We start from the raw sequence: 243793 nt of genomic DNA on the forward strand, positions 1-243793 counted from the left end.
CTACAGGCTAGAAGTGCTCAAAAGTGGGACAAACGCAGGGAAGGAACCCACTTGGTATCTAGAATCGAGCCTTGGGAGTTACAGTGTCCTCAGTATCTGGAACATGGTCTCAAAAGAGGGATTGGGCTTCAGATGGGTTTGTCCCCTTAACCTCTCAGGCTCTTTTCCCCTTGCAGCCCCAAGGAAAGTCAGGCCGGGACCCCTCGAGGACAGGGCCCAGGGCAGGGGCACCTCCTCCTTTGGTCTTAGGGCAAGACAGAATAGACCACAGCCTTTTCCCCAGAATCATCCCAGATCTTTGTCCCAGGGGACTGTGAGATCCCTCTGCATCCCTTCACACTCAGACAGATGGCCCATAGAAGTTCTCTGTGCTGTAACTACTTTTAGGTGACAACTGTCCTCCCACAACCTTAGCCATAAATCACTAACAAATGTCAGACAACTAACTTCTTTCTAATGTCTCATTCCTGACATTATTCTACAATCTGAAACCAAAGCCCAACTTTCTCATTTTCTCCAAAGTCAGAGAGCTTATCTTTTTTTGTTTGACATTTTATCCTGCCCCTGGGTGCTTACTCTTTCATTTTCCCTCCAATAAAAAAAAAAAGATGATGATAATGATAGATTGAGAGAGAGAGAGAGAGAGAGAGAGAGAGAGAGAGCGCGAGAGATAGACAGATACCGTATGCACACAATGACCATACTAAACTCATTACTCCTCCTTCTTCCCATAAAAAATCAGTTACTAACTCCCAGTTTCCCTTCTTGATTAATAAATACTCATACCCAACTTTGCATCTTTATTCCTAGTTATTTCCAGATTTTATAAATATTCCCTTTTCTTTGATACTATCCCTGCCACTAGCTCTAAGACTAAAGTCAACTCAACCAAAACCACCAATGTGACCATTATCAGCCATTGCCTCTCCCTCATCCACTCCTCACCTGCTTTCTCTCTTTCACTTAGAATTACATTATACGTGTCTCTCCTTTGTCTATTTCTCTCATACTTCTCTGTGCTTTCTGATACAACTCTCCTCTGTTCTAAGCAGTACCATCTTCTCAACCAGAATTTGTTAAGAGCCTTCTTCCATATAGGCAGTGTAAATTGTCCCAGGCCAAGGCACAGGGACTTGCCTCAGGCCCCAGCATTATTTCTCTCTTGCAATCATCCTTTCATTATCTCCTACCCCAAGGCAAGGTTAGTTCTAGAAAGAGCGGGGTGAGCAACAGGGCGAGCTTCCTGGGCATGCAGCCTGTGCTTCATGCACCATGAGCTTAGTGTACTGTTCTGATGTCACTGTCCTAAAGTTCTTAATAATTCTGTCTTTGAGCCTTTGTTTTTTAAGCAAAAACCAATGGGATAATGTGGCATGTAAATGAGCAAAGGAGAGACCCACAGTACGCGTGTCCCTCATTTATTACCATTCCATTCACATAGAGCATTCGCAATCCCCCATAAGCCCAGAAATCTAATGGATCTACAGTGTTTGGGAGATCAAGACAGAAAGTGAATACAAGGCAAGCATATTACATTTATGACTGAGTGAGTGGGGGTGCTGACTACACTCTACATTCTAACCAGAACTTGCTTCTAATGTAGGAAGAAAGCGATGGCATCTTAAGGGGCCCAAACAACCAAGGAAACTTATCATATCCTTTGTTACTCCTAGTACTTTGCAGTTATTAGCCAACCACTTTTCCTGAAAATTATGACACAGAAAAAAAGGAAAGATGGGACAACCAATAGTTCCTTTCCTTTCAGTTCTTCCTTACTCATCAGTAAGCACAAGGTAATGTTGGTAGAATGTTGCATAGTAAGAAATGAAAACAATTGAATCAATTTTGTGTAGCATTTCTTCCACTCTGGTAACAATTACATACGCATGTATGAACTACAAAACACGGAATGTATAATCTAATCAATTCTGCATACAAGTACAAGGTTCCTATAGTTGCATTTAAAACGGGCATTGCACAATATAAAGATGAATGGTAAAATTCATGCTAATAATTTTAAATGTGAATGCTTCTTTACTTAGAATTATATCAAATAGCACATTTAAAACACCATTACAAGTCGAGAGCCAGCTGCAGAAGGATGGGAAAAGCCTTATATTTTAGGACCTCCAACTGTACCCTTTTTTTCCCTGCAATTTGAACAAGAGGCCCCACATTTTCTTTTTGCACTGGGCCATGTGAGGTATGTAGCCATTCCTGGTGAACAATGAAAAGAGATTGAGTGGGATCGAGGCTGGGATAGAAGGGGTCAGAGCTGGGCCACAACCCAGCAGGGTGCAGACATTTGTCTAAATGCCCTTTCAGACACCAACACCCCACACTGAAACCCCTCAAGTGGTATTCTGTCTCACTCAGAATTAACACCAAAATTCTCACTGTGACTCTATCCCACCAACACTCCCCTGCCAACCTCTCTGATCTCCTCTCCCACCTCTCACCTCTTTCCTCAGCTCCAGCCAGGCTATCTTAACTGCATTTCTTCTAACATGACAAGTATTCTCCCACCCCAGGGCCTTTGCACATGCCAGTGCCCATCCCTAGAACTGCTTTGCCCACAAATATCTGGAGCACTTCCTTCCTCAATTCCTCAGGTATCTCATCAAATGATGCTGTTACGAAGAGGTGTTTCTTGATCACCTTATATAAACTAGCAATACTTTACTCATCTTTCTTTATTTCTGCCTCAACACTTTTCACCACCAAACCTATCATGTATTATTTGCTTCTATCTTTATTTTGGTCACTTCCACTGGAACGTAAGCTTCAACAGGGTGGGGGCTTTCTCTGTTTTATTCACTGCTATATACTCAAACTATGACAGTGTAAATATTTGTTGAATGAATGAAGCTATACACTTCCTAAAGTATGAAGTCATTTAGATTGAGATAAGAAAAGCTTATATAAAATGGAGGCATAAAGCTGGAGGAGCTTTCCTATTACAAAATAATCTCTAACTTGGATCCACAAATGTTGCCTGATGTCCCAAGTCAGGAAGCATTCTGTTTAAGGAAATGCATCCAAACAGGGCGCCAAAAAACCTGGGGCTGGGAGGGAGGAAGTGGCCCCTGCTTTTAATGAGCTGTGCAATCATAAGCAATAACTAGAACTGACTAAAAGCTCAGGTTCCCCAGCTATAAAATGAACATTATTTAATAATACCTGTCCTCCTTATCTCACAAGTTTCTATGTGTGATAAATGAGATAGTAAACATAAACATTTTGCAAGGCTGAAATGATAAAGAAATGCTAGGGAATCCTATTTGCCCTGCTAATTAAGGAACCGGTGGGTGGCAGGGAGGGGGAGGCCTGGTGGAGGGGAAAACAGGGCTGTTGGACCATTTAGCTGAGAATGATATTTCCAGAGAATGGAATGAAAGAAGCAATGCAGAACAGCAGATGCGGGTTCCTGTTGATCTTTCGCAGGATGACCCCCATACATCTCCCATTTGACACGAATGTCACCGAGCCCAATTAGAATTAGCCTTTCACATAACATTCAAATTCCTGGACTTCCGAGGACAGCCATATAAGGGAGGAACAGCCACAGCAGATAAGAGGAGAGGAATGGAGAGGCAAAAGGTTACAGAAAAAAAAAAACGGAGATTTTGACATTCCCCCACACAAAGGACAAGATGTCTCAACAAATCCTAGAATTTTGGAGAAGATTTAACTAAATAATATTTATCCAAGTGGTAGACCCTTCTTCTTCCCAGCATTTCTCTGTGTGGAGGGTATTTATTGTTATTATTATTTGTTTTTATTTCCAGAGTATATTTTTATGTGTTTGGTTTTTATTTGTTTTGTCTTCTATTCATTGAATTTTTCATTTCCTTTTGCTGCACTGCCTATGCAAGCTGATATATACCCAGCACCAGAGCTACTCTGTGCCCCCCAACTTGTCAGCCTAGACACAGAGCAGAACTCTTCATGTCAGGGTGTTCAGTTCCACTAGAATATATTTTTAAAATTCATTTTCATGCTAATGATGCCCTGCAAAGATGGTGAAGTGTAGAAAATCAAGTTGCACGTGATTTTAAATCATGAAACCAAAGCATTTTTAAGGTTCCCTAGGATGCTTTAAATGAGCCTTTTTGGTAATTTCAGGGCTCCAGATCATTTAAGCAGAACATTTTTTAAATAAAAATAAAAATGCTTTGACGTGTACGGAAGAAGGGAGGTAGAAGAGACTGTGAAAAGTGGGCAGCCTGACAGCTCTCCTGACAAGGGAACCCCTGCACTCTATTTTTAAACCGACCTGTGTAATTTAGGAGAGAAGTCACCATGTCTCCTGATAAAGGTTTTGGGGGCGGCTGGTGGATAAGTTAGCAGTGCTGGAAATGGCAGTGCCACCCACACTGAGAAGGCAGAGCTGCAAGATTCTGCCTTTTAGTAGAACTGGAAACACCACACACACACACACATACACACATACACACACACACCAAAAAGTGTGCATTTCCTGAGTAAAATGGAAGCAGCCTCTAATAGAGAAAATGCAGAGGCCCCCCAGATCTTCTGAAATTGGTGTGAATGCCACCTTATTGGTGTCAGTAACAAAGAAGAGAGGTTAGTGATGCAAAGCTTAATGGAGTGGCATGGAGACATATAAGTTGTGAGCATAAATAAATACGGTTGTTTAATGTCATTCCATTGAGAGAGATGGCACAAACCTGATAGTCTCAACAATGCCTCCAGTACTCCAATAACTGGTCCTTAGAGGGATGGTGAAGATGGAGATACATCTCCACAAAGAGGACACAAAATAATTTGACACGGGGTTGTATAGTCTGAGTTATTTAACCTCTCTGAGCTATAGTTTTCCTCGTGTTTAAAATGGCCTGTAGCATTGTGCCTTGCAGGGTTACTGTTAGAGTTAAATAACAGCACAGAGTAAGCAACACTTAACGAAAACACAGGGAAAAAACTCACGCCCTGAGCATCTGCCAGACCTTGAATTAGTTGGAAGGGCTCTCAGTATGAGGAATCAGAAGGGGTTTTCTTGGGGGCACCACATTATTCTTCTTTGGCAATCAAATAAATGACCCAGCTGCCTCCTCCAGCTTCTGGTTAGACCAATGCCTGGTGCTGAATTAAGATCTGACAAAGACCAGTCAGTACCTCCCCCTCAACACCCACCGTACTCCCTCTCTCTCTCTCTGTCTCTCTCTCTCCCAGGCCACAGCCAAAAGCACACTCTGTGCCAGTGCCCAGCCTTGGGCAACCGACCCCGACATGGGCCCCGAAAGGCAATTGTTTGACTGAATGGAGCCTCTTATTAAAAATTAATTTCTGTCAAACCCAATTGCATATGAACACAGCCTCATTGTGATCACTACCGTGATTTCTGGAAACAAACATAAGCCCTACTGTTGCCAAAAGCAAGGGGCAGTTTAGGACAGTTCTGAGTCTTGATCTATGAATGCAGCCAGCAGATTCCCTGAGGCTTACAAAGGCACTTGTCCCCTGGAGGACAGAGACCAGCTCCATTCTCCTCTACTGCCCCTCCATGCCCCACACCCACTCCCTGGGGCATAGTCATAGAGACCAGAGAGCATGCTCCTTAGTGCAGACAGGCACACACAAAATACAGGTTCTGCCACTTCTAAGGGAGTGTGCTGCCCTTTAAGAGCTTAGGGTTTCTCCTCTGTAAGGATAAAATAATGATTAACACCACTACCTAACCCTCAGGGTCGATGTGGGAGAAATGAGATAATATAAGTAAAAGCATCTGGAATACAGAGAGCAGGTGCTCAATACACAGCAATCCTATTCCCACAACATCCTGCCCTGGGTATCCCTGTGTGGGACATTGTCTTCTACAATGTTTCTTCTACATTTAGAGCACTCAGTGGGGATGGGAGTCATTTTCTTGATAGCAATGGGTTGAAGTAAACAGAGACCTGAAGTTAAAATATTCTAGATCCAATTTATATATCTCTAATAAACTTTGATTTTTCTCTTCTACATGAATTGTCTCTTCTATTTCCATGTCATGAGATCAAGGAGAATCAAGAGTTAGAGTTGGAAAGCTCATCGTGTCCTCCTCTTCTCCCTACTTTGCATATTTTCAACATTTTTGCCATTAAAAACTTGGACCTGACATTGCATGATCTTCTAATGTGGTACAGAGATTGCTAACTTTTAAAACGAGTGCTGCCCTACTGACTAAGAAAGAATAAAAATAGTAGCCATGTCCAGTAACATGCGAGTAGCAAGTTTGAAAGAGGGCAATCAAGCAATAGGGATTGGTGTAAAATGTGGGAGGCTGTTGACGAGTCATTCCACTTTCAGGAATTATTGAAAGGAAATAGTTAATGGAGCATAAACCAATAATTTGCATGATACTATTGCTGATCATAGTAAACGATTGCAAAGAAGCTAAATATTCTAAAATAGGAAGTTGAGTATATAAATTATTAGACATTCATACAATAGAAAACGATGTAATAAAGTTGTTTTTAAAGATGAGGTAAATGAGTTAAATGGAAAGATATTCCATAAATTGTTAAAGTTTGTGGGGAAAAAAAACTTGTTGCAGAAAAACATATGAATACAAACTTGCTTATGTAAAAATATAAAAATATATGTTCCTATATATTTATGTAAGCATTTTTTAAATCCACAATATGCCTTGTCAAACTTTTGAGTGGTTATTTCTAGAAGGAGGATTATAAGGGAGCTTTTTTTTTTTTTAGACGGAGTCTTGCTCTGTCGTCAGGCAGTGCAGTGGCGCAACCTCAGCTCACTGCAATCTCCGCCTCCTAGGTTCAAGTGATTCTCCTGCTCCAGCCTCCCAAGTAGCTGGAATTACAGCCGCGCGCCACCACACCCGGCTAATGTTTGTACTTTTAGTAGAGACAAGGTTTCACCATGTCGGCCAGGATGGTCTCAATCTCCTGACCTTGTAATCCACGCGCCTTGGGCTCCCAAAGTGCTGGGATAACAGGCGTGATATAAGAGTACTTGTAAAAAACATTTTATAAATGTAGGCATGGTATGAATTGTGTAACTTGAGCCTCTACACATTTATAATGACCCAAACAAATTTTTTTAAAGCATGTTACAAAGTTTAATCTTTCTCATGTATAAAATTTTTAAAAATTGAGAGTATATAATAATACAGTTTCAAAATATACAAAACAAAGCTTGCTGAAATTAAAGGGAAAGATAGACAATTCAACAATGGAAGTTATAGATTTTTTTTTTTTTTTTTTTTTTTGAGACGGAGTCTCCCTCTGTTGCCCAGGCTGGAGTGCAGTGGCGAGATCTCCGCTCACTGCAATCTCTGCCTCCTGGGTTCACACCATTCTCCTGTCTCAGCTTCCCGAGTAGCTGGAACTACAGGCTCCCGCCACCATGCCCGGCTAATTTTTTGTATTTTTAGTAGAGAGGGGGTTTCACCGTGTTAGCCAGGATGGTCTCCATCTCCTGACCTCGTGATCCGCCCGCCTCGGCCTCCCTAAGTGCTGGGATTACAGGCTTGAGCCACCGCGCCCTGCCAAAAGTTACAGATTTAAACATCCCCTATTTGCAACTAATAGACTAACTATACAAAATGTCAGTAAAAATATGGAAGATCTAAACACTATCAACTAATTGCAACTAGTTGACATTTATAGAACAATATACCCAACAACTGCAGAATGCATATTCTTTTCAAGTGCCCATGATATGCTCACTAAGATAAACCATATGATAGGCCATAAAACAAGTCTCAGTTATTTAGAATTATTGAAATTATATAGAGTTTGCTTGTAGCTACCATGAAGGAAAATTGGAAATCAATAATTAAATGTCTAGAAAAATCCTAAATGTTTAGAAATCAAATAATACAATTCTTAATAATCCATAGGACCAAGAAGAAGTTACAAGGAAAATTAGAAAATACTTTTAGCTGAATAATAATGAAAATATAACTTTAAATTTTGTGGATGCAGCTAAAGCAGTGATTAAAGGGGAATTTAGAGCTTCGAATGTTTATCTAAAAAAAAGAAAAAGAAAAGAAAGATCTAAAATTAAGTATGTGAGCTTCCCACATTATAAGCTAGAAAAAGAGTAAAGGAAATCCAAAGTAGAAGGGAGGAAATATTCAAATAAGAGCAGAAACCAAAAAATGGTAAGCAAACAAACAAATGAAAGTTAAAATTAGCAGAAGAAAAGGGTTCAGAAGAGCTTTAAGATCTCTTTCTCCAAAAAGTTCTGTAATTCTAAGTGCATTTAGCATATCAGATTCCTAAAGACTTTCTTCCTATCTCTGGGTGAGAAACAAATATTTATTTAGCAAGCATTTGTTTATTTGCTTGTTTCTTTTAGGCAAAACCCTATATAAGACATATACCATTCATACCCCCAGAAAATAAGCAAGTACAGTAGGCCATCCATATTCTGAAATTTCTCATCCATAGATTCAACCAATCTTGAATCAAATATATTCAGTAAAAAAAGATTTAAAATAGCCAGGAGCAGTAGTTCACGCCTGTAATCCCAGCACTTTGGGAGGCCAAGGTAGATGGATCGATGAGCCCAGGGGTTCCAGACCAGCCTGGGCAGCATGGCAAAATCTTGTCGCTACAAAAAATACAAAAATTAGCCTGGTGTGGTTGCATGTGTCTGTAGCCCCAGTTACTCAGGAGAGTGAGCTGGGAGGATGACCTGAGCCTGGGGAGGTAGAGGCTGTCAAGAAGGAAGGAAGGAAGGAAGGAAGGAAGGAAGGAAGGAAGGAAGGAAGGAAGGAAGGAAGGAAGGAAGGAAGGAAGGAAAGAAAGAAAGAAAGAAAGAAAGAAAGAAAGAAAGAAAGAAAGAAAGAAAGAAAGAAAGAAAGAAAGAAAGAAAGGAAGGAAAGAAGGAAAGAAAGAAAGAAAGAAGAAAGAGAGAGAGAGAAAGAAGGAAAGAAAGAAAGAAAGAAAAGAAAAGAAAAGAAAAGAAAGAAAGATTAAAAATACACCATAACAACTATTTATATAGCATTTACATTGTATTAGGTATAATTAGTAATCTAGAGATAATTTAAAGTATATGGGAGGATGTGGATAGGTTATATGCAAATACTACTCCATCTTATATAAGGGACTTGAGCATCTCCAGCTTTTGAGGGACGTATCTGAGGGGGATCCTGCGACCAATCCCCCAAGTATACTGAGGGATGATTATATACATTACCTATCTAATGACATGCAATGACTGATTAAGAGTGAAGAAGCTGGGCGTGGTGGCTCACGCCTGTAATCCCAGCACTTTGGAGACCGAGGCGAGAGTATTGCTTGAGCCCTGGAGCTTGAGACCAGCTTGGACAACATGGTGAGACACTGCCTCTACAAAAACTACAAAAATTAGCCAGTCATGGTGGCACATATCTGTGGTCCCAGCTACTCAGGTGGCTGAGGTGGGAGGATCACTGGAACCTGGGAGGTCAAGGCTGCAGTGAGCTGAGATCATGCCACTGCACTCCAACCTGGGCAACAGAGTGAGACCCTGCCCTCCTCCCCCAAGGAAAAAAAAAGAAAGCAAAAGAGTCTACCAAGTACAGGGCACTGAGCTTTCCATACGCATTTCATTAATATGCACAGTGCTTCTATTTGTTCACGCATTCTACAGATAATTATTGACTATTTGATATGTGCCAGGGACCATCTTAGGTGATGGGTCAATGTTAGTATTTATAAGCAAGGTATTACTGCTCCTATTTTATAGTTGAGAAAACTGAGTTTCAGAGAAGAAAAGTAACTAGCTCAGCATCACAGGGTATTGTTAAGCAAAAATGTCCAACCCATCTGAGAGCCTAGTTTTTAACAACTATGCTACATGAAAAGACACTAAGCCACAAAGATGAAAGGACAGAGTTGAGCCAACATCTATAATAGAATACGAGAAACTATACAATGGCAACAAAGACAAATTGCCATGGGACCATGTTAAATCAACTCCCAACCTTTTCAAATAATTCAGAAAGCTTCTGAGAAGAGGTGACTTTTGAGCTGAGATGTGAAGAAGAAAAATTTGCCAAGGATAGTGGCAAACACATCATCACATTTAAAGTATACAGTAACCCTGAAAATATTAGCATTATGGTTCTATCACATAAGAGAAAACTGAGGTCAAGAGAGAGGAGGGGCCTTGCTCAGAATCAGACAGTTACTACAGTATATGCCAATATCTGTGCCAAGCATTTCACAGCCATTGGTCTCCTGATAATCCTGAGGTTTAGGCAGCACCACCACTAACATTGTTGCCTCTTGGTCTTGCCTAGGTCTTGGCAATAGCTTGTGCATTAGTGGTGAAGCTGGAATATATACCTAAATCAGCCTTACTCCCAGACCCAAAAAGTAGGTTCTGTGAAAGTTTTCTTGCATATGAATCCAAGTCCTGGGTTCTAAAGGGAAGAGTGACCTTAGGAAAGAAAGAGAGAAAATTAATTTATTTAGGCACATGTCAAGAAATCCGGTCTGACCAGGCACAGTGGCTCATGCCTGTAATCCCAACACTTGTAAGGCCAAGGCAGATGAATCACTGGAGCTCAGGAGCTCAAGACCAGCCTGGGCAACACGGCGAAACCCCATTTCAACAAAAAATACAGCCAGGTATGGTGGCATGCACCTGTTGTCCTAACTACTTAGGGGGCTGAGGAAGGAGGATCAGTTGAGCCTGGGAAGTCAAGGCTGCAGTGAGCCGTGTTCACGCCACTGCCCTCCAGGCTAGGTGACAAATGGAAACCTTGAAAGGAAGGAAGGAATTCCTTCTTCCCACCAAAACAAATCTCCAGTGCACCTAAAATAAAATAATAAAACCCTAAAAATGCAGATTATCACTTCAAATTAAGGAACAGGCTTTGAAACATTTTTTTTTTTAACCTCACTTCTCCCCACCCATCCCTAAAGGTTAATTTACGCACATTTCTTAAGCCAAGTCAAAGAACTAGCTTAACTCTAGTTTCCCTTAGAAAGCGTGACTCCAGGCTGCCTCAGCTTCCTCTGTCCTTTTGTGACCTCCTGATGACCTGGGAGTTCCACCCACTTGTTAGGGCCTTTCCGAGCCTTGAATCTACACATCAATGGGATTTAGTTTCCCTTTTGCTTTAATGACTCCTCAGAACCTTACTCATGTAGCAATCCCACCCACTTCCTTTCTTGTTTCTCTGGTCCTTACAGGCTATAGCCCACCTCTCCTTCCCATGCAGGCAGGTTCTCAGGGACAATGGTGATTTATTTATTTACAGTTCTCCTTATATTTTGTTTGGTTAGCTTTTATTTATTTATTTTTCTCAGGTAGGGAAAAAAGCTAGGTTATGTCTTTGGGCGTCAGCTAGTAATCCTTCTACTTTTCTTCCCATGTAACCACCACCACCCCACTTTGTGTGTGTGTGTGTGTGTGTGTGTGTGTGTGTGTGTGTAATTACAGGTCTCACCTCACCAGTTAGATTTTAAATTGGTCTATCTTTAGGCTGAATAAATCATCTTGAAAATTCAGAATCAATACAAGAATCATGCTACTAGATTAGTATCACTAAGACTCAACATCTAAAAATGAAATATTTAAATATATATATATATATATATATATATATATATATATGTTTTAAAAAGAAAGAAGAGGAACAGAAGAATTAGAAAATGTTTGACTCAACTAGCTCATGCATGCAGCTTTCCTATCTGTCCTCCAAAGAGTGAGGGAAAGACTTTGGTAAGAATAACTAGCATCAGCAAAACCCCACAATTCTGAAGCACAACCACACAAAATGCAAAGGGATATTTGGCATAAAGGAAGTAAACTTCACAGAAATTGCACATGGCCATGCAAAGAATTCTGCAAATTTAACATACCACAAAGAATGTATTGAACAAATTTTGTTATGAGTTTTCAAAAGCCTCTCACATCTCTCAATGGTCTCCAAAGTAAACACATCTCCCACACTGTAGCATCTATTACTATAGTTTTGAGTTTCTACTCTGAAATGATGCAGTCTTCTACTCAGCACGGCTCCTAAATATCTTTCCCAAATGATGGAGAAACAGAATTCAACTTCACTTCTTCCATTCCTCAAAGAACATGTCATGCAGGGCTGCACGTTAGTGGCCATCAACCAGGAAATATTTAGTAAACAGAATTTGTACTCCATTTATTGTGAGTTTACTTTTAGAAGCCACTTATCTCTTTTAGAAGAACTTCCCTTGCCAATCACCTTTTGGAAAAGGCCTGGAAGAGACACTCCCTGAGGACGTGCAGAATCCTAGGTCAACAGCATATGCAATGGAAATAAATAACTAAAGTATCTACATCTTAGGATGGTCCCTTTCCTTCCTAAGGCAATCAGTCTTTTCAAAGCAATCGAAACACATATGCAGGTGTACACACATAGACGTGGGTGTACACACACAGACACACACACACACACTGTAATGTCTCCTCTAGTACATTCTTTGATATGTGACCATTATTTCTTCTCTAATAATTGTGATTAAAACACCCAAAATAAGGAATGTCTTTGGAAATGGAAAGGCCATTAAAATTCATATTGTTCAATGCTCTCATTTTGCAAATGATGACGCTGAGATCCAGTATGTTAAATTTATCCCAAAGAATTTATATGCCCCTAGAAGTTTCAGATAAGATTAGAATTTCTCCTTTTGAGATCTCTTAGCGGAAAGATCAAAGGCTCTGAGGTCAGCCGAGCCCGGTTTCAAATCTCAGCGCTACTGTTTACCACTTGGCGATCCTAGATAATTAATCACTCTAAGGCTTCATTTTCCCATCTATAAAATGGAGATAATAAGAGCTGAAAGAATCCAGAATATAACACTGTGAAGAGTTTTCTTCTAAACACCCGTTATCTGCTTAAAAGCAGAACCTCCCAAAAGAATTCAACTGTTAAAAATCCCCTCCCAGGAATTTTGTAACCAGGCAAGATTGAAATCACCTAAACAGGCATTGTCACAAAATGATCCTATCTCCCATCTATTCTCCTACAGGCCTATTTATCTTTCCTACAAGTCATTTGTTTTCCTATAAGTAATCTTCTCCCTTTCTCCTTCACCTATTCCTTCACCTCTCTCCTTCACCCATTCTAAGCACCTCCTTGAGTCATACTTTTCAGTAAATTCCCAAGTACTTCTGTGAATAAAAATATATCTTTTCTCTGGCTAATCTATCTTTTGTGAGTTTAGTTTTCAAGCCTCCAAAAGCTAAAGGTAAGAGGGTAGACGAAAAAGTTTCCCTCCCCGCCAGAGTTAACATGTATTAATTACTTACAACGATCAAGGCGCTGTTCTAATCATACTGAGTGTATTAATTCAGTTACTTCTGACCATGTCTTTTTTGTTATTTTTCTTTTAGAGATAAGGAAACTAAGGCATAGAGAGGTTAACCAACTTGCTTAGCGTCAGACGGCTAGTAAGGGATGGAGCCAGAATTTGCACCTAGCAGTCAAGCTCCAGAGCCCTTGTGCTTAACCACTGTGTGAGAGTAACCTTACCTCACAAGAGGGTACTGAAGATGAGATGAGATCATGTGCACACAGCATCCAGCCTGGCACAAAGGAAGGGCTCCATAAATGTAGATGCCATTTTGACTATTAGAACACCATCTGTCAATCTACTGTTGATAAAACCAAGGTGTTTCCCATCTCTCATCAAGGGATTAGGGTAGCACAAAGACTCTAACCTGTAAGCAATGTAACTAATTTGTTTTATTTAGCCACAGCTTAATGGCCAGTGTGGAGGGTATTGGAGTTCCAGAAAACAGACAAGGACACGAGAGCCAAAGGATAAAAATCTGTCAGAGGTATCCAGCATCATTCAATGGAACTTAACCTTCTAGTAACTTAAAAGGTATGGTTTTGTCTGTTTTGTTTGTTTTACTGCAGAGCAGAAATATTTCTCTTGACCTTAATACAACTTAGATGAAGTATGGCACAAACCCCCTTGATTTTGATTCCAGCCTCATCAGCCATGTGATTGCAAATTCAACTCTATTCTCACCCTGGGAAGAGAGTAGTCTGTACCATGAGCAATATACCATGAGAAGGGTATAAAGCAGATGTTAAGAAGTTGGGGTTTTGGCTGGGCACAGTGGCTCACGCCTGTAATCCCAGCACTTTGGGGGGCCGAGGTGGGTGGATCACCTGAGGTCAGGAGTTTGAGACCAGCCTGGCCAACATGGCGAAACTCCATCTCTACTAAAAAATATATAAAAACTAGCCAGGCGTGGTGGTGGGTGGCTGTAATCCCAGCTACTCGGGAGGCTGAGGCAGGAGATTTGCTTGAACCCAGGAGGCAGAGGTTACAGTGAGCCGAGATTACACCACTGCACTCCAGCCTGGGCAACAGAGCCAGACTCCGTCTAAAAAAAAAAAAAAAAAAACTGCTGGGCTTTCAAGTCAAGTCAAACATCCCTGTGAGCAAATACCAGCTTCACCAAGTACCTGGGGAACCTTCAGCAAGTTACTTAATTTAAACTCTGAGTTTCTGTTTAGGCATCTAAAAGATGGAAATGTAATATCCCTACAAAACCTGCCTCGTAGGATAATTGAGCCGGCCTGATGGCAAACAGCACAATGTATTATTTTTTAAATTCATAAATTGCACCAGACGTGGTGGCTCACATCTGTAATCCCAGCACTTTGGTAGGCCAAGGTGGGCAGATCACTTGAAGCCAGGAGTTCGAGACCAGCCTGGCCAACATGGCAGAACCCAGTCTCTACTAAAAATAGAAAAATTAGCCATGCATGGTGGTGCATGCCTGTGATTCCAGCTGAGGCGTGATAATCGATTAAACCCAAGAGGCAGTGGCTGCTGTGAGCTGAGATTGTACCACTGCACTCCAGCCTGGGTGACAGAGTGAGACTCTGTCTCAAAAAAACAAACAAACAAAAATAATTAATTGGCTTTATGATTTATCAGTCTCTTGCAAGACGCCTTCCATGACCTTTCCCTTCCACAAATGGATATAACAAAAGAAAAAAAAATTCCCCTGCTTCCCTGAATTTTTGCAGTACTTTTATGAAAGCAGTTTATGTTATACATTACGTGACAGTCGAAGTGCTGAGCATTTTACATGCATTTTCTCATTTAATCCTGATAACAACAGTGTGAGGTAAACACCATTATTATTTCCACTTTTTGACAGATGGGAAGAGAAAAAAAATTATTAAGATTAAGCGCCTGCCCTAAGGTTACACAGGTAGCTAGTGATGAAGCTTGCTTATAGCTGAACCTGCAAGAGTCTAAATTGAGAGACTATGTTCTTTATGGTTACTTGTTACTCTATACCTTATAATGATTTATGTTCAAAACTGTTTTCAAGGCTAAAAGGTCAAGATTTGTGTCTAATGTATCTCTTCATGGCCCTCAGAACATTCCCTGAATATAATAGGTTGTCCATGTCTTGTTGAATTAATAAATGAATAGTGGCATCCATAATTCCATTCCCCAGAGCCTCATCAATTATAATTTATTTGCATTTTTCTAGGTGCTTTACATCAATTTTCTCATTCAATCCTCCCAGCTCCATCAGCTAAGTGTTATTATTATTCCCATTGCACAGGTGAAGAAACCGAGGCTCAGAGAGACTTGTCTGAAATTGAGGATCTACCCAGACTAGCCAAGGTCACATGGCTAACAAGTGACAGATCTGGGTTCACATCTGGGAAAACTGAACCCACTGAATGAGCTTGTAACCATCACTTCTCAGATAAAAATAGGATCAGAACAGAGATGGCCTCATCAAACCATGGGCATAATTTATGGTTCACTGAGCCAGCATCTCTCATTTTAAAAGTTTTAAACGTGAATTGCTTTTGTCAAAGTGTTAGAAGGGACTCAAAAATGTGAAACCTTGGATGGAGATCAGTGTCAATTCCAAAATTTCCTTATATGAAGGGTTTGGGAATAGCAATCTCATTGAAATTGGAGAAGGGGGATAAGGATTTTTGAAATTATCATAAAGCTATATTTTCATGTGAAGCTCACTGTTTTGTCAACAAGATTCTATTATTGTAGGCTTCTGATGGATATTATAAGGGCAGATTAAAGAAGTAATCACTATTCTGCTGGAGGATATATTAAAAATGTGTATTTCATCAATCTGTATGTAACCCAATTATGTCTATCATTTTTCAAAAGTGATTTAAACATCAATAAAGTGAAAATTCAAATCTATAGATGACACCAAGATTTTTTGACAATTCAAACATCATCGTGACAATAATAAACATCTGGAAGGTCTCACAGAGATGTGTGAGTAGCCAGTAAATAGTCGTGCTCAGTGCAGTTGGTTGCACAGGAATAGCTGCAGGAAAAGAGAACCCACCTTGTGCTCAGAAGACCAAGGGCTCCGAGTGCAGACGTGATCCAGGAAAAGGATGATGGCATCATTGCCGACCATTCCCTAAAGGGGTTGGTCCAATGTATTGTGGCAGTCACAAAAGCAAGCATCATCAGGAAGGATGTCAAAAACAAAATAGAAAGCACAATCTTATAAGCGTTTGCACACACGCACACACATATACACAGAGAGACACCAGAATTCGTTGGCTCCAGAAATACTGAGTATAGTTCCAACCATCAAACCTCAAAAACGGCATAATGAAACTGGAACTTACTTAAAGGAGGTCCTTCAAATGATTAGGGTTTGAAAAGAAACCAAAGAGACTTTAAAACACTTCAGCCTAGAAAGACAAAGCATAAGAGTTGGTGGATCAGGTCGATAAAATCACAAAAGGTACTGATTAAGTGAACACAGATTCTGGCACCAAATCCCAGCAAAGCAGACCTAGAAGCCCCGGTAAAAAATTAAAACAAAGTGCTTTTAGGACTATTTATATTTTCAAGTGCTACTTTATAGAACAAGTAATAAACTAGAAAAAAAAAATCATAACTCTAAGAGAGTCTATAGTTGTGAGCCCGTGATAGTTATGGTGCAGTTATACCTACACTGTATGCTCAACCTTTTGATGTCCACCTTTGGAAAGACATCTAGCAAGCTCCCTTTCATGCTGTTATTCTTTGAAGGCCCTAAGAGAGGAGATGCTAGATTAAATATTGGTTTACTACACATGGCAGATCTGGTAATTCCTATACAGGACAATCAGAAGAATCACCTGAAAACCGTTTATTAAAAAACGGATTCCCAGGCTTCATTTCCAATGATTCTGACTCAGTAAGTCTGGGGCTTAGCAACCCTAAGAGAAAATCCTTTCCATAGGTGAATCCAAGATATAATTTGATTGGCTGAAATGGAATCATGTCCCGCCCCTGAAGCAATCACTGAAACCAGAAAATGAGGCCTTTTTTTGGCCTGGGCTGGGTTATGTACCCTTCCCTATGATGGGAATGGAGTTTTCCCCAGAAAAGAAGGTAGATGACTAACATTCAGTGCCCCCTGCTTCCTGAGAAACAGAACCTCAGTTATACTGGTACAAAAGTAATAGCAGTTTTTGTAATGATTTTAATGGCAAAAAAACACAATTATTTTTGCACCAACCTAATATTAGGGGAAGCTTGTGCCCAGCTAAAAGTCTGTATCCCCAGCCTGTCTAACTATGGCCATGTGGCTAATTCCAGCCATTAAGAACATGGAGTACAAGTCTACCGTAGGGTTTCCAGCAGGTATCTTTAAGAGAATTGACTCTGCAAGGAATCAACCTTTTTTCTTTTTCTCTTTCCTTCTTTTGGTGACAGAATGTGAATATGACTGGACAGGGACTCTCTATCTTGTGACCTTTAAGATCAAAGATAGAAGAAGCCTGAATCTCAAATGATCTAATACAATTGCCCTACCAGGCTGGAATTTCCCACTCCTCACTTTTACAGATGAGAATAAACCCTCATGAATTTTGATAATTTTCAGTTTTCATTCTTTGCTATAGACTTTTGAACCTAGTCCTCCCTGATACTGTAGAATTCCACAACTACAAGTAACTCAGAAGGGAGGATAGGGAGACAAAAAAAAATACAGTTATTTCTGCACTTTGCAACTTCTCTTTAAATTTTATCTCTCATATCCCTAAGCATCCTGATTTTTTATCTCTGTTTCACATCTTGAAAAATATTGTTGCCATGTCTTGCAAGGAAGTTTGTCTTTTACTACTTTCAAAGCTGGGTGTAATTCATTACTCACATCTGTCGCCTCTTTTCCACATCTATGTGAAAAACTAGCCCCTCTTCAAAACTGAGTTCAAGATTTAATATAACCAAAAACACTTCTAGGCCAGCCCCATTTCAATCTAGATCATCAAAGTATCTATTCTTTCAACTCAATCTCTCCAATTCTGTTTCCACATTTGTAAAATAGATTCAATGAGTGGATTTCAAATATTTTTAGGCACCAGTCCCACATGAGTCTCCTAGAACTCCATGTAGGGTTACACAGGTTGGGCATGGCCATTTGTATCATTTTCTTTCTAACTGATACCCTGTAGAGTTGTGCAGTATACATCCTGCCTCCAAATGCAGCCTGGTCCTTCCCTGAGGAACAAAGTTTGAAAAGCATTGTACTGATATTTTTAATGCATATACTCAATAGAGGACTAGTATTTAGAGTATCCAAGCACCTCTGATATCAACACAAAAAATAGAACGAACACAACTGAAACCTGACAACAGATTTGAACAGGCTCTTCACAAAATAAAATATCTTATGGCCAATGAACAGAAGAAAAGGATCCAACCTCATTAGGAATCAGAATAATGGAAATTAGAATCACAATAAACTACCATTTCACATCTACTAGATTGGTAAAAACTAAAAAGTTTAAACAAAACAAGTGTTTATAAAAAATTTGGAAGAGTATGAAAAGTTAAATACCATTGGTGGGAATATAAATTGGAATACTCACTTCAAAAACAATGTTAATTGTCTGAAATTGAAGTTCTACACAAACTATGCTTATTCCACTCCTCTGTAAACCACTGGGAAATGTGTACACATGTGCATTAGAGTACATGCACCAAAGTGTTCTTAGCAGTATTGTTCATAATAGTCAAAATTAGAGGGAAAAACAGAATTCTACCAATGTAAGATTACTTACTCTAATGTAATACAATGGAACACTATATTTTGCATGAAAATAATGTACCATAGCTACACTCAATAACTCGGGTGACTCAATCTCAAATATAATGTTTTCTCTGACAAAATAAAAAAATTAATATTCTTTTATAAAAACTGTTTTATTTTATGGGTCAATCTAAAAATTTTGTTTGTTTGCTTGTTTGTTTGAGATGGAGTCTCGCTCTGTCACTAGGCTGGAGTGCAGTGGTGAGATCTCGGCTCACTGCAACCTCTGCCTCCCAGGTTCAAGTGATTCTCCTGCCTCAGCCTGCCGAGCAGCTGGGACTACAGGTGCCCGGCACCACACCTGGCTAATTTTTGTATTTTTAGTAGAGACGGGTTTTCACCATGTGGGCCAGAATGGTCTTGATCTCTTGACCTTGTGATCCGCCCCCGTCAGCCTCCCAAAGTGCTGGGATTACGGCCGTGAGCCGCCGCACCCAGCCTCTAATGTTAACAATAGAGTAATTTTGATGGCATTCATTACTGTATTGTTAACATTAGAACCAGATGACAAAAATAGGATTAAAAGAACAATTACAGTAGTTGATGAAAACGTTAATGTTTTCAAGATTGGACCAAGAAACTAATATGGCTAAGCACTTTTATATCTATCTCAGTGGGTACTCACTATTACTCTCATGGTCCCACATTGAAACAACTTTCATGCAACCAAGAGGTGGCACATTGTACTTTCCAAGAACGACTGCAACTATATTTTCCATCTCTTGTGCTTTTTCAGAATTTTTCCTCTCCTCCATTAAAAGGTGGATTTTTACATCCTGTTGCCTAAAACTTTGCATGCAGCTGAAGTGACCTCTGAACAGGTCATAAAAATCAATATAGTTTCCACCAGGCTCTCTCTCTCTCTCTCTCTGGGTATTTCATCCATGGAACCCAGCCACTATACTATGTGGAAATTTAGGCCACATGAAGAACCAAAGTCCCTAGCCCTGGCCCCTGGCAGAAGTCCCAGTGGGCAGCCAAAGCCAAAACCAACTCGCCAGCAAAGTGAATGAACTATCTTAGAAATGAATCCTCTGGCTAGTAGTTGAACTGTCCCTGAGAAAACTGCACTGATGAGAGGCCAGCCTCCCCTGCTGAGCCCTGACCAAATGCAGACTTAGGAACAAAATAAATGACTGTTGTTTGAAGCCACTAAGTTTTGGGGCGCTTTGTAATGTAGCAATAAATAAATGGAACATAAGATAAAAGGACATTCCTGCTACAATTTTTCAGAGAGCTAGGTACACCCTAAGAACCCCTGCCACTCCTTCCGCTCTTTCTTTCCTCCTTCTGTTCATATTTGCAATAGGAATTAAACTGGACCCAGTGAAAACTACTTAATGTGATAAATACTTAGATTTTCCCCAAAAATAGGAAACAGAATTCTTTAGAATTAGCAACCTTTTCCAGACTTGCTTCGTGCTTTCTCGGATGTCACTATCAAAAAGTGAATGATATTTCCTCACTTTTCCTTTGAGTGTCTGAGAGTTCATGTTTGAAGGTATGGTGGTTTAACATGTTTTCATTACATCAGTGATAGATAATAGATATGCACACTTTCTCTAGTGGCGTTTTCCATGACGAAGTAAGAAAGTGAGTGGGTCAAATTGCATACATGTGAGCTGTTAATCCTTTCCTATGTAAAAAACTAAAATGTGGGGTCTAAAATGTTAGGGGAAGCAGATAGGGAAATACAAGAGCTTGCCCGATAGTTTCTTCAGAGCTCCTCTTTGATTTGGGCACTTTAGCGGTTCCATCTAGAAACAGGTCATTGCCTTCAGCCTCTGCGGGATCCTGTGAGGTCTTTCGTTGCCTTTTATTTTTAACTTGTTTCATCGAACGAGTGCAATGCACACCAAGGCCTGGATAAATATTTGTGAGTTGTTTGAACTTTGTTCTGTGCCCTGCAATATTCTCAGGAAATCGATTTTGGACTTTAAAGAAGTTTGAAAATTCTTTCACCATAACTGGACTGATTCAGGGCCAATTGCTAAGTGAGCAATGAGAACACGGGAGGAACAAGGGTATTTGAAAGTCTTGCAGGATCTTTCCAAAAACGATTATGGCTGTGTGAGGAACTGCATATAAATTTACACCCAAAGTAATCCTTTTGAAGCAGCTGAAAGTCTGAAGACTGATTTTTTTAAGAGGACATTTCAAGGATATTTTCTTACAGCCAGCTACCACATGATCTGCCCTGGCTGTGTCCTAAAAACCCCCATCTCCATTATTTGCTAATTTGCTGGTCAGTTTACCTCTCTTCTTCTGCAGACCTGCACCATATATATGCCTTCTGCCTCTCCTCCTTGCTTCTTCACACCCTTCCCCTTTCCCCTGACCCACCTCCCTCTCCCAGTTTGCCTCTAGGTGGGATCAGAGTGAGGAAGTGAACTTCTTTGGGTCCAGTTTACTTCTGTCATCGTGAAAGGGGAGTATGGGCAAGGGTCAGGGTCAGGTCCTATGCTAGCTGGTAGCCATTTTAGAGATTCTTAGGAAAAGTCGTTTTATAATTTAAGTGCCAATAGGACCAAGGAAGAGCAAATTCTCTGCGGAGAAGGAGGATGGAAGTTTACCCCTGGTGGACACCTCTCTGACAGCACACCAGCTGGGGCCTCCCACGTGGCTGTGGAATTCACATGGAATTTGGCTAGTCATTTAACCTCTGCTTCCTCCACTTCCTCAGCTGGATAATGGGGACAGCATTTCCTAGCCGACATCATGAGACTTTATAAAGGGGAGCAAATACTGATGACAAGCAATTTCCAACAGGAAGAGCCAAAGGCTCAAGGTTCAGTTCCGCAGTAACAAGCACTGGATATGCAAACCTTCTCTAATGTTACGTGTCAGGTGTCCCATAGGTGGCTTTAGGCTTTGTTGGCCTTTCTCTGCCACAGTTTCCTCTTTGCAAAATAAAGATGATAATAGGACCTATCTCACAGAACTGTTTTGAAGATTAAATGAGATACAAAGTGTAGTATCTGGTATTCATGATAAATGTTAGTTACTTGTTTCACCTGCTCTGCCCCTCATTTTATCATGTAATAAGTGTCACCAATCCATGAACAGAAGCTAGAATTATGAGAGAATCCTAGAATGGGAGGCAAAAACTCCCTCATTTTTATAGACAAGAAAAAAGAAATGCAGTAAGACTGGGTGCGCTGCCCAGGGCTACCTGATTCATTAGCAAGAAAGCAGGAGCTACAGTTCAGGTCTCCTAATTGTCAGGTCAGTGCAAGTCTCAGTTTTCATTCCTTTGAAGACTGTGTTGGTATTTTTATCCCCAGATAACCCTTTTTCACTCCTATTTTAACCCTAAGACCAGTTCATACGATTAACCACTGCTTTCTCTAAGTCTCCTGCAGCTCCCAGGAAACCTGCAGATAACCTCCCCTTCCCAAAAGCCATACCCCACCCCAACGCCCCTGCAAAAGGCCAGGAAAGGTAACGCTTTCTCAGAGACCTGAGGAAGCTACTAATGGGGACAGCAGGTGAGGAAGGAGGCGGTGGAACTGCAGCTGCTGGCAAAGGTTGCCCTAGTAACCGTGCGGGCTCCATTCAGGAAGCCAGCCCAACTCCAAGATGCAAAATGATCGCCTTCACGCGGCTACTGCAAGCACAAAGGAACCAGAGGAGCCCTGATATAGCTGGAAGAAAGGGAGGCACAGAGCGAGGTGGGGGCCCATGCTGTCAGTTACAACCTTCCACCTTCCACAGAAGAAAAAGAAGGAAAGAGAATAGCTCTTTGAATCTTCTGGCCTATGTGAACCGTAAAAACCACCCATTTAACGTGAGTCCTTTGGTGAGAATAGAGGGAAACAGGCACCCCTCTGTTCACCAGCCTTCTGAAACAATATGTCAGGAGAAGGGGGAGAAACCTCAAACGTTGCAACTTTATGGAGGCTCTAAGCTCTTCATACTCTCTCTCCTTTATTCAGACTGGTGACAAAGACCATTTGCTCCCAATTTATTGGAAACTTTTTTTGTTTTTTTCACAGCTTGAGCTGCTTAGATGCAGCAAGCTCCCTCTCCCCAAATTGCCGTCAGACACTTGCTGAATGGGCCAGGCTCAATTATGCTCCCTCCACAGGTTCAGCTCACACTGTGACCCTGCATGGCTTCCTGCTATTCATATGTGTTACTTCCCCTTTGTGGTAATGGCTTGTGGCACTTAGCCAGAAAACATTATTAATTTCAGAAGTGGACTGACAAACAACAAACCCACAGTGAAACGAGAGGAAGTGCTGGGGAGGCCAGCTGTCGGCTTGAGCCAAGCAGTAGGAACTCAATGTATACAGGTTCTAGGAGGAAAGAGATAATAATCCACAAAGAGGAAATGCACTAAAATTATCCACAGCCCATAGTTTAAAAAAAAAAAAAAACGAAAGAAAGAAAAAGAAAAAGAAAAGAAATCAGAGAAAAGAAAGGGGGGAAAAGCACTCAGCTACTTGAGCTGCAGCTGGACAGGAAATTGCTAACGCTGCTTGCAAATCCCTACTTTGAACAGGCAGTTTAGGGAATGCCAGGAGCGGAAACCGTTCAGAACTGGATTAACACAAGCCAAGTTGAACTGCAATCCACTTCTCCTTTCTGTGCTCTTGCTGACTTGGGACACCCAAATAGGACAGACTGACTTGGTATATATATTTTTTGCACTATTTCGGTTTGCTTTTTATACTTAGTTGCTTAAAAATCACCGTGGACAGTTTTATATGATTGCCATCGAACGAAGGCCGCTTGCCTCCTGAAGTGTAGACGACCAAGCAGTTAACACGTGCCATGTGGGTAAAAAGCTCATCCTTCTCCCCACTTCACATGAAGGGACTGAGCTCATGCAAAAAGATGTAGGTATGTTCTAGTTCTCTTGATTCCATACACCTGCCTTTTATTTTGGTTTGTATATTTTTATACCTGAGGTGAGAGGGTAGGTCCCAAGAAAAATGACAAGATATAAAGCCTTTAGCTTGGAAAGAAACTATTCAAGATAATCCCCACAAGTTTCAATAGGGGTTTCTGACCCACATCCCAAACCAGTTAAACAAAAAAGCACGTTAGAACAGGGATGACTAAGTTGCCTCCTAAGTGCCAATGTAAAATTCTAAAGCCATATCCTGACACAGTGAGGAAGCTTAGATATGCCTTGCCACACGCATGCTAGGGGAAAAAAATGGAGACATCATTCTGGATTCATCCTTCTCACACTAGGATATCTGCAGGTAGAATTGCCAGTAACAGACTGGAAAAGGAATTATCCCTACTTCCTCCTTGGCATTATCTCAGCATTATGGAGCAGAGGATCCTGACATTGAAGGATAGACAGGAGGTTAACATGTGGCTGTCATCTTGTTATTCTGCTACACCTCTCTGTGGTTAATATCCAAATTTTCTTCCTCAGCAAGCTATGCTCTATAGATTCATTTTTCTTCAGGGGCTTTAAAATTTTAAGCCTGAACTATACTCATAAAAGGTATTGTTCATATACATGATAGTCTATTCTAGGATGTTATCTTTGTGACAAATGATGAATTTCATAAACTGCTGCTGAAAAACATTCTAGGAAAAGCTTAAAAAGAACTTTGCCCTGCTATGCCTACAAGTCAAAATCAATCCCTGAATGAAAAAGCTCTAAAATGTGTCACTTCATACACAGGCGTAACTGAGATTTTTTAAAAAATACACACTCAATAGCCAAAATAGTTATTTATTAATAATTTAAGGTTTTACATTCTTATAATAAATTCCAGCTCAAAACTTTACACCACGAACATAATGGAGCAATTTAACTCTCCCTTCTTCACAATCAAATGCATTTCTCCTATCAAATGGGTACCCATGCTCACACACACACTTCCAGTTTTATACAATTTTTTTTAAAGGAAAGAAACCAACCCAAAGTATTGCATTTGAGGTGACACTCCCTGAAGAATTTTATACAGAGGTAATATACTGTTTAGCACAGCTGAAGGGTTTTTTTTTTTTTTTTTAAGTGAGCCCATGATTTGGTGTCTTTCCAAGATTATCCCCTTTGAGACAACACAAGCCAAAATATTTACAAAGGTAAGGCATAGTCAAACTACATAAAGAGAAAAAAATCATGAGGAAGATACATGAAAAAGACTAAAGACTTCGCCATAACAAGGTCTTAGTGATAATAGTGTCCATAAAGGTGTCATCAGAATTGGTAAAGTCAAGCATGCTGCAAATATACCCTTTGGATTAGAAAAGAGCACAATTTTTTTGTTTTGTTTTGTTTTAAGAGGTGGCATACTGCTCTTTCTCCCTTTGGATCATTTCTTTTAAGCCCATCAAAGGAAAAAACAAACACAATTCAAACAAACACTGTCAAGTGATTTAAGATCAAATATTTACAATAATCAAATGGAGTATCAGATTTTTTTCCAAACTGATACCACAAATACAGAGCTGAAATCTCTCTTTGGCTCCTCTATATGCAAAATTGAATTAGTCTTCATTGAAGACAATTATATAGTCAGTTCCAGATGCAAAAGGAAACAGCCTTACAAGGCCCTAAAGAACACATGCTCCTACCCTACCATTTGGTCCTACCCTATGCGCCTGGAAGTCCTCGAATCCTGCATGGGTAGGCTGTACACATGGATACAGAGCAAACCTACTGCCTGTATCTATACAGCATGTCCTGTTATTCCAAAGAGAATGGAGCAAATCTCTCTGTTAGTATTAACCAATTCCGCACTTGGTAACCTTGTCTAGTACAGACAGCCGGTGTCATTTTGACACCTGGGGCCACACACAAAGAAAGCAGCCCAGCTGATGCTGCCAAGAGAAACTGCTGAAGGACCAGACACATTCCAGCAAGGAGGGGTGTGGGGTCTTTCACGTAGATTGCAGGGAGTCCACCTGGTAGACATTCTGGTTGGAGGGGGTGGTAAAATACAGCTGCTGTGCTGGAACCCGGTTGTCACAGGGGCTGCTGAGTCCCAGTGTCCTCTCGAAGTCCAGCAGCTGACCCATGAAGTTGAAGTTAGGGGATATGTTGGATTTCTTCATCTTGACAATGTCATAGGCATCGTTCATCGACAGATTGAGCTTCTGCATAAGGTAAGCCACAGTCACAGTGACTGACCGGCTAATGCCAGCCAAGCAATGTACCAAGACACCACAGTTCTTGCCCCGGGCTTCATCTGTGAACACAAAAAGAAAAGCAAGATCTCAGTAGACTGAAAACCACCCTTTGTGAATGATCAGTCTAAGAAGTGAACTTAAAAATATAATAGTAATAATAGTTGTGTGTGGCAGTTGAGCCCTACAAGCAGTAGAAAATGTATCATTGAAATTAAACATGTACACTGGACACAATTACATATTTCAGATATTTTCTGAAAAGAGAGCTTTTGTATTAAGTTTCTGCCAACAAAAAACTCCTTAATGGGTGCATTCTTTGCCTCAGCATGTGAATACCAGAAACCCTGCAATATGTTCGTGAATGCCTTTTATACAGACAACCAGACTGCAAGGGTCTATTAAATTATTCTCCAAATGTTGTGCAGCTAACAATGGAGGTATTCAGGCATTTTAAAAGAGAGAGGGAAGTCACAGGGGACGGCCCATTAGGAGGAACAGGATGTCGACATGGCCTGAAAATGAGTTCCTTTGTAATAGGAAATGCATTACAATGCCTGGAGATTCACTTCTCCCAGGCTTCCAGCCCACAGTTCTTCCTTCTGGGCTCAGGTTACCCACTGTCTCACTGTTACCAGTATCACAGTATCATTCAACTGGATAACATTTAGCATTCATACTGCTTTCCAACAACTAACTTGACGTCCTAAAATAACTCGTAGGTTTTTTAAAATTATAAAGCAATGCTGGAATTTCTGTCTATAGTGAATACTTCTATCTGACCCTTCCCCTGAGTCCAAGACTGTGGGAAAAATCTGTTGTCCGATTATGAACGACTGTCAAATGACTGAATTCAAAGATTCACAGAAACAGCGTTTCAAATACACCTGTAATCTGCAGCCATATCAAAAGGCAGGTTTTCTTCCCTTAGCGAGAAGATAAACCAGAATTAAGGACGCTTTAGGAAAATTAGAGACCTGCAGTACGACAAATTAGCAAGCAGCAAGAACGATTAACAGCTTAAACTCTATGAATGGCTGGGAATTTTGCATTTAAATGTCAGAACGACTACTATTAATTAGTCTCACCTATGAAAGAAATGGCCTCAGGGAAAAACTGGGACAGGTTTTGGCTCCAGTGATCCGAGATGGGGATTTGCTTGTATTTAAACTCTCCTGCGTTCTCAAAGAGATTCGGCAAATTGGGGGTGACGTTCAAGATGTACTTGATGCCGAATTCCTCCAACACGTCCAAGTTGGTGGAGTCTTTGGCACAACCCAAGTAAAGGAAGGGCAAGATCTCCACCGGGAAGGAAGGCTGGCTGTTGGACAGCGGACTGCCATCCGAGTCTGTTGCACTATTGGGGTCTCGGTCAAGGTCAGACTCAATGTCCGAGGAAGAGTCAGAGCTGATCCGCAGGCCCCCGAGCCCCAGCACTGGCAACGGCGGCGAGCTGCTGCTACACGAGCCGTCTAGATTGGTCTCGCAATGCAGGGCGAACTCGGCTTGGAACTTACTGAAGCCACCTGCCAGAACGAGAAAAGCAATCGTGTAACCCGAGAAGCCGTAGTAGTTTTCACAGCTTGTAAGAACCGCAACCCGGCGCAAGAAACACCACAAGCACCCTACGAACCCCCTACATACAGAACCATAAATAATAGAAATACACTTTAAATGTGCACCCTCGGGAATGGAACGAACGGGCCCGCCTCGCCAGAGAACCCTTATTCGTTTGAATCCGGAAATACACAAAATGGCAACTTTTTGGAATATTTTGAAAGCTAGGATGTGCCAATTTGCATCCCCAACAATCTCTCCCGTCCGCCAAATCTTAATTCAAAATCGAACGATAGAAAATAGGGTGATGGAGGAGAATGTTCTGGGTAAGAAGGCGCAGAACCCGTTAGAAAGAAACCGCCGGTACCCGCAGCCGGAAGCGGGTGGATTCTGAGCCGGCCCGGTTCTCTGGTGCGGAACGCGCGGTTCGCGGCCGATACCTTGCCGGCTGCCGGCCCCTAGGCTAGCAGCGCGGCTCCGAAGCGCCAGCTGAGCGCAGCAGAGGCATTTTCAGTCCACGCGCCCCGCCCGCAGCCCTGCGCCCCTCGCCCTGCCCCGCGCGCGGAGTTCCCCCGGCGCGTACCTTCCAGGTAGAACGCCCGGCAACCCTCGTCCTTGAGCTTCTTGAGCAGCAGCCCTAGCACTGACTCGCCGCCCGTATTCTCGTTCCAGTCGCTGCTGCTCTCGTCGTAGAGCACCACTGTGTCGGTGCCGCAGCGCCGGGTGAAGCGGTCCCGGTCCTCGCCGCGCGTGAAGAGTGCGCGCACCGGCAGGTTGCCCTTCTGCAGGCGCCGCAGCATGATGCCCGGGATGGCCACGTTGATGGCCGACTCGATGTGCGACGACTCGTACAGCTCCTGCGGCCGGCAGTCCATCAGCAGCAGCCGCTCGTTGCCCAGCTCCAGCTGCTCGTTGAGCCACGCCACCGTCTTGCTGATCGCCATTTCCGACGCGAAGGGCACGGGTCTGAGCGTATCTATCATGGGGGTCGAGCTGCGGGAGAGGGCGGGGTGCCTACCAGACGCCCCTCGGGGCAGGCATAGGCCGAGCGCGCTGCGCGTGAAGCTGCCGCTCTCGGAGCGGGGTTTAATTCCGCCTCGCCTAACCCAAGCCGAGGCTAGCGGTTGGGGAAGACGAGACAGAAGTAAAGCCGGAGGTTCTTTCTGCACCCAGCTGCAGCCGCTGGCTGTTAGTGTCAATGAATCTCTCAATGAAGCTGCCCAGACAGTTTTTTGTTCCTCCCCAGTGAATGAAATCCAATTAATTCGGACTCAGTTCTACTGAGAGGGGAGGAAAAAAAGTCTAGCGGTTCCTAATCCCTCCCGCCAAGTCTGCACCTCAAATCTACCCGGGCGTCTTTCTCCCCGGATTATTTAAGACTCGATTTGCTCACTATCCCTTGGACTCAGCCTCGCACACCCCCTGCGCGAGGCAGCTCCTCAATGGATACAAACAGCGAGCGTCTCAATGGATACATTCTCCGGGCCAGCCAATGAGCGTGCTGCGGAAGGGGCTGTTGCCGTGGGGACGGGCCGGCTGGAACAGGTTGTGTTGATGAATTGTTAATGAGTTTGTCATTCACAAAAACGGAAAGGAATTTCCGCTCCGGATAAGCCCCAGTGCAAACAAGCTGCAACAGCGGGCTCGGCGGGAGGAAGGAGAAAGAAGGGGAGGCGGCAGCGGAGGAGGAGCAGGGCACATAAACCAGGGCACTTCAGTTGTCTCATGTTTCCTTCTGTTGAGAGTTCACACTTCGCGTCGGAACTTTTGCGCACCAATGGCGCAATTAGCATGCACAAAAGCCCTTGTTCGCGACGCTAGGCTAGCGTTCGCGAGCTAGCTTTAGGAAAACTTGTGCTGACTTTTTGTTCTTTGTATTCTCTTCAAACTCATTTGGACCCAAGTTCGCCTTAACCCTCCCCTCCCCCAACCCCCCTTCTTTAGGCGGTGTGTGGCATTTGTTTGCCAGTTTTAAAGGCCTAGCTCTGTTTGCTCTGATGTTCTTTTAGCCGAGGCTGTGTTGGGGCTGGTGAACTGACTGGGCTTTAGTGACCGATGAGGTGTTAAATGCTAATCCAACATATTTCGAAACAAACCAGGATTTTGTTGAAACATTTTAAAGCAAACAAACAAACGTCTGGTTGTCCAGAAAATCAGAAGGAAACCTTTTTTCTTAAAGTAACATTTTATTTTCTTTAAAACAATGTAGAGTGCCGAAACAAACTCTTAGGTCAGTCCAGTGCTTTTACTGTATTCCGCTCCAGCGGCGTGGGGAGTTACAAGCCATTGTTCCGGGGATCTAAATCTCTCCCCCCACCCCATCACCACCGTCGCCTGCTGGGGGGTCGCGCTCGTTAATGATTTCTGGGCAAGGAGCTCGGCTTCTGACGGAGGAGCCGGTCTGGCGGGGCTGCCTGGGCGAGGTGTGCTGGGACGCGCCGGGACAGGCCGGCAGTCCCCGCCATGGGCGAGGAGTGGGGAAGGCCTGCAGGCTGCGGGGCCTCAGCAGGGGGGCTTGACGATTGGTTAGTTGGCAGGGAGGCATGTCAGAGGGGGCCTCCCCAGCCCTCTCCTGCCGCCGCCTCCTCCCTTTGTCCAGCGCCGGGCACTCCGGGGAGCACTAGTCGCGCCTGCGCGCTGCGCTCCCTGCCACCGCCCCGCTGTCCCCGTCTCCCCGCTTGGCGGGCAGGGGGTTGTGCGCGATGCAGTGGACGGGTACTGGGCTGAGCGCGGGACTCCCGGTTCCATAAAGATGTGGGGCGGGTGGGGGGAGCAAGGACGAGTGCCTGCCTGGACCCCCCTGGCTCCTGGCTCCCAAGGAGTCGAGGGGAACGTCTCTACCGCCCTGCAGAGCCAGCAGGTAACTTTGGGGAGGTGCCGGCCAGGCCAGTGAGCAGCCCTCGGCCCAGGCGCCGCGGGGCGGACGGACTGGAAACCGGATGGAGGCGTGGCCGGGTGGGGGCCGCGGCGGCGGGGAGGCGCGTTCCCGGCTCGCAGAGCTCTATTGTTATATAAAAGTGCCGAGGCCTGCCCCTCCCGAGCGGAAAACCACCTGTGTGCGGCCAGCTCGGCGCGGGAGGGCCACGGCCGGAAGGCGCGGGCCCTAATCCGGCCTCCCCTCCCTAAACCCCGGCGGAAAAGAGGCCGCGCTTTGTCCCGCCGATGCCTGAGAGGCGGAAGCGGGGGCAGCCGCCCGGCGGGGTGCGGCTTTGGGGAGCGTCTCTCGCTGCGCTTTGCGCCCACCGTGAACACCGCGAGGGCGCCTAAGGTCGCGGGGTCTCCCTTCGCCCGACGCCCCGCACCCACGGGCATGCCTGCTGACACCCCCGCTGCAATTTGCATTTTTAGTTACCCGCTTCTTCCCTGGTTTGGGAAATGTAGGCTAAAAAAAGGCGGCTGCGAGGCCCAGGTTGCCAATTTTGGAGCTCTGCTGCAGGCAGGCCGCCCCTGGAGGAGCGTGTTCGACGAAGGTGGGGATTGCCGAGCTCTTCTCCGCACCATTTTTGGGCAGCCTTTGGAACAAAACTCCTATATTTCACTGGGTATCTTTTAGTTTCAGCCGTGGGAGGCCTGCGCTGGAGTTGACTCCCCCTATCCTCCCCGATCTGTCACAGAAGTTCCCACCCCGAGACGTTTCAGTCATTGGGACCTGGGGACAGGGAGGGAAGAGGCAGGATGCCCTGCAGAGGAACTGAGAAGAGCAAACCTGTTGGAGATTCAGCGCAGCACCTCCAACAGAAGAGAAAGGGAGGGAAGTTGGGTTTCCACTTTGCCTGTTTTAATACGCAGCTACCTGACTATGACTATAGATTCGAGAGGATACATCGAAACTGTAGTTTTTACCCATGCTTCTGAACTCTATTGCCAAGGGAATGCCGATCTTTCCTGGCGCATTGGCTAAGTGGCGTTCTGACCGCTCAGTCCTAGAAATGCTGAGAAAAGGGCTTCTGGAGTGGGACGGCCCTCGTTTGCATTATGTCCCCCGCTTCTTCCTAGGTATGCGCCCTTAGTTAAATCATTTAGTTGTTCTAAGTTGCAGTCTTCTTTATAATGAAGATAAAACTATCTGCTTCATAGGGTCCCTGTGACAACAAAATGGGTACGGTGAAATGTCCTAAAGTGATGGTGGGGTGCTATTAGCTGTTGGAATTAATTTTTTATGCTTCTGAATTGAGGATCTGTGAAAAGGCCTCGGTTTGGGGGCACGGTTTGGGCATCCCACAGATGCCCCTTGAGGCTTGCTTGACAGCCCGCCTGCACTCGCTCATCTCCAGGAAAGCCCTCTGAGGTACTACCCTAACCGATTTAATCCGTTCCAATTCAGCTGTCAAGTAAAGGAGGTGTTATCGTAGACCAGGATCAAAATCCTTTAGCACGATTATCAGAATGGACCCAGCTACATTTCTGACTTCTCCCTACTGGTTACCTTTGAAACACTGTGTTCTCCAGTCACAGCAAACTGATATAACAATGCCTATTAGGCACTTACTACACGATGGGTGGTATCGTCTTGTTTCTGTGTTTACGTGCATAATTTCGGACAGTCTTCAGAAAAGACGTAAATTATCCCCATTTACAAAGATTAAGGAATTTGCCCAAGGTCACACAGTAGCAACAGAGAGTGTCAAGACGTGAGGCCAAACCCTTTACAGACTCTTAAGGATGCCCACATGCACGGATTATATATAGTGTTGTGGACACTATACTCACCTCCACGTGGTATTCCCTGCCCACATATGAAGAATCTCAAGGGAAGCATTTTGAATTTTGACCTCCAGGCTTTCTCCAGCCTCACGTTTTTTGTTGCATCCTCCCTACAGAGGTCAAAGATCAAAAGTTAGGCTACTTTCCCTGCTCCTTTTACACACCAGTGGTTTTCTTTGCACGCAACTCTTCATCAGTCAACCATTCACTAAATGTTGCGTCTTCTCTCTCCCTTAGAATATGCCATAGATCCTAATCTTCACAAGTGCCATCAAGTGCCATTGCTTATCTAGTGCATCAGCACAGCACATAAGCCTGGGTTCAAACCTCTGTCACTCACTGGTCGTCTGGGCCTCACTTCATTCATTCATTGACGCATTTATTCTAGATTCCAGGAAAGCAGCAGAGAATAAACAGACAAGAATAGCCTGCCTCACTGAAGTTTACATTCTAATGAGGACAGTCCAATAAAACAAATAATTATATGTTAGAAAGTGAAAGCGCTATAGAGAAAAAGCAAGAAAAGGAATTCGGAAGTGTGTAACATTGGGAATATATATTCCTCCCTCAGAGGACTGTGAGGTAGAGACAACTGAGATGACACACGAGAAGTGTAGGGCACAAAGTCCGTATTCAGAAGATGATTTTTAAAATATCACCACTTGGGGGAGGGGAGGGATAGCATTACAAGATATACCTAATGTAAATGACGAGTTAATGGGTGCAGCATACCAACATGGCACATGTATACACATGTAACAAACCTGCACATTGTGCACATGTACCCTAGAACTTTAATAAAAATTTAAAAAATATATATCGCCACTTCATTCCTGCATAAGGCATGCTGTTGGTGGTGATCTTGCCATTCCTGTGAGGCACTGAGGAAAAGGTCTCTTAGGAGATAAGGGCTTTAGTAGTTTGGAAGAATTATAGGCTTCCTTAATTCCGGAGGCCTCGGTGCCCTTCAGAGGATATCATTCATATGAAGAGGGCTGTGTTTAAAGACTGGAGATAGCAGATTATCTGTGATCCATTCTCATGAGTGCAGAGAAGCACTTTCATAGATCCTCATTTCTCTGTGTGTGTGTATGTGTGCACTGAGCGCCTGTGCTTGTGCTTGAATTCCTCCTGGTGTTTCCCTCTGGATAGTTCCTTAAAAATTGTTAGTTAAAAGACAATTTGTTAAAAAGCTGTGTCCTTTGGTTATAAAATTTTCTCAAAGCAATTCGAGAAACATTCCAATTTTGCAGGAATTTACCTGAGTTCAAGGACACTTGCGATTTATAAGATCCAAATGGGCTAGCATGACCTTTAATCTTCTTGGAATAATCTCTGTGAATACAATGACATTTATTAACACATCATGTGAAAACAGTTAAACAGATTTTCAGCAAACAAGAAGAGTTTGGGAAGTTCTGACTTAAAATGTAAATGCATTTAGGGGTCCCAGGTAGGCCCTCAAAGTGACAGTGGCTTTCAGTGCAGCCGAAACTTCGAAACTGAATTTAACCGTATTTGGGGTGCACGAAACTCACCCTAAAGTCTTCTGACGAGTGCTTTTAAAATATACCAAAAGGCCGGCGCGGTGGCTCACGCCTGTAATCCCAGCACTTTGGGAGGCCGAGGCGGGCGGATCACGAGGTCAGGAGATCCAGACCATCCTGGCTAACACAGTGAAACCCCGTCTCTACTAAAAATACAAAAAATTAGCCGGGCGTGGTGGCGGGCGCCTGTAGTCCCAGGTACTGGGGAAGCTGAGGCAGGAGAATGGCGTGAACCAGGGAGGCGGAGCTTGCAGTGAGCCGAGATCGCGCCACTGCACTCTAGCCTGGGCGACAGAGCGAGACTCCGTCTCAAAAAAAAAAAAAAAAAAAAGAAAGAAAAGAAAAGATACCAAGAAGCTGTACCACAACAGTCAACTGAGGAACACAAGAGGCCTAAGGAACTGACAATAGGTAACATGACTCATAGGCAGTGATAGGCTGTGAGAAAGCCAAAGGGAATTTCAAATAGCCCCCAATTAAAATTCCATGAGGGCAGCCCCTGGGAATTGCAGATCCAGGTTTGCTATCAAACTGCTTCTCACGTGAAAGCTCCGTGCAGCTTGTCCCATGGTGAGGAGCTGGAAGGTCTTACTGAGCACGGGTTAATGATTTCCCCAAAAATGTGGGGGAAGGGGAAAGGCAGGCTAGGTTAGACCTCAAGGCAGAGGCAGCTGGACAGCAACACCAGAATCACTCACCCACAGGCATATCTAGTGGGAGAGTGGAGCTTCCCTGTGAACGAGATGGCACATTCGTGCATTGCCAGGATGATCCCACCTGAAGAAAAATATAAACTATTGTGAAATTCAGACTTTAGCCAATTTGGCTAAGCTTTTAAAAATTATGGTCTTCGTCAGCTTTCTTGCATTTCTGTTTCCAATCATCTGACGAAAGACAAATTAATTTACATTCAGGCTCCCGTAGAGACTTTATCTAGAATTTTTTTAAAGCTAGACAGTCTCTAGCAAAGAAATTCATTTAAAGATAGCAATGTTAATTTTTTATTTCAGATGTTTTAATTCCATCCCTTCCACTGGGAAAATATTCATTGATTCTTCTTCCTTATCCTTTATTTTTACAAAGCAGGAAATGTAAAAAGTATATATAAATGTATATATAAGAAACTGTCACGATGTTGGCATTTCTGCAGTACATTTCTGAGTAAGCACATTTACCTTCTTTTGGAAAGGAGATGAGGGTACCTTGTTTCCCATTGTTCTGTTTCGAAAGCCCCAGCGATGATCCTTAGTGGGAAAGTATAGCTTACATTGCCAGCCAGGGAGGTGAGAGGCTATATGTATTCAGCTCTCCAGAACCTTCTCAAGTCCTGTCATGAAGCACCACACGTGGTGTCAGGGGCATTATCCATGTTGCATCTACATGTGGAATATTTGCCTTGAGCCTCCCTGTGTGGGCTATGTTTCCTCTGGTGACTTTTCTCTCCATCTTGTGTTCCATTATTTACGCAGGTGTGAGTAGTACATATAGCTGTTGTGTAAGAGAACTCATTATTTTTCTAAGTGGGTACTATTTCCTGCCACCCTATTTTTGCTTCAGAAATCAGTGGAAGTAACTGTGTGTGTCCACAGTACAAGAATGCTCTAGCTCACTTTTTCAAACTTAAGAACTTGCAGATCCCCCAAGAATATATTAATAGAATCCTAGGGAGCCCCAAACTCCAGTCTAAACAACACTGCTTAAGGCTGTTGGTGGGTTAATTATAAAAGTTATATCTGGACATATCATGAAATAACAATATAGTGGCTACAACTTACTCTACACCAACCATTGTACAGGTTAAATTTAACCATTGTGATTACCTTGCAAAGCAAGTATACCATTATCACAACTTTATGGTGGGGAAGCCTGGGCTCAAATGTCAGGTAATTTATGCTGAATCCAAACTTGCATCTCAGTCCCTTCAAAACTCCTTAGTACACACTGCTCCCAACCTGATGAGTGGCCCTAAATGAATTCAACCTGGTCTACCATGATAGCTTCTACATAATTTGTTAAATTTTATCTTGCTGGTCCAGACTAGGACTTGTGGAATCAGGCCAACCCGGATTCTAATCCTAGCTTACCTACTTTCTGGCCCTATGACTCTCAGGGAAACCATTTCATCTCCCCATGTCTCAGTTTCCTTATCTGTAAAATAGGAATACTCTATCACAGAGTTGTTGCAATCAGTGATTTATATTTGTAAAGGGGGTAGAAACAGTCCTAGAACGATAACTCATTGACTGCTACCTGTTTTTATTGTTACACACACACAATTTTTTTTTTTTTTTCTTTTTGAGACAGTCTCACTATGTCACCAGGCTGGAGTGCAGTGGCACGATCTCGGCTCACTACAACCTCCGCCTACCAGGTTCAAGCAATTCTTGTGCCTCAGCCTCTCAAGTAGCTGAGATTACAGGCGTGCACCACCATGCCCAGCTAATTTTTGTATTTTTAGTAGAAATGAGGTTTCGCCGTGTTCCCTAGGATGGTCTTGAACTCCTGGCCTCAAGTGATCCACCAGCCTCCCAAAATGCTGGGATTACAGATGTGAGCTACCGCACCTGACCACAACTCTTAATAAATGTTTGTTGACCTTGCTGAAAAGGGATCATATAACAGAAAAAAACACTACAGTGTTAATTTAGCTCTTAGGAAGAGAAAAACAATCCATACACATTTTTGAAAAAAAGTTGCAACGAACAGAATCAACTGCTTTACGGCCCCTGTTAGTTGCTGAGGTAAGCAACCCAGAAATTGAGGTTTCTCAATGGGCTGAGATACCTGGATAGTTTTGGGACAGTGAAAACACACTGCATACCAGGGGTTCCCCATCATTCTAGGACTCACCTGCTGAAGTAGCAGGCACTTTCCCTGTTCCATCAATGCTGGCTCATAGCTGATCCTATGGACTGCATGTTGTGCAAGAGGGGAATTGGAAATCCACTAGCTTGAGCCACATAGCCGTCGTCTCTCGATCTGGGTTCAAGGCACCTAATGGAAACACACATTTATATTATGAGTCCTGCATGTAAGAAGTCCCATTCTCTGGGAACTTCCTTTCTCCCTCCGACTTCATGCCCAGCAGGAGCTTTTCAGAATACAGGGGAGGGGAAGAGAGGAGGGTCAGAGCTGGGCATGAGAGCCACTCTCCCATGACTGGAAGGAAACTTCCATTAATAGACAGATGAGAAAGGCTGTGCTAGAAGCCACATTGTAGAAGCATACCCAGCCTTGAGTAAACAGACACCTGCTTAGCACAGTTTCTATACTAATTTTTGCACATACAGAATTCCAAGATTAGTTTTATTAAACATTCGATAGGTATATCCTTTGGTATAAATCCATCACGTTCTTCTGGACATACCAGAAGTTTTAGGTTCCTTACCCAAACCTCAGAAGTAAACCCAGCCAAGTGTGGTGGCTGATGCCTGTAATCCCAGCACTTTGGGAGGCCAAGGCAGGCAGATCACCAGGTTAGGAGATCGAGACCATCCTGGCTAACAAGGTGAAACCCCGTCTCTACTACTTAAAAAAAAAAAAAAAAAAAAGGCCAGGCATTGTGGTGGGCCCCTGTGGTCTCAGCTACTCAGGAGGCGGAGCTTGCAGTGAGCCGAGATCGCGCTGCTGCACTCTCAGCCTGGACTACAGATCGAGACTCCCTCTCAAAAAAAAAAAAAAAAAAAAAAAAAAAAGTGTAAACTTTTGCTAGGTCATGCCCCTGCCTAACCAGTTTCCCAGGGAAAAAGCCTTACTGATGGGATTTGTCTGTTCTTTTGTTATATTTTCTGTTTGGTAATTTACTGTTGTTTTTGGCTTAACACAAATTTATTATTTTTCAGTTCTGTAGGTCATAAGTCCCCAGTGGGTCTCCCTGGACTAAACCCAAGGTGTCAGCAGGGCTGCTTTTCATTTTGGAGGCTCTAGGGGAAAACTTGTTTCCCTGATTATTCAGGTCGTTGGCTGAATTTAGTCCTTAGGGGGGTAGGACTCTGGTCCCTGTTTGCTTGCTGCGTTCCCAACTTCTAGAGGCCACCTGCATTCCTTTGCCTGTGCCCCCTCTTCCTGTGTCTTCAAGGCTAACAATAGCAGGTCACATGGTTTTCATGGCTCAAATCTCTGCTGCCTCTTCTACCGCTGTATCTCTCTGACTTGCTCTTTGTCTTCCTCTTCTACGTTTAAGGACTCATGAGGTTACATTGGGCCCACCTAGGTAATCCAGGATAGTCTCCCCATCTCAACGTCTTTAAAGTATCTTTTGCCATGTAAGGTAACATATTCACAGGTTCCAGACATTAGGGCGTGGATATCTGGGAGGTCATGCTGCCTACATGTGGTCGTCTTGAAGAGACAGGTAATTTGTTGGAAAGGGGTATGGGGGACCTTTTTGGAGTGAGGGAAATGTTCTATATCTTGATTAGGGTGGTGGAGGGTATTCAACTGTTCAATCTTTCAAATTTTAGTTTAACATCTACATTATTGCATTTTCCAAGTTTTATATTTTGCTTGTAATGATTTATTTAGAAGCAACTTTGTGTGAGGCATTGTATTAAGCACTTACTGTCATCATCTCATGCATTGTTCCCTCCTAGTACTCTGGTGTTATTACATAATAAGTTTGCGTTAACCGATTAAGTTTGATGATGCAGTATAGTGACTAGAGTCTTTCAGGTACATATTGTTCCACTTTATGGCTATTTTCCATTTCAATTTAAAGGCCAAAGGGATTTTCCCATTTACCAGTTTATTATAAAAGCTACTATAAAGGATACAGATGAAGAGATGTGTAGGGCAAGGCATGTGGGAAGGGGCTTCTGTTTCCATGCCCTTTCCAGGTGCACCACACTCCAGGAACCTCCATGAACTCAGCTATCCCAATGCTCCAATAATTTAAGTAATTCAGTGTAACCAGCTGTAGGATTCCAATGCTTTAGGCAGAAATAATTAGCTGGCATTCTTTAATGTGAATCCACTTGATGACCTGAGGGTTTTAAAAATTTTGTATAAAGGATATTAAAAGCAAATTTTTTTTTCTTTCTTTTTTTCTTTTTTTTTCTTTTCTGGGGACAGAGTCTCACTCTTGTTGCCCAGGCTGAAGTGCAATGGCGCGATCTCAGCTCACCAAAACCTCCGCCTCCTGGGTTCAAGCCATTCTCCTGCCTCAACCTCCTGAGTAGCTGGGATTACAGGCACCTGCCACCGTGCCTGGCTAATTTTGTATTTTTAGTAGAGACGGGGTTTCTCCATGTTGGTCAGGCTGGTCTCGGACTCCTGACCTCAGGTTATCCGCCCACCTTGGCCTCCCAAAGTGCTGAGATTACAGGCGTGAGCCACCGCGCCTGGCCTAAAAACAAATTATTTCTGTTCTTGAAATTGGTGCACTTACAATATGTGGTAGAGGAGGTGTGGCAGGACCCATGGACCTTGCATGACCAAGGTACAAGAGAGCAGACAGCTCAACTGTCTGTGTCATGGTGTGGCTTCCAGCACTGAGCCTAGGATCCTGCCCTCATGAGATGACGACCTGCAGGTTCACCTTTAGAACATTACTGCCTTCAGTGTGGCCCTTTCATGCAATGTGCTGTTAATTAGAGGACTTACGGCAGAGAGAAGGACTTTTTTCCATTTTGTATGACTGTACCTACTGCTAAAGCATATTTTTTAATCTAGTTAAATTTGCTGTGAAATTTACATTTATAGTGAGAGTGAGATGGAGTGTGGTGTGGAATGTAACCTAAATCTGGAGCCTCTAACGACTAACCCCTGATTTTGATCAAAAGAATCTGACAACTACTCTACAGCCAAACTGACTTAAAAGAAAAGCTTTTTAAAGAAATATAGGTGCCCAAGTCCCATAACCAGTAATTCTGATTTAATTGAGGTAAGGTGGATCTTGGCATTGGTATTTTCCAAAAGCTGCCCAGAGAATTCTGATATGTGGCCTGGACTAACAACTGGCTTAGAAGCATTCACGACAATCATCCCCCAACAGTCTCTTGACTAGGCAGAGGTTTCCAGTGAGCCCAAGAGCTTCCCACCCAGACCAGTAGGTCTAGAAATGAAATGTTTAGAAACACCTGGATACTTCAGAAAAGGAAGTTTCTACTTCCTTTCTCAGTCCATATCCTGGCCTCCACGACAGGAACTCTGATTCAGAAGACCTAGGGATGGGCTCAGGCAACTATATTGTAGTCCAGCAGCCAGAAGTGTCTTATACAGGTGGACCAAGCTTTGAGAAGCTTCAGGTGACATCCCAGATAGTCAGATTCCTCACCCATCCACTCTGTTCAGCAATTGTAGAAATGTTCTTGAAGTAACTGGAAAGATGAGGCAAATAGTATTCTTTAGGCACAAGCATCAGAACTTCTTAACAGGAAAATGCTGTGTCAGGCATACCTAATCTGCTTGCCCTTATAAATGCAACTCTTGAACGAGTATGCACTCTGAGTTATTTACTGGTGAAACCTGTCACAAAGCAGTTGGGAGATTACAAAGAACAGAAGAAGGTATCTTGGTAGCAGCATCATGTGTTTATTGAGCACCCATTGTGTGTCTAAAACTGAAATGACTGCTGGGGCTTATGAAAATGAGTGAGATTCAGGCCCTGCTGTCACACATACACACAAATAAGTCTAATTGGGGAGGTTAGACGTGCCCAGGTAGCTAGAATGTGATGTAATAAATGTGGTCATTGCAGTAGAAAGGAAGTGCTATGGGAACAAGAAGAGGAAACGGTTCATCTACCTTAGGGTGGGAGGTGGAAGGTAGAGGTGGGGTGCTGGGAAGCATCCCAGCGGAGGCAGCATCTGAGTTAGATTCCCCAGGGAGCAGATTTCTCACTGTCCCCCTTCCAGTGGGATAGGAGAAGACTGGCACTCTGGGCAAGACAGAAAGATGACCCGAGCTGAGGTTTGGAGGAATGGGCATGTGTGACCAGTGCAGTGCAGGTGAATGGTATGGAAGGCAAAGATTGGCAGAGAACCTGGGAAAGGTAGTGTAGTGCCAGATGGAAATGGGCTTTGGATGTCATGATAAGAAGTTTTGAATTTTTCTTTAGGTGAAGTCATCATAGATATTTATACAGGGGTGTGACATGATTTCAGGATATAATTCTGTAACAAAGGGGGCGAGTAGACTGGAAGGGAGAGAGAAACTGGGGGCAGGAAAACCAATTAGGAAGCGATTGCAATTGTCCAGAAAAAGGATGCAGTGCCACCACAATCGTCCTCTTCCTAAAATAATGTATTCATCAACCTGCTTAGTTTTATTCCTCCTATTTCTGCAGCTAGAAAAATCACTTAGCCCTCCTGTGACTCAGAATTTCTCCCTATTAATAGAAGATGACAGAATACTTATCTTACCTCACACAGGGAGATACTGAGAGATGCTTGCAATCGTAGCCGCGAAAGAGGGGAAAATGTTATTCCAAATGCCAGTGGCAGTAATTACTCTGGGGTAGTGAGGAGAGGGACATTGCCTTTCCCCCCTAACAGTTCATTATAAAAATTTCAAACCTACAGAAAAGTTGAAAGTTGAGTAAGAGCATCAGAAATACTCTTTGGAGGGAAGCTTCTGCAGAAATTCCAAGTACTCACCACCCAGGAAGTGGCATTTCCAATACAAGGGCCCATAGCCTTCAGGATGAGAATGCCATTGCAGCCTATTTGGTTACAAACAGTGTTCTATAATATGAGATTTTGTAAAGAAAGGCCTATTTTCCCATTGTTTTCCATTACAAACAAAAGTGTAAGAAATGATGCTCTTATTATTCCTATTGCTGAAATGGGGCTGGGGAGGGCCATATTTGACAGAGTTATATAGTCATCTACATGATTTCAGGTTGTGTTTTGCCCTTTGGGGTTTGGAGTCTACCCTTATAGCAAGAGGCACATTGTCATACCTTTTCCATCTGCTGCTGGGCCCCTTCCCATACTAGGTCTCCATTTCAGCACCCTGGACCACATCAGAATTCTTTGTTTTTGGAAAAGCATCATTGACATCTATCGCAGGGTGTGTGACAGACGTAAACTGCTTTAAGTTTTGCCAAAATGACTGTGTCTTCTACTTTTAAAAAGAAATCTGTGCTCTCTATATTTGCTGAGTTGGTATAAGATATTCTGAGGGATAAAAATATGAATCATGTAGAGACACTGCCCTCAAGAAGCTAACAGATAGGACTGTGATCTAATGAAGTTGTGAGGGTAGCATTCAGTGCTTTTTTAGAACAGTATCAACTTTCAAGATTCAAAAGGTTGGTCGTGTTCAATGACTGATGGAGTCCTTCCAACTGGAATGGGGTGATTCGAACTTACAATGAGGAAACCTAAAGTACTTCATTTTATATATGAAAATCAAATGGTTATTGAGTGATATAATAAGGAGACATATCAGGAATACATAAGGAGAAGATAATATATGCTCCTTTCTAAAGTACATTTACGTAAGTAATGAATGATTAGCTCTTTCAAATGGAAATGTTTTCTCTAGTACAGTAAATTATTCTGATTCATTTGTTCACTCTTAGCATGCATTTCTTGGAAAACTTACTGGCAAAATTTGTCACAAAGCAATTAGGAGATTACAAAGTACAGAAGAATAGCCTTTAAGTCCTTACACTAATTAGTTCTTATTTTAAGGACAGTTTAAATCTCACAACATCACAGCCTGTTTCGCATGCACTCTTTCATTTACTTGTTAGATTCCTTTACTGCAAAGAGCCCAAGGAAAACAACTAGAAACAAACTATGGCTATGTGGACAAGAAAGAGTCAGTTATAAAGGGAAATGAGTGAAGATTTATTCATTTATTAATAGAGTAATGTGGGCAGCCATTTGATAATTCTAATTTCTGATTTAGTCTTTAAAGGTGATTTATTTGCATATATTTTTAAAAGTCTGTGCTGTTGCCAAGTGACTTGGAACTACACAGCATAGTTTACTCACAAATTAGATGAAAGCCTGTTTTAAAAAGTCTGCACATATTATACTGGTTTTTTTTTCTCTTAAAAAACAAACCATTGTTGATTTTTGGACAGGTGACATTTGTGCATGGAACAAAATATAAAAGGAAAGATATGGCATGGAGTAAGTCAGCCTCTCCTGGCCACCCACTTCCTCTCCCTGGCACCAACCACTTTTGACTAGCATTTTGTGTATCTTCTCAGCGGGAGTCTATGCATGTACAAGGATTTGCATTTATTATTGGTCTCACTGGTATGCAATTGTAGCAGACTCATTTTTGATGACTACATAGTATTCCATTGTGTGGACATAGCATAATTTATTTAGTGAGCCATCATATCGATAGATATTGAGGTTGTTCATATTCTTTTTGCTACTGCAAGCAAAGACTGCAATGATCATGTTTTATACATTCATCCACCTTGTGTGTGAATATATCTGGAATTGTTTGGTCAGAGTATATGAGTTTATAATTTTGATCATTATTGCCCAAATGCCCCCTTCAGAGATTTTACTAATCTGTATTCCCACCAGTAATGTATTTCCCCATACTTGAGCTGACACAATGTGTTCTCAAACCTTTGCCACTCTAAGAGATGAATATTGGTATTTCATGGTAACTTCAATCTGCGTTTCTCTTAACAGTCAATTTGAGCATGTTTTTGTATGTTTAAAGGCTGTTTGAATTTCTTTTTCTGTGAACTGTCTATTCATATCCTTTACTCATTTTTTGAGTGGATTGTTGATCCTATTTTATTTTTATACCTTATTTTGCAACCATAATGTTAAGCTCATTTTAGTCACTGAACTCAGATGCCATTTGTCAATCATTAGTCCAAATAAAAAAAGTGGAGCCACTTAATAATCCTAATGCACAGTTTGAAACATAATTCATTGATGCCTGACTTTTCTTTCTCAACTCAGTTTTAATTTGAAATTTTAATGGGAACTGTCCTCACTCCTTAGACCCAGTCAGGGTCAAAGAGTCCTGGGTTTTACTTGTTTTATTTTAACCCCAGGAGAGATGCTTGTCTTAAGCTCTGTTTTAGCAAAAGATTATCTATACATAGTCTCTGATAAATAGCAGTGTTAATATACTCATCTAGCACCACATTCCCTGCCTTCTGCATGAGCAGAAGAGAGAGAGTGATACTATTAAATATTCAAAAGCCTTTATCCTTATGCCAACCCCTCCATAGGAAGATGCTATCTTGCCTGGGCTGGGTATAGTGGCTCACACCTGTAATCCCAGTGCTTTGGGAGGCCAAGGTGGGAGGATCACTTGACACCCGGAGTTCAAGACCAGCCTGGGCAACATAGTGAGACCCCATCTCTACAAAAATAAAACTAAAAAAATTAGCAAGGTATTGCAGGCACCTGTATTCCTAGCTACTCAAGAGGCTGAAGTGGAAGGATCACTTGAGCCCAGGAGTTTGAGGTTACAGTGAGCTATTATCAGGTCACTGCACTCTAGCCTGGGAGACGAGCGAAACCCTGTCTTTTTTTTTTTTTTTTTTTTTTCCTTTTTGAGACAGGGTCTCACTCTGTCACCCAAGTTGGAGGGCAGTGGCGAGATCTTGGATCACTGCAGCCTCTGCCTCCTGGGTTCAAGCAATTCTCCTACCTCAACCTCCTGAGTAGCTGGGGCTACAGGCATGCACCAAGCATGCCTGGCTAATTTTTGTATTTTTTATTTGTTATTTTTATAGAGACAGGGTTTCACCATGTTGGCCAGGCTGGTCTCAAAATCCTGACCTCAAGTGATCCACCTGCCTCAGCCTACCAAAGTGCTGGGATTACAGACATGAGCCACCATACCCAGCCAACCCTGTCTCTTAAAAAAGAAGGAGGAGGAGGAGGAGAAGGAAGAAGAAGAGAAGGAAGAGGCATAGGGGGAGGGGGAGGAGGGGGAGGAAGAGGAATTATCTTATTATCTTGCCCATTAAATAAAGAAGTGGAAAAGTTCCTTGCTTCTTTCTTTCTCAGAATGGGGATAGTTTAAAGTGTCTGTTTGCAATCCCCAAATATCATATTGCTTTTGGCAGCTGATATTCTTTAGCGGCTGATTAAATGATACATATTTTACACAAAACAGAATATCCTGAATCAAAGGGATTTTGAATATTTATTTGAACTGGCTTTATCTCAGGTATATATCTGGAATTCACTGAAAATAAAATGGGTGATAAGGACTCAAAGATGACAGAGGATAGCAACAACAATAACAAGATAGAGATCCGGAAGTAGGTTTGCAAATACCTGTAGGTTTGATGTATATAGGAAAAGCTACCATTTCAAACTGGGCAGAAGCAACCAATCCAGAAAAATAACTTCTAGCATCCAGTCGTATTGTGGTGAGCTTAAACTCACAAGAAAGGTGAGGTTTAGAGAACATATTCTCAACCCATACATGCTTCATTGGAGCAACTCTTGTTAATCTTAAGGGGAATTATGGAACTCCATTCTTCCTTCTTATTTAGAAGAAAATAGACTCTAGGCCAAATTTATAGGCCAAATTGAAGATATAACGAGGTTTTTTTTTTTAATTCATTGTCTTTGCCAAATTCTCTAGAACATAAACCTGAGGCAAAGATTACTTGCTAAGTCTATGTTGGGTGGTGCAATTTCAGGGCTATAAAAGGGAGGGAGAAAAAAGGTGAGGCAGGAAAGGAAGGAATGCAAATACTAGATGGTGTGTTAAGGAACTCGACATAACTTAAAGTACAAAGCCGGTTGCTGGGTCCTGCACATCACCTTGAAACAATCCATCAGGTGGGGAGGGTGGTGGGAGGAGCAATGGGGGGAGAAAGAGGAATTTATCTTCTTGACCTCTAGTCCCTTGATTCAAAATTTAACTCAGTGACTTAAGGGAGCTGTTGGGTAAGCCAGATTCCACATCTCACTAACCTGCCTGGAAGAGATGGGAGGAGAGCAGCCATAAGGTATGAGGTACAGAGTCCCATCAGGTGAGACCCATGTCTGTAGCCACTGAGGTTCCTGTTGCAACAGGTGAGATGTGAGCTTCCCAAAGCCCTAGCTTCTTCCGCAGGAGGCTGAGAGAGCAGGCCCCTGGATGTCCATTCAGGAAGAGGCTAAGGCTTGGGGGTCAGGTGAGGAATCTTGAGAGACATAAAAATTGTTCTAGTATAGTCATGACTTAAAATTATAAAGAATAATTTTCAAGTCTTAGGAAATCCATGAATTAGTGTTTTGTGGAGATTAATATGAATGACTTTCAGTAAAAGAGTCACTGAATCATAATAGGTATGGAGGTGGAAATTCTATTATTAACAAGATTTATGATTGCTGAAATATTTTCATGATTACTCAGATCAATTTCTGAACTGATCTTACTCATGCTTCATCAGATGATGTTTATTATTAAAGCTGATTTTTAATGAGTGTTCATTAATAAAAAATGCTCTTAACCACAAGACTTTGTTTCCAAGTGATGTATATAATAATATGTGCTAAAACACAAATCTCAACTTCTAGTTGCATATTTTACCAAAACACCTATTGCACTAAGGAAAATATGACAAATTCTAATCTTTCTGCACATTAATGTGCTGTGGTATAGTCTAAGGGAGGGGGCACAGATGGTGATGGGAGTGGGAACAAAAAATCAATGAAAGAGACTCTTGATAAAACAAGCGTCATACATCTAAAAATAAAATAATAACAAATGGTTATCCTAGCATATACATCCAGATGACATTTGGAAATTTGCATAGAAGTAACAGAAGGGCTAAATGAAGCTTTCTGAAAAAGTCATAGTCTTTCAAACTTTATATACTCTTGGATTCTAGAAACTTCAGTTATTTAAGTGAAATGACCAGAATTAGTGTCATCTCCAGACATTGAGCAGGAAGTTAACTTTGAGGAACTACACATGAGCACTTGTCCCTGAGGTTGTAGTATCTTTATGTCCTTTCCACACCCTCGCCACAAAAAGCCCCAGCAAGAACAATCAGTGTTTTCTTGCTTAACCTGTATTTTTATCTGAATGTACATTCTCTCTCCCCTCTCTTCCCTCTAGGCATTTGCTAGGCCCTTAGGAGGTCAGGCAACTTGCACTGTGGCACATGAAGAATATTCACATACTTCATATCCTGCAGGAGAAAGGAGACAGCACAAGAAATTCTGTTGTCACTAATTGAAATAGTTAATCACTTTATCTTTAGAAGGTCTAATGCCAAAACTTCAAGGAGAGAATAAATAGTCCAGTCTGGGTTTGAGCCTGGAGTTTGGATGTCTAAGATGACTCTGAGCGGATGTGGATTTACATGTTAGCACCTGAAAGTGGGCACAGCCCCCACCTTGGAATGAATGTACACTTCCAGAGGACTCGTTTCCACAGGGTGGTGGAAGGAACAACAGAGACAGCTATGTGCCCACACGCTCAGCCATCTGCCATTCCAACCACACGTCTCTCCCCCCGTTTCCTGCAAATGATTCATCTATTCTTTTTCTCTTTCTTCAAAGATAACTTTGTAGGCATTTTTTTATATATATATTTTAAGTTCTAGGGTACATGTGCACAACGTGCAGGTTTGTTACATATGTATACATGTGCCATGTTGGTGTGCTGCACCCATTAACTCATCATTTACATTAGGTATATCTCCTAATGCTATCCCTCCCCCCTCCCCCCGCCCCAAGACAGGCCCCGGTGTGTGATGTGCCCCTTCCTATGTCCAAGTGTTCTCATTGATCAATTCCCACCTATGAGTGAGAACATGCGGTGTTTGGTTTTCTGTTCTTGCAATAGTTTGCTGAGAATAATGGTTTCCAGCTTCATCCATGTCCCTACAAAGGACACGAACTCATCCTTTTTTATGGCTGCATAGTGTTCCATGGTGTATATGTGCCACATTTTCTTAATCCAGTCTCTCATTGATGGACATTTGAGTTGGTTCCAAGTCTTTGCTATCATGAATAGTGCCACAATAAACATATGTGTGCATGTGTCTTTATAGCAGCATGATTTTGTAATCCTTTGGGTATATACCCAGCAATGCATTTAAGGAGGGGAAAGTCATTAAGAAAAGTGGAATCTGGAGTTATTAGGATGAGACAGAGCAGAGTAAACAGTCTGGAATTTCACAAAGCAAACAACACAGGGTGCGGCCTCTGGGCCCGTCTTTCTCCTGCTGGTGCATCATTTCACAGTTATCATCCTTCGTGAACAGGTCAACAGAAATGGCTACAGGTAAACATGAGCATATGAGTTGCTAAAGAGAAAGAAAGAGAGAGAACAGCAGAAATCAGGAGGATTCTGGATTTTCCAACTGGAGCCTCTCTGCATCTTACCCACATCATAGATAGTGTCTGTTGCTAAGTGATGCCAAAGGTTTTACACCAATGAATGGGATCTTTGTGACTTTTTCCAATAAACAGGCCAAAAAGCTGCCACTAAAACCATGCTTTTAAAGGGGATCCTGAACAATAGCCAGTGAAGGTGATTATGGCCACGTCCCCGTGTCCATGAGGAGGTGCTTGGTGGGTATTTGAATTGCATCAAACTGGAGTCGGATGGAACTCAGTTCAAATCCTGACTCTGCTTCCAGCTTCTGGGACATAGGCAAGTTGCTAAACCTCTGGGGTTAGGGGATAAAGACACTACCTCACAGGATGGAGTGAGGACTAGAGGATAATATACGTAAAGTGCTTCATGTGGTCTTTGGAAAGAGGAAGAAAGATAGGCAAATATCAGGTGATTACAAAAATACTCCCTATAATTTCACTTCAGTTTGTACCGCATCTCACACCCCGAAGCTAGCAGGGTAAAGAGCTCTAAGGAGAATGAAGAGGCCTCTGGCCCATTCTAGTATGGTCTCTCCCATCAGGAGGGGAAAAGGCAAATATTGCATGGGACCTGGCAATAGTATTGAATGGGACATAAGCAGAGTCTGATAGCATCCTTACCCCTACCCCTTAACAGCCCACTATATCCCTTGTGGCAAGTGAAGGGCCCCAGAAGCGAGGGATCTTATTGCTAAGTAGATCAGACAGAGTTCTTAAAGATTCTAATATGTTGCCTGTATTGTCTCATCTGTAAAATGGGTTTAAAATAGCACTCATATCTTGGGTTGTGAAGATGAAAGAAGATAATCTATGTAAAGGACTGAGCACAGGGCCTGGGACAGTTAGTGATACATACGTGTTAGCTACTGTTTCTATTTTGTATTCCATATTCAATCTATGGTATTGATTAACCTGTTTATTGAGTGATGGATTTTTATTTAGTAGATTAATTTTCAATAAATGATTTTCACTCAAGCATTTGTTCATGCAGTCACTTCATTCATTTATTTATCATCAAACATTTATCAAGGTCCTATTCTATACTGGCACTATGCTGGGCTCAAGAGATGCTGAGGCTTGTTGGGTAAGGTTGAAGACTAGGCAGGGAGAGAGACCTGAGCTAAAGCAGGACAAGACAAAGTATAGTATACACATCATGGAGACATGTATAAAGCATTCCTGGAACCCAGAGGAACCAGGAAGTGCTGCCCAGAAAAGACGCTTTTTGTTTTTTTTTTTTGTTTTTTTTTGTTTTTTGTTTTTTTTTTGAGACGGAGTCTCGCTGTGTCTCCCAGGCTGGAGTGCAGTGGCGTGATCTCGGCTCACTGCAAGCTCCGCCTCCCGGGTTCACGCCATTCTCCCGCCTCAGCCTCCCAAGTAGCTGAGACTACAGGCGCCCGCCACCACGCCCGGCTAGTTTTTTGTATTTTTAGTAGAGACGGGGTTTCACCATGTTAGCCAGGATAGTCTCGATCTCCTGACCTCGTGATCCACCCGCCTCGGCCTCCCAAAGTGCTGGGATTACAGGCTTGAGCCACCGCGCCCGGCCGAAAAGACGCTTTTTGAACTAGAGCTTGAAGAATGAGCAGCCCGAGGAGTTTGAGCTTGCGAATTCTGGATAACAAGAACAGCTTGCCAAAAGGGATAAAGTTGTGAAACAAACAAACAAACAAACAAAAAACAGGGTTTGGAGCCAGGAGGACTTTGGTGTGAGTGGGGTTTGGCCATTCTGCCTGGTGCCTTCTCTTGAATTTAGGTTTGACCCCCAGTGGGGGCCACAGAGAGTCACCTGCAGCTCAGCCCTACCCCAGGTGCTGGGCCCAAGTCTGCTCTTAGAGGAAATGTAAGTAGCTCATGTCACTCAGTGTCGGGTCAGCCAGGCTCTGGGTTCTGTTCTGAGCTCCTGCTCTATTTCTAGCTGTGAAGTTTCCACTTGATTCCTGTCACAGGCTCTACCTTGTATTCCAGTTCAAATAACTGGGCTTTTGCCTTTGCTCTTTCTTCTGCATTCTGCCTCTAAGTTCCTCTAAGACTGGAATTTTGCCTTTTCTTATCAGTCCTTCCTAGAACTTCAGTCCCTCCCAGAACTTCAGTCCCCTCCTTGGCCTGGGGCCTCACTTCAGGCTGCTTGGTCCACTTATGGTTGTTGCTTGCTGGGTTCACCTTCTCCTTTCTGCAGGTGGAGCACAGACCGATGACAACCACGTGCTGAGAACCCCTGTTACTGCCTAGACACAAATTGCTATCTAGGTCCTGTTTCATTGCCTGGCAGAACTGCCTTGCCACTTCTGGTTTGGCTCGCCATTGACTGAATTCCTAAACTCCTTTCTGAATATTGCTAGTGAAAAATGCATGGCTGGCACAGTGGCTCACGCCTGTAACCCCAGCCCTTTGGGAAGCTGAGGCGGGTGGATCACCTGAAGTCAGGAGTTCGAGACCAGCCTGGCCAACATGGTGAAACCTCATCTCTACTAAAAATACAAAAATTAGCCAAGCATGGTAGCAGGCACCTGCAATTCCAGCTACTCAGGAGGCTGAGGCATTAGAATCACTTGAACCTGGAAGTTGTAGTAAGCCAAGATCATACCACTGCACTCTAGCATGGGCTGTAGAGTGAGCCTCAGTCTCAAAAAAGAAAAGAAAAGAAAAGAAAAATGCACTACTTTGGTATTGAAAGTAGCACCCAACATCAGCCTTTGGGAATACAGGTTATGCCATATACTTTGGTAAATCTCCCCCAAGCATTCGGACTTAATGAAGATATGCAGTAAAAGCTGTTGGAGTATATGCTACAAATGAGCCTTGGTGGTGTGGTCCCAGGCCTTCCTGTGCTGATTAGCATTTTATGGCATGTATAATTTTCCTTAACATTGCTCAGGGGATTAGGACACTAGTCATATGCTGCCAACCACAAGTTTTTAAAAAACAATTTAGGAATAAAATCACAACAGGAAATGAAGACCATTTGGAAATTTGAGAACCCACACGTCCTCTATGTTATTTATTATTTTTAGGAAGAATTTCAAAGTTTCAGCCTGTTTTAATGCCTGCCCATCTGGTCGTTTTATTAATGAAAACAGCAGCATCTTCTAATGCTCTTATGTGAGGCAACAGTATTTTCCCAAAAAAATCACAGAAAAAACTTTGGGATTTGATGTACCATATTTTGTCTTTTACTTTTTTTCTTTGAAAAAATAAATCCCAACTGGAGATCATTTTAGAGAGAGTATGTGCTTAGAAATATTCAGTGAGTCATGCCTGGTGTTGTAGGTCTATTCCGGTGCGTGGGGTTTCCAGAACAATTACATAAGTGTTAGTATAGCCAGGAACTTTTGACATTTGTGGCAGCTTAATGGAGTTCTTTTCATCATTGAAAGTATTCTAATTGTTGTTTCTTTAAATCTAAAATGCATAAAACTAGTGAAGCAGGATAAATTGATTCTGAGGCATTTCTATCCAGTATGCTTTGTTGGCAAAGAAACTGAAGAAAATTTACTTGAAATAAAATACAGGTGATCAAGCTGTTAACAAATACAGTGATCTAATCATCTGGCAGAAAGTGAGAGGATAAATTGTAAGTGAGACCTTTTTGTTTCTTCTCTTTCTATTATCTATCAAGATTTCCAGCCCAGGCATGGTGGCTCACACCTGTAATCCTAAGCACTTTGGGTGGCTGAGGCGGGTGGATTGCCTGAGCTCAGGAGTTCGAGACCAGTCTGGGGAACACGGTTTGAAACCCCGCCTCTATTAAAAATACAAAAAAATTAGCCGGGCGTGGTGGCGTATGCCTCTAATCCCAGCTACTCAGGAGGCTGAGATCGGAGAATCACTTGAACCCGGGAGGTGGAGGTTGCAGTGAGCTGAGATCATGCCATTGCATTCCAGCCTGGGCGACAGCAAGACTCTGTCTCAAAAAAAAAAAAAAAAAAGATTTCCTTTTCCTTTGCAGCCTGACTGTCCATAGCATATTGTTTACTTGCACAATCCTATACAATGGGACTGTTCAATCACATGATTTTTAAAATGCAGGGATTCCAAAAGCTATGAAAACATATCAATACCTTTCTTTAATCTTTCAAAAGATCACCAGGAAATTACGTGATATTCTAGTACTACTAATTTGTTTGTTAAAATATATTTTTAAGTACCATGTTCCAAAGTATCTCCTGGTATGAGAAACTAGAGAAAGACCCAACCAAAGCCATTATCAATTAATTTTTTCTATCTCAAAGGTGAGCTCCCCAAATCCAGAGTCTAGGGGCTTTCTAGGGAGGGTGAAGTCCTTAGTTCTTATAGATACTTTTTCAGTGTCTTGCACAATTTTGCTACTGCCTTATTTTCCTGCAGATAAGACATTGTAGTGTCTTATCTATGGGTGTTACTGTATTTATTGGTTCAAAAGACATGGTGCAAAGGACAAGTAGGCCGAGCGGGCTCTGACTCATAGAGGTTGCTGCCTGCTTGTGCCCTGTGTGTGCCTTTTGAGTAAAGAGCACAGTCCACCAAGTCCACCTCTGTATGCTCTAGTGCTATTGAATTCTTTCCACATGACCACAAGTACTTAAGCATCTTTCCTCTGTAGCAGAGCTGATAGCACAGAGCACATGAGAATCCCTATAGGGAAGGTGTGGTGAGGCTGTGTGAGCTGCGTGGGCTGTGGTCACGTAGTTGATCATGTAAATGCGATCACAAACTTAGTAAGCATCCTGTGACACACCGTCATCATTAGAGTGTGCTTGTTGATATTGGAGTACTATGTGCTATTCAGGACTATTTCCAAGAATCTACTTGAACGTATACCCTGGGCTGTAGGATACCGGATGAAAAGAGGATTTGGTGTCCCTGCCAAGTTTCCTAGATAATGGAGATAATTTTTTTTTAGCAGGAAGTGATGCGTACATCTCAGGGCTGGGAAGGTGCAGGTATAGGAAATTAGCCTTAGCAAGAAAGAAAATGCCAAAATCAAGGCCAAGTGAGAACATAACTTCTAGACCAACAGAAAGGAAGTAAGGGAAGCTGAGCTGACCTGTTTTGTTTCTGAAAAACCACTCATCTTGCTCTTCTATATTCCTGACTTTCTCCATCCAGTGGTCACCAAGTCCAGCTAGCTCTGTCTCTTCTGATTCTGGAATCTGTCTTCTCTTCACCATCTCTCCAGCCATGGAGTTCAGTCTCTCACCATACTCATCCGGATTACTGCAATAGCCACTAACTGGTCTCCCTGCTTTCAGTCTTTAACACCCCATATCTCACCAAAGGGATCTTTGTTGTCTGTCCATTGTTAAATGGTGGGAATTTATTGGGAGGATTTCTGTCTGCTCTCAGGATGGACCAGAAGTTTCAGAAATTGATAGAATTGGGTCAGATAGGGATGGGTAGGGTTAGAACATTCAACAGTGTTGTCAGTGCCCTGCCCCAGAATGAATGCTCTTCCATCATTTCTCCATCTTTTCACCCTCTTTCCTCACTGCAGGGAGTGAACATTGTTCCAGCTTGGGTCAGGTTTGGCTGTTTGTTGGTGAGTAAGGGGTTCAGGGACCAGATTTAACAACCCAACAGGCAATCCTTCAAAGGGAAATCAAGGTGGAGTGGATACTGAGTTGTCAAAAGTCAACATGTTCCCATGATATGTTGACTATAGAAAGGTCATCTAAGTGCAGTGGCAAATATAGTTTATAGTATTTGCTCGAATGGCTTGTTAATTTATCGCCCTTCCTCAATACACATTGAAGTCCCTCGAGAAAGAACCATGTCTTATTCATCTTTGTATGCCTGACCTCTCGTAGACACATACAATAAGTACTCATTGTATCAAAGAATGAATAAATGTTCCTGTAAGTGAAAGCTGTGTTTGGTCTAGTCTATAGGCTTCCAGAACTACTTTATGGTCCCCCAGCCCCAGCCTTCAGTGACCCTGCTTCCTGAGCTAGAACTGATCAACACTGACCTCAGCAGCAGCGCAGCTTCTGAGTCCACCCACCCTCCGGGTGCTCCTGAAGGGGCAGAGAGAGCCAAGAGGCTATATGTCAGATACAAGACCTCACTGTCTGCTTCCTTTCGTTCATCTCTTTTTCTTTTTCTTTTTTTTTTTTTTTTTTTGAGACGGAGTCTTGCTCTGTCACCCAGGCTGGAGTACAGTGGCGCGATCTTGGCTCACTGCAGGCTTCACCTCCCGGGTTCACGCCATTCTCCTGCCTCAGCCTCCCGAGTAGCTGGGACTACAGGTGCCCGCCACCACGCCCTGCTAATTTTTTGTATTTTTTGTAGAGACGGGTTTTCACCATGTTAGCCAGGATGGTCTCGATCTCCTGACCTCATGATCCGCCTGCCTTGGCCTCCCAAAGTGCTGGGATTACAGGCGTGAGCCATCACACTCAGCCCTTTCGTCTCTCTCTTTAGCACAATTTTAGCCTTCAGGGACTCCTAACATGCATTTGTTCCTGGAATGCTTAGTAGCTGTGGATGAACTGATATCTATCTTATTTGGCAATATAATAAAAGGAATGTGCTTTGACATCAGACAGAGTTCCAGTATGAACCTTTCAAGTACTAGCTGTGTGACTCTGGATACTTTTTTTTTAAACCTCTCTGGGTCTTTAGTTACACACAAGTCCAATGAAGATACTACAAGTGTAAATGAAATAATATATGGAAAGACACTTGTTATAACGTTTGGCATTTGACAGGTGTCCTGCAAATGTCAGCTCCCTTCTGCCTTTGTGGCTTGTAGCAATAGGAGCCTGAGGAAAATTTGCAGTGCTAGCATAGGTAATTCGAACTGAAAGGAAAAAGAGAAAAAAGTAGAATGAACATACCCATTTGCTCTAACATGAATCAAAGTCAATGATTAACTTTTTACTGACTATATAAAATGCAACAAAGTTTAAATAAATATAACAACTGGGCTTAAGGGAGAAACAAACCCATATATTTTCTAAAACAATAGAATTAGATATTTGCCAAACTAGAACCTGCACGGGCATAACAAATTTCTTCTCTAATGAGTATTGTTTGTTTTACTCTAGGATGCATTTGGATAAAATATTGGGATAACATTTAGAGAAGTCTGTTTAGAAAAGGGAATTAAACATCATTGGCTAGTATTGTGTCTTTGTTTTCTCATTTAAAAAAATTACAGAGGCCGGGCGCAGTGGCTCACGCCTGGAATCCCAGCACTTTGGGAGGTCGAGGCGGGCAGATCACGAGGTCAGGAGATCGAGACCATCCTGGCTAACACGGTGAAACCCCGTCTCTACTAAAAATACAAAAAATTAGCTGGATGTGGTGGCGGGCACCTGTAGTCCCAGCTACTTGGGAAACTGAGGCAGGAGAATGGTGTGAACCCAGGAGGTGGAGCTTGCAGTAAGCCAAGATTACACCACTGCACTCCAGCCTGGGCAACAGAGTGAGACTCTGTCTCAAAAAGAAAAAAAAAAATTACAAACAAAAAATTTAAGTACTGCGGTGGAAATATGATGGAGTTTCTATGAAATTATATCAAAAGTGTGTTGTTCTGGGGAGGACTTAAACCAATTCAACAGCTCAAAAGGAGGGCATGAAACCCACTCTCCCACCTCCAGTAGCACTCCTTTTACTCATTTTTTCCCCTTCTCCAAAATTCTAAACTGCTCACGCATTCCAGATTGTTCCTGAGGAGAATGAGCATATGCTATCCTGGTGTGGAAATGCCTGGTATGCTAATTTGTAATTTGGAGGAGAGAGAAGATATGAGGTCGAACTGGAAGATAGTGAACTAAAAATAATATAACCCACCTCCACGCCTCTCTCTTTAGCTCAGTGCCACATCTTCCCCTGCCAAAGTGAAGACACGGCGCCACAACATCCTGAGGAGAGAGAGCCTTGATTTTTCTGTTGGGGACCCACTTTTCCCCTATAGGAGAAACGACCATCAATCACAATACCTTCCCCTATCCTGGCTGAAGGGAGGTTGGATCCCTGACTGAAGGTAGGCCTATCAGATACTCTTGACCTGGAATTTCAGTGTGGAGAGAAGTGACACAAAAACTGAGAATGGTTGGAAATCATTTACCCTGGAGGCAGTGAAACTAAGGAAACTGCATTATTCACAAAACCTGAATTCCTAGAGCTTCTCTTGTCCTTGATAAAGCAGATCCTTCAGCCTCTCCTTCTGTGAGCTATTCGATATCCTTCTGATAAATTCATCTGTTTGCTTAAGCTATCCAGAGTCAGCTTCTGTTAACCTCATCACAGAATTCTGACAAAAATAGCTTCTCAGATGCTTCAGGCTCCAATATGCAATGCTAAAGGTCAAAATTTAGGGGTGGGGGAGGAGTCACTTGGGTCAAACATTTACTAAGGCACCAAGCTCAATTTTTCTGAAGACATTCTTCTCCCAGAGGTTGGCTTTATGGCATCCCTTACAGAGCGAGGGCCGCACAGGCCCGGAAAGGAAAAGGAGCCCCTGAGTCCATTTTTTCTTGCAACTAATTTGGTTGAAATCACCAGATCCCCTAATTCTAATGCAATTCCAGTGAGTCCCACAGATTCTAGAAAAGTATCAGCGGTGCTGGTCTAGGTGGGTAAGTTTCAATCTGTCTTGTAAGAGGCAGTGACAAAGTTACACAGTAATTATGTAACATTATGGTGGAGAAGCAGCCACTGCCTTTAAAAAAAAAAATCACTGCGTGGGAACCTTTTCAAATCACAACCCTCCATTAGGAGCCTATATTTCCCAGAAGATCCTCATTCCTTCATTTAGGCAGCAGTTTTAAAGTCAGCTGGAACCACTGTTTCCTCATTACAGCAATGGAAAGGGCCAAACTGTATCTTATTTTACTAAATAAGCAGCGTGTCCTAGTCTTGGCACTTTGTATCCCTAGGATGTCACCTTGTTTTGAAGTTATTTCAGCTTTGGTTTGAAAAGTATCGTGTCAGCAAAACCGCCCTTCCCCCCCATGGAGTTTAGGAGCCAGGAGGGAGTAGGGTAAGGGATGCATAGGAGATGATGTTCCTGAATCATTTGCTAGAGCCCTCCACCTGTTGAAATTATGTCCTCTTCCTCTCCTCCTTCTCCTCCTCCTCATCCCCCTTCTCTCCTTCCCATACCCTCCTCCCCTGCTTCCTTTTCTCCCTTCTGCTACTCCTCGCGTCTTTTATTTGTTTGGTTTTGCTGCAGTTGCAACTCCAGTATCCTGATGGGGGGAAGCAACTTCAGTGGGGTTTTTTTTTGTTGTTTTTTGTTTCTGTTTTTGTTTTTGTTTTTAATACAGAGTCTTACTCTTGTCTCTCAGGCTGGAGTGCAGTGGTGCGATCTCGGCTCACTACAGCCTCCGCCTCCTGGGTTCAAGTGATTCTCCTGCATCAGCCTCCTGAGTAGCTGAGGTTATGGGGCCTGCCACCACACCCAGCTAATTTTTGTATTTTTAATAAAGACGGGATTTCACCATTTTGGCCAGGCTGGTCTCGAACTCCTGACCTCAGGTGATCCACCCGCCTCGGACTCCTAAAGTGCTGGGATTACAGGTGTGAGCCACCATGCCTGGCCCAGTGTATTCGTTTATTCAACAACATTTGTTAAGTATCCTGGACCAGGTACTGGTAAACTAGATAGGCAATGTCCTTGCCTTCGAGGAGCTTCTATTCCAATGGAGGGAGACAGAAGCAAATGATGATTTCAGATCTGCTTGGCCCACAGGGAGCCCCTGGTCTAACATATGGGCAGGGGATTCCAAAGTCCTTACTTTCCAGGTGGAAATGGTTGCTTGTATGAAGTAGCAATTAGTTAGATGAACACTTCAGACAAGGACAATCAAAATAGGAAGTTGTTGATTTCAAATACCTTCAAAGAAGGAAAATGTTTCAGGGAAGCTTTTACTTCCATGGACTTATTTCATCAGTTCTTTGGTCTTAGGTGAAACCTTTTAATGAATCCCTTGCATTTATGAAATGCTGTATGACTGCGCACAGTCCCTTTGTGCACGTGACTTCACTTGGTCCTGTGTGAAGGACTGAGCAGGTATTATGTGATTTTTACAAATGAGAAAACTGAAGCTCAAACAACTTGCCCCAATGCACCCAGCTAGCTTAGGTGTATGACTAGAAACCAGGCTTTCCTCTTTTTTGATCAACACCACGAAGCTCACTTCTCCTCTCTCACCTCCCTCATGGTCATGTTTTTCATCCATCACCAAGGGCCCTGCTGCTGTGGCTTTGATTGGGATGAGCCATGATATTTTAGGAATATGATATTCTAGGAAAGAGGACATACCCCCCAACAGACACACACTCCTAAAAAGTACATAGCCCTGTAATTTGCTACTATCATTTGTCAAAAATTATTAGCTTCAAGCCTTTCTGGGGGGCCTAACTCAGAGACCATTCGGGAAAAGAACCAAATTTCCAGTGGCATCTATCTGTTCTAATGCCAGCACTGCGGTTATAGGAAGCCATCCACAGAGGATACAACATACCTACTTATTATTTGGCATCAAAAATACCAGTAGCTGGAATATTGATGACATATTAACAGTGACTTCTGAATTTATAACCATATTTGCCTGATTCATCCATTCCTATAAAAATTGATCAAGCTGGGCGAAGTGGCTCATGCCTGTAATCCCAGCACTGTGGGAGGCTGAGGCTGGAGGATCAGCATAAGCCCAGGAGTTTAAGACCAGCCCAGACAGCACAGTGAGACCTCATATTTGCAAAACTTAAAAAAAAAAATTAGCTTGATATGGTGGCATGTGTCCGTAATCCCAGCTACTTGAGAGGCTGAGGCGGGAGGATTGCTTGAGCCCAAGAGGTTGAGGGTGCAGCAAGCTATAATCATGCCACTGCACTCCAGCCTTGGCAACAGAGCAAGACGCTGTCTCTCTGTGTCTCTCTCTCTTTTTTTTCAAATGATCAGTTTAGTGATAATAGAGTGGAAACCACATATAAGTAAACTTTATTACAGTAATGTGTCCTCTACTAATGGAAGTTAAGATTTATCTAACATCTCTTATGAACCAGCCCCTATGCTAAGTGTTTCATATCATTATCTCACATAATCTTTACCACAGCTTTTAAGTTAGGTGCTGTTATTATAACCGTTTTACTGATGAGGAAATTGAGGCTCCAAAAGGTAAACTGTTTTGCCCAACAATATCTAGCTACATGGTGATAGAACTAGTGTTTGAAAGTTGGGCCATCTGACTGCAGAATCGCTTTCTTAATCACTGTTCTAATTGGTGCACAGATTATTAGAGTTAGACCTTAGTTGAACTTCCTATTTTAGACAGAAGGAAGCAGAGGCCCTAGAGGATTAAGGATCTGCTTAAAGTCTTCACCAACAGAATGAGACTTGCTTCTACATTGCCTCTCTCAACTGGAGAAGAGCTGGAATGAGTCTTTTGATTTTCACCTATAGGTTTACAGAAGAATATCTTTTGAGAATTTGAGTAGAGAATATCCATGCCATGTAAAGTGGAATCTTGACAAACTTGTACTCATGAACCCAATTATAAGGTTATCTATTCAATCATAAGAAACATTTCTAAGTGACTAAAAACTAGCCATATTCTAGTAGGAGTCCCCTCTTCTACCTAGGTCTGTTCTGATCAGATAAACCTGGAGCAATATCTGTTTCATAACAATAAATTTATCTCAAGCTTCCAGGGGAGTCATCTTTGAAAAACTCATAAGCAAGAAGTTAACTGTTGTAATAAGCTGACAGTAAGAGTGCAGGTTTTATTACTTTTGTTTTGGTTGGTTTTCTTCTTCTTCTTCTTTTTTTTTTTTTTTTTTTTTGAGTTCAATAAACCACACTGAATGTTAATAATCCATTAGTTCTAAAGGAAACATTTTTACCTCCAAGAAAATTACTTTTTCCTCCCAAATCTGAACCTGTAAACACAAAAGCTCTTTGTCTTATAAAAAGGCTTAGCATTAGTTGTTTCAACAAGATTAGCCCTGTTGATCTGAAGCACCTGTGCTTCCAGAAAATGTAGGACATTATCAATTTTTAACATTTGTCCAGGAAGCTGTGCTTGGACTAAAGTTATTTATCCAGCTGGGTATACTGACTAGGACAGAGCAGATCAAAGTAGTTGGGGATTGTGTAACATCTAAGATTGGCCCTGATAATCAATCCAGCCTGGAGCACATGGACATGATTACAAAATACCATCTTCCCCTTTTTTCAGGATACTGATAAAACAGAAGGCAGTGCTATCTGCCATAACCCACTTCAAGAATTCCAGGGACCTGTTTTTAGGTCATTTAGTTGTTCTGCTTAGTTTTCTGGATGGTGAGCACACAGAAGGCACAAGATGAAAACTCTAACACACAATTTGCATCAATGACACCCTTGGGGTTGCTAAAAGAACAAATAAAAAGGGGTGTGGGAGGAGGTCTGTGGAACTGTGTGTGCCACCTCCATATGGGCTTACTTTGGCCCTCTCCAGGGAGGAATGCTGTGCAACTGCATCCCCATTCCTGTCCCCTCCGCCTGCACACACTGGAGTAGCAAGAAGGCAGCAGAGAGCACACAAAAAGACACTCAGCAGGGGAAACAGTCCCAGTGTTTAACCTTGGGTGTTCAATGAACACAGTAGGGCTGGGGGCGGGAGGGCCAAAACAGGAAGAGGAAAAATACAAGACGGTTCGGTAAGAAAGCAAAAATAGAAAGAATCCCAAATTTTTAAAAATAAAAATCAAATCAAAACCAAAAGCCACAGGCTGCATTTATCTGAGAAGCGAGAAAGTGAAGGAAGCAATTTAAACTAGAAAGATGCAAAAGTGGCAGGGGCGCAGGGAGCTCCCACTGCTTTCCCCAGCAGGACTGCAAGGGTGGGAGGATCCATTCAAACCAAGCACCTCCAAGCTTGGCAAAGGATTGCTCTCTGAATGATGCCAGGCCTCACCCAGCTGCTTGGAAAGGAGCTTGCATGAAGGTAGGAGGGAAAGGATTGCAGAGAACCTGCTGGCGTGCTTCTTCCCTATCTGAGTTTGAGTGCTTCTCAGAGAACTTTAAAGGCTGACGGCTAAATTTAATCAGGGTTAAATCATTGAAATGAAGATGTTCTCATGCAATACAAATGAAAAGTGATTCTGCCAGCACTTTCCCTATAAGGCAATGAATGGTACAGGCTCCTAAGGAGCAGCCCAGCGTTTGGAAATGTTACGAATTCAGGGGAGGCAGGAAATGTGAAAGTCTGGTTCATTGCTAATATTGTCTTCCGGGGATTTTTGGCCTGGAGGTGAAACAGGCAGGGTTTTACAGCTGGTATTGTGCAATGACTGAGCATTTGCTTGCTCTCAGTTTAGTAAAATTATTCATATATGGCATCCTAACTACATTCTATATTTCAGGCAGCTGTTTTCTCTAAGGAACTCCAAATATTTTCTGCAAAGGCGCTTACACAAACCTTACAACCGTGGACTTAAACTGAATGAAACATTAGTTTGTTGTTTCAAGACAGTTTGGCAATCTGATTTCGTGCCAGTTTAATCATTTTAGAAAGTGTACAGGTCCAATTCCGGTTCAGACTGGCTTATCTTCACATGATTTATTTTCCATAAAAGTAAATGTTAAATCACAGTGATAAGTCATGTGTGCTCGATACAGTGTGATGAGAAGGGCACTTTACCTCTGTAGTTGTGCTTCCAAAAACCCATAACTCCTGTCTAACCACAAGAAGAACATTAGATAAACCCAAATTGAAAAACATTCTACAGATTACTTCACTAGTTCTCTTCAAGGTCATCCCAAACCAGGAAAGTCTGGAAACTGTCACAGTCCAGAGAAGCCTAAAGAGACATAACAACTAAATGGAACGCAGTATCCTATTGATACATTACTATTGACCTTTCCTGTTCCAGGAACAGGATGCTGGGGAGAGACCAAGGCAATCTGAATAAAGTATGGTCTGCAGTCAATAGTAATGTATCAATTTTGATTCCTTAATTGTGACAAGTATACATAATATAGGATGTTGACAATAAGCAAACTAGATGTGCAATACATCGAAACCTTCTATATTCACAACTTTCCTACAGATCTAAACTATTCTAAAATTAAATGCTTATTAAAAAATAAATGTCACACCTGTAATCCCATTCCTTTGGGAGGCCAAGGCAGGAGGATCGCTTGAGCTCAGGAATTTGAGACCAGCCTGTGCCACATGGTGAAACCCTGTCTCTACAAAAAATACAAAAATTAGCTAGGTATGGTGGTGCACGACTGTAGTCTCAGCTACTCTGGAGGCTGAGGTGGGAGGATGGTTTGAGCCTGGGAGGCAGAGCTTGCAGTGAGCCCAGATTGTGCCACTACACTCCAGCCTGGGTGACAGAGTGAGACCCTGTCTCGGGGAAAAAAAGAAAAAAAAAAAAAGTCAAAAGTTAGTCTCATGATTCTGCAAAATCAGTCATTTGAATCCATTTCAGGTTTCAAATCATGGTTGGTTTAGATCCCTGTACCCAGTGTCCTATTTTTATTGGCATTTTACCAAGAGGAAAATTGAAACATAAAGACAGGGCTGAACACGAGGTGAGGGCTGATGTGACAAAGGAGAATTTCTCTTCTGGAACTCATCTACCTGGCTCTCCACTCAAGCACCTGGCCTCTGGACACTGCCTAATTACCTTCCGCCAAGATAGTGGATAACAAAGGAGTTTCAGGTGTTACCTTTTAGTTTATGTATTTTAATGGGATATTATGCAGAGAACAAATGGGTGCTGAGGAATGATTTCAGCCCCTACCCAAACAACATAGGGTAGTCAGTTAGCTTTAGGGCAGTGGCCATCAATTCTGAGACTTACAGGTATGACTCCCTGGAGACAATCCAGGATAATGTGACTTCTCATCTCAGGCATATGAGATACAGTCAGTGTGGGAATGAGTCCTGGGGCCATGACAGCAAGAAGCCAGCCTCTAAGAGATGATCTGTACCTTGCTTTTCAGCCTTTAATAACTTGAGACATTGCTGCCAGCTACTTAACTAAGCTCTGCAACTGCTGTAATGAGAAAGTGATGACCTTTGGGCTTACAAAGTCCTGCATTCAAGTCCCCCGCGTCCAAATTTGCCACTTCCTGGATGTGTGGCCCAGGTCAGCCTACTTAATCTTGCTGATCTTCCGGTTTTTCATCAGGAACAAGGCTGATCATAATACTGCCTTGAAGGATTGCTGTGAGGACTAGCTAGAGGGAGTGTGTGAGAGTCCCTTGCTCAATGTCTGGAATACAGTAGATATTAAACAAATGCTCTTTCCTTTCGCCCTTTCCCTCCTTTCTCACACAACAGGACAGTGGAGACAGGCACAGCCTGGCAGCTCAGCTCCTCTCACAAATCGTTCTCTCTGTTCTCTCGAGATTAGCATTTCTAATAGGATCAGGAATTCTTTCTAATTCATTGATTATTAATCCTGAGGTTTGCAAATAATCTCTCCTGATTCGTGCAGAACCAAGAACTTAATGCTCTTTCAGGGTTTAAATTTATTTATTTTTATTTTGTTGTTATTCCCTGGAAAGGTCCAATTTTATCCCACCAGAAATTGTCTGAGTGGCTCTCCTGCTGGATAATTAAAGCTAATGGAGCCCAGGAGCTATGCAAAGTAGACACTAAAAGAGGATTGTTTAAAACAAGATGGGAACCGTCTGCTAATAGTGCCTTGTAGCCAGAGATGTCAGGACATCTCAGTAGAATTGTGGGAACAAATAAGGAAGAAGCAAGATACCTAAGAGAGCTAAGAGTGGTGGGGAGAAGAAGAAGAAAAACAGAGCAAGCAGGCAGACAGGGTAAATAGGGAGAGACCCCTCAATACAGAGATGGTCTAGAGGTGAAAAAACTGGGGAAAGCTGTTTCTGAAACCTTCATAGGGGACTTCGAAGGGAAAAATTTCCCAACATCCAGGCCTTTTATAATTCTGAGTGACAGCCGCCTTCCCAGTAAATGTGTTTCTGTCATGATACGTGTGACAAGTGCATCTCTTATTCCAGGTCTGTCCTCACAGTGCGGCCTGCCGAACTGTGCCGTTTACATCTAACCGACATAGAAAACTTCTACCTTTCGGCAAATCAAACCAGCATTCAGGTTAAATGGCCACACTTTCATGATTGTTATTGTTATTCCCAGTCTGCATTACTACCGTAACAGTGGCACTGTCAAGCAATCCACCATTTGGGCCAAACGTGAGTTTGAGGAATTCCACAGAGATCTTTTCATATTTGACCCAATAGGGTCTTCCGAGGAGTCTTCTGCACCATTGGGGTCAGGAAAGAGACATGAATTTTAAGGGTTTTACTACCAAATGTCATTGGCTTTATTATTATAATTATTATTATTATTACTTTTTTTTTTTTTTTTTTTTTTGAAACGGAGTCTCGCTCTGTCGCCCAGGCTGGAGTGCAGTGGCGCTATCTCGGCTCACTGCAAGCTCCGCCTCCCGGGTTTACGCCATTCTCCTGCCTCAGCCTCCCGAGTAGCTGGGACTACAGGCGCCCGCCACCTCGCCCGGCTAATTTTTTTGTATTTTTAGTAGAGACGGGGTTTCATTGTGTTAGCCAGGATGGTCTCGATCTCCTGACCTCGTGATCCGCCCGTCTCGGCCTCCCAAAGTGCTGGGATTACAGGCTTGAGCCACCGCGCCCGGCCTATTATTACTATTTTTAAACAAGGTCTTGCTCTATCTCCCAGGCTGGAGTACAGTGGCTGGAACACAGCCCACTGCAGCCTTGACCTCCCAGAGGTGATCCTCCCACCTCTTGACCTCCCGAGTAGCTGGGACTACAGGCACACACCGCCACACCCAGCTAATTTGTTTGTTTGTTTGTTTGTTTGTTTGTTTTGTTTTGTTTTTAGAGATGAGGTTTTGCCATGCTGCCCAGGCTGGTCTCAAACTCCTGAGCTCAAGCAGTCCTCCCACCTTGGCCTCCCAGAGTGCTGGGGTTACGGGTGTGAGCCACCGCACCTGTCCCTTTGCTATGTTTAGAAATTTTTAAAATAAAAAGCAGTTATACATGTTTATGGTAGAAATTTTTGAAAGTAAGAACCATCTAAATAAATATCACCCATTATCTCATTAACCAAGGATAATGCTATAAACATTACTGTTTTCTCTTTATTTATTTATTTATTTATTTATTTATTTATTATTATTATTATTTTGAGCCAGAGTGTCACTCTGTCGCCAGGCTGGAGTGCCGTGGTGCAATCTCAGCTCACTGCAACCTCCGCCTCCCTAGTTCAAGCAATTCTGCTGCCTCAGCCTCCCGAGTAGCTGGGACTACAAGCACCCACCACCATGCCCAGCTAAATTTTCTTGTATTTTTTGTAGAGATAGGGTTTCACCATGTTGGCCAGGATGGTCTAATCTCCTGACCTCGTGATCTGCCCACTGCAGCCTCCCAAAGTGCTGGTATTACAGGCATGAGCCACCGCCCCCGGCCTCTTCTTTTTCTTTCAAAATTATGTTTACATTTTCCATATAAAAATGGCATAGAAAATGCAGAAAACATTTCTATTTCTATGGAAAAAGAAGAAAAAAAGTCCTTAATTATTCCACCTAACTACTATCAAAATATTGGTACATTTCTTCCTTAGGTTCTTTTTTGTCTCTGTGAATAACATTCCTCCTTTAACATGGCAGCAACCAAACCGTATATATAATTTAGTATTATGACACTTTTGCCTGACATCATCACAAGCTTTTTCAGGGTTACAAGTTTTCTTTTCAAAAATTTTCATTTCTACCAGCATTCTAATACTACACAGAGTAGTTATATTGTTGCTTACATTAAACTATTTCCCTAGAGTTAAGATTTAGTTTGTTTCCAGAATTTGTTATTAGAAATACCATTGTGTCAACAGTACTACCCTAATAATTTTTTTTTTTTTTTTTTTTTTGAGATGGAGTTTCACTCTTGTTGCCCGCCTGGAGTGCAATGGCACAATCTTGGCTCACCGGAACCTCTGCCTCCCAGGTTCAAGTGATTCTCCTACCTCAGCCTCCCGAGTAGCTGGGATTACAGACATGTGCCACCATGCCTGGCTAATTTTGTATTTTTAGTACAGACGGGGTTTCTCCATGTTGATCAGGCTGGTCTCGAACTCCGGACATCAGGTGATCTACTTGCCTTGGCCTACCAAAGTGCTAGGATTACAGGCGTGAGCCACTGCACCCGGCCAGCCACCACATTTCTAATAGAATCATTTAAATGCTGGTTTCCATGATCCACATTTATAGAAAAACAAAATCAAGAGAGCAACAAAAAGTTATTCACGAATTATAAAAATCATTGCTAACCCACTATATGTCTAGGCTATGGCAGCAAATAGCAAAGTTTATTAAGTTCCTTCTAATTGCTAAGACAAAGTTCCTCATAGAACACAAACTACTTCCATAGTGATATTCTAATAGCGTGAAGTCAAACCAACTTAAATGCTGTCAGACAGCATGACTGTCCTCTTCTGAACATGACATGGGTCAGATAGAGTTATTTTTAGATAAGAGATAAGTCAGCTTAACTACACTTCTATGTCTTTAAAAATAAAAGCCCATATAACTTCGGAGACCAAGACAGATTAAGGGAATGCTAAAATTTTCCATAGGTAAGTTTTTTTGTTTTTTTTTTTTTTTGTTTTTGTTTTTTGCATGTAATTCCTGATTCCCACCATTGCTTTCAGCAGCCCGGTCCACAGACCTGAACAATGGTTAATGTTTAAAAAGGTACAGCGTGTTCTGCTTAACAACTCTGCTCATTTCCTCTTCCTGATGGTGCTGCTGTGATTGCAGGACTCAAGTAAGGGTTTTTTACTACATGAGAATACACGAGAAATGATGCTCGAGTCATAATAAATGTGAGATTAAGGTCACTTAAAGATAAGAAAGTTGCAGTCTTAAGGAAAAACTTGAGTTGGCTTGGACCTCTGCGGGGGCAGGTTTACTACAGTTTGTGGAAATAACCCACAGCTACCACTGAAATATGTGTAAGGATTTCAGACAGGAAATGAAGGAAATGCTGCATTAAACTAAAAGCACTTTGGGATTTAAATAAGCCGAATATAGATTCTCTGGTGAGAATGTGATCAGGGCACTGCTGGCACTGGCCCACCCTCTCATCTTCAGTAGTGGAAAGAATTACAGTCTGCCTATCAAGTCCAGAATACAAAGTGCTTTCAGTCCTCTGACTATCCTCTTTCCTCTTTTATTAATTCCATTTCTCATTAAAATCCCCTGTACAATGTTCCATGAGAATCAGCTCAAGGCAGCTACTGACATTTCCCATAAATGATACTCCCAATCTTCTTCCTACCAATGCAATTAGTTCTACTTCCTTCAAACTTCATTCAAAACTCAACTCATCTGAGCTACGCCTGATGACCTTACGGTCATTCCTTGTCACTGTAAACCCTCAGCAGTTATTGTTGACTGATTTGCTCACTATGACCGCGTGTTTACTTGTGCCTGGCATTAGGCTTGGTGCTGGGGCTACACTGATGAGTAAACCCCAGTCACTGCCCTCATGGAGGTCACAGTTCACATGAAAAAAAACATCCTAATAAACTGTGATAAGGGCAATGGTCAAGATAGGCATGCAGAAGTATGAGGACAAGATATTCTTCCTCTGGGGTGTCAGAAGGCTTCCTGAAAAAACTGATGCCTGAGCTGGGTTTTCAAGTAGAGGAAGGTGAGGGAGATAGAGATGGTAGATAGTGTAATCCATGAAGAGTTGAGATGGCCCTGCGTGCCATGGTATGCTTGGGTGTATTCGTGACTTTCACTTCATGAGAAGTTCCCTGTATTTGGGTTCTTTTGCTACAATTGAATTATAAGCTCTTCCAGGAACCATATTTTCTACTTATTTTGCCTTCTTCCCCTTGGATCTGTTACAGTCCCCAGAGCGTTTTAAAGAGTTGTGTTTCACCATCCTGGGAAACACACTGCTGACTCACTGACCACCTCCAGGCCTCTCTGCCCACTGTGTGTTAACAAGACTGTGTGGCCATGGAAAGATATGTAAGGCTCTCAGCTGCAGGCCTTTTATCAGCTATCAGGATAGACCCAGGAAGACACGCAGGTCTGACTCAAAGCACACATGTACTGCCTAAGGGGAGAAACCATCCAAACCACTTACCCAGAAGTTCCACAAGCCTGTCACATGCCATCCTTTCACTATTTCATATTCTTAGCCTTTGGTATGGTGGTTTAAGTTTTACATTCAAAGAGCTCTGCACCAATATTTCTATTAAGATTTCATTGGATAATTTTTAAAAGTTCACTAAGCAAGTATGGAATGGATTTTCAACTCATCCCGCAGAAACATAAAGTAATCATTTTTAAAAATTAAGATCTTAAAATTGATGTGGTGGATACTTTTATTGATGTGGTCCCTGCCTCAAAAGTTGCCACTGCTGGGCAACTCACTGTCCTCTCTTGAGTCATGTGACTTTCTTTAGCGGTGGAAATACTTAGTGGACCTCATGAGCCTTAAAAGTTTTGTTTTGTTGAGTTCCTTTGCTTCACAATGAGAAGATCGGATCCAAGTTGAGGTTGAGGGTGGGTGTGTGTGCTTTGTTTCTGGACTCATACTTGACTTTTAGGTAAATAGACCTCCACATTTCAAGGCTGCCCGATCTTTCATGGATGGTTAAATCCCAATCCCTCCCGCACTGCCTGGGGTCAGGGATGGAGGAGGGAGGAGAGGTAGAACAACAGGGTAAATTGAAAACAAACAAACAAACAAACAAAAAGAGATAGAAAAAAATCACCAAGCCAGTTTCACAGGCTCTGTTGCTCCAAAGCCATCATTTCAAGGTTATGGCTTTAAAATTAGGGAAGCAGCTTTCACCTGAGCCCTCCTTAATGGAAACAGCTGGAATCTAGCCTGCCTTTGGAAAGAAGAGAGGACAATCCTGGAGCATGAAGCCAGCTGCGAAAAATTGGTCACTGAACACAAAGCTTTTAGAACTACCAAATAAAATACATGGGAACTTTGTTTCCAATGGCCCAACAGCAGGGCCTAAATCATATTTGAGTGTGAAAATGAAATTAATGGCCTGTTTAAATTCCCCAACTAGAGTTTCCAAATTCTGGTCACCGGTGTCCTGACAAGCAAACCCCACATGGAGGAGATGGTTAAGTAACAGCCACTTCCAAACCCAAGGCTATACCACTGAGGAGGAAGGAAGACAAGCAATACTTCCTAATTTAGTTAAACTAAATAGTACCCATATCCAGTTACCATTTCAAACATATTAGAATAACTTTATGCAAATACTTTGGGAAAGCAAATAATATTCATGAATGACCTTAACTACAAGCCCCTGTGTCCTTATTAGTCTATCAGAGATATTAATATTAGTACTTAACTCAAAAGACAGTGAGGATATGTTTTCACATAAAAAAGACATGTAGGCTGGGTGAGGTGGCTTATGCCTGTAATCCCAGCACTTTGGGAGGTTGAGGTGGGCGGATCACGAGGTCAAGAGATTGAGACCATCCTGGCCAACCCCATCTCTACTAAAAATACAAAAATTAGCTGGGCGTGGTGGCGCATGCCTGTAATCCCAGCTACTCAAGAGGCTGAGGTAGGAGAATCACTTGAACTTGAGAGGCGGAGGTTGCAGTGACCCAAGATCACGCCATTGCACTCCAGCCTGGGCGACAAGAGCGAAACTTCATTTCAAAAAAAAAAAAAAAAGACATGTAATGTTTTAAAGTCCTTACATGGTAGGTACCTAAAGGTAATTTGCTTTCTCCTTTTATTCCACGATTCTGACTTCACGTTCTTATGATCTTGGCAGTTGGCTATAAAACCAACGTCTGGCTTTTCTTTGTTCATGTTTGTATTCCCAGCAGGGTCTTGAAAACTCATCAAGAACAGAAACCTTGTGTGATATGCTGTTGTTCCCACAGAGGGCTGGACATAGTAGGTGGACAGTAGGTGCTCGATGCATTTCTTTTTATGCCTGCAATGAACTGCTTCACTCTTTTCAGACATTTCTTCCCTCATAATTACACACAAAGGATGATAAGAAAACATAAAATGTTTTTCAATACTTCATGGCCTTTCCCCACATTTTAAGACAACCAGGCCAACAGGAAAGGAAAGAGAAGGGGGAAGGTATTTCTTAACATATTTGACCTAATTAAAGGACGATGCCTGAATTTCCCAACCAGGATAGCATTACCAGAGAGAGAACCCTCAAAATGTCTTTTTAAGTACAGTCCCAGCAAAATGGAAGTTTAAAGCAATTATCCATCCAAGAGTGTGTTTTACAGATAACCTCTTAGCTTTACTGAACACAGCTCTCTAATCTGTTGCAAAATACCAGCACTCTTGTGGCTGCCTCATTGATACCATCAATCATCAGGCAGAGAAAGTTTGAGGTGACTTGAACTTCCATAGATTGATTTCTATAGACAGATGTTGAAGTACATTCAAGATTACTCAGTTTTTCATTTCACAGATGAGCAAGCTGAAGCCAGAGAAGTAACATATGTTGGAGATGCAAAGATGAGTATGACATGGTCCTTGCACTCAGGGAGCATGCATTCTAAGAGGGAATGAGAGACAAGAAATATTCAGCTGTACAACAACACAGAGTGATGAATGTAAAGGATAGTGTGAGAGCCAAAATTCAGTTAAGGAGAGGGAGTCACTCACTTTGAGCCCTAAATTTAAAGGAACGCCAACTCAGTAATCAAAGAATATTATAAAGATAAAGACAGTATCATTAGCATTACTAATTTTTTCTTTTGGCTCAGGCTCCAGTATGGCTCAGTAAGACACTATTGCCAACCCTGTCATTAATATTTTAATCATTCATTCACATGAAGTTTTGTATTTAAAATATTGCAGGCTGGGCACAGTGGCTCATGCCTGTAATCCCAGAACTTTGGGAGGCTGAGGCGAGTGGATCATCAGGTCAGGAGTTCGAGACCAGCCTGGCCAACATGGTGAAACCCCGTCTTCACTAAAATACAAAAATTAGCTTGGTGTGGTGGCGCATGCCTGTAATCCCAGCTGCTCAGGAGGCTGAGGCAGGAGAATCACTTAAACCTGGGAGGCAGAGGTTGCAGTGAGCTGAGATCGTGCCACTGTACTCCAGCCTGGGCGACAGAGCAAGACTCCATCTTGAAAAAATGTAAATAAATAAATAAATAAATAAATAAAATACTGCATTAAAATAGCCTTTATCTTAGCTACTGAGTTTTTTGGTGCCACCTCCCCCTGCCTCCCTCTAAAATTTTGTACCCTAGGCAAGGGCCTCACTCTCCTCTCTGGGAGAATCTACCAGAGGCCAGGGTGGGGCTGGGAGGAAAAGGACAGGCTTTTAAGTGTATTCCATAAGAAGTGCAAGGTTTTTAATTCCAATTTCAAAAGGCTTACAGAGCAGCTCTGCCTTGATCTGTTTTAACATTTTGTATGACAGTTTGCTGTATTCCTTGTTTGGAAGAAAGAGATTTTCAGGTTTAAAAAATGTTTGAAAAGTTCTAACAATAATGAGAAACAATTAGATTTCAATACATAAGGCCCATCACATACATGGAGGTGTGAGCAGGTGATTTGGGGGAGAGAGTAAACAGGCAGGGCAGAAGGGTCTGCAGAGGCATTGCAGATGCTGCCTGTCCCACCAGAGGTGCCATGGGTTTCTTTGTTTTTTTGAGACGGAGTCTCACTCTGTTGCCCAGGCTGGAGTGCAGTGGCGTGATCTCGGTTCACTGCAACCTCCACTTCCTGGGTTCACGCCATTCTCCTGCCTCAGCCTCCCGAGTAGCTAAGACCACAGGTGCCCGCCACCACGACCGGTAAATATTTTTCTTTTTTTTTTTGTATTTTTAGTAGAGACGGGGTTTCATCGCATTAGCCAGGATGGTCTCAATCTCCTGAACTCGTGACCCACCTGCCTCGGCCTCCCAAAGTGCTGGGACTACAGGCATGAGCCACTGCGCCCGGCCCAGAGGTGCCACGGGTTTCAAAGGTCAGCTGTTTGCTTTCCTTTCAAGCTTCCTCTGTAGAGTCCTGTCAGCAAACTCATTCGACGGCATGTTTGGTCATTTTCCTAGACCAAATGGCTTGCATCCCCACTTTGTCTGTGGGAGAGGGGGACTAAAAGGATAATTTTTACAAACTGACTATCACAATAGAGTCTTCTTTTCTTAGACAAATGCTTAATATATGGGGAGAGTAGGCCGGGCGCTATGGCTCATGCCTGTAATCCCAGCACTTTGGGAGGCCAAGGCGGGCAGATCATGAGGTCAGGAGTTCGAGACCAGCCTGACCAATATGACGAAATCCGGTCTGTACTAAAAATACAAAAATTAGCCGGGCGTGGTGGCGGGGCCTGTAGTCCCAGCTGCTCAGGAGGCTGAGGCAGGAGAATCGCTTGAACGGAGGAGGCGGAGGTTGCAGTGAGCTGAGATCGTGCCACTGCACTCCCGCCTGGGTGACAGAGCAAGACTCCGTCTCCCTCTCTCTCTCTATATATATATACACACATACACACACACACACACACACACAGAGAGAAAGAGAGAGAGAGAGAAAGAGAGAGAGAGAGAGAGAGAGAGAGAGAACAGAACCAGAAAAGAAAATATCCTAGAAATGATTCATAAAATTGAATTAATCCAGCCAGACATTTTTGGGGGTTGTCACGCTGCCCAGCTCCAGAGAGACTTCTCATTGTGGTCTGCGTGTAAATGGTGTTCCACCTGGAGTCATGCGGTGCACAACCAGCTGACTGTATGGGGCAGCAACAGTTCATAACAGTCCTCTAAATATCCACCAGGGAATGGCGGCTTCTGTTTACATTTGGCCAATTCACAAACCCTAATTCAAACAATTAAGATTGCTTGGTTTTAATGAGATGGCTTCTCAGATTCCAGAAATTTTCTCTAGCCAGATCATTCAATAATTTTCTGAAGAGAAGAGATTTTCATTCTCTTGAATCCCTGCAATTATTAAAGAAAAAGGAGATGTGTGTGTTTGTGTGTGTGCGTACTGACAAATGATCAAGATGACAGGGAAATTTGCAAAGATGCTGAAAATAAAGGCTACTAAGAAAGATTTCAAGATCAGGCTGGGCGTGGTGGCTCATGCCTGTAATCCCAGCACTTTGGGAAGCCAAGGCGGGCGGATCACCTGAGGTCAGGAGTTTGAGACCAATCTGGCCAACATGGTGAAACACTCTATCTACTAAAAATAAAAAAAAATTAGCCGGGCATGATGGTAGGTGCCTGTAATCCCAGCTACTCAGGAGGCTGAGGCAGGAGAATCGCATGAACCCAGCAAGTGGAGGTTGCCATAAGCCGAAATCGTGCCAGTGTACTCCAGCCTGGGTGACAGAGTAAGACTCCATCTCCAAAAAAAAAAAAAAAAAAAAGAGAAAAAGAAACATTTCAAGGCCGGGCGCGGTGGCTCAAGCCTGTAATCCCAGCACTTTGGGAGGCCGAGACGGGCGGATCACGAGGTCAGGAGATCGAAACCATCCTGGCTAACACGGTGAAACCCCGTCTCTATTAAGAAATACAAAAAACTAGCCGGGCGAGGTGGCGGGCGCCTGTAGTCCCAGCTACTCGGGAGGCTGAGGCCGGAGAATGGCGTGAACCCGGGAGGCGGAGCTTGCAGTGAGCTGAGATCCGGCCACTGCACTCCAGCCTGGGCGACAGAGCGAGACTCCGTCTCAAAAAAAAAAAAAAAAAAAAAAAAAAGAAACATTTCAAGATCAGATTCAAACTTTTCAAACTTAATATGCTTTGTTTGGATTATATACCAAAAAACAAAAAAACAAAAAACTGGTATGGCCATGTACTGGGGAGTCAAAATTTGACTCTTATACACTGCCAGCAAGAGGTAATACGGTATTTCTGAAAGGTTATTTAGGATGTGTGCATTTAAAGTCTAAACTGCATGTATATAAAAAAATTAAAAGTAGGCTGAACAACTATGTGTAAACTGACTCCAGGCCGGGTGTGGTGGCTCACGCCTGTGATTCCATCACGTGGGGAGGCCGAGGTAGGCGGTTCACTTGAGGTCAGCAGTTCGAGACCAGCCTGGCCAACATGGTGAAACCCCGTCTCTACTAAACATACAAAAATTAGCTGGGTGTGGTGGCAATGCCTGTGGTCTCAGCTACACAGCGGGCTGAGGTAGGAGGATCACCAGAGCCCTGAAGGCAGAGGTTGCAGTGAGCTGAGATTGTGCCACTGCACTCCAGCCTGGGCGACAGACACTGTCTCAAATAAAAGAAAATAAAAAATAAAATAAAATAAAATGACTCCAACAAAAAATACATATTAATACAGGAAAAAGAAGGGAGAGAAGGAGGTCGGGGCTGTAGAGTTGCATTATGGAGTTTGTTAACATATCTATGGTATTAAAACCAAGAGACTGGAGGAGATAACTGAAAGACTGAGTGTAAACAGTGAAGTGTTCAAACCTGGCCGCCTGGAGCACTCTAGAGTTAAGACCATGCAGATGAGGAGGAGCCAGCAAGTGATGCTGAGAAAGAAGGTGAAGGAAAAGGACAATCCCCAGCTTGTAGTGTTCTGCAGCTCGGTGAAACAAATCTTCCAAGGAAGAGGGTTGATGATCTGTGTCACCTGCTGTTGATTGGTTATGTAAGACAAGACTGAAAGTTGTCCATTAGCTACAGCAGTGGGGAGAACATTGGTGACCTTGACAAAAAAGGTTCTGGTGGAGTGTGCAGGTGAAAGTCTGATTGGAAGTAGGCCGGGCACGGTGGCCCACGCCTGTAATCCCAGCACTTTGGGAGGCTGAGGCAGGCGGATCATATGGTCAGGAGATCGAGACCATCCTGGCTAACCCGGTGAAACCCTGTCTCTACTAAAAATACAAAAAATTAGCGAGGCGTGGTGGCGGGCACCTGTAATCCCAGCTACTCAGGAGGCTGAGGCAGGAAAATTCAGTGAACCCAGGAGGCGACTTGCAGTGAGCCGAGATTGCGCCATTGCACTCCAGCCCGGGCGAGAGTGCCAGACTCCATCTCAGAAAAAAAAAAAAAGAAAAAAGAAAAGAAAAGAAAATCTGATTGGAGTGAGTTTAATAAAGAATGTGTGGAACTGGAAGCAATGAATGAAAACAGCACTTTCTAGGGGTTTTTCTGCAAAGAAAAGTGAATCTGTAGTTGAAAATGGAAATGGGGCCTAGAGAAGGGTTTTGTCTGTTCGGGTTTTGTTTTGGTGTCTTGCTGAGTTGCCCAGGCTAGTCTCAAATCCCTGTACTCATGTGATCTTTCTGCCTCAGCCTCCCAAGCAGCTGGGACTATAGGTGACAGCCATTAAGCCAAGCTTGTCTATTTGTAGATGGGAAAAATGAAAGCTGTATGCTGATGACAATGAATCGCAGAAGAAAAAGAAGAAAAAAAATTGATGGTGCAAGAAAGAGAAATTTGCCAAAATAAAATAAAATTAAAAAGAGACTTGCTGGAGCTATGCCCTTAGGTAGGCAAAGGGGGCTGGGATCCAGTGCTCAAAGTGAAGCCAGTTCTTCCATGTCAAGAGAAGGGGAGGCAAGGCTTAGGGCCACAGATACTGGAAGGTGGGTAGAAAGATTGGTGGGGATTTCGGAAACTTCCAGTGGCATCTATTTTCTCACCAAAATAGGAAGCAATGCCATCAGCAGAGAGTGGCAGTCTGAAAGTGTAAAAGAATGAGCCCACTAGGGAAATGGTATATGATTATTAGGACATATGAAATAGATGAACAGGTATAATTTTTTTTTTTTTTTTGAGATGGAATCTGGCTCTGTTGCCCAGGCTGGAGTGCCCAGCAGCGTGATCTCAGCTCACTGCAACCTCCGCCTCCTGGGTTCAAGCAATTCTTCTGCCTCAGCCTCCTGAGTAGCCAGGATTACAGGTGCACACCACCACACTTGGCTAATTTTTGTATTTTTAGTAAAGGCAGAGTTTTGCCACGTGGGCCAGGCTGGTCTCAAACTCCTGACCTCAAGTGATCAGCCTACTCAGCTTCCCAAAGTGAGCCACCACGCCTGGCCAGAACAGGTATAATTTAAGGGCAAGGAAATTAGGAAAGAAAGAAAACTTAAATATGCATAAACTTTCACTTGGCAACACCACTTCTGGGAATTTTTCTTAAGGAAATGATTAAGGAACTGTGCCTGAATGTTCACTGGCTGGACCATGTGTAAGAGCAGGCAGTTAGAAACAAATCTAAGAGACTCACAATAGCAGATTGGTTATATTTAACCAATTTCCTAATCGGTGCAGCCTTTCCAATGTATTTGGCATGTATGTTGATATTGGAAGCTATTAATCATACATTTAGAAGGAAAAAAAGTCCCCATGTTTTGTAAAAACTTTTACCTATATGTTTATCTCTATCGATTAATATGCATCTATGTGTTTAAAACTGGTAATCCTGGCTGGGCGCGGTGGCTCACGCCTGTAATCCCAGCACTTTGGGAGATCGAGGCGGGCGGATCACGAGGTCAGGAGATCAAGACCACCCTGGCGAACATGGTGAAACCCCGTCTCTACTAAAAATTGAAAAAAAAAAAAAAATTAGCCGGGCGTTGTGGCGAGTGCCTGTAGTCCCAGCTACTCGGGAGGCAGAGGCAGGAGAATGGCGTGAACTCGGGAGGCGGAGCTTGCTGTGAGCCGAGATGGCGCCACTGCACTCCAGCCTGGGCGACAGTGTGAGACTCTGTCTCAAATAAATAAATAAATAAATAAATAAATAAATAAATAAAATTGGTAATCCTTGGGATAGATTATGGACTACCCATTCTTTTTGTTGAGTGTATTTTATAATTTTTCTATAATAAGCAGAAGGAGAAATTTGCAATGAAAAAACACCGCTAAAAACCTGTCCACAATTTTATGCTGTGTGTACTGCCTCAGCCTGTTCTGAGCTTCCTAAAAGCTAAAGCAAACCCTGGTAATGCCATGGGAAAGCTCCCATCACCATCAGCCCCACCATTACCACTAAAACCACTCCAACTAAAAATAATGTGATATTTGATATGGGTGATAATTTATTTTAAACTACTTTAATGTAAGTAGTTTGTGTGTGTAGGCATTAGCTCTAATCAACAACTCAAGGAATAATTAGCACATGAAGCAACCGAATTTAAATCAACTTTTTACAGTTGGTTACTTAGCATATGGAGTATGCACCACACTTACATAAAGCAACACTTGAGGGTAGTTGGTTAGCATAAAGAAATGTCAGAAATGGGACGGGCGCGGTGGTTCACGCCTGTAATCCCAGCATTTTGGGAGGCCGAGGCAGACGGATCACCTGCGATCAGGAGTTCGAGACCAGCCTGGCCAACATGGCAGAACCCCGTCTCTACGAAAAGTACAAAAATTAGCCGGGCATGCTGGCGGGCGCCTGTTGTCCCAGCTACTCAGGAGCCTGAGGCAGGAGAAATTTGAACCTGAGAGGTGGAGGTTGCAGTGAGCCGAGATCACACCATTGCATTCCATCCTGGATGACAAGAGTGAGACTCTGTCTCAAGAAAGAAAGAGAGAAAGAGAGAAAGAGAGAAAGAGAGAGAGAGAGAGAGAGAGAGAGACAGGGAGGAAGGGAGGAAGGGAGGAAGGAACGAAAGAAAGATGAGAAACAATTTTTTGATGGGTGAAGTTGTGGGCTAGCAGTGATGAGACAGAACCCACTGCGCTTGCATGGGAAGGTTACGAGTTGGGCGAGTCCAGCAACACACACCCATTCAGGTCTAGACTCTCTTAGCCCTGGGTCCCTCCACTCCAAAGAGGATCCTCTTGCTTGATCCAACTCCAGTGTCACCGACACAATCCCGCTGGATGTCCACAGGTCCGCTTGTGACTGTGCCTTTGCTGTAAGATACTGTTTGGCATACACAGCAGCACAGAGAGAGAGGTCCAGAGAAATAATGAGCGCTGGTACCTGCCTTCCCGCTGACATGTGTTCATAGGTTTGCCCTATTTGTGCTGAGACTTGCTTGGATTGTAACACACCAACTGGTTTGGATCAAATAACACCTACTGGCCTGATAGAGGAAACTACTGAAATTTACCAGAAAGAACCTTACAACTGTCTTTTGGCCAGATTGGTTTAGGCCATTTGCTATAAATAAACCCAATACTGGCCAGGCGCGGTGGCTCATGCCTGTAATCTCAGCACTTTGGGAGGCCGAGGTGGGCAGATCACTTGAGGTCAGGAGATCGAGACCAGCCCGGCCAACATGGTGAAACCCTGTCTCTACTGAAAATACAAAACAATTAGCTGGGTGTTGTGGCACGTGCCTGTAGTCCCTGCTACTCGGGAGGCTGAGGCAGGAGAATCTTGAACCTGGGAGGCAGAGGTTGCAGTAAGCCTAGATCGTACCACTGCACTCCAGCTTGGGCAACAGAGCGAGACTGTATCTCGAAAAAAAAAAAATATATATATATATATATATAATAGTAATACTATTCTTCGATACATATGATGGACATTGTCTCAGTACTATATGAAGTGGTTGTGAAATCTTATTTTGAGAATGTTGCTACTTCGATCGATTTGTTGTATATAACTGAAGTTTAAAAAGTGTCCTGCCTCTGACATAGCTTTAAGACCACCCTGAGCCATCCCTCTTTTAATCAGATCCCTGCCTGAGCAGCTGCTGCATAGAGATTCTGAATATTCTGGATAAGGCCATCTGCCTGGTTTCCACAATGTGCCACTTCCTTTGAAATGGCTTCTCCAGAATTTGAATTTCTAGCCCCGAGTTGGCATTTCTCTGATCCATTTGCAATTTATGTACTCTTAATGTTTGGATTACAGTGGATAACTTCGGAGGTTAAAAAAAATTCATGCAAATGGATACCTGAGTAAGCATTAGAAACATGACCTAGAGGCCAGGCGCTGTGGCTCACGCCTGTAATCCTAGCACTTTGGGAGGCCGAGGCGGGCAGATCACGAGGTCAAGAGATCGAGACCATCCTGGCCAACATGGTGAAACCCCATCTCTACTAAAAATACAAAAATTAGCTGGGCATGGTGGGGTGCATCTGTAGTCCCAGCTACTCGGGAGGCTGAGGCAGGAGAATCACTTGAACCCGGGAGGTGGAGGTTGCAGTGAGCTGAGATCATGCCACTACACGCCAGCCTGGCAACAGAGTGAGACTCTGTCTCAAAAAAAAAAAAAAGAAGAAAAAGAAAAAAGAAACATGACCTAGAGTAATCTTATGGTTTGATACTGCATAAACATGTTTCATAATCTGTTTAATAGCAAATTTGATACTTCCTGAATGTGTCTGTCATTAGCACACCCTTTTCTGTTAGAAGAGAGAAAAAACTTTTTTCTTCCCGTTCATAATTGAGGAAATTATTAAACTGAGAAAACTGTTGCCCTCAGTTATATACTGTTTTTCACTTTTCTTTTCACCTGTCTTCTTTTTTTCATCTTCTCATGCAGAGATGGAGCAAAGCAACCCTCATATTCCAAATGGTGGTGTTTAACCTCAAGTTTATTTTAAATATACCTGCCTGACTCTGACCAGAGATAAAAGTGAACATCACAAATAATGGGACAAATTGACATTATGTGTCTTCTGATATGATGCTGTGAGAGGAACACAGCACCATAAGGTGGTATCTGTGATATATCCCTGGCCAACCATAAGGAAACAATTACACAAACCCAAACTAAGAATCCTGCAAAATAACTGGCATAAAATCTTCAAAAATATTGAGATCATGAAAGATAAGGAAAGACAGAAGAATTCTTCTAGGTTGAAGAAGACTGAAGAAGCATCAAAAGTAAATGGATCGCATGATCATGGGTTGGATTCAAAAACAGGAGGAAAAAATTGTCCATACATGTTGGAACAATAGGTTAATTAGAATGGGATGAGTGGATGAGATGGTGTACTAGATGGTGATACTGTGGAAATGCCAACTTCCTGCTCTTGACAACTGTGGCTGTGTAAGAGAATGGCCTTGTCTTTTTTTTTTTTTTTTTTTGAGACAGAGTCTCACTCTGTTGCCCAGGCTGGAGTGCAGTGGCAAGGTCTCGGCTCACTGCAAGCTCCACCTCCTAGTTTCATGCCATTCTCCTGCCTCAGCCTCTCGAGTAGCTAGGACTACAGGCGCCCACCACCACGCCCAGCTAATTTATTTATTTATTTATTTATTTATTTATTTATTTGTATTTTTAGTAGAGACGGGGTTTCACCGTGTTTGCCAGGATGGTCTCAATCTCCTGACCTCGTGATCCGCCAGCCTCGGCCTCCCAAAGTGTTGGGATTACAGGTGTGAGCCACCGCGCCCGGCCTTTGACCTTGTCTTTTAGGAAATTCACACTGACATTCCTAGTGGGACTGGAGTATCATGTCCCTAACTTTCAGTTGTTTCAGAAAATAGATAAGATAGATAGCTAACAATAAAGCAGCAAAATGTTAACAACTGGGGAACCTGGGTAAAAGGTATATGGTAATTCCCTGTGTTATTATTTCATCTTTTCTGTAAATTTGAAATTTTTTTCAAAATAAAAAGCTAAAATAAGAACTATTGAAGTGCATCAGGAAGCAATTGTCATTAGGTTACCTGTTTACCATTACCATTAAAATGAATATGCTATCTCCATAAAACAAATTGCAAAGACAGTATACCTATAGATAGGTATACACATACATATTATAAGATATAAACAAATATATATATATATATCGAGAGAGAGAGAGAGAGAGACAGACAGAATCTTGCTCTGTAACCCAGTCTAGAGTGCAGTGCTGCAATCATAGGTCACTGTAGCCTCGAACTCCTGGGCTCAAGCAATCCTCCTGCCTCAACCTCCCAAGTAGCTGGGACTACAGGTGCGTTCCCCCACGCCTGACTAATTAAAAACAAATTTTTTAAGAGAGAGGGTTTCACTATGCTGCCCAGGCTGGTCATGCTGGTCATAAACTCCTGGCCTCAAGTGATTCTCCTGCTTCAGCCTCCCAAAGCACTAGGATTATAAAAAGGACCCACTATGCCTGGCCTATTTATTTATATCTTATCTATGCATATGTATATAATTCATCTGGGATCCTATAGACTCGCTGAATTCGAACCTGGGTGAGCTCCCAGAAGCTCCAGAGATTATTGTGGTACATAGCCAGCATAGCAAACCAACCTTGAATCAAGTGCTCCCAGTTCCAGGAGCTCTGGGGTAGGCCTGGGAAGGAGGAAATTCTGCTTCCTGTCCTTGTTTTTCTCTCACATTTCGAGTCCTGCGCCCACTATCTTTTCTGTCTTGCTATTTCACACATGAAGGTGTAAATACCTGATAATAACTTAGTGTAGCTTCCCAAACTGTGCTCCTCAACAGTAATGTGTTCCCAGAAAACATATGAATACAGAAGCAGACAACCCATCTGGTTCTCGGGTTAAATACGTCTGCATAATTCTTCACTCTGTAGTTCCTTCCTGGAAATGTGTAATATGTATTAGGTTTTATAAATGGCTCTAAAGTAGCCTACTTCATCTTGTTTGATTCCATACTTTGCAAACACGTTTGGCGTGGGAACACTCGCCCAGCCCACCTTAACACCTGTCACATAACACCCAGGGACACTTGTGTTCTCCAGGTTTACGTCCTCCAGGAAGCTGCATGAACCACTTAGGATGCCGAAGCGAAACACCTAAAGGTAAGCAGGCTCAGGCATGACTCAGTCACCTGGCTCAAGTCATCTGTTGTTCTCACAGCTCTGCCTTCTTGTGTGTGTGTCAGCTTTATCCTCAGAGTGATTTCCCTCGTGAAATTTCAAGATGCTGTGAGCAGCATGCAACTGGATCTAAGGCTTCTCCCTTCATAGCGAGGGAAAGAATGTATTTGTATTTTGTTCACTCTGATTGTACTACCCCTGATTCAATTACTGGATCAAGGAAAATAGGATTGTTATGTTGATTTGGACCCATCCGGGCTCATCCTGATGGCTTCCAGGGTCCCATTCACACATAGTGGCTACACAATGGATGTCGAGGAGGAAATCAGCACATCCTCCATCTGAACATCCTCTACAATGTGGAATGGAAGCCAGCAGGGCATTGCACCATTCTTTACCCTGGTTACCTGTCCTGGAGCAAGGAAGGGGCCCTCTAAGTATAGTCCTCTCCTGAGGTGGAATGGGGAGGGCAGGGCCGAAGGCACAGACAGGGCACTGAGGAAAGATAAGAATACCAGTGTATTGGCAGGGCAAGGTGGCTCACGTCCGTAATCCCAGCACTTTGAGAGGCCAAGGTGGGAGGATCACGAGGTCAGGAGATCGAGACCATCTGGCTAACATGGTGAAACCCCATCTGTACTAAAAACACAAAAAATTAGCCTGGCGTGGTGGCACACACCTGTAGTCCCAGCTACTCGGGAGGCTGAGGCAGGACTATCACTTGAATCAGGGAGGCAGAGGTTGCAGTGAGCCGAGATGGCGCCACTGCACTCCAGCCTGGGCGACAAACCAAGACTCCAACTCAAAAAAAAAAAAAAAAAAAAAAGAAAGAAAAAGAAAAAAGAAAAGAAAAGAAAAGAAAAAAACCCAGTGTATTGACTTGCATTTTTCATTTTTTTTTTTTATATTCCCATCCTTTCCCATGATTAGATTTTTCTTTTTCTTCTTCTTTAGACTCACCCAGACTTCCTGTGAGCCTGGCTCCGGAGCACACTGGTTACTGTTCACCTACATTCAGGACAGCTCTGAAAAAAATATTGAACAAAGATTGCTTGCCAGTTCCCTCACCGGAGGTTGAATTCCAAAGGTTATTTTCTTTAAGCCTTAATCTCAATCTTTTGAAGTCAAATCCTTCCCAAGATGGGTCCTCACAAAGTCCTAAGAACTGAACAATGTGTCATTATGACACTTGCAGTAATTTGCAAATAGCATTAGGGAATTCAAGTATTTGTAAGTCACTTCGCCTGGGTCAGCCATGCCGTAATCAAGAAAACTACAGTTCTAGGTTAAGGTTGGAGCATTAGGTTGACCTAATGCAAACAATGAACAATACGAGTAAAACTTTCTCTTTTTTCCTGAGAAATAGTTAATGTCACAAGTACAGTGCTTTCATGTGACTACCACTAGTGTGGAAAGTGGGCCATCATTCATTTATCACCCTAAGGAGATGAGAGATTCTAGTGCTCAGAGCTACGCACCTGGGGAAGCCTTGGAAGTGGCTGGTGCCTGTTCCACAGCAGGTGTCCAGTTAAGTGTTATCTCTCTTCTTCCTTCTCTTTTTTGTTTCTCCCTTCCCTCCCATCCCCCAAAACACTGCCCCAGAGGAAAAGATCCCCAAGTTACTGAAACTAGTGTAATGAGTTATTCCCACAGCTATTCTCCTATTGTTCTTCTTGAAATCGTCAGCCCTGTGATTAGCTTACTGCCTAATTCCTTTAATTAATTACTATATGACAAGATGTGTTATCACAAATACACACACGCACACACACACATCTTTTAAAAAATTTTTTTTAGGTTCAGGGGGACATGTGAAGGTTTGTTACATAGGTAAACCCGTGTCACAGGGGTTTGTTGGACAGAGTTTTGTCACCCAGGTATTAAGCCCAGTACCCAATAGTTACCTTTTCTGCTCCTCTCCCTCCTCCCACCCTCCACCCTCAAGTAGACCCCAGTGTCTGTTGTTTCCTTCTTTGTGTTCATAAGTTCTTATCATTTAACTCCAACTTATAAGTCAGAACATGTGGCATTTGGTTTTCTGTTCCGGCATTAGTTTGCTGAGAATAATGGCCTCTAGTTTCATCCACGTTTCCTCAAAAGACATGATCTCATTCTTTTATATGGTTGCATAGTATTCCACGGACATACTTTTTTTTTTTTTGAAACAAGTTCTCACTCTTTCACCCAGGCTGAAGTGCAGTGGCATGATCTTGGCTCACTGCAACCTTCGCCTCCCAGATTCAAGCAATTCTCACGCCTCAGCCTCCTCCCAAATACCTGGCTAATTTTCGTATTTTTAGTAGAGACAGGGTTTCACCATGTTGGCCAGGCTGGTCTGGAACTCCTGACCTCAAGTGAACCACCTGCCTCCGCTTCCCAGTGCTGGGGTTACAGGCGCGAGCCATCCTCACCTGGCTGACATACACTTTTTTTTTTTTTTTTTTGAGATGAAGTCTTGCTCTGTCGCCCAGGCTGGAATGCAGTGTGTCTATCTCGGCTCACTGCAACCTCCACCTCCCAGGTTCAAGCAATCCTCTTGCCTCAGCCTCCTGAGTAGCTGGGATTACAGACGCCTGCCACCACACCTGGCTAATTTTTGTATTTTTAGTAGAGATAGGGTTTCACCATGTTGGCCAGCCTGGGTTCTAACTCCTGACCTCAAGTGTCTGCTCGCCTCAGCCTCCCAAAGTGCTGAGATTATAGGTGTGGGCCACCATGCCCAGCCCTGACACGTGTACATTTTTAACTTGAGATTTTCAATGCCTCAATTCGAAAAGTGATGAGAGCTGAGAATCTCGGTTGCTCTCTTCAGTGTCCAATGCTTGGTACTCTCTGAAATCAACCCTCAAAGTAAACTGAGTTTGAAATTTTTTATGGTCACTTTGGGGTATAAGTGACCCCTTAAAGCCTACCTCTAGCTAAATATCTGCCTCAGAGAAGAGTCAGAGCCTGATATTTCTGAGAGTTTTTTGAGGCTCAAAATTCCTCAAACCTTCTTAGACTTTTGAGATGCCTCTGATCCTAGAATTACTTCTGTATGTTCCATTTCGGCAGATGTAAATCATCAGCAGATGATCTAAATGTTCTAATTACCATTCTAAGCTACCAGTTCCCAGCCAAACAGCCATCTATCCTCTTTTAAAACATCTCCAGGAACGAGCTACACTCTGTCTCTAAAAGAGGCTCATTTTGCTTTCAGACAGTACTCATTGTTTGAAAGTCTTCATTGTGTCTGATTAAAATTGACTTTTTAGTTGTCTCTACCCCTCCTTTGCCTTCTGGAGTAAAATAAAAAATGTCGGCCGGGCGCGGTGGCTTACACTTGTAATCCCAGCACTTTGGGAGGCCGAGGTGGGCAGATCACCTGAGGTCCGGAGTTCGAGAACAGCCTGACCAAAATGGAGAAACCCCATCTCTACTAAAAATACAAAATTAGCTCTGCGTGGTGGCGCATGCCTACAATCCCAGCGGCTTGGGAGGCTGAGGTAGGAGAATCGCTTGAACCTGGGTGGTGGAAGTTGTGGTGAGCCAAGATCGCGCCATTGCACACCAGCCTGGACAACAAGAGTGAAACTCTATCTTTAAAAAAAAAAAAAAATCCAGAGTTTCAACATGGCAGCCTTTCAAATACCTAGGTCAGCAGCTGTTTCCTACAGAGGCTTCTGATAGCTGAGCAGGGGGGTCTGCTGTGTCCACCATTCCAAGCTGAGGGATGCAACTTACTTCCTTATGCCTAAGTAGCCATGTTCTGTGTGCTTCCACCCTCCTGGTCCATTTATGGGCTCATGTGTAACCTATGAGGAAGCCCAGCACAAGTGTTTGTCTTACTAAGGACAGTTCATCAATGAGATTCTTTCTCTTAGCCCTTTTGTCTGGAAACATGGGAAAAGGTCAACTAGATAGTAACATGAACAAAGCAGAGACACAAAACGAAAAATAGCCAAGTCACATTAATGTTAATGATGGAGCACTACAATAGGAGTCCTGTAGCTGGAGGTACAGTATAGTAACAAGCTTACCTATAATTTCAATAGGCTCTATCAATAATTTTGAATGATTTCCTACTACAGCTCTAGGCTCAATTAGACCCAGCTGCAACATGACTCATCTTCCTTCCAACTAACTTGACTGTGAGCTCTTCCTGGGTTGCCACAATCGATGTCTTGCCTTTATTTTCACGTATATCCTTCTAAAAATTCCTGCATTACCTAAAATAAACCAAGTGAGTCCCTAATCCAGGAACCCACAAGAAACTTACTAATAGTTCTTACATTCTCTACATGTTCTCTTCTCCAGGTAAAGATCTCCAAACTTTCAAACCACTTCTTCACCTTGTCTACCTCCTACTCTCTCCCACCGCCCCTCTCTAAGTTTCCTACATCCTCTCCCTTGGTAATCGGCATCACCAGTGAAGTAGATCAGTGGCAACCCACGGTGAGCACTGTGCTCTGCCTCCTCCAGCATAGGTAGAACGCCTTTATGATAGCAAACATAGAATGTTTACCATCAAATGGATACATTTCCACATGTTTTGAATGATCAAACATTTCTCTACCTGATCAACCCCATGGAACCCAAGGATTGTCAGAACCAAACTTGCAAAGAATAAACTAACATAGTTTTTAAAAAAAAATGAACTAACATGGTTAACAAAAATGAACTAACATGGTTAAAAAAAAAAACTAACATGGTTAAAAAAATGAACTAACATGGTTAAAAAAATGAACCAACATGGTTAAAAAAATGAACCAACATGGTTGATGGAAGGAAATGCTCTTGGAGGAAATATGAAAATATGATATAGTCCTCTATTGATCTCCTGACTAGCCTTCTTCATGGAATGAGATAATAACAAATACGGGCTCTCATTTCAAGTTACTCAGGTAGTGGTGGGAAAGGAAGTAAAAGAAAATCCTGGCCGGGCGCAGTGGCTCATGCCTGTAATCCCACCACTTTGGGAGGCAGAGGCAGGTGGATCTCCTGAGGTCAGGAGTTTAAGACCAGCCTGGCCAACATGGTGAAAACCTGTCTCTACTAAAAATTCAAAAATTAGCTGGGCATGGTGGCGTACACCTGTAATCCTAAACTCCAGATAGTATGTTTAAATTTAATATCCGAAAAAAAGTAAATGTTCTTTTGGGTAGTTTTTGGCTGCAAGTAATAAAAAAAAATAGTTGCTTAAGCCATAAGGATATTACTTAATGAGGTATCTAAACATGAGTGCAGGGCCAGGGGCAGTGGCTCACACCTGTAATCCCACACTTTGGGAGACTGAGGTGGGAGGATGACTTGAGTCCAGGAGTTTGAGACCAGCATGGGTAACATGGTGAGACCCTGTCTCTACAAAAAATTTAAAAAATTAGCCAGGCATGGTGTCATGCATCAGTAGTCCCAGATAATTGGGAGGCTGAGATGAGAGGATTCCTTGATTGAGCCCAATAATTGAGGGTGTAGTGAGATATGATTGTGCACTGCACTCCAGCCTAGGTGACAGAGTGAGATCCTATCCCTTAAAAAAAAAAAAAAAAAGAAAAAAAAAGGTCAAGTTTTGAGTGGGTTTTTGTTGTTGTTGTTGTTATTGTTGTTGTTGTTTTCTTCACTGGAGGTTAGAATTCTGCTTGGCATTTTCACATAACTATGTTCAAGACTGAAAGTCCTGGAAATCCTGAGGCACCAGCAGACTTCCCCCCACATCTCATTAGAGAAGGCAGAGGCACATGGCCAAGCTGAGTTGCAAGGAAGGCAGGGAAGTGAGTGTCTGGCAAAGGGAAGTAGGATTGTCATGACTAGGCAAAGTGTCTGTTTCAATGTGTTTAGAATCTTTAAAAATAGAGTTTCATTTTATTACAAAAGTTAGTACATACTTTTTGGAGAAAGTTTGGAAAATAGAAGCAAAAGATTCCCTCATGCTGCTATTCAAAGACTTCTCGATACACATTTTGAACACTGTTCTAATCATATTGCACAAAGAGCGTGATCGTTTCTTCTTTTCCACTTGATAGATAATTAACTTAAGGCTCTATGGTTTTGGAAAGATGTTTATCATTTTGAAATAAAACGTAAACTAAAGGAGGCAGCATAGAGCAGTGGTAAGAAGACTGCCTTGAGAATAAAGAGATAGTGCTTGTAATCTGTGTTCTAGCACCAATCCATCACTGTATTTCCACTTCCTCAAAATAAATATGTTTTCTTAGGCCTCCCATTCCCAGGTCTGCAAGAGCATGAGAGCTGTGGCTTTGAGACACACAAGTCACTCTGTTCAGATAGTGGTTCAACAAAGCAGGTCAGGGCCATGTAGATGAGCAGAACAGGTAAACTGGAAGTTATCGCCATGGGAAACTATATGCCCAATATGTAGTAATATAATATATAACACGTGATATATAAGATAATACCAGGTCTTCCAATTTTTCAACAGAAACCAGAAATCTAGGCCGGGCATGGTGGCCCTCACCTGTAATCCCAGCACTTTGGGAAGTGGACATGGTAGGATCACCTGAGGTCAGGAGTTCAAGACCAGCCTAGCCAACATGCCAAAACCTCTTCTCTACTAAAGAATACAAAAATTAGCAGGGCATGGTGGTGGGCACCTGTGGTCCCAGCTACTGGAGAGGTTGAGGCAGGAAGAATTGCTTGAACCCGGGAGGCAGAGGTTGCAGTGAGCAGAGATCATGCCACTGCACTCCAACCTGGGTGACAGAGAGAGACTCCGTCTCAATTAAAAAAAAAAAAAAAGGAACCAGAAATCTAGATTTTTCACTTGATATTGATTTTTCTTTTTTGGGGGTGTGTGTGTGGGGGGGGGGTGGGTGGATGGAGTCTCATTCTATTGCCCAGGCTGGAGTACAGTGGCACGATCTTGGCTCGCTGCAGCCTCCGCCTCCGGGGTTCAAGTGATTCTTCTGCCTCAGCCTCCCGAGTAGCTGGGATTACAGGCGCCTGACACCATGTCCAGCTAATTTTTTTTTCTTTTTTGTAGAGATGGGGTTTCACCATGTTGGCCAGGCTGGTCTCGAACTCCTGACCTCAAGTGATCCAGGGCCTCAGCCTCCCAAAGTGCTGAGATTACAGGTGTCAGCCACCATGCCCAGCCATTCACTTGATGTTGATATTTAAATATTGGCACCTAATTTGAAAACCAAAACAAATCACTGTAGAGGCCAAACAAAACATGTCTATTGTTATGTCAGTTTGTAACTTCAACTAACCCAACAGCCAACTTGATCAACACTGGACAAAGGATGCACAGAAAGGGGTTAAGAAGAACTGCATATAAGACATTTTGACTATGCAGCAGCTGAATTACTACAATGAGCCTAAAACACCAAATGATTGCACTAATGGTGAATAAACATAGCCTAGAATTTATTATTATTATTATTATTATACTTTAAATTCTGGGATACATGTGCAGAACGTGCAGGTTTGTTACATAGGTATACATGTGACATGGTGGTTTGCTGCACCCATCACCCCATCACCTACATTAGCTATTTCTCCTAATGTTATCCCTCCCCTAGCCCCCCACCCCCCGACAGGCCCTGGTGTATGATGTTCACATCCCTGTGCCCATATATTCTCATTATGCAACTCCCACTTATGAGTGAGAACATGTGGTGTTTGGTTTTTCTGTTCCTGTATTCGTTTGCTGAGAATTATGGTTTCCAGCTTCATCCATGTCCCTGCAAAGGACATGAACTCATCCTTTTTTATGGCTGCATAGTATTCCATGGTGTATATGTGCCACATTTTCTTTATCCAGTCTAACATTGATGGACATTTGGGTTGGTTCCAAGTCTTTGCTATTGTGAATAGTGCTTCAATAAACATATGTGTATATGTGTCTTTATAGTAGAATGATTTATAATTCTTTGGGTATATACCCAGTAATGGAATTGCTGGGTCCAATGGTATTTCTAGTTCTAGATCCTTGAGGAATTGCCACAGTGTCTTCCACAATGGCTGAACTGGTTTACGCTCCCACCAACAGTGTAAAAGTGTTCCTATTTCTCCACATCCTCTCCAGCATCTGTTGTTTCCTGACTTTTTAATGATCGCTATTATAACTGGTGTGATGGTATATCATTATGGTTTTGATTTTCATTTCTCTAATGACCAGTGATGGTGAGTTTTTTTTTCATATGCTTGTTGGCTGCATAAATGTCTTCTTTTGAGAAGTATCTGTTCATATCCTTTGCCCACTTTTTGAAGAGTTTGTTTGTTTTTTTTCTTGAAAATTTGTTTAAGTTCCTTATAGATTCTGGATATTAGCCCTTTGTCAGATGGATAGATTGCAAAAACTTTCTCCCATTCTGTTGGTTGCCTGTTCACTCTGATGATAGTTTCTTTTGCTGTGTAGACGCTCTTTAGTTTAATTAGATCCCATTTGTCAATTTTGGCTTTTGTTGCAATTGCTTTTGGTGTTTTAGTCACGAAGTCTTTGGCCATGTCTATGTCCCGAATGGTATTGCCTAGGTTTTATTCTAGGGTTTTTATGGTTTTAGTTCTTACATTTAAATCTTTAATCCATCTTGAGTTAATGTTTGTATAAGGTGTAAGGAAGGGGCCCAGTTTCAGTTTTCTGCATATGGCTAGCCAGTTTTCCCAACGCCATTTATTAAATAGGGAATCCTTTCCCCATTACTTGTTTTTGTCAGGCTTTTCAAAGATCAGATGGTTGTAGATGTGTGGTGTTATTTCTGAGGCCTCTGTTCTGTTCCATTGGTCTATATATCTGTTTTGGTACCAGTACCATGCTGTTTGGTTACTGTAGCCTTGTAGTGTACAAAATAGACAGACCACTAGCCAGACTAATAAAGAAGAAGAGAGAAGAATCAAATAGGCACAATAAAAAATGATAAAGGGGAGATCACCACTGATCTCACAGAAACACAAACTACCATCAGAGAATACTATAAACACCTCTGTGTAAATAAACTAGAAAATATAGAAGAAATGGATAAATTCCTGGACACAAAATCTCTCCCAAGACTAAACCATGAAGAAGTTGAATCCCTGAATGGACCAATGACAAGTTCTGAAATTCAGGCAGTAATTAACAGCCTATCAACCAAAAAAAAAGCCCAGGAGCAGATGGATTCACAGCCAAATTCCACCTGAGGTACAAAGAGGAGCTGGTACCATTCCTTCTGACACTATTTCAAATGACAGAAAAAGAAGGACTCCTCCCTATCTCATTTTATGAGGCCAGCATCATCCTAATACCAAAACCTGGCAGAGACACAACAATAAAAGAAAATTTCAGGTCAATATCCCTGATGAATACCGATGTGAAAATCCTCAATAAAATACTGGCAAATCGAATCCAGCAGCACATTATCAACCACGATCAAGTCAGCTTCATCCCTGGGATGCAAGACTGGTTCAACATACAGAAATCAATAAATGTAATCCATCACATAAACAGAACCAATGACAAAACCCACATGATTATCTCAATAGATGCAGAAAAGGCCTTTGATAAAATTCAACAGTGCTTCATGCTAAAAACACTCAGTAAACTAGGTATTGATGGAACATACCTCCAAATAATGAGAGATATTTATGACAAACCCACAGCCAATATCATACTGAATGGGCAAAAACTGGAAGCATTCCCTTTGAAAACTGGCACAAGACAAGGATGCCCTCTCTCACCACTCCTATTCAACATCATGTTGGAAGTTCTGGCCAGGGCAATCAGGCAGGAGAAGGAAATAAAGCGTATTCAAACAGGAAGAGAGGAAGTCAAATTATCTCTGTTTGCAGATGACATGATTGTATATTTAGAAAACCCCATCATCTCAGCCCAAAAACTCCTTAAGCTGACAGGCAACTTTAGCAAAGTCTCAGGATATAAAATCAATGTGCAAAAATCACAAGCATTCCTATACACCAATAACAGACAAACAGAGAGCCAAATCATGAGCAAACTCCCATTCATAATTGCTACAAAGAGAACTGAATACCTAGGAATACAACTTACAAGGATGTGAAGGACCTCTTCAAGAACTACAAACCACTGCTCAAGGAAATAAGAAAGAACACAAACTAATGGAAGAACATTTCACACTCATGGATAGGAAGAATCAGTATCGTGACAATGACAATACTGCCTAAAGTAATTTATAGATTCAATGCTATTCTCATCAAACTACCATTGACTTTCTTCACAGAATTAGAAAAAACTATTTTAAATTTCATATGGAACCAAAAAAAGCCCACATAGCCAAGACAATCCTAAGCAAAAAGAACAAAGCTGGAGGCATCACGCTGCCTAGGATTTTATCATCGCTGGTTGTTTTATATGCACATTATAATTACTTCCCATTGCTGATTCCAAAAATGAAATGCCCTTGGGAATGGGCTGAGCTTCGATGTGAATAAGTTTGAATAAGTTTGTACTGGATTGGAAACTACTAAATCAGGACCTTCCCAGGCCTCAACTCCTTTCAAATGTATTTTTCAGGATCACATATGATTCCAAATCAAGTCCTATGCCTTTTGCCTTAATCACTCAGTTAAAGGTGAAAATAATGAAAGTCTTAGACAGGTGTTCTCATAAGAACTGCTACCTCAAGCTGTTGATTCTTTTCCTCCCGCCTCAATGTTGTATCTTTAATCTCTCCTTTTCAGAGAAGGAATGATCCACATCACCAGTTGCGAGACTCTCTGACTCTCGCTTGCTGAAAGCAGTAAAGAAGGGGGATTTAACAACTTTGAACTTTTCATGTGATTTTTGCCTTTGACACAGTTGTTATTAGAGTTCTGAAAAAGCAACACCCCCTTGCAAGAACATCAGGTTTCTAAATGATTTATCTTCTCACAGACCTTGATATTCAATCCAGGTGTGGAAATAAATAGTATAGCCCTCGGGTTCTATCCTCTAGGCTTGGAAAGGCTTCAGTGGAATTCTATAGCAAAAGGCCCAGGCACTTCCCCTGACTTTCTCTTTGTTCTGCTAACTTTTTATCTCTGAAAAGCAAAGGGATTTCCTCTGGGGATTAAGCAGGGGAAACAACCTAAGGTAGTGCTAGTGTTTCATTAGAATTAAGAGATGCAAATCTCAGCAAGAAGTCCTTGTCCACAACCTTGGACTGTTCCCCCTCCGTATCTGGCATCGAGCTTCACAAATCCTTGCCCTGCTGTGCTTTCTTATTCTTCTTTCTCCTGGCCACAGAAGTATCTTGGGTAAACAGTAGTTGTTTCTTAAGTAAAGGTGTCTCATCTCAAAGTGATACGTGCTGGCATTTTTTTTTTTCTTTTTTTCTGTTTTAGTTTTCAAAAGTTTTTAATGTGGGCCAGGCACAGTGGCTCACACCTGTAATCCCAGCACTTTGGGAGGCCAAGGCAGGTGGATCACTTGAGGTCAGGAGTTTGAGACCAGCATGGCCAACATGGTGAAACCCTGTCTCTACTAAAAACACAAAAATTAGCCAGGCATGTTTTTCGGGACTGTAATCCCAGCTGTAATCCCAGCTATTCGGGAGGCTGAGGCAGAAGAATCCGCTTGAACCCAGGAGGTGGAAGTTGCAGTGAGCTGAGATTGCACCAGTCACACTCCAGCCTGGGCAACAGAGTAAGACTCCATCTCAAAAAAAAAGAAAAAAAAAAGGTTTTTAATGTATTAAAAGCATTCTGAAATAAATACTTGAAAATCCAAAGATGCTCTCTCATCCTGCCATGTCTTGGTTTCGAGTTCATGAAAGGATCAGAGGGAGAGAAAAGTATGATCCCTCCCTCCCTCCCTCCCTCCCTCCCTCCCTTCCTTCCTTTCTTCTTCCTTCCCTCCCTCCCTGCCTTCTTTGTCTCACTCACTCTTGTCACCCAGGCTGGAGTGCAAGTGGCATGGTATCGGCTCACTGCAGCTTCCGCCTCCGGGATTCAAGAAATTTTCCTGCCTCAGCCTCCCCAGTAGCTGGGATTACAGGCGCCCGCCACTACTCCCAGCTAATTTTTGTATTTTTAGTAGAGACCTGGTTTCGCCATGTTGGCCAGGCTGGTCTCAAACTCCTTACCTCACGTGATCCACCTGCCCCAGCCTCCCAAAGTGCTGGGATTACAGGTGGGAGCCACTATGCCTGGCCTTTTTTCTTCCTTTTTTAAAATTTAGAAACAGGGTCTCACTGTGTCACCCAGGCTGAGTGCAGTGGTGCAATCATAGCTCTCTGCAGACTCAAACTCCTGGGCTCAAGCAATCCTCCCGCCTTGGCCTCCCAAGAAGCTAAGACTACAGGAATGCACCACCACTCCCAATTAATTTTTAAACTTTTGTGGAGATGGAGTCTCACTATGCTGCCCAGGCTGGTCTCCAACTCCTGGCCTTACATGATCCTCCGACCTCAGCCTCCCAAAGTGCTGGGATAATAGATGTGAGCCACTATGCCCAGCCTATTTTTATTCTAAAAAGTATTTTACTTTACTACATGTTGGGGTTTCCTCTCTCACAAAGACGTTGTTCAGTGAAGTTTAAGTTTTCTTTTTCATATTTTCTGTGTGATTGAGCATTTTTATTTTGTTATTTCCATTTTTATGATTTAGTTTCTGTATATTTGGCATATAGAGTTTTGACTAACACTTACGTTGCGTGGTTCAGAACATGACCAATCTTTGTTTAAGATACCCTTGGTCAAAAAAGTGAATTGTTTTTTTACTTCCATGCAGTTTGTTACATATATGTTAAGTCTGCCTTATTACCTTTGTATCATGTGAACTAAATTCTACTTTTGAAATGTTGATATTCCCAATTATGTGTTGCATTTCTGCCAATTATTTATTTATTTTTTCTTTTCAGACAGAGTCTCTCTTTGTCACCCAGGCTGGAGTGCAATGGCACGATCTTGGCTCACTGCAACCTCCGCCTCCCAGGCTCAAACAATTCTCCTGCGTCAGCCTCCCAGGTAGCTGGGATTACAGGCACTCATCATGACACCCGGCTAATTTTTTTGTATTTTTAGTAGAGATGGGGTTTCAACATGTTGGCCAGGCTGGTCTTGAACTCCTGACCTCAAGTGATCTGCCCACCTTGGCCTCCCAAAGTGCTGAGATTACAGGTGTTAGCCACCATGCCCAGTCAATTTTTTCTATTCATGTATTTTTTCTTTATAAGTTTAGAAGTTTTAGGTGATCAAGTTATTTCTCTTATTGCTTTTGTTGTGAAATCTATTTTGCAATGAGAAGAATCTCAAATCAAATGTTTATTTTTAGTAGAAACACATTTGAGATTTGACTCCAAAGAAAATGCAACTAATGTACCTTGCAAAGAAAAAAGTAGTTGTGCATATACTCCTGCCACCCGTGCTTCCCATTAACCTCTGCCTCTTGGCAAGCCATTGACCTGTTTTCCTAGTAAGCTCAGGCTGCAATTGTGTTAGCTGGCTGAGTCACAGCTGGGGCTTATGGAGGACAACCTGGCAATTACATTATGTTCCTAGATTCACTGTACATTCATAAATCCTCTGGTGCATGAAGTCTAAAACCTCGTGACTTGCTAAGGCAAAGAGTTGTATAAGCCATGAAGGAAAATGAAGCATATCAATAATATAATTTCACTTCAAAATGTACTAGAGACCCACCTATTTTTATTATCAAATTTGCTCATGGATTGATCATACTTGTCAATAACCCTCAAATATTAGAATAACTGTTTTTTTCTCTCTCAGCAGCCAAATATTTCTACCCAGGAACAGATGGTTTATCTTCCTCTTAGATGCATAGAATTAGATGGGACTAACAGCCTCCAAGTTTGCTCAACACATAAATGAAATGTTAAGTGAGGGTCTATACTATCTTGTCTTTAGAGAAAAGGCAGTAAGCAGATAATACCTGTTCTCCAAACGGTCAAAAGGCAAAAATAGTTTGAGTTCCAGGCAAGCCTTTTGCTTAATCACATTTACTTGATTCACATTCCAAGCCCTTCCTCCACTTCTGGTTTTTGCCTCACTTTTATTTAGGATAATTATGACGTTAGTGTTCTTAGGCTGAAGTCCTCAGGAATCGCTCAATTGCCAGTGTTTGGCCAGAACCTTGAGGTTTTCTGTGTATGAAAGGCTAATTTCTTTTATATAATCATTCTTTTTGTTAATTTTTTAAAAATGCAACATTGGCTTTGAATTAAATATCACACATTTATTCACTACCACTTAGTAACAGTTTCTATATCTGATTTCAGTAGTTATAGTTGAAATCATATCTTTTGGAAATGCAGTCCAGAGAAACAAAATGATTTATTAATAACAGTAACAGCTACCATTTATTGATCACTTACTCTGTGACAGCTACTGTCCTAATCATTTCACAAATGCAGTTCACATTATTGTTTTTACCTTTTATAGTTAAGGAAACTAAGCTTTGTGAATACCTTCCCTGACAGTCACACTGCCAGAGAATGGCATAGCCAGAATTTGCATCAAGTTTTTCTAGCTTATAAGACTGTCTACATAACTGCTGAGCTATCTAACAAATGGCAGGTTATAGTAGTGTCCACTTAGCCCCAAATATCAGGTGTCTAAATGTTTGCCTATCCTATTTCTTCCAGCCCACCCGCCCTAGTTTTAACTGCTTTTGGCTTTAAGTGAAGCATAGAGCAATGTTTTAGAAAGAAACACTTCAATAAATGAAAATTAAAAACACTCATTTATTCAAAAATGAATTGTTGAGCTCCTCCTATGAGCCAGAAAATGCGCTAAGTGGAGAATCTAGAGATGACAACGCCTGCCTTTTGGATAGGTTAAGTCATAGTGGAAGAGGCAGAGCTGCAACTGTATTACAGTCTCTGTTGTACCAGAGACAAGCACAGAATGCTGAGGAAGCACAACAGAAAAATAATGCAGGGATATGCAAGCTGCCTTTTAAAGGATGAGTAGGGGTTTTCGAGGAAGAGAAGAATTAGGTAGGGTGACAGGGAAAAAGCATGCTCAATGTAAGTGGAATTGGGAAGGGAGCGGCATGCTCCATCCCGTAATGATGAAAAGTTCAGCAGGGCTGAGGAAAAGATGCATGATTGTGCGGTAAGGAATAAAGAATGTAGAAAAGGAGGCATGCTCGGAAAATAACCTTGAAAAGGTAAAGATTGAGGACAGAAGACAGCAGTCTTAGAACACTATGCGAAAGACTTAGATATCTACAGTGTTAATTAGGCAGAGGCCAGACAGGTAATGCTCAGCAGTGGAGGGGGATGGAGGCAATATGGAGTAGGGTATGTCTGCTCCACCCTGCCCTAGTTCATTGCTGCCATGGAGGAACACAGGCCCAATAGTTGCAGATCTTCTGATTTCCTAAGACAAGCCAGAGACCTAATTTAGTTAATATAAAATCTCCAACTTTTAAATGTCAGCAGGTATATAAAAATTATTTTTTAAAAACAGCAGCTGTATTTGTGTTCATCCCACAGGCAAGTGGCTTGCTCTGTCTCTGGAAGAAACGAGTAGCACAAGTTTGTATTAAAATTCCAAAGCCTTAGTAAAACTCAGAGGTCCTATCAACTAAATAATCATATATCATTAGAAAGGTAAAGTCTATCAATTTACCTTCTTTCCACATAGTTTTTAAGTATACTCTATAATTATTGAATAAACAAAATCTTCCCTGAAGTTATTTTCACATATTCCACTAAAGTTCACTAACTGAACTTCCTCTTTTCTTCTGTACTATTTAAAGAAACTAATGTTCAAGATCAAAATAAGAAATAATCTATTTGTAAATGAGATACAAACTAACCTTTGGTTTGTTAAAATAATTAATTGGGAGCCCATTACACTGAGGCAGCTCTAGGACCCAGAGTTCCTAGGTAAACAAACTGAAACCTAACTCAGAGTAAGTGGTCACATCCTGGGAAGACCACATTTAACAAATCAGAATCCACCAACTAATCTCCAACTAGAGACTTTAAGGCTGCTGTTCCACTTTAACCAATCCAAATATTTTCTGTCTTGCTTCCTCAAACACCTTATAAAAGTTTTCCCCTTGCACTCCAGGGGAGCCAGAACGGCTTGCAGTTTGGCACTGACTGATTCATGAGTCACTGTTGCTCAAATAAACTTCAAAAAATTTTAATGTGCCTCTGCTTAATAGATACATCAAGCAAATGAGAAGTTATCTTTAAAAAAAAAAAAAGCCTGTAAAACCTTTAACATCTACTTTAACAACTTGTGTAAGTCCAAGAGAAATATTTATGTGCAAGAAAATAATCCTATCTATAGAAGCTAGGAAGACAGATATTGAGAAACCCTATTATATTCCATTTGGTTGAGCCTACCCACTAGAAAGGAAGTGATAGTATCAGATGATGTGGCTGAAGTTTAATACGGCTCCTTTGGTGTTTTTCCCCATCACAGATATCCTGAGGACTCACTCCTGCTCAGCCACTCACATCAAATTTAGTTTCTTGAACTGGGCTGCTGAGGCATTCTGCTCAGGAATTAATCATAGCTGAGAAGCCACTTCAGGGGTGGAGGAGGAAAACAATCTGCAACTTCTTGTTGTCCTATATTCACACAATATACGCTGTGTGCCTACTACAAACTGGAAACCATTCTCAGCTCTAAGATCCATCAATGACTGACAGGAGGAGTTGCTTACCAGGGGAAGACATGTGTGAACTGATGTATGTGTCGGATGGTAATAAGTGCACTGGAGAAAATGAAGCCTGGTGAAGGCTCAGGGAGTGAATGGAGGGTCACTCGGGCAGTCAGGGAGGGCACCTCTGAACAGGTACCAGGTGAGCAAAGGTTGAATGCCCTCATTGATGCCTGAGGGCAGAAAGTTCTAGGCAGAGGAAATGTACAGATGCCCTCAGGTGGGAACACTTTGCTTCTTCAAAGGGTTGCATAGAGGCCACTATGGCCAGAGGGCGGTGAGTGAGGATTATTCAAGGAGAAGGAAAGGGAAGTTTAAGGAGGAGAGGTTGCATCTTAGGCTTTTTACTCTGAGATGGGAAGCCCTGAAGTGTTCTGTGCTGAAGAGCCATGTGCTTTGACTCAGGCTTTTCAAGAACCACCGTGGTCTGCTGTGCAAGGGTGACATCAGGGAGACCAGTCAGGAGGTGCTATGGTTTGGATATGGTTGGTTTGGCCCCACCAAGTCTCATGTTGAGATCTGATCCCCACTGTTGGAGGTGGGGCTTAAGGGGAGTTGTTTGGGTCATGCGGGTGGATCCCTCATGAATGGCTTGGTGCCCTCCTCGAAGTAGAGAGCGAGTTCTCAGTCTTAGTCCCTGCGAGAACTGATTGTTAAAAAGAACCTGGCACCACTCTCCCTTTTCCTTCCTCCTCTGTCACCATGCACTGCTGGCTCTCCCTCACTTTCCACCATGAGTGAAAGCAGCTTGAAGCTCTCCCTAGAAGCATCTGCACTATGCTCCTTGTGCAGCGTGCAGAACTATGAGCCAAATACACCTCTTTTCATTATAAATTATCCAGCCTCGGGTATTCCTTTATAGCAACACAAAGGGAGTAATATAGGAGGCAACTTGTAGTCTTCCAGCCAAGAGATTAGTGGCTTGGATTGTGGTGGGAGATGAAGGTGTAAGAAGTGATCAGGTGTTTTCTACATTAAAATGTCCTGAAGGAATGAACTGTGGGGTGTGAAAGGAAAGAATCAAAGAGGATTCCACGTCTTCAGCTTGAGCAATAGGAAGGAAAGTTGTCATTTTATTGCCACATGCAAGTCCAGGAAAGAAACTGCTAGTGACACTGGTTGGGGTGGGGAGTTAGAGGTAGAGGGCAGAAGAATCGGTTTTGGACCTATTTAGAGATGCCGATTAGAGTTCCAAGTGGAGACGCTGATCAGGCAGCCGGATATTCAAGTTAGGCAAGGGAGGGGCTGGAATCTGATGAAGATAAAGGAGATTCCTCAAATGCTAAAAATAACTAACTAACTAACTAACCAACCAGATAAGTAAAGAGGGGAGTTAGAAAATTGAGTCTGTTGAAAAAGTTTCAAGGCATCTGCATTTATATCATCACTATTTTTATATCACTTATAAAGTTCTGTGATGACTGTAAAAAGTGTCTGGCAACATCAGGTTGTAAGAAGTGGCTACAGGTGGTTTCTAAAGTGTGGACCTCAGGCCACAAGCATCAGCATCACCTATGAGATTGTTAGAGATGCAAATGATTGGGCCCCACCTGACGCATGGAGTCAGCTCTGGAGATAGGGCCCAGGAAACTGTTTTGACAAGTTCTCCAGAAGATTCTCACATATTAAAGACTGAGTGAGCTGGATGATAAGATGTTTAGTACTTCTGAGTTTTAATCATTTAAAAAGAAAAGGAACAACTTTTTCTTTTAAAGCAAAAATGTCTTTATTGTTTCAAGCATGACAAAGTGAACAAAATTGATAGGAAATTTCATTTCTTAGTCTTCTCAATGAGGTTATAAAAATACAATGCCACATAGCTTTTGTAAGCTCTTGAAAATGTCCAGAAGCTCACACTTAGTATGATATAAAAAGGCACTTATAACACACAATAAGATACTTAGAAACCCACCTCATAGATACAATTGAAATTTCTTTGAGAAAAATTTCTAAATATAGAAATAAATAGGATGGCACTATTTCTTCTTTTCCAAAACACAGAATAGCATTTTCCCCCATGTTACCTATACGCACCATAAATGTGGACACCTTCTCCCATTTTTGTTCTTGATATAGGTTGATAATGAAGCTGAAATTAATTTGCTTGCTTTTCTTCAATTTAATCTCAATTTGGTTAAAAATAAAACAAAATTCTTAATTTGTCACCAGGATCTTTTAGACTACCTGGCTCATTTTCATTTTGTTTTAAATCACAATTCATTAAACAGGAAGACGATGATGCAAAAATTTTAAAAAGTACTTACTATTTAGCTGCTCAAATCATCCTAAGCAACAATATTTCTGAAGCATGTGTACATACGTGTGTGTATATTTTTAAATATCGCTGTTGCATCACTCTGACTTTTCAGCATACTGAAAACACACTAACATAATTTTTGTGAACCATGATCAGATACAACCCAAATAATTCAGCACATTCATCTGTGATAGACAGGTGAGTTTCATTTCCTTCAGGTTGGCCAGTGGATAAACAAAGTACACCATAAATTAAATAAAAAACCCACTGCCCCATGCCATATCTGTGCTAGTGTTAATTAAAATAAGTGTATTCTTGCTGTGGAAATTCTGTGGTCTGGGAAGTTTTATTCGTTCATCCTTTCAAGGCATTAGTAAGAAAGGATAATTTTTATTTTGAACAGAAAGAAACATAACAAGTCAGATCAATAATTCATTATTTGCATGTAGGATGCTATTTTGGAGGTAAGTGAATTATTTCACCCCATGACTGTCTGAATATGGTCAATCTGAAATGACTTAACAGTGATATCCAGAGATTTGGTTACTTTCCTGGCAGGATTTGGCCTAGAAATGAAAATGGACATTTAAAATAATATGGGGAAAATACAGAGTCGCTTGAATGCTTATCACTTTATTACTGCAATCATAAATGATAGTAATTTAAATTAGTCCTTCACATTGATTTGTGTGTTTACATTAGTCCTTAGATATGCCTTTTCTGCCTTTTGTTCTGTTGCTCACCCTTTTAAGAAATGCCATGATAAATAGCACATGGTCATGTTGCGTGGAGTATCTTGTACTACCTTCCTGAGTGTATGTACATTTATTCATTTATTGTGCCTCTGCCCAACAAATGAAAATGAATTTTTTATTCAGCTTTTCTGTTGGACAGCACTGAAAAGCTTTTGCTGATTTTCAAGGCAGTCTTTCAGCTTATCCTCTGTCAAAGTCAGTCGCTGCTCCAAGATTGAAACAGTCTGCAAAAAGGAGGACAAAATAATCAATGCCTGGTCCTCTGGTGGTGAGGATGACAAAGACAATCTCTGCATAGGAAGGTGAGGATGACAATGACAATCTCTGCATAGGAAATCCTTTTTAGAACTGGGATGCCCACCTTTGTACTAAGAAGTTGACTCAAAAATGAGCCCCAGAACTTGCTTTGCTTCTGGGCCCAACCACAGGGCAAGGCATTATCAAACAGTTGGAGAAAAGAAAAGAAAAGAAAAAAAAAAAACCCAAACTGATGTGTTTGAGAAAAAAAGCAGCAAAAGATCAGACCTCTTATGCCTGATCTTCCAAAGCATCAAAACCAGGGAAGAAGCCACACAGTGTTCTAAGTGGTGCCATAAGCTACACACTTAGTGGAGAAGGGGAGCGGGTGCCAAATTCCACATGCCAGCCAGATGCCACTGAAATGTCATCACTACTCATTCTGTCATCATCCAATCCATGGCAAACCATACCTAGAGCACCGCAGATGGATGGCTAGATTGCTTTGAAAATATCGTAACAATCGCCTCCAGTGCCCTCACACAGAAGATGCTAATATTTCCTCGTGGAGTTGTTAGGAGGATTGAATAAAATAATGCATGTAAAATGTTTATGCTAGTACTGGACACACATGGTTTGAATAATCCTGTACTCACTTATTAGCTAAAGGAGTTAGAACACATCCAGAATACATATACAAACACACATATGTATATATATAAAATGTTAAAATATGTTTTATACATATGTTAAACTTGGGAAATCTAATTTTTTGTTATATTGGCTACTCTGTCTTCATTCCTTTGTATCTTTTTTTTTTTTTAAACTTCTTATTATAAAATAGATTATTCAGGAACCCACACAAGGTACATGTGTTATTTAATGGATTCTTATAAGAAATACATCCTCAAAACCATCACCCATAGCAAGAACTAGACTCCGCCAGCCACCCCAGAGGAGCCTTTCATGTGCCTACCACGTGACCTCCTTGCCCGCCCTCTGTAACAGCCACTATCCTGACCTTTAAAATGATTGCTTTCTTTATGGTTTTATTTCTCAGGTGCACATCCCTAGACACTATAATTTTCTTTCCCATTTCAAGAATTAATGTGTCACTTAAAGTCTCTCTTAATTTACAGGTGCCCACCCTCTCCCTCTCTTTTCTTTACAATTCGTCTGTTGATAAGCTCAGGCCATTTGACAAGCTCTGAAACTGCACATTCAGGGTGCAGCTCAGCCTGTTCTTCCATCTTCTGTATATTCTCTAAGTTGGCTGTTGGATCCAAAGGCTTGATCAGGTTAGATGCCTTGGAAAGACTACAGGTGTTGGCCTGTTCTCTGATTAGAAGGCAGATTAATAATTTTTGGTCATTTCTCATGAATGTCATAGTGACTCAATGTCTACATCTATTAATTCCTGGAGATTGCAAATGATGATATTCTAATTCTATCATTAAAACATTTTGTTAGTTGGGATAACTAATAAATAAGAGACATTTTCCTCATCTACTACTTGCTTACCTAATGGTAGAGTTCATGTAGGAAACACATGACACTTGCTTGGTATTTAGTCAACCAGTTTTAAGATAAAAAAATCGAATCCCTATCGTCTTTTGAATGTAACCAATTTTTAAAGATATTATTTAATAGCTTTTGCCTTTTCATGTTTTTTACAATCTATAGATCATTACTAATTAAAAATAATAGCGAGCTGTGAATACATTCTACCATTTATTGAGTGCTTACTATGTGCCAAGCATTTTATTAGACACTTTTTTTTTGAGACAGGGTCTTCGTCTGGAGTGTTAATGGCTTGATCTTAGCTCCCTGCAACCTCTGCCTTGTGGGTTCAAGCGATCTTCCCACGTCAGTCTCCTGGGTAGATGTGACCATAGGTGCGTGCCACCCTGCTTGGCTAATTAATTTTGTTGTTGCTGTTGTTGTAGAAATGAGGTCTTAGCACTTTGGGAGGCTGAGCTGGGCGAGTCGCTTGAGCCCAGGAGTTTGAGACTAGCCTAGCCAACATAGCGAGACCCTGTCTCTATATAATAAAAAAATAAAAGAAGAAATGGGGTCTCACTACGTTGCCCAGGTTGGTCTTGAACTCCTGGGCTCAAGCAATCCTTCTGCCTCAGAGGCTCAAAGTGCTGAGATTATAGGTGTGAGCCATTGTGCTCAGCCCTTTAGACACTTTATCACAGTTCCAAATGCTAAAAGTTATTTATACATTATTAACACCTTTAAAAGGGGTTAACTCCATCTGTCTACCATTTAAAACATAATTTCATTTCAATGTATTTCTAATTATAGTTCATTAACAATAAACACCCTCCAACTTAGTTAGGTGTTGTTAAGTCACCTGTAATTAAAGTAAATCAGAATGTATTTATTTTACTTGCTGCTTGCCCACAGAGTCACTGCTCCCCTTTTGCAAGTGTGTTGTGCCTGCTTCTAACCTTTTTAATATGTAAAATGAATCCATTCCCTAAGAATTAAAAATCATACAGAAATTCAATAAAGCTTAAAGTGATTTACTTAGCTTTGAATCCGGTAAAAAGGAGGAGAATAGGTCATGAAACTGAAAGAACAGGGAATGGAAAGATTCACTCGGGAGAGACCCTAATGAGGACTGAATGTCGAAAGGTTAACAGTTTAGGTGAGGAAGTTATGGCAATATGGGAAACAAACCAACTACAACTAAATTTGACATGAAGTGAAGAGGGCAATGGCCTTTAAGGAAAAGAGATGCCTGATAAATAAAGAGAAAGTCACGTATAATACAATATTACAAAATGAAACGAAGTGATTTTTAACATGATTTTCTTTGAGCAAGTCATATGATGACTCCAAGTTCTCACATGGCTCTTTCTCACAATCTGTCAGATGCCTCCAAAGGCCCTGAGGTGATATCTACAGGATAAAAATATTCACTTAAATTAGTGGTTTTCAACACTGGCTGTAAAACAGAATCATATGGGAGTTCTTAAAAGACTGATGCTAGGGCCTTATCCCAGACCAATGGAAATGGACTCTCTGGAGGTGAAAACCAGGTATATGTACGTTTTTTAGCTGCCCTAATGATTATAGCCGACAGTCAGGGTTGAGAACCAATTGGGTGATTTCTATGCAAAAGTTATTTCTATTTGAAATATTTTTTTTCTGGACAAGTAATTGACATCTCTGTAGTTCATATTTTACCATCTTTTTATATAACTTGCTACTGTCCACTCCAACAAATATTAGTATCTAGTATTCTCATTCTACATATCAAAGAGGAACAAGAGAAGACTTATTCAAAGGGAACAATGAATCAACAGAGCTGGAAGAGAAACCTTTGGTGTATCCATTTCAACATACCATTTCCCTTAAATTATGTCTATACCTTGTAACCAAGAATTTTGGTATATTATTTAAGATCCACTGTATTTTTCTTTGCAAAGGTAAACTGGCCTCCAAAAACTGGGTAATATTCTAACATGGGAATGCAAAACCATCACACCTGGAAGATCACTGCATCAATGTAAGAGGCTTTGGGATAAGAGAAGTTATATACTGGACAGTGAGAATATTTTCAGAGTTAAAATCTACAAACATTGGCAATATTTCATACTAACCAGAAATGGTTACTCCCAATATATTTTTCTTATGGCTCTAAATTTTTTCTTAGGAATGGCTTAAAGTGTGTGTGTGTGTGTGTGCAGGTGCACACACAAATGCATAGGCTCTGAGTTCATTTCCATAAAATCTTGTTCAGGGCATCGCCACCTTGAGTTTGCTTTGCTAGTACAGAAAAATTTCCCCTGCTCTGCTAGTTCTGCAACTTGCTGTATCCAGAATTGTTTTGTGTATCTTACCCCCAAGTGCAATGCATGCAACCTGTGCCATGCCCACCTGTGTCAAAACATTGAGTTGTTCCATAATATGCTCTAAAGCATCAGTCACAGCGAGAGGTATGCTCCTTTGACTTTCGCAGGGGAGGTCACTCATGTCTTCTGTTTTCTTTTTCGTGGTTGTTGGTGAACATTCTGGTGACAACAAGGAAGGGTTCAAGAAATATCCACAGGCCTCTTCACCCTTGTCTGGCAGAGTTCTACCACTGGTTTCTGTTGTCTTTAATGTCACAAAAAATACAGGAAGAATTATATTTTCCAAACTTTAAAATGATAGATATAAAGTTTAAAATATTCCTCTTCTAAAAAGCCCAGCCTTACATTGAAGATTTACCCTCAACTATAATAAACTATGGAAATTACTATAATTAAATAAGGAATTATTATAATTATTTTACTAAGGAAACAAAGCTGAATAGAGAAAATTCACAATTTTCCTTGACTTTCTTTTCAATGAAACACACTTTCTATACACTGATCTGAGGGATCTACTATTACAAAGATTGTTAGATGCAGTTTAATTCTCAGTTTAAAAACAACATTCACATCTACTAGGATGACTATTATCAAAAAAAAGGAAAATAACAAGTGTTGGTGAGAATGTGGAGAAACTGAAACACTTGTCCATTGCTAGTAGGAATGTAAAATGGTTCAGCTGCTGTGGAAAATAGTTTGCCTCTTAGTTACCCCCAAAATTAAACAAAAAATTATCATATGATCCAGCAATTCTCCTCCTAAGTATACATCCAGCAGAACTCTGAAAGCAGGGACTCAACTGGACACTTATACTTGTACAGCAATGTTCATAGCAACATTATTCACAATAGCCAAAAGCTAGAAACAACTCAAGTATCTATTGATAAATGAATGTATACACAAAATGTGGTATAAACATACAATGAAATATAATTCAGTCATAAAAAGGAATGGAATTTTGATATATGCTATAACACGGATACATCTTGAAAACATGCTAAGTAAAATGAGCCAGACACAAAAGGACAAACATTGTGTGACTGCACTTATATGAGGTGCCTAGAATAAGTAAATTCTGAGAGACAGAAAGTACAGTAGAGGTTACCAGGGGCTGGAGGTAGGGGTAATAAGGAGTTATTGCTCAAGGAGTACAGAGTTTCTACTTGGAATGATGAAAAAATTCTGGAAATAGATAGTGATGATGGTTACAAAACACTGAATACTGTGAATATACTTAATGCCAGTGAATTATATACTTCAGAATGGTTAAAATGATAAATTTGACATTATATATATGTTACCACAATAGAAAAACCAAAAGTGCTCCATATAGTAATGAACAATCCAAAAATAAAATTAAGAAAATAATTCCATTTACAATGAAATAGCATAAAAATATTTATGAAAAAATTTAACAAAAGAAATGTAAGGCTGGTTGTGGTGGCTCAAGCCTGTAATCCCGGCACTTTGGGAGGCCAAGGTGGACGGATCACCTGAGGCCAGGAGTTCGAGACCAGCCTGGCCAACATGGCAAAAGTCTCTACTAAAAATACAAAAATTAGCCGGTGTGGTGGTGCACACCTGTAATCCCAGCTACTCGGGAGGCTGAGGCATAAGAATCACTTCAACCTGGGAAGCAGAGGTTGCAGTGAGCCAAGATCATGCCACTTCACTCCAGCCCAGGTGACAGACTGAGGGCATGTCTCAGGGAAAAAAAAAAAAAAAAAAGAAAGAAACGTAAGACTTGTACACTGGAAACTATTATACAAACCATCATTGAAAGAAATAAAAGATCTAAACAAATAAACATCCCATATCCCAAATTCATGAATCAAAAACCTTAATATTATTCAGATGGCAATACTCCCCACATTGATATGCAGATTCAGTGCAAACCTTATGAAAATTCCATTTGTCTTTTTTGCAGAGGTTGATAAGCTGATCCTAAAACTCATATGGAAATGCAAGAAACCCATAACAGCTAAAATAATATTGATGAAAAAAATGTGAAGGACTCATACTTCCAAATTTCGAAACTTATTGTAAAACTATAGTAATTAAGACAGTGTGGCACTGACATAAAAATAGACATATAAATCAAAGAAACAAAATTGAGAGTGGAGAAATAAACCCTTCCATTGATGGTCTGCTGATTTTTTTTTTTTTTTTTTTTTTTTGAGACAGAGTCTCACTCTGTCACCCAGGCTGGAGTGCAGTGGCTCACTGCAGGCTTCGCCTCCCAGGTTCACGCCATTCTCCCGCCTCAGTCTCCTGATTAGCTGGGACTACAGGCGCCACCACCATGCCCGGCTAATTTTGTTTGTATTTTTAGTAGAGATAGGGTTTCACCATGTTAGCCAGGATGGTCTCAATCTCCTGACCTTGTGATCCGCCTGCCTTGGCCTCCCAAAGTGCTGGGATTGCAGGTGTGAGCCACAGTGCCCAGCCAGTCAGTTGATTTTTGACAAGGTTGCCAAGACAATTTAATCAAGAAAGAATTGTCTTTTTAACAAATGGCATGGGGAAAACCCAATATCCACATTCAAAACAATGAATTTGGGTCTCTACCTCACACCATATACAAAATTAACTCAAAATGGATCATAAAGGGCTGGGCATAGTGGCTCATGCCTACAATCCCAAAGTGCTGAGAGGCCAAAATGGGAGGACTGCTTGAGGCCAAGAGTTTGAGATCAGCCTGGGGAACATAGGGAGACCCCATCTCTACAAAAAATAAAAAACTTAGACAGGCATGCTAGTGTGAGCCTGTAGTTCTAGCTACTCAGGAGGCTGAGGCAGGAGAATGACTTGACCCCAGGAATTTGAGGCTGCAGTGAGCTATGATGGAACCACTGCACTCCAGCCTGGGCTACAGAGTGAGAAACTCTATCTCTTTACAACAAACAAACAAACAAACAGACAAACAAACAAAAAACAAACGACATCCTCAAAACGATCCTATTGGTATCACTTTGAATTACTCAACTCCATATGACAGAGAAAAGCTAAAACGGTACTGAAAATGTCCAGAAGAAAGGCTCCTAACAATCACAGATCCTGAAAGAACAAGTTAACATAAAGGATTTTTAATGCTACCCAGTCATACTTAGAAGCATCTATGAACCAACCACCTATTTATGCTCTGAGCTAAAGGAACTAGGAAGACAACATACAGCACTTATCTACATGGGTCTGCAGCTACTGAGCTGATCGCAAGGACTAAAATGGGAGCACTGTAGAGGTGAGTATGGAAATACAAAGGATTCTCCAAGAAATCTGGACTCATGATCACAGTCTGCATTCCTGATCCTAGACCTCACTCACTGGGGACAAAATATGGATGTCCATGCTCCACAACCATCCTCACCCCCAAACAAATAGTTCCTGCTCAAAGGACAGGCTTTAAAAAACAAACAAACAAACAAACAAAAAACATTGCTTCTCCTCTGCCTGCAATGGCTTTCTCTGCCATCCTAGCATGACTGCATCCTTCTTGACCTCCAAATTTCAGCTTAACTGTCACATCTTCAGAAATGTAGTCCCTGCCCTGACTACCCTGCTGAAGCTGGACCTTTCATTCTCTAGCATGGCATCTTGATGCTTTCCTCCATAACTGCCCAGAATTTGTATTTATATATTTGCTGTTTGTCTATTGTCTGTCTCCCTCACTAGATTACTATGTTTACTCTTCACATCACTGTATCCCTTGGATCATTTCGAGTACTTAGCAGAAGCTTGAATATTTTTGAAAATGTTAACCACTTGTATACAGACTTTTTTTTTTTTTTTTTTTGAGTCTCGCTCTGTTATCCAGGTTGGAGTACAGTAGCGCGATCTCAGCTCACTGCAAGCTCTGCCTCCCAGGTTCACACCATTCTCCAGCCTCAGCCTCCTGAGTAGCTGGGACTACAGGCGCCCGCCACCACCTCCAGCTAATTTTTTGTATTTTTAGTAGAGACGGTGTTTCCCCATATTAGCCAGGACGGTCTTGATCTCCTGACCTCGTGATCCGCCCCCCTTGGCCTCCCAAAGTGCTGGGATTACAGGCGTAAGCCACCGCGCCAGGTTGTATACAGATTTTATTATTGCTCTCACAGATGGAAACCAAATTATCTATAACCAAGACGGTTTTTTGGAAAAAATATGGATCACAACATACCTAAGTATGTATATACATGGCCACAAATATTATTAATCATATTGTAATAAGAGCTTCAGCCCTTCTTGGAAAAAGGCCTCAATCTAATTAACAAATCAGTTATTGAACTCTGGAGGTTTGCAGTCAAGGTCGTTAGTATAGAAAGGACAATAGGAAAATTGGCAAAGATGATTTAAGACCATAGACAATCCAAGCAATAAAAGACCTCCAATAGGTTTTCTTGTTTGGGACCAGCAAAAAATACATTACTATCATATCACATATGGAAATGAAAGAAAAAAGGGAAACGCATATGGGCAGAGAGAAAAAAGGGTGCCAGCTCTCCATCCTACAACATTAGCCAACTGACATCTCTCTCTGTCTCTCAAAGGTATTGGAACCTAGGTATTAGCAGATTCCTTTCTACCAACCAACCCTGTCTTTACATCCTGTTTGTATAGGAGAAGAGTGAGATGCACAGGGTGGGGGAGGCTCAGTACATTTCATTCATAAACATTTTTAAAAAAGGTACAAAGGGAAAAACATGGTGTTTAAGATTCTTGGCTGATAGAAGTCCAGCAAGTGAGTCTGTAGTACCTGCTTCTCTCAGCACATTGAGATATTCTCCTATTTCAAAGGTGCTAATATTCAGTTTTGAATAAATACTTACTGAGCATCTATCTATACATACTATCATACAATGATAAATGTACATATGGTATGATGCCCGCTCTCAAGGATTCTCTGTTGTGATGAGAGAATTCAGACCGGGCAGGGCCTAAATCCCCCACAGTGCCTGGCTCATTTCTGGCACTGCTGAAGGAGCATGAAACAAACAAGCAGACAAAACACAAGCAAACACATGATTGTAAGACTGCAGAAAAAACAAATGCTTTGGTAATTCATAAAAAGAAGAAATCACATCATGCTCTCATTTCCCACCTCTTACTTCTTTTGCTAACACTGTGTGATACAGTGAAGCAATAGTAATACAATCATTGATTGATCCTACAAATAAGGACCTCCTATGGTAGGCTTAGAGCTACAGTAAAGAAAAGACGGACATGATTTCTTCCTTCATGGAGCGTACAATACTCTGAGGAAGTACTTTATCAAAAAGGATGGCAAGGCAATCACTACCCTTACATTCTTCTTTGGATAACCCCATGGTTGCCATCTCGAAGATGGGAAATGCATCCTCATCAAGGGCAAAGAGTGAATCTAAGGGCTGAGAAATCCTTATCTGTATAGGTCAAAAGGGTTCACTTTTCACCTGAACAAATGAAATGGAGTAAAAGATACAGATCTGACTGATGCAAAGAACTATGAAAGTCCTGAGAACTGAATATAAAACATATCACATCCTGGGGACAAATGACTCTTAACAGGTTCTTTAAATATCATGGTTATTTTTAACACATACATCTTCATTTGTCACTTATTTTTGAGGATGAATTACTTTAATGCATCAATGAAAACTGAAAATTTTGGCATTGCCGAACACATTTTTATTAGAAAATTAACCATTCAACAACATAACCATGGTCCACACATCTAAACTATTATTATTTAGGTAATTAACAAAGGAACATTCAAGATACTGCGGTGCTCAACTACATGTGAAAGTTCATACATTATATCTATTCCCCTTCCTCCTTTCCTTTTCTCTCCTTCTCCTACCACCCTTTCCACCACCCACCCTCTGGGCTGGCGAGTCAGAATTAATCACTAGTGCCATTTCACTCCCACAAGACTTCGTGCCATCAGTAGAGGATTTCTCACTCCTTATGATATTTGTGTTTACATATCGATATTCCCCATTAGATTATGAACCCCTCATGTGGGGTCAACAACTTTTATCACCTCAGGTGCTTGGCATAGCACATGAGACATAGACAAAGCTCCACATTTGTTGAACTGAATTTAATTGGCTGTCCTGCATCAGCTGAGCCAATCACAAAAAATTAATACTATGTATTTGGAGAGAAATATAACCCCCCAAAGTTAAACTAATGCCATTTTCTGCTAAAAATTACAATCTTAAATGCCTTCTCAGAGGTACAGTGAGGGAGCAATGCAAGCATATATTATCTAACTGCAAATCACTGGTAGATTTTTATCCCCTAAAGGCATACTTGATAGCTTCTGGCTGAATAACATAAGGATTTTCCTGACAAATGTGAATGCAAAAGTAGGCATTTCACATGTAAAGATAATTAGTGACTTGAACTTTAGATATACATTCAATCAGTTGGTTAAAATAGTTAGTTTTGATTTACGACTAACATTTCTACTTTTGGTTTAATTCTGTAAGTAGAGAACAAAACAGATAAAAGGCAGAAAAGTATCTAAGCCAAAGCGAGTTTCCCATTATTGAGGTTCTAAAATAGACTTGGGAAGGTCATTTGTCAGAGATATTGTGAAAGATATACAAACATCAAATCAGGAAATTCAATTGAATGCCTTTTAAAGTCCTTTTTATTCCTGATGTTCTGAGATTTTTAAATCACTACACACACACACACACACACACACACACACACACACACACACACGTATGTATAAAAAGTCTGCCTGAAATAGACTAGAATAACAACAACAGAAAAAGCCTTTCGCCTGGACAAAAATAAAAGCAAATATTATTTTTCAAAGAAAGAATATACCATTTATTTTCAATGATAAAATTTAGAGTAGGGATTGGAAACTTCAATAATCTCTACATAGGATCTAAGATAATGAATACATGCCATTTGTTCAAGCAAAATTATTTTATTTAGCACCTATGTGCCAGGTAAAATTCCAGGTACCAGAGATACAGGAGTGTGTTCATTTCCTACAGCTGATGTAACAAATGACCACAAACTTAGTGGTTTAAAACAACATAGATCTATCATCTTACAGTATTGGAGATCGCAAGTCCAAAACAAGGGCTTGGATCTTGTTTAACGGGGCTAAAAACAAGGTGTCAGTAAGCTGCATTCCTTCTGAAGGCTCTAGGAGAGAATCCATTGCTTGCCTTTCCAGCTTCTAGAGGCTGTCCACATTCCTTAGCCCATGGCTGCATCACTCCAATAACTGCTTCCATTGTTATATCTTCTCTAATTCTCATGAATCCCTCTGTCCCTATAAGGACCCTTGTGATTATATGGGGCCCGGCCAGATAATCCAGGATAACCTCCCCATCTCAAGAGCCTTAACTTGGCCGAGCGTGGTGGCTCATACCTGTATCCTAGCACTTTGGGAGGCCGAGGTGGGCGGATTGCCTGAGCTTAAGAGTTTGAGACCAGCCTGGGCAACATGGTGAAACCCTGTCTCTACTAAAATACAAAAGAAATTATCCAGGCATGGCGGCATGTGCCTATAGTCCCAGCTACTCAGGAGGCTGAGGCAGGAGAATCGCTTGAACCTGGGAGGCGGAGGTTGCAGTGAGCCGAGATCGAGCCACTGTACTTCCAGCCTGGGCAACACAGTGAGACTCTCTTAAAAAAAAAAAAAAAAAAAAAGGCTTAACTAATCACATTTGCAAACCCCCTTTGCCATGTAAGGAAACATTTTCGTAGATTCTGGGGATGAAGAGATAAACATTTTTGAGGAACAGTTGTTCTGCCTACCTCAAGGAGTGAATAAACAAGAGGCCCTGCTTTCGTGGTTATATCCTAGTGGGGACCACACGTAGATATGTGATGTAATGCTAGGCGACAAGGGTTAGGAAGAAAAATAAAGCTGAGCAAGGTGCTATGTTATGATGTAGCTATGCTGATGCAATTTTTTATGTAGAAGTGGTAAATAAATTTTGGACATGTTATGTTTGAGATGCCTATTAGACTTTCAAGGGGAACAGTCATTAATACAATTAGAAGTATATGATTCTAGATTTCTGTGGAGAGGCTGGGTCTAGAAATATACATTTGGGAGTTACTGGCATATACATCTTTTTATCTATGGGTCTGTGATCACTAGGAAGGAGCCAAAAGAGAGAAGAGCTGCAGAGACTTTAGAAGGCAGGAGCAGGAAAGGTGACTGGTGGCCCTTGAGGCTGAAGACTAGTTGCCCAGAAGTCAAGTGAGGAAAGAGCTTCCAGGAGGAAGGAGTGATAACCAGGATCAAGTGCCACACACGGGTGGACCGAGATGAGTCCTTGGGACCCTGACATGAGTGGAAGAGTGGGGATGAATGCTTGATTGGATAGCACTCAGAAGAATGCAAAGTGAAGAAATAAAGACAGTGAATCTAAGTAACTCTTTTTTTTTTTTAGAAGAACTTTTGCTATAAATGGGAGAAGAGCAATGAGACAGGAGCTGGAAAGGGATGAGGGGCCAAATGAGGTTTTCATTTATGAAGATGAGAAATATATCACAAATGTGTGCTGATAGAAAGAGCAAGCATAAAGAGAGCACTGAAGACCCAGGAGAGTGAGGGGATAACTACTCGATAAATGGGCTGGACAGACAGTGGCTGAGTGCCCATGGAGCTTTGTGTAAATAAATGTATGGTGAGACCAGCCACGATGGTTGTCTAGTGAAATCCAGCCCCTTGGGTGTAGGCGTGCAGGAGCCAGAGAAACAGATTTAACCCAGGTTGGCATTTTTCTAGGTGAGGACGACAGAGGAAGAAAGGGACAAGACCATGGATGTAAAAATGGACCACAGAATGTAAGTTGGGTAAAGGAGGCCCAGACACAGGGAGCAGGCAGTGTAAAGCAGGAGGCTTGTTGGATGGAGGTCTTTCTGGAGCTGACGAATTACCAAAATGGGAGGACTAGAAGAGTGTTAGCCAAAGAGTGGGAGGCTTTACACTAAGTTTACCATCAGCACAAAGGACTCAGATAGTCACAGAGTTCATCTGAGAATCTTGACAGAGGATGGCTGCCTGTCAGAAGTGACTCAGAGTGCTGCTCTAAATTTGGTTCGTTTCTTAAGATCAAAAGCCAATGTTGACTAAGGAGTGGATGGATCTATTCGGGAAACAGAAAAAGGAACTGTAGACTCACCCAGATGGGGCTGTCACAGGACCACAACACAGAATTCATTTTCAATTCCTGACATTCTTGAAAACATAGGCTGTTGATCTTGAAGGAAAAAATGACAATTTTCTGTCTTCTGAACAGTGTATTATGTATCCTTGTAGGAACATACTCATTTGATCAAGTCTGATTGACTTAAAAGTATGACTAGGATATAATCAAAAAATGTCATGTGAAATTTTGTCCTCCAAACTAAATTTGCTGAGTTAAGACTTGTTTGTGCCTCAGGAGAAAACATACATCTTTTTCTCAAAGAAAGAGCCTTCGGCTTTGGGGACAAGATTTTATAGAGGACTTTGCTTTTTCTTCTTGAGACCTAATTGGAAATTGCATTTGTATCAGAAGACTTGAAAAATATACCATGTAGCTATCAACTGAAATATCCAAATGATTAATTCAGTCACCTTAGAAAAGACAGCTGAGGCTACAAGTCTACTGTCTGCCTTTGTCTTTAATCTTCGTTCTAATCTCTAGAGAAACCTATTAATTTCGAAGCCATTAATGGGTAGTATACAGCTAGGACAAATGGAATCTGTACAACAATTTCCTTCTATGTTTCACTTATTATATGATTAAGAAAACACAAACCACCAATTCCTCAAAGGAGGACCTACTTTCTAATGCTGTATGCTGATCTAAAAGGGCACTGCACCAGAGATATCTTAATTAATGATAAAAATACTAACCAAAATTATCTGGGAGTAGGGGACAAAATGGGTAACAGGTAGTGATAAAGAATTAGTGCTCTCTCTTCTAATATTAAACTAAAAAGCCTACAAGTGTATGATATTCCCAATACTCCAAATGAACATAACACCAACTTTCTGCATAAAATTTCCTGCAAACTCAAAAGGGAAAACAAGTAGCCATTACTTCTTTTGTGAACTGTGCCATTACACTTCGAAGGGCATTCAGAGTAAGGGATCCATTCTCATTATCTGTTCCATATCAAATTCAACAAGAATCTTTTATACAGCATGCTAAATGAATGGAGAAAAGATCTGTAGTTATCTTTCACACTGTTCAACAAACCCCAAAGAAAAAAATAAGATATTTTCAGATGTAGTTTTAAAAGGGATAAAAGATTTTCATTTTCAGGCAGCTGAGTGAAAAATGTATTTTATATATATATTTTAAACTTAGCAGACAAAGATCTATCATCTATTTTAAAAATCTAGTTCCATTGTTTTACTGGATGAAAAATGATTTCCCAACAATAATATAGGAAGCCAATCTAACATCAATTAGATCTATGAAATTAATCAAAAATATTTAACCCTATGATAAAGGTTATATAACTGGATACAATTGAAATACTATGGCATAAAAATCTCCAGGAAGAATGGCATTCCTTTTTTTTTTTTTTTCTGAGATGGAGTCTCACTTTGTTGTCCAGGCTGGAGTACAGTGGTGCCATCTTGGCTCACTGCAACCTCCGCCTCCTGGGTTCAAGCAATTCTCTTGTCTCAGCCTCCTGAGTAGCTGGGATTACAGGTGCACGCCACCACACCGGGCTAATTTTTGTATTTTCAGTAGAGACGGGGTTTCTCCTGACCTCAGGTGATCCACCTGCCTTGGCCTCCCAAAGTGCTGGGACTATAGGCGTGAGCCACCATGCCCAGCCACAACAGCATTCTTAAATTGCTTATGAGTAGAGTATCAAATCCTTCATTAAAAATAACAAAAAATAAGATTCTATGGTAACATGATGCAGTTTAAATATATTTCCTCCATATATTTTCATGTGTAAAATCATGTAGGTGTTTTCCTCCTTTCTTATTTTGCTGGTGGAAGAAACTCAGAAACCAAAGATAATAAAAACAATGGCTATGTTTATATAGAAATATTTTTTCCCTGTAATTACCATGGGGAAAAACGGCCCACCAAAAATAACATTCAAATTTAACCATAAAATTCAAAAATACTTTTCATAGATGCCATGAGTTACAGAGAATATGAGCTAGATTCTTTTACTTTATAACAGAATGATGAATTATGATAATATATCTTTTCTCAAACACGCATATGCATGTATGTGTATGAACATACACACAGATGAGTAAGCAGCAAGTTTTTTTTTTTTTTTTGAGACAGAGTCTCACTCTGTCACCAGGCTAGAGTGTAGTGGCGTGATCTCGGCTCACCACAACCTCCACCTCCCGGGTTCAAGTGATTCTCCTGCCTCAGCCTCCTGAGTAGCTGGGACCACAGGTGCACACCACCACACCCAGCTAATCTTTCTATTTTTAGTAGAGACGGGATTTCACCATGTTGGCCAGGATGGTCTCGATCTCTTGACCTTGTGATCCACCCACCTTGGCCTCCTAAAGTGCTGAGATTACAGGCGTGAGACACCGTGCACGACCGCAGGAATTTTTAAAGAGGAAGTCATGACACCACTAAAGCATGTCACTAACATTATGACATACTTTATACGAAACAAAACCTGTTATGTTTCATAGCCATTAAGCATGATGGGCTTTATCCATTTCAAATTTCAGTCTCAGAATTTACCAAATAATCAGCATGATTCAAATAAGCATTCTTTGCTGGGCACAATGGCTCATGCTTGAAATCCCAGCACTTTGGGAGGCCAAGATGGGTGGATCACCTCAGGTCAGGATTTCGAGACCAGCCTGGCCAACACTGCAAAACCCCATCTCTACTAAAAATACAAAAATTAGCTGGGCTTGGTGGCACATGCCTGTAGTCCCAGGTATTTGGGAGGCTGTGGCAGGAGAATCGCTTGAACCTGGGAGGCGGTGGTTGCAGTGAGCCGAGATCGCTCCACTGTATTCTAGCCTGGGTGATGGAGCAAGACTCAAACTCAAGAAACAAACAAACAAAAAACGAAAAAACCAAAAAACCAAATAAGCATTCTTTTAATGATTCCTCTTGATAAATGAGGTGCAATTAATGCAGATCATCTCTTCATCATTATCATTATCACATACTACGGAGCAGCAGTTTAGGGGTCACCCTGTGGGACGAAGTGTCCTAATCAATCAAGTCAAGATTCTCAAATCTAGATTTCTGTACTGGATATTCTACACCCAAGCCCTGTCTCTTCCTGTCCTAATAAACAGTGCCATTATCTAGCCAGCAGCCAAAAATTGGCGAGATATTCTTGACTCTTCCCTCTTCTCCCATGTACAGTCAGTAAACAGAATTTATTGACTCTTTCTCTTCAATACCTCATGAGCCAGTCTGCTCTTCTTCATCCCTTATGCTACTGCACTAGATCAGACAGTTGTCACCTCAGGTCTGGATTACTACTGCAATTGCCTCCTAATCTTCCATGCCTCTAGTTTTACCTCCCCCTAACCCATCCTTTTTCACATCTCCAGAGTAACTGTTCTGAAATCCAAATTTGCTTTTGTCATTCTCCTGGCTAAAAGTCCTTCACTGGTTCCCCCAATGGTCAGGGTGAATCCAAATACCTCCAAAAACCTTCAACACACATTTGAGATCATTCACAATCCATCCTCATCTTCTCTCTCTTGTCTCATCTCTTGCTGTCCCTCAACCTCACACAATGCTGAGGCAAACCTGAAATGTCTAGTTTCCTGAATTCACTCCCCTCTCAGAGCTTCTTGCCTTTGTAGTTTCTGAGCTCTGTCCTCATTCCTCTTATTATCAGGCAAATTTTTAAAGAATCAGCTCAAGTATCACTCACTTTCGGGAAGCTGTATCTGTAACTTTTCTGTCTTCCACTCAAATTCTCCAAGTACATGTTTGACCCCCCCGCCCCCACCATACAGTTTCTTTATTTAAACACTCCACTAATTACTCCCATAGTAATTTAGGCCCATATCATTATTATTGCACTTGCTCTTTCATTTGTACATTCTCATTGCTTGGTATATAACAGGTACTCAATAAATTTACTAAATAAGATTTTAAAAATTGGGTGGGTGCGGTGGCTCACGCCTATAATCCCAGCACTTTGGGAGGCCGCAGTGGGTGGATCACCTGAGGTCAGGAGTTTGAGACCAGTCTGGCCAACATGGTGAAACTCCATCTCTACTAAAAATACAAAAATTAGCCAGGAGTGTTGGTGTGGCCTGCAGTTCCAGCTACTCCAGAGGCTGAGGCAGGAGAATTGCTTGCTCGAACCTGGGAGGCGGAGGTTGCAGTGAGCCAAGATTGTGCCACTGTACTTCAGCCTGGGGGAAAGAGTGAGAAATCATCTCAAAAAAAAAAAAAAAAAAAAAAGAGATTTAAAAAATCTATTATAGCTGACTCCTTTTCTCACCCTTCCCTCTACTCACTTTTTTACTCGCTTCATACTGGTTCGCATCTATATTTCTCCATCAAAAAAGCTCTTCAAAAGGTTACCAGTAATCTCCACCAAATTATCAAACATTTTTCAAACTTTCTCTGGACTTTCAACAATGCTGACTCTATTGTCCTCTTGAAACTATCCTCCATCCTTGGCTGCCATGACACCATACTCTTCGGCTTCCCTGTTACCTACTAGTCCTTCTCTGCCTTCTTTGCAGGTGACTCTTTCATCAGATCATTTTATTAAAATTCCTCAGGGAATAGTCCCAAACCCTCTTCTGATTCTATACTTTCTACTCAGGCAACTGTATCTACAGTTGCTGCTTCAATCACCACATACATGCAGAATACTCACTCATTCTTGTTTCCACTCTAGACCTTTCCTTTAAGCTATAGCACAGATATGTGTACACAATTGCACGTCTGATAGATACTCCTGGATGTTTCAAAGGAACATCAAACTCAGTATGTCAAATTGGAATTTGAAATCGCAAATTTGGTCCCCTTAGGAAATCCCCTACTTCAGTGAATGGTATATAATTGTACAAGCTAAAAACCCAGGGATTATCTTTGCTAACCCCCTTCTTACCCCTGCTTACATATCTCTCAAACGAATTCCATTCTCTTGATTTCCACTAAGATGATCCTAATCCCAGCTACCTTCAGTTTTTGTCTGGACTATTGACTTTTTCTTTTAACTGGTTTCCATGTGTCTATTCAGCTGGCAGGAAGCTTGTTTTCAAGCTACAAAGGGCAAAATCATGAAAAGGCCTGCATGCCTGATTCCTATGACCCTCTCTAAGCTTGGCTCACATAACACTGTGCCCCAGTCCATCTCTGGGCCCCAGCCTTTTTACAGGTCCTAAAGTAACACAAGCTCCCCCACAGACACAGCCTTTGTATATATTCTGTCCTCTGCCTAGAACATTCCACTTCTCCCAACCCTTTCACTTCAAATCCTGTTGAGGCTTTAGATCAGCACTTCTCAAACTTTAATGCACACACAAATCACCTAGGGATCTTACTAAAATGCAGGGTCTGATCTGGTAGGTCTGGGGTGGGACCTGCGATTCTGAACTTCTACTAAACTCTTAGGTGATGCTCAAGCAAACTGTCCATGAATCTTATTTTGAGTAGCAAAGTTTTATTTTATTTTGTTTTATTTATTTATTTTTTGAGACAGAGTCTCACTCTATTGCCCAGGCTGGAGTGAAGTGGCATGATCTTGGCTCACCGCAACTCTGCCTCCTGGGTTCAAGTGATTCTCCTGCCTCAGTCTCCTGAGTAGCTGGGATGACATGCGTGCGCAACCATGCCTGGCTAATTTTTTGTATTTTTAGTAGGGATGGGGTTTTGCCATTTGGCCAGGCTGGTCTTAAACTCCTGACCTCAGGTGATCTACCTGCCTCAGCCTCGCAAAGTGCTGGGATTACAGGCGTAAGCCACCATGCCCGGCCTTGAGTAGCAAGGTTTTATATCTCAGCTCAAATACCTTTTCCAGGAAAACTCTCTCTGATCCCACGCATTACTGCCTTCAATTCATACTTTCACTGTACTAACATTCATAAGTTCACAGTTTTTGCTTACCGTTAAAACCCACACGCATTCCCCATCCCCAGCTCCTACCTAGTGTCTGACATGTTCATTTTTGTGAAATGAATGAACAATGTCCATTGAACCTGACTTAAGCTGAGTCATTTCCTTTCATGATGCTAACACCACAAGATGCACTACCCTAAATTCAGCTCCCACGGAAATCCAGCTCATCTTTGGTTAGTACACCAAAAAATTTTCTGTTTCTGCCACTCATTTGGGGTCTGCAGAGATATGGACAGAAGAGTAATTGATTCCACATGTACTGGGCTTTCCACTCTAACAAGCTATTTGACCCCAGTCTCCACATATCTACCACTACAGCAGATTCTCTTGTGCCAGGTACATAAAAGGCTGAGGAAAACAGGGGAATCCTAGTTACTATAGTCAGCTCCCAATATCCCACCTTGGTGTGAGGAATGGCTTGGGGAAGGATGAAGGCAGGAAAAAAAGAGACAAATTTTTAGTATATTCTCATTTTTTTCCCATTCAGAAAAAACATCTTAAATTCTCTTAAAATTCATTTCTCCTTATGCTTAGGAAAAACATTTTCAGCCTGATCAATATGAAGAAACCCCATCTCTACTAAAAATACAAAATTAGAGGAGAGTAGGTTCCAAGATGGCCAAATAGGAACAGCTCCAGTCTAGAGCACCCAGCATGAGCAACACAGAAGACGGGTGATTCCTGCATTCCCAACTGAGGTACCAGGTTCATCTCACTGGGGTCTGTGAGACAATGGAGCATGAGCCAAAGCAGGGCGGGGCATCACCTCACCCAGGAAGCACAAGGGGTCGGGGAATTCCCTTTCCTAGCCAAGGGAAGCTGTGATAGATGGTACCTGGAAAATTGGGATACTCCCACCCTAATATTGCGCTTTTCCAATGGTCTTAGCAAATGGCACACCAGGAGATTATATCCTGCGCCTGGCTTGGAGGGTCCCACGCCCACGAAGCCTTGCTCATTGCTAGCACAGCAGTCTGAGATCAAACTGCAAGGCAGCAGCGAGGCTGGGGGAGGGGCGTCTGCCATTGCTGAGGCTTGAGTAGGTAAACAAAGCGGCTGGGAAGCTCGAACTGCGTGGACCCCACCACAGCTCAAGGAGGCCTGCCTGCCTCTGTAGACTCCACCTCTGGGGGCAGGACATAGCTGAACAAAAGGCAGCAGAAACTTCTGCAGACTTAAACGTCCCTGTCTGACAGCTTTGAAGAGAGTAGTGGTTGTCCCAGCACAGAGTTTGAGATCTGAGAATGGACAGACTGCCCCCTCAAGTGGGTCCCTGACCCCCAAGTAGCCTAACTGGGAGGCACCTCCCAATTGGTGGCTGTCTGACACCTCATATGGCTGGATGCCCCTCTGAGACGAAGCTTCCAGAGGAAGGATCAGGGAGCAACATTTGCCATTCTACAGTATTTGCTGTTCTGCAGCCTCCGCTGGTGATACCCAGACAAACAGGGTTTGGAGTGGACCTCCAGCAAACTCCAACAGACCTGCAGCTGAGTGTCCTGACTGTTAGAAGGAAAAATAACAAACAGAAAGGACATCCACACCAAAACCCCATCTATACGTCACCATCATCAAAGACCAAAGGTAGATAAAACCACAAAGATGGGGAGAAACCAGAGCAGAAAAGCTGAAAATTCTAAAAATCAGAGCGCCTCTTCTCCTCCAAAGGAATGCAGCTCCTCGCCAGCAACGGAACAAAGCTGGACAGAGAATGACTTTGATGAGTTGAGAGAAGAAGGCTTCAGATGATCGGTAATAACAAACTTCTCTGAGCTAAAGGAGGGCATTCAAACCCATCGTAAAGAAGCGAAAAACCTTGAAAAAAGATTAGACGAATGGCTAACTAGAATAAATAGCATAGGGAAGACCTTAAATGACCTGATGGAGCTGAAAACCATGGACGAGAACTACGTGATGCATGCACAAGCTTCAGTAGCTGATTCGATCAAGTGGAAAAAAGGGTATCAGTGATTGATGATCAAATGAATGAAATGAAGCGAGAAGAGAAGTTTAGAGAAAAAAAGAGCAAAAATAAATGAACAAAGCCTCCAAGAAATATAGGACTATGTGAAAAGACGAAATCTACGTCTGATTGGTGTACCTGAAAGTGATGGGGAGAATGGAACCAAGTTGGAAAACACTCTCCAGGATATTATCCAGGAGAACTTCCCCAACCTAGCAAGGCAGGCCAACATTCGAATTCAGGAAATACAGAGAATGCCACAAAGATACTCCTTGAGAAGACCAACTCCAAGACACATAATTGTCAGATTCACCAAAGTTGAAATGAAGGAAAAAATGTTAAGAGCAGCCAGAGAGAAAGGTTGGGTTACCCACAAAGGGAAGCCCATCAGACTAACAGCGGATCTCTTCGCAGAAACTCTACAAGCCAGAAGAAAGTGGGGGCCAATATTCAACATTCTTAAAGAAAAGAGTTTTCAACCCAGAATTTCATATCCAGCCAAACTAAGTTTCATAAGTGAAGGAGAAATAAAATCCTTTAGAGACAAGCAAATGCTGGGAGATTTTGTCACCACGAGGCCTGCCTTACAAGAGCTCCTGAAGGAAGCACTAAACATGGAAAGGAATAACCAGTACCAGCCACTGCAAAAACATGCTAAATTGTAAAGACCATTGATGCTAGGAAGAAACTGCAGCAACTAACAAGCAAAATAACCAGCTAACATCATAATGACAGGATGAAATTCACACATAACAATATTAACCTTAAATGTAAATGGGCTAAATGCTCCAATTAAAAGACACAGACTGGCAAATTGGATAAAGAGTCAAGACCCATCAGCGTGCTGTATTCAGGAGACCCATCTCACATGCAGAGACACACATAGGCTCAAAATAAAGGGATGGAGGAAGATCTACCAAGCAAATGGAAAACAAAACAAAACAAAAGCAGGGATTGCAATCCTAGTCTCTGATAAAACAGACTTTAAACCAACAAAGATCAAAAGAGACAAAGAAGGCCATTACATAGTGGTAAAGGGATCAATTCAACAAGAAGAGCTAACTATCCTAAATACATATGCACCCAATACAGCAGCACCCATATACATAAAGCAAGTCCTTAGAAACCTACAAAGAGACTTAGACTCCCACACAATAATAATGTGAGATTTTAACACCCCACTGTCAACATCAGACAGATCAATGAGACAGAAAGTTAAATAGGATATCCAGGAATTGAACTCAGCTCTGCACCAAGCAGACCTAATAGACATCTACAGAACTCTCCACTCCAAATCAACAGAATATACATTATTCTCAGCACCACATTGCACTTGTTCCCAAATTGACCATGTAGTTGGAAGTAAAGCAAATGTAAAAGAACAGAAATTACCACAAACTATCTCTCAGATCACAGTGCAATCAAACTAGAACTCAGGACTAAGAAACTCACTCAAAACCGCTCAACTACATGGAAACTGAACAACCTGCTCCTGAATGACTACTGGGTCCATAACAAAATGAAGGCAGAAATAAAGATGCTCTCTGAAACCAATTAGAACAAAGATACAACATACCAGAATCTCTGGGACACATTTAAAGCAGTGTGTAAGGGAAATTTATAGCACTAAATGCCCACAAGAGAAAGCAGGAAAGATATAAAATTGACACCCTAACATCACAATTAAAAGAACTAGAGAAGCAAGAGCAAACACATTCAAAAGCGAGTAGAAGGCAGAAATAACTAAGATCAGAGCAGAACTGAAGGAGATAGAGACACAAAAAACCCTTCAAAAAATCAATGAATCCAGGAGTTGGTTTTTTGAAAAGATCAACAAAATTGATAGACTGCTAGCAAGACTAATAAAGAAGAAAAGAGAGAAGAATCAAATAGACACAATAAAAAATAATAAAGGGGATATCACCACTGATACCACAGAAATACAAACTACCATCAGAGAATAATATAAACACCTCTATGCAAATAAACTAGAAAATCTAGTAGAAATGGATAAATTCCTTGACACATACACCCTTCCAAGACTAAACCAGGAAGAAGTTGAATCCCTGAAGAGACCAATAACAGGCTCTGAAATTGAGGCAATAATTAAGAGCCTACCAATCAAAAAAGTCCAGGACCAGATGGATTCACAGCCGAATTCCACCTGAGGTACAAAGAGGAGCTGGTACCATTTCTTCTGAAACTATTCCAGTGAATAGAAAATGAGGGAATCCTCCCTAACTCATTTTATAAGGCCAGCATCATCCTGATACCAAAGCCTGGCAGAGATACAACAAAAAAAGAAGAATTTTAGACCAATCTCCCTGAGGAGCATCGATGCAAGAACCTCAATAAAATACTGGCAAACTGAATCGAGCAGCACATCAAAAAGCTTATCCACCATGATCAAGTGGGCTTCATCCCTGGGATGCAAGGCTGGTTCAACATACACAAATCAATAAATGTAATTCAGCATATAAACAGAACCAAAGACAAAAACCACATGATTATCTCAATAGATGAAGAAAAGGCCTTTGACAACATTCAACAGCCCTTCAGGCTAAAAACTCTCAATAAACTAGGTATTGATGGGACATATCTCAAAATAATAAGAGCTATTTATGACCAACACATAGCCAGTATCATACTGAATGGGCAAAAACTGGAAGCATTCCCTTTGAAAACTGGCACAAGACAGGGATGCCCTCTCTCACCACTCCTATTCAACATAGTGTTGGAAGTTCTGGCCAGGGCAATCAGGCAGGAGAAAGAAATAAAAGGTATTCAATTAGGAAAAGAGGAAGTCAAATTGTCCCTGTTTGCAGATGACATGATTGTATATTTAGAAAACTCCATCGTCTCAGCCCCAAATCTCCTTAAGCTGAGAAGCAACTTTAGCAAAGTCTCAGGATACAAAATCAATGTGCAAAAATCACAAGCATTCCTATACACCAATAACAGACAAACAGAGAGCCAAATTATGGGTGAATTCCCATTCACGATTGCTTCAAAGAGAATAAAATACTTAGGAATACAACTTACAAGGGATGTGAAGGACTTCTTCAAGGAGAAGTACGAACCACTGCTCAACGAAATAAAAGAGGACACATACAAATGGAAGAACATTTCATGCTCATGGATAGGAAGAATCAATATCGTGAAAATGGCCATACTGCCCAAGGTAATTTATAGATTCAGTGCCATCCCCATCAAGCTACCAATGGCTTTCTTCACAGAATTGGAAAAAACTACCTTAAAGTTCATATGGAACCAAAAAAGAACCTATGTTGCCAAGACAATCCTAAGCCAAAATAACAAAGCTGGAGGCATCATGCTACCTGACTTCAAACTATACTACAAGGCTACAGTAACCAAAACAGCATGGTCCTGGTACCAAAACGGAGATATAGACCAATGGAACAGAACAGAGCCCTCAAAAATAATAACACATTTACAACTATCTGATCTTTGACAAATCTGACAAAAACAAGAAATGGGGAAAGGACTCTCTATTTAATACATGGTGCTGGGAAAACTGGCTAGTCATACATAGAAAGCTGAAACTGGATCTCTTCTTTACATCTTATATAAAAATTATTCCAAGATGGATTAAAGACTTAAATGTTAGACCTAAAACCATAAAAACCCTAGAAGAAAGCCTAGGCAATACCATTCAGGACATAGGCATGGGCAAGGACTTCATGACTAAAACACCAAAAGCAATAGCAACAAAAGCCAAAATTGACAAGTTAGATCTAATTAAACTGAAGAGCTTCTTCACAGCAAAAGAAACTACCATCAGAGTGAACAGGCAACCTACAGAATGGGAGAAAATGTTTACAATCTACCCATCTGACAAAGGGCTAATATCCAGAATCTACAAAGAAACAAATTTACAAGAAAAAAATCAAACAATCGCATCAAAAAGTGGGCAAAGGATATGAACAGGCACTTCTCAAAAGAAGACATTTATGCAGCCAACAGACACATGAAAAAAAATGCTCATCATCACTGGCCATCAGAGAAATGTAAATCAAAACCACAATGAGATACCATCTCACACCAGTAGGAATGGCGATTGTTAAAAAGTTAGGAAACAATAGGTGCTGGAGAGGATGTGGAGAAATAGGAACACTTTTACACTGTTGGTGGGACTGTAAACTAGCTCAACCATTGTGGAAGACAGTGTGGTGATTCCTCAAGGATCTAGAACTAGAAATACCATTTGACCAACCACCCCATTACTGGGTATATACCCAAAGGATTATAAATCATGCTGCTGTCAAGACACATGCACACGTATGTTTATTGCAGCACTATTCACAATAGCAAAGACTTGGAACCAACCCAAATGTCCATCAATGACAGAGTGGATTAAGAAAATGTGGCACATATACACCATGGAATACTATGCAGCCATAAAAGAGGATGAATTCATGTCCTTTGTAGGGACATGGATGAAGCTGGAAACCATCATTCTCAGCAAGCTATCACAAGGACAGAAATCCAAACACTGCATGTTCTCACTCATAGGTGGGAATTGAACAATGAGATCACTTGGACTCTGGAAGGGGAACATCACACACCGGGGCCTGTCGTGGGATGGGGGGAAGGGGGAGGGATAGCATTAGGAGATATACCTAATGTAAATGATGAGTTAATGGGTGCAGCACACCAACATGGCACATGTATACATATGTAACAAAGCTGTATGTTGTACACAGGTACCCTAGAACTTAAAGTATAATAATAATAATAAAAGAAAGAAAAACATTTTGACTAAAAACCTATAGGAAAGATTATATAAATTAACTGCTGGATGAAACAGCCAAAACATGTGCATGAAATAGGTTGTAGTAGGGAAACATAATGGAAGAGCTCAATTGCAAAAAACATATGACAGGCAGAAGCAATGTCACTGTTGCCAGGAGAACTGCCTGGAAAGGGTGCCAAGGCAAAAACTAAAAATAAACAAAACATATTCACAAACATACTCATAGTTTGGGATATAAACTCCGTGACTGTCGTTTTCCTTGATGAATAAATACATAAAAATAGTCATAGCACTTTGTAGGATAAATGAATAGATCTTAACACTTAACTAAATATTAATAATATAATGTCTTAGAGAAAACTGCTGCTCTCTAAATCAAAAGTTTTCAATACATTTAAGGTAAGCAATAGTTTATCTTAAAATCAAAATTATTTTTCCCAATTCTAACTATTTAGTAAACTTATCAATATACTCAATTTAAAAAATGATAACTTAAAAATAATATGACATGGTTGAAGTTTCTCATGTGATCCTTGGATACACAGTGCCCAAAATGTAAGACAGCCATATGTTTATTATATTACATGTTTCATAGAACACTGAAATATATAAGTGATTTCTAGAAAAGGAAATAACAAAATAATTTCTAAAATAGTGTACATATCTTGAATTTTTTCAGTAATTTTACTGTGTACAGAACTGTACAAAAAGTACTCAAAATTTTCTAAAAAAGTACAAATCCGAGAGAGCACATTTCTTAGTCAAATTATTCAAATTTCAACTGATTTTTCAAAGCATACAATTGTTTTGCTTTGGTTTAATGATGCATTTCCAGTTCTATTTACAATAAGGAATTATTGTAAATATTTATCATCTTGAAACTGTATTAAATTGCTATCCCCAAAATGCATAGTTCTGAATTAAGAATAATATTTACTCAGCATGGTACTTTACCTGATGCTAGATGTCATTTAAAATAAATTTATTTTATATATTATCAACCTTAGAGAATGGACCAAGTAGGGCACAAATTCATTTTTCTGAACCTGAAGCTTCAAGCAGAAGTATCCAAGTAAATAGCAAAATTCCTTTGAAAGTTCCACCTCTGGGGACAAGGTGTTAATACTGTAACATATACAGCTCTATGATATAGTCAGTCCAAGAGAAGCAAACTGAGTCTGAGGAGCCCTGAACATGGAGATACTGGATCTCCTGGAACTATAGATAACACATGACCTGAGGAACATTAAGAGTGAGAGAGAGAGAAACTGGAAGACATGGCCTGGATTCTGCACACAGTCACACAGTTTGTATCATGGACTTGGGCTTTCTTTTGAGCCTTGCCCCCAAGATTTCCAACCCAACTGAGGATATTTACCAGGAAAGCATAGCTGTGTTTAAAAATAAAAGTCAGGATGGGCATGGTGGTTCATGCCTGTAATCTCAGTACTTTGGGAGGCTGAAGCTGGAGGTTGAGCCCAGGAATTAGAGACAAACCTGGACAACATGGCAAGATCTCGTTTCCATTTTAAAAAACAACAAAACAAACAAACAAAACCCAACCAGCCAACCAAATGACAGCAACAAAAGGCCAATTTAAAATAGAATTCACTTTATAAAAATCACCCTAACCAAATTTGATAAAAACTGAGGTTCCCATCTATTCCAAAATAAAATAATACCTGCACACACCAGAACAGCAAAAACACCATCAAAGGAAATTTCTGCATACACAGTTCCTACTGCTGAGAATATCCTTTTTCAACAAACAGACAAAAACTGAAAATTAGTGACATGGCAGAAGTGAGAACCTGGGGAGAGCAGTCAGAGAATAGTAACAAAGCCCTGCCAAGGGAGGTAAAGCCATTACATCATTATGAAAGAGATTTAAAGACATGACAGATCAAATAATTATTCATATCAGGAAGCTATATCCACACAATTACGCTTGAACAACCTATGATGAGAACGCCATATGGCACACCTTCTGGATAAACAGTAAGAGACAAGTGTGTCTTAAACACAATTCTTCCTGATGAGCATTCTGACACTAAGGACTTGTGTGTGCTAAAGTCTGGTGTGTGCCAAGGATTTACGTACTTGGCAAGTAGGAATAGGCAATTCCTAAATTCCCAAAGTAGCCTTCACAACCAGTTACTTACAAGCATTGGTTGACTCAAAGGCCTATTTCTCCACCTGCTCCCAAACTGGAGGTCCTCAGTACTTTCCATTTTTTTCCCCCACAACCAGAGATATGCATCAGGTCTCCTTGGCTACTATACGATGGTGAAAAATATTTACTTAAGTTAAATCATACTGACCACAAGGAATCTAAAACCAGGATTCAAAGTGGCAAGGCCTGTGGTCTGTGTGTCTAAACATCTGGAAGGCAGGTTGCTGCTGGTGTTAACTGTCCTCTGAGGTTAGTTCAATCAGAGCCTTGCTTGCCCCCATCATTTCCTTGCTGTGTGTCTTTGGGGAAGTTACCTAACCCCTTTAAGGCTAATTTGCAGAATGCAAGAAACTACATGCATGCTTAGTAATGAGGTAAAATGTTTAGTAGCATGTGAAAAACGGTGGCTATTTTTATGGAAACCACAGGCATGTAAATGAGAGCGTTCCTGAATTGATTTACTGAAACACTGAGGTAACACATTTGTAAATTAGTTACATTTAACCATTCCACAAGTATATATACTTTAAAACATCACATTATACATAAGAAATACATACAATTTTATCTGCCAATTAAACAATAAATAAATGAAAGAAAAAAGGGGGAAAAATTCCCTGAATATACTACTACACTCCCAGATAAGCAACTCAAATTGGCAAGTTGGCAATTCTCAAATTATTTTATACATCTAGTGCAATGGTAATCAACATTCCAATGGGATGGTTTTTTGAAACAGACAGAATAATTTTAAAATTCATATGGATAAGTAATAGGCAAGAAGACCTATGAAAGTTTTGAAGGAAAAAACTGTGCATTATATAATATTTTAAAGAAATATTCTAAATCTACAATAACTAAAAAGGTATGATAATGGATCAAGAGCAAACAGATGATAATGGATCAAGAACAAATAGATCAAGAACAGATCAATAAGACAGAAGAGAAAGTCTCCAAAGAGACACAAGTTCATATGAATTTAATGTTTAAAGAAGGTTATTCAAATCAGTGAAACAATACAAATTGAGGATACTTTTTAACTATAAATCTGTACCTCATAACTAAATTAATACATCTGGATTTTAAAGTTTTATCATTAAAAATAAAACCTCAAGAAGAGTAGCTAAGATGTTTGGGGATTGATGAGGGAATTTCTTTGCATAGAATCCAAACAACAAAAAGTAGTTTTCAAAAAGGTAATGCAGCTAAACCTATCGAAAATCAGAAACTAAATTCAAGGAGAAATGAGAAAAAAGGAAAACATATTTGTAGCACGTGGCAAGAGGTCAATCTTCTTTTTTTTATTTTCTTTTTTTTGAGATGGAGTCTTGCACTGTCGCCTGGGCGGGAGTGCAAGTGGCACGATCTTGGCTCACTGCAACCTCTGTCTCTAGGGTTCAAGCAATTCTGCTGCCTTAGTCTCCCACGTAGCTGGGATTGCAGGCAGCCACCACCATGCCCAGCTAACTTTTATATTTTTAGTAGAGACAGGGTTTCACCATGTTGGCCAGGCTGGTCTCAAACTCCTGATCTTGTGATTTGCCCGCCTCGGCAAACACTTCCCAAAGTGTTGGAATTAGAGGCGTGAGCCACCGCACCCTGCCCAAGGTCAATCATCTTAACTAAAATTACCTAAGGATCAATCTAAAAATGAACAATAGGAAAATGGGCAAAGCACACAAATATGCGATCTTCAGAAATACAAACAAACAGTAATCATGAACATGTCAAAACTCACAAGTCACTAAAAAATGAAATAAACTTGATAACATCTTTTGCTTATTAAGCTGTTTTAAGGCTTTTAACATTTTAAATAATTAAAAATAAATAGAAAACCTTTAAAGGTTTTTGTCATGTTGATGTTATTACAAACAATGTTGGAATAGGCATCCTTGAATAGAAATCTTCGTTTGTATATCATCATTTCTTTAGGATGATTTACTATGTATCACTCAGGGTTCAGCAGAAAAACAGAAAGTACAGCCATTATTTTAACAGAGAGAATTTAATATAGGGAACTGGTTAAACAGATGTCTAAGTCTGTAAATGCTAAAAGGGAGCTCTGAGGTTAGCAGAGATATTAAATGTATGAAACTAGCTCCCTAGAATTGGGGAACAAAGGCAAGAGATTGGATTATTAGAAACTAGACACTCAAGAGGTCCCTTGCTGAGAGCTGAGATGGTTTGTTCACAAGGAGAAAAGCGGAATGTTCATTAAAAAGACATTCTGAAAAGGAAAAGGAAATGCCTGGCATTCCTTCTCCATCTCCCCTTCAACTTAAAACAAACAGCTCTATGTGCTTCAGAAAAATAATCCAAATAGATACATAAAAAGTATGAGAATTTTGCCACCATAAATACTAAGGCCCACCAAAATTCTGCAGTGCTTTGGAAAGTAGGTTAAAAAGTACATATGATATAAAATATGAGCTTTGTAGTGGCCATCATTATCCTGAGTAAAAGAAAAACAAAATACTCTAGGAATTAAGACAAAAAATAGAAAATCAAATTATACTAAAAAAACTTCCATTCTAAAAATCAATTGAAGTCAATTTGACATTTAAGTGATGGGTTGGTTGGTTGGTCGGTTGGTTGGTTGACTGAAAGCAACAATTTTATTTATGTTTCAGGATGTATGATTGTGTGGCCTGACAATCTCAGAAAGTAAAAGCAAAGAAATTGAAAGACACGGAAAGAACTAGGCCAGGACCAGCACTGGCCTTAATAGCCAGTTCACTGAGATGGTGAGGTTCCAAATCTTTAGAAGCCCTAATATATTTTACATAGTTTGACAGCATAAAGCAGGAAGAACTGACTGAAAAATATGTGTTAGCAGACTTGCTGACTACTTTCACCAAATAATAATAAACTGTCAAGTGGCAAAATAAAGGAGCAAAGCTAATAGCTTTACTATCTATGCAGCACCAAATAACTCAAAACCAGATGGGTATACACGTACAGAACAGCTGAAAGCTAAATTCGCTATTTTCCGTGAAACTCCGACAGCCCCACAAATGGCATTTAGCTCCATAGTAAACCATCCTCTAGGTCAGCAGGAAGCTCATTATGGGCTGACAGTCCAGGAGACAAGCACTTTTCAGGGAGCTACCATAGTAATTTCCTGTGTGAAAAGCTCACTGCTGTTCTTGCATTCCTCAGGGTGCATTTCTTCTCATCTCAGAGGATGTTTCTCTTCCACAGGAAGAGGAAGGAACCAGTTGTTACTGGATGTGTGGGCTGAGAGCTGTTGGGCATTTTCAGCGTGCCTCGGTCTCAGCTGTGGGAACTGGGGATGCAGCTTAGATTTCCAGGCCTGGGACAGTCGATATTACTGCAGTAGTCTCGGGCGTCACAGTTTAGAAATACACTATCTCAGGAAGTTGGAAGGCAGAAATAATACCTGGAACACCTCCAGTTCCCAGAAACGTGCTAATTTTCTGAAGGAAATTCTAAAAAGTATTTACTGGGCTCCCAAATAGCATGATTTATAAATCCTTTTGTAAAATTTCCTTTTTTTTTTCTATCTTCACATTTTGTATGGCAAAGTTCAAGTCCTAAATCACGTTTGTCAATAGAAATAAGGACAAGTTTCACTGCATGAAGTATTCTTTAACTAGGACTATTTTAAAAAACTTAAAGAGTATCAAATTTTTGGTAAATTCATTAATATGTTTTCTTTCCCTGTGACTTTGAAACTTAAAGAGAAAGAAGGTCAAATTAGTATACTTGTCAGTATATCTTCATTAAAAAATTGGGACTTAGTGATTATTACTATTTTTATTAAAAAGCATATTTTATTTGAAGGGTGAAAGAAGCCTCTGGTTTTCATTGTCAATCTTTTATTACAGGGATACTGTTAGTAAACTTTGCAGCTATCCAGATTATCTATCTTGAAAAAAAAAAAAAAAAAAGCCATGTTGCTTTAACAAACTAAAACACTTTAGCATTTTAGTAGTTTCATTTATTTTTTTACAATCCCAAAGCAATTTTTTTTTTAAAGGTCAGCCATCACATTCACAACTGTTAGCAGTTTTTATAACATATGGGTCATGATGTACTTCAAAAGCAAGGATCCGATCAACTGATTTGCAAATAGTCTCTTTCCAGTCTCTAATATTTTCTCTCCTATCTCTATTTTAAAGATTGTATCTGAAAAAATGTAAATGTGTTTTCTATTTCTAAATGGCAAGAGATCTTTGAAAATGTTGTGTTTTTCCTCATTTATTTGTTAGTTATCATGTATATTCTGTTTTTTAACTGTCTTTGACAATTTAATTACCTCACTTAATTTCAAAGGGGAATGTTTTTAAATTGTTTCTCAAACCTTATAAAAATTCCTCTTTTGCTCCAATTAAGCATCTTAGGGTATAACATTTAACTTTTTGTGTTACCGGATAAAAAATTACTGTATCCACTTGACATATTTACTATCATTTGCAGTTAAGATAAAAAGTCTCTTAACTCTTAAAAGGAAGATATATTGAGGGAGGTACCAGAGACCTGGATCCTATAAATGCCTAAGTTCATTTCCTTTCATACCCTTAGAGCAGGGACAGGAGAAACATACCGCAGAGCCACTAAACCAGCACTTAAAGATACCATACAAATGTCTGTTTCCTAATGCTTAGGAAGCAGCCACAAAGTTATAGATAAATACACCTAGTTTCAGAAGTCATATGCACTAAACTGCCAAATCCAATGCCACCATACAAACTGTTGCAAAGTTTAAAAACTTTACATTGCATATGACCATTTTACACTTTCAAAGTTGTAAGTTTTAGTTTTAAGACATTGAAGTTCACATACAGTGTGTTCTTTTAGTCTTTCCAAATCTTTGCTTATATAAGCAGTTAGGAACTGAAATAACTCTGAACTAGTTACGCAATGTTGTCTAGTAACCAGGATGAACTGTTGCCACAACATTCATGGAAATATTCTCTCTGTATCTGCAAGTTTATTCTTTGTGTGTCCATATATTTTGTCAGCACATTAATATTTTTCAGGTAGTATATACCATATGACAATCTCCAAGTAAGTGTATAACCTTTTTCTTCCTAAAAGTAGGCTGATGCAAAAAAACTTTCTGAAAGAGAATCCAATGTACTTTGCTAAAAAATAAAAATCCAAATGACATCTAGGAAGGGGTGTGCTTCCTAAAGTCATGGAAATAGCAGAGTATCTCTTGCACTGATTCAGCTGATCACTTTTCTGATCCTAGAACAGAATACAGGAAAACCATGATTCTTTTTCTCTCATCAGCCCCTCTGCCAAAATGATGCAGAGCCAGGAGATATTCTCAGCTATCCTGAGATTACTCAAGGCTACGTCTTACTGTCCCTGGGGAAAGGAGATAGGGAATCCCACAGCTGACATTCACTCTGTCAGGAAATCCTCTTGGCTCTGCCTTCAAAATACACCCAGAATCCAATTGCTTATCACCACCTCTTCTGCTACCTTCCTGGGTCAAGCCAGTATTGCCTCCCGTCTGAGTATTTCACTAGCTTCCTAATGAGTCTCCTTGTCTACCCCCATCAACATCCCCAACCTGTTTTCTTACAGCAGGCAGAGTGAACCTGTTAAGATACAAGTCATATCATGTCCCTCCCTCTGTAGGAAACCCCCCAGTGGCTCCTATGTCACCTGCAATCTGGCCTTCTATCACTGCTCCCACTCTCCTGGAGGGCCCTTCCCACATAGCCATACGACTTGCTCCCTTCACTCCTTCAGCTCTTTACTCACATGCCACCTGTCACGTGACTCTTGTCCTAGCCATACTAGCTAAAATTGCAGCCCTCTCCTATCTTTTCCTCTCTGACTTCAGTGCCTTTTTCACCTTTGTGTTCCCTATACTATATACAGTTTATTTTTTAGATCTGTGAATTGCATTTCTCTGACTGGAATATAGAATGTAGGCTTCTCTGGAGCAGGTATTTTTCTTTCCTTCACATTCTCTAAAGCCAAGAATAGTGAGTTAATAAATACTTATTCACAGACCGATGTGTGTGAGTAGGCATCCTTCCTGGATCCCACCACATCTGCTGTCAATTGATTTAGGCAACTTAAAGACTCTAAACTAGACTGATGCATTTTTATTACCATGGTTCATATATGTTTGATTTCTTCTGAAGCAACTACTTATACCTTGCTTTCGCTCCAGGCACGTTGGCTCATGCCTATAATCTCAGCACTTTGGGAGGCCGAGGTGGGTGGATCACTTGAGGTCAGGAGTTCGAGACCAGCTTGGCCAACATGGTGAAACCCTGTCTCTACTAAAAAATACAAAAATTAGCTGGGCGTGATGGCAGGTGCCTGTAATCCCAACTGCTCAGGAAGCTGAGGCAGAAGAATCACTTGAACCCGAGAGGCGGAGGTTGCAGTGAGCCGAGGTAGCACCACTGCACTTCAGCCTGGGTGACAGAGTGAGAGACCTTGTCTCAAAAAAGAAAAAAAAAAAAAAAGAAAAAAGAACTGGTCAAAGGTTTTCTTCTAGAGAAGTCCTCTAGCTTACTCCAGCCCATTAATGATCTCTTCTGAATACCGCCCAATAACAATCTTTCATCGACATTTATGTATACTTGACGTCTAATGTTCTGAAACCAACATTGATTTCTTCTTACTCAGTTAGTTCTGTCCAGCTAGATTGTTTGTTTCTTGAGGTCAGGCAGCCAGCTTGGTATCTCCCTCAGCACCTCATGTAATGCCTTCATGCAGGGCAGCTTTAACTATTTTGACTGATAGAACATCAAAAGACTGTAGACCTTGGATTTTTTTCTATAACATAACTGCATGTTTATCGTAAATTAATTTGACTTGAAAGAAATAATATCCCTAATTCTAAAGAAATGCATATACATATTCTGCATTATGTTCATATTAAGCACAGTTGCCAGGATGAAGATGAGAACACTGTGTCAACTCTGAGAAGAGTCCAGTATTTTGGCAATCAAAGGAACAACAGCAAGATTATCAACTTCATTTTGTTCATTTGTAAGACAATAAAATTAATACATCAGAATTTAAGAATTTTCCTAAAGATAAAAAAGTAATAATCCTAGAGTCTTTTAAGATAAATTTTATTTACAGTTGGTTTAAAACTTTTTTTTTTTTTTTGAGATGGAGTCTCACTCTGTTGCCCAGGCTGGAGTGCAGTGGCACAATCTCGGCTCACTGCAACCTCCACCTCCCGGGTTCAAGCAGTTCTCCTGCCTCAGCCTCTCAAGTAGCTGGAATTATAGGCACACACCACCAGGCCCAGTTAATTTTTGTGTTTTTAGTAGAGACAGTGTTTTGTCACGTTGGCCAGGCTAGTCCGGAACCCCGGACCTCAGGTGATGCACCTGCCTTGGCCTTCCAAACGGCTAGGATTACAGGTGTAAGGCACTGTGCTCAGCCAGTTTAAAACTCTTTATATTAGGATACAGGAAACAAATTCTTGTCTTGCTTGTCTTTTTAGAAGAGAGGAGTGGGACATCCCATGTAGCCACACCACACGTCAATGCTAATGATAAATGCCCTAGCATAATTTTGATAGAATCCGGGTGTAGTTCTAACTACGAAATGAAAACATTAAAAGATTCAAATGGAATCTTGAACTAAATAATCTTTAGAAAATTAGTACATAATTGACAATATAACCAGAATAAAGAGTCAGGAATTTGAGAACAACAATTTAAAACTATGTTTATATGGCCACCAGTATATTCCTTTACAGAAACTTTTTTTTTTTAACAATAAAGCTTTAAAAATAGAGATTAGTAACAGCTTATTTTGATCCACAAATATTGTGTCAAATTTCCTGCTTGACATTAGAGACACAAGTGCAAGCCACAAAGATACCACCTGTTAAAGACTGTATGCCACAATTTCTTCTCTGTAGTGAGAAGACATCAGAGCACAGACACTGGTACACTTGGGTCTACAAATCTTCCTGAATATAATATTAAATCAAGTGAAAGTAGAAATAGAGGCCATTTCTTACACCATAACAAACTTCTTTTATGCTACTAAGAAATTTGACAAATTAAGGTTTAAAGAGACATCTTTTTCATGTCCTATCTTGATGAAATGAATATTTAAGGAAATGTCCAGTCTACAAAAACCAAACAATCAACCCTCAAAAGAAACAGTAACTACAATAACAAAAATTACCTTTAAACACTACTTTTTTTGGCTTCCAGTATTTCTCCAGGTTTTTAAATTACAATCACATGCAAAGTACACACCCAAAATATTGAATGCAATTGTGCTTCATGCCAAAGCAGAAAAAAATCCCCTTTACAATTATGTCTGATTTGTTGTGCAGAAACAAAAGAGAAACCGTCAATGTAGGGAGGCGACTATAATTAAGACTTATTTACCACTATATTAATGGAAAGATGAATAGTTGAAAAAGTAATTTTATTTTAGTTTTCTAACCAATTATCTATCATTGAACTAAAAGAAAGAGATACATATTGAAAATTTAAAGAAAAGTCCTTTGGAGATACTCTTTTAAAAGTCTAACTGCTTTATGAGCATCTATGTCTTCAGAAGGCACTATTAAAATAAAGTCCTTATACCTTGCTTGGCAGCATGCAGGTATCTTCCAGATTATAATCTATCTAGATGGGAGTTTATTAGCATAATCTCAAACCAATTTACAGCAAACAAGACTTTGTTTTCTTGTATTTTATTTTTGTTTGTTTGCTGGATTTTCATATACTATCAAGTATACAATTCAAAGTAACAGTGGAGTCTTCCTTTTAATGCTTATATATTGGGTGAAACCATGTGAAGTCATTGATATTAGACTGTTTTTGCCTACAAAATGACAATTTCATATAATTCAACCTAATATTATCCTTTGTGGATAATAATTTTACTCTTCCATTTTATTATTCTGTTTTGTAGCACAGCTATTAAATGTCATGTTTGTTATACAGAATTGTCTTCTCAACATTCCACATACCCCATATATTCCTTGAGTTATGGTCCTGTAGTATAAATGTATACTATAATAGATACATACAATCTACAATAGATATGTACAATCTATACTACTAGGGACATCATGTTGTCCCTTGCTAGGAGGCAGTTATGCCCACCTCAATAGCACCGTCTGTCAAAACTGTCTGGATTCCTCACGTAATGAGGCTTTGCAAAACTTGAAGAGTACTGGCAGGGACAGTGAGTCTCAAAAGGTGGATCAAATATTTTTAATGATCTATGATATTTTCTAGGCCAGGAATGTGGAATTTTAGTCTACTGACTACCTCACAAAGAGGCAGCACATCTCATAAACCTCCTATCTTTTTGCTCCTTCTTGCTACAGAGGGAAAAAACTAACTCATCAGATTTTGTAAATTTCTACAACATGCATTTGGAGTAATTCATTGAACATAAATGTATTGAAGACCTACTATAAGCCAAGTACTGTGGCAAGTTGTACACATCCCATTAATTTTTAATTTCTTAAATCATTAATGTAGCAATGCTGCTAGAGTTATAAACATGAATACTGTAAGCAACAAGACCACAGACTGGTTTGAAGTCCTAGTGGTCACCAGTGATTCTTGGAATTCCCTTTAACAATCAGCCCATTAGTTACCCTCACTTGGTTTTTGTCACTGAAGCTCCTAGTGAGAGATCTAGGAGTCTTCTCTGCTGTGGGATTAACAATGAAAGGACCCTTGAATAATTAGAATGCTTTCTGGTACAAGATAGACTCAAAATGGACTAGTCTTCAGTAGAATTCCTCTATAATAAATACTATTCTTGAGATCTATTAGAGAATTTGTAATATCATAATGTCAGGGTTTTATTTTGGCTACAAATTAAAAATGTACCCCAAATATTTAACTAAACTGACATCATAGCAGCAGTGTCATCAAAGACCACACCATTCTTCCCATTTGTTCTTACAATTAGTTTTGCACTGACTGGCAGGATCAACTGTGGCATTGGAAAGAGTAAGCAGAATCCTAAATGGAAAGGCTAAAATTCTTAATCTTTGAAGATTTTGAAAACACTGAATCAATAAATTTTATATATGTAATTTCTATAAACAAAATTGCAAGTAGTAGAAATACTTAATTTATGGATAATCCATCAAAAGAGATTAACAAAGGGCAGTGCTGTTTTTCTTACAGCTTCTAATGAGAAGACTAGAAGTAAGTTTAGCACCTCCGAAGGACAAATAACACAACAGGGAATCAGCTCTGCAACAGCATGTGAAATGTCACCTGGGTGGCATCTTAATACATGAGACAGTGGGTATGGATTAGACTGAGCTTGGGAACCTCAAAGTAAAAGCTTTCCTGGAAGTTGGTGCTGCTCCCCCTTGTGGTACACTATTTAGATGCATTGTAAATATGACTACAAAGTTCTTCCTATACTAAAATGTTAGGCTACATAGCCCACGTTTTATCTCCTCCCCCCACATTTTTGAAGGAAAATGGATTATGCCAAATGATTAAATGCCACTTAAGTGTCAAAAAAACCCCAACTTACTGTGGTAGAATCAAAAGAAAGTATATCCACAACAGGGGGAGTAGAGATCTGCAAATCGATTACCTCAAGCTTTGGATTAATCTGTGTATATACATAAAAAAAAAATTATGAGATTTTCATACCATAAGAAACAAAATGCTATTTGTAAAAACCTAGAGGGCATTTTCTAATATATTCTAAAATTAAAATATATTGGTATATTTATTACTATGGATGACAAAATTTTAAGCAAAATGTTAGCCTACCAATTCTATCGACGTATAAGAAAAGATCATTTTGACAAGGTTGAATTTACCCCATAAATAAAAGCTTTTCACTTTAGAAAATCAATGTAATTTACCTAAAAAGGAATATTATAAATATAACAAATGACCCACCTCAAAAGATGAAGAAAAAAATCCTAGCCAGTTCAGTAAGAAAAGGAAATAAAAGGTATTAAGATAACAATTAGAAAGAAATAATATTCTCATTCATATATAATGTTATCTAGAATCTATTGCTAAATCATTAGAATATTCAGAAATTAATAAGATTGTTAGTCCCAAAATCAATATATGAAATCAACTGCATTTCTGCATTCTAGCACACAGTTAGAAAATGCAAAATTTTAAAGGACGGCATTTACAATACCATAAAAGTTTAAAAATACATCAGAATAAACACACAAAAATATGTAAGATCTTATGGAAAAGAATAAAACTTATGTTAACATTAAAGAAACCTGTATCATAAAGAGCTCAAAAGCAGAGTGCCGTATATATGGAAAATAAATATATTCAGAACATTAGTAATGAGAAAAGTAGAAATTAAAGCAAAATACCACTTAATACCTATTAGACTGCAAACACTAGAAAGCTCAATGATGCCCACAGTGTTTGTAGCAGCATTGTTTGTAATGGCCAAAAAAACTATTGGAAGTACCCTAACTGTCTATCAACAGTAAAACAGGTTGTGAGAATGACTACAGTGACAAATTCAATGGAGTGCAATACAGCAATGAAAACAATTTATGAATGCATGAAATCTGAATTCATATGTATGAATCTCAGGACTTCAATGTTAAATTAAAAAATCAGTTACAGAAAAAATATATTCAGTATAATTTCATTTATATAAAGTTCAAACTCATTCAAAATTAAACAATAATTATAGATTCAAATATATAAAGTTACAAAGAAAAGCAACGGAATGAATACCTAGAGTAGTGACTTTGAGGGAGGCTATTTCAGAATTTGAAAAGACAAAAAAATTGAAAATAAAATGGAAACATTATGAATACAAAGAAGTAAACAAAGAGCAACAAAGATAGCAGAGCTTTATATCAAATGAACGCTTCAATATAAAGCATTATATTGTACATGGTACAATATAAAGTACCAATAAGTGTACTAAAGAACCTTAAGGAAGAAACTATCGACTGAGTGCTTCTCAGGGTGTCCAATCTTTTGCTTTCCCTGGCCCACAATGGAAGAAGAATTGTCTTGGGCCACACATAAAATACACTAACATTAATGATAGCTGATGAGCTAAAAAAAAAAAAAAAAATTGCAAAAATATCTCATAATGTTTTAAGACAGGTTATGAATTTGTGTTGGGCTGGATTCAAAGCCAGCATGTGACCTGTGGGCTGGACAAGCTTGGCTTAGATAGTGAGAAAGGCTTCCTATGGAGGAAACATGGCATATGATGGCTCCTTAATAAAAGATCTAGAAAACAAAAACGGAGAGGGAGATGAGTAAAAGAGCATTCTTCATGGCATAGTGGAAGAACGCTGACATACTTTCACACAGGGGTAGAAAGAAGAAGGTTGTCAAGGTTCAAATTGTGAAGGGTGAAAGAATTTGGGAAGGCACAGAAAGTTGGAAGCTAAAATGTGCTGAATTGAAAGAGTAATCTGACAGACACATAAAGTATCATGAATAAATTAGGGATGGCAGTGAGGACACTACAGTGTTAATCCAGGTCTCTAGTGATGAAGTCTTGGCCAGTGATAAGAGGGGTGGAATAATTTTTAAAGCACTTACCATGTTTGATGGGTATGGCTGTAGTTTTAGAAACAGTAAAAGCATTTTATAACTATCCAGCCAATGTGTTGAAGGGGAGGTATAACTGCTGTGCTATAGTAAAGAAGGAATAAAGCTGTGCATGGTGAGGATGAGGGACGATCAGCTCATCTAGCCAAAACCGTTGTCTCTTCCTGGCTGTCCCACAAAGCAGAAAACAAACACAGCCTCCTGCCATTAACTCTAAGTCCAGAGTTGAGGCAAAGAACAGAAATGTGAGAGTGACTTGTTTTCCTTTTAATCTTAAGACTCGCTGTCCAGAGACTGCTTGCATACGTTTTATTCTTTTTTATCTACTGCCACCTAGTGTAGATAGAAAATTATTTACCTGCAAAAATACAATCTAGTTGCACCATCTGAAATTGAAACTGCTCAAGAAATCTAAATCACATAGAGTCAGCACCTGTCATAAAAAAACAAAATCCTTGACCTACAAGTTCTGATGTAATTAACAGTATTTAACTGCGTAAGTTGCTGTCACACAAGTTAAATAGAGCCGGAAGTTCTTACTAAGTAACATTTATAGTCCTTGCCATAAAAAAAATATGCTGAGGGGGTGATACAGTTAAATTCTTTGCTAGCTAACTTCCAGGAATACTAAGAGTATCTTGTAGCTCCTGATATTTATTAAAGGGAAGAATATGTTAATAATTAGAGTTGCCTTAAAATGAAGTGGGCTGCCTATGAGAGGCCAAGTTCTCCATGGCTGAACAAGGGTATATAACTGGGACTAATGAATGATGTAAGGGTTAGCCTGTATGACCTCAAAGGTACCATCCCACATCCCCCTCTGAGATTCTCTGTGTCCATGATACTGAGGAGTCCATGAACATAAAACCTCTACTAATAAATTCCATAGGCCTTCACCAGACTACAAGCTTCTGAAGGGCAAGGAGTATGCCCATCTTGTTCACTGCTGCATACTCTAAAGCTAGTACAACATCCAGCACACAGATACTTTAATATCTGGTAACAGGATAAAATGTAATTTTGTTTATATTGAAGCATTACATCAAAGTGGTTAAAACACAGAATGGAACCAGAGTGCCTGGGTTGAATGAAATTCTAGTGCTGCCACTTATTAACTTTAAGATTTAACTAACATACACCTAAATTTCTCATGGGATAATAGTGGTACTTATTTCACTGAGATTTTAGGAATATTAACTTAATTTGTATAAAACACTTAGAACAGTCTTGTATAACTGTCAGACTTTATCATCATGTAATGAACATTTACTGAGGCCTGAAACAGTATAAACATATACCACAGTTAGAAGTAGAATACAAAATGGATAGACAAGTGGTCATTTTAAAAAATCATAAATGGTGGTGTTTTCAACCTTACTAGAAGATTGAGATAAAAGCCCAATCTCAGACTTAAAGACTTAAATTGATCACTTGTACTTTTCAACAGTGAATCATGGTCAGACTATCACAAAATATTATTATATAAATATTTGGTTAAGGTAAAGGACATTTTCCTTCCTGCTAAATATCATAACAGAATTTCATATGCAATTTATATGTTAAGGTAGTCTCAAATGGCCATAAAAAACTGAAAGTCATCAGAACATTATTTTATTAAAAAATCGTTTTAACTAATTATAATCCCTGCTTACAATATTCTGCAATTCTCCTAGAATAACTATTTTGATGCTTTACTGTCATTAAGAGCTATGGCCATCCCTTAGAATGGTTCTACTCTCTTCTCATCAAAATATGTAAGAAAGAAGGGGACTGCTCAGGAGAAAAATATCACATGCACACACTGAAGGAACATCTGGTTTTGTCTAGGGGCAGGACAATGCAATTCAACTCAAGACAGTCTGAAGAAGATATAGTCAGCATGAACTAGTGATGTGCTATAGCACAATGTGGGTAGGGTCAAGATACCTTGTGTAAAAATGGGGCTTCTTTCCCACCAAAAAAAAAAAAAAGAGAGAGAAAGGTGCTGTTCTCATGTTTTTAATTAAGATGGAGTGCCCAGGCCAGGAGTACTAGGAAGGACCTATAGTTAGATAAGTAGGAAGAACTCGGGAGGGGCCTATTTCACATAGAGAGAATTTGATATTTCATGCCTTCTTTCATGTAGCCTCCTTCTCTCATTTATCTAAAAAGTAATCTGGCTATCACCCCCTCTATCCATGTAGGAATTAGTAATTTATATATTTAGTCAGCTGGTACCCAAGATCTAACACTCTGCAGGATTCCCCACCTTCAAACAAGTGAAGCGCTTAAAGCTAGCAAAGGGGTGGCTTTTGCAAAAGGCCAAACTGTTTTACTCAGCAGATTGAGATTATGCAATTCAGATGAGTCTCAAAGAAAACATAATACAAATCATAGAAATGTTATCTTGTTTCAAACCCAGAAATAAAACACTCATGGTCACTGCAGAGAAAGAAAAATTCATCAGTTCACTTAGATACCATTTATTCTACATATTTTAATAAGATCTATTTATTTTCCTTAAATCCTAATACTGACTTCAAAAAAAGATTTCCTAGTTTTAAATATTTTCCAAGTAACTGTATGTAAATTTGCCTAAAGCTTTGAAAAAAACTTAATCTACTGCATTAGTGTTTCAAAATAAAGTTTACTAATGATAAATGAACACTGCACAACTTTTATTCTAACTATTCCATTCTAACTGAAAGTTTTGAACTAAGTAGTCTTTGGCTTTGTGAGGGATCCATATTTATTAATTTGAAGTAGAGTCTTTAAAACACAATTTGGTACTTAACAATTATTTATTCATAATACTAAAGTTGTTCCCTGTCTAGAAAGTTCATAACCTTGACTTTTTTTATAAGAGATTTTCTTTTTCTCTTTTTTTTTTGAGATGGATTCTCACTCTGTCGCCCAGGCTGGAGTGCAGTGGCACAATCTTGGCTCACTGCAACCTTCCAGGTTCAAGCGATTCTCCTGCCTCAGCCTCCTGAGTAGCTGGGATTATAGGCACGCACCACCACGCCCAGCTAATTTTTGTATTTTTAGTAGAGACGGGGTTTCACCATGTTGGTCAGGCTAGTCTCGAACTCCTGACCTCATGATCCACCCACCTCAGCCTTCCAAAGTGTTGGGATTACAGGTGTGAGCCACTGCACCTGGCCCAAGAGATTTTTAAGGAAAAAAAAAAAAAGAAACAATTACAACAATTGATTGTTCACATATAGAATCCTATCACTCTTCTGGCATTTTATATCACAGGGCCTCAAAGTGTTTTACAAAAGCCAGTCATGTTTTATACTTAATTTAAGCAGCCATGCATGTTTACAGATAATTTAAACTGTGTACACAGAGGCTGACTATGTCAAGGTCACAAAAAAAATTCAGTCACAAGGTTCAGCATTTTGTATAGTGCAATTGAACTCTAATTCCATGATGAAGAAAAGTCAGTGTTTAATATAAATTTTAAGGGTATATGTGAAAAATTTGTTTGAGAGTGGCTTTGCATGGCCTGGGTCATCCTGACCCAGCAACGCAAAACAACCCAGCTGGTTTAATGGCTTTTTGGCTGTACCATAAGAGCAGAGCCACTCAGGCAACTCCTTGACATTTTAAAGAAAGCCTAGCACTCTGAAATGAACTGGGGCTGACAGTAAATCAGAGAAAAAAGGGCTTGAATCTCTGTGCTGAGGTGAGTGTGGAGTCATGGAAATATCACTTAATTCACGAGGAAAGCAGTCTCGGAATCAGCCTGCAGTTCTGCTACCCAACGCCCTGGAAAGTGGCCAAATGGATATTTCCCTCCTGATCAATCCCGGCCAAGTCACAAGATGACAGAATAAAAACACCAAGAGTTAATAAAACCAACTTGGATAATACAAGAAAAGAATACTCAAGTTAAATTAAAATATATTTCACATGTATTTTATATGAATTTATATGATCACAGGGGATAAGAAATATAACTAGAAACAGAAGCAAAAAAAGTGAAAACCAAATTAGATTACATTTTTTTCTTTAAAACAGAAGAAAAATGATAACACAGCAAGTGGTACAAAGAAGTGGTAACATGCTTAATACTTTAGAAGAACTGAAAAGATTGTCAGAAGTTGGAAAAGACAAAGATAATAGCCAAGAACTGAAAGTCAACACTACCAAGGAAAAGCAAAGACAGAAATCCCAAGATATGGCTGGATTAAATAAAATCTAGAAAATAGTTTAAAAAACAAAGAACAAAAACATGTACTTAGATGCACAACTGGAGACTAGCAGAAGTGCCTGAGATAACAGCAAAGACCAAGACTAAGGAAAACGAAATGAAAGAAGTGATGTGGGTGAGGGTACATGGAATCACAGCATGAACAGTGAATGAGGCTACTGTGCATTGCCGCTCAGGAATACATCTCAAGAACTCAAAATACCTAACTCTAAAAGTAAAGAGACTGCCAGTGATAAAAATTCAGATGAACAGGTAATTTCTGACGTCAGCTCTTAGAAGAGAAATGGCTGAAGAAGAATCATGCAAAATAAGAATAGGCTAACATCGGCTAAGCATCTAGCAAAGATAAATCTCTCTTTGAAGACAAAAGAACACTTAAATCATAACATTTAAATTCATAGGACCTAAGGGAATTTGTCAACAAAAACCTACAATTAATAGATAATTATATATGTAAAATATATACAGGCAATAAAATTGTCTTAATTGTTAGATTTAATCACCAAGTCTCTTCTTTTACCTGTCCATAAGATTTTCTTTTTGCTATAAAAGTTTTAAGCTACCTATTTCAATAACCATTATAAAAATTTTTGCCCTTCAGCCTTATTCTCATGACAGCCATCATATGACCTCCCTAAATACACCTAGAATATAAAGCTAGTTCAGACTTCACAGTCACCAGAGGCCTTAGATTTAATTTCTCATTTCCTATTACTATCAACACCATTTTTTAGCTTTATTTCTAGGCCTTCAAGAAACAAATATAAAACTTTATTACACACTATAGTGAAAACAATTGTTTATCAAAGCGCTGCTGTTTTAAGGCAGCACTAGATTTTATATATAAAATATAAATATATATATATTCAGTAATTTCAAACACCTCCTTGACCAAAAGCCTCAAAATGTACACAAAATGTAGGACAAATATGCACAAAATACTCACTTCTACAGTCTCAACTTTTTCCTCATGGGGGTGTGGTGTTCTTGGGTAGATATCAAGAAGATGTGGTGGTGAATCAAAATGTAATCTTTTGAGATTTCTTTTGTTAAGACCTTTATAAGGCAATTCATCGAAGTTAGTCCTCCATAATAAGACCTATGAAAAAAGTCAATGATGTTGCAGTTATTGACTTGCATGTACAAGCAACAGAGCTGATTTTAAAACCCATAATATACAGAATTGTTCCCCAAAGTAGAAAGGGTAGATATATATTTCAACTATGTTACTATTTCTCAATATCTTTTTTAAGGTGTGATTGAGGGAGAGATTTAGCATTTTGAATTGCCTTCATGTCTGATTTAAAATTCATATTAAGAAAATATCTGGTTTTAAAATCCTCTTTTTGTTTTTTGGTCAAAGTCCAATTTCGGACTTGATCACTTTATTCAATAAATCTGGCCATGAATGGCTTTTGGTTATTTCAAATAAATGCAGATTTGCTATATAAATGACTTATATTTACCGTCCTCAAGAAGCTTAAGATTAGGCAATGATTCAAGCAAAAGTGCTATAAAATTACTGAAGGTGGACACATAGTGTCAGTTACATGTATAGTTAAGTGTAAAATGAGCAAAAGAAAATAACTATTTGAATTCCCAAAACTTAGAACTGGCTCTGTTTCAACTATGAGATATAGCAGACTTCATGGTACTGATTAAAATATAAGCTCATCACCAACCATCTTAACATATATAAACTAGCTGGTTATAAAACTCTTAGCTGAGGTCAAGGATTCTTTTACCTTAACCAAATCAAAGAGGAGCTGAAAGATTTACAAACCTGTGTGTCTGCACCTCCTGATGCAAATAGCTCTCCACCTTTTGAAAATGAAACAGCAAAGACAGGTCCCTGAGAAATAAACGGAGATAAAGAAAAAAAAGTACTTGGTAATGCTTTCTCATGGCCAAGAAGACTTTGGATGTCAATTTCTCATCCTAATTTATGCATACTACTCATGCAATAAGTCTGATAAAACATATCAGTTGCTAGCAACTAATGCTGGCAGAGTAAAGATAATCAAAGAATCAACCCAATCATATTAAAGCACAAATAAATGATACTAAAAAGTACTAAAAATTAATTTAAAAAATAACCTTCTTCTCCTTTCAAGAAAAGCTTGTATATATGTAAGTTCATAAGAATTTCTGTTAAGACTTTCTGGCTTTGGACTCTGTATTCAACCAATCACTAGCAGAAACTGAATGATAAATACGTGGGTAATGGGAATGAGGCTATTTACATAAAGTCCATTTCCTGATCAATGGGCTTCACTGAGTTCTCCCTTCACATAGGCAACCATAAACCACTAAAAGTTTAAAGAGCAGAACAGATAGGAGGAGAGCTGTGAATGATTAAAGTCAGTATTACAATTGTGAGAAAGATGAATTGGAGTAAGATGCTTGGTTGGAGGCCAGTTAGGAAGTTACTGTAATTATCTAGGTGAGAGGTAATGAAAACCTGAAATTGAGCAGTTACTGCGGAATTAGACAAGACTGTGCTTGGCACAGTCACAAGGTGGATAGCCTCTAGGTCAACTTTTCAGTCCAGATAAGAGTAAGTATTTCTTATCTCAAAAATATTAATATATACCATATGTTTTTAATATGTCCTTAATCTACACAAGAAAAGTTTTAGGAAAAACATCTTGTATTTTCCCAAGTAGACTATCCCACAGATTTAGGTTATAATATTAATAGCTTCATAAACACCTTCACTTCCAGACTAAAATTCCATCTTCATGTAGTGTTTTCCTACTGAAGACTGTGTTTATCTTTTTTTCCCTATTATTTTGTAGCTTTTTCATGGATATTTCAGTCCTTGGCCACTTTTATTGGTTGTGTTTATTCAGCCTAAATCCATGGATATGCATATATTTAAGCTGGTTAGTGTTTATTTCTGCTTTACCCTAACACCACTCCAGAATAAATGATAATGCAAAGCAGGAAGTCAGGCAGAACCTGTGAAAAAGAAACTCTTCTAGACCACAAAGCTCATTCTATTTCTAGATATAAACAGCTTATACTTGTTAAAAGGAAGTACCTTTAAAAAAAAGAGGATGCATTCTAAAAAATTCAGAGAAGTTTGAATGTTTTCTGGAAGAAAAGAGTAGTTTATATACCCCCCAAAATTTATCTAGGCCGGGCACAGTGGCTCACACCTGTAATCCCAGAACTTTGGGAGGCCGAGGCAGGCAGGCAGATTACCTGAGGTCAGGAGTTCAAAACAAGTCTGGCCAACATGGTAAAACTCTGACTCTACTAAAACAAAACAAAACAAAACAAAAAAACAAACAAACAAAAATAGCTGGGTGTGGTGGTGTGCCTGTACAGAAGGCTAAGGTAGGAGAATTGCTTGAACCCAGGAGGCAGAGGTTACAGTGAGCCGAGATTGTGCCACTGCACTCCAGCCTGGGTGGCAGACTAAGACTCTATCTCAAAAATAAAGAAAAAATAAATTTAAAAAATTGATCTATAATGCATTATATGCTGGCAGTGGTGGGGGGGGGTTGTCTTTGCACAGGCTCAATAAAAGGCACCCCTCTTACCTACTTGGTTCTAAACCACTTGAGAAATAAGACAAGGGAATATGGCATGTGAGAACTGAAATATCACTTTTCTTTCTAATAAATGCTTGTAAAAAGAGAATGTGGCTTTTATGTTTAACACAAATAGGCTTTCTAGAACTGATGCCCAGAATGAGTCACAGGCAAACTAGACAAGGGCAGGTCTCCCCACAAGGAATATCTGAGAAAAACAGTGAAGAGGGGCTCACTCGCAAAGGCAGGAGAGTAGAAGGTGTTCGGCTGTGCTTACCCAATTTCTCCTAAACCCACCAGCAAATTAGCAGAAGGAGTGAGGGAGCGGTGTGAGAGGCTGGGTGTCAGGGCTAAGCGGGACAGCCTCCACATGAAGGAAAGATCTGAAGTACGGGATCTACTTACCCATCACCATTTACCGAGTCAATCTATACAACATACTGATAAAGACAGCAGTAGAGGATTCATTTAATGGCCATTGAAAGATACATATTGATTTTGACAAGAATTACAAATAGTAATATTTCTTTTTTTTTTCTTTTTTTTTTTTTTTTTTTGATACAGAGTCTTGCTTTGTTGCTGGGCTAGAATGTAGTGGCACAATCTCAGCTTACTGCAACCTCCCCCTCCCGGGTTCAAGTGATGCCCCTGCCTCAGCCTCCCAACCAAGTAGCTTGGATTACAGAGACATGCCACCACATCTGGCTAATTTTTTGTATTTTAGTAGAGATGGGGTTTCACCATGTTGGCCAAGATGGTCTCGATCTCCTACCTCAGGTGATCCGCCCGCCTCAGCCTCCCAAAGTGTTGGGATTACAGGCGTGAGCCACCGCACTTGGCCACAAATAATATTTTTAAGAGTTGCTTCCAGAGGATAAAAACAGCCATGGGAGTAAAAAATTTTTATGATAGCAGCAAATATGGGCTATGTATGGAAAAAGAATAAAGGGGTATAAAAATGGATCAAAAATTTAAAATATATATTATTTTATATTTTTATATATAAAAAGCAAGAATCTGAGTGTTAATACCGTATGTCCTTGAAGTGTATAGATGAGCCTTCCTTCTAAGAGGTCCAGAATCTTAAGGGTACCATCTGAAGAAGCTGTGATGAGGTAGTTACCCGAAGGATGGAATGATATGCAATTAACTCCACCGCTGTGAACTGATTTGTAGAAAATAAAAGCAAAAAGTTCAGAGAACAATTCTTACTTTTAAAGATACCCCAGTACCTTATTAGCAATAGGTTGCAAATAAGAACACTGTTTCCACAACAACAAAATTCTATATAGCTCACTTTTGAAACGAGTATTTTGGCATCACATAGCATTAAGCTTCCAGTTAGAGAGCCAGAATAACTTTAAAAATGAGACTGTGCCACGGAAAGGTAATCTTACTGACCACATTACTATAAAGTCTTTGGAAATATTGCCAATAAAATTGACAGTTAATTATTGCCAGCTCAGATAAGGTATATAACCTAGCCTCAAATTAAAGGAAATAACCAATTAGTGGCTTGGGATTAAAGGGAGAAGTGTGTGGAGACACCTTTGAAAAGTACACAGTCCTATCATCATGCTTGAGAATTTGTTTCGGGACAGCATCCTTCCAACAGGAGGCAGTATAACACAATGATCAAAAGTTAATTTTTCTATGCACTGTGTAAGCAAGAAGACCTAAGTAGTTCTATTGATTATTTGAGCAAGTTAATTACCCTATTTAAATCTCAATTTCCTTATCTTTAAAATGTAATAATGATACATCCTAGGAATATTGTTTAGATTTGGCACAGTATCTGCTACATGGTAAACACTGGGTAACCTACTATGTTTAATAATAATTTGGATTTAATATAAATCCAATATAAACCAAGAAAATTCACTTCTCTTTTAGTTCAGTACATAGGCATAGTAGGTAGTTGTTTTCTACCAATTATAACACCTATTTGTGCTCACGTAACTCCCTGTGATTCAGAATTCAGTCATTTCTGTCCCTGACTTCTCACGCAATGCTGACAACCAGAGTTTGAAAATCTCATAGCAACTTCTTTTTTTTCTTTTTTTTTTTAACCAGCCTTCACATCATTTTTAAGGTCTCTTCACTTCCTGCTTTCCTTGGGCTTCTGAGACCCTGCTGTTGATGGGAGCTAATTATACTATTCTCTAGCCTGTTCCAAGGCAGCCCATGACCCCAAGTAAGAGAGGGCCAAACCACACCAACAAGGAGAATCAGTCCTTCCAAGAGGAGTCCATTCAGTAACTGAATTTTTTGTTAGGAAAATTGTTACCTTGGTAATGCTGTAGTAATTTGTTCACTCTTACATCCCAGACTTTCACAGTTTGATCAGAACCTGCTGAAGCTATGCATGTACCACTAGGGTTAAAGTCCACAAAATTTGCAAATCTAGGAGGAAAGAATAAGATGACCTAATATTTCAATTACTTTTTCTTGTTGTTGTTGTTGAGACGAAGTCTCACTCTTGTCACCTAGGCTGGAGTGCAGTGGCACGATCTCGGCTCACCGCAACCTCCGCCTCCCGGGTTCAAGCGATTCTCCCACCTCAGCCTGCCAAGGAATTACAGGCGTACACCACCATGCCGAGGTAATTTTTGTATTTTTAGCGGCAACAGGTTTTCACCATGTTGGTGAGGCTAGTCTCAAACTCCTGACCTCAGGTGATCCGCCTGCCTCAGCCTCCCAAAATGCTGGGATTACAGACGTGAGCCACTGCACCCAGCCATATTTCAATTTCTTTGCTCTCATTTCTTTATTTAAATTGTTATAATCAAATATCTCCTTAGAAAACTAACCCACATAAGTGCACAAAGAAAGTGTACTTACCCAACGGAATCTGAGAAGTTATTAACACATTGCTTATTTGTGGTATCCCAAATTTTAATAGTTTTATCCTCACTACATGACACAATTAGTCTTCCATCAGGTGAAAATCTGGAAAGAAGAAGAAGATGTTTTATGTGAAAGGCTCTGGAGAGTCACCACCTCACCTCTACACCACAAATAAATCAGGCTGTAAATATTAAATACCAGAGACCACTGTTACCATCCCATGCAGTAAAGTAATATTCTGCAGCCAAGATCATCATGACAAACAACACTCACAGACCACTAAAAGGTCAAAATATGCTATGTAGACTAACCAAGTTGCTTTTTTCCTTTTACTCTTTTATTTAAATAAGTTTTGTTTTATTGCATCTGCTTTAGGGTTTTGATTCAACTCTGCACTCACTCTAAGCCAAGTGCCTTGTATTTTGAAAAGAACTCTCTTCTATTTCTGTCACTAGACAGCATTATCCATATGATCCAAGAGAGGGCCTTTATTACTCATCCTACCAAGCCTGCAGTGAAACTTTTTGTAAGAAAAGGAATGGTGTGTTGAGAATTAAAATTAAGTGACATCACCAACAAAAGAACCTAACTGCCCATGCCTGTAACTTCTTGGACTTGGGGAGGCCAGAGAGCTCCAATGGACTGAAAATAGGACAACTCATTTATACAGAAGAGAACAGAAGCTCCTTCATGGAGAAACCTATCATCCACATGCCCCATTAAAAAGCAAATGAGAAAAATCCTCAGACATCTTGTCTACTGCTTTTATGCTGTCTATTCCTTTAAGATCCTTCCCAAGGTTCTTTTTTTATTTTTTGGCCACGATGCCTTTTAAATATAAATAGAAGAGCAGGAGACCACAGAGAAAATAAAAACAAAATTTAGACTATTAGAAAACTATGAATAGTATTTTTATTATATTTTAACAGTAACAAAAACCAAAAAAGACAGATTTAGGTCACAGACTATGTTTCAATTTTATTTGTAGTTTCCCTCTACGCCCAGAGTAAAGATTACTATAAGTCAACAATTAAGGGTGTGGAATATAATTGAAGATTTTTATTTTTGTTCTCTCCCTACTCCCATTCTTAAGGCTGACCTAAAATTCTTTGTGACAGAAACTTTGCATCTGGCATTCACAGATTCACACAGAAAAAAGACACACAGAAGCATAATTAAGTTCCATGTGAAATAATATTTAAAAATCAAGAAGGCTTGGTGCAGTGGCTCATGCTCGTAATCCCAGTACTTTGGGAGGCTAAGGCAGGCGGATCACCTGAGGTCAGGAGTTCGAGACCAGCCTGGCCAACATGGTGAAACCCTGTCTCCACTAAAATAGCCAGGCATGGTGGCAGGCGCCTGTAATCCCAGCTACTCAGGAGGCTAAGGCAGGAAAATCACCTGAACCCAGGAGGCAGAGGTTGCAGTGAGCTGAGATTGTGCCATTGCACTCCAGCCTGGGTGACACAGTGAGACTCGCCTCAGAAAAAAATAAATATAAAAAAGCAAGAAAATAACCTTTCAAGGAAAAATTTTCCATGCTGGGTAGTTTACCCTGATTTTACGGTAAGTAATAATTTATTAATATTTTCTTTCAGAAAATGTGAGAAAAATTCAAATATGAAGGCAGTATTATAAAAAGGCTCCAAATAGAGGAAGCTTATATATAGACCCTGGGGAAAAAAACCTACTCAGATAAACATGGCATAATAATTATAAAAATCTGGCCAGGTGTGGTGGCTCATGCCTATAATCCCAGCAGCTTGGGAGGCCGAGGTGAGCGGATCACCTGAGGTCAGGAGTTCGAGACCAGTCTGGCCAACATTGTGAAACCCCATGTCTACTAAAAAATACAAAAATTAGTGGGGCATGGTGGCAGGTGCCTGTAATCCCAGCTACTCAGGAAGCTAAGGCAGGAGAATTGCTCAAACCCGGGAGGCAGAGGTTACAGTGAGTTGAGATCACTCCACTGCACTCCAGCGTAGGTGACAGACTGAGACTCTGTCTCAAAAGAAAGAAAGAAAAAAAAAACTGTAAAAAACTAATGCAAGGAATCAAATTGTGTTACTTACTAAGCTTCTTTTTAAAAAATATTACTTAATGTGACTATGTTAAGTAACCAGAATATTTCTACGAGAAGACTTAACTCTTACATTTCAAGAAAGCAATTATGGAGAAAAATATTTAATAAAGGAAATGTTTAGATAATAACAAAGTATAAAAGTACTTACCCTATGACATCAGCCAAATTACTACCACCACAATCACATCATTATCCTACCCATATTCCTTGAGCATATATGTCCTAGAATGGTTCCTAACACATTACATGTATCATCTCATTTAATTTTCAGCATAACCCAGTAAAACAGGTGCTACTGCTTGTCTCAATTTACAGTGAAGAAACAGAGGCACATAAAGGATAAGTAACTGACAATGTTATCAGGTCAGTGGGGAGAGGGGTCCGGATTTGAATCAGGCAGTTGTTTCCACAGCCAAACCTCTGAACCACTCTGCTTAAGTCTCTGACAAAAAGGAAGTGTCTTCTACTGGCCCAAATTACTTGGAGCACTGGAAGTTCTGTGTCGCTTCTGTGTAAACAACAGAAGGTTCTAAAGTGGAGAGGAACCACGAGGCAGTGCTGTTAGGAGGCTATACACCACCCTGGAATAAACATCTGTGTGCTGCCATAAGCTGTAGGTAAAACAGGCATGGTCCCTGTCCCTAAGGAGTTTGTGGGAAAGATTTTCACCCACTGATTCATTCAAAGATTCCCTGAGCACTTGTCAGTGCCTGGCACTGGGCACTGCCGTGAGTAGTAGGACTACAGCTGTGAATGAGACTGGCAAGATCCCTGCCCTCATGAGGCTTTTGTTCTAGGGAGAAGGGAGGACACACAAAAAACATAATTTTAGAAAGTGATATGAAAAAGGGTTGTAACAAAACAGGTGCCAATTTGTCACCAGAAGCTCCATAGAGGAAACAGGATTTTAAAGAAACTTGCAAATGAGGAAAAGCATTGTCTTGGTCAGCTAAAAGTGCCTCCTGAGCAGGAGGGGCCGTAGCTGGGAGAAATTTCCCAGAGCAAAATAAACGAAGGGGATGTGAACCTCAAATGAGTTAAAGTACAGGCAGTGGCTGGGAAGAACCTGGTACCAGAAGGAGGCGAGGTTTCTACCATCAGCTTAACAGAAACGAAGGGGACTGAGGTTAAGGCCTTCCTCCTGCTCTGGTCACTGCATTATAGTCCTGCATATGCTCTCTGTATGTGTTTTTTTTGCATTTCAGGTCGCTGAAAGTGGGAATGATGATTTCTATTTCCTCCTCCTCCCTTTTATTTTTAATTAGATACATCAAAAATAGGTTAGCACCAATAAAACAGGCTTCTCTTTGCCCTGACTTTGATTAGGAAAGGTTAGTCCTTTATTGTCAGGGCTCAAATAACATCTAACTAGACTTTTAAGAATTTAAAGAGGATATAAAATTTCTAAGACATTAATAGATTTCTGACTCTCTTAATTTAGTACCACCCAACTGCCTTTAAAAACGTCTACAAAGTGTATCACCAAGATGGATATTACATTAGTCAATAGTGAATACTGGATCAGCAAACATGGACATTCGAGAGTTTCAGAGGCATATGAGAAGTTAGTTAAACTACTACTGAATTCCTTAAACTTTACTGGTATTCATTCAAAAGAATGAGGAAATTCTTTTTTTTTTTTTTTTTTTTTTTTTGAGTCGTAGTCTCGCTCTGTCGCCCAGGCTGGAGTGCAGTGGCCGGATCTTAGCTCACTGCAAGTGCAAGCTCCGCCTCCCAGGTTTACGCCATTCTCCTGCCTCAGCCTCCCGAGTAGCTGGGACTACAGGCGCCCGCCACCTCGCCCGGCTAGTTTCTTGTATTTTTTTTAGTAGAGACGGGGGTCTCACCATGTTAGCCAGGATGGTCTCGATTTCCTGACCTCATGATCTGCCCGTCTCGGCCTCCCAAAGTGCTGGGATTACAGGCTTGAGCCACCGCGCCCGGCCTTTTTTTTTTTTTTTTTTTTTCTAGACAGGGTCTCACTCTGTCACCCAGGCTGGAAAGCAGTGGTGCGATCTCCGCTCATTTCAGCCTCAACCTCCAGGGCTCAGGTGATCATCCCACTTTAGCCTCCAAAGTAGCTGGGATTACAGGCTTGTGCCACCATGCACGGCTAAGTTTTGTAATTTTTGTAGAGACAGGGTTTCGCCATGTTGCCCAGGCTGGTCTTGAACCCCTGGGCTCAAGCAATCCTCCTGCCTTCGCCTCCCAAAGTGCTAGAATTACAGGTGTGGGCCACTGTGCCCAGCCTAGAATGAGGAAATTCTTGAACTTATTTCTGGTAAAACTGATTCACATGTCCTTGAAAGTAGCCCAAATTATATAACAGGAGTCTTTTTAACTTGGAATCTACAGAGTTCCTGTAACTGTATGTAAAAATTTTATGTCCATATTCATAGTCATAGTTACTTGTTCATTACAGAACCAAAAGCATCCATGAACCATTAAAAGTCTTACAGTGCTTTCATAGGGCCGGTGTGGTGGCTCATGCCTGTAATCTCAGTACTGTGGGAGGCCGAGGCAGGCAGATCATTGAGGCCATCAGTTTGAGACCAACCTAGGCAATATGGTGAATCCCCATTGCTGCTAAAAATGCAAAAATTAGCAGGGCCTGGTGGTGCATGCTTGTAATCCCAGCTACTTGGGAGGCTAAGGCAAGAGCATCCGGGAGGCGGAGGCTGCAGTGAGCTAAGATCGCACCACTGCACTTCAGCCTGGGTGACAGAGTGAGACTGTCTCAATAGACAGACAGACAGAGAGACAGACAGACAGACAGACAGACAGCTAGATAGATAGATAGATACTGTCTTAAAAAATCAAATTTTCCTTTGACAGATAGATAGATAGATAGATACTTTCTTAAAAAATTAAATTTTCCTTTGGCTATTTTTTTTTTTTTTTTTTTTTTTTGAGACGGAGTCTCACTCTGTCACCCAGGCTGGAGTGCAGTGGCCGGATCTCAGCTCACTGCAAGCTCCGCCTCCTGGGTTCACGCCATTCTCCTGCCTCAGCCTCCCGAGTAGCTGGGACTACAGGCGCCCGTCACCTCGCCTGGCTAGTTGTTTTTTTGTATTTTTTAGTAGAGATGGGGTTTCACTGGGTTAGCCAGGATGGTCTCGATCTCCTGACCTCGTGATCCGCCCATTTCAGCCTCCCAAAGTGCTGGGATTACAGGCTTGAGCCACCGCGCCCGGCCTCCTTTGGCTATTTCTTATCATCAGAATACATTTTCTATAAAAACACACTCAGGGCTCTGGGACCAAACAGGGCAGGAACTATTTCATGTCCCATAAGACACAAATCATTAGTAAGAGGAACTCTGAAGCCAACAGCTCTTCAGTACTAGGAGGAAGCAGTAAAAAGTAGTGGAAATAAGACTGCTCAGTAAATACTAAGTCTTGAATCCTAGGGACAGTTCTGCAACTGTCCAGCTATGTAATCTTGTAAACTCACAACCATAATGGCCACCATTTCCTATTTATATAATGAAGGAGTCTGGATTGAATCAGCCCTAAAATTTTCACAGACTCTAAAAATTTGGCAGTCTCAGAGTTTGCTTTGATAGAATTTGATGCTTACAGATTGAGGGTGAAGTTCAAGTCAATAAGCAAAACATTTATTTTTTTTAAGTGTTGGTCAGCATTAGAAGAGAAACCATCTGTTGACTACAGTAGCAGGATTCATTTCTGCAACTGCTGAGAGACAAAAAGCAGATGAAAAAGATGTAAAAAGATGAAGCATGCCATGAACATTACTTGTTGGGGAATTTACCGTCTACGTGCCCAGGCTTCCTTCCTGGAATCTCCACCCATGAGTACAACTGCTTGCTGGGCATCTCCTCTTGGATATCCTGCGAGAACCTCCAGCTCTAAACTTGTCCAAATGAATTCACCCTCTTTCTCTTGAAGAGGAAGGTTCTCTTCTTTTCCTTCTCTTTATCCAGTGTTTTCTTTCTCAGAAAATGGTTTCTAAAGCCAGAAACTCGGGGATCTGGCTTGATTCTTCTTTCTCTTCTACTTTCCTACATTCCAGTCCATTATTGGGTCCTGTCTCCTCAAACCACAATTGGCCCTGTTGTCTTCCACTCTCCACAAGCAACAAAGTGATCTTTAAATCTTAAATAAAATTGGGTCATTTTTCTGCTTAAAACCCTTCAGTGGTTTCTCGTTTCCTTTGGGGAGAAGTGTGACATGCTCATAGCCCTCTAGGACCCGTCCTCCTGTGCCTTCATCTTCATCACCCTCCTCTTCCTCACCTTCTCTTAGGTCCCTTGCTTTTGCTCAGATGTTTCCCTGTGCCTTAAACACTGTCCTCTAGTCTTTACCTAGTTTAAAATCTGTAAAAGGATTTTACACATCTGTCAAGCTCTCTGCTTCAATGTCACTTCCTCAGGAGCGGCCTTCCTGAACACTGTCACCAGTAGGCTAGCGCCCCAGGATGTGTTCTTGGAGTTGCCCACAACCATATTCATTCATTCATTCATTCATTCATTCATTCATTCATTCATTCATTCAGAGATACACTCTCGCTCTGTAGCCCAGGTTGGAGTGCAATGGCAGGATCTCAGCTCACTGCGACCTCCGCCTCCCGGGTTCAAGCGATTCTCATGCCTCAGTTACCCCGCTTCCCCAGGTAGCTGGGATTACAGGCATGTGCCACCATAACTGGCTAATTTATGTATTTTTAGTAGAGATGGGGTTTCGCCATGTTGGCCAGGCTGGTCTTGAACTCCTGGCCTCAAGTGATCCACCCGCCTCAGCCTCCCAAAGTGTTAGGATTACAGGCGTGAGACACCGCGCCTGGCTCAACATCCACATTTATACTTCAGTACTCCACGCTGGCTTCTCTAATAGGATATAAGCAAAAAGAGGCAACTCACATCTGTCTCACTCAATGCTCTATCCCCAGACACTGGCACTGAGTAGGTCCTTAGTAAATGTTTAGGAAATTTTAAAAAACAGTTTTAAGGGAATTTAAACTAACTTAATATTATATATAGCCAATGTAAGCTGAGAAAAATCTTTGCAATTCTTTGCACAACAATGTGAATATACTTAATGCCACAGAACTGTATACATAAAAATGGTTAAATTGGTAAATTTTGTTATATATATTTTACCACAATTTTACAAAATCTTTTCAATTCAGATGGTCAAAATATCACTTTGCAATCCTACCAACAACTGAAAATTATAGGCAGATATTTACTCCCGAAAAATCAATGCTGGAAAAGCAATAGACTTGGAAAAGTTCTCTACTACATTAACTTGTACTTATATTTTATTAAGAACACTATAAAGAAATGTAAGTTATCCCACCATATGGGCATTATTTTTAAAAACATAGGGCTATAGGGCTATACTAATTTTAACTTTTAGAAAAATTCTTTTGTAACTAAAAAGATATTTCTCACCTACATACATATATTTCAAATGATGTTTTCTTCATCATTAAAGTTATTTTTAAAAATTGAGAAATACAAAAAATTTTAAAAGTCCAGATCTTGTCACTCAAACACAATTACATTTAATATCTTGTGTATAATAGATGACTCATCTTTTGTTCATGCAAAGGTCTTTTAACATACAACCACTGCATTCCATGCCCCCATGTAAACATATTTTCATGCCATAACTTGCATATACACTCCCTTTTTACTGGTTACATCATAATCTAACTATATTTAACTAGGTTTTTTATTTGAAATAAAAATTGGAAAAATTGGTTATTTCGAATTTCTCATCATTTCAAATTATACTGAAAGCACTATCTTTGAATGCAAAGCTTTTTCATGTTTTTGCAAAAAAGTATTTATTTTAGATACATTTTTGGTTGTAGAATCACTGCAATAAAGATGCCTGACATATTTTGCAAATACACTTATAAAAAGACTGTACTATTTACATTTTAAAAGCATGAATATATTTCCCAATATATGGTATGCCTTATTTATTTAAATTAACCTTTGTTAAATTAGATTATAACAAAGGTTAGTCTAGAGCAATCAACTGTTCACCTCCTCTTACACTAATGGGCACCATCTCTGCGCCGCACTGAACAAGCTTGGGCTCCAAGAACAAACTCATAGAAAGTATTGGGCATGGAGATAGACACAGAATTTTAATTACTTAAGTCCATGGCATACATTTCAAATTCAAATACTAAAGGCAGAAACAATTGCTCTACTGATCGTCTTCATCCATTTAAGTACACTATCCATGCACTGGGAGGAAGAGCAGTACCACTTGGATTATTTTAAATATCTAGTTGTTTAATTCATCTAAATTTTTTTTGGTAAAATATTCAACTTTATATTTTTCCAAATATAAATCTAGTTATCTTAACTACATATTAAATAGACCATATATTTCCCCACTGATCGGAAATGCCACCTTTATTGTAAGTTCTCATATATACATGTATCTGCTTCTGGGCTTTATATGAACTCTTTTCTTAATCCTATACCATGATTACCATATTTTAATTACTATGGTTTTATAATAAGTTTTGAAAACTGGTTGGACAAGTTTCTTCTTTCTTTCTTTTTTTTTTTTCTGAGACAGGGTCTCTCTCCATTAGCGAGGCTGAAGTGCAGTGGCAACATCTCAACTCACTGCAGCCTAGGCCTGCTAGGCTCAGGTGATCCTCCCAGCTTAACATCCAAAGTAGCTGGGACTACAGGTGCATGCCACCATGCCCAGCTAATTTTTGTATTTTTTGTAGAAATGGGGTTTTGCCATGCTGCCCAGGCTGGTCTCTAACTCCTGGACTCAAGCAATCCACCCACTTCTTGCAAGAGGCTGATAAGTCATAAAGCCAATTCATATATATATATATTATTATTTTTTTTTTTGATAGAGTCTCACTCTGCCACCCAGTCTGGAGTACAGTGGTGTGATCTTGGCTCACTGCAAACTCCGCCTCCAAGGTTCACACGATTCTTGTGTCTCAGCCTCCCAAGTAGCTGGGAATACAGGTGTGTGCCACCATGCCTGGCTAATTTTTGTATTTTTAATAGAGATGGGGTTTTGCCATGTTGGCCAGGCTGGTCTCAAACTCCTGGCCTCAAGTGATCCACCTGCCTCAGCCTCGCAAAGTGCTGGGATTACAGGTGTGAGCCACCTGGCCCTAATTGTTAGGGCCATGTTGGCCAGGCTGGTTTCAAACTCCCGGCCTCAAGTGATCCACCCACCTCGGCCTCCCAAAATGCTGGGATTACAGGTGTAAGCCACCTGGCCCTAATTGTTAGGGTCATGTTGGCCAGGCTGGTCTCAAACTCCTGGCCTCAAGTGATCCACCCACCTTGGCTTCCCAAAGTGCTGGGATTACAGGTGTGAGCCACCTAGCCCTAATTGTTTTCTTGTCAATTTTCCTTGGCTATTCTTGTACATTTATCACATTCATGTGAATTTTTAAATTTATTTGTCAGGTTCCACTAATTCCTTGGACAGAATTTCCAGTTCTGGTCATGCGGTAGTAAAGGTTATCAGACTTACTCCTCCACCACAAACAACCATACAACTGCCAAATATATGAAGCAACTGTTTTTAGGAACTAGGCAAGAGATAGCATAGGGTTGTGAATCTTGGGAGACAGGAAACAAATGAGATAAGCAATAAATATGTCCTAGATTTCTACATGGGGGCACTTTCTAAACCTTAGTACATGGAAGTGGAGCCCAAGGAGATAACAGCAGTCTCACTGGGCACAGGAAACAGCAATCAGAACTCAGGGCTGCTAACGGGCTGAAATTTTGAGGACAGGGTACAAGAGAAGATTTACGAAGAGCAGAATCCCCGAAAATTCTGCATTGGAAAAAAATTTACAAGGAACCCCCTTGTATACAATACAATCCCCTTTGTATTGTCAAATACAAAGCTGCCCGTGCAAAGGCAACAAGGCTTGGCAGAGAACAACTACTGGGAGACTGTGAGCAGAACAAAGATTACAGAGGTTACACAGAACTGAGAGATGTTCAAGCTCTGACCAGCCTTTGCTGAATACTCCAGGTATTCAGCTGAAATGCTAGAAGGGCCACTGGCACTACAGCCCATGAGTAAAGACTACACTAGATCCACCCTACACAGGCTAAATCCAAGCCTCAACAGAATCTCTTTGAGCAAGCAGAAAGTTAATTTCTTTTTTTTTTTTTTTTTTTTTTTGAGACGGAGTCTCACTGTGTCTCCCAGGCTGGAGTGCAGTGGCGTGATCTCGGCTCACTGCAAGCTCCGCCTCCCGGGTTCATGCCATTCTCCCACCTCAGCCTCCCGAGTAGCTGAGACTACAGGCGCCCGCCACCACGCCCGGCTAGTTTTTTGTATTTTTAGTAGAGACGGGGTTTCACCGTGTTAGCCAGGATAGTCTCGATCTCCTGACCTCGTGATCCACCCGCCTCGGCCTCCCAAAGTGCTGGGATTACAGGCTTGAGCCACCGCGCCCAGCCGAAAGTTAATTTCTTACCAGAACAAAACTTAACACTCTTTAGACAATGACAGCACAATCTAAACTAAAAAATTTAGCCATGTTTGGATATACAATTAAAAAATCACAGGACATATAAAGAAGCAGAAAAATTTCACCCAGATATGGCATGGATGTTGGAATTAGAGCTGTAAAACAATTATTACAAATATGTTCAAGGATTTAAAGTAAAAGACAGGCATCATGGGCAAACAAATGGAGAATCTCACCAGAGAAATGGATATAGTTAATTGGATCCTACAGCAGAAAAGACCAGTGAACTTGAGGATAAGCCAATAGGAATTATACAAACTAAGCATAGGGAGAAAAAAATGTAAAAATATGAACAAAGCCTCAAAAAACTGTGGGACAGTATCAAGTGGTCAAACATACATGAATTTGGAGCTTCAGAGATGAGAAAGAAATTAGGGAAGAAAAATATATGAAGAAAAGGACAAAAATTTGTACAAATATGAAAAATATCAATCCATAGATCCAAACATTTCAGTGAACTATGATAAAATAGATAAAACCAAACCTAGACCCATCATGGTCAAATTGCTGAAAACAAAAGATCTGAGAGCAGCAGAGAAAAAAGATACATTATATATAGGGGAATTACATTAAAGTGATTGCTGGCTTAACATTAAAAAAATGCAAACTAAAAGACAATAGAATTACATCTTAGTCCATTTAGGCTGCTATAACAAAATACTGCACACTGGGTAGTATATAAACAACAGAAATTTATTTCTCACAGTTCTAAAGGCTAAGTTCTACATCAGAGCACCAGCAGATTTGGTGTTTAATGAGGGCCTGTGATACGATTTGGCTGTGTCCCCACCCAAATCTCATCTTGAATTGTAGTTCCCATAATCCCCACTTGTTGTGGGAGGGACCTGGTGGGAGGTAATTGAATCATGGGAGTGGTTACCCTAATGCTATTCTTTTTTTTTTTTTTTTTTTTTGAGACAGAGTTTTGCTCTTGTTGCCCAGGCTGGAGTGCAATGACATGATCTCGGCTCACCTCCACCTCCACCTCCCGGGTTCAAGTGATTCTCCCGCCTCAGCCTCCCATAGCTGGGATTACAGGCATGCTCCACCACGTCCAGCTAATTTTTTTTTGTATTTTTAGTAGAGATGGGGTTTCTCCATGTTAGTCAGGCTGGTCTTGAACTTCCGATCTTAGGTGATCCACCCACCTTGGCCTCCCAAAGTGCTGGGATTACAGGTATGAGCCACCACATCTGACATGCTATTCTTTTTATAATGAGTGAGTTCTCATGAGATTTGATAGTTTCATAAGGGGCTTTTCCCCCTTTTGCTCAGCATTTCTCCTTGCTGCCACCATGTGAAGATGGATGTATTTGATTCCCCTTCTACCATGATTTGCAAGTTTCCTGAGGCCTCCCAGCTCTACAGAACTGTGAGTCAGTTAAACCTCTCCTGTATAAATTACCCAGTCTCAGGTATGTCTTTATTAGTAGTGTGAGAACAAACTAATACAACCTGTTTCCTGGCTCATAAATGACACCTTCTTGCTGTGTTCTCACATGGTGAGAGGCGAGGGTCTCTCTGGGGCCTCTTTTAAAAGGCATAAATCCTATTCATGAGGGGTGTGCTTCATGAGCTAATCACCTCCCCAAGGCCCCATCTTTTAATACCATCACCTTTGGGGTAAGGATTTCAACACATGAATTTTTTGGGAGACACAAACTCAGACCATAGTAAATGACATCACTAAAGCACTAAAAGAAAAAATTATCTGCCAAACTAGAATTCTACATCTCAGAAAAAATATCCTTTATAAAGGATAAACAAAAAGTTCAGAGAAGTCATCCATCACCAGGAGACCTTCACTAGAAGAAATGGTAAGTGAAGTGTTTTAGGCTGAAGAGAAATGATATCAGATGGAAACTTGGATCTACACAAATGAATAAAGAATGCTGGAAGTAGCAAATATGGGGGTAAATATAAAAGACTTTTTTGTTTCTTATTTTCTTTAAAAGAAAATTGGCTGCTTAACATATTGTGAGCTTACACCATATGCAGGTGTAAACTGTCAAGAAGTAAATGGAGATATAGTTCTGGAAGTTCTAACATTATACATAAAACAGCATGAAATTAATTCAAGAGTAGACTGTGGTAAGTTAAGGATGCATATTGTAATTTCTAGAGGTTACCACAAAACAAAAAAGACAAAGAGTAAAGCTAAGAATAAAATAGGTAAGTAGAATACTAAGAAATAGTTGATTAATCCAAAAGGAGAGAGGATAAAGAAATAACAAACACAAGGGATAAATGGGATAAATAGAAAGCAGTAAGATGGTAGACTTAAACCAATCACAGCACTGATTACATAAATTTAAACAGACTAAGACCTCCACTTAAAAGGCAGAGATTTTCAGACGCAACTACTTTGAAATAAAAGGACCTTATTTCTAAGTTTACTACACAACATACATTTAATAGATGATAGTAGCTATCTATATTAGCAACCCCCAAAACTATGTGCAAATATGTGAAATGACTTTTCAATATCACCTGACAGTGGCTCCAGTATAATCCCTAGGGGGAGGACTGGCATGTGAGGGTAGTTAATAGCTGACATTAATTGGCACTTTCCATTCATGAACTCATTTAATCTTCACAGTGACCTTATGAGGAAGGCACTTCCATTGTACTCATTTTATGTGGGAGCAGACTAATGCCTAGAGAATGTGATGTGCCCAAGTAACATGCTAGTGAGCCCAGGCTCTTAACTACTGTATGCTACCTCTCTGCTGAAACTAATCACTGTACTGCATCACCTGAAAGATACTATGTCAACACAGAGGAGGTGTGCAACAACTGCAACAAGCAAAGAGCAAGAGCTGGTCAGCAGCCTCTATCCTGGTTCAGGGGAGGGGTGCATGACCAGCAGTACTGATCACTGGCAGGCATGTGGATCGGGAGATGGGCCCACCTAACTATCCTAACCTGAGAAAACTAACAAGATTTTTTCCACAAACTCCTCTTGCTTTAGTTCCAGGGCTCACTGAACAGCCTTCTGATTATATCTTGACTTGGCAAAAGAAGAAGGCCCTGACTAAGACATGCAAATGTTCCAGGCTCTCTGGCAGTTAGCATTGTCATTAAAAATAACTAAACTGGCATCTGACTTATGTTTCAGACTCTCCTAAACTTATTAAACATGACTCAAGCTCCCTAGAGCTTTCTCACCTTCGGGTATAGAGTGAAAACAGGACTTCTAGTCCTGCACATCTTTGAGAATCCTGGATTAGAATGATTTCATCAAGGTTAAGTTCTCACGGGAAGATGCACAAACACTCTGGGAGGCTGGGCCTGGGGGATCAATCAGGTCCTCTAAACATTGTTCTAAACTCTCTTGTTCTAACTGCAATAAGGTAAGCCAAGAAGATACATTATAATAAATGCATGAGAAAGAATCCATAAGCATGTTGTAGAGCACATAAATAAAAAGTTGCCAAGAAGATGAAATCCTTATTCATTAAATTTAACCAAATTACTATTCAAAGAACATTCCTTGAGGAAGGCCTCTGCAGAGTTTTACATTAATCATTCACTCCAAACAGTAAGAAAACTGATTTAAAAAAAAAAACCTCTCAGAACCTTAAGGTACCAGTAAGATAAAGACAGTCCATGAAGGCCAGGTGAGCCAAGTAAGCAACTGGCCAACTGAACAAGAGTCAACCAAAATGGACAAAGAAAGCAGTGAAGCCACATAAACATCTCCATGCAAAACATGCATGCACCAGTACTCCTGGATTTGCTAGAAAAGATTCACAAAAATAACTCTTCTCTGAAGAAATCCAAGAAAATTACCTTTGCTTTAGAGATAAACCTAAGCCTACTCACCAACCTTTCACTGATTCATTCAACCATATTTTTGCACAACCCCTGACGGTTTCCCACCCTGTAGCTGATACTCTATAGTGCTTCTCAGATCATATCTGACCTACCTTGAACACTCTCTCCTGACACCGACCTTACTAATTTCCTCAGTATAGTCAAGTCTTGGCTCAAACATCACCTTGGTAAATATGCCTTCCCTGACCTCGATATGTAAAAGACCACCTTCCAAACCCACCACTCTTCATCTTGTTACCCTACCTAATTTTTTTCCAGAGTACTTATCACTAATATGTTTGCTGTCTGTCTCTCTTCAGTAAAGGAAGCTCCACAAGAGTAGGAATTTTGTGTTTTATTTTCTGCTGTATTCATACAATTTAGAACTGTGCCTGGCAAGAGAATACAACATAAATACTTGTAATTCGAAGTGTAATAGGGAAGAGAGGCCTAAGCTGACAAACAGACCTCATAAGCAGGGCAGTGTGGTGGCATAAAGGAGTCACAATAAGCTTGGCCCAGGAGAGGCGGAAACCTTTCTTGGAGGAAGAGATGCAGAGCAGGTTGTGAAGGAAGGGTGGAAGCAGGGGGCGTTCCAGCATGGAAATCACCATATGGAAAGGCACAAGGCATAAAGGGTCATTCACACTTGACGAGACTTGTCCGGCTGCACGAAGGTGAATGGTGAAAGTGACAGAAGACAGAAAGTGACAAAAGAAAGACCGGAGGGCAGTACACACACGCTGGTGCAAGGAGTCACCGAGAGGTTTTAAGGTGAGAAACAGCATGATCAGATTTGTTTTTCACAAAAGCAGAGATGGAAGGGCGGAGGGTGGGAGGAGGGAATCTGTAGTCTGAGAGACCATTTAGGAGATTCCTGCAAAAGTCTCCACAAAGGCCAATGGTGCTAAAACTACAGCAGCAGTGTTGAGGATGGAGATAAAAGAAATGTCTTGACTGAGTAAGAAGATCCCACTTTTCAAAACTCTGCTCCAGTATCACTTCCTATGGAAAGCATCTTTTTGAGGATAAAATAAAAAAGGAAAAGGGAATTTTTAAAGACTCTCTTTCTCTCTCTCTCTCACAGACACACACACACACTCTCTCTCCTTTCTCTCTCTCTCTTTCTCTAATACTTTCAGGTATGGCTGTATCCAGAAAGCAAACCATGTGATTAATGTGGTTAGACAAATTCATTCTGTCTTCATCTCACAGCTCTGCTCTCTTCTGAATTAATATTATTTTTAGGTCAGTTCTTTGCCCAGGGTGTCCCTCAGCAGTCACAGGCTTAAATAAGCCTAAATACCGCCAACCAAGAGAGGCCCATGGTTCCAACAAGACTCACTCCCCCAGGAGGGGATGCTATGTTTCCATGGGCGAGCCTGAGCTGATTGTCTGCTGCTGGAACTGGAGATAGGGCCACTCCTGCACATGACACAGAGGGGACCGAGGGGGCAGCTGGTTCCTCAGGGCAAGCTTGAGCGCTGCTACCAGAAAACGAGGAATGGATGCTAGGCAGACAGACGTGTAGAGTTCCACCATTGCTTTCTTCTCTCGAATTGATAAGGGGGAAGAACATTTTCAGTGACTCCTCCCCAGTTCCAGAGTTTCTGCCTAACTAGCACCCAGCTGGAAGAGAGGTAGTCTTACCGCATCCCTCAATCCTAAACACCATCAGCTGGTACTTCTCATCCTCAGTCCAGTGAGAGAAGCCTCCATATCCTCAAGTTCCACAGAGGCTGAGAGCAGGGAGCTAACTTGCTCCGGGGTGATGCTGTGGTGCAGGCAGGCATAGGAATATTGGATAGTTGTGTCCCATATGCTTCCTGTGTTCTGACCATAGCTGAATAATTAATGTTCCTGGAGCACACTATGTACCTGCAGGCCGCAGTGCTTTGCTCCTCCTGGTTCCCTCCTGAAGACAGTTTGCCCTCTCGCTTCGCAACTGACAAATACGCCGCTGCCTCCTCTTCCCCTTCTGTCCCCTCAGCTCTGGGCCTGAAACGGCTTTCTTGTATTTTCCTCACACAAATCTTGTTCAATGCTCACTCGTTTATTACTCCCTTACCATCATGTGTGCCACTTTTTCCCACGGGACACACCATTTTATAATTATTTAGTATGTATTTTTCCCCACTGAACTAACTCTCGGCTCCCTGAGGCCGAGACTGTGTCTTTCATCTCTACATACTTAACACAGCTGTATGGTACAGGGCAGTGACTATACTTATTGAAGTAATATTTTGAATACCAAAATTTCACATTATTGGTGACTTTTCATAAATTATTGTCTGACATTAGGATTACCCTTTGATAAAAGACTTATATATAGATGATTCAATACAAGGACAATGAATAAAGTATCTCCTATAATTTACTTCCATAAAAAATTCTCTCTTATATGAACAACTTCATAATACTCCTTCTTGTTATTAGAAAATAAAAACTATATCAGCCACCATCACTCCACTAATACCTCAGCTACAGGAATCAGGCTAAACATCATGCCAAATGTGTACCCTCAGGGTTACATGGTCTGCCGATTCCCTCTAATATCTGATGTATACATAGGTATGAGAGTTATTAAAAGGCACCTTCATTTTGGAAGGAAACAGGAACACAGAGCACTGGATAAAAACAGCTATTATTATTATTATTACACAGCTATTATTATTATTATTATTATTCTGAGATAGAGTCTAACTCTGTTGCCCAGGCTGGAGTGAAGTGGCATGATCTTAGCTCTCTGCAACCTCTGCTCCCAAGTTCAAGCGATTCTCCTGCCTCAGCCTCTTGAGTAGCTAGGATTACAGGTGCCTGCCACCACGCCTGGCTAATTTTTGTATTTTTAGTAGAGACGGGGTTTCACCATGTTGGCCAGGCTGGTTTTGAACTTCTGACCTCAAGTGATCTGCCAGCCTTGGCCTCCCAAAGTGCTAGGATTACAGGCGTGAGCCACCACGCAGGGCCAACAACAGCTATTATTATTATTCAGGGTGGAACTTAGGCATTGTTTCGCTTAGTTAACTCAACAGTCATGTTTTTGCTTATTGTGCAGTGAAGAATATGCTTCCTTTGCCAACCATACCCAGAGCTGGCTCACAGTGGGAGCTAACTAACTCTCTCTGTACCTGACCCATCCCAGAACAGAGCCTGAACCTCTGCCCTCTGCCTCCTCTTCTTCTTCACAGCATCACTTTATAAATCAATACAAATGATCAGCCTCTTGGGACCATCATGCATTATCTCTCAGCTGGGAAAAAATTGTCAACTCAAGTTATAAAGTATCTTTATAAATTTAACAAGAATGAGATGTCCAATGATGGTGATGAGAATGACAGCTAAGAATTATATACTGACTACTATGTGAGGGGCACCATTCTAAGTGCTATCCAGATATTTACTCATTTGAATACCATAACAATCTATGTGGCAGGTTACTACTATCATCATCTTATGATGACAGGTAAGAAAACCGAAGTACTGAGAAGTTGGGTAACTTCCCCACAGGTCTCACAGCTGGTAAGTAGTGGGGTTGGAATTTTAACCTACATATTTAGGTCCAGGGTCCATGTTTTTAGCCACACAGCTATATGGCATATATAGAAATAATTCTGGCCGGGCGCGGTGGCTCACGCCTGTAATCCCAGCATTTTGGGAGACCGAGGTGTGTAGATCACGAGGTCCGGAGATCAAGACCATCCTGGCTAACACGGTGAAACCCTGTCTCTACTAAAAATACAAAAAAATTAGCAGGGTGTGGTAGCGTGCGCCTGTAGTCCTAGCTGCTGGGGAGGCTGAGACAGCAGAATTGGCATGAACCCGGGAGGCAGAGCTTGCAGTGAGCCGAGATCGCGCCACTGCACTCCAGCCTGGACGACAGAGCGAGACTCCATCTCACATAAAAAAAAAAAAAAGAAAAGAAATAATTCTGAGATGTCTACAATCAAAAACTGTCTGAAACCTTTAAAAGAGAAACCTAGTGACTAAAAGTATGACCTTATGCCTATCTTCTTATATTCTTCTTAGGCTCATGGCCATAGGTGATAATCAACACCTCCTGAGCAATAATGTCCCACAGAGGCCATAACGATAGTGAGGAGTGGGGGCTGTAAGGCAAGACAGACAGAGCAAAGCTCAAACTCCCACTCCACCAGATCCTGGCAGGGGACACCTGGTATGTTATTTCATACAGCTGGCACAAAGCAGGATGGCTGCAGGGGCCACAGTTTTCCCCTGCTGACCACCTCTGTGCCATACCCCATACAGCTTCCTGTGAGAAGTGTCCCCTATTCGCATACCTAGAACGTGTGTTTGTATGACCCCTCCTTCTTGGTCAGAGTAACTGGTTTCAGCCAGGCCCTTGACCTAAACTGCAGCAGCCACAGCATCTCACTGCTAGGCAAGGGATGGGCATAGGCTCCAGGCTAGGCCAGAGTCACCACCTGATACTCTTCTAACTGGAGCTGGGAGTAAAGAAGCTTTCCTTTCTAGTCAGTCACAAGGCTGTGAGGACTGAAGCCTAGAGCCAGCAGGGACCTGGGCACCAGGACATTTGAGAGAATGGAGCCAGCATATAGAGGGGCCCCAAGACAAGATAAGACACAGAGAGGTCTAACAGTACTAGAGTCCCTGGTTCTAGTCTGTCCCCTCCCCACTCCAAACACACCAGCTACTTTAACCACCTGGCAGGGAGAAAAAAACTGGCTTAGGCTTCTGTCACTTCTAACTAGATGAGTCTAACTTTACCTCTCCGAAACTCACTTTCCTTATCTGCAAAACAGGGAAAATAAAATAACCCTTCCCGCCCAGGTGGTGGTTTTTTTTTTTTTTTTTTGAGATGGAATCTCACTCTGTCGCCCAGGCTAGATATAGTGCAGTGGTAAGATCTCAGCTCACTGCAACCTCTGCCTCCTGGATTTAAGTGGTTCTCCTGCCTCAGTTTCCCACGTAAGTGGGACTACAGGCATGTGCCACCACGCCTGGCTAATTTTTGTATTTTTAATAAAAACAAGGTTTTGCCATGTTGGCCAGGCTGGTCTCAAACTCCTGACCTCAAGTGATCCGCCTGCGTCAGCCTCACAAAGTGCTGGGATTATAAGCGTGAGCCATGGCGCCCGGCCCCCAGAGAGTTCTGATGGGGAAATGCAATCTGCACTGTCAGTACTTTAGCGTGTGTCCTATGAATAGGAAGACTCCACAGCTGTTGGCCAACAGGTAACAACACCTACAATAGCATTCACCTTCCAACAGACTGCTGCCAAAGACTCTGGAGTTCTTCCTGACTTCGCTGTGTCAAATCTGATGTAACAGCTTGTACTGCCGGTTGTAACTTCCAACTTTATCTAAAATCCAACCACATCTCACTATTTTGTTTACTATTGTTCTGCACATAGCAGTCACAAACAAATATCTGTTGAATTAATGAATGAATATGTCCTCAAACCCTTTTTCTGGAAGTTGGGGGCAAACATGAAGCAGAAAAAATATGTGGAAATCTCAATATGAAATTTTTTGCACTTACTTGGCACAGCGTACCCAGTGTGTATGTCGATACAAAGAATACAGGAAGCGCTGGCGATACATGCTCCATACTTTTATGGATTTGTCTTCAGAAGCTGTAGCTAGAAACTGGCCATCAGCTGAAAAGTCTACACTTCGAACTGGAGCTGTATGAGCTTTAAATTCTGAGAATTTTCCTCTCCTGGAAATAAACAGTTTAATATTTATAACCCATTTAATTTAATTATAGTTAATACTTAATCATAATACAGACTTTGAAAGATATAAAATAGTTTAAATAAAATCGTTTAACTCTTGTAAAACCTAATAGAAGTATGAAAGGGCTGTGTTGTACTGTACCCTTCATCAACACTGAAATTTCCATGAAATTTCAGGTGTTGAGAACTGAAGGGCAGAAAAGAATAGAAGAAAAGATGGAGAAAATAATGTGAGGCATTTGAGAAGCAGAAAATCTTAAAATGGAAGCAGGCTAGATAGTGTTGGAGTTGCAAGGTGATATGTGGTAAATGCTACTTTGTGTCAGTGTTCCCAAGTTCCCAGGGCATTTTCACCTTACATTGTATCTAGGACTTAGTAATTTTCCCGTTTAGAAAATCATATTGATACTCAAGATACCCTATGGGGAAAATTGTCATAAGTGCTTGAAAACGTCAGGCAACAGAATTTAGATGGCCACAATATATGTGTCTCAGATGTTCAAATGTTCACACTGATCTCCCATACACCTGCACCTCGTCCTGTATTTTGCTACCTTGGCTGGTCAGAGTGACATCCGCCTGTGTCCAAGCCAGAAACCTGGAAGTCACACTCAACTCTTCCCGCGTCCTCTCCCACATCCAGTAAGTTAGCAAACCATATCATCCTCACTTCCTAAATATCTTCTGAATCCTCCTCTTCTGTGTTGGCTCTGCTTGCCTTAAGGTAGATATATCCTTAACATCCTTCACCTAGGTTATTGCAAAAGCCTCTTAACTGGTCTTTCTGCTCTAATCTTTTGTCCCCTGCCAGTCACCTACATATTGTGCTTATTACCTTGCTAAGAGCGTAACTCCAAGCATGTAAATCCCAGTGTAAATGTGTCACTGGCTCTTCTCCAAAAGAAAGCACAATGCTCAAGTGCGTTGGTGAGGCATCCTGCCACTCACGCTGAACTTTGTACTTGGAACAGTCACGGCACTTCAAACACACCCCTGCCTTTGCACTTACTGCTTTCTCAGGATGGACTATTTCCCCCATCCCCAGACCCCCCTGGCCAAGCCAGACAGGCTTAATGGCCCCATATTTGCTACAACAATTTTGCTTACTACATTATACAGTGACTTTTTAAAGAACGATTTGTCTCCTCTTATGCAGTACATTTTTGGAGAACAGGAATGATGATTTATTCATCTCTATAAGACCAGCATCTAGCAACATGTCAAGCACATAAAAAGAACTCAATACATGTTGAATTCCACTTGGAACAGTCAACAAAGGCTTGTAGATCCAACCTGGCTTACCCTTCCAGTGGTCTGTAGGGAGCAAAGGTGACTTTATCATAAATTTCCGTCACCTGACATGTGATATTACTCCGGAAAAACTGAAATACATATTAAACAAAAATTAGAAGGGAGCATCCAGGGACTGGCTCAGTGAAGTTTCAAGGGTAAATTTCATGAGTGGAAATCAGGAGTATAGTTTAGCCTGAATCCAAGTATAATGCCTAGCGAAAACAAAGGAAAGAAAAGGCATCTGCAATGACCAGGAAGCTGAGATGGGCTGTCAGTATCATCAAAATCTGCCCTGATTTTTAGTTCTGCACTCTGCACTCCAGCAGGCTGTTGTTTGCCTCCTTTCTAAAAGGCTCTCCTCTCAGGCATAGGCTAAACCAAGCACCGGATCCAGTCTCAACAGGAAACACAGAAGAAACCAAGATAGGAGTGCCTGGTTTATCGTGCTGGTGCCTAACTGGTTTCCAGTTCCTCATCTTGACTTAATATAGGCTCTCTGCCTCCTACATATTTACTTGCCCTTTCAACTAAATTCTCTTGACTGCTCACTGTGATGAACTCTGGGCCAGACTTGCTTTCAGGCTTGCTCCTACCTATTCTTTTCTTATTTATTCATTTTTTTGAGACGTGTTCTCTTTCTATCACACATGCTAGAATACAGTGGTGCAATCACTACTCGCTGCGGCTCAAACTCCTGCACTCAAGAGATCATCCCTCCTCAGCCTCCTGAGGAGCTAGGACTGTAGGTGGGCATCACCACGCCCAGATAATTTTTTTATTTTTAATTTTTTATAGAGACAGGGTCTCGCTATGTTGCTCAGGCTGGTCTTGAACTCTTGGCCTCAAGTGATCCTCCTGCCTCAGCCTCCCAAAGTGCTGGAATTACAGGTGTGAGCCATGCCCCCAGCCTCTCCCTATTCTTTCTTAGCCTTCTGGTCACCAGCTGTGGTGTCTATCTGCAAATATGGTTGCCAATACTCATCTCATCCCTGTACATGCATGTCTCTCTGCATCACAGGAGGTGGAGTCTGTTTATTTCCCCTCCCTCTGAGGGGAGGTGTTGTGACTTTTGAGGGGAGGTGTTGTGACTCATCTCATCCCTGTACGTGCACGTCTCTCTGCTTCACAGGAGGTGGAGTCTGTTTATTTCCCCTCCCTTTGAGGGGAGGTGTTGTGACTTTTGAGGGGAGGTGTTGTGACTCATCTCATCCCTGTACATGCATGTCTCTCGGCTTCAAAGGAGGTGGAATCTGTTTATTTCTCCTCCCTTTGGGCTGGTGTTGTGACTTTACTTTGAGCAACAGAAAGTGGTAGAAGTGACACTGCAAGTTTCGGGCTTAGTTCTTAATTGGTCTAGCAGCTTCTGCTTTGATTCTCCTGGAACCCAGCTGTCATGCTGTGAGAAAACTACAGGTTATCGTGCTGGAGAGAGGGCACATGGAGAACCAAGATGCCATTGCCACCAGCCCGCACCAAGGCCCCAGGCATATGAATGAGGAATGGAACCCATCTACCCATCTGCCAGCTCTATGAAGCTGCATGAGTAATCTCAGCCTGCACCATATAAGCAAAAGAACCATCCAGACAACCCACAAAATTGTGACAAATCATTGTTTCTACAGTAAGGTACTAAGGTTTTGCGACTGTCATACAGCAATAGATAACTGACACATCATCTTCCTTCCCGTTGCCACGATCCACCATTATTGCTCTGTTCCCACTATGGCATGATTTAGAAAGAGAAACTAGGGACACCTACACAAGCCTAATCATTGTATTTAGATGAGCTATGACAAATTAATGATTCAGTGAGCTTTTAGCTCATCTACCCTTACACAGTTTGTTCACTGAGATTTCTTTGAATTAGTAATGGGAGACTAAAGTTATGCTGTGCTGAAGATAGTAAAAAAGCTAGTTCTAAATTCCCAAAGTTAAGGGTTTTACAACATGCTTCTCCTCTTGGACCCCAAACCAGTTCCTTCTCCCTTAAAATTCCCTGCTACATTGCCATCCATTATAACATGTCACTTCTCTTCAATAGTTTCACTACCATTGGAATAATATTCAGATTTCTCAGCATAGAGTTCCCCTTGGGTGGTGGCAGAAAAAAAGCACCCACTGGCATGGGAATGCCCATGAGCTTTCCTTCATTTGGGAGTACCTGGGCCTGTTTAGTCACAGACTACAAGTCAAATCCTGCCACAACAGGGTCAAGGAAATGCTCAAATTCTTATCTTCTGAAGCAGTGGTCCCCAACCTTTTTGGCACCAGAGACCAGTTCCATGGAAGACCATTTTTCCATGGGACCAGGGAGTCAGGGAGAAGGATGGATGATTTGGGGATGATTCAAGTGCATTACATTTATTGTGTACTTTATTTCTATTATTATCATTATTATTGAGAAGGAGTTGTGTTCTTTTCTGCCCAGGATGGAATGTAATGGCACGATCTCGGCTCACTGCAACCTCCACCTCCCCGGTTCAAGCAATTCTCCTGCCTCAGTCTCCCGAGTAGCTGGGATTACAGGTGCGTGCCACCATGCCTGGCTAATTTTGTATTTTTAGTAGAGACAGGGTTTCACCATGTTGGCCAGGCTGGTCTCAAATTCCTGACCTCAGGTGATCCACCTGCCTCGGCCTCCCAAAATGCTGGGATTATAGGCGTGAACCACCGCGTCCAGCCCTATTTCTACTATTATTACATACTCACCATAATGTAGAATCAATGGGAGCCCTGAGCTTGTTTTCCTGCAACTAGATGGTCCCATCTGGGGTGATAGGAGACAGTGACAGATCATCAGGCATGAGATTCTCATATGGAGCATGCAACCTAGATCCCTCACATGCACAGTTCACAACAGGGTTTGTGCTCCTGTGAGAATCTAATGCTGCCGCTGATCTGACAGAGGGCAGAGCTCTGGCCTGGTTCCTAACAGGCCATGGACTGGTACTGGTTGGTGGCCCAGGGCTTGGGGACCTCTGCTCTGAAGTATTTATGGGGGGAAATGATATGATATGTAGGATTTGTTCTAAAAATACCCCAGGGGAAAAAGTGAGGGGAGGTGTAGATGAAATAAGATGGGCAGAATCCTGACAACTGTTGAAGCTGATTGATGGGAGTATGTGGCGGGAGAGTCATGCTATTCATTCTATTTTCATGTATGTTTGAAAATTTACATACTTTAAAGCTTAAAACCATTTTAAAAAATCATGGCTCAATAATTACTTAAAATAGATGGGCCATTAGTTAGGGTTTGAAAAGTCTCTCTTACAGAGATTTTTATAATGGATATTGCCTTGCACAAATGCAATGATTTATACTTTTGTCAGAAATTTTCTTTAACAAGAAAATTCTGGACCCTGATAATGAGTGATACAAATCAAATCAAAGGCACAGGGTTTTCAATAGGGATCCAAGGGCCCTTGAAGGATCCATGAATGTGCATTAGGAAGTTGATAAACTGTGAATTTTTGGTTATACAAACTGATGTGTATCATTCTGGGGAGACAGTCTAAAGCTTACCTCAGATCTACAAAGGGATTGATAGCTACCACTACTCCCTCAAAAAAACTTAAGATGTATTAAGCATATTTCCATGGTAGGAAACAGTTTTCAAAAAGAAGACATAATTTTGAGGAAAAAATTGTATGAATTAGTTTGACTTTACCACAAGGGCAGCATGCCTTGTATGTGACTGAGACTAATAGTGTGGGCAGCAGTGCATGAGCAGCAGCCAGGCTCAGCTTTCTTTCACATTTCCAAATCCAGAGGATATCAAGTGTTTCTTTGTTTCTCTTACTTATCAGGAATCCAGAGTCTCACGGTTCTGTCTCGTGAGGCAGATGCCAATAAGTTTCCATGTGGAGAAAACTGCACGCTGGTTACAACATCCTTGTGACCCACATATCTGTAAGCTCTAGCATGTGGCTTGAAATTCCATAGCATGAGAAAGGTGTCCCAAGAAGCAGTAGCTATCAAGAAATAGAAGAACAAAACCACTGTTTGTTAAAATGCAAACACAGGTGTGTCTCATTACAATGAGCAGCGTATCTAATAACAAGGCGTCCAGGTAATAGAGGGGCTGGAGGTTGTGAGGCTGACCAGGTAATAGCCAAATTACTTTTTAAAGGTACTCAAAACTATATCACTAATATGCAAACTTGGCTGTGTCCTATGTAAGCACATAGCAGGATGACTGGCCCCCATATTCGATTAGTGCTCAGTAACTGTATTTACCAGAAGGCCGCAGCATAGTATAACAGAGGTACACGGGACTAAGAGTCCGTTTTGTTTCTAACTCTGGGTAATGGAAAGCTAGTTAACCTCTGTGTCATGATGTCATGAGGACTGAATGTTTTTCCTGGGAGGGATGGATGAGATAATTTTTCAAACTGTTTATGTGGAAATAATTTCACACTTACAGAAAAGTTACAAGAACAGTACAAATAACACTGATATGCCTTTTACCCAAATCTACTTGTTAATGTTTTGCTTCATTAGGTTTGTAATTTGCTCTGTATTTGTTTCTCCTTGTACATGAACACACATAAACCCACACATACAAACACATACATATTTTTTTTTCCTGAACCATTTAGGAGCAAGTTATACAACTCACAGCATCTTTATTCCTAAATACTTCAGTGTGTTTTTCCTAAGATTTAGTATAGTCTCTTAACACACCCACAGCACAGTTATCAGCTTCATGAAGCTGATTATTAAAGATGCAATATTTTAATATACTAACTATATTTATCAACTGATCCAGTAATACTTCTATAGCTAGATAAGATGATCTTATTAGTCTCTTTCTGCTCTATAATTTAATGGCATTTGATGATTAATAAAAGAATCATGTGTGTCAGACAACAGCTTACAGATTTAAAAAAAGGAAAACAAATGCAATCAATGGTGGTAATAATTGCCTTGACAAAGAATGAACAAATAAACAAATGAAAGGTATATCTAACCCTTGCCTAAAAAACAAATTTTATTTTATGCATGTAGCCCTAGAATAGCCCCAATAATAGGAAGTAGGTCAATGAGAATCACTAAATCTGGATTGTAGAGTGCTTAGAAAAAAAATGTAATGTTATAAACTTGAACACAATTAGTATCACTGTTAGAGAAAACATAGGGCCTGGCTACATAAAGTCACTGAAACCTATGTTCTTTTGCCAACATAAAAAGTTCATTTGGGCTCAGCCTATGCATTATTTCCATGTAAAACAGTTAAAGTGAGTTCAGCTACAATATTGCTTAGCACCCCCTTTTTAAAAAAGTTAATATTCCACCAGAGCTTATCCACATTACTAAAGATTTATAGCAGAGTCGGAATTATCCAAGGTTAATGTAGACAAAGCAAGGAAAACAATGAGTTATCATATGTAATAAACTAAGGACACTACTTCAGTTCTGTGCATCATGCTGCAAACGAGATATACAAAAGCAAATAAGATACAATCCCTTCTCTCAAAGAATCACATAGTAGGGAAGACAGCATTAATAATACACAGATACAGAGGACTTTTACATATTATTTATTCATTAATGGTGGGTGGGGTGATTGCGTGGTCCATTCTGAGGAAAGGACATTTGAGCAGAGAGGTGAGTGAAACGGAGAGTGATCCTAGCTGAGACATGGAGAAAGAGTACTCTGAGCACAGGAATCCCTGTGCAAAAGCACCTGGAAGAATGAAGAATGGCAAGGAGGTCAGTGTTTCCCCAGTAGAAGCGAGAGAAGAGACCGGTAGGAGGGAAACCGAAAAGGGGGCAGATGGAGGAGGAAAAGCCATGGTGGGAGGTGTGTCTTCTTCTAAAGTGCAATGTGCCATTATCCTAAGTGAATTAATGCGGGAACAGAAAACCAAATACCATATGTTCTCACTTATAAGTGAGAACTGAACATTAGTACACTGGACATAAAGATGACAACAATAGCCACTGGGGACTACTAGAAGAGGGAGGAAAGGAGTGGGGAAAGGTTTGAAAAACTATTGAGAACAATGCTCACTACCTGGGTGATGGGATCATGCAGTAAACCCATATAACAAACCTGCACATGTACTCCCTGAATCTAAAATAAACGCTACAATTATTAAAAGAAAAAAAAAAAACCTGCGATGGGAAACTACTCTAGATTTTGAGCAGGGGGAATCTCATGATCTGGTTTAAGAATACTGTCACTTTGACAATAAGGAAAGGATTTTTAAAAAAAATGTGTTCTCAAAGGAGAGTAATACATTATAAAAAGAAATAAAAAATAAAACAATTGTGGTGAGTCAACTGGATATTCATAAGGAAGAAAATTAACCTTGACTCCTACACTTTATACCACATACAAAAGTTAATTCCACGTAGAACATAGATCTAAACGTGGTACGTAAAACAGTAAGCTTTTAGAAGAGAACACAGAATATCTTCATGGCCTTGGGGTAGGCAAAGACTGCTTTAAAAAGACATTAAAGTTAATAAGTATAGAGGAAAAGAATGACAATTTGTACTGTACAAAAATTAAGAAGTTTTGTTCACTGAGAGGTACCACTAACCAAGTAGGAAAGCAAGCCACCGAGTGGCAAAGAAGATATTTACAACACATATATCCAACACATAACAAAGTATGTATATACAGAATCTATAAAGAGTGCTATAAATCAGCCAGGTACAGTGGCTCATGCCTGTAATCCCAGCAATTTGAGAGGCCAAGGTGAGAGGATCGCTTGAGGCCAGGAGTTTGAGACCAACCTGGGCAACATAATGAGACTCCATCTCTACAAATAAAATAAAATATAAAAAGAACGCTACAAATCAATAAGAAAAAGGCACACTACCCAACAACAACAACAACAACAAATAGGCAAAGGACTTAAACAAGTACTTTGCAAAAGAAGATACCCATATGGCCAATAAACATATGAAAAGGTTCTCAATTCCATTAGTCATCAGGAAAACGTAAATTAAAACCACAATGAGATATCCATGCACACTCATCAGAATGATTACAATGAAAAAGATAAATAACACCAAATCTTGGTGAGGATGTAGAGTAACTGGAATGCTCATATACTACTAATGGTTATAACCACTTTGAAAATCTATTTTGAAATATCTATTGAAACTGAATATATACTTAGTATTTGATTCAGCAATTCCACTCCTAGAAATATACCCACAGAAATTCTTATGTATGGTTAGCAAAAGACATGTGCAATGTTTGTGGCAATACTATCCACAAAAGATCAAAGTCAGAAGCCCAACTATCCGAGTAAAATGAATACATAAATTGCGATATATTCACGTTGTATACCTACTGTGTTAAATTTTACTTATGTGGAAGTTTAAGAAGAAGCAAAATTAACCATGAAGTTAGAAGCAAACATTGTGATTATGTGGATGGCAGGGAGGGAGGATAGTGGCTGGAAGGGAACACAAGAGGGGATTTCTGGAGATACTGGTAATGTTATGTTTCTCACTCTGGGTTTTGGTTAAATAAGCAGGTCACATTCTAAAGATTCATCAAGCCGTACAGTTACATTATTTCTGCAATTTTTGGAACATATCAATGCTTCAATAAAACGTTTAGGAAAAAGCAGAAAACATCACTCTAGCTGTTGTGTGGAGAAGACACAAGGGGCAAGGGACAGATCTATTAGGAGGGTACTGCAATCATCCAGTCAGGAGAAAGCAGTGGTCTGGACTAGGCTGGGGGCCTTGGAAGGAGGAGAAAGAGTCAAAATCAAGATACACTGTAGAATCTATGAGGCATGCTAATGACTAGATGTGAGATAGAGAAAAAGAGAAGATGCTAGAATTTTGGCCTGGGCACCCAAGTGAGTTTTAGTGCCATTTAATGAGATGGGAAAGACCAGAAAGGGAGATCTGAAGTGATACAGGATGGGGTGGACATAGTAAATTTGAGATGCCAATTAGACATACAAGTGAAAATGTCAAGTAGGAAGATGCATATACCCCCTGGAGCCCAGGGAGAGGTTCTGACTCTACAGTGTGGTGGTTAAAAGAATACCCTGTAAAATTAGACTCACTGTGCTCAAATCCATGCTGTCACTTACTGCTGTGTGCCCTTGGGCAAGTTACTCAACCTCTCTGTGCCCAGGACACTTCATTTGCAAAACGAGGTGTTGAAAGTACTAAAGGAAATAGTACTTGCAATTTATGCCTGCCACATGAAAAATACTCAAATGTAGCTATTATTGCTAAAGTTTTCTCTGTTAGTAGTAGCTTAGAGAAAGTACTAAAGGCTGTAAACTGGATGGGATCACTGAGGAAATCAGTACAGATAAAGAAAAGGTTGAGGACACTTAACGTTCAGATAAGGAAGAGCAAAGGAAGGCGCCACAAACAAAGTAGGAAAGGGCAAGGACATTGTGGTGTCCAGGAAGAGAAGGAGCATTTCAAGGGGGTGATAAGTGTGTCAAATGAGGTTTAGTAAAATCAGGCCTGATCAGGACCTGCTACATAATTTGCAGGGCCTAGTGCAAAATGTAAACGTGAGGCTCTTATAGGAAAATAATTAAGAATTGCAGGACAATGATAGCATAGCATTAAACTAAGCATGGAGCCCTGTGCAACTGTGTAGGAGGTATGCCCACAAAGCTGGCCCTGGGCCCAAATGAGAGGACGTTCCAGCTGGGCTTCCTGGGCCAAGTAGGGGCTCAGAAAGCTGTGAAACTCACTCATTTCCTGCATCAGGACTTACTTTGGTCCTGGATGAATAATAATATTGAAGATATATGCTTAGAATATTCCTAACATCAGAATTAGTACATGTGTTTTCTTCCCCAAGAAAGTGGGATCAAAGCCAGAAAGGCATGGACTCAGAAGAAAATAGGAGAGAGTTTATATATATCATAGAATATATATGACCCCCAAGGCCGCAGATCACTTCAGCCCAGAAGTTTGAGACCAGCTGGGCAATGTCTCGAAACCCTGTCTCTACAAAAAATACAAAAAAAAATCAGCTGGGCGTGGTGACCTGCACCTATATTTCCAGCTACTCTCTGGGGGTGGGGGAGGCTGAGGTGGAGGCGGGAGACAGAGGCTGTACTGAGCCATGATTGCGCCACTGCACTCCAGCCTGCTTCAGACAGTGCAAGGCTCTGTCTCAAAAAAATTAAAAAAAAAAAAAAAAAAAAGCTATGAAAACCAACACTGAATTTCCCTCTTTACTTCCTTAACCTTCTGTGTTAGGAAAGAATTGTCCTACCAAACCCTAATACCATGATAATAAAATGTATTTGGTTATTGATGTCAGCGTTGTACTGTGTCAACGTGGAATTTGCTTTCATACATTTCCATTAAACCACACCCTATATAAACATTACCACATAATTTAAAATGTCAAAGCTTGTACCATTCATCTTCAACGGGTGTATTCTGAGATAAAATGTCAAAAGGGAGGAAATTAGTGGAAAACATTAACTAGTAATCTACCAATTTAAAATAAACTATTTATAATCTATAACAATAATCCATTGTTTCAAGAAATCTCTGTTGGTAGAAGAACAAAGCCCATGCTTACCTAGGTCGGTGCTTTGTCTCTGGAGGTGACAACAAAGAATAACAAATGGAAAACATGTTTGCTGTGTGTCTATCACACAATGCTCAAACGGTCACCCGTTTTTGTGTCACCTTAAGTACCAATAACTTCCTTGAGTCAACCCAAGCTTTCTCACTCATTGATTTGCCCAAAATCAGCTGCAGTTACTTAGAGGCTCTGTCTGGAACACTATTTTCTGAAAAGAAATGTTACTCTCTCCAGTTTTTTGTTTCTTACAAATTATCTTACTTATCTTTGCAGTTGGTAATATTTGTACCTGATACAGAATTCCAATATTACAGAATTCCAACATTACAAAATGGCATTTAATGAAATCTCTTTCTAGTCCTTGACAACCTGGTTCTCCTTCTAGAGGCAACCAGCATTACTAATTTCTTGGGAATCCTTTGCGCTTATTCAAATGTGTGTGTCTACTCTCATACGCTTTTTATACAAATGGTAGTATATTATACGCTTTCTGCATTTTGCCTCTCTGTCCTGCCTCCTCAGTCTACTTAGCATGACATATGCTGGAGATAATGTTTCGTTAATACCTAGAGCTGCCTCATTCCTTTTTCCTTCTTATTTTTGGTAAATTTTTATTTTGATAATTTTAATCTTACAGGAAAATTAGAGAGTTCTTAGGTTGCTCTTTGTCTTTATTGACCTTTATATTCTTGAAGACTATAAGCCTGTTATTTTGGTAGCCTGCTTATGCATTTTATTAAAGATACAATTTTGACAAGAATATCACAAAAGTTATGCTGTGCCCTTAGCAGTGCATCATATTAGGGTGCACATGATGTCTCTTTGCCCTAATAGTGTTGTTAACTTTGATTGCTTGGTTTAGGTGATCCTACCTCTACCACGTAAAGTTACTATTTTTTCCCTTTGGAATTAATAAGTAACTTGTGGCATAATATGGTTTGGCTGTGTCCCCACCGAAAATCTCACCTTGAATTGTAATTCGAATTATAATCTATGTGTTGGGGGAGGGACCTCGGGGGAGGTGATTAGATCATGGGGGTGGTTCTCATGATAGTGAGTGATTTCTCACAGATCTGATGGTTTTATAAGGAGCTTCCCCACTTTCGCTCTGCACTTCTCTCTCCCGCTGCCATGTGAAGACGGACATGTGAAGATGGACGTGTTTGTTTCCCCTTAGGCCATGATTGTAAATTTCCTGAGGACTACCCAGCCATGTGGAACTGTATGTCAATTAAACCTTTCTCCTTTATAAATTACCCAGTCTTAGGCAGTTCTTTATAGAAGTGTGTGAACAGACTAATACATGGAGAGATAAGACTATATAAATAATGTCTTCCTCACCAAACTATCACACACTAACTTTAGCATCCTTTCATAATTTTCTAACCCATCATTCTATGATTTACTACTTAATTAACATTTAATTAGTAAGTTAATGAATTAATATTTTAAAAATGTATTTACTGTTGTAAGGAAGAACCATCCATTTTCCTCCATTTATCTGTTTACTCATTTACTTATTTTTATCAGTGTGAATGTATAGATTATTTAATTCAACAGGTTATAATCCATAACTGTCATTTATTTTGACTCTCAAATTGTTCCAGATTTGGCAAATGAAAGCCCCTTTAAAAGCTGCCCTCTGCGTCCTTTTGATATATTTCCATTCTTCAAATACTCCCTTATTTTCTAGAATTACAAGATGTTCTAAGACGTACTTCTCCTGCTCCAGCCCTGAAATGGGCCTTTTCTTTCCTCCCCAAAAAGCTCTGATTTCTTTTAACAGATAATGGTATTAAGAAACCAATATCTGGGCACAATGTTTGCTCATTGCTACTGGTGTGTCAGTGAACAGAGCTAAGGAATAAGACTGAAATCACAACGGGCAGAACTAAGAAATTAGCTATAAATAGAGAGCTATTATCTATCTATATGTAGGTATGTCAATTGATATAGATATTAAAAACCATGAGTTTTAATCTAACACCACAGAATACATTCTTGCTCTCTGTTTTCCCATATTTGTGACTCTCTTTTCCCACAATAAGAAACCTGGCTCCCATGCTCAATATATCTTTGCTCAATCCTAAAATACAAACAGTAGTTTCAGAATCATGAAACCACACCACTGCAAAAGAAATCCCACTAACTAGAGTTCAGGATTCAGTTTTGGTTTTTTTGAGACAGAGTCTCGCTCTGTTGCTCAGGCTGGAGTGCAGTGGTGCAATCGCGGCTCACTACAACCTCTGTCTCCTGGGTTCAAGCAATTCTCGTGCCTCAGCCTCCCAAGTAGCTGGGATTACAAGTGTGCACTACCACAGTCAGCTAAATTGTTTTGTATTTTTAGTAGAAACAGGGTTTCAGCATGTTGTCCAGGCTGGTCTCGAACTCCTGGCCTCAAGTGATCTGCCTGCCTTGGCCCCTCAAACTGCTGGATTTACAAGTGTGAGCCACCACACCCAGCCTGTTTTGTTTTTTTAACTGGGAGGCAATTAAATTGTAGGTGGCTCCTTTTTGGTCTTGCACACTTCCTTTTGCTCTTTGGTAGCATGGTTCTACTTGAGCTTGGAAATAAGTCCTAGGGCGTGGCCCTTTCTTTCACATGTGGTCCTGATTCCTAAAGATCTGGCCTTTCTGGTGTCTCAACTCAATGTCTGAAGTGCTCAGAGAGACTCCCTCTTTGTTGAAGCTAGAGACCTAGACATCCAGCCCTGCATGGTCATTAGTATCACCATTCAGCTCTCAGTTCAGCAGTGAGAGATCCCTGGTAGTCTCACAGTTTCCCACTCTGCACACCCTGAGCTCAACCAGGCTGTTACTCGGAGGCTGCTCTACCTCTCTGCTGTGCAGCAGGAAAAATGCTCCCAGGAAGAAAGTCAAGGAGATCATCACCTTGCATGCTTTCTTTCTTGTAAAGATCATAGTTTTTGCACTCTCTATAGGTCAATGCCTGAAAACAGCTAACTCACATACATTTTGTCCAGTTTTACAATTACTACGTTGGTGCAAGATTGCGATTTTTGCTATTGATATTTTCAGCTACCAATTACTTTCGTCACTGGAGGCAGAAATATGTTTTTATTCTTTTTTTTTTTTTTATTGATATGGAGTCTCATTCTGTCGCCCAAGCTGGAGTACAGTGGCAGAATCTCGGCTCACTGCGGGCTTTGCCTCCTAGTTCAAGCAATTCTCCTGCCTCAGCCTCTCAAGTAGCTGGGACTACAGGCATGCACCACCACACTGGCTAAATATTTTTTTTGTATTTAGTAGAGACAGGGTTTCACCATGTTGGTCAGGCTGGTCTCGAACTCCTGGCCTCAGGTGATCCGCCTACCTCGGCCCCCCAGAGTGCTGGGATACAGGTGTGAGCCACCATGCCTGGCCAAATAGTACATATTTTAGATAACTTTGTACATTTGAAATATATTCCCTCAGGCCTTTTCATTCCATATTCAGAATAATCCTGATTGGCCAGGTGCAGTGGCTCACGCCTGTAATCCCAACACTTTGGGAGGCTGAGGCGGGTGGATCACCTGAGGTCAGGAGTTCGAGACCAGCCTGGACAACATGGTGAAACCCTATCTCTACTAAAAACGCAAAAAAGTTAGCCAGGCACTCTGCTGCACGCCTGTAATCTCAGCTACTCTGGAGGCTGAGGCGGGGGAATCGCTTGAACCCGGGAGGCAGAGGTTGCATGCAATGAGCTGAGATTGTGCCACTGTACTACAGCCTGGGCAACAAAGTGAGACTGTCTCAAAAAAAAAAAAAAAAAAAAAAAAAAAAAAAAAAAAAATTCCTGATAATTCAGATTAGCTTCATATAGAAATCCTTGGATTTTTCAACTATTTCAGAAGTCCTTCTCTATATTTTCTACCTCCATTATGTCCTACTATAAAGTCCATTACTGAAAATAAACTCAGCTTTCTAGTTTCACGTGGTGCCATGACTTTGTACTTTATGCTGCATTTCCAGGTTCATGCTTGCCTTTGGGTCACAAAAGAAACACCAGACTGCTTTATTTAGGGGAAAAATAGGGAAATCTTCTAAAGAAATCTATGAGAATGAGTTCTTTTATAAATATTTTTAAGAAATGAAAATAAAAGGCAATCCCAAGACATACATCTATAAACCTAGATGGGGCCTGGCACAATGGCTCACTGTACTCCCAGCACTTTGGGAGGCCAAGGCAGGTGAATCACTTGAGGCCAGGAATTTGAGACCAGCCTGGCCAATATGGTGAAACCCTGTCTCTACTAAAAATACAAAAAATTATCTGGGCGTGGTGGCGCGCACCTATAGTCCTAGCTACTTGGGAGGCTGAGGCATGAGAATCACTTGAACCCAAGAGATCGGGGCTGTAGTGAGCTGACATTGCACCACTGCACTCCAGCCTGGGTGACAGAGTGAGACTGTCTCAAAACAACAATAAACCTAGATGGAAGTGAGGGAAAGGGTTGTACAATAAAAAGACAATATTCCAATCTTGACTAGACAAACTTTAATACTGTAATATGGTCAGAAGTAGTTTGTACTATGCAAGCACTGCATAATAATATAATTAAGTGACGGCACTCACTTAAAATCCCTTTGCCTTGAATAAGGAAATAGCTAAGCATATTTGTTTTCTAGCTGATACTAAGTAATTAGCTTGCTAGTATAAGCTGGGTCTAAAGGAGCTGTAGGTGCTTTAAAAAGTAATCTTTAGTAATGACAAGCTGAAGAAATTGAATTTATTCAAATTTCACGTCCTTGAAGACTAGCAATAACAACGGAAACCTTTACTGAATTAGTACTATGGGTCTAGTATTTTTCAATACTGCATCAGTCTCAAGCCCAGGCATGGTGGCTCATGCCTGTAATCCCACTGCTTCGAGAGGCCAAGGCAGAAGGACTATGTTAGGCCAGGAGTTCAAGACCAGCCTGAGCAATATAGCGAGACCCCATCTCTACAAATAATTTTAAAAATGACCTGGGCTTGGTGGTGCATACCTGTAGTCCCAGCTACTCCAGAGGCTGAGGGAGGCAGGCGGCTGGAGCCCAGGAGGTCAAGGCTGCAGTGTGCTGTGACTGCAACACTGTACTCCAGACTAGGCACCTTTATAAGTATTATTTTATTTAATCCTAACAACAAGGCAGATAAATATCATTATCTCTATTTTACAGAAGAGGAAATGAGGCTTAGTGAGGTTAGGTAACTGGTCAAGGTAACATAGATGAAAAGTGAAAAGAGCTCAATTTTTAACCCACTTCTACAAGACTCCAAAGCCTAGGCTTTTAACCAATAAACCAGTGCTTCTCAAAGCAAGGGAATTTATGAATTATCTCCATCAGAGTTACTGGGGTCCTTGTTAAAAATACATATTTCTAGTAAATTACACATTATTTGGGGTTAGACCTGGGAATATAAATTTTTGACAAGTTTCTCACTGAATTCTGATGCACACTGAAATTTGAGAAACAATGCACTCTGTTACTACCTCTTAGTGTTACACTGAATTAGCTTTTGTAATTTTTCAGCTTTTGTAGGTTTAGTAATTTTTTAAGCTATAATAGGAGAAGCTCCACAAAGTACCACATAGGCTGCCATCAAGAATTTGAAAAAAAAAAAAAAATCTTTGGCAAACTTTTATTATGGTTTCACTGCAGGGAAAGTAACTAAAAAGTTCCAAATTTCAGTTTGCTTCTATTCAGTCAAAAAAGGAAAGATTACCTTGTTCTTTACTATCATTTGTCGTACAAGCAAACCACATGTTACAGAAGGATTTAATCAATGACAGGATAACCTTGAAGGAAAAAGTGGGGGAAGTAACAACTTCAATGTTAAAATTATGCAGTTTTCAACAGAAACTTCTAAAGTACAGGTCAGATTCTGCAAACCATGTGAAAATACTTTTAAAGGCTTTTACTGTTCGTTTAAATGTGAATGTGGCCCTCTGGGAAAGAGATGACTGGCCTAATGGAAAAAGGTATGGTTCTGGAATAAGACTCAAACCAGACTCTATTAGGCTAGAGGTCCCTAACCCCCAGGCTGCGAACTGGTACTGGTCCGTGGCCTATTAGGAACTGGGTTGCACAGCAGGAGGTGAGCAGCAGGCAAGCAAGCATTAAGGCCTGAGCTCCACCTCCGGTGAGATCAGCAGTGGCATTAGATTCTCATAGAAGTGTGAACCCTACTGTGAAAATTGTCTTCCATGAAGCCAGTCCCTGGTGCCAAAAAGATTGGGGACAACTGCTAGGCTCTGCTGCCTACTACCTTTATAGTTTTGGGCAAGTTACTGAAATTTCAGCTTCTGCAACCATAAAAGGGGATGATAACACTTCAAAGGCTATTTTGTTTTCTCTCGTCCTCTTCCTTCTCATCACCTTTCCACCCATCCTGTGAAACCTAAGAGCCCCTATAATATGGTTTGGACTTATGACCCCACCCAAATCTCATATTGAATTGTAATCCCCAGTGTTGGAGGAGGGGCCTGGCGGGACGTGATTGGATCATAGGGGCAGATTTCCCCCTTGCTGTTTTTGTGATAGTGAGTGAGTTCTCACAAGATCTGGTTGTTTAAAAGTGTATAGCACCTCCCCTTCTCTCTCTTCCTCCAGCTCTGGCCATGTAAGATGTGCCTGCTTCTCCTTCGCCCAGTGCCATGATTGTTAAGTTTCCTGAGGCCTCCCCAGCCATGTTTCCTGTATAGCCTGCAGAACTGTGAGTCAATTAAACCTCTTTTCTTTGTAAGTTACTCAGTTTCGGGTTTTTTTTTTTTTTTTTTTTTTTTTTTTTTTTTTTTTTAAGATGGAGTCTCACTCTGTCATCCAGGCTGGAGTGCAGTGGCACGATCTCAGCTCATTGCAGCCTTTGCCTCCCGGGTTCAAGCAATTCTCCTGCCTCAGTCTCCCGAGTAGCCGGGACTACAGGCGCGTGCCACCACACCTGGCTAATTTTTTATTTTTAGTAAAGACAGGGTTTCACCATGTTGGCCAGGCTAGTCTCGAACTCCTGACTTCAGGTGATCTGCCTCGGCCTCCCAAAGTGCTGGGATTACAGGCATGAGCCACTGCACCCGGCCTCAGGTATTTCTTTATTGCAGTGGGAGAACAGACTAGTATATCCTACCTTCTAAGAGTCTACTAAGAAAAAATCCACTATGCTTCAGGTCCTGCTTCCTCTAATTATGACCCGAAGTTGAAGCCTCAAGCCTCTCTGGTCATCAATCATTGTGCAAACTTTCACTCCCATAATGCTATGGATATCCCCTTAAGCTGACCCTGGTACCCATGCCTTTTCGCCTCAAAATTTACCACTGGGCCACAACACCCACTAGATGATGCCTCTTGTATTCACATCCTCCTCTCTGTAAGTCCCTCTTCCTCCTTAAGTACTTAAACCTTGACTCTGCTTGTGGACACCAAGTTTCCTGTCACCTTTCAAGCAGCAATCATTTTCTCTTTCACATGTCACCTACTTCAGTCACAGTCTTCCCTTCCATTTCAACTCTGAGCACTATGAATTAACTCAACAGATACATGACCCCAGCAACATGTAACGCATTGTGGCAAAAGCGGGGAGTCCTAAGTGACAAAGCAGATAGAAATCTCTAATTGAGGAGCTTAAATTCAAGTGGAAACGCAGACAAACGTATCATTTTTTAAATTTATGTATTTATATTAATTTTTTGAAGATGGGGGTCCTGCTATGTTCCCCAGGCTGGTCTCAAACTCCTGGGCTCAAGGTATCCCTCCTGCCTCAGCCCCTTGAGTAGCTGGGACTACAGGCATGCACCACTGTGCTTGGCTTTATATCATTTTAAATTGTGCTAAGAGGTATGAAAGATAAAGCAGGAAGCTTTATTTTGTGTGGAGGTGGAATCTTAAGTTAGATAGAATGATCGGGGGCATTTTAAGTGGAGGTGTGAAGGACAGGGAGTCAGCCAAATAAAGGGCGAGGTGGTGAAGAACATTTCAGACCAAGGGGAAAATAGGGCCTCTCCAAAGACCTTTTTTCTCCTGCCTCCTCAGCCGCTCATTCTAAAAATCTTGTCACCAGCAGAACACGAACACTTCTCAAATCTCTGATTGCAACCCACCAGGACAACTTGCTTTCCTTATGACTCACTCACTTCCATCTCATCCAGAACTCCAAGACCCATGTTCTCATCCAGACCCATGTTCTCCATTGAGGCTCTCTTCTCACCATCTTCACTTCACTAACCAATTTATAACCTTCATTTCTCTCCTTATTCAATTGTAATCCCCCTCATACACGTAACGTTCAATCCCTTGACTCTGCCTCCTTCCTTCAAATTCCCCTGGCAAAAATCCCAAGCACTCTGCCTTTTCTGAGATCATAACTATACCAGTGAGAATTGCTGGTCACCCCAACCCCCAAACAGATTGGAAACACTATACATTTATGATAACTAAGTTTACATGAGTCTTATATACTCCAAAGCAGTGCATGACTCCCTATTAGTTTCTTCCTCCACTCTCTCTAATGACAATTTAATATTGTCTCTATCTTTAACATTTCTACCCCACTCCTAACCTTGGCTTTCATGATACCCTACTATAATGGCTTTCCCTCCTATCTTTCTGATTATTCTTTCTTAGGTTATTTTGCTATCTCCTCTTCTGATCTACAGGTTGGATATCTTCAATATTCAGACATGGGGTATTTGTTCTCATTGCTCTACATTCTTCCCAGGTGATCTCACTCATTCCCATGACTCTAAATACAATTTGTATGCTAATAATTCCCAAATTTCTGTCTTGCCCAGACCATCACAGTAATTTGAAGACCACCATCCTAGTTTGAACCACTATCATCTGCTGGTATTACTATAATCCCCCTAAATGATTTCCCTACTAATAGTACAATCTCTGTATAGTAGCCAGAGTGGTCTTTTTGAGGTACAAATCATGTTATTCCCTTACTAATCCCTCCAACAATTTCCACCACTCTCAGAACAAAATCCTAAAACGTGTCAAGTTTCCTGTAGCTGCTGTAACAAATTACCACAAACCTGGAGGCATAAAACAACAAAAATTTGTTATCTCACAGTTCTGGAAACCAGAAGCCTGAAATCACGGTGTTGACCGGGCCACACTCTCTCCAAAGGCTCTAGGGGATATCTCATTCCCTCCCTCTCCCAGCTCCTGGTGTCTCTAGGCACTCATTGGCTTGTTGCTGTGTCACTCCAATCTCTGCCTCTGGCTTCACATGGCCTCCTCTTATCTCCTCAGTATGTTTTTTACAAGGACACGTCACTGGATTTAGGGCCCACACAGATAATTCAGGATGATCTCATAATCATTAAGATCCTTTGCAGACTTACATCTACAAAGACTTTTTTCCCCCCAAATAAGGTCACATCACAGGTTCCAAGGACTACGACATGGACACATCTTTTGGAGGGTCCCCATTTAAACCCACTATAGCTTCAAGGCCCTGCCGAAGCTGTCTCTGCCTCCCCTGCAGCTTCCTCTCTCTTTGTTTACCAGGTTCTACCCATTCTGGCATTCTTACACTTTCTTGATCTAGGACAGCTCTTTCCCAGCCTTGGTCTTTGCCTATGCTATTCTCCTTTTAGTCTTTACCTAGCTAACTTCTCCTCTGGTCTTCAGTTGAATCTAACTTTCACAGGGAAGTATTCCTTGACCCCATAAATTTAAGGATGTCTCCACTGTTATCCTCCCTTTAGAAAGCACTCTATGGCTGGGTACAGTGGCTCACACCTATAATTCCAGCACTTTGGGAGACTGAGGTGGGAAACCTCATTTCCACTAAAAATACAAAAATTAGCTGGGCATTGTGGCATGCACCTGTAGTCCCAGCTACTTGGGAGGCTGAGGCACGAGAATCGCTTGAACTTGGGAGACAGAGGTTGAAGTGAGCCGAGATCATGCCACTGCACTCCAGCCTAGGTGACAGAGTGAGACTTGGTCTCAAAAAAAAAAAAAAAAAAAAAAAAAAACCAGCAGCATACTATTCCTTTCCTTCACAGCTTTGACTACTTTCCTTTGTTGCATCAAGTTGTACTGACAAATGGATTTGTGTTTACTTGTTAATATTTGTCTCCACCACTGGACCATGAACTCTTCATACCATCTCATGAAGCACATCTGCTTTCTTCCCCTCTTTATGTAAACCCAGAGCATAAAATGGCATCTGGCATACAGTAGCTTTAACTAAATAAGGGAGTAGTAAATAAATAGACTGCCTCCTCTTCCCCTTTTGAACAGGATTAGATAAATGCAAATAGACAGATTAGAATGGTGACCAGACACCCAAAGACACTGCTGGCCTGCAGTAGATATCACTCCTAGCCCAGCCTGGAAGACTGATAAAGCTTGGCACGAATGAAAAAGTAGTATCCCAAAAATTATTAAGTTAGAAGGACTTCTCTAATTTTCTTTTCTTTTCTTTTTTTTTTTTTAACATGACACAGCCTCAGGAGGTCCTGAAGACATGTGCCCTCTAATTTTCATTTCTGCTGTGGACAACTACACAACTCAGGAACTTGTTTCACCTTTTACAGTAATCTCCACCTCCTGTCCAAAAGGATTTATTGAAGTTTCTCTGAAATTTTAGGAAAACCTCCCACATAAACTTATTTCCAAGCCCCGCCTAACACTAAGCAGACTGATTCATTCATATATATAACTTTCTTAATTCTGCAAATTACAAAATGATTCAAGTATTATTAAATACTAAATCCTACTAGCCTGTTCTAAAAGTCTAGCGTGCACAGAGGCATGCAAAGAGGTCTAGCATGCAAAGAGAAATCTTTTCTGAGACATCCGAAATTCTCCAGCCTGCTTTTTTACCTGAGGTATTTTTTAAAAACTGAGATATTATTTAAATACCATAAAATTTAGCCTTTTAAAGTACACCAGTGTTTTGCCCAACGTTTGCACTTTTATCACTAATTCCAGAACATTCTCATAATCCCCTACCCCCTGCCACCTGCCAAAAATTCATCTCTGTTAGCATTCTCTATTCCTCCCTTTCCCAGACCCTGGCAAACACTAACGTACTGTCTCTATGGATTTTCCAGTCTTTTTTGTACTCGTGAACCCGAAACACAGAGAGATGAAGTGATTTATACAGAGCTGCAAGTCACTTAGTAAGAGAGTAAGGTTAGAATACAAGTATTTGCAGGAACTTTTAAGTGTATAAAAATTAGTGAAAATATGTTTAGGTCACCTATATATATGCTAAATGCAGCTATAAGACCATCTGATGTTAGAGTCCTTACAATAGTCATTCTCAGGCAGTGTGTCTGGCCAGGGAGAGACAGGGGTATAGGGATTTAGGAATCACTAAAGAGGAAGAGACATGCCACTGGTGGAAGGGAATTGCATTTATGGACCAGGGAAATATGAGGATTTGTTGTTTAGAGGACAGACATTTTTCTTTTCCACCCAGGGTAGTGAAATTGGTGCTAATATGTCCAGGTGCCCATTGCTTCCTTTTATAGTGGCCCAAGTGGGCCCCAGAGATCCCTGATCATTTCTAGTTTGCTCATGAGTAGTTAATAATAGTACTAACACCCCTTCAGAATACTTGCTGATTAACTATACGTTGTAAAATAATATGGGAATTTTGACTTTTTAAATATCTACTGTCTGAATTTTCAAATAAGTAAAAGAACTGCAAGCTGAACTTACTTCCATTGCCATTATAAATATATACACAGGAGTACGTTCCCACAGGCTAAAATAATCACAATCTATTTGCAAAAATAATCAGGCACACTTTTTATTTTATGTCTTAATCAACATTACAAATACAAAAGGAAAAAAGTCAGAAACAACTCATCACAGAGAAAAAAAATCATTCAGAAGAGATTAATCTGAACTTTAACATTCTTTGTGCTCATTTTAAAATTATTAAAACAGGAATTCAAAAGGACAAGCAAATGAAAACCAAGTATTTTGTTAATTAAAATTGAGACCCTAAACCAACTAAGACCATACAACTTAAAAATAAGCTGTCTTCATCCTAGAAAAGTTTCATTTGCCATCATATAATGAATATGTAGGAACTTACTAATGGGTAAGTAAACAAATTTTCTTTTACAAACAAGTTATTTTGAGTGATAGAAATCCTCCTAGTGACTAGATTTTTTTTTTAATGACTAAAAACGCCTATTTAGATAGTCCATGTATCCATAGAGTTGGACACTAAATGACATAGTGAACATTTAAAGTTGAAACTCCTTGTCTACCAAATATTTTCCTAAAACTGTTTTTAAGCATATACATTAACTTAAAAGGTCAACTCTTAATTGTCTACAACAAAAGAGAGCTTTGGTACTAATAAATTCAAATTAGGGAATCAGTTTTTTTAAATGTAGAATTACAGAGTATTTTTGGAATTAAATTGGAACGTGCCTAAATATGAAAATGTGAAAGTCCCACTTTTCTGTTATGCACTCATGAGGAATGAACAGCCTAACTATACTGGATTATTGACATAAATAAAGCACCACTGTAAAATCTCTTCCTAAAAGATTGCTGGGTCACACCTAGCAATTTAGGGCAAAAAGTCAATAAAAAATTAAGGTACTTTATTTTTTAAAGCCTCATTTCCCTTTTGATAGGAGCATCAAGATACTAAAATAAAAATAATGTAGTAAGTACTTTCAAAATATAACAATTTTAGTTATCCCATATAATAGGGGGCTAACAAGAAAACAAAAAAATAAATAAAAAGAGAAAATTTAAACATAAGTAAAAAATAAAAAAGTATTTTTAAAAAGCAGCCTGGGCAAAAGAAGTGGGTGGGTTTAGGAGAATCCCTTTTGAAAAACTCAGAGCATTATTATTAACCCTTCTTAAATTAAATGCAGGGCCAAGCATGCTGCATGTGGAATCTGGACAATTCGTTGATAAACTTTAAGGCTGCTACATAACTTACAGAAACTATGAATGCATTTTCATTTTACGAGGCAAAAGAGAAAATATTCAAGATTGCATAGCAATTTTATTTTTTCAAATGGTTATCCTAAAGAATTTCCTTAATTCAGATTTTGCAAAATTCTTACTCTCCAAGTCATCAAGTAAACACTAAAAGCAACTTTACTCGTGAATACAGTGGACTCTTTACGAAGCATGCATTTTTCATAAATCTAGGCCAAAGTGTACTAATTGAGATTTAATTCTAAATTCATCCTGTGATTTCTGGATATAATATTGGTATAAAACCAGTAAAAATACTTAAAAAAAAAACTGTTTACTTCCCGAATAATTTAGTTTTGGAAATATTTATATTCTTAGTCAAAATACTACTTTTAGAGTCTAAAGGTTTTAAAAACAAAATTGGTTCAACAATTATCAAAATGAAATGACTATAAACACTGACTAAAACTTCTTAACCCACAGAAGTAAACCACTTCAGGTGAGTTCCGCTCACTTAATTCTCTTTTTTTTTTTTTTTTTTTTTTTTGAGACAGAGTCTGGCTGTTGCCGAGGCTGGAGTGCAGTGGCGAGATCTCGGCTCACTGCAAGCTCCGCCTCCTGGGTTCACGCCATTCTCCTGCCTCAGCCTCCCGTGTAGCTGGGACTACAGGTGCCCACCACCACGTCCAGCTAATTTTTTGTATTTTTAGTAGAGACGGGGTTTCACCGTGTTAGCCAGGATGGTCTCGATCTCCTGACCACGTGATCCGCCCACTTTGGCCTCCCAAAGTGCTGGGATTACAGGTGTCAGCCACCGCGCCCAGCCTCAGCTCACTTAATTTTTAAAACCCATTTCTCTTCTCCAGCTTCACAAGTGGATTGAACATTGCTCAACTGCTCAACAACATTACCTATGTCAAAAGTGAAAAAGATAAAAAGTATTGTAAAGATTGCACAGTGAGTGAATCTGGGAAGAATATGCTGTATAATCAACATTTCAGAGCTGAAAGGGATATTTAAGATCCAATTCAGCACCCACATTTTACAGATAAGAAAACCAAGCCCAAACACATCAAATAACTTGACCAAAGTCACATTCCTCAGCTGAGCCATTCATTCATTCAGTCATTCATTCACCCACTTCCTGAAAGCGGCACTTAAGTGCCAGGCTCGGTGCTAGAGACAGAAAGCAGCATTCACAACTGCCAAGGCAGTCTTTTTTCCTTGCATTTTAAAGATAAATTCTTACATTTCCTGATCAGCAGAATTCGTAGGAGAGTTCCACAGCCTTGGCAGAACCTAGCCCACTTTCAGTTTCACACATTTTAATAAACATAGTTGGGTTTAACTTCAGAGAGGCCTCAATTGTGTTTACTTTAAATGATTAAGCATTAACAAAGGGAGGCATAGTATTCGGAATGAGTCCCTTTCTAGTACATTCATAAGTTAAGGAAGTGCAATCAGAAAATGCCCTGCACACACAAACACGTACACAGAGAGGACAGCTTACAAATCAAGAGGAATTTGAGGTATTAATATATAGATCAGTGAAGTCCAATAGCTCAAGTTTACAAAGTATGGAATGTAAGTATCTCCCCATTTCATTTAGATATGGGTACGTCTGCATGTTAAAAAGGCCTCCAAACTCACACTCAAACAAATGCCCTCTTCCAATTACACGTATCTCTAAAACCAGGCCTTTTGCATTAAGCTCAATTTTCTTTCTTTTTGATTAGAAAAAAAAATTAAAAAATAAAATCTAAAATTTAATGTGCTGGCTGAAAAAGAAATTCAAATTCTATGTAATGAAAATAGCAATAGCTCCAACTGCACATTCGTGAGTTTTGTTAAAAAATGGGATGTGCGGTGAACTTACCCATCAACATAAATCATACCTCATTTTACTTGGACCTTTACATTCTTTAATATTAAGTCTGGCACTTAAATGTCTTGTGTGTTTCAATTCACAGTCAACTTCTTTTAAGAAGAGACCATATTGACAAAGCTCTTATATAAAACAACCCATATAAGTAAGGCACTGTGAAATATTAAACAGCAGCACTCTGGGTACCCAGTTTCAGTGTGGTATACCAAAATGAACCCCAGCTTTCCAGTGCTCCACAGACGACTGCTAGGTGGCTTTTGATAAAATAAACTACAATCTTCACTGAGACCCTTCAGGCTCTTTGACTTTCTTGACACTATTGTCAGCTCATGACGAAAGTGCTGTTGTGCTCTATTTCTCAAAACTCCAAATTTGATTTTTATCTAGAGCATCACAAGTTCTCATTTGTACATCAGGTCGGCCCTCCGGTGTCCGATAAGCACTAAGACACAGTCCTGAGTGTGGGTGAAAAATAGTTCCATCTTCTTTAAAATGCCAAATAATGTTTGCTGGTACAAGGAACCCATCTTTGGGACAATTTTGCATTCCTACATAATTTTTTTGCTCAGGAACCTCTGCACATAACTCTGTCACAGAATTAAACCTTATTTCTTTGTTTGAAGTATATTCAAAGAATTGATTGCCTCCTTGACCATGGCATCCAAACAGTGAAAGGTTAGCACCTGTGGGGTTGTTGTCAGGAGAATTATAATCTAAACATTCAGAAGAGATCCCTCTACTGCGAATAGCCCCATGCCAGCCTGGCCTATCCTCTGGAACATGTAAATTAGGAAACACGTTTTTCAAATACCAGTCAAAGCTCTTGCATCTCAGCCGCTCTCGTATTAATTTTCTTTCAGAAATATCACCATAAGCTTCTTTTCTTGCTGGAGGGTTTCTATTGTAGAAGTGCTCTTTGTACTCATCCATCCAAACTTCTGCTACCCGAGCAGTATTCTGTAGGAAATTGGGGCGAGCATACGGTGCCCGCTTGGGGAACACATGGCCCACGTGGGAACACGGGTGGATCTCCAATTTGCCACCACACTGCCACACCCTAAAAGACAGTTCAAGGTTTTCACCTCCCCACACTTCCATTCCTGTGTCATATGTTCCCAGGTACTGAAAATATTTCTTGCTGACAGCAAACAGTCCTCCAGCCATGGTGGGTGATCTGATGGGGTCAATTCTTGATATCCGCCTGTCCCTTTCGTGTTTGGGGACAGAATGCCACTGAAATGTTAAACGCCAGTCAAACCCACCAATCATGGGCTCCCCTGTCTGCATATAGAATTCAAAAGTATTCCAATCAATTGTGTCTATAACAGGACACACAATTGCTGTTTCATCTCTCCCAATCCTTTCCAAAAGCGGTTCCAGCCAACCGGAATTACACTCACAGTGACAATCCAGGAAAGTGAGGACGTCCCCAGTGGCGAAAGTGGCCCCAATCAGACGGGCCCTAACCAGCCCCTCTCGCTTATTGGTCCTAATCAAGCGTACTCTATCAAGATTGCTGATGTAACTTTCAAGTTGCGTCTTCAAATAAACTCTGTCACTCAAGTCATCCACCAAGATGATCTCTTTCAAAAGGACCGCAGGAGAAGTTTCTAAAACACTGTGAATAGTACGGAGCAAAGTCGACCAGGCTTCATTATAGAAAGCAATGATAACAGAGGTGGTAGGAAGTGTCCTATAGTTGAACTTCTGGGACTTACACTCATACATTCTTTTATCCTCTATGTGTCGATGCAGGGAAATTCTGTCACTGAGGTAAATATTGATGGCATATCTCTCAATGAGTTCTTCTTGCTGCTTCAGTTCACCCTCGTTGAGTTGGAGTTTGCTGGCTTTCCCCCACTCCCCAGGTGCATGGGAATCTGCAGGGGGCTTCTTATAAAGCGGTCGAGACAAATCCTCTGTATTTTTCTGGAGGTCTGAGAGCCTTCTTGACCCCAGCTCCCTGGCACGGCCGGCTCCTGCGGAGGCATGAAAAGTGGAGACCAAGAGCTCCACGAAGATATAGGCCACTGTTAAAAACGCCAGCAGCAGGCAGCTCTTGCCTGCCCAAGTCCACCTCACCGCCATCCGGATTCTCAGGGCTGGGGCGCAGACGCAGCCACCCAGCCACCATGCAGGGGAAGGGCGGCGGAACCCACAGCTCGAGCTCAGGTACTTCCCGGCAGGTTCTTCCTTTCATGCAGGCGCTGGGCTTCTTTCCAGCCACCCGGGCTTTCCAGGGGTCACCTGAGCCCTCTCGGTCCTCGGCCTCCGGCACGGCCCAACTCCTCTCTCCCCACTTCCTCCTGCTCGGCTCACAACTTTTCACGAACTCTCCAGCCAACACCCCACCCTCCCCGGGCCCAGGACAAACCCCTCCCCTGCCCACTCACTCCTCCTGGTGGTTAGTTTGCGAAAGTCGTCCGCCAGGCCTGGACTGCTGGATACGTACGAGACTCTTGGCCGGGCCGGGGGCCGGGATGGCCGGGGGCCGGGATGGCCGAGGGGGCCCCAGCTGCGCCCCGCCGCGCTGGGCCCTCGTCTCCGGGTGCTCTCAACCCCCATACAGGCCCCTAGCCGTTCTTCTAGGGACCCTGCCCGGACAGGAGGAAAGGTTTCCGGCCCGTGGAACTTTTGTCTCATTACAAAAGCAAAACAAGAATAAGACTTACCGAGTTGCTTGCCGTTGGGGCTGAAGTCCAAGGAGGTGATCGCAGCTTTGTGGCCTTTGAAATAACGCTCCAGAACGGGGTCCTCCTGGAAAGGAAAGTCGTCAAGTTTTGAAAGCCGCCGCAGACCTCGAATTCTGGGGGCCGGGATCGACGCTGCCACTCCCCCGGAGTCCGGCCTGGGAATGGCCACCCAGGCGGCGGCTTGGCTGGGCGGCGGAGCCGGGCAGCAGCCCACCCACGGGCGCGGCGCCCAGTCCGGCTACAGGGAGACGCCGGCGCCAGCTCTCCCCGCAGGGCCGGTAAAACGCTCTGTTCGCGCTCCCCAGAGTCCAGCGCATCTTAGGAGCCGCGGCCCCTTTGACATGCACGTTCCCGGGCCCCGCCCGCTGGCACAGGGCAGGCAGGTGCTAGGATGCGCCTCGGCTTTGGTACTTTTTTTTTTTTTAAAAAATACTTCCCAGGTGATTCTGACGTAGGCGCTCCACGGAAACCCTCCAAGAATTCTGGGGGCCGTGGGACCGCCCGGCTCAGTCCGGAGCTCCGGAACTCGGGGAAGAGCGCCCGTGAGCTGGGTCTGGTTTCTGCACTCCGTCCGCCCCGGTGGCAGAGAGTGAGATACGGACGCCCCGGGACGAGGGGCTCAGGACCCGGCTGCGGACACCTGCCTCCATCTCCCGTCAGGTGCGGGTTCGGCCCGGACCTGGCTCCGCAGCCGGCGGGACAGGCTCCGGGGAGGGATCCCCCCGCACTTCCAACCCGTTCTTACCGTGGCTGAGGCCATCGGGGGGGAGTGGTCCGCCCCAGGCTCCTGCGGGTGGGGGAACCCGGGGAGGGGAGGGGAGGGGATGGGGCAGGAGAGGGGACCGTGCGGCTCCCGGAACCGTCTGCCCAGAGCGGCAGCGCCTCCCGGTCACTACAACAACGGCGGCCCAGTCAAACCCCGCGCTCCAAGCATGGCTAGCCGAGCCCCGAGACACCGCCAGCCCTGTAAAGAGCGGACGGGAGGGGTGCTCCGGTTCAGTTGTGGCTACACACCAAAGCCATGTTTACTAACACTCGCGTTCCCTGTGGTTTGACGTCAGGAAGCGGGATAGTAACCAGGACGGGAATAAGAGCGATGAATGGAAGGGAGTTGTGAGCCTGTGATCGATGCAATCAGAGTTCTATTATGTTTTAAAGAGACAGCACCCGTGACGTTTAAGGTAATCCCCTACCGCTTATTTTGTTGACGTAAAGCTTTGAAGTGGGGCAGCTTGCTAGTTATTAATATACTAAAAGGAACTAAATCCCCGGAGGGCGGATTTGAATTTATTTAACCACTGTTTTTCCACACAGTGCCCTGCGGGATATTGATATAGATGCTGGATGTGCGTGATGAATGAATGAGTGAATGAATAAATGTCGTGCATACAGTTAATAATGTTCTGCGATATGTTTCCAATCTCATTTGCTGATTTGCGTATACCTTAGAGCACTAAACTTTTTGGAAACATGGTTTTTGGTTTTTTTTTTGTTGTTGTTGTTGTTGTTATGAGACCACCTTTCTACAGCAGACTTTGTCACACATAGTATCATTTGTGCTTCAGTCAAACAATGTAGTTGGTAGAATTACAAAATGTTTTCAATGTTTCCAAGTTATAAACTTGATTCCTAGATATTGGTCTTAGAGGTCACACAGGCAGTTCTTCTAATTCCAAGTCCATATCCTTTTTTTTTTTTTTAACCCTGCCTCAAAGTGTGTTCTGAGCTGAAAATTACATATAGTGTAAAGATCCTTAGCTACATCAAAAGGCATGATAGAGCACAGCTGGTAAGATATGTGTTTTATGCAAATGAAAGGTATGCTACACACCTTAATTACAGATTCCCTAGTTGTCTAGTGATTGAGTTTAATTTTATTAAATATGGTACTTAACAACTAAACAGGTAGGCTTTAGATTACAGTGTTAGTTAATTTAAGTATACACTTGTTAAATATCTGTTGTATGTTTGGCCTTGAGGGACACAATGATGACTAAGATATTTCCCCTACCTTCAAGAACTCAGCAATCTAGGGTTGATGAGTCTCATGCTTTAGCATTTCTAATGTTGATTTGGGGGCCCCATTTCCAGAGATGCTGAATCAACATATACAAGGTGGGATCCAGGGCCCTTCTGATGTAACAAGCTCCATAGATGATTACTATGGGAGTCTCAGCTGTCTATGTTGAGAAACACTACATTAGTCTAGGAGATGATATGTTGAGAGTGTTGATACCAGCAACTTGTCAGCAAACTGTTGCAGGACTCTTAGTTTTGCTACATATTCCCAGTTTAGGCTTGACTTATTTTAAAAGCCTGCCAAATATATTTAAAAATTATTTTTAAATAATGCTGGATACTGGTGGGAATGTAAAATGATGTAGCTCTGTTAAAAAAATTTTCAGTTCCTCAAAAAGTTAAACCTAAAATTACCTTATAATCCAGCAATCTCACTGCTAGGTATATCCCATAAGTATTGAAAGCAGAGACTCCAACAGATGCCAGTGTTCAAAGCAAGCATTATTTACAATAGCCAAAAAGTGGATACAATCCAAGTATCCAACAGATGAATGGATAAACAAAATGTGTGTGATATATACATATAAGGAAATATTATCCTGCCATAAAAAGAAATGAAATTCTGATACAAGCTACAACATGGATGAACCTTGAAAACATTTTGCTAAGTGAATAAGCCAAACACAAAGGAGCATATTGTATGATTCCACTCATATGAGGTACCTAGAATAGGTGAATTCGTAAGGACAGAAAGTCGAATAGAGGTTACTAGGGCTGGGGGTAAGGGAGACTGGGGAGTTACTGTTGAATGGGTGCAGAGTTTCTGTTTGGGATGATGAAGTTCTGGAAATAGATAGTGGTGATGTTTGCACAACATTGTGAATGTACTTAATGCCAGTGAATTGTACACCTAAAAATGGGTAAAGTGGTAAATTTCATTACAAGTTTTTCACCACAATAATAAAATAATAATACCAGAAGCTGAAGAGTAATCAGGACCTCAGTATTACTCATAGCCATGTTGTATCTAATATTGGGCAGAGCAGAAGCAGAAAAAGGAAGAAGTTGGAGATTTAGAAACTAGCTCAAAAGAAAAAAAAGTATAGATTTTTATTTAACTGTTTTAGTAAAAGTTTAGTTTTTACTTTTTTTCTCAGTGATCAGGAAACACATGTTTTAAATTTAAAAGATGGGAGGGAAACTACCTATTACTACTATCACCTAACGTTTATCTTAAAAAATTTGTCACCTACTGATATGGTTTGGATTTGTGTCCCCACCGAAATCTCACGGAGGATTGTAATCCCCAGTGTTGGAAGAGGGGCCTGGTGGGAGGTGATTGGATCACAGGGGTGGATTTCCCCCTTGCTGTTCTGAGTGAGTTATCATGAGATCTGGTTGTTTAAAAGTGTGTAGCACTTCCCCCTTTGCTCTTTTCCTCCTGCTCCAGCCATGTAGGATGTGCCTGCTTCCCCTTTGCCGTCCACCATGATTGTAAGTTTCCTGAGGCCTCCCCAGCTATACTTCCTGTACAGCCTGCAGAACCATGAACCAATTAAACCTCTTTGCTTTGTAAATTACCTAGTCTCAGGTAGTTCTTTATAGCAACGTGAGAATGGACTAATATACCTACCTATGTTTTCACTACATGCTAGGACTTTTCTAAGTACCTTACAGATTTTGACATTTAGTGATCATAACAATCTTATTAGAGATGTGCTATTATTACCATTTCCGTTTTATAGATGAGTAAATTGATATGCAGAGACATTAAGTTACTTGCCCAAGGCACACTGCTAGCTAGGAAGTGGCAGAGTTGAGATTTTTAGACACTCGCAGTGTGCCTTCAGAATCCACTCTCTTAATCACTGTCATGACTTTTGTGTGATTGCAAGTGTACTATAAATGTATAAAACATTGCATTTTTGCCAAGATTTTAATAATAAGTTTTACAAAATGAAAGTAATATCTCCTTTATTTTCATTCCACTGTCCTCACTTATTACTCTAAACTGCCCTTCCCATTGTTCTTTTCCATAGTTGATTTTGTTCTTTTCTGCTTTTCTTCACCTTTGCAAATAGTGAAAGCTGAGAGGTAGAAATTTGGAAATGTGGTCTAAGTTGGAGAAATTTTTTCTAACCTCAAGCCTAATTCCACTTGCTACAATGATTATTTAGACCTCTCTGGATTGCAACCTAATCATTTATATGAGTGGGAGCCACAAGCAGGATCAGTATTTAAAAACCTACAAGGTTTTACTGCAGGCCAGGTACTAAGTAGGACAAACCGACCTCTAATTAGCCCTTCTTTTCCAGTTCTCCCAAAACAGAAATTGAATTTATTTACTTGGGCATTACAAAGAGTTGTTTTTATTTTAGCACTGGTTCTTCCTTGGTCTACAAATTTGGAAATTCAGCGTAGTACAAAAGTGCCATCTACTGTTCACCTTACTATATAGCACTTGGAGTGAACATACTTTGAGCCTGTTTACAGGCAGGGGAACTCCCTTATTGATACACTTCCTCCAAAGTATAGGAGAGCACATGGAAAAGTACAAGATGGGTTTGAATCAATAATGCATTACATTTTTGAAAACTGCATGATTCATTTAAGTCAACATTCAGTCTCCAAGTCCTATCAACTACATCCTCAACATATATATATATATATATATATATATATATATATATATATATACGATGGGCTGCCTAGACTGGCCTTGAACTCCTGAGCTCAAGTGATCCTCCTGCAGCAGCCTCCCAGGTAGCTGGGATTACAGGCATGCTCCTCACCATATATTTTATCTTCCTATCTTTCTGTCCAATGGCTCCTGTCACTCCACAGACCCTGCCTTCTGCCTTCTAGAATATTTCAGTAACAGCAACTTGCTTTCTAACTTCACAATTTCTCCCCTCCACCTGTCCACCCTGCATTTACCAACAAATTACATAAGATTCACCAGGGTAGCTTGCTAAAAGTAAAGATTTTTAGTCCTCACCCCAGAGGTTTTCATTTAGAAGGTCTAGTGTGAATACTAGAAATCTATTTTCAAACAAGCTTTCTAGGTGATTATAATATGCATCAACATTTGGGAACCACTGGCATATCGTGCCATAGATCTTCTTTAAAATGCATTTTTAGTTCACTTTTAAATGCCTCAAACCAAGTCCTATTTTATATCTAACCACTCATCTACCCTGGGCCAGTCCTTAAGCCATTGCAGTTAACTACGCCCTTTGGAGCCTTTGCTGGAGCTGTTTCTGTACTCGTGAATGCCTGTGCTACTGTCTTGCTCCAACTTATACACAAAGAAATGTATCTCAGGGAAGATATGTTTATGTAAAATCCTCTTTCTCTGAACCTATTCCTCCTTATAAAAATACAACTTACTATTTTTCCTTTGGGTCCTGATGGTATGCAACTTAGAGTTCTACTTAGCACTATTTTATGTTGCTGCATTTACATCCACATTATGTTTCTGTGTCTACCAGCACTTACCATAGTGAAAGGTCAGTAAAGATAAGAACTGCGTTCTACTCATTTTAGTATCACTCTATAGGCAGCACAGTCTGTGACACATAGTAGAGGCACAATAAATATTTTCTGCATTGATTGAAAGCTGACATTGTGGCTGGTCAGCTCTATATTTACTGAAAAAGTCTACAAAATAAATAGAAAACATGATCATTGTCCTCCAATAGTTTAAAGTATTTTGTAATTTTATCAATACACTCTACTTGTACATTATGGGGTACATGTGAAATTTTGTTGCATGCATAGAATGTATAATGATCATGTCAGGACATTTAGGGTATCCATCACCCGAAGATTTATCATTTCTATATGTCAGGTACATTTCAAATTGTCTTTTCTAGCCATTTTGGTACAGTGCATTATTGTCATCTATAGTCCCCTGATTCTGCTATCAAATATTAGAACTTATTTCTTCTATGTAACTGTATGATTGTACCTGTAAACCAACCTCTCTTCATTTCCCTCCTCCCACCCACACATCCTTCCCATTCTCTGGGAGAAAGAGAATCTACCATTCCCCTCTCTATCTTCATGTGATCAACTTTTTTAGCTCTCATGTATGAATGAGAACATGTAATGTTTATCTTCCTGTGCCTGGCTTATTTCACTTAACATAGTGTTCTCCAGTTTTATTCATGTTCCTGCAAATTACGTGATTTCATTCTTTTTCATGGTTGAATAGTATTCCATTATATATGTGTATATATATATATATATCACATTTTCTGTATCCATTCATCCCTTGATGGGGATGCTTAGGTCAAACAGCTTAGAATCTAATTAGGGAAATAAGACTCACCACATGAAACAATCAATGAAAGTTATGTGAAGCAGTAGGTCAATCATAACCATGGGAATGTTATAAAATATATAATAACCATATTATTGTATTTCAATAGTGTCAAATGTACTTAAGACATTTTGGAAATGTTTTTGTATCAGGAAAGACTTACAGGGGAAGAAGGACTTCAATTGTGATTTTTTAAAGTGGTAGAATTAGTGGATTAATGGTTGCCAGAGACTGGGGGAGGAAAGAATGGGGAGGGATTACTAATGAAAAAATGGAAACTTTTTAGGGTGATGAAAATGTTCTGGAATTAGTGGGGTAAGTTTACAACTTGAAAGTACTAAAGACTACTGATTTTTACATTTAAAGCCACTAGATCAATGGTTCTCAAACTTTAGCGGGCATCAGAATCATCCAAAGGACTTGTTATAATGCAGATTCTACTCCAGAGCTTCTGTTTCAGTCTGTCTGGAATGGGGTGCAATAATTTACATTTATAGTTAATACAGGTTCCTAGGTGTGATGCTTATGCTGCCAATGAACCATCCTGTAACAATCAGCAGAGTGAACAAAAAGGTAGTAAGGAGAAACACAGAAAGTAGAATGGGCTGGGCGCGTTGGCTCACGCAGTGGCTCCCAGCACTTTGGGAGGCTGAGGTGGGCGAATCACCTGAGGTCAGGAGTTCGAGACCAGCCTGGCCAACATGACGAAACCCCATCTCTACTAAAAATACAAATATTAGCTGGGCGCAGTAGTGGGCACCTGTAATCCCAGCTATTCGGGAGGGTGAGGCAGGAGAATCGCTTGATCCCGGGAAGCAGAGGTTGCAGTGAGCGGAGATCATGCCATTGCACTCCAGCCTGGGTGACAGAGCGAGACTCCATCTCAAAAAAAAAAAAAAAAAAAAAAAAGGGAAAGTAGAATGGTGTTTGCCATTTGCCAGGGGCTGCGGGGAGAGAAGATGGGGAATTATTGTTCAATGGGTGTGTGGAGTTTCAGTTTGTGAAACTGAAAAAGTTCTGGAGGTGGACGGTGGTGATGGTTACAAAACAATGTGAATATATGTCATATCGTTGAACTACACACACTTATAAATGGTTAAATGGTAAATGTTATGTGTATGTTATTTCAGTGAAGATAATAGGGGTAAAGTGTTGAAAGAATGCACATTAGTAAAGGCATCACAGTCATGGGATGACCTTCAGTACAGTGGAAGCCTGGTTCCTTACAGGACCGTACTAGTACGTGGCTCAGGGGTTGGGGATCCCTGTCCAAGACTACTCTATTTGCTGTGGCTCTGCCTTCCAGTCATTTTCTATCCCATTATTGTGTTTTACTTTCTTCATAGCCCTTGCTAGTTCCTCTGCCATGAATGCTCTTCCCCCAAATGGAAGGCACTGCAAAAATTGATAGATTCTGGCATTATTGGAGTAGCAGCAGTAGAAACATAAAGAGATATTTGTTTGGGTATGGCGTAATTAAAATGAGCAGGGGAAGGGGGGCAGGAAAAAAAAAAAAAACTTAGATGCTGTCCTTGGTCCTGAACCAACAGTACCTGGTGAATGGCTATCTTACATATTCTAAGAATCTGGTAACTTATGTTCTAGGGCTTAGACTTTCATTTTTCCCTTTTTACCAAAAAAAAAAAAAAAAAAAAAAAAAATGCCGTAGCTTTTAGTGTCTCCAAAAAATGTCAAATCATGGTAATAATTTACAATTTACCTAGCCAATTCCTTTTATTTTGACAGTTGTAATAGGTTTCTACTTACTTTTCCCACTAGAAAGAAAAGAGGGTACATTCCCCCATTCCCTCTCCATCTCAATCCTAAGATTATGCATTTGAAGGTCAGTTTATGTGAAGCATCACTCAGACCTTCCAAGTGACTATGATGAGAGAGATGAGGGCAAGATGGAATTGATGATGGCTAGCAGGTATTGGCTAAGATGTTACTCCTCAAAGAGGCTTCCTAGAGTCCCCAACCTTTTAGCACCAGGGATCAGTTTCATGGAAGACGATTTTTCCATAGACAGGGGAATGGAGGTGAGGGATGGTTTCAGGATAAAACTGTTCCAGCTCCGATCATCAGGCATTAGATTCTCATAAGGAGCACACAACCTAGATCCCTGCATGTGCATTTCACAATAGGGTTCCTGCTTCTGTGAGAATCTAACACCTCTGCTGATCTGACAGGAGGCAGAGCTCAGGCCGTAATGCTGGCTTCCTCGCCTGCTGCTCACCTCCTGCTATCCAGCCTCGTTCCTAACAGGCCACAGACCAGTACCGGGTACATGGCCGAGGGGTTGGGGATCCCTGTCCTAGACCACTCTATTTGCTGTGGCTCTGCCTTCCAGTCATTTTCTATCCCATTACTGTGTTATACTTTTTTTCACAGCCCTTGCTAGTTCCTCTGCCATAAATACTCTTTTCCCAAATCTTTTCAAGACTCACTTCTTTCACTTCACTTAGTTCTTACCACATTTTCAAAATAAGCCCTTCCTTTCGTTCTCTATATCATTAAACTTTCATTTTTCTTCAAACACATATTCCTCCCAGCTAAAAAAGGGCAAAATATTTGATAGACATTTCACCAAAAAGGTATATAAATAGCCAATAAGCACATGAAAAGATGCCCAACATCATTAGGCAATAGGGGAAATATAAATCAACATCACAAAACCTACTTCACACTCACTGTAATAGCTATAATCAAATAGCCAGATAATAGCAAGTGTTGGTGAGGATGTAAAGGAATGGAAACTCTCATAAGTTGCTGGTGGGAATGTAAAATTGTACAACTGCTTTATATCTAGGAATGGAATTGCTGAGCCCTATGGTAATTCTTTTGACTTCATGAATTTGGGAGTTCCTTTAAAAGTTAAATATAGGATTACCCTATCAGTCAACAATTCCACTCCTAGGTAGGTACCCGCGATAATTGAATACATATGTCCACATAAAAATGCAGACACAAATGTTCATAGCAGCATTACTCACAATAGCCAAAAGGGGAAACAATCCAAATGTCTATCAACTGATTAATGGGTAGATAAAATGTGCTGCATCCATACACATTTATATGCCTGGCAAATAAAAGGAATGAAGTACTGATTCATGCTACAGTGTGGATGAAACTTGAAAACACTGTGCTAAGTAAAGAAGTCAGACACAATGTATGATTCCATCCATATAAAATGTTCAGAATAGCCAAATACATAGCAACAGAATATGGATTGTTTGCCAGGGACCGGCTTCTTGTTGGGGTGATGAAATATTCTGGAATTAGATAGTGGTGACAGTTCTGCAACTTGATAAATGTACTAATAAACCACTGATTTTTATACTTAAAAAGATATTTTTTCTTTAAAAAAGCAAGCATGAACAACCACTTATCTCTCCCTGAAATATACATTCTCTATGAGTAATCCCCATGAGAACAAGGGCAAAACCTGCAGAGGGAGTATGTCAGAACCACCTGTGGGACCATCACCAGGATATAAACTCCGTGAGGGCGGAGACATTCTCTTGGTAATCCACCATATGTCAGAACAATGACTGGCACATAGTAGGCACCCAATAAAATGTTGTGACTTAATGAGGGACTAAAAGAGGAAGAGATAATATCTGTGTGAAACAATTAGAGAATTTTTTAAAATCTTAAAAGTCTTCACTGTGTATTACAATAGAGTTGTGATTTTAGTAGAAAGAAACCAGATTCTTTTAAAGATTGGTTTTCTATCTAAAAAGAAAATTCCAAATCTCAACAATTTCTAACATAATATATGAATATATTTTAAACTTGGCCACCCTAGGGTTTCTTCTCAGTTATAAAAATTACTGTAGTTTACTCCATTTAGTGATTTTTTTTTGGGGGGGGGACAGCCTTGCTCTGTCACCAAGCTGGAGTGCAGTGGTGTGATTTCGGCTCACTGCAGCCTCCACTTCCCTGGTTCAAGCTATTCTCTGCCTCAGCCTCCCAAGTAGCTGGGGCTACAGGTGCACACCACCACACCCAGCCAGTTTTTGTATTTTTTAGTAGAGACGGGGTTTCACTATGTTCACCAGGATGGTCTCGATCTCTTGACCTCGTGATCCACCCGCCTCAGCCTCCCAAAGTGTTGGAATTTCAGGCATGAGCCACCGTGCCCGTCCCTCCATTTAGTGATCTTGTACAGAGCCATTTTCATTGTATTTATATTATTGAAAAAACAGCTTTTATTCTATAACCTTGTAACCTTGCTCACTAATTGATGGCCCACTGACTGAAACAAGTCCACTGATATGTTTTGTTTGGTCATTAATGTGTTCAAACATTCTTTAAAATTTAAACTCCTATAGGTGAGCCAAATATTCAGTTTGACTCAGTACACTTCCTTCTGTTATTTTTGTACACGGTCTGATTCACAGGCCTAAATGATCTCTCTGGCCCTTTGTATCAGTCACGAAGGTCTAAGTTATGCTGCTGAAACAACCCCGAAATCTCAGTGGCTTAAAACAAGGAAGTCTTCATGTCTAAAACACCAAAAGCAACGGCAGCAAAAGCCAAAATTGACAAGTTGGATCGAATTAAACTAAAGAGCTTCTGCACAGCAAAAGAAACTACCATCAGAGTGAACAGGCAACCTACAGAATGGGAGAAAATTTTTGCAATCTACTCATCTGACAAAGGGCTAATATCCAGAACCTACAAAGAACTCAAACGAATTTACAAGAAAAAAACAAACAGCCCCATCAAAAAGTGGGCAAAGGATATGAACAGACATTTCTCAAAAGAAGAAATTCATACAGCCAACAGACACATGAAAAAATGCTCATCATCACTGGCCATCAGAGAAATGCAAATCAAAATCACAATGAGATACCATCTCACACCAGTTAGAATGGCGATCATTAAAAAGTCAGGAAACAACAGGTGCTGGAGAGGATGTGGAGAAATAGGAACACTTTTACACTGTTGGTGGGATTGTAAACTAGTTCAACCATTATGGAAAGCAGTATGGCGATTCCTCAAGGATCTAGAACTAGATGTACCATATGACCCAGCCATCCCATTACTGGGTATATACCCAAAGGATTATAAATCATGCTGCTATAAAGACACATGCACACGTATGTTTATTGCGGCACTATTCACAATAGCAAAGACTTGGAATCAACCCAAATATCGATCAATGACAGACTGGATTAAGAAAATGTGGCACATATACACCATGGAATACTATGCAGCCATCAAAAAGGATGAGTTTGTGTCCTTTGTAGGGACATGGATGCAGCTGGAAACCATCATTCTTAGCAAACTATCACAAGAACGGAAAACCAAACACCGCATGTTCTCACTCATAGGTGGGAACTGAACAATGAGATCACTTGGACTCAGGAAGGGGAACATCACACACCGGGGCCTATCATGGGGAGGGGGGAGGGGGGAGGGATTGCATTGGGAGTTATACCTGATGTAAATGACGAGTTGATGGGTGCTGACGAGTTGATGGGTGCAGCACAGCAACATGGCACAAGTATACATATGTAACAAACCTGCACGTTATGCACATGTACCCTAGAACTTAAAGTATAATAATAATAAAAAAAACCATGTAACTCAGTCCAATGTAAGTTGGCAAAACATTCCAACCATGCAGAACTTAGATAAGTTTCAGGCCAATTGTTGATGGCTAAATTCATTTTTTCTTTACAGAAAAGAGAAAAAGAGACTTGTGTATTAATAATGCAGAGTCTTTTATTGAAATGTGCTGTAAATAAATGCTCAAGGAATACTTATAAAAAAAAAAAAAACAAGGAAGTCTTCTATTTTCTGCTCACATTATGTTGCCATCAGAAGTCAACTAAGGGCTCAACTCTCAGGTCCTTGTTATCCTCACTTCAGGACATAGGCTGTCAGCGAAGCCACTATCAGAAACATTATTGGTGACTGGCAGCTGGAAAAGAGAGCAGATGATTCCCACGATGGCTTTCTAAGATTTCCTTGACCAAGGAAAGTCACATATCTGGTAGAGAAATATAATTCTCCTGCACGAAGAAAGTTGTGGAAAGTTACACAGTCTAACACTTGGAGGAATTTGGATTGAATATTGAATGCAGTTCATGCCTTTTAATAACTTGGCAATATCAAGACCTTTTCTACATGAAAATTAAGAAATGTGTGTCAGTTTTTCAGGCATTTTTATCCCTCAACACACGTGAAAGTTCATGCACTCAGAGCTTTGATTCTCAGTTGAGGCCACACACCCCTGGATGAAGCAAGTGATGGGTCATAATCTTTATTTTGTTTTGGGGATAGAGATTGAAGGCAGAAAACATAGGCTTGAGGTTTTTTTTAAATTTATTTTTATTTTTAAATTATTTTAGAAAGGGAGTCTTACTATGTTGACCAGACTGGAGTGCAGTGTCTATCCACAGGTGCTGTCATATCTCATTGTGGCCTTGAACTTCTGGGCTCAAGTGATCCCCCCACTTCAGCCTCTGGTGTAGCTCAGACTACAGAAACGAACCACCATGCCCGGCTTGAGATTTTACTCTATTTTTAAATAAAGGCCCCACAGGTGATTCTGGCATACTGCTCCAAGATGTGTCCTCATTCTCACAAGGATTACTGATTTAGAGGCTCACAGCTTTCTAAGAATGCACAGATTCAGATACATAACTAAAGATCAGAATGAAAACATTACAACCCAGACATCAATGATCAGTAAAGGATTCAGCTATGCTGTTTGTGAAAAAGTTAAGTACTAGCACGTTTTCAAGTTAAGATGAATAAGTAATTGGGAAAAGAGAGGAGAATGGAAATTTCCATTAATTTCTATAAAATAAGTGGCATTCATTTTAGAATTTAGCACTACAGAAGTAATGTAGATATTATTACCATCTTCTGCCCGACAGATCGTGTTTATTGCAAGTTAGAGCTATATCCCTCCATTTCCTGACCTTCCTAAGGGTTAGGTAAACACTCTTATCAAAAGAGGGAGAAGGGACACAGGTCAGAGGGCGGCATTGTGGTGTCTTGGCTTCTCCAGCCTCACAGACCTAGTCTGAGTCTCATGGAGAGAAAGGACTCAGGAAGCAGCAGAAGCAGCTGGATTTTAAATTGAGCCTGGTGAGACAGTTGGGCACAGGCTGCTATGCTTGTGTAACCTGGAGGCAAAGTAGGAAACAGACTGGCAGAGGATTCATCCTTCTTCTAGGTCTGCATAGACCAGAGCATGGTGTGGACACAGTGAAGACTGCAAAGACTTTACCTTGCTGGATTGTGGTGAACTACCCAATTCAACAGAGTAATTTAAACTAATGATTCTCAACCAGGGACAAGTTTCCCACATGGGACATTTGGCAATGTCTAGAGACACTTATGGTTATCACAACTAAGAGTGTAGGTGCTACTGGCATCTGGTGGATAGAGATCAGAGATGCTGCTAAACATCCTACAATGCACAGAACAGCCTCCACAACAAAGAATCAAGCCCAAATGTTAAGAATACTGATACGAGAAACGCATATTTAAAGGAAAGCACTTAGTATAGTGCCTGGCATTTGTTAAATGCTTAATAAATGTTGATTCACCATGAGTTGATCTCCTGGTGTCCATAAGGTTTTAAATAATTGTCAGTACCCTAAAATGAATCATATATAGTATACCGAGATTTCTTCATTACAAGATGTACTTTTTAAAAATCACTTTTTAAATTTCTTGAATTGGTGTGAGATGTAGTAATTGATATATTTTCCCCTAAGAAGCTGTTATCAAATCATGGTGCATATCAGTTGATGGCATCTTAAAGCCCTGAAAAAGGGCCAGGAGCTGTGGCTCATATCTGGAATCCCAGCACTTTGGGAAGCTGAGGCAGGCCTCACTTGAGGCCAGGAATTCAAGACCAGGCTGGCCAACATGGCAAAACCCCATCTCTACTAAAAATACAAAAAATTAATCAGGCGTGGTGGCGTGCACCTGTAGTCCCAGCTACTCAGGAGGCTGAGGCATGAGAATCAATTGAACCCAGGAGGTGGAGGTTGCAGTGAGCTGAGATGGTGAGATGGTGCTGCACTCCAGCTTAGGTGACAGAGTGAGATTCTGTCTTAAAAAAAAAAAAAAAAAAAAAAAAAAAAAAAAAAAAGCTAAGCTTCTAGGTTTCTATTATCTGTATTAGAACAGGTGTTTTTGAAATACTACCTGGGAATGTGATACAGTAACCTATTCGTGTATAAGCTGACTTATATTCAGAACAAAAGAAAATAAAAAACATTAACTTTGGTAGAAATCCTAGACAGCAAGCATTTCTCCTTTCTTTTAGAGATGACAACCAAAGGTCCATGAAGGCTTATTTACTGGCTCAACTCTATGCAACTAGTCAGCAACAAAGCCACACCTACAAGTCAAGGGTCCAGAATTCCAGCTCAGGTCTGCTCCTCAGATAACTGCAAATGTGTACTCTTTATTCAAGTTGTGATCAGCAAGAGGTTGTTACTCTTTATTCATCTATGTGACTAGTGATATTTTCTATGGAATATGATTTTGGTCCTCAGGCTATGTTTATATAATCATTCCATCAATGTTATTGAACATCTTACTATGGGCCAGGTAGTATGTTAGGTGTTGTACTTATAAAGATAAATAAAAATGGCTACAAGGGTGAAAAGCTCACTTACCTTCTAGGCCCAAGTGGATAACAAAACTGATTGAGTTGGGGTTGCCAGATATAACATAGGGTGCCCTAACTGAATTGCATGAATTGCATCGGACCTACTTATACTAAAAAATAAAAATAAAATCGTTGTTTATCTGATCTTCACATTTAAACAGGCTTCTTGCATTCATATTTGCTAAATGCGGCAACCCTAACTAGCTGGGAACTGGGGAGAGCTGGAAAGTACATGCTTTATCTAAAGGGAGCAGCTGCTACCTCCCCTCCCGACCCCCTCTCAGGAATCATTGCCACAAGGCATGCAACCCCAGTGAACTCATTGAAATTACCATGATGTACTGGAAATCCAGGACTCTAGTTAAAATCTCCCTAATTTTAAAAGTTGTAAACTGATTTGAAAAAATTTTAAAGACTATGTGGGCCAAAGGAAAAAAAAGAAAATAATGTCTGTGGATTTTGATGGTGTTTAAGCCACTTCCAAAATAAGACTTCTCTTTCTTACCTGAATGTGGAACCAGTTGAGCCATACAGGTTTCAGGCAGATTAAGGTCAAAATGTCAACTTCAGTACTGATGATGTAACCATAAAGGATTTGGCTTAAGTGTACAACCAAATAGCCTTGCTAGAAAGCTCCCGAATTGAACTAACCGTCCTCCCCACAAATCCAGCCCTTCACCACAGCAAGGTAGAGCTAACCCTCCAGTCAAGAGAGCAAACTAGAATATTCCCCTCCTTGCAGATAACACAAGTATGAAGAGAAAGGAGAGCAGCAAAGGCTGTGCCTGGTCCCTTCCAGACTTTCCAGATAACTCTGCCCCACAGGAGGACAGGGAAAGCCAAAAGAGAGAAGCCAGGATTGTTAGTCCTGGAAAATGCCTCCATATAGAAACATGAGCCAGAGAATAAATCACTCACCTCTCCAACCAGTTGGATTTGGTCCATGAGTTCCTAGTTTTGTTCACCTGACTCAGTCCCTGACTTTTAAAGTCAAGTGCATCAATATGCTGCCAGTACTTTGATGAACATCTATACAGCAGTGAATTCCACCTGGGGTAAAGTATTCATGTAGGTTAGGATGCTACAGAGGGACTCTGTCTGTTTTCTTTTTTTTTTTTTTTTTTGCTAAGGCCTCCACATATTAGGTGGTCTGTACTCTTTCTTCTATGGGAAGGGCTAGGATACCTAAACGGGAGTTTCAAGGAGGGGGCAACAAACCAGTTTTGTGGCTCTCAGCAAACATCCATCTCAAAGGTGAGTTTGGAAATAATGGAGACTATGTCAGTGTGTTTGTGTCTCAGGCCTACTTCCCACGCCTATGGGGGAAGGGTGGGACTTATCTCTCTCTTCCCTCAAGCCTGCTAAGAGGAGATTAGACTATATTCGAGATAAGTACCTCAAGCACAGTGACAGCCATGCAGCTCATGCCTGTGAAATCAAAAGGCAAGAGGCTGCAGCTGGCTGGCTGCTCTGAGGGCAGAGAGAAAAGACCAGACTGCTCTTGGAACAGACTGTTCTCCCACTGATGATGGGGACAAAGATGCATGAGTGTATCTCCAGGACTGGATGTGAGCTGCATGGCAGAAAAAGAGCGCAGGTCTGCAGCCTGGGAAAACCCAAAAGGATGCCACAAACCCAATCGGAAGATGGGTCGTCGGGGCCCCAGGAGCTGAGAAAGGAATAAAAATGACAGAGAGAGAACACAGCTGCCCAATGAGGTCCTCAGAGAACCCACAGAAGTGCCCATGAGAACAGTTGTCTCTGGGACTCAAACCCATGGAGAGGTGCTTTTAAACATGCAAAGAGAAGGAACCATCATCATATTACATTGTAGTGTCTGCATAAAGAAGACCCTAACTCACCTCATATCTCTCCTCCTTCCTCTGCTTTAATCCAGGAGGAGCCAGAGACCTCTTAGGAAGTGGAGAAGAAGGGAAAGTAAGGAAAAAGCCACTATTCCCCATGTTAGATGAGGAAATAGGAACATTCTCCTCCTCTACCCAACACCCACTGTAGCTTTTAGTGGCTAGAGTCAGGAAACAAGAGAAGCTTTCGTGTTTAATGAATTTCAGAGGTTTGACTAGGACATAGAAATGGATATTTTAATTACTGAAAACTATTTTGTAATTAGAGGTGACTGGAAGACATTTTATTCTCAGCAGAAGAATAGATAAGGATAGGACCTTCCCTCCCCTTTGGGCCCCACCAAGGTTTTATCCAGAGGAAGAGGAAGAAGTAACCCTTTATATGAGTTTGAATAGGCAGAAGAAGAAAAGGATGAAGTTGTCTTCTAATTGCACTCTATGAACGTTACTTTTTTGTTAACATAAATGTTGCATATATTTTTAGCTGGTGTAACAAAAAAACCATCTCAAGCTGGCTTGCATAACAGCTTTGGACACATCTGATCAAGGCCCTGGTTCTGTTTGCTAGTGATCCTCCTGACTCTGCCCTCTCTCCATGCTAGTTTCTTCCTCAGATTGACATTCCTTTTGGTCACCAGATGCCTACAATCAGCGGGTGCAACTCTCTGCTCCCTGTTCACTTCTGAAGTGGGGAGCATGGATACCAACCACAGAACAAAGCCCTACAGTCTCCCACTGAGTAGAACACCCGTGAAGAAGTGTTGGCCATTTCCCTGTGGCCAGGGAAATATCATGTACTGGTTGGATTAGGCCTGTATTAATCCAGTCAATGGAACATAGTTAAACTATCCCAAACCCTCCATAGACACTAGAGAAAAGGTGAATCCAACCAAATGTAAGACTGCTACTCAATAGGACAGAAATGGCATGGATGTCAGTGAGATGGGGAAAAAATGTGTGCTAAAGGAGATCAGGAAGGACCGAATAGAAGACAGGGCCTTTGAATTGAAGCCTTTAATGAGGAAAGGGGATTGAGATTTTATGAGGGCCAGGGTGGAGAGCGGGTTGTGAAGAGGATCGGGAAAATGTAAGGACACCGCGGATATAAGAATTAGTGGGAGAATCATGGGCCACAAAGCAGCAGGATTATATTACAGAGACTGTAAGTAGTGTTTATTGGAGCACAGGGTACTGGGGAGGTGGAGGAAAGATGAGACTGTTAAGGAATTTAGACACAGCATGTAGTAGCTGGCAGGAAACAGATGACATTCTCAAACAAGGCAGTTGAGGAGAGCTAATAAAGGCACCACTTACCAAGGTGTAGTTAGGATTAAGAGAAAGCAAACTGGGATGGTGCTGTGCTATGGGCTAGCAACAGCAGGAAGTCATTTCTGTCCCTAGGTCTGAAGAGGGAACCACGGGAGCCAACACCAAGGAACCAGAGATCTTAGAGTCTCCAAGTCTGCAGGAGCCGTGGCCTTTGGTAGAGGGATCGTGCCTACTCTTAGCAGCCTGGCTGGGAGGGGCCTGGGGAAATAATACCCCAACTTCTCTCTTCTTCAATATCGATGAGTTCCACTGGTTAAAATCAAACTGGAAGTTGGAGAGAAAGAGAGTCTATCTATACAAGTCAGCACCCTGGAGCCCAGAAGAGAGTAAAAAGGGGATAAAAAGCGGATTCGGAGGGACAAACAGAAAACACCCAACACAGAAGGAGGAACAAACATTTGGAGGAACAAACAGAAAATATCAGAAAACATTTTAATCCTGGGTCCTGGGGCGTCATGGAAGGTTTTGAAGTTAGGAGCACCGCCATCCTCTAGGGGGAGCTCAAGGATTTCTCACCACTCACCCCCAAGGAGATGCATCAGAAGATCAGGGCGAAACAGACTTCAAGGAAAGAGCCCTCGGCTAGAAGAAGCAGCCTGGAGGAGTAAAGGGATTGCTCCTGGAATTGGAAATCTACCCTTTGCACTTCGATTTACTGCACTTGGATTGATTTGCAAGAATAACCATTAAAATAATCAAAGCTAAAAGTAAGTATGTACTGTGTGCCAAGTTCTTGACTCATTTAGCACAACTCTTTGGAGGTAAGCACCATTGAAATTCTCACCTTCTAGATTAAGAGGCTGATAGAACCTGGATTTGAGCCCATTTTCAATGGACCACTCTCTGCTCTGTTTTATTCTCATGCTGCTGGTGTAGTCAACTGAGTCAAAGGTTGCCTTTGCTTAGAAGGTCTAACAAAACCAGAGCAGGGTCCATGGAAAAGGAAACATGAAAAGGGAGATATTTCCTGGTAAGATTTGTGTTCATTTAACAATTTTAAGCACATATTTAATAACCTGGCACTCACTACCTGGCAAGCACTGAGCCAGGTGCAGGATATCCGAGGGAACTAGGAGAGAGGCACTAAGTGCCGTACTAAGAGCCTGAATGAGTGCATTTGCGTCCTGGGTCTGCTACATGTGTGACCCAGGAAAAGTCACTTAAATCATTTAACTGTCTGTTTCCTCATCTTTAACATATAAATCATTTAAAAATACACAGCACTTGGAATAATAAACGGGCAGATTGTTAATGTTAAAGGTGTGAGCTGCTGTTCTTACAACACAATGTCAGCCCCTGAAGCTCTTACAGTAGATGGAAAGATGGAGATGAGTAGGATCTAATTTTTGGCCAAGTGCAAAGGAGCTAAAAATGCCACCCACCCTGCTACTTACTTCAGCAAGACCCAAGAAAACAAGGGCAAAAGGAGCTCTAGAGGCTCTTCTTGGTCTAGCCCTGCTTTTGAGTTTGGGGCCAAAGTTCTGATTCTGGAGTGTTAGCAAGTTTCTTGTCTGTCATTCCAGCTCTGATCAGTTAATACCGGTTGCCTGAACCATGTATTAAGAGAGATCTCAGACTGCATGTAGAGAAAGGATGCCTTGAGAGATAAGTGATGTCTGCCATTGATTGAGGGTGGAGAGGAGGAGCCAAGTGGTTCTAGAACAGTGTCCTTTTGCCTAGAAGGTCCCTACAGCAGGAGCAGCCGGGCAAGACTCAGAAGTCCTGATTATAATCACAGATTAAGGTGACCAACTATCCCAGTTTGCCTAGGACTGTTGCAGTTTTAGAACAGAAATTCCTGCAACCCAGAAAACCTCTCAATCTTGGGCACATCCCAATCATCTTTGCAGGCTTTCTCTATCTGACAATACAAAAAAAAAAAAGAAAGAAAAAGAGAGAAAGAAAAGGAAAGAAAAAAAACACTATGAGCTCTGACTAGAAAAGATTACTCTTTTTGTCTTGGCCAATTTCAGCCTGTGAAAATGCATCTTATTCTGGCCTGTATGTGCCAGCCATATGCCCTCAAATATTCCCCCACTTCACAATAGCTGACCTCCATACCTCTCTCCTTTCTCAGCTATTTTTCCTGCTGTATCCACTGAAGACTTAGTAGGAAACAGATGGCACCATCAAAGGGTTTAGCTGAGAGAATTTCATGCAGGGATTATTTACAGAGGCGTGGGCAGGGTTAATGGAACCAACAAGAGCTGGGGAGACAGTCAAGGATTAGCTCTTACCACAGGAGGTCTGCAGGGACAAAGGGAGGGGATGCTGTTACCAGCCTGGTAAGAGCTGAAACTGTGCAGGAGAGGTCACTGGGCCTGGGAGCTGGAGCTTCTGTCTCAACTGTGGTGAGGCAGGGAGGAAAGAGGAGGGCATAAAAATCCCTGGCCTGGCTCTCCTCCTGCCCTCTGGCCTCTTGCCGGTGGTTTCTTGCCAGAGGGCAAGGAAAAGCAAATGAAACAACAGGTCTAGTAGAGGTCAGCCTCCCAGGCCACAGAGCATGACAGGAAAGGGCAGAGAAGAGATCTAAGAATAACCATCCCAGGCCACCCTATTGTCACTCAGTTTCCATTCTAGCCCTTTACTTAGCCAAAGAAACTCAGGTCCTCAACACAGAGAAAACATAGTCTCATCAGCTACTGTATCGCTGAGTAATGATGTATTTCAGTCATATTACTGCCTGGAACCTAAACTGTAACTTTAGTCACCACCAAGATGCAAGGCAGCAAGGAAAGGTAAAAAATAAATAAATAAAACTATCATACTACAGCTCCACATCTAAGCAGTTCGAATCCAATAATCCTGACTTCCTCCTCCCAGCACTCATTACATAATTCTTTACCCTCACCTAGCATCTTGACAGTTAAGGTGTCTTACCTGATGGGGTGAGCCAAAACTTCCTTGCCACAGGATCCAGGTGGTTCCATCTTTGTTGAGTTACTGCCGTTTCTCATTGACCGTTACTACTGGACATGGGAGTGCAATGAATCCCATGGGCTCCAGATACAGTGTTGTTCCCATGTGATAGCAAAAATCCCAATTTCTCCTTGATAATCAAAATTAATCATACCGGTCCATACAAACACCCAATCCTCTGCCTTTGATCAGTGTCATGAACAACCTGAAATGTCGAAGGGGCATTCTCAGTGTTTCCTAGTAGAAATATGTCTCCCCCTTGGGCACAAGAACCTCACACCCATTACATGCCATGTTTTAGGGACAAGAAGACAATATTATTGAAGTGGGTTATTACTCATCCTGAGTTCCCAGAGCCATGTATTCAACACCCTGCATCAACCACTGATCTGACCACTTACAAGACAGCACCCCAACTTCACGAGATGTTGTCTCCCAGCAGTCTCCATAAATGCACCTTTAACAGGACATTTCATCATTCCATCAATCTAGCTGCTTCCAGGTAGGAACAATGAATTCTATGATGTGAGCCTAATACCACAGCTGTTTCACTGTAAATGAGTTCCTTGATCAGTGATAATGCTGTGTGACACATGGGGATGAATAAGGCAGCTTATCAACCACATATGGTAGTGCGGGCAGAAGCATCATGCACAGGAAAGGGAAATTACTCTCCAGTATATGTAATTATTCCCATGAAGACAAATTCCTGCCCCTTCCATAATGAAGTGGTCCAATAGTATCAGCCCGGATGGCTGATACTTCCAAGAAATAGTGCCAAATAAGGGTTCGGTGTTGCCTTCTGTTTTAGAAATCTGGGCACTCAGCAGTGACAGTGGCAGATCAGCTGTGATGAGAGGAAGTCCACGTTTGTTTGTTTCATTGCCTCTGTTCCTATTCCCATGTCCACTTTGTACATGAGACATTTACCCAAGCACAAACATGGCCAGTGTCTTAGTATGCTCAACTGCTTTAACAAAACACCATAAACTGGCTTGTTTATAAACAGCAGAAATTTATTTCTCACAATTCTAGAGGCTGGGAAGTTCAAGATCAAGGTTCTAGCAGACTCTGTGTCTGGCAGGAGCCTGTTTCCTGGTTCATAGAGGGCCACCGTCTGTGTCTTCATATGGTGGAAAGGGCTATGCAGCTCTCTGGGATTTATTTTATAAGGGCACTAATCTCATTCTTAAGGGCACTGCCCTGGGGACCTAACCTCTCAGTGGCCTCACTTCCTAATACCATTCACATTGGTGATTAAGTTTCCACATATGAGTTTTGAAGGGACACAAATATTTAGACCATAGCAGCCAGGAAGGAGGCTCACTACAACCAAGGGATAGGTCATCTAGGCCACCCCCTCATTTAGCTTTCTGTGAGGTAGATGTCCTCTGGGGGAACATTTATATGCTACTCAAATAGCCTCAAAGACTAACCATTTTTAGAGGTCCATCATAACTTCCCTTTAGGTGATCTTGGCACCAACCTTCCAGGTCCCTGATAATTTGACCAACCCATTAGCCCCTACCTGTGTATTTGTGTATTTCAGGAAACCTCAGCTTATCCCTTCTTTCATGTCAGTGGCCAACCAGATGTACTTCCAGAAGTTCTGTCCATGGGGAGAGTTCCCCGTGGCTTGCAGAGCCATCCCAGACAGATAATTCTTAAACCAGACCAGGCCACTGTCACCCTTTTTTCTCATCAAATGGTCATAGGGAATACCCGGGGAGACCAGAGGTATGGTTTGAGGGAAAGGCGGGAAGCAGTAAGAAGTCTGACTCATCTGCTTATGCAGAGAAGAGAAGAGCTGAGAATAGATCTGAGGGTGTGAGGGGATAAAGAATAACAGCTCACCCACGTCTGTGCAGTTCTTTACCCTTAAGTTTAAGTGAAATGGTTCTTCATCAAGCTTCTTCTCACTTGGTTTAAGAAAATCCTTAGAGATATAACAGCATCAATATTACAAGCCAATAAGGCAACAAAGCAATAGCTTAGCCCTTGACATATATTTCTGACAAGTAATGTATTTCATGGTGTTTCCTAAATGTACATGAGGTAGAAGTAGATATATCCAATATCTATACTTAATTGATTTTGCCAGAAAGTCTATCTTGAAGTGTGAACTTCTGATAAATTCCTTCTGTTTGTGCCTTTTTAAAGACAAGTTCCATTTTTATGTTGTCTTTGTCAGTGACGGGAGAAATCAGATCAATTTTTTAAAGTCAGTTTTTTATATAAGCATTATTGAAACTATTGAAATCTGAGTATGGTGTTTTTAAAATAAACTGTGTTAAACTAATTTGTAATATCAGAAGTCAGGAAGGGAAGATGAAGGGGCATCTTGGGGCTGGTGATGTTGTGTTTCCTCCTCTGGGTATTGGTTATCTGAGTGAATTCTTTTTGTGAAATTACAACAAGCTGTACTTATGATAGTTGTACTTTTCTATACACGTATTCTTCTTCAATAAAAAGAAAATAAAATGAAAGGTGCTCCATATAACGATGACCTTTTGGCAAAAATTTCCATGAAATAGAAACTAGATGAAAAAAATTTACAAAATACTGCATAATTAGTGCATTCTTCTGGCTCAACAGCCCATCAAAAACACTTATTAAAGACCTAGAATTATTAAAGGCCTAAGAATGCAATGACTTGCATTAGATATAGCTGATAGGCCAGTGGGAAGGACAACATATCACAGAATAATCATTTCATTCACAAAACGGAAACACTGAATACTTACTATGTGTCAGACACTAGTCTATATGCTTGAGATTCCATGAGTAAGCAAAGCATTCCATGTTCTTGTGGAACTGATGCCTAGTGAGGGGAGACAGGCAGCCAATTAATAATAAACAATGAGTAAATTACATGGTATGTTAGATGTGATAAGGGAAGCTTAAGAAAAAGAGCAGGATGAGGGAGCATTGTGGGGAAGCTTGCAGTTTTAAATAGGATGTTCAGAGTGGCATCACTAAGAAGGTGGTATTTATGCCAAGGTATAAAGGAGAAGATATTGGCCATATATGTAGCTGGGGAAGAGAATCCAGGCAGAGGGAACAGTGAAGCAGGAGATAACCCAACAAGTTCAAGGCAAAAAGGCCAGTGTGATTCAAAGTGAGAAAAGAAAAAAGGAGTTGATGTGAAGCCCGGGAATCAATGTGGGGAAGGAGAATTCCAGGCTGCTGCAAGATTTCCATTTTTCACTTTCAATGAAATGGGACACCATTGCAGGAATTGGGCCAGAGAGTGGCACGAGCTGACAAATTTTGAAAGTATCTTGCAGCTGTTTTGAGAAGAGGCTGCAGAGGAGAAATAATCCAGGTGAAAAATGATGGTAGCTTGGACTAGACTGATAGCAGTGGACATGTAAATAATGGTCAGAGTTTGAGTATATTTTGAACATTGAGCCAACAGGATTTGTTAGAGGACTGGATATGAGATTTGAGGAAAGAGAAAAGTCACACTTGATTTTGAGGTTTTGATCCTGAACAAGGATGAAGCTGTCATTGACTCAGCTTCAGATCAGGGAGACTGTGGGCAGAGGAGGATTGGAGAGGAAGATTAGAAATTCAGTGTTGGGCACATTAGGTTTGAAATGTGTATCAGGTAGTCTAATAGAGAGGACAAGTAGGGAGTTAAGTAAAAGAGTTTAGAGTTTAGGATAAATGTGTGAATACAAATGTAAATTTCACATCAATAGCCATAGAGATTATATTTATAAGACTAGATAACACAGAAGAGAGTATATAATAGAGACAAGAACCAAGGACTAAGGCCTGGAGCACTCCAAGAGAAGCACCCAATAATATAGAAAGAAAGAACAGCCAGTTCCATCCAGAGTATTTCAAGTCTGCAACAGGACTAGTTGACTTAACACCACTTGCCACTGTAATAATTACTTCCCAGGAAAATAAGTCCAAAGATATTTTCCAGTTTCTATGCCAAGCCATGATAATGATTAATTGCACAGTATCTGGCACATGGTAAGAGCTTCCTAATTATTACAAATTGTTGAATGAATTATTTCAGGACTGTGGGAATAAGCCAAAATCTCTTGAGACTTGAGCCTTTATTAGAGAGACCTGATTTATGAAACACATTTAGGGTCTTTCCCCTTCTTGAGCCCTCCAGGAATATTGAGGACCAGATATATCAAGGTGATCCTACCTGAAACTGAACTGGAAGCCAGCTGGCTACTCCATGCAAATCATCTGTTTTTCCTTCCTAATCAATTCTATCTGAATTGTGTGTGTGTGTGTGTATGTGTGTCCTTGAACATCTATCCTTCTTCCTCAGAGCCTTTGGCCTTGCTGTTCTCTTAGTCTAGATCATCTCCCCTTTGAATAGCTTATTGTCTCTCTTTACTGAAGCTTCAGTTTAAATACACCTCTTCAGAGAAGCCTACGACCACTGTTGATCACTAGTAATCATTGTTTGGCCTCAGCCTACACTAGTCTCTTCCACTTATCTTTCTCTTTAAACCACTTATTACCACCTGCCATTGTATTATATTTATTTGGTTAGTTGGTTATCCTCTGATTCTCCCACTAAAAGGCAGTCTCTCTGAGACAGGGATTTATTTTGTTCTTCCATCCCCAATATATAGATATAGAACAAAGCCTTGCCACTAGCAGGAAACTTGGTAAAGGTTGGTTTATGAATGAATCCACTCTCTCAGGTCTGGTCCAGATACCACTTAGTTAAAAATCATGTGGATTTCCCACCATGTGGAAGGATTATTATTCAGCATAAGTAAAAGTAAAGAACACGTGATCCCAAACCCACAAAAGCCTGCAATCTGGTTGCTCTAGGTTAGACTGTTAGGCTGATAGCAGTTTACTTCCCATAATTCTATTTCCTGCCAGGCTCCTGAGAGGAGAGACAGTGCTTTGGGTGAAGAACAACCATCATTTTAGCAGAGGTTCCATGGTGTTTTCCATGACAGTCATCTCTGGGCAAACAACATAAGCTTCTAAGTAAATTTAGTTTCTGATCTGGGATGAATAACTTGTATTTTTATCTTATAAATTGTACCCAGCAATCCTTTTCTCACCCCTAGCCCTTGAAGATTGGAGGAAATGGTGTTTCTGACTACACCAGTAACAGGATGGGAGCTTATTTTAAAGACACTTGTAGGAAAGGCTTTGGAGAAAAACTAGCTTATCGGGAGACTCCTAATTCAGGATCTTATATCCTTGATTAAACTCTGACTTTTACAATTTCCCAAAGTACACACACACACGCACACATGCACACACGCACACCAGAATTAATTGGTTCAGAATGAAACCAGCTAACACAGTGGCGCATTGTGTGGAGGTTGATCTCTATTGTGACCTAACTCCATGGACTACATGGAAATACAAGAACCAAAACTTGTATTTGTGTGACCAAAAGGTAAGGAAATTCAGAATACATAAGGCTATAAAAGGAAAAAAACAAAAAGAAGGTAAGCAATAAGTAAAGCTTTCAGAGTCTCACAGCTTAGTCCTCTGTTAGGAGGTAAAAGGTTTATTTCTGTCTCAAGCGTAGGCTAAGGCAAACCCAAGTCTTGCTCTTTGTGGTGGGCTTATGAGCAGGGTGAATGGAAAAAGGGAAATTCCTGGCAAGCTCTGGCTTGGAGATGGTACAAAAAAACCTCAGTAAGTATAGTGCATTTCCTTCTTTCCTGAATCCATACTAACTTGCCCAGTAAAACTTTCTTTAGTCCTTTACTGATTCCAAGACTTATTTTAATTTTTGCCTTTCAATTCTTATTTCCTTTCCCACAGATGGTACTGGGTAAAACAGAAGCCTGTAAAAGTAAAGCTTAAAAGACATTCTTTCCTTTTTTTGGCTTTAAAATGTTTCACATGACTAGATGATAGTCCCACCTCATCCACCCGCACTTACATTTTTCCTCTTCCCAGCATTAATAGGTCTAAACATGCAGTTAGGCAGGAAATTTAGAATAAGAAACTTTATTATTTTCTTGCCTCTTGGAGTTTTCAAAAAATATTGAAGGGGTTCTGATTCCAGGTACAATGGAGTAAGTGTACTCACACCACCCTGTTCCTCCCACTGAATGCGGCTAAAAAACCTGGGCAGAATAAGTGGAGCATCTGAGGACTCTGAAAAGTAAAGAACAGCAGGCAGATTGGAGATGAAGACCAAAATGGTGAGTGTGTCATTTTTTTCCCCTCCAGTTTCCTTTGAAATGAACACAAGACTGCCTGAAACCCAACATAGATACTAAGACACAGAGAGAGCTCAGGAGGGATCCTCCAATTACAGCTCGTAGAGTGGGAAAGGAATGCCTAGCACTAGGAGATAAAAACAATTATTTTAAATTTTTTCCCTTTCCTCCAGTCTTTCATTTATGTTAGACCCTACTAATTACTGCAGCGGTAGCAATAACAGGAGCACACGGGAATCAAAACTGAGAAAGAGGAACATTCCTCTCCAGTTGGAGGAGCTGTGGCCCAGAGAGGGTAAGATGAACTCCTGTGGCTTTTTCTACCTCCGTGTTCCCTCATCACTTGATCTGAGATGTGGGGACAGTTTCAGAAAGTGCACAACAGAGTAAGGCCACCAGAAGTCCAGATTTCTGACCACAGAAAAAGGTGAGAGCCCCAGGACACCAGGGGGTATAAGGAGATCACAGAGAGAAAGGAGTTCAGGATTATAGCCCTTAAAATTGTTTATGAGCTCTTGGGCTCACCCTTGATTTGGAAAGGCACAGATCTGATGCTACCCAACATAGGCATAAAGAACTGAACCAAAAGACTGTCCACTGCCCAGATCTTTGGCTTGAGACTGGGAAGGCACATACATGAGACAGACTTGAAAAGGACTACAAAGGCTTTAGAAACCAGACTGGCATTGGAATCTTAACCCACAAATGGCTGGTCAGAACTTATGAGCTGAACCCGTTGTGTCAATTACCTGCTAAAACAAAAATATAGACATTCTTTGTAGGAGTTAAACAAGACTCCACATCTTATAACATATCATTCAAAACGTCTAGAATACAATCCACAAGTGTGCAGCGTGCAAAGAACCAGGAAGATCATGACTCACTTAGTCTGGCTGACAAAGACTTGCTAGCAGAGCTATTGTAAAAATGTTCCACCGAGTAAGGAAATAAACTCTTACATAGGTGGAATAACAGAATGCCTCAGCAAAGAAATAGAAGATTTAAAGAAGGTTTGAAATGTTAGAACTGAAAAATATAACTTAAATATAACTCACTGGATAGGCTCAATAGCAGAAAAAAATCAACAAAGAAAAAAGTGTACTTGGAGACAGATCAATAGAAATTGTTGTATTTGAATAACAGAGAGAGGCTGAGCGCAGTGGCTCACGCCTGTAATCCCAGCACTTTTGGAGGCTGAGGCAGGTGATTTTGAGATCAGGAGTACGAGACCAGCCTGGCCAACATGGTGAAACCCTGTCTCTACTAAAAATACAAAAATTAGCCAGGCATGGTGGCATGCGCCTGTAATCCTAGCTACTCGGGAGGCTGAGGCAGGAGAATTACTTGAACTCAGGAGGCAGAGGTTGCAGTGAGCCAAGATCACACCATTGCACTCCAGCTCTGGGAGACAGAGCAAGACTCCATCTTGTAAAAAACAAAAACAAAAACAAAACACCACTCTCATATAAAGAAAACCTAGGATAATTCACTGATAGCAGTCATATCTTAAAAGAACTGAAAGGGGTTCTTCAGACAGAAGTGAAATGATCCTAGAAGGAAATTGTGATGCAGAAGGAAGAGCAACAGACATGGCAAATATCTTGGAAAGTAGGTTATTCTTCTTTTATGAATATTTTAATATACGCTTGATGGTTGAAAGCAAAAATTAAAACATTGTCTGCTAGAGTTTTCAATGTATATAAACATAATCAATAAGACAACTACAACACAAAGCAGGAAGGGAAAATAAATCTGCATGGTGGTAAGGTTTCTACAGTCCATGTAGTAAAATATGGATTCTAAGTAAATTTTGAAAAGTTAAGTAGATGCATTGAAATTATAAGACTCAACTAAAGCAGTGCTTAGAGGAGAATTTCAAATCAATCATCTAAATTTTCAATTCAAGAAATTAGGGAAAAGAAGATTAAAATAATCCCAAAGGAAAAAATAAATAAATAAATATAAGAGCACAATCCATGAACACAAAACAATAGAAAAGAAAAACAATAGAAAAGCCAATGAAACCAATGGCTGGTTCTTTAAAGTGTGTGTGTGTGTGTGTGTGTGTGTGTGTATATATATATATATATATTTTTTTTTTTTTTTTTTTTTTGAGACAGAGTCTTGCTTTGTCGCCCAGGCTGGAGGGCAGTGATGCGATCTTGGCTCACTGCAAGCTCCACCTCCCAGGTTCATGCTATTCTCCTGCCTCAGCCTCCCAAGCAGCTGGGACTACAGGTACCTGCCACAACGCCCGGCTAAACTTTTGTATTTTTGGTAGAGACGGGGTTTCACCATGTTAGCCAGGATGGTCTCGATCTCCTGACCTCGTGATTCACCCGCCTCGGCCTCCCAAAGTGCTGGGATTACAGGGGTGAGCTACCGTGCCTGGCCTAAAGTATGTATATTTAAAGAACCAGAACACAGACACATATTTAAAAGAGCCAGAATGGGCCGGGTACGGTGGCTCATGCCTGTAATCCCAGTACTTTGGGAGGCAGAGGCAGGTGGATCATCTGAGGCCGGGAGTTTGAGACCAGCCTGACCACATGGAGAAACCCCATCTCTACTAAAATCACAAAATTAGCCAGGCATGGTGGCGCATGCCTGTAACACCAGCTACTCGGTAGGCTGAGGCAGAAGAATCGCTTGAACCCAGGAGGTGGAGGTTGCAGTGAGCCGAGATTGTGCCATTACACTCTAGCCCGGGCAACAAGAGGGACACTCTGTCTCACAAAAAGAATAAGAAGGTAAAAGAACCAGAATGATAGAGTTAAAAAAAAGTAAATACATACAGTTTAAATACTTACCAGAAATACATATAAATACATACCAAAATAGTGAATACATACCATTATACAGATTGAAAAAAAAGACACCAGTCACCACTATCAGGTTGAAAGGGGATATCACTAGACTCCACAGACATGAAAAGGATAAGAGAATACTTTGAACAACTGTACACATATAAATTTGGCAACTTAGAAAAACTAGGCCAATTCATAAAAAACCATAAAACTACCACCACTTACCCAAGATGAAATAGATAACCCAAATAGCCCTATAACTATTAAAGGAATTAATTCCTAATTAATAACCTTCAAAAAAAGGAAATTTCCAGGTGTAGACTGTTTCACTAGTAAATGCTACCAAACATGTAAAGAAGAAAAAACACCAATTCTATAAAATCTCTTCAGAAAAGAGAAGAGGAAGAAATACTACTTAATTCATTTTAGGGGCCAGCATTACCTGATATAACAACTAAAGACAGTATAAGAAAACTACAAACCAATATTGCTCATGACAACGGATGAAAAATCCTCAATACATTCAAATCCAAAAATATATAAAAAGAATAATATACCACACCAAATGGAATTTATATTGTGAATGCATGATCTAATGTTAAATATCAGTCAATGCAATTCACCATATTAACAGTATAAAGGATAAAAAACAGTGGATCACAGATATAAATATAAAATGTACACCTGTAAAACTTTTAGAAGAAAATGGGATAAAAATCTTCATGACTTTGGGTTAAGGAAAGAGTTTTTAGTCATGACAACAAAAGCACAATCCGTAAAGGAAGAAATTGACATGTTGGATTTCACCAGAATTAAAAACTTTTGCACTGCAAAAGACATTGTTAAGAGTGTGAAAATAAAAGCTACAGATGGAATAAAATATATGCAAATCACATTTCCAACAAAAGACTTTTATCCAGAATATATAAAGAATTCTTAAATTTCAACAAGAAAACAATCCAGTTTTTAAATGGATAAAACCTTCAATAGATACTTTACCAAAGAGGATGTATAGATGGTAAATAAAGCCATGAAAAAATGTCCAACATCACTAGCCATTAGAAAATGCAAATTAAAGCCATAATTACACACCTACTACTAAGGCTAAAATAAAAAAATAAAAAAACCCTGAAATACCAAGTGGTAGCAAGAATGCTGAGCCACTGGAACTCTCAAACTTTTCTGGTGAGAATGTAAGATAATACAGGTACTCTGGAAAAAAGTTTGTCAACTTTTAAATGAAGTTCAACATATATCCACCACCATATCCAGCAATCTCACCCCTTAGGTATTTAGCATAGAGAAATAAGTAAGTTTACAAAATAACGCCTTATAGAGAAACGTTTATATAGTAGCTCTATTAATAATTACCACAAATGAAACAACCCAAATTCTTTCAACTGGCGAATACATTTGGTACATGTAAATAATGAAATACAATTCAATGACATAAAGAAACCAACTACTGAATCATGCAACAACTTGGGTGAATCTCAAAGGCACTAGCTGCGTGTATTAGTCTATTCTCACGCTGCTAATAAAGACATACCTGAGACTGGGTAATTTATAAAGGAAAGAGATTTAATTGACTCACATTCCACATGGCTGGGGAGGCTTCACAATGATGGCAGAAGGCAAATGAGGAGCAAAGTCACTTCTTACACGGTTACAGGCAAGAGAACTTGTGCAGGGGAACACCCACTTATCAAACCATCAGATCTTGTGAGACTTATTCACTACCCTGAGGACAGTATGGGGGAATCCACCCCCAAGATTCAATTATCTCCACTTGGCCCTGCCCTTGGCATGTGGGGATTACTACAATTCAAGATGAGATTTGGGTAGGGACACAGTCAAACTATATCACTGAGTGAAAGGAGCCTGTCTCAAAAGGTTACATGCTACATGATTCCATTTATATGAAAATTTCTAAAAGACAAAACCACAGTGATAGATAACAGATCAACGATTTGTGATCTGTTAGGAATTAGGGGTAGGAGAGGAATGGAATGGCAAAGGGATAACACGAGGGAGTTTTCTGGGGTGATTGAACTGTTCTGCATCTTGGTTGTGATGGAAGTTACATGAATTTATACATGTGTCAAAATGTATAGAACTGGCCAGGTGTGGTGGCTCATGCCTGTAACCCAGCACTTTGGGAGGCTGATGCAGGAGGATTGCTTGAGGCCGGGGGTTCAAGACCAGCCTGGGCTACGTAGCAAGACCACATGTCTACTGGCAATAAAAAATTAGCTGGTGTGGTGGCACGCAGGTTGAGGAAGGAGGATTGCTTGAGCCTAAGAGGTCACAGCTAGAGTGCACTATGACTGCACTGCTGCACTCTAGCCCAGGTAACAGAGCAAGACCCTGCTCTGCACAATACCCCCAAATTATAGAAATAAACATACAGATAAGGTCAATTTTGCTGTTTTTTGTTTGTTTGTTTGTTTTGTTTTGTTTTGAGACGGAGTCTTGTTCTGTCACCAGGCTAGAATGCAGTGGTAATATCTTGGCTCACTGCAACCTCTGCCTTCTGGGTTCAAGCAATTCTCCTGCCTCAGCCTCCCAAGTAGCTGAGATTACAGGTGCACACCACCAGGCCCAGCTAATTCTTGTATTTTTAGTAGAGGTGGGGTTTCACCATGTTGACCAGGCTGGTCTCAAACTCCTGACCTCAGGTGATTCACCCACCTCAGCCTCCCAAAGTTCTGGGATTACAAGTGTGAGCCACCACACCCAGCCTGTTAACTTTTTAAAATAAGACTAGAAAAACTAAAAGATTGCAGAGATACTGTATATAAAACAGGCAAAAAAGCATTGTTTTATTCAGTTTTTCTCTTACGTTTATCTTAGGCAATGTCCTTTCAGATTTAACACTCCACATGTTTGTTCATTCCCCATTCCCATGAAGGCAGCCATGAAATTTGAGTCACCCAGTGTAGATGTGGATCAGATTGCTAAGGAAGAGGACAGGCTATCAGAAAGTTAATGACTTGGCCACATGCCATCATTTAAAGGAACAAAGAGGACATTCAAACCTTAATGGAAGTATTCAGTCCATGAGACAAGAAGACATGCTTTCGTTTTAATCAGCTTTTCGTGCATTATGTTCCATGAGTTTGGTAGGCCAGCAAATTACCAACTTCAGGTTCTTAAGCTCACAGGAAAGAGAAACCATTACTTTTCCATGTTTTTTGGAACAGAACTCTCTGTACACAACAGAACTGTGACTCCAAGACCAAAGTAAGACTACAAGGCTGTGGATTTATTTATTTATTTATTTATTTATTTATTTATGGCTAGGTTGAGGCTTCGTCAAAAATTACCTCCCTTGAGCACAGTTGTTCCCAGCTCTTAGCACATAATAGATGCTTATTTTGAGCTTATCAAATTGAATTGAATATTAGTAGGTGGCTTTGACTTGCTGGGATTATTTTTAGGATCCTTAGTTCTAGACTGGGTTAGCAGTTGTGGTAAAAATAAGAGGAAGATACCTGGGTAGAAAAAAAGAGGGTCTTGGTGAGATGCTTTTCATGGTTAGAATATGGTATCCCATATCAGAAAAGGGAGAGGCATCAATTGGAATCCCATCAATGTAAGTCAGGAAAATTGGACTTGACTTCAGACAGGGGACTGGCTTTCCAGCACTCACAGAGAAGATGGTCACAGGGATAGCAGATAGTAGAGGCAGGTAGACTGGTGAGCCACCATGAGGAGCAGATGGAGGTACCGTTTGAAAATATCAGAGTTGGCTGGGTGCAGTGGCTCACACCTATAATCCCAGCACTTTGGGAGGTCAAGGCGGGAGGATCTCTTGAGGCCAGAAGTTTGAGACCAGTCTGGCCAACATGGCAAAACCCCGTCTCTACTAAAAATATAAAAATTAGCTGAGTGTGGTGACCCACACCTGTAATCCCAGCTACTCAAGAGGCTGAGGCATGAGAATAGCTTGAACCCAGGAGGTGGAGTTTGCAGTGAGCTGACCACGCTCCAGCCTGGGTGACAGAGCAAGACTCTGTCTCAAAAGAAAAAAAAAAAAACACACACACACACAAAAGAAAATATCAGAGTGACCTGGGAACTTGCTTTAGCTTGGCTTGGTCAGGTTTCTACGTTACCTCAGAAAGAGCAGGGGTATTGTAAGAATACAGGTGCGTTTCTTCTGGAAACTGCTCAGGAACCAAAGACAAACACCAGCTTAGACCAACACTGCCACACTTGGCTATTAGCTGCATTTTCCTCTCTCTACTCTCCAGCCTTTTCTGCCTATATGTTTGCTCCTGTTAACACTGCTAAGAGGCAGATCTCTTAGTATTTTCTAGGTCCTGGGGGTTGCAGAATCTTACTGAACCCATTGTAATACGTCACTGCCTAACCAATGGAATGGTTGCCCTTGGGGTTCATCATGACTGTAGCTGGGATCACAAGGAACAAACCCAACCACAACAGATCAGGGGATAGGGATAGGGAAGTTCCCTTCACAAGGGGTGTGAGGGGCAGGGGCTGATATTTCAAGGAAGAATTCCTCTAGACTTGGGGGCTAAGGCTGATATACTTCATGATACCCTTCTTACTCATTTATATTACACTGGAGTTGAAGGGAGTGGTAAGGGCAGTGGCTTTCTTTAAGCTAGAAAGACACACTCACAAAAAATTACTATAGAACATAGCTTGTGTTGTTGGCTGGGCATGCATAGGTCCCACACAGAGATGGCATGTTGCTTTCTTGGCATTTGAGGTGCCCTGGCATTTAAGGTGCTGCATATATCTTTTAGAGAGACAGAGTGTGTTGGCTAAGAGCATGAGTTTAGGCTGCTTGAGTTTCAGTTCCAGCATGGCCACTTGCTTTGTGATTCTGGTTTTCTCTTTTTTTGAAACAGGGTCTCCCTCAGTTACCCAGGCTGGAATACAGTGGTGACATAATTGTTCACTGTAGCTGCGGAGCCTTGACCTCCGTGGCTCAAACAATTCTCCCACCTCAACCTCCCAAGTAGCAGGGACTAGAGGCATGTGCCACTATGCCCAGCTAATTTTTTTTTTAATTGGCAGTAGAGACGGTTAGTAGGGATGCTGTCTCATTATGTTGTGCAGGCCGGTCTCTAACTCCTGAGCTCAAACGGTCTTTCTGCCTTGGCTTCCTGAAGTCCTGGGATTACAAGCACAAGCCACTATGCCTGGCCTGCTTTGTGATTTTTGAATCAATAGCTTCACCCTCTGAACTTCCGTTTTCTTAGTTATAAAATGGAGACAATTATATTTTTGTTGTTTAAAACAAAATTCCAATCATGTAACTCTACCTAAAATCCCGCATGGCTTCTCATTGCTCAGAATAAAATCCCAATGAAGCCTCCACTTTGAATGATTACCTGAATTGCCCTCTCACCCTTTATTTTCATTTCTTCATGTATTGATTTACCAATCATTTGTGTGTCTGTTCTAGACGAGGCACTGATAGATCATTGAACCAAGCTAAGTCACTGCCACCTTACTTGCCAGAAAGGTATGCAATAAATACATAGACAAATTAAAATGTACCCTAATGTTAGGGGCCATGGTTCACTCATGAAAGTATCAAGCAGACTGAGGTAGAGAGAGCTACTTTAGGTGGGGTGGCCAGGGAGGCATCCCTATAGAAGTGATATTTGAGGGGCATCTGCAGGAGGTAAGGGGGTGAGTGAGCCATGCAATTACAGGGAAACAGTGTTCCTGGCAAGATAGTGGAAGATCAAAGGCCCAGCAACAGAGGTATGGCTGGCATGTTGCTGTACTTACCCGGCCAAACATCTGATGGTACAACCTGCCATTGTCGTACCTACACTGATCGCCTGATCAGCCCAACGCTGTTGGAGGAACACGTGCCACTGGGCCAACTGTGACACTGTAGTCCATTGTTTCATCTCCCAAATGGGTTCACCTTCTATTGTTCTCAGCTCCCTCTCTCATTTGCTTGGCAGCTGTTCCAAATATTCACATCTCACTGAAACCAAATATAAGAACAGCAAAAGCAGCAACCTTTGCTCACATTTTCTATGGTTCAGGCAATAGGCTAAGTTGTTTTTCCCACATATTTATCTTATTTAATCTTCACCTCAAACATATAGGTTAAGTACTGTTATTTTATAGATGAGAAAACTGAAACTTAGAGAGGTGAAGCAACTTGACTATAGATCCCACCAGTGACTGGTGGAGCTGAGGGTCACACCAGAGCAGGGACTGTGCTGACCTAATCCGAATCCCAGCCCTATCCCCATCAGCAAATTGTCTCACATCATCCCCTACTCTCCTTGCTCAGAAAACCTGTCAGCATGAAAGCCTTTAGATTGCTTACATAGTTACCAAATTTCATCAACTCTGAGACTATTGATTTTAAGAAACAACATTATTTCATGTAACACCAAGAAGAAAATACTGCAGTTACACTATAAAACAATACTAAGACCATTTCTATAAAACAGGTGTTTCAAAGTGAAAATAAACTCTGTTCAACAATTGATGTACTTTAAATATAGTACATCCATATCCATCAAACCCTTTTCCTTCCTGTGTCAAAAGATAGAATGTCCCTCCTCAAGACTAAAATCCTCTTCCTATGTTCTTTCTTCTTTCTTTTCCTTGACCTGCTTTTCCTTGATTTTTTTCTTTCTCTCCAGTGTTCTCAACTCTACTTTCCTAAGAATGAAAACACTGTCAGGTCTCTTATCTTGAAAATCACGTGCTTGACTCATCCTACATCTCCTCTAGCAAATATTCCATTTTAATTTTTCCCTTGCTATTTCTTCTTTCTTTCTGCCTGGTATTTATCTTGAGACCTATAAAAGATTTCACAAAGATAGCCTTGGTCCTAATTATATCAGATATTTTGGTCCCAATTATAAAGCCTAATATTTGTTTATGGCATCTTTGTTGTGGGCATATGTTGTTGTATTTGTTTCTTCCCAGCAAACCTTTCACTGGAGAGCAGTCTTCCCCTACACCATCCCATAGAAATACTGTTCACTGTATATGGTTCGGGAGGATTGACTCTTCCAATTCCCTTCTCCAGGAGTGGACACATGATCCAGGCCTGGCCAGAATTCTACATCAAGGGGGGTTCTCGCTGCCTCAAGGAAATGAGGCCAACCAAAATCCTGCCCTGAATTTTTCTCTAGGAGCTCTTGGGAAAGATGTATAGTCATGTGCTGCATAACCACACTTGAGTCAATGATAGACTGCATATATGACAGTGGTCCCATATCTGATTATATCATCATATTTGTACTCTACCTTTTCTATGTGTAGATATGTTTAGACACAAAAATACCATTGTGTTACAACTGCCTACTGTATTCAGCACAGTAACATGCTGTACAAGTTTGCAGCCCAGGAGCAATAGGCTATACTATATACACATCTATGATGTTTGCATGACAATGAAATCACCTACTGATGCGTTTCTCAGAATGTGTCCCCATCGTTAAGTGATGCATGACTATATTCTTTCTACAAAGATTGCACTGCTGATGGTCATCTTGTTGATCATGTGGAATAGCCTAAGAGATAGGAAAAAGTGTGGATCTTGCTTGTCATTACCTAGATCCAAAGACACCCAAGCCAGGATACTCCTAGAGTTTTCAGGCACATGAGCTAATAAATTCCCCTTTGCTTTTGCTGTTTGATTGATGTCCCCGTCACTTGCAATCAAGAGTGCTAATACAGTCTTATAGTTTTCAAAGAGCTTTCACGTACATTATTTTACATGGGCTTGTGGTTTTAGAGGACAGGGTATGTGTTTGTCTTGCTCATGACTAAATTTCTGGGACTAAGCACTGTGCTAGGCATATGAGAGTTACTAAAAAATGTTTGTTGAATGAAGTGGACCACATAGGTGTTATTACTTACACTTGTTTTACAAAGCTGGATACTGAGATCAGAGAGGTAGTTAGGTGATCATGGACTAGGTGAAGAGGCTATGATGAAAGCCTAAACTGGGAGGAGGAATCATAAACAGGATGCATTTGAATTACCATATGGGGGTCATATTCATTTTAGTCTTTTTTCTAGAGTTCTATAGCAGCTCTTAACTGTCTCCCAAAGGTGTCACATCAGATCTTATTACTTTTTTTTTTTTTTTTTTTAAGACAAGGTCTCACTCTGTCACCCGGGATGTGGTGCAGTGGCATGATCATGGTTCACTGTAGCCTAGACCTCCCAGGCTCCAGCAGTCCTCCCACCTTAGCTCTCGAGTAGCTGGGACTACAGACACATGTCACCACACCCAGCTAATTTTTATTTTTATTTTTACAAATGGGGTTTCACCATGTTTCCCAGGCTGTCTTCTTTAAAAGAATTTTCTTTAAAATTCTATGAGTGCATGTCCCCGAGCTCAGTTAATTTTTACATTTTTGAAGAGACAAGGTCTCACTATGTTGCCTAGATTTGTCTGGAACTCGTGGGCTCAAGTAATCTTCCTGCCTCAGCTTCCCAAAGTATTGGGATTACAGGTGTGAACCACTGCTCCTGACCAGATCCTGTCACTCTTTTGCTTTAAACATTCCAGTGGTTTCCCGCTACTTTCAGGAATAAAAGCTCAAATCCTCAACATATCCTACAAGGTCCTCATAATCATGCTGGCTCCTGCTTAAGACTTAGCTTCATTTCCTCCTGCCCTTCACTGTATTCTCTCTGCTCCAGCCATAATAGCCTTCTTTCCATTCCAAAGAATACAATTCTCCCTCAACTCAAGGCCTTTGCCTAGAACATGCCTCTTCCTCCACTCTTCATCTCGTTGTTTCTTCCTAAGCATTGAGTTCTCAGCCCCCATCATTTCCTCCAGAGTCTTTTCTGAGTCTTCTTTCCCTACTCTCATTTTATTTTAGTTTTGAGATGGAGTCTCGCACTGTTGCCCAGGCTGAAGTGCAGTGACGTGATCTCGGCTCACTGCAACCTCTGCCTCCCAGGTTCAAGCAATTCTCCCACCTCAGTCTCCTGAGTAGCTGGAATTATAGGCGCCCGTCACTACGCTTGACTAATTTTTGTATTTTTAGTAGAGACGGGGTTTCACCATGTTGGCCAGCTGGTCTCAAACTCCTGAACTCAAGTGATCCTCCTGCCTCAGTCTTCCAAATTGCTGAGATTACAGGCATGAGCCACTGAGCCTGGCCCCTACTCTCATTTTAGACCAGGTCCCTTTCTATCTACCCCTATCCCTGTACTTTGATTGCATAGCACCTGGTTACCATCAGTTTACCGTGATTACTGACCATAGACTCTCCTAGAGACCACCAAAATATGCTGTTGATCAAGTAAAACTTACAAATGTTTCAGAAGGGAGAAAACCCTGCTGATATCTGCAGGGTTTTGAGGCCTAGACTCAAGTAGTTTAAGGAAATCTGATTGAAACTGGTTAAAGTATTTTACATAATAATTTAGAAATGGGGAAGAGAGTGAGGTAAGAGTCTTGAGACAAATCTTGACAAATAAACAGTTGTTCGATGAGCAAGCAGTTTGCAAGTTAAGCGACGTATTGTACTGAGAAATTGGCTGTTTGAGCAGCTAAAGTTCAGATAAATTGATTTTAGGAGTTCCTAAAGCAAACAATAACCATATTCACTGGTATATAGCCTTGCCTCCCTGGGCAAGAGTTACTGGAACAAACAGTGAAGTCATGTTGATATAAGCGGTCTTAGTTCTTATTCCTGAGTTAAGGTATGTGGGTGCAGACTGTCTCTGCATGATGTAGCTGTGTTTATGTCACTATTTCCCCAGCAGCACTTGTAGCAATTGCAACTTTTCATTTGATTAATGTCCATTTCTGCCAGTGGACTATGTGCTCTGTGAGGGAAAGACTAACATCTGTTTTACTCATCATTTTATTCTTTATGCTGGGCACAGCACCTGGTACTAATATTTGTTGAATGAATGAGATAATGAACAATAGCCTGGATGGGAGGATGGGAGAAGGAATCAGAGAGTACTTTGCCTTCAGTCCTGTGTTAGAGCAGTTCCTGTAATGCCAAGGTGAGCACTGGGAGAACATGTTTAGAAGAGAGAGGTGAGAAGTTCCACTTTGGGGGAACTGAGTTTCATTTTCTTTTTTTTTTTTTTTTAATTATGCTTTAAGTTCTAGGGTACATGTGCATCACATGCAGGTTTGTTACATATGTATACTTGTGCCATGTTGGTGTGCTGCACCCATCAACTCATCAGCACCCATCAACTTGTCATTTACATCAGGTATAACTCCCAATGCAATCCCTCCCCCCTCCCCCCTCTCCTGAGTTTCATTTTCAACAGGAAACATACATCTGGAGTTCAGGAAAGAGAAAATTGAGGGGAACTGATGCAAAATTTATAAATTTTATTTATTTAGAATGGCTTTTAAAAAGCAAGGCAATGTGGAACTGTCAGATAGCTATCATGTTCTATTAGTCTGCTAGGGCTGCCATAAAATACCACAGACTAGGTGGCTTAAACCATAAAAATTTATTTTCTCACAGTTCTGGGGACTGGAAGTCCAAAATCAAAGTGCTGGAAAATTCAGTTTCTGCTGAGGGCTCTCTTGTTGGTTTGTGGACAGCTGCCTTCTCACTATGTTCTTATTGTCCTTTCCTCAACATGCACATGGAGAGAGAAAAGAACTGTCTGGTGTCATTTCCTCTTCTTATAAGGACACCAGTCCTATTGGATTAGGGTCCCACCCTTAAGATATCATTTAACCTTATCTCCATAAAGGCCCTATCTCCAAATACAGTCACATTGGGGGTTAGGGCTTCAACATACGCATTTGAAAAGGACATAATTCAGTTCATAAGACATTGCTATGAATATAACTTTATCATAGAAAAATCCTCCCAAAAAGCCCATGCAGATTGATAGATCCTCTTAGTTTGGCTAGGGCAAGGCTTATTAAATGTACTATGTTGTAAAGATGATAATAAATACATACATAGCACTTTCTGTGGGCTAATCACTCTCCTAAGTGCTTTGCCTCTATTAACTCATTAAATCTCATAATGACTCTATGAGTCATTATAATAATATCCATTTACAGATAAGGGACATGAAGACTGAACAAACTGCTTGCAATCACATGAAATAGGACTGGCTACATTAACATAACTTCAGTATTTTGGGAAATTCTTGTCCAAGAAGATAAAGTTGCAAAATATTTGTTTTAAGAACATTCTGAAAATTCATTTATTTGAACAACAGACTGTTCAACTGGCCAACCCAGATTGCTTATCAAAGAGCTGTTAACTCAAGAGTCCCTTCAAAACCTATGCCTTGCCGGGTTTACCAATCCTAAATCATAAACTTGGCCTGGTCAAAGTCAAGTCCCCACATGGAAAATCCCACCCTAAACCAGACTCCCTAAACCTTATGAATATCTACCTTTGAAGTCCTTCTTCTGAGATACAACTTAGAGTCTGTCAAGGCAGTGCTGTCCCTTAATGCAATAAGGAATAAACTTGGCTTTGATTGACCAACAGGTTATTTTTGTGGTCTTTTCAGGGAGTCATCAGTTAACAGAAACAAAAGATTAATGTCTTATGCCCAGTGCTTGGCTATGTGTTCACTAATTTTGTGCAAAAAAGAAGTAAGGCCTGGATTTACTCTCCAAAGAGACAAGCACCCCCACTTGGGTGAAGAAAGTTAAGTTTTAGGAAATTAAAGGCAGAATTCTTTGTATCTGTATCTGTTATAGACTCAGCATAGCACTGAGCTGAACTGCATATGAGCCCAGGGTAAAGACAGAAGCAGGGTATTTAGTTGAGTATAGCCAAAAACATTATCAAAACTGCCCTGGTGAGATTGAAGATTAGAGTGGGGAAGCTCCCTGGGACTGTGAAGTACAGAGAAAAAGCACTGGATTTGTTTGCAAGGGACACCTGCACCAAAAAATAAATAAAATTTAATTTTTTCTTTTTTGAGATGGAGTTTCACTCTGTCACCGAGACTAGAGTGCAATGGCCCGATCTCAGCTCACCGCAACCTCTGCCTCCTGGGTTCAAGCGATTCTCCTGCCTCAGCCTCCCAAGTAGCTGGGATTACAGGTATGCGCCACCATGCCTGGCTAATTTTTGTTTTTTTAGTAGAGACAGGGTTTTTCCATGTTGGTCAGGCTGGTCTTGAACTCCCGACCTCAGGTGATCCGCCTGCCTCGGCCTCCCAAAGTGTTGGGATTACAGGCATGAGCCACCACGCCTGGGCTAAAATTTTTTTTAAAGTACTGGTTTTGGATTCAGAAATGTGTTTGTGTTCACCATTTACCCGTGATTTTACTGTGGGCAATTAACTTCCCCAAACCTCAGTAGCTCACCTGTAAAATAGAAATAATGTCAGTACCTACATCATAGAGTTAATATGAGGGCCAAATGGGATAGTGTATGCCAAGAGCTTGTCATGGTGTAATTGGTGGTATTAACTGTTATTATTACAATTCACTGCAGGATTGTAGGGCTTGGGAAGAGGAAAGATATGGTCAGTGGTATACTTGAAGGGGATTGAATAATTCAAAAATGAGAGAGAAATGTATTCGAAGCTGGGAATTCAGGATATGGCTCTTCTGTAGTAGTTTGGCATTTTTCCACAAAGACTCGTTATCAAGGCCACAGGGGCTGTTTCCCTAGCTAAATTCTCTCGCTTTGCATGTCAAAGTGCTATTTACCTGTCA

General features: G+C 41.0%; 3 protein-coding genes and 3 long non-coding RNA genes across 12 annotated transcripts; 2 read left to right on the plus strand and 4 right to left on the minus strand.

Annotated features, from left to right (window-relative positions):
- Positions 1 to 24750: 24750 nt before the first annotated feature.
- Positions 24751 to 29159, minus strand: DUSP6 (dual specificity phosphatase 6). Its single transcript, NM_001257792.1, is given in 3 exon segments — positions 24751 to 26228; positions 27255 to 27692; positions 28307 to 29159. Coding segments are annotated over 3 exon segments (1146 nt in total). The 5' UTR covers positions 28707 to 29159; the 3' UTR covers positions 24751 to 25920.
- Positions 29160 to 32347: 3188 nt separating this feature from the next.
- Positions 32348 to 33762, minus strand: LOC144332967 (uncharacterized). Its single transcript, XR_013401254.1, has 2 exons — positions 33689 to 33762; positions 32348 to 32537 (listed from the first exon to the last, which is right to left on the minus strand). It is a non-coding gene; the product is annotated as an uncharacterized LOC144332967 (long non-coding RNA).
- A 38288-nt stretch (positions 33763 to 72050) lies between these two features.
- Positions 72051 to 82951, plus strand: LOC144332966 (uncharacterized). Its single transcript, XR_013401253.1, has 3 exons — positions 72051 to 72189; positions 81784 to 81843; positions 82816 to 82951. It is a non-coding gene; the product is annotated as an uncharacterized LOC144332966 (long non-coding RNA).
- A 17186-nt stretch (positions 82952 to 100137) lies between these two features.
- POC1B (POC1 centriolar protein B) lies at positions 100138 to 202179 on the minus strand. 7 transcript variants are annotated; one of them, NM_001261628.1, is given in 12 exon segments: positions 100165 to 101672; positions 105577 to 105795; positions 139994 to 140074; positions 147171 to 147323; positions 148008 to 148076; positions 150795 to 150928; positions 152051 to 152166; positions 152605 to 152712; positions 172548 to 172727; positions 177836 to 178007; positions 201032 to 201116; positions 201798 to 201825. In NM_001261628.1, coding segments are annotated over 12 exon segments (1437 nt in total). In that variant the 5' UTR covers positions 201813 to 201825; the 3' UTR covers positions 100165 to 101567.
- Positions 195307 to 200695, minus strand: GALNT4 (polypeptide N-acetylgalactosaminyltransferase 4). The gene is given in 1 exon segment (NM_001194761.2): positions 195307 to 200695. A coding segment is annotated over 1 exon segment (1737 nt). The 5' UTR covers positions 200448 to 200695; the 3' UTR covers positions 195307 to 198710.
- LOC107000962 (uncharacterized) lies at positions 201425 to 243173 on the plus strand. Its single transcript, XR_003720735.2, has 4 exons — positions 201425 to 201712; positions 202114 to 202233; positions 228178 to 228316; positions 243052 to 243173. It is a non-coding gene; the product is annotated as an uncharacterized LOC107000962 (long non-coding RNA).
- The last annotated feature ends 620 nt before the right edge of the window (positions 243174 to 243793 follow it).

The sequence above is a fragment of the Macaca mulatta genome, chromosome 11 (genome assembly GCF_049350105.2).
Source record: "Macaca mulatta isolate MMU2019108-1 chromosome 11, T2T-MMU8v2.0, whole genome shotgun sequence".
NCBI classification, from domain to species: domain Eukaryota; kingdom Metazoa; phylum Chordata; class Mammalia; order Primates; family Cercopithecidae; genus Macaca; species Macaca mulatta.

Excerpts from the sequence above, each read along its gene's own strand:
- POC1B (XM_015152388.3), bottom strand. Across the intron at positions 150,929-152,050 it reads ATTACTACAGCATTACCAAG|TTCACAGCGGTGGAGTTAAT; the intron begins GTAACAATTTTC and ends TCTACAAATCAG. Across the intron at positions 148,077-150,794 it reads ATACACTTCAAGGACATACG|GGACCTGTCTTTGCTGTTTC; the intron begins GTATTAACACTC and ends TTTATTTCTCAG.